Source organism: Pelobates fuscus, chromosome 2 (assembly GCF_036172605.1).
Source record: "Pelobates fuscus isolate aPelFus1 chromosome 2, aPelFus1.pri, whole genome shotgun sequence".
Taxonomy (NCBI): domain Eukaryota; kingdom Metazoa; phylum Chordata; class Amphibia; order Anura; family Pelobatidae; genus Pelobates; species Pelobates fuscus.
Window position 1 is genome coordinate 121,323,242 of NC_086318.1, and position 288,358 is coordinate 121,611,599.

At 41.1% G+C, this 288,358-nt stretch overlaps 3 protein-coding genes across 3 annotated transcripts; 1 reads left to right on the forward strand and 2 right to left on the reverse strand.

Annotated features, from left to right (window-relative positions):
- Positions 1-708: 708 nt before the first annotated feature.
- WDR49 (WD repeat domain 49) lies at positions 709-111,142 on the reverse strand. The gene is made up of 18 exons (XM_063441688.1): positions 110,712-111,142; positions 106,792-107,232; positions 97,169-97,345; positions 96,899-97,073; positions 65,310-65,477; positions 62,861-63,009; positions 61,483-61,716; positions 56,517-56,681; positions 47,390-47,505; positions 45,673-45,803; positions 44,971-45,069; positions 40,538-40,693; positions 27,006-27,193; positions 26,124-26,321; positions 24,938-25,113; positions 7,440-7,546; positions 4,960-5,106; positions 709-855 (listed from the first exon to the last, which is right to left on the reverse strand). Exons 1-18 carry the CDS (start codon positions 110,871-110,873, stop codon positions 710-712), a joined length of 3,135 nt encoding a protein of 1,044 aa, XP_063297758.1. The 5' UTR covers positions 110,874-111,142; the 3' UTR covers position 709.
- A 4,440-nt stretch (positions 111,143-115,582) lies between these two features.
- PDCD10 (programmed cell death 10) lies at positions 115,583-145,454 on the reverse strand. Its single transcript, XM_063442614.1, has 8 exons — positions 145,171-145,454; positions 125,267-125,475; positions 122,034-122,087; positions 120,060-120,177; positions 119,800-119,926; positions 118,930-119,008; positions 118,112-118,194; positions 115,583-116,067 (listed from the first exon to the last, which is right to left on the reverse strand). Exons 2-8 carry the CDS (start codon positions 125,360-125,362, stop codon positions 115,986-115,988), a joined length of 639 nt encoding a protein of 212 aa, XP_063298684.1. The 5' UTR covers positions 125,363-125,475; positions 145,171-145,454; the 3' UTR covers positions 115,583-115,985.
- Positions 145,455-145,560: 106 nt separating this feature from the next.
- Positions 145,561-177,789, forward strand: SERPINI1 (serpin family I member 1). The gene is made up of 9 exons (XM_063442613.1): positions 145,561-145,702; positions 154,203-154,464; positions 155,245-155,475; positions 156,481-156,675; positions 162,563-162,767; positions 173,207-173,304; positions 174,957-175,043; positions 177,085-177,174; positions 177,356-177,789. The coding sequence occupies exons 2-9, from the start codon at positions 154,215-154,217 to the stop codon at positions 177,430-177,432; spliced, it is 1,233 nt and encodes a 410-aa protein (XP_063298683.1). The 5' UTR covers positions 145,561-145,702; positions 154,203-154,214; the 3' UTR covers positions 177,433-177,789.
- The last annotated feature ends 110,569 nt before the right edge of the window (positions 177,790-288,358 follow it).

Sequence of the window (288,358 nt, forward strand, 5' to 3'; positions counted from 1 at the left end):
TATTGTTTACTTACTCACAATATGTATTTCTGAGGTGTTAAAATAAAATGACATTAATGACTTTGCCAACACCTCTTTATCCTGCAGCTGGGTGCCTCAATCTTAGCTTCCTGACAGACTTCCTGGTAGTCAGCATGCATAGAGAAAGTATACAATGAACAGGAAAAATGAAAAAGAAAAAAAGCATTTATAAAATATCAACTGGTCAGGAGACCTACTACCCATCTGGAACACTGGATTATTGCATGCCTATACAGACATTTGATAGACTATAAAAACTCTCCAATAGTTTCTAAATACCCAAAAGAGAAGGTCAAAAATTCCACTCGCAGACAGATGGATCAAGTGGAAAATAGTTTTAGAGTAAATTGCCAAATCATGTCCTCACCATTTTATCACTACTATACATCTCAATAAAAATGGCACACCCTTTTTTCTGGGCTACCAATGGCTACCCAAACAAAAACAAAAAAAATACATGAAGCAAATTCAAGCTGTTTTTGAGCTACAACTCGTGTAACATTTGAAGTTCTGTTATAATATTTGTATCTCAAGGGACATAGAAAATAAGAATGCCATTAAATAAAACACAAAGAAATGATTTGTAAATTCCATATATATTATTATTATTATTAATGCAAGTTAAAAAGCTTCACAGTAAATACAGTATTTTGTAAGATTCCAGTGGTTTTTTTATTTAATGTGAATGTTATTTTTCCTTTGGCCTTGCTGTTTTGTTGTTTCTTTTACGCCTTGCGTCTTGGTGCATCTTCTCTTTGAGTTGTTTGGCTGCTCGTTCTTTTTCCAGAATTTCTCTTGGGAAGAGGCTTCCCTCATCAAACACCGCTTTCAAAGCTACAAATGTAATAGAATCAAATCTGCATTATTTATATTCCTGGCAAGCACCTAGAGAGCCTGAATTTGTATCAGAGATTGCTAAACTGTCCCAATTGTATTTTATGATCCTATCTGCCATCTCTGCAACAAGATGACTTCTAAAAAAAAAAAAAGAACATACACTATATACATAATGGCTGTTTTAACCACTTGTGTAAGAGTGATAATATTTTTCAATATTCTAACATGCATTGTGATTCATCCTTAGTATGCACAACTATTTATATTAAAAAAAAGAATCATAGTTAATTCCGGAGATCACACTCCATGTTAAAAAAAAAAAAAAAAAAAAAAAAAAAACCTTGGTACATGGCTTCTTTTAAACTTCACTGTTGTTCCACATAAGCATTAGGGCTGCCAGTCACTAAATTATTCAGTTCCCCTACGTAAAAAATTCTATTGCAGAATTATCCCGATACTACTACTGAGCTAAACAAGTGTCGTGCTGTTTTGAAATCTGTTTTAAAATGGGGAATCAAACAAATCTGAGTTCTACATAATGACTGTAACACCGGCACTGCGTGGGTATGAAAACACTCTAAATATTTAAAGAGCTGTGTATTTGAAATGATGATATTGGCTGTCACTGTGGTCTCATTGTTGTGTTTAAACAGTAATAAGAAAATCATCCTTTTGAATGCTGCTCTTTCACACACCAGCTAGAGAGCGTCATATACTCTGTTCAATATTTCATGAGGCAGTCTTCTTCCAATCTCACATGCTACATCAAAAGTTGTGTCCTCAAATGGTACCGTTATACGTCTCACCCAGCAACTCAGTGCTCCTGTATATTAATAACTGCATGGAACGCCAACCCAGCAGAAGTGGTTGAGAGGATTACAAAAGTAAAAAAAAGTAATAAAAGGTGCTTAACCCCTTAAGGACCAAACTTCTGGAATAAAAGGGAATCATGACATGTCACACATGTCATGTGTCCTTAAGGGGTTAAAGGAACACTGTACTGTCCAACTAAAACCTAATAAAATAAAATACAAATAACTGCTTAGAAGATATAATGAAAACATATATGTATTTAATTAGTATTTTTTTTTTTTTTTTAATTAGGGGTATATGTAAAAACCGCTAGCAAAAGCTGCAAATCTCTGTCTGAAGTCTTTGCAAGCCCTCATGTTTCAATTACAGACTTCTCAATGCAGCTCACTGAAAAGTCTGTGCAATCTTGCATGTTGCTCCACTGAGGTAAATAACCAGGAAGTTACAGGACTGGTTCTCTGATTAACAGCCGGGGAGGTGTACGCGTAATTTCTAATTTAAGAAGAGGACACGGCTGAAGTGCTTCAGGGCTCAGAAATATCCCTGTAAAATACATATGGTGTTTTCTTAAATGGGAAAACTGGGGCAATAATCTTATTCTGTATAGGAATATAATGGCAGGAATGTTAGCAAGTTTTGCGTCACAAGTTCACTTTAGCCTAACCTTTTGCAGTTCCGTTTTCAGTTCTCTTAAAAAACTTTTTGTGAATAAACGCCAATATGATCTCTGTGATTACAATCTTTCCCTCTAAGCTCTTCTGGATGTTGTTTGAATTTTGTATAACAGTGTGTCTATAATACTAACTTGTCGTTAAGTAATTCAAGTGCACTTTAAAAAAAAAAAATTAAAAAATATTTGTAATAGAAAAGATTGCTATAAGGAAGTTAACAATAAAATCTGTGTGTATTTATTTGTAGATTAATCTTTTATGATTGTCTGATTATTTAGGTACAGACAATGCTCATTTAGGCATTCCAGCATACCCAACGCATTGTCAAGGAAGTTTTTATTTATGGATGCCGTGCCTTTAGCCAATTTGATTCATGTACATTAGGAATCTTGACACTCTTACAATACATGAAACTCACTATGTATATTACACAAGTATATTAGAGGACTGCAACATTCGAGAATTGTTTGTGCTGGAGGGCATAGAGTAGCACATGACAGCTTGCTTTATTTTTTTAATGTTGGGAGTTCAATATTGCCCATTCCTCTCAACATTTCAAATGGACAAAGAGGGACACTATCATGTTAGAAATGTGAGAGGGGATGTTTAAATGTCAAAGAGAGTTATTGGCAATGATGGTAGTTGCAACAGGTAATCCAATGTACTCACTGATGTAAGCAAGTTCCAAGACACGAAATGACAATAAACAACAGAGAGAACAATAGCATAATATTTTTTGTGACAAGGGTAAAATCAATAATATGTAGGAAATACACTCACAAACAAGGAGCTGTCTGTTGGCTCAATTGTAGCTGCTTCTGGCAATAGAAACCTTGTCACGGGGTATTAGGTGTAGTATCAGCTAGGAAAATTTGGGAGCACAGATACGTCTTGCAGAAATTTCAGAACATGCACATCGCATATGAAATATATAAGAAAAAAGGGATCCTATAGTGCAACTCAGTAAAAACAGACCCAGTGTATATATAAAAGAAAGATAAAATGCACTCACAAACAAAGAGCCTCAAATTCAGCTCATAGTGAAATCTTAAAGCGGTATAATCCCCGCTCACAGATATAGCTTGTCAAAGATGTTTCTCCGTATATTCCAATGGACATATATTAAAAGATGGAAATGAGAAGAATAGTGCTCTCTGTTTCACATGTAGGAAAACTTTACTAGATAAATTAAAATGTACTCACATTTAGAGGAGCAAACATATGCTCGTTGAAAACAGCATGGGTTGTACAATCCTCATATAAAAAATTTAAATTTCACCAGACAAGTAAAATAATAGAATGCTTAACAATCTTAGAAATCACATCATCACCCCCAGATGGCTTTTTCAAGTGAAATTTTATTTTTTTACTAGTTGATACTTCACTTAAAACCCTGTGACAAGGTTTATACTGTCAGAAGCAGATACAACTGAGCCAACAGATGGCTCCTTGTTTGTGAGTGTATTTCCTACATAATATTGATTTTACCCTTGTCACAAACAATATTATACTATTGTAGTTCTCTCTGTTATTTATTGTTATTTCATATCTTGTAACGTGTTTAAATCGGTGAATACATTGGATTACCTGTTGCAACTACCATCATTGCCAAGAACTCTCTTTGACATTTACACTATCTTTGTGGACTTATAGCTACGTTAATACTATTTATATTTTAGTATTTAAAAATAAAAAAAAATATTTAGTTGGTTGGCACAACTTGTGTTCTTCTCTTTTCTGCATGTTTTATGCTCTTGGATTGTTAGGGTATCCTAGTACCAGTGTTTACTGCCGCTTTGGAGTCAGCCCTATCGATCTAACTTTTTGTTACAATCTGATTTCTAAACATATTTATTGTAGCTTAGAGACACATTACTGTGAGTATTATTGTTACACTCAGACACACCAACAATATGGAGCTCCTAGAAAAGAGGGACAGAGGGCTCTGGGCAAAAATAGGGACTGTTCCTCCTTAAAAGGAACACTTGGGAGGCATGCCTGCATAAGAAGAAAATGTATGTGACTGTCTTTTGTGAGATGTTTCCCTTTAATTAAAATTTTAGTAACAATTTTGCATTTATGCTTTGTTAAATGTGAATAACTTGCAGAGTAAGGGTGTTTAAAGTCTTTAAGTAATCTAGTGTCAGAATTGAGAATTTACCTGAAACATCTGTGAGGAGACTCTAAATGATGCCTGTCAGACTACAGAGAATCTTTGACAGCAAATGACAACTGTTCTTGTGCTACATTAATGAATCCATGTGAGCACACTGAATCAGGTGTATGTCTGTGAGGGTGTTATTTAATTATGTATGTTTGACAAGAGTCTATATGAGTCACACAAGATGAAAGATGTCTGTGTCTGTAAGGGGAAAGATATCCAAACTCATCTACCTTATATCCCGCAACTCGTAAATCTCACCTCTCTCTCACTGTCTACACTGCAATACACTGTCTCTCAGTTTCATTTAAGATTCAGTTCAAAGGTTTGGTTCAAAGTCCCCATGCATACCTATAAAGCTCTGTAACTGTGCTCCTGCTTATATCTCCTCCCTCATTAGCAGATAGGTTCCAGTCACACGCACACACACACACACACACACTTTTATATACTTACTCTGTGGGAGCTTGTGATGCTTTAACTCATTAAAGGCTGTATCTTCTATTTTCTCTCCAAAGTATTTTTCTGGGTTTATAATAAAGTCTGGCTTGTTGACTTCAGTGATATCGTTAAGGGTTCCTATATTCAACAAACTGAATATACCTACAAGGAAAGCAGCAAAGCATTCAGTATTATTCTTTGTAACACACATTTTGTTTCAATCGGCACTGAGTATAGACTGATCATGCTTCTTACAGGTACAGGACAAGATCTGCATCAAGTATATTGGAGTGTCATATCTCTCTTTTACATGGGTATTATTATAAACTGATGTATGCAAAAAGAAATAACAAGTTTCCACAAATGAATGTTTCCCTACTCTGGGGAGTTTTCACAAAGTCAGTTAAAGGAACTCTGGCACCATAACTACATAATCTCACTGCAGTAGTTAGGTGCCTGTACTCCTATGGTGCCATCTTATCTTCTACTGTGTAACCATTTTTGAAACAGTTGTAGTGTCCCCAGGCAGCTAAAACTCGCAGTCTATCATTGGCCACCATTTGCAGGTAAAAAATACGTACCTTTTGTAACCCAAGCACCGGAGGAGGACAACTAACAAGCTCCTTGGGACACTACTTTTGTGTTAAAATGTTTGAAAACATGCTAAAAGGTATGACGATGCCAGAAGATTCCAGGCACCATAACCACTACATTGAGTTAAGGGTTACCTACCTTAAGTGAAGACACGGAGGTGTTTTTGTTGTTCTCTATATACATGTTGGGTGTCATTAATTGAACCAGTGTCATACCTGGATTATCTGTACTTTGCTTAGGTTTCAGACTATCGTCAACTACGTTTTGGCAACCTTACTGCAATTCATAAGGTAAAATAGTCCCTAAATTGCCTTATGCAATTTATGTAAACTAGATTAGATAAAGCTCATACATTATTGGTGAAAGAGCTATTTTAATTGAAGGAGATCTAATCTCACCATTGGTCAAACATCATTTTGAGTTATTATAGCATGACATGTTTATAGTATGAATGCGGAATGTTACATATAGTCTATACTCAAAAGTCAAATCCATACCAAGAATATGACTACTGAATGCAAACAGTTTCTTCTAGGTGATATAAAGGGATGTGACATCAAGTAAATATTTCATAAGAGAAACACATTAGTTGTCAAGTCATACAATGCTACAATGCACTAAGCTATGTATGGTATAGATAGTATGTGTTAATGTAATATATAGGGTCAAATTAAACCTAAAGTACAGGGTAAGGTAACATAGGGACATTAAAACTTTGCCATGCCCAAATAGAACTAGAAAGTATAAAAAGAGATCCCAACCGGTACTAGAAATACTTAAAAGAATACAAAGAATAAAATCAGATGGAAATTGTTTTAACTTGAGAAAATGATGACATCCTATAGAGCAGATCATTGTAGTATACATATAATAGACATACAAGTAGGAGCATTATTTAGTGGAAATATATTGTATATATCTCCAGGACAGGGGACAAAAGAATCAGAAATTAAAAATGATTATTCTGAAAAATGATTATTTGCAGCACTAAGTCTGCCTCCCATGGCTGTCTACTAGAGGCTCTTCCTGGATGCTAACAGACCTTTGGTCTGGTAACTGACGCTGGATGTCCTCATGATCTGTATGAGCACATCCAGCATCAGATTATTCCTAATATGAAAGCATTGATTTACTGCCTTCCTATGGGGAGGTCTAATGCGTGTGTGGTGTTTGCCACGCATGTGCATTAGCACCTGCTTGTCGCAGAATGTTGGAGGAAGCGGAGCCACAACCCAGCCAAGGACATTGGCACTGGGGTAAGGTAAGTAAATAAAAGGTTTTTAACCCTTTATTTATGGAGGTGGGGTGGCGCAAGGGAGGGGGAGGAGGAGGGCGTTATAGAGCCATGAATACAGCTTTGTATTCCTGGCACTTATAGTATCCCTTTAAGCTAGAGGTTTTTTTTGTTTTGTCACTTTTGCTAAGGCACGCTCTATTAATTCATATTCATTACACTAGTTAACGTTACTACAAACTTTGTAAAGTCTAAGTACCAATAGATTCCTCTAAGTCCAACTTGGGGTGTGTTTTCTAGAAAAGGGTAGTTGCAAGATGTTGATAGCAAACGTTGGTGACAGCCATTTTAGCAAATACTGACTTGTCCATAAATGCTTGTAAAAAGCAGCGAAACAAACTCTAATGTCTGGTTAACCAGAATATGGGCGCTATTCAAAAAATGTCCTACACCACACCCACTTCTTATAAATACAGGCCACACCATCCTGAAAAAAAAAGTTATATACCATGAAAGAGCCAACACATTGGAGACTACTGCATTATCAAACCTTCAGCATTTCTAGTACCAAGGTAACCACTAATACAATTCACCAGATATCGATGTTTCCTAGTAACACATGACATGAAACTAACTCAATGGAAAGTATATTATACATCATACTTACCAATTGAGTTTTGGAATGAATCCTCCCTGATGTTTGAATGCATTCTTTCTTTTGCTAAGGTTTCTCTGTATTTTGAGCCCAAAGCAATGTCTTCCAACGGACTTGTCCTAAGAAAAATAACAATGAATTGAAACTTTTATATCAAACACATAACTTGCTCATTTTGTGTAATGTAGAAAACAGAGAAAGGTTGCGCCAATGATAAAAATATATAACCAGTAAAAGACTGTACAACAATAAAAATAATAAAAAGAAATATAATAAAAAAGTTCCAATGTGTGTCCGAAGATCAAATGGTTTTTAGTCTCTAAATCCGCTGTGGGGGTGGCTTCTCTAGTTGTTATGGTTCACACCGTCTTGTAATATGGAAGACACAAGAAAAGAGGACCAATCGTGCGGAGTGTATTACAGTAAAACGTAGTAGAATTAGATCTTAAGTATTACACTCACATTTAGATGAGCTATAGCCAGCTCTGGGTTTGTAGGCATACAGCGGAACAATCCCCGCTTATAGGATTTGTTGATGCTTGTTAATGCTTGTCCTTCAGGGGTTTGGTCCAGCTTGCAGGAGAAGGAGATAAAAACAGCAGATAGTGCTCTCTGATGGTATTTTAAGTGATGAATAAAATAAGATAGAATATACTCACAAAAGGAGTGCAGGTCTCACTGCACTTTTTGGATAGCGTTAGTGGTATAATCCCCACTTCAGGATATGTAGTATAAAAATGCCAGGAAAAATAATAAAATTTATAGTTGTGTATAAAAAATGATAATGGTGCATATATCTAACCAAAAAGTCATTTATTATTTAAAACACAATATAAAATAACCATAACGCGTTTCACCGCTGGGGCTTTATCAAAATGGTTTTACATGTAACCTGGCACAAGAATAGTTTAAATAGGTACACTAGTACTTTAAAAAATGGCGCCAAGATGACATCATAGTTAGGTGGCCAATCAGAATCATACACTGTACATTTAGAAACAGATTTGAAATTGAGATTAAAATTTTGAACCAAAGGGGTGTATCTTTTATAAAACATTTGTTTAAGTCATATCCGATCGTTATTTTTTAAAAACGAGGTTTGGAACTTTAGAAAATAAAAGTTGTAATAATCGTACGTCACGTGACCCGCACGGCACCATGGGTAATGTAGTGCGTCGGTCACGTGATCGGCTTATACAGAATGGGAAAATGCTGATGTCCATAACAGGAGGGGCGGATGGTAAAGCATCATGTGACCCGCGGCCAATAGGAGAGGGGCACGTGGGTCACGTGATCGGCAGATCGGCGAAAGGGCGCTTGGGAAATGTAGTTTAGCGCGCCCTTTCGATATTAGATTAGGAAATACATATTAAATATGTATACAAGTGGGTAAATACTGGCTAGTTCTAAATAAAGGGATAATACTAGCTGATATAACATATAAAATATAACATATAACATTATGTGCAAATTGGGAGAGTTAAAATGAGTATATAAACATCACTTAAATAAACTTAATAAAACCAAAAAGTAATAGAGATATTTTGAGACACATTATTAGTAATAGATGGATAAAAAATAGAATAATTAAGATGAGATAAAATAAAATAAAATAGAATAAAATAATATAATGAGACACTTATCAAAGAGTAACTAGTAGTGGAAGCTCTACATTGTAGGCTTTCATTAAGGTGCCTATACATATTTGGGCATATATATTCGTGGTAGACATATAAGCAATAATGCAGTCAGGCTGGGGGTATCCCAGACTATAATGCCGTAGGTGACAGCTATGAATTGGATAGCCCCAGACTGACTGCATAAAACCATACATAATAAAATGACATTAATTAAAAAACGACATTAATTAAAAAACAATCATATTATTATAAAAAATTAAATAGATCAAAGTCAGCGTTTAAGCCCTGGGGGGTTAGAGTTTGTAAATTGAACACCCACTCCATTTCTGATCTCCCTAAGATATTTTTTATGTTGCCCCCTCTCCAGGGCAATTTACATTTTTTGATACCTATACATTTTAAAAATTTGGGATCCCGATTATGTTTCATAAAGTGCTTAGACACGGAGTGATTAGGGTATCCATTTTTTATATTCCGGCAATGCTCCGCTAATCTGGTTTTTAGACATCTGGTGGTCATACCTACATATTGGAGGCCACATGGGCACTCCAATAGATAGATGACGTTGGTGGTATTACAACCGATAAAATCTTTAATAGTATAGTTTTTGTTGGTGACATTGGATTTAAAATTAGTAACTTTACAGTGTGTGGAGGGAGCAGTGCTCTTACACACAATGCATCTCTTGCATTTGTAAAATCCTGTAGCTCCATCTAAAAAGGTGTGTGGTGGATTTTTTATTACCTTAGTATAGTTTTCAGTTAAAATGGATTTAAAATTTGGTGCACCTCTAAAAACAATTTTTGGTTGTGTTGGTAAAATTTCTTTCAGGAGATCATCCTGTCTTAAAAGATGCCAATGTTTTTTGATTGTTTTTTTGATAAAACCATTTTTGTTATTATAATTAAAAATTATAGGAAGGGTGGGGGCTTCTGTATTGTTTTTATCCTTATAGGTGAGGAGGCTTTCTCTAGGTTTTTCTTTTACTGATAATATAGTGTTGTCCAGTTTTGTTGGTGAGTAGTTTTTTTCTATAAATTGTTTTTTTAAAAACAATGATTGTTCGTTAAAATCATTAATGTGGGAGCAGTTTCGGCGTATTCTTAAAAACTGGCTTTTCGGTGCACTCTCCAGCCATGGTTTGTAGTGACAACTGGTGTGGTCAATTGCCGTGTTAGTGCATACTTTTTTAAAAAAATGTTTTAGTGTGTATTGTGCCTTCTTGGATAAAAATGCTTAGGTCTAAAAAATTAATTATCTCTTTACTGTGTTCACATGTTAAAACTATCCCTTTATCGTTGGAATTAAGGTGTGATATAAAAGAGTTAAGTGAGTCCTCCGTGCCCTTCCATATAAAAAATAAATCATCAATGTATCTAAAATAGGAGACTAGGTTTTGCTCCCAGGCATGTCGTCCCCAAATGGCGCTGGATTCCCAGTCAGCCATAAAGAGGTTGGCATAACTAGGAGCAAACCTAGTCCCCATAGCCGTTCCCCTTTTCTGAAGATAAAAAGAATCATAAAACCAAAAGTAATTATTAGTTAAAATGATGTCTATACCTTCTATAATAAAATTAATCTGAGAGTCTGGAATTCTTTTTTCGTTAGTTAGTATTGTTTTGACAGCATTGCACCCAAGTTGGTGGGGGATAATAGTATACAAGGAGGTGACATCACAAGTAACGAGTGTAAAATCTGGTTCCCAACAAAAACCATTTAAAAATCTCAGTAGTGACATTGAGTCCTTCAAATAAGATCTCATGAGTTTTACCGCTGGTTGTAATAGGGTATCTATATATTGGGATAAGTTGCATAACGGGGAGTTGATCCCAGACACAATGGGTCTGCCGGGGGGGTGTTGAGCGTCTTTGTGTATTTTTGGTAAAAAATATATTACTGGGATTTTAGGATTTTTCACAAACAGGTAATCAAATTCTTTTTTATTCAGAATATTTTCATCTAATCCTTTTTGTAGAAAGGTAATTATTTTTTGTTGTATGGATGATGTGGGATCCCTAGATAATTTCTCATATGTGGTAGTATCGTTTAGTTGTTTATAAGCTTCGTTAATATACATTGAACTCGATTGAACAACTAAACCCCCACCTTTGTCTGCAGGTTTAATAACAATATCTTTGTCTTGTTGCAATTGTTTGATAGCTCTTTTTTCTAGTGCATTTAGGTTCTGTGCATCATATTTGTTGTATTTGATTTTGTTAAAATCTCTTAATACTGATTTCTCAAACATCACTAGAGGGGCTGATTTAAAATGATAGGGATAAAAAGTAGATTTTGGTTTAAGGTCCGTGTTGATGTAAGCAGATTGCTCGGTGGTGGTAGGGGAAGGGAGGGATGAAGGGGTAGGGGGATTGGTTGTTGAGTTTTGTGCATTAAAAAATCTTTTAAGTGTAGCTTTACGTACGAATTTATTAACGTCTAAAAATGCTTCAAAAGGTTTAAAAGAATTTGTTGGGGCATATTTTAATCCTTTGCTTAAAACTGAAATCTGTGCTGCATTTAAAACTTTTTGTGACAAATTAAAAATGCCGGCATCTGATTCTTTCGGAGCGGTTATTATCTTTCTAATCTCTCTTTTTTGCTGTCTTCTGCCGCTCCGTTTGCCTCTGGGCTTAGGGTTCTTTTCTTTGTCCTTATTGGATATGGTGTATTGGCAAAGGTGTTGGGGTGTGTTTGAATCTCTAAAAAATGATCCTCATTTTCAGTTTCGGAGTCGATAGATAATAATTGGTACCTATTGGTATGTGTAATGGGGGTATCACTGTGATTTTTATAGTAGTGGTTAGGCCTTTGGGTTTTCGGTGAGTGTTTGAAAGTGTCGGGACTCCGTGCATTGTAATAATGCTCTACTGACTATAACAATTTAATAAAACCTTTTAGTTCCAAAGGGACTATGACAATGTTTTACGTTATTTACCTGCTTTGGCATTCTGAGCTTTAAAGGATCACTATAGTGACAGGAAAACAAATCGGTTTTCCTGACACTATAGTACCCTGAGGGTGTCCCCACCCTCAAGGTCCCCCTCCAGTGGTGCTGAAGGTGTTAAAACCCCTTCAGTTACTCACCTTCTTCCACCGCCGGGCTCCCTCGGCGCTGGTGACCTCTCCTCCCCTGCCGACATCAGTTCCCCCGTCTGACGTCAGCGGAGCGGAATGCACATGCGCGACAGTGACGCGCGCGCATTCAAAGTGTCCATAGGAAAGCATTTTTCAATGCTTTCCTATGGACGCTCTGCGTGATGGAAGACAGACACTAGAGGCTGGCTTAACACCAAATGTAAACATAGCAGTTTCTCTGAAACTGCTATGTTTACAGCAGGCAGGGTTAACCCTAGAGGGACCTGGCACCCAGACCACTCCATTGAGCTGAAGTGGTCTGGGTGACTATAGTCTCCCTTAAACACAGAGGCGGCTCTCTAATTAGACGGTTTAGGCGGCCGCCTGAGGCCTCGCGCTGGCGGGGGCCTCGTGGCCGCCTAAACCGCCTGTTGGCAGAGTGTGTCAGGTCCTCGGTCAGTGACCGAGGACCTGACACCAGGAGGGGGCCCGGCGGCTTGCCCGGTATGCCGCCGGGTGCGAGGCCCCTCCTGGCTGCCCGGCCACCATCGCAGACACTGGTCTGCAGCTCCGCAGTGTGCAGAGCTGCAGACCATGTGACTCGCGAGAATTGGCCAATCAGAGCGTTGCCGCGGGTTACCACGGCAACGCTCTGAAATCTCGCGAGACTACTCGGTCTGCAGCTCTGCAGACCGAGAGCAGCGGCCACCGGACCACCAGGGAGCCCACTGGACCACCAGGGAAATCAAGGTAGGCTCTCCCACCCCATCACCCCCCAACACACTCAGCCTCACCCCCCCAGTCAGCATCACCACACTCAGCCTTACCCCCAGCCTCTCCATCCCCCCACCACCACCCTCAGCCTCACCACCTCCACCACCATCACCCCCACCACCCTCAGCCTCACCACCCCTAGCCCCCACCACCCTCACCATCACCCCCCACCACCACCCCCACCACCCTCAGCATCACCCCCCTCAGTCTCACCCCCAGCCCCCCTCAGCATCACCCCCCACCACCCTCAGCCTCACCACCCCTAGCCCCCACCACCCTCACCATCACCCCCACCACCCCTAGCCCCCACGACCCTCACCACTACCCCCACCACCCTCAGCCTCACCCCCACCACCCTCAGCCTCACCACCCCTAGCCCCCACCACCCTCACCATCACCCCCCACCACCCCTAGCCCCCACCACCCTCACCACCACCCCCCTCAGCCTCGCCCCCCACCCCCCCTCAGCATCATCCCCCTCAGCCTCACCCCCACCACCCTCAGCCTCACCACCCTCACCCCCTCACCCCCTCACCATCACCCCCCTCACCCCCCTCACCCCCTCACCATCACCCCACCACCGTCAGCATCACCCTCAGCATCACCCCCCACCACCCTCAGCATCACCCCCCACCACCCTCAGCATCACCTCCCCCCACCAGCCTCACCCCCCACCACCCTCAGCCTCACCACCCCCCACCACCCTCAGCCTCACCACCCCCCACCACCCTCACCATCACCCCCACCACCCTCACCATCACCCCCACCACCCTCAGCCTCACCCCCACCACCCTCAGCATCACCCCCCACCACCCTCAGCATCACACCCCTCACCACCCTCAGCATCACACCCCTCACCACCCTCAGCCTCACCACCCACCACCCTCAGCATCACACCCCTCACCACCCTCAGCATCACACCCCTCACCACCCTCAGCCTCACCACCCCCACCACCCTCAGCATCACCACCCCCACCACCCTCAGCATCACCACCCCCAGCATCACCACCCCACCACCCTCAGCATCACCACCCCACCACCCTCAGCATCACCCCCCACCACCCTCAGCATCACCCCCCACCATCCTCAGCATCACCCCCCACCACCCCCCTCAGCATCACCCCCCACCACCACCCTCAGCATCACCCCCCCACCACCCTCAGCCTCACCCCCCTTTCACTCACACATTATCCCCCCTCTCACTCTCACATTATCCCCCCTCTCACTCTCACATTATCTCCCCTCTCACTCTCACATTATCCCCCCTCTCACTCTCACATTATCCCCCCTCTCACTCTCACATTACCCCCTCTCACTCTCACATTACCATTACCCTCCCTCTCACCATCAACCCCCCGCTCCCTCTCACCATCAACCCCCCGCTCCCTCTCACCATCAACCCCCCCGCTCCCTCTCACCATCAACCCCCCGCTCCCTCTCACCATCAACCCCCCGCTCCCTCTCACCATCAACCCCCCGCTCCCTCTCACCATCAACCCACCGCTCCCTCTCACCATCACCCCCCTCTCCCTCTCACCATCACCCCCCCTCTCCCTCTCACCATCACCCCCCCTCTCCCTCTCACCATCACCCCCCTCTCCCTCTCACCATCACCCCCCCTCTCCCTCTCACCATCACTCACCCTCTCCCTCTCACCATCACCCCCCCTCCCTCTCACCATCACCCCCCTCCCTCTCACCATCACCCCCCTCCCTCTCACCATCACCCCCCCTCTCACCATCACCCCCCCTCTCACCATCACCCACCTCTCACCATCACCCCCGTCTCCCTCTCACCATCACCCCCGTCTCCCTCTCACCATCACCCCCCTCTCCCTCTCGCCATCACCCCCCTCTCCCTCTCGCCATCACCCCCCTCTCCCTCTCGCCATCACCCCCCCTCTCCCTCTCGCCATCACCCCCTCTCCCTCTCGCCATCACCCCCCCTCTCCCTCTCGCCATCACCCCCCCTCTCCCTCTCACCATCACCCCCCCTCTCCCTCTCACCATCACCCCCCCTCCCCATCACCCCCCCTCCCTCTCACCATCACCCCCCCTCCCTCTCACCATCACCCCCCCCTCACCATCACCCCCCCTCCCTCTCACCATCACCCCCCCTCCCTCTCACCATCACCCCCCCTCCCTCTCACCATCACCCCCCCTCCCTCTCACCATCACCCCCCCCTGCCTCTCACCATCACCCCCCTCCCTCTCACCATCACCCCCCCTCCCACCATCACCCCCCCTCTCCCTCTCACCATCACCCCCCTCTCCCTCTCCCTCTCACCATCAACCCCCCCTCACCATCAACCCCCCTCTCACCATCACCCCCCTCTCACCATCACCCGCCTCTCCCCCCCCCCATACACACAACACACTTCAAGCAGCTACCCCATACACATAGGGTCTCAGACAAAAACGCAAACATGTTCAGAGACATATATTCACACACACAAGGATACTCTTTGTCAGACACACTCTCAGGCACATACACAGGTAGACAGTGCATCAATGTGTATATGTGACACTTTTTTTTGTTAGTGGGGCCTCATGTTTGCGTTTCGCCTAAGGCCTCATAAAGTCTAGAGCCGCCTCTGCTTAAACCATAGGCGTGCGCACGGGGTGTGCCGGGTGTGCCTGGGCACACCCTAATCCCCGCGGCACGCCTATGCATTGAGACCGGCAGGGGAGATCTCAGGATCTCCCCTGTCGGCTCATGCAGAGCCGGCGCTATCCGAGCGCCGGCTCTGCTCTCAGCCTCCCCTCACCGGCTCACAGGCAGTGAGGGAGGCAGGAGAGGACCCGGGGAGCTATTGCCAGCAGCTCCGCCGGGTTCCTCTCGCGAGATCTGAGCGTTGCCGCGGCAACGCTCAGATCTCACGTGAGTGAACTCTAGCCCTGCGGGGCTAGAGTTCACTCTCCTCTGGACCACCAGGGATGGCAGCAGCAGCAGGATCCCCCCTCCCAGGCATAAGGTAAGAAGGGAGGGGGATAACTGATCTGCCTCCACCTCCACTGGACCACCAGGGACAAGGAACAAGAATCCCCCCTCCCCACATAAAGTAAGAAGGGAGGGGGGATATTTAGTAATGTACCCCCACCTCCACCCCCTACAATCACTCACACACATACACACATACACAGCACACACACACACACATACATAGCACACACACACACATACACAGCACCCACACACACATACACAGCACCCACAGACATACACAGCACCCACACACAGCACCCACAGACATACACAGCACCCACAGACATACACAGCACCCACAGACATACACAGCACCCACACACAGCACCCACAGACATACACAGCACCCACACACACACATACACAGCACCCACAGACATACACAGCACCCACACACAGCACCCACAGACATACACAGCACCCACAGACATACACAGCACCCACACACAGCACCCACAGACATAAACAGCACCCACAGACATCCACAGCACCCACAGACATACACAGCACCCACACACATCCACAGCACCCACAGACATACACAGCACCCACACACAGCACCCACAGACATACACAGCACCTACACACATACACAGCACCCACACACATACACATACACAGCACACCCACAGACATACACAGCACACCCACAGACATACACAGCACACCCACAGACATACACAGCACCCACAGACATACACAGCACCCACACACAGCACCCACAGACATACACAGCACCCACACACAGCACCCACAGACATACACAGCACCCACACACTGTCACGTCTAAACATTTGTTATGAAGGAACACAACTGCAGATTTCTTATAGGTTGAATATTTATTATAAAAAGTAAAAGGTATTGACTTTAATTCCAATTTACAGGTACTGTAGCTTTAAGTAGTAAACGATAACTGAAGTCCACAATTATATGCACTGTAGTTTTAATAGTAAACGATAACTGAAGTCCACAATTATATGCACTGTAGCTTTAAGTAGTAAACGATAACTGAAGTCCACAATTATATGCACTGTAGCTTTAAGTAGTAAACGATAACTGAAGTCCACAATTATATGCACTGTAGCTTTAAGTAGTAAACGGTGACTGAAGTCCACAATTATATGCACTGTAGCTTTAAGTAGTAAACGGTGACTGAATCAGAAAGAGTCCTTTAGTAGTATTAATTAATTAGGTGATAAGAAGTTACAATAGCTGTTCCATAGACTTTAACTGAAGTAAGACAGATGCAGCTAACTGAGACAAAGTATGAGTTGAAGTTAGCTGTAACGAGTTTGTTTTAACGAAGGACCTTGGAGACAGGAAATAACAGCTTTGAGATGCAACGCTTATCACAGAGGTTTTACTTAGCTTCCGGCACATAGAACACTGGTTCCCGAGATCTCCTCAGAGGTGGTTTATCCTAAATGGAGAGAGTTCAGCTTTTAGTCGTGGATGAGGAAAGGTGAAGGGAACTTGAAGTCTTCCAGTCCGGTCCGGTAATAGAGGGCTTTCACAACGATGTTGCAGCCGGTTCGTGAGTACGGAACGTAGTTCATTAATCCAGCGTCGATCAGCTGGTGCGGTCAGATTAAATAGGGAGACCGTGTCATAAAGAGGTGTGGCTAAGCTCCGTGGAACCAGGAAGTAAGAGGATATTATAATTAAGGCATGACACACACATACACAGCACCCACACACATACACATACACAGCACACCCACAGACATACACAGCACACCCACAGACATACACAGCACACCCACAGACATACACAGCACACCCACAGACATACACAGCACCCACAGACCTACACAGCACCCACAGACATACACAGCACCTACACACATACAGCACCCACAGACACACAGCACCCACACACACACAGCACCCACACACATACAGCACCTACACACATACAGCACCCACAGACACACAGCACCCACAGACACACAGCACCCACACACATACAGCACCCACACACACATACAGCACCCACACACACACACAGCACCCACACACACAGCACCCTCACAAACACAAACAGGACCCTAACAAACACACACACACAAAACACTACCAGTACCCTCACACACAAACAGCACCCTGACACACAGTACATTTACAGCACCCTCACAAGTGCACACACACACACACACACACACAAACAGCACCCTGACACACAGTACATTCACAGCACCCTCACAAGCACGCACACACAAACACCCTCACCCACATAGTACACTACCAGCACACACACACATCACACTAACAGCACCCTCACACAGCACACACACAGCTTTGTGTGTGTGTGTATATATGTGTATATATATATATATATATATATATATATATATACACACGCCGCGTGTGCTTGTGCTTGAGGGTGCACACCCTAATGCAATAGGCTGCGCACGCCTATGGCTTAAACATATAGTTTCACTCAGATTTTTGAAGTACAAAAAGCCCACCCTTACAATAAATGAATGAATAAAAATGGAAACTGGTTAAACTATTGATCTATAGAAGGTTGAAGCCGAAGGGAACATCATGTTCCCATCCTTGTGTTACAACACATTCTCATAATCTATTATTACATGAAATCAATACACACAATTAATTATAGACAAACCAGTTTAATGCACTTGTAGAGACATAAGGCAAATAGGAAGTGTATATACAAGGCAGATTTGACAGAAAATTACATAGTTGATGCAGAGTCTGGTTTAATCCATTAAGGGCATAAATCACCTAACATTCCTAAATTGTTTGGAATAACGTGCTTTAAAACATCAGGTATGATGTTGTATCGATCAGGTAGTGTAAGGGTTACGCCCGCTTCACAGTGACAGACCAAACTCCCCGTTTAACGCACTGCAAACAACTGCAAACAGTCCATTTGCACAACCGCAAACTCCCCATTTGAACAAGGTTGGATACCAAGCTAGCCATGTCCCGTTCCTTGTCCTCACTGATGTAATTGAAGGTCTCTTCCTCCACCCAGCCACATACAACAGGGTACGTGGCCTCTGAACACTGGGCATTATTCTAGGGCCAAAGGGAATCACAGCACCACGACCACGACGGCCCCTGCGGGGTGGCCTGCCTCTGCCTGTCATTTTTTTTCGATTAGTGGTACTATGCGTGCAAGCTACTGTGACAACAGTTATGAGTGGCACTGTGCACTGGCAGAAGTTGGCAGAGTAGACGCTGTAGACCTGACACAAACGCTTGCAGACAACTAACTGCTATTCAATCTATTACAGTCAAAATTTCTAGTTTTTTATTTTTTTTTTTAAATGTACACTAATGTTACACCAGATATGAGTTGCACTGGTGTGACACTGTGCCCTGGCAGGCCCTGAAACGCACACGTGTGAAGGAAACTGACCGCTATTATGTTACAGTCAAAAAAGTGTTTTGTTTTTTTAAATGCAAGCTATTGTGACACCAGATATGAGTGGTGGCACTGGGCAAGTGGGCACAGTATACGCTGTGAGCCTGACACACACGCTGGCAGGCAGGCAACTGCAATTAGATTACACAGAAAAAAAAGCAGACTGATGTTCTAGCCCTAAAAAGGGCATTTTGGGGTGCTGTCCTTACAGCAGAGATCAGATGAGTCCTTCAGGACTGTAGTGGACACTGATTACACTAGCCTAGCTATCGATTTCCCTATTAAATCAGCAGCAGCACACTGTCCCTCCTCTCTAAGGATGACTAAGAATGTAGCTTCAGAATTAATCTAAAATGGATGCTGTCCAGGAGGTGGGAGGGTCTGGGAGGGAGGGTCTGCTGCTTATTGGCTGGAATGTGTCTGCTGACTGTGAGGTACAGGGTCAAAGTTTACTCAATGATGACGAATAGGGGGTGGACCGAACATCGCATATGTTTGCCCGCCGTGGCGAACGCGAACAAGCGATGTTTGCCAGGAACTATTCGCTGGCGAACTATTCGGGACATCTCTACTGCCAATACCTCTCCCTATACAAACAAGCATTCTGCTAGCATTTCCTGCTGCTCTATAACATTGTCTGCCTACCTTTAAGTCATCAGAAATGATCACCCCTAAATCCCTTTCCTCAGATGTTTAAGTTAGGATTCTATCAAATATTCTATACTCTGCCCTTGGGTTTTTACATCCAAGATGCATTATCTTGCACTTATCCATATTAAATGTCAGTTGTCACAACTCTGACCATTTTTCTAGTTTACCTAAATCATTTGCCATTTGGCTTATCCCTCCTGGAAACTTTAACCCTGTTAAAATTTGTGTATCATCAGCAAAAATACATACCTTACTATCAAGACCTTCTGCAATATCACTAATAAAATGTGACCTGACAAGTGGCCCCTATCCTGTGTTGGCAAATTGCATTACAATTTATATGGTTTCCTTATGAAGCAATTTTTCTCTTTTCATAAACTTTTACTGCTCAGAACTAAAACAAAATTATACCAGTTAGTTAATAGTATTATAGTGGTGCAAGGTCAAATTTCAGCACACTAGGATCCAGTCAATTGAGCTTTAACATTTGATCAATCTAATGTCAGATTGGGGCACTAAATTATGGTACTATTCCTGCACTGACATTCATAAAAGTAAATGAGGTGGATACAAACCCCATGTTTTTGAAATTTATTTTTGTACAATTATTTTTATTAAATTTTAAATATTCCATAAAATGACATAAACTTAACATGACAATGAACATATCCTAAATATGTGTACCATCTGTTAACTTTTAACACATACACACAAGTATTAAGCGATGAGTTTCTATTTTAAGTCCTCCATTGGTTATTCACTTTGTGTAATAAAACAAAAAAAAGAAAAACAATTGAAAATATATAGTTACGGTATATCTTATATTAATTTAGGGGGTCAAATCGAGATGAAAAAGCTTTAGGGGGGCGTGGCCTGGACACCGAAGGGAGCGGACGCATGGCGGCTGAGCTCCCGTCGTATAATCCGCAGATATACAAAGCAAGGCGTTCAACAGCCCGATCCAGCCAGACAACAAGCCTAACAACACTGCCCGACATGGGTAAGAAAACGAAAAAGCAGAAAACCCTGAACGGGGTAAGCTCCCGCGACATTGGGGTCCTCCTGCAACAGAGGCCTAAACCTAAAATGGCGGCGCCACCCGACTCTCCCTATACCTCCTCCGAGGAGGAAGACATGGATGCCCTGGACAAGATCCCCCACACTATGGGCCATATATCCACACCACCAACAGAGGACCTATCCGCCCCAGCCACCAAAGGAGACATAAAGGGCCTCATAAACAATATTCGAGCCTTCTTTAATGCTGACCTTGATATTATACGCGAAGATATCGCGGTGGTCACGGCCCGAGTAGGGGCAACAGAAGAACACCTCTCCACAGTGGCCCACCAACAGGAAAACAGCCTCGAGCACATCCGAAGCCTCCAGGCGGCCCACAAGGCATTACAGATCAAAATGGACACCATGGAAGATAACCGAAGGCGCAACAACCTCAAAATTAGAGGTATTGCTGAAACGGTAGACGACCACGAGATGCCACACTTTCTCAGGCGCCTTTTCGCCTCTCTAATGCCGCAACGCTCAGCGAAAACCATACAGTTGGATGGCTGCTTTCGCCTAGCAAAATCTACCAGGGCGCCGGCGGGAGCTACCTGCGACGTGCTAATACGCTTCGTGCTGAGCCGGGACAGGGTGGCGGTCCAGGAGGCGGTGAAGAACAAAACGCCTTATGACTTTGAGGATATGCAACTGCTATTTTTACAGGACTTATGTAGATCAACGCTACAATGGAGAAGGTCCATTCAACATGTCACCCAGGCCTTACGATCAGCGGGCATCAAGTACAAATGGGGCCCCTCACGGACTCTCCAAGCCACCAAAGGAGGCCGCACCTACCCACTCGCCTCTGCAGACGAATCTGAGGAGTTCCTCCAGAAACTGAGCCTTACCTCGTCCACAGGCCCAGGAAGCGGTCCACACAGCTCATGGGACGTTACCAGGGTGGTACCTTTCACCCCAAGAGCCGCTGCTGATACCGGCTGAGGACGGAAAGAACACACAGAAGGGATCTTTACATGGGCCTATTGTCCCAAATAACCTACCAGTTCATAGTTATACTGTGTTCGTGTTTTGTTTTATGTTTTTTTTTAAACTATTTTTCTGTTGGTTTAGCTTTCCATACTGACCGCGCTGTGTAACATACCATACCTTTGAAGACACTAACTATGTGTCCCCCCCCCCCTCATTGCTCAGGGGTTAATGAGCGGCACTCCCCTCAACGCACCCTAGTGAACCCAATCCACAACTATTCTCTCACCCCAAGGAACGGCATATGCGCCAGCAAGGGGATGACAAACTACCCAGCCCCACACGCATCATAGTCGCAAGCCAACTAGCACCTACTACCTAAAATTACCCGCCATAGGAGGTCATCGCGGTGGCCGCTAGTTATAGGAGCACTCTGCTCTCCCACTCGGCCCAGCACTGCGCAGCCGAATCCCTACCCCCGGTCCCCGCGAGATGACCCTGACCACTCTCAGTACTCGGAGATAGATCTGCCGCGAGCACCACTCGAATCCACCATACCTATATATGTGCCAACACAGTCTTTCTTCAGTACCACAAAACACGTATTCTTCCTGTTAACTAACTTATGTTAATCCTCATTAATCCCCCTCTTATTGTATTTACACCTCCATCAACACTGTTATGCAGTCCCAGTAACCTGGTCGTTACTCTTCATGCTTAGACGTGTGCACATGAACCCGATATATACCTGAGATCCTCCTAATTAGCGCACAGACGTGCACACAGCATACCATTGACCTAATGTGTTATAAATATATAAAAGTGCGAATGCTCGTGCCACTATTTAACTCAAGTGAACCTATAAAAGACGCTGTTGTGGCGAATGTGACAACCTGTACCACCTGCACAAATAATCTTACTGCTGTTTTTTCTGTATTTTCTTTCATATTTTTAATTCTGTTATATTTTTTTAAACTCTGTAGGGTCTGTTGACTAGTCAGATTAAAAATTTATTCCTACTCAGAAGTAGCACACAGACAATGATACCACATAAGCCTGAATGAGTCTTTAGGTCACTGCTACTATATTCGTTAAATTCTCCCTCCTGTTCTGCGATAACTATCCTGCAACTTCATGCAAACCTGTGTCTAAAACCGGCCCAACTAAAAGACCACTGCTAAATGAAGATATTTTACTGCACTGAGTGCTCATAATCTTGCCTGTAAGCCACGTGCATTCAAGGGGTTCTACTTTGACTATACAGCTCCCGTTACAAATAAGCATGATCTGTGCTGCCCACAACCTAGTTCTCCTGTTGAGCAATATAGAAGTACTCCGAGATAAGCAACAACAATATACAAAACATGGTTTGGAACTAGCTACTCTCACTAGTATTACATTATGCCTGCTATTAACCTGTTGTAACGTAAAGAATGTTTAACTAAGCATGTATACACTTTTATTAGCCATAGCATGCATGAATGAAGAGCGCCTAGACAAAACGCACTGTCTAAACTGTATTATATATAAAAAGAGGTTGATAATCATAGGAGACTTTGACAATATGTTACGACGACCCTAACCTGTACAACTCTTGAAAGTCTCCCTCTCTTTTTTCTGTACCCCTATAATCACATGCCTCAATAAAATAAAGAATTGAAAAAAAAAAAAAAAAAAGCTTTAACCTCCACAATTATTCTGAAAAACATACACTACTCCAAATAGGTATCTCAAGCATAAGTGGTCTTTTTAATCCATTCATCAATATCAATATCTTTCTTAGTTTTATCCAATTGCTTTATTAAAGGACCACTATAGTGCCAGGAAAACAAACTCGTTTTCCTGGCACTATAGTGCCCTGAGGGTGCACCCACCCTCAGGGCCCTCCTCCCGCCTGGCTGAAGGGAGAGGAAGAGGTTAATCCCTTACCTTTTTTCCAGCACCGGGCTCCCTCGGCGCTGGGGAGTCTCCTCCCTCTTCTGCCGTCATCGGCTGAATGCCCATGCGCGTGCATTCAGCCAGTCCACAGGAAAGCATTCTCAATGCTTTCCTATGGACGCTGACGTCTTCTCACTGTGAAAATCACAGTGAGAAGCGCGGAAGCGCCTCTAGCGGCTGTCAATGAGACAGCCACTAGAGGCTGGATTAACCCATAGGTAAACAGAAGGCAGGGTTAATCCTAGGTGGACCTGGCACCCAGACCACTTCATTAAGCTGAAGTGGTCTGGGTGCCTATAGTGGTCCTTTAAACCTCTTTCCATTTTTAACTGGAATAATAATTGCTCTTTAATTAGAAACCAATTAGGCATTATATCTTGTTTCCAATATTTGGTTACCAGAATTTTTGCTGCTACTAATATATGAATAAGGAACATTTTCAAACTTATTTTTGAATCTTACAACACATACATGTCTACCGTTTCTTATAAGTACCTATTCTTCCCTTCTTCTGATAGGCCTATTATTAAGTACTTATGAGCACATAAAAAAGATGACTAGGTGTTTACAGCCAAATACATCTTCAGTAGGTTGATATTATTCACAATCTTGATTATATTTGCTTATTTCTGCTGCCTTTTTCAGCTTATTTGACTGGAGATGATTATCAGTGATTGTTATATTCTATTACCTTGAAATTTGTTTTAACAACTTTACTGAGGCACGTGTTTGACACAGACAGCCCTTCACTGCACATCCAGACAATGTATTGATTTTCTGCCTGGTGAGTTATTTAGAGCCACTATCTAATTCATGGGTAGAGCAGGTTAATTGTGGGTTTCTACTGACTTTATATTGCCTACTGATATTTCCCTTTACAGCAAAGTGTCAAGGACAACCAACTTCCTTCCAGCAATTTAATGTTTTTTTTTTTTATCTTTCATATCCTTCTCCTATAATATTGCTTTATTAACCTACTGCATATATGGATATTCACAGATGCAGATAATCACCTAATAATGAAATTTTAATTAAATAATAGAATAAAATCAGTTGTAACCTACTCAAAGGGCAGTTCATCTTTATCTTCTGTAAGATGGTTGTCAAAGTGTAATGATAGCGGAGGATCTGAACCTTCCGTTTGAATGTCTCTAGATCCAATCAGTTTCTCCTCTGGATTTTCTAATACATTGTTAGGTACATGTAGAGGCACGTAATTCTCCAAACTCCAATGATCCTCCTAAACAACAATAGGCAAGCATTATATATAGGCCATGTTTTGCGTGATTGGGTAGAAAGAAGCACAGAACTGTTGGCAGTACATGAAGTATATGGATCACCAATAAACTCGTTTTGTTTTTCAGTTTTATAATGAAATGTTAACAATGTCTAAAGTCAGAGCTGCAGTGATAACATGATATAGGTAATGTGATCATCAATATAGAATAGACACAAACAACTGTCATTCAAATGCTGAACCATGTATAGCATTAAAGACCAAATTCAGGTGGCAGAGATTAGTTTAACTTCCAAGTAATATAAGGCACTAGGCTGGCGTATAGTAGGCTTTCAAATTACGTTTGTGTTAATGACACTGTCATGGTCTAATACATACATATTAGGCCTCTTGGCTTTGATATGGACGCCCTATACAGTGAGCAGTTTGTCTGCTCTACTAAATGTGAGTAACCATTTATTATTTCATTCTCCTGGCATTTTTTTACACAGTGAGCACTATTGTTGTCTCTTTTAACTTTCTTTTATGGTCTAAATATTGACAAAACATCTACCTAACAACATATGATCACGAATCCCTAAATGGGGATTGTAAATGGGGTAAATGGGGGTTATAAGCTCTTATAAGCTCTTAAAAACGGGAGTAGGACTATATTAGACTTTTTATACTGACATTATCTATCTCTGGGATATATTGCACGATTAGCTTTTCCTTTTGTTTTTACATACGGATGAATACCCTGATCTGACACTGTTTTAGAAGAATAATTCCGGACATATTTGAGGCTATATCTTCTGGCACGTTTTATTGGGAATTTTATTGGACTTCTTATTATTAGTTTTTATATTGGATTTTTTTATATATTGGATTTTTATATATATTTGTAACTATACTTTGTCTATACTGTTTTGGTGCAAAATTATCTCGTCTTTTATTTAGACTGCCATATTAGTAACAAGAAATCAGACCAGTTTCAAAACAGAACGTCCACATCAAAGTGAATCCATCTTTACCTGTCCAAATATTCCAATGGTAGTTCCATAGACATCGCTGACACATATACTGCAGTCTGCAGACGCGGAGATTATCAGCAGATATTTGGTGTGTGTGCAGGTTTCCAGATGTGTAATACAGTCACTATGAGGCTGGAATGATGCCACCAAGTGAGGAGGCTCAGTAATCATCGTTTCAACATGATCAATGCAGTACTCCTATTGCAGATAAAAATCACATGGCACATTTTAATGACATCGACCGCAGTCATTTCCTTTATTCAGTCATTAACATAGGTGAAAAGTAGAATGATACTTTGTATTATGCTACGTTTTGACTGGGATGGAAAATTATAATTTTTAATAAATATTTTATATTTACGAAATACTCAAAAGTGACAATGTTGCTGTATTGTTACGTAAAACAGAAAAATATCTACAAGCTTTAAATTTTCATTTCTAACGCCCTTACATCCATCATAGTTACATGGTTACATAGCTAAAAGAGACTTGCGTCCATCAAGTTCAGCCTTCCTCACACATGTTTTTGCTGGTGATCCAAAATCACCGTCAATACAGATGTTTAAACAGTATTGATTCTTGATATTTCAAGATCATTTATAAATGTGTTATATCATAGTTTACATATCATTTAATGACGTAACACAAATAATCACATTAATATCTATCAAATCAAAATGCTATAGTAAGACATTATGCGTATTTAGGCGTGCTCACTAATGCCCACAGGCAATATTAAAGAAATTCAATTTATATACAACATGGTTGATCATCGATACATTTATTTGTGAGACACCAACCTACCCTGAGTTCACGCATGTTTTCCCCTTGAAATGATTGCTCTACACATTTTAATATGAGTGCTGCCTTGTTTTCACTCACCTGTATATCCCATACTTTAACCCAGCCACAGTGATCCCCTGTAAAGATGTATTGATTTGATTTATCCACGGCCATAATGATGAAGCTAGCTCCTTCGTGAGCTACAAATTCTGCAATTAAACTGCCTTTATATATATTCCAAAATCGAACACACCCAGATCCTCCACATGAAATCAGGTTGGCGCCACCTATAATATAAGTTTTTAAAATATGTAAAACTAAACATGGCGGGTGTTCAATAATATTTATTATATTATACGTTACATCATTCTTTAGAGTTCATTCACTAAATTGAAAAGACCTGACATAGCTGAGTTTGAATAATTGTCTATTTGTCTATGTTCTATATACATTGTGTCTATTCTAAATTATTTCTGTTTTATTTTGTAAAACGCCTTTGTTTCTTTAACTCACTGTGAAATAGTTTTCTAATTATGCATAATGTGGGATACAGATGTTTTAAAATCTACCAGGGTTTACATAGTTTGTAAGACATGTGCTGTAGTTGCTGTGATAATACTCCAGCAAGCACTTCTCATGCATTGCTATGGCAATATATGACTGGAGTAACAGATGTTCCTCCATTTGGGATGTGGTGAGAATGAAGGTGTCATAGCAGTGACCTTCTGGAGGAGAACCATGTTCAGGGTAGTGTTCAAATAAGGCAAATTGCATTGGAAGGAGGGCAGGATACAGAAAGGGGGTAGGTGGTACACTACATGCTAGAGAGGAGATTTTTAAATCAACCCTCCAGCATCAACACAACTACATTTCAAACACAAGTGCATTTGATAAGTTTTAGCCATATTCACTGTGTTTGTACCTGTCACGTATTCGTCCGCACATAAAAATTTGGTTAATGGCATTTACTGTCCTGACAGGAAAAGTTGTGCCGAGCAACATTACCGTCCTGACAGGAAAAGTTGTGCCAAGCAGCAATCATGCACATGGAAACCTGGTAATTACTTTTGGGGTCAAAGGCCGGTCATGGCCAATCAAATCCACAGGAGGTTTTACCTAAACAGCAATCATGCTCACCTGGTAATTGCTTTTGGGGCCAAAGGCCGGTTACAGCCAATCAGATCCAGAGGAGGAGTATTTAAACCCAACTCTCCTCTTGCTCATGGCCCTGTTGTGGTTTCATGCCTATGGTTATCTGAGAGTGCATTCTTGATCTTGATTTTCTGGTATTTGACTTTGGCTTTGTTTTGACTTGATATCTAGTATCCTTGACTTTTGGCTTTCCCCCATCTTTGTGTCTGATTCTGTGTCCCTGACCTCGGCTAGTATTTTGACTATTCTTGGGTACGTTAAGTCCGGCCATTCTAAGGTCCGGTTATCCTTAGTCCTAGGTGTGACACAGTACTGCGTGCTGGATCAATTTGTAATCCTGACAGTACCCACATTCACATCTCTCATTTTAAGTTAAGAGGAAAGTGATTGGCTGTGTGTCAGAGTCATGCCAGCAGCTCGGCTCACAATGGCCTCTCATTGGCTGAGCACTTTCAAAATGGAAGAGGATGTTTTTAAATAGAATGTACAGCTGAAGAGGCAGATTTATGCTGCTGCAACATACAAAACTTGTTTGCCTGTTTAACTTAAGTTGTGTTGGTGCCTGGAGTGTGCTTGAAATGTTCCTTCATATAAATTTATGATTAAAAAAATAATAATTTATGTTATTATAATTAATGTTCTCCTATCCTCTTGATTCCTCATTCTTTCTCAGCATACCTAACCCTGTTCTCCTACTCCCTTGTGAATTCGGTTTTATAAACTTAAGAAAAGGACCTCCAAGGTGGTATTCTCTGAGATATTACCTGTGCCATGTGCTACAGTGGAAAGGCAGCGGGAGATTAGAGAGGTTAATGCGTGGCTGAAGTCTTGGTGCAGGAAGGAGGGTTTTGGGTTTTTAGAGCACTGGGCCGACTTTGCGATTGGGTACAACCTTTATAGTAATGATGGATTGCACCTAAACGGGAGAGGGTCTGCAGTGCTGGGGGATAGGATGGCTAGAAGGTTGGAGGAGATTTTAAACTAGTAGTAGGGGGGAGGGTCATAGCAATCTACAAAATGGAGATAGGACAGAAAGGAAATGGGCTTTAGCACAGTATAAGGAGGGTGGAGACGGGGGAGGGGCAAGCTCAGAACAGAGAAGCTATGTAATGTTGATAATTCACAAAATATACAAGTGACGCATGATATTAAATGTATGCTTACTAATGCAAGGAGCCTAAATAACAAAATGGGGGAACTAGAGGCATTAGCATACACTAAACAATATGATATAATAGGCATAACTGAAACATGGTGGGATGAGACACATGACTGGGCAGTTAACTTAAATGGGTACATGTTATTTAGGAAGGATAGGAAAAACAAGAAGGGTGGTGGGGTATGTTTGTATGTCAACCATGATTTAAAGCCAAATCTTAAGCAAATGGAATGTGATGAGGAAAATGTGGAAGCTTTAAGGGTAAATATCTGCTTGGGGGAAAAGAAGGGAAACCAACTATTGGTTGGGATATGTTATAAACCACCTAATGTTAATATTGACGAGGAACAACAGCTGTTTGAGCAAATTGAGAAAGCTGCAAATCTGGGTAACACTTTAATTATTGGAGATTTTAATTACCCGGACATAAATTGGGACAGAGGGACTAGTAGCTCAGCAAAGGGAATTAGGTTTTTAAACTTGTTAAATGACACCTTCATGTCACAACTTGAACAAGCACCAACTAGAATGGACGCTTGTCTGGACCTGGTTTTAACAAACAACGTTGATCTTTTGACCAACATTCAAGTAGGTGAGCACTTGGGAAATAGTGAACACAATATAGTGTCCTTTGAAATAAACTCAAAAAAACAAAAGCGCATGGGGTATAATAAAACATATAATTTTAAAAAGGCCAATTTCAATAAGTTAAGGGAATCTTTACAATATATTGACTGGCATAAACTCTTTAGTGAAAAGAACACTGAGGATAAATGGATCATCTTCCAACAAATATTAGAAATGTACATTTCTCAGTATGTACCATTGGGAAATAAATATAAAAGAAACAAATTAAAACCAATGTGGCTTAGTAGAGAAGTAAAACAAGAGATTAAAAGGGCATTTAAAGCATTTAAACCGGACAAATCAGATGCATCTTATAAAAGATATAAGGAAGCAAATAATATGTGCAAAAATGCAATTAGACTTGCTAAACTTCAAAATGAAAAAATGATAGCTAAAGAGAGCAAAACCAACCCCAAAGCATTGTTAAGTACATAAATTCTAAAAAAAAAAAAAAATAAAAGTGTAGGTACACTATAAACTGAAACGGGGGTGTTAGTTAATGAAGACCAGGAAAAGGCAGGAATTTTAAATAACTATTTCTCCTCCGTATATATTAAGGAAGAACCCATGGCAACAGATGTGCAAATGATTGCTACTAAAAACTTGCAGAATAATTGTAATTGGTTAACTCAAGACAAGGTGCTGCAGCAACTAAAGAAAGTTAATATAAACAAAGCTCCAGGGTATCCATCCACGTGTACTTAAGGAACTAAGTGTAGAAATAAGTGAACCTTTATTTTTAATCTTTCAAGATTATTTTCTTTCAGGAAGTGTTCCGGAGGATTGGAGGAAGGCAGATGAGGTTCCTATATTCAAAAATGGTTCAAAATCCTTGCCTGGAAATTATAGACCTGTGAGCTTAACTTCTGTGGCTGGTAAAATATTTGAAAGGTTATTAAGGGATAATATTCAAGAATTCCTTGAGAAGAACATGGTTATCAGCAAAAATCAGCACGGTTTTATGAAGCACAGGTCATGTCAAACTAACTTGATTGCGTTCTACAAAGAAGTAAGCAGAAGTATAGATCAGGGTGTTGCAGTGGATGTGATCTATTTGGATTTTACAAAGGCATTTGATACAGTTCCACACAATAGATTAGTGTTCAAACTCAAGGAAATCGGTCTAGATTAAAATGCTTGTTCTTGGGTAGAACATTGGCTTAAAAACAGAGTACAAAGAGTTGTCGTTAATGGTAAATTTTCAAGCTGGACAGAGGTGGCAAGTCGTGTCCCTCAGGGGTCTGTTCTGGGACCCCTTCTATTTAACATGTTTATATATTATCTTGAAGACAGCATTGAAAGTCATGTTTCAGTGTTTGCAGATGACACAAAACTTTGTAAAATAATACAATGTGAGCAAGATATTACTTTGCTGCAGAGGGATTTAGATAGTCTGGGGGACTGGGCACTCAAATGGCAGACGAAATTTAATGTTGAAAAATGCAAAGTTATGCACTTCGGCGTAAAGAATACACAAGCAACGTATACCCTTAATGGAAGCGAATTAGGGATAACAACACACGAAAAGGACTTGGGAATTGTTACAGACAACAAACTATAGGAAAAACAGATTATGCAGACCACATAACTTTTGCCACTTGAGGAGGTCTGCTCAAGCAGACTTCTCTGTACTGGAGACTTTGTTGCCATTGAGAATATTACTTTGTATTACAAACTTAGCAACTCGAAGGTACAACTAAAATCTGTATATATATCCTTCTCTACTACTGCTATACTATATATGGATATGCCGTGGGCATTCTAAGCATCACGATATCCATAATATCTTTTTACTTTTTCCTTGTATATACAGAGTTTACTTTGGGTCCTAGGTGGAACTCGTATAGCATACTTATGTACTCCTTAATCGGCTTTATCCTAAAATAATGGAGGCATATTTATGCACACACATTTGGACTCATATATAGAAGTATCCACTCTGGTAACCCAAACTAAGTGGCAAGTTTGCATTTTTTCTTCCTCCCTCCAATTTATGAGTCAGCATATCTAGCAAGGACCATTTTGAGCCCGACACATTAAAGCTCAGTTCCTTGGATATACGATATGTATATATAGACTTTAAGATGAATATCATTTGGAAGAATTAGATTTACCCTATCTATTCTTTAGCTACTATTATATTTTTGATTTAAAGGGGACTTTATCATTATTTTTTTCTCCACATCATTACTATTTTTGATTACTTGACGATTTCCAGACACTTTGCAGCCCATATACCTGCTTCTTGCAAGTTATGTGGTCTGCATAATCTGTTTTTCCTATATACGATTTGGGGTTAAGCCCCCTGAGATTTCTGGAGTCTCTAATAGGTACTAAACAAGTTTATGGACACCGGTAGAGCCGATATTGTCAGGCACTACATGGTAGAAGTTTACTTGTTACATGCATGTTTCGTTTCTTTAAATAGGTTTCAATACCAGAGTACCTTATAGTTGAGTCATGGCAAGTTTTTTATTTGATAAATCAAGCAGAGATGGGTGGTGCACCAATTCGGACCAGGTATTCTCAGATCAGGATTTAAACATTAACCAGAATGGGGACATACAGACATCATTTAAACGACTTACGAATCTTTTCCAAACAAAAAACAAAACGGAATGGGAGATCGTATCATTAGAAAACTACCTTAAAAAAGAACTTATACCAAGAGGGTTAAGAGTACAAAATATCCCAGCTAGCCATATAGATGAAGACGAGTTCACTAAAGAGTGGGAAGAAGCAGCAGGGACCTACTCCAAGAGATTCATGGAAATTCTATGTAAATATGAGTCCAAAAGATTAGAAAAAGTAAATAAAGAGGTGGAGGAACAGATTGATCAGATTAATTTTCAACCGCTCGAAAGTAAACTTAAGATCATTCTGGAAAAATATCAACAGAACATCAAAATACGCAAACATTCGAAATATATTAGAGACAGCGGGGACTTTAAATCTGGGAATGTGTATAGAAAGAGCAAGCGAATGAGGAAAAGTTTCTCTGAGACAATCTCCACATCAGAGTACGAAACTAGTGGATCTGAATCCGATAACACAAAAGGAGACAATACAGAAAGTAACAATAGAAGTATTCTAAAAAGAGGGGTCACTTTTTTAGGACACCCAAGCATGGAGAACAACCTAGCTCCCCAGACACGGAGCCGCTCCAGACCTCCCCACACATTCCGAAGGAGAAAGTACTAGACCCTAACCAGATCATTAACCTCTCAAATTACCAACTCTCTACATCAGAGACTCAGGTACTTTTACGTGGATTGTCTTTTGTCCCAGTACCCGAGTTTGACAAATTCAGCTGGACCAAAGACATACACCTCTTTGCCAGAAAGTTAGCGCTACATAAATTCCACCGTATTAAAGATGAAAAGAGAGCGAAAAACTTGGGGCTACAATCATCTGACATTGAATTGCTAGATACACTGGTGGAACTTTTATCAAACAACGAAATACAAACAAATCTACAAGCACCATTTACACAACTCAAAAAAAGGAGTACTTTTACACCATACCTGGCAGAGTTCAAATATATCGATTTATTCGTAGAGTTAACATGTAAGGAAATTGAAAATCTTGATAAAAGAGAATTTGAGGTCTCTCCATATAGCAACATCACCCCACAAGAACGCAAATCATTAAAACATCTACAGAGCATGGAAGAAATTATTCTTAAACCCTCTGATAAGGGTGGAAACCTGGTCATTCTCGATAAACAGGAATACGTGTCGATGGCACAAAGGACACTCCAAGACGTAGACACATATGAATTATTGAGTGGTAATCCCACAAAGAAGTACCTGGTCGACTTAAAGACTATTCTGGATGAAGCAATGTCCCTGTCACTCATTTCTAAAGACGAATATCTCTTTATGTACATTAAAAACCCAGTGGTCGCAACTTTCTACTCATTACCAAAGATACACAAACAACAAACTACAATGAGTGGAAGACCGATTGTCTCCGGCAATTCTAATCTAACACAAAATGTTAGTCTATACATTGATCAAATCATAAGGAAGACCGTGATGGATTTACCATCTTACCTAAGAGACACCAAGCACACTCTCAAGACGTTTGATGGCATCAATCTACCTGAAAGTGCCATCCTGTGTAGCTTAGATGTGGAGGGGCTGTATAGCTCCATTCCACACGATATAGGGCTGACACATCTGAAGGCTCATCTTGACAGCAATATAATTACCTCAGAGAGACATAATCAACTTGTACAAGACCTCATGAGATATGTACTGACGCACAATTATTTTATGTTCCAGGGGAAGTACTACCACCAGGTGAGAGGGACAGCTATGGGGACGGCTTGTGCCCCCTCATATGCTAACCTCCACCTGGGTTGGTGGGAGAAAAATACTGTATTTGGTACACCTCTATTGGAATATACCCAATATGTCATGACATGGAAGCGCTACATCGATGACATATTAATAGTGTGGACTGGCACCACTGACCTCTTCAAGGAATTTGTACATATTTTAAATCAGAACGACATAAATTTGAAGCTGACCTATGAAATGGGCGGCAGGTCCATAAACTTTCTAGACATTAATATCACGATCACTGACCAGGGGAAAGTGACTACTACTCTTTTTAGAAAACCAACCTCCACCAACAACCTTCTTAACTGGGAGAGCTATCATCCACTCCCTCTAAAAAGAGGGATACCGGTAGGACAATACTTACGCCTACGTCGTAATTGCTCCACCATCGAAGACTTCCAAAATAAAGCAAAGATCCTGAGAGGACAGTTCAAAAGGAAAGGCTATCCAAACAGATGCCTGAAAAATGCATATAAAAGAGCACTAATGACAGATAGAGAAACCCTCCTGGTAGAAAAACATGAAAGTGAAAACAAACAGCTGATAAGATGCATAGGTAATTTTGACGCAGGTTGGCATCCAACACTTAAGATTCTTAATAGATTCTGGCCACTCCTTATACAGGACCAACACCTACAGAAAGTCATTACACCATATGCATCAGTCACAGCGAGACGTGGCAGAAATATCAAAGACATACTAGTCCCAAGTCACCTACGATCCCCATCTACCAAACCTACATGGTTGAAATCCTCATTATCTGGGACGTACCAATGCGGTAGATGTAAAGCATGTAACTTTATATTACGTAAGTCTAAGAAGATCTCCGACTCTATGAATACCAATGAGTTTGAGATCAAAACCTTTTTCAACTGTCAAACTACTGGACTAATATATCTACTCACATGTTCATGTAAAAAAATGTACGTTGGCAAGACCATACGTGCATTTAAACAAAGGATACGGGAACACATTACATCAGTAAACCCCAGGAGACTAGTTGATACCCCTATATCAAAACACTTAAAACTCCACCATGGAGGTTCTGCACAAAACATAGTTACATAGTTACATAGTTACATAGTTAGATAGCTGAAAAGAGACTTGCGTCCATCAAGTTCAGCCTTCCTCACACCTGTTTTTTGCTTTTGATCCAAAAGAGAAAAAAAAAAAAAAAAAAAAAAAAAAAAAACCCAGTTTGAAGCACAATTTTGCAACAAGCTAGGACAAAAAATTCCTTATTGACCCCAGAATGGCAGTCAGATTTATCCTTGAATCAAGCAGTTATTACCCTACATTGAAAGATTATATCCTTGAATATTCTGTCTTTGCAAGTATGCATCTAGTAGCTGTTTGAACATCTGTATGGACTCTGATAAAACCACTTCTTCAGGCAGAGAATTCCACATCCTGATTGTTCTTACAGTAAAAAAACCTTTCCTTTGCCTTAGACGAAATCTTCTTTCTTCCAGTCTAAACGCATGGCCTCGTGTCCAAAACATACGTTTTTGTGGAATCGAAAAGGTCACACTTGGACCGAGGGGGGGTGATCTCGATAAAAAACTCTTGCAAAGAGAGAGCATATGGATCTACAAACTGAAAACCCTTTCACCGATGGGTTTGAATGAGGGCTTCTCATTCACACCATTCATCTCTGACTAACAAATATATATAAAAAAATTAAAAAATATATATTTTTACACTATGAAATCTCTAGATATTGCATATAACTCCTTGCAACACATGACTCAACTATTTTAATACATACAAGTAGTCTTAAAACATATGCTTTATGTTATTTGACCCATATATTTAGGTCTCATTGTATCCCCTTTTGTTTTTCTTTTTGTTTTTATAGTCTGCTCTCCTATAAAGTATCCAATTACCCTAACATTATGTGAGGTGGTATATATATATAGTTACCAACCTTCATGTACAGCTGTTGGAATATACATAGTTATGACAAGTATTCTTGTCAAGCATAATTTTTTCCATTGACAACATGAAGTTGGTTTGTTACACATATATGTATACTCATTTCGATATTCATAACGTATTAAACTAAATTTGGAATTACTATATACATGAATACATTTGTACTGCCTATTTGTATACATAGATTAATTTACATTTCGGCAATGCCGACTATGCGGCAGAAGACAGCCCCGACCGGGCTCCGATTACGGAGAAAAGTGGGAGGAGCCTATTTCAGGCTACATACCTTGCATACCACACCCCTATCCGCACTCTTTGAAATGATAGGGCAGTCACTTTCGCGCCAAGAAATAGCCAAGCCCCACACTGAGAGAGGACGTCTATTGGATAGCGGAATACATACACAGGGTATATATTTGATACCCGGAGCAGCGGCTCATTTGCCTCTGACGAAGGTGCTTGCTACAGCACTGAAACGCGCGTCAGGCGTTTTGTCTGTCTTATTTATAGACAGCACACTTTTTTTCACTAATTCACAGTATGACACTATAATTATGGCACTTATGTTTATTTATGTATGTTATTGATAGATAGGAGCAAACTTTTGCCACTTGAGGAGGTCTGATCAAGCAGACTTCTCTGTACTGGAGACTTTGTTGCCATTGAGAATATTACTTTGTATTACAAACTTAGCAACTCGAAGGTACAACTAAAATCTGTATATATATCCTTCTCTACTACTGCTATACTATATATGGATATGCCGTGGGCATTCTAAGCATCACGATATCCATAATATCTTTTTACTTTTTCCTTGTATATACAGAGTTTACTTTGGGTCCTAGGTGGAACTCGTATAGCATACTTATGTACTCCTTAATCGGCTTTATCCTAAAATAATGGAGGCATATTTATGCACACACATTTGGACTCATATATAGAAGTATCCACTCTGGTAACCCAAACTAAGTGGCAAGTTTGCATTTTTTCTTCCTCCCTCCAATTTATGAGTCAGTATATCTAGCAAGGACCATTTTGAGCCCGACACATTAAAGCTCAGTTCCTTGGATATACAATATGTATATATAGACTTTAAGATGAATATCATTTGGAAGAATTAGATTTACCCTATCTATTCTTTAGCTACTATTATATTTTTTATTTAAAGGGGACTTTATCATTATTTTTTTCTCCACATCATTACTATTTTTGATTACTTGACGATTTCCAGACACTTTGCAGCCCATATACCTGCTTCTTGCAAGTTATGTGGTCTGCATAATCTGTTTTTCCTATATACGATTTGGGGTTAAGCCCCCTGAGATTTCTGGAGTCTCTAATAGGTACTAAACAAGTTTATGGACACCGGTTGAGACGATATTGTCAGGCACTACATGGTAGAAGTTTACTTGTTACATGCATGTTTCGAGACAACAAACTATGCAACAATGTGCAATGTCAATCAGGAGTGGCCAAGGCCAGTAAGGTATTGTCATGCATGAAAAAGGGCATTCATTCTCGGGACGAGAATATCATTTTGCCTCTTTATAAATCACTGGTAAGACCACATATTGAATATGCTGTGCAATTTTGGACACCTGTTCTAAAGAAGGATATTATGGCACTAGAAAAAGTGGTGGGCTACAAAATTAATAAAAGGAATGGAACAGATCAGCTATGAAGAACGGTTAACAAATTTAAACCTATTTAGTTTAGAAAAACGTCACCTGAGAGGGGCCAATACAAACCATTGTGTGGAAATCTATTCACAAACCGGACTTTACATAGGACACGAGGCCATGCGTTTAGACTGGAAGAAAGAAGATTTCGTCTAAGGCAAAGGAAAGGTTTTTTTTACTGTAAGAACAATCAGGATGTGAAATTCTCTGCCTGAAGAAGTGGTTTTATCAGAGTCCATACAGATGTTCAAACAGCTACTAGATGCATACTTGCAAAAACAGAATATTCAAGGATATAATCTTTCAATGTAGGGTAATAACTGCTTGATCCAAGGATAAATCTGACTGCCATTCTGGGGTCAAGGAGGAATTTTTTTCCTAGCTTGTTGCTTAATTGTGCTTCAAACTGTTTTTTTTTTTTTTTTGCCTTCTTTTGGATCAACAGCAAAAAACAAATGTGAGGAAGGCTGAACTTAATGGACACAAGTCTCTTTTCAGCTATGTAACTATGTAACTATGTAACAAACGATTGTTCTCTTGTTTTTTCTTTTAATAATAAAAAATAAATTACAAAACAAAATCTACAATGGAAACGCTTTCAGAAGTACTTTTAACATATCTTCATGCAAATATTAAGACTTTTTCAAAGCAAATTAGCTAAAAGCAAAAACGATTTCTTAATTTTTGTTTTTAAATTACTTTCTTTATCATCAGACTCTGCATGTGAATGGATTTTGTTTAAACATGTGGATTTTCCTGCAAATTAAAACTCGCTATAATACATTTGTGTCACATTGATATTGCACTGTCACAGTTAATTAACTAATGAGACAATATTCTATTATAGGGCAAGCCTAAAATTAAATTCAAAGGCACTAGTGTAATACAAAGAAAATTCATAATCACCCAAAAATTAAGCAACACCCCATGGTCTGCCATGATCCTTTGGCCGAGGCTGGACCGGAAGGGCCATCTGGGGGACCTCAAGAGACTGGTTGATCCCAACACTATACCTAGTTTGGCCTCTGCTGAGGGAAATGAGGTGTGGGGCCTGTCTGGACTGAGCCTGTTGCCCTAGGACTCTGTGACCTGCTTAACTATGAACTCAAGCCCATATAATTTTCAATGCTTGCTTGTCTTTTCCAGGGTGATATTGTTTAGTAATCATATGTTCCTTTTTTGTTTTTATTTTTTTGTAGTGCAGTTAAGGTCCAGTCTCATATTGTTAGAATAGTGTTTTCTTACCTACTCTGGGTATCCACTGGAAATTTCTCCCTGGTTAAAACCACAGGGTTTACACAATGGCTTCTGCAATGATACTCTTCTATTATTCCACTTTATTCCATGTGCATGAATATCGTATGAATATGATTTCGTCCGAAAATTCATTTTTTTTCGTATCCGTTTACTAAAATGTAAACGAAAGCCCTACAAACGAAATATAAACTAAATGAAAGGGCAAATGCCAAATGCATTACCTTTTCATTTTGTTTTGTTTGTTTAAAAGACTCCGTTCTACAGGGGAATAAACACCCACAGCACGGAGAAAATAACACTGCACATATTGACCCCCATACTGATTTATATTATATATGTTTAGGCGACATTCCCCTACTCGCTGCATACCACAAGTAGGGGCATGCAGGAGAATTTAACCTCCCTTTTATTAATATGGAGGTCATAGTGACCCCCATAGGTTTTAATGTGGGGGGGGGGAGCATTGGAATAGCTATTTATTAAAAGGAGGGAGCTGGTAGCACTACATGTTTTCTTTTTTGCACATGCACAGTGCTGTGGATGAAAACAAATTTCATTCGAAAACGAATGGTTTGCCGACGAAATTCGGGATTGACAAATTACATTTTTATTTAGTACAAAATCATTCGTACGAAACGAAAATTTCACTGGTGCACATCTATTCCTCTTCTCCTCATCTTACGTACCCTCACTCCCCTCTGCTCACCTTGTTCTCCTTTATGACTGCCTTCTCCCCCACTTTACTTTAACATACATTTACACCAGCTATTATACTGTTGAGTTGGAAGCTATGCAACCATCATCACAATATATACTGTTTTTTATTTACTAAAATTCCCCAGTCCACTCCCCTTCCGATTCTCTCTTTCTCCATCATCCTCAGAATACAGATCCAGCCAACCTGGCACTCAATGAAGTAGTACCTAAATGTCTGTTCTAGATGTCCATATTATGAGTAATAAATAAATGAGGAAGTGACAGCGAATGTTTATTACTAAGACATCCACACTCACAGAAACATGTAGGATAACAATTCCTTTTATTCACAAAGCTGGTCTTACATGGTGCTGCCCTCTGTATCATCCCAACAACCTCTAAAAGCTAGAGACAGCTCTTATAATATTATCCATATTGATTCCGATAATAATAGTTGGTATACATACTACACTGGCCCGAGGGATCACCGCTATTTGATAAGAATCATGCAATATCTACATCAAAGCAAATTCATGGACATGTAACAAAGCTTTTCCTGCATGTGGCACACATGACCAAATACTAAAATCCTACTGACTATATTATATATATACTCATATATACTTATATTATTATATACTCATGTTTGTATGCAAATTGGACATTTAACCATTAACATAAGAGCACAGTTGAAGAATTTAACAGGAATAGATAATACTTAAACTGCATGTGTGGTAGACAGTATGCCACAATATATTTTAATTAAGTAAACTCTTTCACCTGTTGCAGAGACATGTTTTCTTGCCTCAAGGAAGAACAATCTTGTTACAGTATTATTGCTGTCAGAATCTGTGTTGAGGTTGCTCGCTGAACGTGTGTGTCTCCCAGAAGATGAGGAGGAAATCTGTCTTTTTCCAGCACTTTGCAACTCAGAATCTATAAAAGAAATACATTTTCAAAACACTTTTATAGACTAAAAAACAAAACAAAATAATAACACAGGGGGTGCTGGAATTGACAAAAATGTTGCCAAAAATAGCAAAGTTGAAGAAAAGCAAATTCTATTTAGGCTGAAATCTTGTTAGTTATTTTGACCTAGGTTTTTGCATATTTATTTTAAACTCACCACAATTGTTTTGAAGAAAAAAATTATTTCAGTTTGGCTATTTTGGTAATTTGAAATTCACTTTCAACCCAACGCAAAAATGAAATATATGATTCCAGACTTTTCCATACACATGTGGCAAAAATATACATTATATATCAGACTTATATAAAAAGGGGAGATTTAATGTAATTTGAGGAATTGAAGGATACATACAAAATACTCATTCCTGTGTGCGCAGAGTACATTGTCTAAATGAGAATGTTAGTACTGACCAAAGGGACAGGCAGAAATTAAATTATCCTATGTTGTAACTAGAGACCAGATGTAAGTCGGACACAATAAGTAAACATTTAATTTCCCCTTGTTATAATTGTCTTACTACAAGAAATACTTCCAAACAGAAATGTATGCACCAATGGGAAAAAAAACTATCAATCACAATAGACATAGTAGGCTAGTATAACATTATAAATAGCATCCAAGGGGCAACACTGTTCACAAATGATGTTGAAAATCATGGTAAAAATTGATATTGTTGGTACTCGGTACCATTATGATTTACAGAAATATACACAAGGACATAAAACAAATGTTGGAGAGGCTGTAACAGTGAGGGTACTATGGACCATGTGCGGTGGCCATGCCCAAAGATAAAAACATATTGGGAGACCATAAGGCAATGGATAAATATTCAGGTACCTAGATGAATGAAATGGAACTCTCAATTAGGATTGTCTGAACTAATACCATCAGGCATACTGAAACACAAACTCATATTGGCAACCACAACTTTACCCAGATATTGGATAAGGGGAAATATACTACCCATAAGAAGAATTGTGGTCTTTGATGACCCAAAACAAGTTAAATAACCTAGGAACTAGAAAATATCCTCAAAACTTTGAAAGAGTGCATGGGAAAGACAGGTAGAAAACCTCTAAAGGCTCATTAGGCAAGAGGCAGGAAGGAAATAAAATGATGGTTCGGTCACAATGACAGGTTCAAGACCTTAAGACCACCACTCTTAAGCTACATCTCGATCACACATACTGGACCGACAATACACAGTCAGTGTCTTGAGAGAAAACAACTGTTTTAATGTAATTTTTTACAGTATAGATAGAGTGGACATTACTGCCCGTTTAAATGATTTTTTAAAGATATATTCAATTTTTTTCGTGTTTGTTTATTTTCTATTAATGTTTGTTATGCAATGTAACGTTATAATGGTACCTTGACAAATAAAGCCAAAATGGGAAATAAAGCAGAACAGAGGGCAACACTGTGCAAGTAATGAGGGGACATCTCTTAAATAAGACAAAGAAATGATATAATGAGAAATGTTACATGTAATGAGACCCTTGTGGAAATATGTATTGTATACTTTGAGATGGTTTGTAACTAATGCATTTTTCTTTGTACTGTACGATCTTCCCAATTTAGCACAAAAACCAAATGAAAATACTACGAAAGAAATTCACTTTCAATTCACTTTGATTATTTGACAATTCACACTTTAATAATTATCCCTGTCGGCTAAAAACAGAAAAATAATTGGGAATAGAGAAAACTACCTCACAAAAGGAAAAAAATACATTCTTTTAATATCAGAAATCAGCACTCTTTGCGTTCTATGTTCAATCCCACCTCAATTAATGTGCAAACTTAAAGTTTTACATGTTTTTTTCTTAACAAAATGTCAACACCCACAGTATAAACATGCAAATCATTGCAACAAAAATCCAGACGTTTCCACCCATTCAAAATGTAATCAAATACTGTATAGTTCACAGTGATTAATGTATTACTTGGGTGACCTAAAAAAAGAAAAGAGATGCAGACTGTTTTTCAACCTCCCTACAGAAAGGGGTCCGTTTGGAACAGTTTACATTTTAAAGTTGAAAAGGTATTTCAGTGTAATACAGTGGTCCTCTCTTCTTCTTTTGACTATATTTTAGTTTGACACATTGTGTTTATAATGTAAAAACTTCCTTTCATACTTGAAGTACAAAAATGTATTTACCAATTTATTTTTCATTAGCATCCCATACTAGAGAAAGCTCTGGTGCTATGTTTATCAAAAAGACCAGAAATTAACATGAGATTATGTGGAATGTGTATATCTAAACAAAACAACCATAGAAATGATTATTATTATTATTATTATTTATATAGTATGAACAAATCCCCCAATAGCCTAAAATATGGGCTTTAGAGAGGGGTTACTCACCCCCAAATTAATTGAGGTGGACTGATAACCAAAGTGTAGGTAAAAACAGCCAGATCAGAAAACGTTCCTTTACATTTAGATACTCTTTATCATAAGTGGTCATTAAAAAACGAAAAGTTGGAAGCTTATTTACAAGGAAAGGATCCAGGACAGAAAAAGTGGGTAACCCTGGTAATGAATGTACTAGAAAAATGTCCTAGCTAGGGGGTAGAGGTCATGCTAAAACGTAATGTTTATTATATACAAAGTGGAAATTAAACAAAACTAATTAAACCAAAATATGTAAGAAAGGATAAAAAGGTAGTAGTGATAAGTCGCTCAGTAAATATAGTTAATATATGTCAGTATTGGATGTACGGATAACAATAAGAGTACAAAAACTAAATGGAGGATTTGATGTACCACAGATCTGTGCAATAACATAGAAACATAGAAACATAGAATGTGACGGCAGATTAGAACCTTTCGGCCCATCTAGTCTGCCCAATTTTCTAAATACTTTCATTAGTCCCTGGCCTTATCTTATAGTTAGGATAGCCTTATGCCTATCCCATTATTGCTTAAACTCCTTTACTGTGTAATAATAAGCAGAAAGTAGCAGAAAGGTAATGGAGCAGAAGGAGCCAAGGAGGAGAGAAGACAGTGTCAGAAGAAAGAGAAGACTGTGTCAAATGAAGGAGAAGAAAAGGAGTTTGGAGCAGGAAGGACAAGTGAAGTGAACCCTTCACTTTATTCTAGACACCACATCATAAGGCTTTGGTACCTGGGCCTGGCAGGGAAACTTTGGACCTTCTCATCTCCCCAGGTAAAAAAAAAAAAATACCAGTGTTAATGTGTTCACTTTTATTTACTGAGTGTCAGGAAGCACAGAGTGCCGCTGGGGAAAGGTGTAGCTGATTGGCTAGAGCGGTCAGCTGGCATTCTAAGCCAATCAGTAGCTCCCCATTCATAAAAAAGTAAAACATTTTTATGAACCGGGAACTAGCAATTGGCTTAGAGCGTCAACTGACCACTCTAGCCAATCTGTAGCACCCATGCCTGACGTTTCAATAGCCGAATACCACTGAGTGACCTTAGATCTGGAGGAAGTCTTTGGGGTTAAACCATTTGAGAGAGGTTTAACCCCTTAAAGGAATGAGAGCACCCAGGGTCCTCCTGGCATCATAGCATTTTCATTTAGATGAAGTTGTTATGGTGACCATAATGTTCCTTTAATTTGCTTAAAGGAACACTATAGTGTCAGGAATACAAACATGTATTCCTGACACCATAGTTGTGAAAACGCTATTCACCCTGGCTTTATGTGATTATGACTATGCTCCTCCCCTTCATGACACTGTCAAAAAGGGACCAAGCATGGATGTCATTACAATTATGCCCCCCCAGGAAAATTTCCTGCGGACGCCTATGCGCTTAACCATAAATTATGGGAAAATGCAAATCCCTTGTGAATTCCCAGCCATTCACAATTTTGAGAAAAACTATGTCTTGTTGTATAATACAGACCAACCAGACTCATTGACTAGCTGAGCTTAAGTTGTAGAACAACTTACTAAAAAGGACATGACCTAATTTACACAACACGCTTATGGACATTTTGTGTTGGCTACTAAATTAAATAGTGTTGTGCTCAGGGTTGCTAATTCAGTAATCATAATGAATAATTTAGGATTTAGCAATAATTGGTTAATTGAAATTACATTGAGTCTATCAATTCCTTATACTGCCAGGCAGCATCTGTAAGCTTTGTTGGATTCAGTGTAGAATAAAAAACCTAATTTCATGGTAAACAGTTGTTCTCTTGGTAAAACTGTTTGATTCATAACAGCTTAAAATAATAATAATAATAATAAAAAATTGTTTTGATCTTCTCACCTGACTTTGATTTGAGAGCTCTTCTAGGATCTGGATGAAGTTTACGAGAAGCATTTTCTGTATTATTATTCCAAATCACTATTTCTCCATCGTAACTTCCTGCATTTTAAAGAGACATCAAAGACACAAATCACAATAAAACATGCTGAGTATCCTCTAGACTAGTTATGTTATACATAAAAGACAAGCAATAGGCATTTTAATACACATCATGGGATCTTTTTGCTTCTTAAGAGTTTTATTTACAATCAATTTGAATTAGCTCTCTAATTGCATTCAACACAAACACAATTACTGGTTGCACATTACATTTTCAACAGTATTCACAAATTTTAAGAAATGTTGTTAAAACTTGAAATATTTGTTGAGGACACAAAAAGGAAAAACTGCAAAATATGAGCTAAAAAATAAAAATATAATTAAAAATAAAATAGTCGCCTAAAAGTGTCATCATGTTTTGGATTACTAGCTCACTTCAAACATCAACTTACCGTAGGCATTTTAGTTTCGAAAATTGGAACATCTTATGTTCCTTCAGCCTATCTCAGAGTAGAGGGTGCGATACTAAGCACAACTTGTAGCTTCCTATGAAGATACTCTCATAATGATAATATGGTGAAATAATATAGAAATACTAATTTCATAAATTCCTGTTTACAAATTCCATGAAGATGAATTAATTACACACAAATTCACTGATACCTGTAACCAGATTTTGTGGGGGTAAAAATGTTGCACACAAGATGTCATCTTGATGCTGCATCCCTCCTTTCCATTCTGAAGGTTGAACTAGGAACTGATTTATTGTGTTCATTCGGAATACCGTAATAAATCTGAGAAAACAATGCAAGGGTAAAAATGTGTTAACACCATTAGAATAGTAATAAGGATTACATCATTTTACCACTTGGATAATCTTGAGATGGAATACCAACAATTGATAACCATTCCTTATCGAAAAAGAACCATCTTTTGACTGGTCCTCCTCCTCTAACTACCGTCCCATATACCTGCTCCCTCTTTCCTCAAACCTTCTGAAAAGACTTGTCTTTATCCATATGTCTCACTTCCTCAATTCCAGCTCTCTCCTTGACCCTCTTCAATCTGGCTTCCGCTCGCTCCACTCTACTGAGACTGCTCTTATCAAAGTTACTAATAACCTAATCGCAGCTAAATCCAAAGGCCACTACTCCATACTAATCCTTCTTGACCTCTCTGCTGCCTTTAAAACCATTGTTTATGCTCTCCTTCTTCAAACTCTTCAATCACTCGGTCTCTGTGACTCTGTCCTCTCGTGGTTTTCCTCTTATCTCTCCCAACGCTCATGTAGTGTCTTCTTTTCTAATGATACCTCCTCCCCTCGTCATGTCTCAGTTAGAGTCCCCCAAGGCTCTGTCCTTGGTCCCCTTCTATTTTCTCTTTATACTGCCTCTCTTGGCAAACTTATTACCTCATTTGGATTCCACTACCACCTGTACGCTGATAACACTCAGATATATCTCTCCTTCCCCGAACTCTCCCCTGCCGTCCGGCAACGTGTAACTGCTTGCCTTTCTTCTATCTCTGACTGGATGTCGTCCCGCTTTCTGAAACCCAACCTCTCTAAAACTGAGCTCCTTGTCTTTCCTCCTCCTAATACTGATCCTCCTCTTTCACTCATCCTTCAAGTTAGTGGTATCCACATAAGTCCATCCTTGCAAGCGCGCTGTCTTGACGTCATACTTGATTCTGGCCTCACCTTTGAGCCTCACATCCAGTTTGTTGCCAAATCCTGTAGATTCCATCTTAAAAACATAGCCCCCATCTGCCTCTTTCTTACGCAAGATGCTACCAAGGAGCTTGTCCATGCTCTAGTAAATTTCCACATGGATTATTGTAATTCTCTCCTAATTGGGCTTCCCAAAAGCCATGTTGCCTCACTGCAGTCTGTAATGAATGCTGCCGTTAGACTGATTTCCCTCTCTAGTAGGTCCTCTCACACCTCACCCCTCTGTCAGTGCTTTCAATGGCTTCCTGTATCCTATAGGAGTCAATTCAAAATGCTAACCTATACCTATAAAGATTTTATAAATTCAAACTGCTATATCCAACCACCATTCTACAGTAGGTACCAATGAAATCACTGAATTTGCAAGTGCATAATCACAGCAGAGATTTTTATTTTCCAAACTGTGATATTCCAGATCATCTTTTGCAGCTTGGTTGACAATTCACTTTCATTTTTTATTTAAAATATATAGATAAAATTGAATGCGTACATCAAGGGAAACCTACACTAAGCTATTTTTTAGAAGTCACCAGCAAATAAGAAACAACTCCTTGACCCAGAGGAAAATGACAGGTTTTAGTTTATGTTTGTTTTTAATACTACTGTTATTGCAGTGTTATACGTATATGATACATATTCAAATGTACACACCTCTCCCATCCAACAACAAGTATGGTTCTCTTCAAAATCAGTATCTGTGAAATTTCAGCTGCCAGGCCTCTTCCAGCATTTAGTTTATGGTGACAATGACCATTGAAATCCCAAATCTGAAACAAAACAGAGTTGTGTGGCTTTAGCATATAATACAAATACTCTTTTTTTTTTTTTTTTTTTTTTTAACATCAAGCTTATTGTTTATAAAGGAATGTTACAGTTTGGCTTACTGTTAAAGTTTTCCAATAAAACACATGCACATGTATCAATTAAACATTATTTTAAAATGTAACAGGTTTCCCTTCACAACGACTTTCCCTCTGTTATCCTTTAGCTGTTTGTCACACTTAACCTCTGTATTCTACTAAACATCCTATGTTCTTTCTTCTTATCTCATGATACATACTCTGTCTTCTTGTCTCATCCATTCTCTGTTTTTACTATTTATTCTTCTGTTTGCACTTGTGTGGGAAAAACCCAGTTTCAAATACTGTACAACATTTTGTGTAGTAAGCTTAATCTGTATCTATGCCATTATAAGCTATTTCTGTTTGCCTTTCAAATGAACATGTTATTTTTCTTCTTCCTAATGAGCTACTGCTTACTGAAAGGCAACCTGTATATATATTTTGTTTCGTACCATGCTAAACATCTTACAAAAAAAGGTTGTTTTAAAACATTTCTGTGACAATAAAAAAGAAGACTAATACAGAAGTTGGTCTAAAATGTTTGATACAGAAACACAAATCCAAACAGCATATATAAAAAAAAAAAAAAACAGTTCATGTGGCAAGGCAGATAGTGTCAGGATCGTATCCTGGCAACTATGTTTTATTTTCATTATTTATGTGCCTTTAAAAGAAGTTCCAGCTCTCCACCACTAGTGGCCTCCCTAGCCACTAGTCACCTCAGTCCTCACCTGCCTAGGACTAATTACAGATCCTACAAAAGGCCACACCCGAGAATACCAGTGGCCTTTACATTGAAGTTAATTTTCTTACTGAGAAACTTCATATCCTGGCTCCTGTAAACCTGCTTCAAACTTACCTTCCAACCTGCTCGATTCCAACCTGCTCCAGATTTACCTTCAAACCTGCTCCTAACAATAACCTGCTTCACCCTTACCTATACTTCAAACCAGCCTGTCTCTGTAACCAGCCTGCCTTTGATACCAACTTGCCTTTGTTACAACCCTACCTGGAAATTACAGACATTCTTTATTATTTGCAAGTATCCTGTTTTGTGGCATATTACCTACATTCTGTTTTGCCTCATAATTTCATAATATGTCTAAAATCACTAATAAAGTACCTGATGTCAACCCTGGCATAAGTCTCCTATCTGACCTACACAATATCATGATGGATAGCCAAGTTTTGAGTCCTTAAAAAAGACGCAGAAAATTAGCAAATATCAAGTCCATTATTAACAGGTGAGCTGCTAATGCCACGTTGTAGGTAACAGGGACCCATCTGGGTATTGTATGATGTTTAATGGTTCTTTATTTGTTTAAGCAGAGAATATGCACGTATCCTGGGGCTTAGCTGCGTCATAGTAGAGACTGGGCTGATTTACATCAATGGATTTAAGTTTGTTCTGTATGGAGTCCAGAGAGAGAAGTAGAATGTTTGCTGATGTATTCATAAGCAAACAGATGCACAAATATAACTTATAAGGATGTATATGTGGATATAACCTAAAAAGCGGGAAAAGACAAGAGGCCTTATCTACCAAAGCTCCATAAATGGGATTGCACGCTGTTTCGTTTATTATTTTAAGAGACATGAGATAAAAGCTGTGTGGTATTCTAAGTAATAATTCACTAACCTCTTTGTCACCCATTTTAGTTTTGTGTGAAGTAACAAAGAAAATCAATAAGAGCTTTGCAGCATTTACCTAATTGAGGGATTTTACTGCTCACGTCAAGCAGTGGTGATCAGAAAAGAGAACAAATAGGAACAGGTGCTGTCAAAGCAAAAATAGACCCAAATCAAGCCATGTGAACCAAGAGTACATTTAGGATAAGCTTGCCGTAAGTCTTTCGGCTAAGATATATATATATATCAAAACAAGGGAATGAGCAGGTGCTTCGTGACACATTTATGACCAAAATGGAGCAATACATTACTCTTTAGTTTACTGTTAACCCATTGTGGGGAAGGTGAATAGTAAGTGACACTAACTAGGAATCAATTCCGAGTAATACCCAGACTGTTCTTGACTTCAGTTAGAAGGGCTCCATTTTGAGGCTAATTCAAGTCAATTCAGAGGTGGTCTTCCTAATTTGATAGGTTGTTAAATTGACAGTTAGTCAATAAAGTTTGAATTGCCAGGGATGAACTAAAAACATAGCTGACTTGTATTCCAATTTTGGCTATTTAGGCCTAACAGTTGGCATGCACTTTGAATTCTCACTAAGCGACTCACTAAAGGGCTGATAATGAAAAAATACCACCAATACCATTGGTTGTAAATCTCCCTGACAGCTATTTCCTCTGACCCATCTATTTTTAGTAATTTCACTTTTTTTGTTGCCCTTGCATCCATTCACACAGAGCCCATTCTAACACGTAACAGTTACCCAAGTAAGATAGCCTCTTCTTTGAAATGAACAGAACTTCTGGAGGAGGTTTTTTTCTAAGTGGCTCATGGCCAGAGAATTTTATAATAATGTTATATGTAAAAAAAGACACATTCTGATGTAGATATTAAAAAAAAAAGCAAACTTTTCTATGTTAAAATGTAACGTTGTGTTATTTACTGAACTATTCAAATCTATGAAATTGCCTTAAACCTCCAGAAAGTAAAATAAAGAAATAAAGAAATAATGCAAGAAACAATATGATTTTATCAAAATGACAAGTCTTCTTGGAGCACCGGTTTATAAATGCAAAATGTAATGCACCTACAATGTGTTTTCTTGTTATAATTCCAGCTAGAAGCAAATGTAATTTTTCTTTTGGCATAAATGTGATTTATTCTGGCATTTTTTTCCTCATTGAAAAATCTTTTATTAAACTGACATGACCATGATTCACAGACGCGTTTCCTTAAGAGTTTCGTACACTTCAAAAGTTTTGTCTTTGTGTCATTTACATACAGAATGGGAAAATTTTGACGTTTTTGGATTTTATTGTGCATTTTCATTGTAAGTACAACACATTCCAAAATTCTGGTCTTATGTTCTACATATTCATTGCAATATCAGAAACCCAAGTTAATCTTATGCTTTTTTTCCCCAGACACAAAGGGTTAGGAAAAAGTAGAGATTTAAAATATTTTTTTTTTCTCAGTATGTAGCAAGGATTAACTCACGGCTGTAGGTGCAAGTCACTTCTACAAAAAATGTACAGAAAACACAACTAAATGGCACAGGACAGAGAACTAAAATAACTACATACAGTTAAAGTAAAAAAAAAGCCCTAGAGCCAGATAGTATACACTCATGGGTAATTAGGTTGCTGGTTTTAAAGGAACGCTATAGTGTTAAAAACCATATTTAGCCCCCCGGCTCTTCCTTGCCCCCCTGAATATATATAAAAACTCAAGTTATTTCTATTCCCACACGGGTCTGCTGGTGCTAGCTCTCCCCATGAACCGCCTCCTTATCTGACATCAGCAGAATTGATTATCTGAGCCAATCTTAATGCTTTCCCATAGGACATCATTGGGTTGGCTGAGATGATCAATTCTGATTATCTCAGCCAAGGAGGCGGGATGGGGGCAGAGCCGAACGCTCTTCTGGTCAATTAGCACTTACTCATAGAGATGTATTGAATAAATGCATCTCTATAAGGAAAGTTCAGTGTCTCCATGCAGAGGGTGGAGATGTTGAACGTCACTGCTGCACACTGTACAGCACTGCCCTATCAAGCACCTCTAGTAGCCATCTGAGGAGTTTACTGCAAAAATTAAAAGCAAATCATGTAGATGAAATATTATTGCTCTTGGAATGCACATTGGCTTAAAGGAACACTCCAATAACCACTTTAGTACTCTTTAGTGGTTATGGTGTCAGGAGTGTCGCTCCCCCACCATCTCCATTTAGTCCACAGCATCTGGAGCACTGAAGGTTACCTACCTCTGCACTAGATTAAGCTGTAGTGGTGCTGGTGCTTAGAATGTCTAAAATGTATGACTGTAGTGATCTATACTATAGGCACAAGATTAAAAGCCACTGTATCAAAAGCTGGTTGGTTTTGCTGTTGAAGATGAAGAAACAAGAAGTCAGAACCAGTGACCTGAACCAGAAGCCTTACACGGCTTTTGAAGAACAAGTTAAAAACAGAATCTGGTTTTAATTTCTATATTTTTACTATTATACAAACATTAAATTTACAAAAGTCAGGGAAAGTTAGAGCTGGTTAGATATGCATATGATCTTTGTGTCTTAAACATTTTCCTTCATTGATTTCTGTTTGTTAATATGATTTATTTTATTTATCGAACTGATCATTTTGGCTGCAATTAAACGTGCGTCCCAACCATAGGCAAATCAATAATTCCGCCTCAATGCTAGAGCAATGTATCATATTAATAATGTTATTACAAGCCCCGGAGAAAAAGCATTACCATGGCTGAATTAACATTTATTACCTGCACACACAACTCACTTCTGAGTGTTTTCTAATGTTTGTTTAATGACTTGCATTTGACAATTATTGAGCTTTATGCTGCTGTGCCTAATTGTAAAATCCAGAGATAACTACCTGCGGATTAAAACAATGGACTTTGCTGTTTTAAGGTAGAATCTAACGGGGAAGAAAGCTGGAAATATTTTTTGGGGAAAAATAAAGGTACAAAGAAATGCCTGACCTTCTGTGATCATTTAAATGATGATAATTGAAAGGAATATATATCGGTTATAAAATGCATAATTTTGCAGCATTTGAACAATATATGTATTAGGTTTTCTAAATTCTGTAGCTGCCTAAAATTTTGCCTTTTTCTTGCTTAGTTGACCCACCTCCTTTTTGCCCAGCACAAACTTCCTTAGTAGTGCTGGACAGTGACCAATCAAATGCTTCTACAGAGAAGTGTTGAGGACACAGGAATCATAATATGACTAAGAATTGTACTTTGGATTAATTTGGGCCCATCGACAATTATGCTGAAAAAAATATACTCCAAGCAGAATCGTGAACTGATCTCGAAGTTGTTCTGGTGGTTTCAGGATTAGGAGTTAATTGTTTACCTGCTTGCTACACTTGCTGCCAAAACAATAAAACAATCTGTGACCCCCGCATTAGTACTATGTAGATTTATACCTCACCCATGCCCCCACTCTCCATGCTGCCAAATAATGAGCAGCAACTGGCTTCCCCTGGTTTCCCCTGCAAGCTGGAACAGCAGACACAAGAGTAAATCTTCTTTCCCTCCAATAACAGGACGACACACAGTTTTGGAGTTGTGACGAAGTGCCCTTCGCCACTTGTGCCTGGAGAGGACTAATTGCCAGCCTCTTGCCTTGTGACTATGGCCCCATGGGAGAGTTTGCCCTTTAAAAACATTACTTGTGCATATTGGATTTTATTGCACTGTTTCTGCCCCTTTGATTCCATGGGAGAATGTGCCTCTTCCCCTCCCCCTTTTCCTGTCCATTGTTCTCCAGCAGGGCGTTGTCCCAGGGACACTGTCAGACCAGTTTAGACTGGCTGCTTTGTTCCTCCTGAATCTCTCATCAGCCCTTGCTAAACTTTAACCCCATGGTGATTTTATTCTGTTTGTGGGATCTGAGTTTGGATATATTTAGCGCTCAGATGCAAGCTATCTGGGGATAGGTTAAATATGGGGGTTCTGTTCAGTATAATAGGAAATATGTATTTTTATGTATTTTTACTGTTGTTGTAAATGGCGATATTCACTGTACCTGGAGATAATTAGGTTACCACACCCACTTAAGCCAATTATCTCCAGGAGATAATTGGCTGGGCAACCTGAATCTGTGGAACTGTTTTTGGGCAGGAAAGTCAGGCTTAAAGTAGGTCAAATAGGACTTCCATCTATCTTTTGAACTACTGGACCAAAGTATATGATTTTTAGATATGTTTGTATACTAGTTATGCTGTTAGAATATGTTACTTTTATTAATATTGCATGTGTACTTTTAAAGTTATAGGAATTGTATAAAAACTGTATTTTCCTGCCTGTGATAATTACATTAGCCCATTGTGTACAGTTATTCTATCACAGGCAGAGGGGAGGATTTCTACTGTGTATGTGGGAGTGTTATTTTGTTAATTAGTGTTCCCATTGGTTTGTGTCCCTTTTGTCACAGTTTACCACCAGGTCCAGGGGGTGTGCCTCTGGCCTGAAAACTTGCATAAAAGAAAGCCCTTAGGTGCTGATTAAAATAGATCTTCTTGACCCTCAACACATAGTCTTGTCTTGTGATTGGAGGGAACTGCTATAATCACACTGAGGATTGCTATGCTCTGCATACTCCCTTGAGCTTTAAATCACCTAGCTCTTCTAAGAGCTGTTCCTGATACGCTCTCCTGGAGGAGAGGTCTTCCCCACACGGTCCTGGATGCTGGAGGTTCATACAGGGTGGAAGGAAGAGGTATTTCCAACACGGTCCTGGAGGACAGAAGCTGATCCAGGGTGGAAGGAAGACAGCGAGACTCCAGTTAAGCTACGGCGGTTGTGGAGTCTGTGGTGGTTGTGGTGTCCGGTGCGGTGCTTGTGGTCCTCAGCGCAAGCTAGGAAGCGTCCATTAACGGAAGGTACTCGGTCGGAGTCCGGGGAATTCCGTTACAGGAGTGTAAGCTGGAGTAGATTTTAATGGTGCCACACTGGCCTTTTATGACAATCCCCAAGCAAGGTGTACGCCCACATGCACCTTGTTGGGGACAGGGACACAAACTTACAAACCAATAATAACACATCTACAATGTAAGGCACTCCCACACATGACACACAATCCCTCCCCTCTGCTTGGGAGATAATTGTATCAGTAACTGTGCTAATTCTAATCCAATTATCTCCAAGCACAGAAAAAACATACATTTCTAAAAAGGCCCAAAAGTATCCCAAAATGATATCCCCACAAATGTTACATCCCCTGATAGCCCTGATCTGGGTGACCAACATATCCACAAAATCACCCAGATCAGTTCAGGGGTTCAGGAATTTCCTGGAAGTCATAATTTTGATCGACCGTGCACATGGTCCTATGCCCAAAACAGTCTTTTACAAGTTTCCCTGCAGAGTCCATAGTCTGTGGGCAGGATGCTGGCAAGCAGGCTTCTCCAGGAGCTTGTGGCAAACTCACGTGGAGAGGGGAGTTTGTTACATTATATTTCCAGTGATCCCATGGCTGTCTTGGCAATGACTACACAACCCCACCACATTTGGAAAACAGGATATCATCTTCTCCTGCTCCTCACAAATCCGTAATAATAGGTGCCCTATGAAACATAATGTAATGTCCTGGTGACTTGTAGAGGATATGTCACAGAACTACATTGCAAATCATGCAAGATTTAGCATGTTACTTTTTTGACAAAATTAGGAACCACATTTTCCTGCCTACCTTGGTTCTTGGCTCCCTTTTGTTTTCTCTTTATACTACTTTTCTTGGTAACCTTTTTAACTCATTTGGATTCCAGTATCATTTGTATGCTGATGACACTACCAGATCTACCTCTCCTCCCTGGATCTCACTCCCCATGACATCAACTTTACGCTATCGCTAACTGAATGTCTTCCTTTTTTCTAAAACTTAAATTTTAAAAAAATGAACCTCTTATCTTTCATAATTCAGATACCCTTCCTCGTTTCTCTATTTCCCTTCAGGTCAACATAATATATAATTTTGTGTGGTTTTAAGTAACCATTAATACATTGGGATATTTCTTCTGAAGAGTGCATAGAAACACATAACGTTTTAAGTTGACAACTAGCCTATGGAATAACAAACAGTCCCACACAATGACACAATGTAAAGTACAAATAAAAAGTAATCAAATAACATACGGAAAGATAAGGACACTTATCAATAACTATCCAAAAAGTCATTAGTAAAATATAAGTAAACAAATACACTTTAAAGACATTTCATTTATCATTGCATTATTTTAATTATCTATGTGGAGTCAAATTGCATGTTTAAAGTGCCTGTAAAATAGTGAATATATTTTATACAATATAAAGTGCCATACAGTCTTCAAAAACATATTGTTTCAGTGTAAAATCTTTCTTTGCATGACATACACATAAACAGTATTTTCCTATTTATTTATTTATTTTTAAAACATTCATTCTTTTTTTTTGTTTGTTTCCTTGTTTCAGGTACAATAATACAATATATGGGTTCTGGGACACACTTAGTAGGTATAGACAAAAAGAGAACCATTTCTGAGTGTGGTTTAACAATTTGTTTTTCAAAAAATATAGTTCAGAGTTTATGAACAAAAATTTAGAAATGATCCAAGTGACCAAAACATTCAACGTGTTAACTTTTTTTAAATGCACCTAATTGTGTGTCACTTATAGCATAATAAATATCTACTGTGCTGAAACTTTGTTGTCCAATGCGGGATTAAAGTAAACGCAGACTGTTGAACCATTTCTTGTTCTAATGAAATAATTAAAATCTGTGTAAAATTTTAAAATGTGTATGTTTATTTTTGCATGCACTGCATAGCATTGTGATCTTCAGGAGAACCATTATTTTCTAAAACTAGACATTAATGTCATTAGCGAGAGCGAAAAGATGTAGAAAAAAATATATATTTTTCGCTATAATTTAATTTTTAAAAAGAACCTACCGAATCATTTAAAAGTAAATCGAAAGCCAAAACCTATATGCACCTTCCTAAACAGAGAAGAGAATTAGGATGCAGGTATAAAGACTAAGTGACAATTCTACCGAAGCAAAGAGAAAAGAAAAGGAAATTAATGTAAATTTTAATTTTTAATTATTTTATTTCCTCAAAGATGCATCATGACTGTCGATGATGAATTAGTAACATTGTCTACTACGGTACTGAAACATGGGACTGAATTATTAAATATGGACATGTTGTCCGATGCCCACCTGAGTCCCATGTATAAAAGAAAAGGTTGGCTTGGAACAAAGACGTATTTTTAAATCAGCTGTCTCACGTGGTGTTTTGCTCACCTTCACAGTTCCGTCAGTGCTTCCTGTTAAAAGCCTTGTTCCACTCGAATTCAGTGCCATTGTGCTGATCTCTGCACTGCCATGACAACCTGAAAATTGCTTGATTTTCTGCCCAGTGTCCATCATCCAGAAAGTAATGGTTGATCCTGTATCAGAGCTGATTACCTGGAACGTTAATGAAAAGCACTGGATTTATATTGTAATAATAACAATTGCTTTACATCCATTGTAGAGAATTGTTTTGTAACTGTGGATGACTGAATTAGAACTCATTCACACTGTGCATGTGAGCTGGGAAATATTGGAATTTTCAATTTTAGATATACAATTCTACCCTTACTTTTTCAAATAAACATTTGTATGTGGTACTTCTATGCAACATATACAGGGACAACATACGTGCATTGACAAAATTTACAATATTACTAAAATGAATAACTTTTGATACCACTAAGCTTACAGATGGACAGAGGCAAAATCTATGATGAATAATTTATGCAGTGGTAAGACTGGACACGGACGCTTTTTATTTAGCAGTGTGGTGTTTATGGAGTATATATTCTTACGTTGCTCTCTGAGAGGGAATCTTAAAGTTTTTAGAAATGAATAAGCAGATTGGGGTTTAGTTTTATAGAATGATTTATGGGACAAGTTAGGGAACATATCATAACAAATCATGTCACGGGTGGCGTAGTAAGTGTGCACATCCTGATATTATAGCTGTAGAAACTGTTGGGGATTGCGGGGTATAGTTCCATCAACCATTTTCATCTGGTAAACTAGTTATTAACATTAACTAGACTTGTGCATGGTTGGATTTTTTGGTTTGGCAGAATAATTCTTCCTGATACTGAAATTGTTTGGGCCATCCGATGCTCGTTCAGCCTAAAGCTGAGTTCAAGTGAGAAAAAGTATGAAATACAGGGAAAAAGAGCAGTATAATACATATATATATTCTATATTAATCAGCCTTCACCATTAAAACCACTGACAGGTGAAGTGATTAACATTGATTAATTTGCTACAATGGCACCTGTCAAGGGATATATTAGCCAGCAAGTGAGCAGTCAGTTCTTGAATTTCATTAATTGGATGCAGGAAAGATGGGCAAGTGAAAATATCTGAGTGTCTCTGACACGCTCCAAATAGTGATGGCTTTTAGATCAGATGGATGGCCAGCTGCGTGTGATTTGTTTACCTGGGGAAGAGATGATAGCAGGCTGCACTATGGGGAGAAGGCAGGCTAGCAGAGACAGTGTTTGCTATGGGTAATGTTTTGTTGGGAAACCTTGGGTCCTGGCATTCATGTGGATGTTACTTAGATACCACCTACCTAGAGATTGTTGCAGACCACGTACATCACTTCATGGCAATGGTTCCCTTATTGTAGTGGCCTCTTTCAGCAGGATAATGCACCCTGTCTAACTACAACAATTGTTCAGTAATGGTTTGAGGAACATTATAGGGTTCAAGGTGTTGTATTGCCCTCCAAATTCCCCAGATCTCAATCTGATTGAGCATCTGTGGCATGTGCTGGAACAACAAATCTAATACTTGGATCCCCACCACGCAACTTGCCAAACTTAAAGGATCTGCTGCTAAAGTCTTGTAGCAAGATGCCATAGGGCACGTTTAAAGGTCTTGTGGAGTCCGTACTTTAATTTATCAGAGCTATTTTGGCAACACAGGGGGGAACCTACACAATACTAGTCAGGTGGTTTTAATGTTGTGGCTGGTAACTATTAAATATATAATATTTAAAAAGAGATTTTTTTTTCTTTACTGCTTCACCATTTTTCCCTCTGCTGGTCACTTCTCACTTCATCCGTGAATAATATCAACATTTAGTGGATGTCCACTAGCATAAAGTCATCTTTTTTCATCATCAATCATCTCTCTTTTTGACGCCATGGACAGAACACCTATTACTGAAGCATCTGAACATATTCTGGTATCACCTTGACATTTTCTCGGTTTTTCGTCCACATATCACTTCAGAGATATGGAATCCGGATGAACGGTATACCATTATCAGTACAAACAGTGTAATATTGGTGACACAATGTTCAGGAAGTGACTATTTCCATAGGGGAACAGCAGTTTATATGTTGATGACCTATAGACCAATAGTCAATTTATAACTCCATCCCTCTTAATGCCTAAGAAAAAAAACTGCCTCTTGAATAGTTAAGAGTTCCAAAGTAGCTATAAACATATGCTTTTTAAGGGTAACTCGTGATGCTTTTTAAGGGTAACTCATGATGTTTAAATCTGAGCTGAACCTCTTAACCAGGAAGTAAACCTCTTTACATTTAACCTTTTCACCTGGCGGTAAAACGCTTTGCACTTAACCTCTTAACCAGCTGGTAAAATGCTTTACAAGGTATACGTTTATTTGATAGGGAGCCACTTTGAAGAGCTCTGATCTTTAATAAAATGAAGATTTTATTATTAAACATTACATTTTTTTTATTCTGTAGTACTTTTAATGAAGCTTTAATAAATGAGATCAAATACACATTTTAGTCTAAACTAAGGCATTACTTGACTTTAAATCCCAAGCTGTTACATACAGTTGGGATATGGTTAACTTAACTAATTTTCACCCTCCACAGGAAGGATGCTTAAGAAATATTTATGGAGTAATTAAATGGAAAGGGTTAGGCAACATGGGAAATTAAGACACGGACATTGAATATTAAATGCTAAACCATACATTAGCCAGCATACCCATCTCTTAATTAAAAGAAAAAAACTAAGCATGACTTATGTTTGGTGCACATTATTCTCTCTTCCTTGATTTTTCAACTAGAATAAAATATTCCAGTTTTTCAAAAGGGAAATTAAAAGGACACTATAGTCACCAGAATCACTACAACTTAATATAGTAGTTCTGGTCTGCACCATGTCCCTGCAGTGTTAGCACTATAAACACTGCCTTTCCAAAGACAAGGCAGTGTTTACATTGCTGCCTAATAAGACCTCTTGCAGCAGTCACTCAGAAGGCCACTAGAGGGGCTTCCTATCTCAGTGCTGCACAGTGTGCAGAACTCACGTTCTGCTTCTCCATGCACTGCATGAAGGTACTGAACGTTCCTAGTAGACAGGTGTGCCTTTTTGCCGCGCATGCACAATAGCATTGTAATGCTTTCCTATGGGAAAGCATTGGATTAGCTGAGATCATCATGTTTGAATTGGGGCCAGTCGTGGGAGACTGGTGGGGCATGGGAAAAAAGGTGAGTTTAAACACCTTTTCCATACGATCTAAGGGGTGCCGGGGGCCCTAATACATAGTTTAACATACGTTTCAGGAATCCATGTTTGTGTTACTGACACTATAGTGTTCTTTCAATGTGCGGCTGAAAATATTTAACTTTACAATAACTCTGCCACCTTGAAAATTAAAAATGCACCATTAGAAGCTGCCTATCTTTTATTTAATAAAGTGCAGCTGTCAATAAAATACCACGGTGTCACCTCTTATGGCATTATATGTTACTGATAAACTGTGCTAGCCAATACCTTGCAAATTTATAGATAGAGTTAGATATTTTTGCCTGGATTTGAACATATATCTTCTGTGCTGCAGGGACACAAATACAGACGTTATGTCTGGATCTCTGAGCTTCCTTGATGTTGATAGTGTCATTGTAATGTCTTTTGGGTATTCTTGTGTTGGGCAATATGGGAAGATGTGCTCTAAGCTATGAGAGTGCATAGACAGTCAGTTACCAACTACCACCTGGATGCAAAGTTCAGGTAAAAATATATTTTAATCTCGCTTTTTTTCCTGACAATTTCCATTCATGTAAAGACAAAATGTTTTATCTGTCTCCAATAGAACCATGACAGTCATTAAACGTTTAGATTGTAAACTTCATAGGGTATCTAGCAAAGTACTTTGTGAAAAAGAGCTTTATTAGCTTGATCTAAGCTCACGGGTAAAGCCCTTTTTATTGTCTCTTACTCTAGTAAACTAGTCTTTTTTCCAAAACTGTACAGTGCTGCAAAATTTGTTGGTGCTTTCTAAAATAGTAAATATCCCAGTTCCTAGGGTGTACCAGACGGATATTCCACTTCTCTGAGGTTTGCATGTTGTGGTATCTGGCTATGACAGTAATCATGATATCTGTATTTGTAAAGTTTATTTTAAGCTGTAATTTAAATACATTTTTACCTTTGGAGAGCTCTTGCCTTGTGCCTGTCTTACTATTTAATAACTATTCACTCATCAGCTGGCTGCTTTGTGAAACTGAAGGTAGCAAAGGATGGAGTTGCATGAACCCAAAGTCCTAGGGTACCAAACATCGGCAATCCTATTGCAACTCCATCTTTCCCTGCTACTAGTGGCAGCATATCATTCCCTGCCGGTTCCCTAGCACACCATATACAGGCAGCTGATAGATGAATATGACATCATACCCTGGGTTGGTGTCCTCAATAATCTAATACCGTACAACAACAAGAGGAAGCAAGTAAAAACAGATTTGTGCTCCATGGAACAGAGGTCTACTGCTTTGCATGTTAGATTACCAGGAACAACACACTAGACCTTTCGTCACGGACAGAGATGTAAAAGAAATGTGACAAGAAGCACAAAATGTATTAATTCATGGGCCTCCCTCCATCTGGATACATCCCTGCATTCCATGTTTGTCTGACTTCTGCTCAATCAGGCTTTAGAACTACCAGCACACATCAACTTCTATTATACTGATGGAATAATGATGCAAATCAAGTCAAAATGTATTTCCATTCATGCCGCGCTAAGCAGTGTAATCTAGTTTCTATTTAAGGCAATTACCATTTTTATAAGAATATATCGTTTTTAATATTAAATTCTTGAAAACCCAGAACATTTGACTAGATGTTCGATTCCTAACCTCCGACTGCCCAAATAATCTCACTGTAGATTTACATAATTGTGGATTAATTATAAGACTTGAAAAGAACACAAAATGTTCACCTGTTTGAAGGCAGAGTTGTACAGCACACAGGTTACCGGCTTCTCGTGGCTTACAACTTTTTTAGCGGATTCTTTTTTCATTTCCAAAACCGTTAGCTGATTGTTAAACGACAAGAAAAGGCGACCGTGGGGTTCGGAAAAATAAAAGGTAAGCTGGTAGTCTAATGTTTTGGGGAAAATCCCAGCTATTCTTTGGATGCAAACTTGGTGATGAACATCCCATATTCTTAATATCTGTAATAAAAAAATACAAATAATTAAAAATAATAATAATAATAAATTGACAGACATCATCTTCTCGTGGCTGGTATTGAACAATGAACAATGTCTGCCTGCCCTGAACTCGGACTGTGTTCCAGGTTGTTAATCTGTGCAAATCGTCAACACAATCTTTTTCTTTGGTCTAATATTTATTTGAGATTTGTTTGAAATACCTTAAGAAGAAACCTGTCTGTGCACTCATCTCTTTCAAGAGAGGCATCATAAAAGTGAAATGATTTGCCTAGTTTACACCAAGCTCCTCTGCAACAAAGATCTACTGCTAAGCCATACTCGTCTGTTAATTACACTCATAAATGGTGTTTCTTCTAAAGATAATTCATTTATTATTCATCTTACTGACAAGAAAATTACAATGTTGTCTGCAAAGATGGTAAATTTTCCTAAAAGTAACTTATAAATGCATTATTGTTTATTGCTTGCAACCTGGTACAATCTGGATCACCAGCTTAATAGTATGAACATAAAGGAACTCTCCATCCGAGGATTAACTTTGATAGAAGACAAAAAAAAATAATTAATGTTAATTACATCCACTTTTTGAGAATCACAATAGGATGCTGACTCATATGTTCTCTGCAACCTTTTTCTCATTGCTTCCAACCACAGCATCTGATCGCTTGGAATGTAACTCCAACCTATCTCTGATAAAGGAGAATATATATCCTGGAGATGCCATAAGAGTACCAATTTCATACTTTGTTAGAATGCCAGGAATCCTAGACCCAGCTCTGTCAAATGTACAGCATATGTGTGCTACAGGTGATGATGAATCAGGTAGTATTCAGAGGTATTATAATTCATTACACAGATCTTTTTTTTAACCCCTTCATAACCAATGACATTTCAGAATTATCACAAAAATTAGAGGACTACAATACTGGTCTGAATCTTGACTAGATTTACACTTGATCTTGTGTCTAACCCTTGTCCTAAATTAAATTAGTTGAAGCAGTGTGGAAGTGTGGAAGATTATACTAGTAACTTAGTAACACCAGCACCGAAAAACTCATTATACAATATTTTCCCCTCTGATAATTAAAACAAAAATATTTTTTTTTTAAAATAACAACAATGAAACTTTTCTGAAAATACTGACCTTCTCTTTTGAAAAACTGCAGAGCTGTTTCCGAATGCCAAAGAATTTAACGGCGATAACACTGGTCATGTTTCCTTGGAGCACTCCAGTTGGTTTAGACACAACAAATGGATTCCAGAGACAGATCTTATGGTCAATACCAGCGGTAGCTACCAAAAGCAAAGTTGAGTATTAACAGGTGTTCATAAACCAATTAAAAACATTTCCTAATTAACACTGATTTCCTATTCAAAAACGAAAAAATAAATTTGACACTCATCATTCTGGCATAAACATGACAGATGAACTTAAGGCAGCATAATCAATGCAGTCTTTCCTAGTGGTTATGGTGACAAGAGTCCTCTGGTGCTATCACATTGTTAAGAGCCAGATGAGTTTCAAGCACTTTGACTGGCCCTTTCGTGGTTCAGCCCCAATTCATAAACACAGATAAAGTGGAGGTTCCTACTTCAATATTAGTGATATCAATTCCTTCTGTCTTTGAGTAAGTATAGGGGTTAATAAGTATAGGGGTGTATATAAAAAATACCCCTGTCTGTCTCATTAGAGATATCTTTGCCAGAAGCTCAAGGAAGCAGGCTGAAGGGTCAGTGTTAGGACCCGCTTAGGGGGGTCTGCCTTGACGTTGGCAGGCGGGCATTCCCTCCAATGGCCATTGGAGAAACTAAATGACCTCCATTTGTCTAAATATACATAGGGATTAAGGAGAAAGCGCAAGTAACATTTTCTTTTCTTTGGTTTTTACTATATATTGGGGCTGATGTGTATTGTAGTCCTTGCTGCTGGCCCAGCAGTAATGGGACTAAGCGCAGGACTTCTCTTTTTGTAAAAGTGAATTGACACTCCCCAGCTAATGAATTCCTTCCAAAGATGGACACAATTGATATTGTAGAGAAGCTTCCATTTTAATAATGCCAGTGAAGAGGGGGTAGACCACAGACGCAGCGGCCTGGAGGACGGAGATAAATGTCAAACAGTGGGACGGCACCAGGAGACACTATGCATTGCAACCACTACAGAGCACTGTAGTTGTTTTGGTGCTTACAGTGCCCCATTAAAAGGAATAAATATGCACACCCACAAACTCTTCCTATTAGTTAACTGCAATTTAATAGTAATGTATATTTAAAATATTTTTTTTAAACTGAACCTGGTCCACATAGACACAATATGAATGTATAGACATGTAGCAGTGTTATAAAGAAAATAAACACTTGTTATATCTTTTTTTTAATTATTTTCGGCTGCTCTTATTAATGAGCTATATGTTACTCTGGGGATGAAGATAATTGCACCAAGATCTGCTAAAATGCAAACATATCTTACAAGCCATACTGAGCATTTCTCTTAATGATTCTAATTCAAGCAGGAATTAATCTGGATTGAGAACACAGCAAGGCGAATACACCCTATTCATAATTCTCCAGACTATTACAATAGTATAACTGTTATCAGCATACATAAATATAGCTTTCAATAAGGGGGAACGTTCACTCAGCTATTATCTGCTGTACAGATCATCTGTGTGGGATTGTCTCTTAAGGACCCACATTCCTAACGTGGCATTGTGGTTATCCCGAACTGATAGTCCATCCTAAAATTAGAGGTCTACAATACTGGTCTGAATCTTGACTAGATTTACACTTGATCTTGTGTTTGAACTTAGTATGATTGCAATAATATTATACTGTATTACTATAGCCCTGGAACTGTCTTAACATCTGGCATGATCCCAACTGACCACCTAGCTATCTGTCAGTCTTTCTGTCCATCCATCCATTCTCTTCCCTAGACTTCCTTCACATTTTTATTACTTCTACCAGAGCCCCAGTACAAAAATCACTCGTTGATAAAGTCCAAATGTCAGAAACACACACATATAGTCCTGCCAGATTAATACATTGCTCCTAAAGTTAACTGTTACTGGAGAATCTAGAGGACAATCCTTTATCCATCTCTATATAGAGGAATTAGTGCCAAATTATTCTGCAAATAATGCATTCAGAGCATTAATAACTCTACCACCTCATTATTGCAATTGTGGACACTTTTAACAATAGGTAAATACAGGAAAAGGAGTCTACAGTGGCAGCTGTGCAGATTAAGCAATAAACTATGAGTGTGATCCTGTTACATTTTACATTAAACCAAAAATACATAAACGTCAGTGATTCGTATCTCCGGAGCTCAATATCTTCAAATTTCTGAGGTTGGTCTTAAATGTCTTAAAATGGGCATTGAACACTTTCTTTTTTTTTTTTTTAAACAACCAAACTTAAATAGTGAGATTATAGATGTAGGTGCTCTAGATCTCTGCCAACTGAACTCCTTCGTTATATCGATATTCCATTATTATTTCCCAAGTGTGATATTAATAGCCACATTTTTCACGAACAACAGAATAATATAGATTATTTTTATGGTATGTCATAGGGAACTGGATACATACCAATTAAATTTAGTCCTGGGTGATAGTCAAAGCCATTAATGCCTTTAGCGATGTTCAGAAAGGATGTCCTCAGATGAGATTTGCCTTTTTCTCTCCAGGCCAGTATCACCGTATTATTGTCACTTGTAGAGCATGAAAGGAGCACTTCTAAATTAGAGTTGTAACTCACTGAGAATGAGCAGAGAAATATTCTCATTAGTTTAGTGTAAAATACTATTAGAAGGTACATCAGGCAGAGCTTTGCCGTTAAGAAAAATGTCAAACAGAACCAAGAATCGTCTTTATTACCTTGACAGATGGAAAATGTTATATGATTACTATAGTTACATTAAGGACAATTAAGGGGCTGTCATTTTTTTATCAAACCTTTTCTATTCAACCTAGACGTTTTTGACGGTATCTCCAATATCTGTAGTCTTGATCTGTGACTTTATTACACAATAAAACATAGAACATGCTTTTTCCCCCCCCAAATGTACTAGCAATACGTATATCAATCAAAGAGGTGTTAGGTCAAAGAAGACGGAAGATTGCCGTTACCTCTCTATCTATAATTAGATTACAATTTTTCTGCAATGATAAAAGTGAAATATTGGAAAGGTTTTGAAGAGAATAATGTTACTGCAACAGCTGAAGCAAAACCAAAGCATATACTTAACAGATCTCCATTAACCTTTCCGGTGCAAGATGCGAATTGCTCTTGTTCAACAGCAAGGAATAAAATATTGTTGGATTTAAAACTGTTAGAATATAAAACATCCAACCATTACATTTTCATGAATTACAAAATATAGCATTCTACATTTTCAATGCATTATCAGAGGAAATTAAATTGATGAAGAAGGGTTTTTAAAAGGATTAAAAATGGGGCATTTATCTCTACAAATAGTATTTATCATCATTACAGGAAGACTCCAACCACCATAACAACCACAGCATGGTTTCAGAAGTGCCCCCTTTGTAATTAGCCCCACCATTTAAGCATGGTTTGAATTCTTACCTGTGGTCTGCCCCACTACATCTGGCAGGGAGCTGGAAGCTCTCTGAGCAAAACCCTGCAGAACCAGAGTTTTTGGTACTCTGTTGGATGTAATGGAGGACGGAGGGTTATGTGCAGGAGACCACAGGTAAGAAGTCAAACCATTCTAAAATGTTGAAAGGGATACTATAGGCCAGGGATAGGCAACCTTTGGCACTCCAGATGTTGTGGACTACATCCCCCATAATGCTCTTACACCCATAATGCTGACAAAGCATCATGGGAGGTGTCGTCCAAAACATCTTGAGTGCCGAAGGTTACCTATGCCTGCTATAGGCATAAAAATCATCTTTAGCTTAATGAAATAGTTTTAGTGTATCGATCGTGTCCCTGCCGTCTCACTGCTCAATTATCTGATATTTTGGTTCTGATTATGCAACCCTAGTCACACCTTCCCTAGCTGTGACTGACACAACCTGCATGAAAACATTGTTTCATTTTTAATCAGTTCGTTTTTTTGAAAAATTGTTATCTTCTGCTCTGTGAATTGACCACTCTTGCAGGGTCTATGAGGGTACTAACCGAGCAGGAGATAAGGAATTCTACGTTAAACCGAGTGAGCAGTAAAGGAAGTTTAAACATTACATGTCTCTTTACAAGAAATGTGTAGGGAGACTGTAGATCACATGCAAGGAGGTGTGACTAGAGTTGTATAAACAAAGTGATTTACCTCCTGGCAGAGAATTGAGCAATGAGACAGCATCATGATATATACACCAAAACTGCTTCATTAATCTAAAGTTGTTTTAGTGCCTTTTAACTACTTATATGAGCGGAGAGCGACAGATGTTTTTAAGTTAAAATAAATAACTGTAGATTATAATTGTATAAAGTAGACATTTTCTTTCAAAGTGTTGCTATTATCTGTTGACATCATGCATAAAGTTTGTACGTGCAGCATTTTACAGGTAAGCAGTGTCAGACAAAATAATGTAAGACATAAAAAGGCTTATCTAAAGAGGAAGTAATATGTTCTTCTCTTTTAAGTGCACATAAAATATCATTGATATTCAATTATATTTTATGCGCACCTTCTTCTGCTGTAGTTTAGCAGATACAGACCTGTTTTGAAACGTACTATAGCTTCAGTCAGGCACATCTTATTGAAATTTAGCAGAGTTTCATTAGCACAGCAGCAGCATGTAGGAGTCAGGGCACGGACGCACATATAAAGATCTCAAAGGTAAAATGGTTGCACAGCGAGAGAGAGAGGAAGTAAAGGAAAGACAAGAAATCAACGCATCTCCTCTCCAGCACCACAGATAACAGATAGTCAAATGCCACCAGCAACAGTAAGTCCTTTAACACATGCAGATTAGTCTGTAGTTATTATTGCTGACAATAACCTCCTCGATGGTGCCCAATTCTAAATTTCTATAGTTATCTTCGAGCATAATTTCTCAAAAATATCTCTTGGCAAGATTTTTGTCAAAAAAACAGCATGGGCTTCCTTGAAATCCACAAGCTCTATTAAATCTAGAGGTTTGTGCCTTTGCTTGAGAATATAACTACCGCCGTCATCTCTTTTTGCTTGCATTCCAAGATAAAATATAAAGTTTCTTATTCTTTTGACTTTTACTTTTCATTCGTGTAACAGTTTATACACCGCCATGTTGTCTTCCAATGCACAAAATTATGTAATTTACATAAACCAGTAGCTTTGTCAATATTCCATTTATTTGTCTGCTGTACTTTGAATGGCGTTTTGTAGGTTTTGTTCTATAAGCAATTCACATACGTGGTTATTTAGTAAAGCTTAAATTGCCCGGTACTGAACGCAGTAAAACCATCTGTCTGCGTTCAGAGCCATTTAGACTGCAAAATATGGACATTGTTCACGCTATTTAAGTGTGTAGATTTTGCAATTGGCATGGCAGGTGAGGGCAAACGGAGGTTTAGATTATCCTTTATTGTAATATGGAAGTGTTTTCAACCCTCATAGGCTTATTTATTTCTACTTTTTCAATATGGAAACTGGCTAGCAAGCACTGACAAGCCGCAACATATTTAATTTTTGTATTCCGGAGCATTTTTACTATTGGCCCACTGTCTGCTAGTGTTATCAGCTGTCAAATATTATTTTCAATTATCCAGTCACTTGCAAAAAAAAAGTAAGTGAACAATAATTTGACAATGTGTATCCTGCTTGAAACACTTGGTTCCGAACTTTTTAAATATTGGTGCTTTGTGAATCTTCTGAATCATATACGGTACTTTTTTTAAGGTTCGAATGCAAAAACACTGATCTTAATCCGAACAACAAATGCATCTGGACGATTGCTGCAGATTCTCTTGGCAAGACCAAATTCAAACCGTATTGGCTCTTGGCAAATATGAGAATTTTGGTCGGAGTTCAGTAATATCTGCTGGATCTTGTCTAGATGTTTAGCGAATAACCCTGATACTTTCTCATTCCCTGCTCTTGCAGCTTGTTTCATTCCATATATTTTTATTTGTAGCTTGCATATACCTTTGTTTGTTTGTTTCAAATCCTTCAGGTCCCATTATCTAAAGTTTTTCATATATTTCACCGTTCAAGAAAGCTGACTTTACATCTAGATGCTCAACATTAAATTGTTTAGATGCTGCAATAACTAGTTATGTCCTGATTTTGCTGAACTTGACTACAGGTGCAAATGTCTCGTCATCATAGTCTTTCCATGCTTCTGAGTAAATCCTTTTGCTGCTAGTCTACCTTTGTAATAGATTGCATTCCCATCTGCATCAATGTTTTGCTTGAATACTCACTTGCAACCTAAGGCATTTTTCCTCAGTGACAATCCATGTTTTGTTTTTGTGCAAGAATTCAATTTCTTTATGTAGAGACTTCTTTCTACTTAGCTTCTGTAGTAGGAAGTTTATCAATATCACTCTATGATAAAGGTCAATGTTAATGCAGATTTTGCAAGACAGGACAGGCGAGTATATGGAACTTCCTTGTTCTTTCCAGATGAGCGTCTAGGAGTTTGCTCATAAATGTAATCAGCTTGATCAGCAATATCTAGCTCAGCAAAATCACTAACTTTCTCTATCCCCCTTCTCGCTTGCGCAGTTTGTTGAGTGAAGACATCTGTTGCTTAGGCCTCAGCCTGTGAACCCTGTATGCAGAGTGGATCTCTTATATCAGGCTATTGCACAAGAAGGTCCTGTAAATTTGTTTGTCATTCTCCACGTTGTTTAACATGTATAGCTTGGAGGAAAGACGAGACAGGGGGGATATGATAGAAACATTTAAATACATAAAGGGAATCAACACAGTAAAGGAGGAGACTATATTTAAAAGAAGAAAAAACTACCACAACAAGAGGACATCGTCTTAAATTAGAGGGACAAAGGTTTAAAAATAATATCAGGAAGTATTACTTTACTGAGAGGGACGTGGATGTGTGGAATAGCATTCCAGCTGAAATAATTTGTAATTATAGCCATGGAAATGATCAATTCAGAAGAATAATTAATAAGCATTGGCCAATTCTAAGGGAAGACCCTGCTCTAACCGTCATTCTGCCAGAAAAAAACCTAAACTAATCTTTAGAGGAGCTCCCAATATGAAAAAATTACTAGTGAGAGATCACATTCGAAAAGATTTTAATATAAAACCGATTGACTGTAGAAAAGGTTTCTTTGGATGTGGTATATGCCTAGCATGTAAGAATACTGGAAATAAGAAAAGACATATAGAAAATTTCAATAATGCAAAAAACAATGAGGAGTTCCATATAAAAAGTTTAATTACTTGTTACTCTAAAAATGTCCCTGCGGCCTAAAATATGTAGGCCGCACGAAACGTAACTTACATACAAGGATAGAGGAACATGTTAGAAACATCAACAAAGGATATGCGGGTCATAGTATTTCTAACCATTTTAAGATCTCCCATAATAGTAATCCTAAGGGACTGTCTTTTATTGGTATTTATAAAGTTTTAGGAAATTGGAGGGGGGGGGGATTCCAACCAAATTTTAAGCCAACAGGAAATGAGATGGATGTTCAACCTTGGTACTCTACAACCCAACGGTTTGAACATTGATTTCGAATTATGCCATTTTCTTTAAATCTTTACCAAAGTGTAATTTCACACCATTAAATTAGGTCACCATTTAAAATGGAGGATGGAGATGGGTGGCAATATTACTTAGTGATGTTACTTCTGCCAACCTTTTACACCATTGGATATTTAAAATTATGTTACCATTTAAAATGGAGGATGGAGATGGTTGGCAATATTATTTAGTGATGTCAATTCCGCCAACCATTCACATCATTTGATATATAAAATCATGTTACCATTTAAAATGGAGGATGGAGATGGTTGGCAATATCACTTAGTGATGTCACTTCCGCCAACCATTCACACCATTGGATATATAAAATCATGTTACCATGTAAAATGGAGGATGGAGATGGTTGGCAATATCACTTAGTGATGTCACTTCCACCAACCATTCACACCACTGGATATATAAAATCATGTTACCATGTAAAATGGAGGATGGAGATGGTTGGCAATTTCACTTAGTGATGTCACTTCCGCCAACCATTTACACCATTGGATATTTAAAATTATGTTACCATTTAAAATGGAGGATGGAGATGGTTGGCAATATCACTTAGTGATGTCACTTCCGCCAACCATTCACACCATTGGATATTTAAATTTATGTCACTACCAATGAACATTACGTAACTAAACATCACTGATGATTGACAATTTTGTCAACAAATGGAAATTCTCTACCACAGATGTTTTCTCTTGTAACATATAATGTAGAGCGTAACCTGTTTTCCAATTTGTGATTAATTCCACACCATGTGACTTCAAGAGGAGGATCCACAAGGACTTTCAAACATTTAAAAAGAAGGATTCATGAGGCTATCATGCAGCTACTGAGGAAGCTCATAGAGTGAAATGCGTTTAGCTGATTATTCAGGACTTTTTATTGGACTTTTATTGGATCTTTTTACTTTCTAAGTACCCATTTATTTTATTTTGTTTTAAATGCATTATCAATAAATGTTATTTACTATTGTATACTTTAGTCCAAAGTCCTTTCTAGCCATCAGGAACTCCATTGGGGCTATTCCCCCTCTAAAGTAGCACATTGTTTATCAACCTCAGAGCCGGGATTTCAGGGCTCTGCAGAAAGTGAGCACAACTATTTATATCTCAAAATACCATTATAGTATGTGCAATTTTACACAGTTGTTTTTCTGCTTTTCTTCTCGTTGTATACTCCTGGAGGGACACTACCTGGGATAAAGGGGTGAGTTGCTGCCCTAAAAGCATAAAGGATCCTTTTACAGAGCCAATACCATATAGGTTCCTGTCCATGTGAGTGGTTTCAGTCATTACTTACTACCAATTATCCATTTTTGGAACATCTGCACTATATTTTTGTTTTTCTTGTTTTTGTTTCCTTTTATATGTACATTCAAGTTGTTCAAGACTGTCACTGTACCAAAGGAGTGAGTAAACCCCTCTACTGTTTAGAGCGCTCCACTTGTTTGGTATAATCTGTATACCTTATTCCTGTATATTCCAGCTGAAGTGGTAGAGGTTAACACAGTAAAGGAGTTTAAGCGTGCGTGGGATAGGCACAAGGCTATCCTAACTATAAGATAAGGCCAGGGACTAATGAAAGTATTTAGAAAATTGGGCAGACTAGATGGGCCGAATGGTTCTTATCTGCCTTCACATTCTATGTTTCTATGTTTCTATGGATTGCATAGTATTAGTCATGATGACTCTCCAAGTTTTGTTGTCAAGGTTGGACCTTTTATGAGCTGGAAAAAATCCATACGCTTAGGATCAAAATACTCTGATGTGAAGAACGTTAGGGAATCTGCCAAAATTCAAATGGAGTTTTTGTTTGTAGATTTTGTAGGTATTCTGATTTGTAGATATGTGGCTGTTATAACTGCATCAGCCCAGTAGTTCAGAATATATCAGCACCGGGTAGGTTTGTGAGATGTATACAATCCGTGCGTGCAGGTTGTGTTCATTACCCGCCATAATCAGGATTATACCTGCCCTTAGGACCATTTTATGGTATCACTCGCTATGAATGTGAGTATTCAAAGTTTACCATCTCATGGCTCCGTTTTTACATTTTATATCCAGAGATGAAAGGCAGAAAAGATAGAGAGGTAGTGAGAAGGAGAGGGGAGCAGTAGGAAGGGGGATAGGCATCTATGGGGGGGCAAGAGGGAGCTTAGAGGGTGGCAAGGAAGAGATGGGTTCAGTCTCTTCCAGAGAAACCTGTGGGTGTGGGACTGTTTCAGGCCTGTGGCCCATACATCTTGTTGTGTCTGGACCGTTAGTGTTCTAGGTATTCCTCCAATGGTTGCTAAACCTTTGTGAAAGCTGACTCTGTGATTCTGAACTGGGCTGTCAGCTTTTCCATTAGGTAGTTGGTCTTTTATTTTACGAATTACATGGGCCATGGTAGGTATAGTGCTTTCGAGCTATGATTGGGCTATTGCCTGTCTTGCTGCTAGCGTGATATTATTGTGCAGCTCTTGTTCTTTGGAGATGAGGCCCTCTACCGGTCTGCATAGCAGAAATTACCAGGGCTCTGTCAGCTCTGGTCATTTCTGCTATGCAGACCGGTAGAGGGCCTCACCTCCAAAGAGGTCTATTTGTCTTTTCATCACCTCCTTAACCCCTTAAGGACCAAACTTCTGGAATAAAAGGGAATCATGACATGTCACACATGTCATGTGTCCTTAAGGGGTTAAGGAAGCCCTTGACTAGAACCCAGAATTTAGCTATTTTTGGGCAGGTCCACCACATATGTATAAAAGTGCCTTTATTCCCTGCATTTTCTCCAGCAATCGTTCCATGGTTGTTCTACCCATGTGAAACAGTTTCTCTGGGGTGGTGTACCACCTCATGAGCATTTTATATGATTGCTCTTGGAGTGTGACGCATATTAACCTTTTCTTGCATGCCTCCCAGATGTCTACCCAGTCTTCTCCCTCTAATGTTTGTGACAGGTCTGCCTCCCATTGGTCGATATATCTAAGCTCGCATGTGTCATTTTCTGGGGCGCTGAGTTGCGTATAGACTGTGGTGATCAGGCTCTTTTGTGTGGCTTCCATTATATACATAGTTTTTTCTAAAAAGTCATGGGGGTCTGTGCTGCTACCTTTACATCAATGCAATGTAGTCCTTTAACTTTTTTGCAGTTTCTGCTTTGTCTTTCATAAGATAAATGATAAAATATCTGGAATAATCATCAAACATAAAATCAATTGGGCTCACAAAACATTGGCTATTGGTATTGGACTACATATCTCTGACTGAATGAGTTGCCGATGCTTTATTAAGTTTCTTTGACTCTCTTTGGGAATCTCTTTCCCTAATAGACAACATTCACAAGCTTCTCTGTTGTTTTCTTTTGACAAGGTGTTATGTCTATCCTTCTTGATAAATGATTGCTCTGTAGATCAGAAATTGCCTTGAAGTCTCTGAGTCCAAGTCTTTTATGCCACAGATTGATCAAATTTGAGCAATTTTTAGCAATTTTTTAGCAAAATTAGCACTTTCAAAACCTATGCATACAAAAGGGCCATTGTTTGTTATTTTACATTTATTGCAATTGAAGTTCTCATTGAATTCATGCTTGATTAAGGCTGAAACACTGAGCAAATTATCTGAAGTTAAGGTAAGTAAATTACATTTTGCACTTTGTCGTTTGAAGTCTCTGCTTTTGGAACACATTTCAAGAAACCGTCTCTTCATCCTTTTATAGACAGTTTGATTGCCATTAATTAACAATACTCATCATTTTTGTAAAATTATTGTCTACTTTTTAAAAAATAAAAAGAAATTAGTATCTTTGCATGTGATAACTGTATCTGCCCTTTTTTGAACAATAAAACCATTGTCACTGTTTTCTCTTATGCCATGCAGAGGTTTTTTCTTGTCCACGATATTATTTTTTTCTTGTCTCTGATTACCTTTCTTTTAAACAGTTTCTAGCTTAAATGAGAATTGTCTCCACAAATGAAACGTTCTTTATTTGTTGTTGTGTTCAAATGTATTTCCTTAAAGTTTTTAATATGACATAAATCACTATTACGTGGAAATTTCAGTTCTTGTTTTTTCTGTGGGATGTCTGCTTTAACATTCTCAGCTCAAGTGTATGTGAAACATCTTTGTGGCTTCTTTTCTGGGACCATAACCAAAATGTTGAAATTTGACAGAGTTGTTTTAGCACAGCAGTATATACGGTGCCTTGCAAAAGTATTCACCCCCTTGACTTTTTACCTATTTTGTTACATTACAGCCTTAAGTTCAATGTTTTATTAATCTGAATTGTATGTGATGGATCAGAACACAATAGTCTAAATTGGTGAAGTGAAATGAGAAAAATATATACATAAAACTATTTTTTAGAAATAGAAAACAGAAAATTGGCATGTGTGTTTGTATTCACCCCCCTTTGTTATAAAGCCCATAAAAAGCTCTGGTGCAATCAATTACCTTAAGAAGTCACATAATTAGTGAAGTGTCACATGATCTGTCATTACATATACACACCTTTTTTGAAAGGCCCCAGAGGCTGCAACACCTAAGCAAGAGGCACCACTAACCAAACATTGCCATAAAGACCAAGGAACTCTCCCAACAAGTAAGGGACAATGTTGTTGAGAAGTACAAGTCAGGGTTAGGTTATAAAAAAATATCCAAATCTTTGATGATCCCCAGGAGCACCATCAAATCTATCATAACCAAATGGAAAGAACATGGCACAACAGCAAACCTGCCAAGAGACGGCTGCCCACCAGAACTCACAGACCGGGCAAGAAGGGAATTAATCAGAGAGGCAGCACAGACACCTAAGGTAGACCTGGAGAAGCTGCAGAGTTCCACAGCAGAGACTGGAGTAACTGTACATAGGACGTCAATAATCCGTATGCTCCATAGAGTTGGGCTTTATGGCAGAGTGGCCAGAAGAAAGACATTACTTTCAGCAAAAAACAAAATGAGACGTTTTGAGTTTGCGAAAAGGCATGAGGGAGACTCCCAAAATGTATGGAGGAAGGTGCTCTGGTCTGATGAGACTAAAATTTAACTTTTCGGCCATCAAAGAAAACGCTATGTTTGGCGCAAACCCAACACATCACATCACCCAAAGAACACCATCCTCACAGTGAAACATGGTGGTGGCAACATCATGCAGTGGGGATGTTTTTCAGCAGCCAGGACTGGGAAACTGGTCAGAGTTGAGGGAAAGATGGATGGTGCTAAATACAGAGATATTCTTGAGCAAAACCTGTACCACTCTGTGCGTGATTTGAGGCTAGGACGGAGGTTCACCTTCCAGCAGGACAATGACCCCAAACACACTGCTAAAGCAACATTTAAGTGGTTTAAGGGGAAACATGTAAATGTGTTGGAATGGCCTAGTCAAAGCCCAGACCTCAATCCAATAGAAAATCTGTGTTCAGACTTAAGGATTGCTGTTCACAAGTGCAAACCATCCAAGGAGGAATGGGCAAAAATCCCAGTGGTAAGATGTGGCAAGCTGATAGAGACTTATCCAAAGTAACTTGGAGCTGTGATTGCCGCAAAAGGTGACTCTACAAAGTATGGACTTTAGGGGGGTGAATAGTTATGCACATTGACTTTTTCTGTTATTTTGTCCTATTTGTTGTTTACTTCACAATAAAAAATAAAAAAAAATCTTCAAAGTTGTGGGAATGTTCTGTAAATTAAATGATGCAAATCCTCAAACAATCCATGTTAATTCCAGGTTGTGAGGCAACAAAACACGAAAAATGCCGAAGGGGGTGAATACTTTTGCCAGGCACTGTACGAGGTCTGCCTCGAAAAAAGTCCAGCCATTGTTAATATAACTAGAATGGTTTGCATAACATCGATGTAACCTAGCAGCCAAGGAGAGTGTACTGGAATGTGCATGCATGAACAATGAGGACTTCACTGTACTTGTCAGTGGGGACACTAGATGTCGTTGAGTGAGCATGTGTGCTGTGTGGTCGTCGCATTCAAAATGACTGAGAGAGTAGTGCAACAAATCATTCCTCAGCGGAAACTTTCAGAGACAATGCAATGAGTGCAGTGCAAATAAAAGTGTGGTACAAACTCTTCAAATATGGTTGAGAATCTGTTGAAAGATTTGCTGCCCTGCGACGTCTGACTTTTAAAAAAAACTAAAATCACTTTTGAAAGGGAAGAGATTTCAGACTGTCAATGAGGTTTAGGCAGGGCCGGTGCTAGGATTTTTGACTACACAGGCGAAGATGCATTTTGACGCCCCACCCCACGCCTCTCTCCAAAAAATAAACAATGCATCTTCACCTCTGTGTCTTGTAGCCCCCTTTTGAATTTCTTAGCCCCCATTAGTGTTGCATATCCAACCTCTTCAATGTCTTACCCCTTTGGCCCCTTTGTGCCCTTTAGTGTGTCTCCTACAACCCCTCTTATGTATTTCTTACTTCCCCGCCAGCCCATTTCTGTCTCTTTCTTCCCCTCAGCCCCTATCTATCTCTCTTTTTTTTCCCACATAGACATGGATACAGGCAATGCATACATGCACAAATACACAAACATACAGACACACAACCATACAAGCACACAGACATAATTATTCAGGCACACAGTCACAAAGATATACAGACACACAGTCATAAAAGGCACACAATCAAACAAACACAGTCATACAATCTACACATACAGGTACATTGTCGTGCAAACACAGACATACATTCATACAGACACAGGCACACACAGAAATACAGACACAGACATAAAGAAACAGAGAGGCATATAGAGACATACATACACAATGATACAGACAGACATACACACACACACACTGACAGACAGACATATACACACACACACTGAGACATATACACACACACACACTGACACAGATACACACACACACTGACAGACATATACACACACACACACACACACACTGACAGACAGACATATACACACAAACACTGACAGACATACACACACACAAACACAGACAGACACACACACTGACAGACATATACACACACACACACACACTGATGGACAGACACACATACACACTGACAGACAGACACACAAACACACTGACAGACAGGCACACACACACACTGACAGACAGACACACATACACACTGACAGACAGACAGACACACACTGACAGACAGACACACTGACAGACAGACACACTGACAGACAGACACACTGACAGACAGACACACAGACAGACACACACTGACAGACAGACACACACTGACAGACATACACACACTGACAGACATACACACACTGACAGACAGACACACACAGACAGACAGACACACACAGACAGACAGACACACGGACAGACAGACACACACACTGACAGACATACACACTGACAGACATACACACACAGACAGACATACACACACACTGACAGACAGACATACACACACTGACAGACAGACACACACACACTGACAGACAGACACACACTGACAGACATATACACACACTGACAGACATACACACACACTGACAGACAGACAGACATACACAGACAGACAGACACAGACAGACAGACATATACACACACACTGACAGACAGACATACACACACACTGACAGACAGACATACAGACATACACACACTGACAGACAGGTTCAGGAGGGTGGCTTACCTGGGACCCAAAGTGCTGCCTGAGGTAGTTGGGAGTTGGAGGAGCTGGTCCTGCCCAGCCCCCCTCCTCTCTGCCTCCTCTCTGCTCTCTTCTTGGGGGGACTTCCTCCCATGCTGAAGTGAGGGGCCGGCGGTAGCTCTGCCCCTGCTGGGCGCCAGCCGCGCTGTGTGCTACAGAGGGAGCAGGGATATGACGTGTTCATATCCCCGCCCCCTCCACACAGTCCGCGGCACTGCCGGCTTGCGCTCGGTCACGCTACAAGAAGTGACCGGCAGGAGAGGGGAGCTGTGCGCTTCCCAACCTCCTGCTGGTCACCCGGACTTTTGCGCCCCCCCGGGCCGGTGCGCCCTAAGGCGGCCGCCTGAGCCGCCTTATGGACGCGCCGGCCCTGGGTTTAGGTAACTATGAAGAGGCAGTTGATGGCAATTCCAACAAAGGATTTTGAAGAGGGTTTTGAACAGTGGAAGAGACGCAGGGAGAACAGTGTGAGGTCCCAAGGTGCCTACTTTGAAGGGGACTGAAGCATCATTGTCCTATGTACAATGTTTCTAGTATCTTCTTCAATAAATATCTCTATTTTATATACATGTGCATATTCATATTACATGACTGGATACTTTCCAGACAGAACTCGTATGTCAGAGCGGTGAACTCATATAAAGATATCCAATGCAAAATAGCTGCATAACAAGAGAGACAGGAAGTGAATGCAAGACAAGAAATCATCACACCTCCTCTCTAGCACCACAGAGACCATAGAGGACAAACAATCAAATGTCACCAGCAACAGTAAGTCCTCCAACACATGTAGATTTATCTCTAGCAATTATAAAACATTATTACACATCATCCCTGACAGATACATCGTGGACAGCTAAGTACTCCATCAACATCTTCAGCTCTCCATAATATGAGAAATATATAAACAGTAGGTTTTATTGGCTAAAGAATTATAAGACGCGGATATGGTGAGTATTTAGAAGCTAATATGAATTAAGTTATTTAATAATGAGAAAACAGACGCTACTGGTTTCAACAGACAAAGATACTCAGAATGGTTTAGCGTCATATAAGTGCAGCAATAAAATATGGGCATTTAGGCAACAACAACTACAATTATGCCATGTGTAATTAACTGACCTTGAGTTTAATCGAAAGTATAGTTACACATGGTCAAATCTTGTGGTATAAACATTTGGGTCAACTCCCTTTCTTGTCCACATACACTCATTACATATACATCTCCCCCATCATTCTTATTTTGAATTTTATTAAAGGACACGGAGGCTCCTATTATGCTATTCTATTCTCTCTTTTATTCCTCAGCAGCAAAAGAGAGAAATACTGTAAATATTCAACAAAATTTAAATAATAACATAATTTACCCCAAGGGGTTAACCATATATAACACATTAACCAATGAGAGTGTCCCTATCCTAATAATGTCCCATGTGACCTTAAGCCACTCCTCTTTCTTTTGCTGCTGCCTCCTCAACTAAGTACAATTTTACATCTCTCTACATATTTGGAAAATTATCTATTTATCTCTGTTTAGTTTGGTACATTTGCCTTAATTTAACCTTGTTGCATTACCTATGCCTTATTTGTCCTTTTTTCTGTGGTAAATTATTAGTTTTTTATCACGGTTTTATTGCTGTGTTTGTTGCTCCCTTTTCCCTCCCCTCCCTCAGTCACCTGGTCAGTTTGATTATCTTCTGATCAGGCTTTTCTACCATCCTGCTTTGAAGGGACCTCAGTCTGGGGCTCCCTCCTCGCACCGTGTACCGTTTCCTGCGGTCCCGGCGGTTCTCAGCGTTAGCCGCGGCGGCCATGTTTTGATTGGCGGTTTTGCCACGCTTTTTCCTAACGCAGCCAATACGCTCACCTGGCGGCGGTAACATGTCTGTGTTACTAGCCTGCTCTACTGCTCTAACTGTGCCTAGTTTTTTCTTGTTACTCAGCTTTGCATATTGTTTTACTTGTGCCTCTTAAAGCTGTATTCCTTAAATAGCTGGTGCCTCTTAAAGCTGTATTGCTTAAATAGCTGGTGCCTCTTCAGCTGTTGGCTTCTTTAGCTAGCTGCTAAACTGTCACACTCCTACTCCACAGATAGTAGTGCCCAGTTAAGGCTAAAAATATTTATCTGTCAGTCATTTAATCCTTTCCTCCTGGCCACGCAGTGATTGAAGGGCCACAGGAGCAAATGGACTCTGAAGAGTTGCATTCCCTCCTGGACGCGGCTATGACAAAGTCCGTGACACAGGCCATATTTACCGCTATGGGGGCCATGTCAGACAATATCTCACTGTCAATTACCAAGGCACTGAAATCCTCCACTTCTAACCCCCCAGAGGATAATCCGGTAGCCCCTAGTGGGCGTAAGGCCGTCAAAAAGTCCCACCACCTGGACGAAAATGCCTCCAAAACAATACAGACGGACAGGGTACGTCCTGTCACAGATCATGTGGTTGAACCACAACAATGAGCCCCCCATCAGGCAAAATCGGTGAGGAATTGGAAAAGGGCTAGAGCCCTCATTGAATCCTCCGAATCTGAGTCGGAGCAAGAGGAGGCACAGAGCGAGTCCGATGAGGAGGACTCTTAGGACCCCAGTTTTTAATCTCCCTGAGTACAGCTCCATGACAGGAGCGGGAGCAGACTCCAAAGATGGAGTAGACGACTCCGCCCTGGTTGATCCGCAAGGCGAACCACCTCGACACCTGGCAACACCCGAGATCCTCGGAGTGGTATCCCCTAGAGCACGTTGCAAAATATATCGCTGCTCGTATTAGAAAACCACTCGACAAGGTGGCATGAAGCAAACTCCGGGCGGAAAGCCCACACCCCACTATTCTGGATATGGCATACACCACCCAGGACGTAGACCCAAAAATTGCCCAATTCTTGGGGAAATCAGGCTGGAAAGCCAAGAAGGGCCTGGATTTTGCCTGGCGGAATTGCCAGGACAAGGTTCTGCATATCCTAGGGCCAATTGCAAAAATGTTCGACATGGTCGAAGGCGCAATAACAGGTGGTACCCCGGTGGATTTAGAGGCACTCAGGGGGTGGATCCAGCGAGCCGTATGCCTGCTGGGCAACGCCAATATGGCGGTAGCCACAGAAAGGCGCAAGGCAATCTTGATAAAAATAGAACCTGAGCTAGTGAACCTAGCTATTTCAGAGCCTGGACCCCAGGCAAAAGCCCTCCTATTTGGAGATACTTTTGACTGCACCGCCAAAGAGGAACTCAAGTGGTGGCTACAACACATGGAAGCATGGAACGGCCGAGCAATCTTCGGGAACCACCCCAGACAGCATAGTGGAATACGATGCAAGCATGCTCGGCTGGGGAGCGCGCTGTGGAGCTATCTCCACCGGAGGAAAATGGTCCCTAGAGGAACAGAAACTACATATCAACTGCCTAGAACTGCTAGCAGGATCGTTTGCTCTACGGAGTCTTTTAAGTATATCGACCAACTGCTCCATTCTATTACGCATGGACAATACATCAGCGGTCCGGTTGTCAGGATCGGGACAGGGATCCAACACGCAGAGTACAAACAGGTACAGGATACGTATACCGGACCTTAGAATGGCCGGACTAACGTACGGAGAATATAGAGAATAGTCAAAGACAAGCCGAGGTCGAGGGAACGAGAAGACAGGTAAGCGAGGAACAAGCCGGGTCAAGGGTAACAGAGATAAACAGAGTAAGTCAAACAAGCCGGGTCAGAACCAAAGGGATAACAGAAATACAAGAGCACTGTGTGACTAGGCAGACTAGAACCACGACAGGGCAATGAGCAAATGGGAGAAGCAAGTTTAAATACCCTGGCTGGGAAGGGTAGACACGCCTCCGACGAGTCCTGATTAGTCTCTGAAGGATTGAGTGACAGGTCGTTCCGGGTTGGCGTCATGACGTCGGTTTCCGGACGTCATGCTAGAAAAGCAAGTGAGTCCCTCGCGGCCGGCGTTTACGTGACCGGATGGACCGCGAGGCACAGAGGAAACAGCCCGTCCGGACGGATGGACGTCTAAGTCTCTACCTCTCTCAGAGGTAGAGGCTTCAGGTACCCTGACAGTACCCCCCCTCTCAGATACGCCCACCGGGCGGAAGGAACCGGGACGAGATGGGAAGCGGGAGTGAAACGCCCTGCGGAGACGAGGAGCATGAACATCCTCCTGAGGTACCCAACTCCTCTCCTCAGGACCATATCCCTTCCAATCGACCAGATATTGTACTCTCCCCCGGGAGATTCGAGAATCGATAATAGAGTTAACCTCATACTCCTCCTGACCCTCCACCTGAACAGAGTGAGGAGAGGATGAAGTGGAGGAAAATCTGTTGCAGACTAGTGGTTTCAACAATGAAACATGAAATGAGTTAGGGATGCGTAAGGCAGTTGGAAGAGCTAGACGATACGCAACTGGGTTAATGCGAGTTAGCACCCTGTAGGGTCCAATATAACGAGGAGCGAACTTCATGGAAGGCACTTTTAAACGGATGTTTCTTGTACTCAACCATACTCTATCACCTGGAACAAACACCGGAGCCGCCCTTCTACGTCTATCAGCGTGTTTCTTAACCAGCATAGAATTGTGCAGAAGAATCTGTCGAGTCTGATCCCACAACTTCCTCAAATTGGCAACATGAACATCAACCGACGGCACCCCCTGGGAAGAGGAAGCCGAAGGGAGAATAGATGGATGAAAGCCATAATTCATGAAGAAGGGGCTTGAACGAGTAGAATCACAAACGAGATTGTTGTGTGCAAACTCCGCCCAAGGAATCAAACCAACCCAATCGTCCTGGTGTTCGGAAACAAAGCAACGTAAATATTGTTCAATCTTTTGGTTGGTGCGTTCAGCAGCTCCGTTAGACTGAGGATGATAGGCAGAAGAGAAATTCAATTTGATACCCAGTTGAGAGCAGAAGGACCTCCAAAAACGGGAAACAAATTGGGAACCTCTGTCAGATACAATTTGGGAGGGTATCCCATGTAATCGAAAAATCTCCCTTGCGAATATCTCCGCCAATTCGGGAGAAGACGGGAGTTTAGGCAGAGGAACGAAGTGAGCCATCTTGGTGAATCTGTCAACCACGGTGAGAATAACAGTCTGTTTTTTAGAGATAGGTAAATCGACAATAAAGTCCATAGCCAAACAGGACCATGGCCTCTCTGGAACCTCTAAGGGGTGCAGAAATCCACAGGGAAGGGTATGAGGTTGCTTGGTCTTAGTACAAACCTCACATGCACCGATGAAATCTTTAATATCCTTCCGTAAATCAGGCCACCAGAAGTCCTTAGAGATCAAAGCACATGTCTTGCGAATACCAGGATGTCCAGCCACCTTGCTGTTGTGGAAACATTGCAGCAGTTCCAGTTGTAGAACAGGAGGAACGAAATGTCGACCTTCAGGAGTCTGTTTAGGAGCTAGATGTTGCAGTTTAATGATCTCGGCAAGTAACGGAGAGTGAATCCTGAGATTCGTGTTGGCGATAATATTGCATTTCGGAACTATAGAGGAAAGAACCGGTTCCGATATAGTAGAAGGTTCATATTGGCGAGACAAAGCATCGGCTTTGGAGTTCTTAGAACCAGGTCTATAAGTAAGGACATAATTGAAGTGGGTCAGGAATAAGGACCAACGAGCTTGTCTGGCGGACAGTCGCTTGGCCTCCCCAATATAGGACAAGTTCTTGTGATCCGTTAAAATAGTAACAGGATGTAAGGTCCCCTCCAATAAATGTCTCCACTCCTTTAAGGCCATAATGACCGCTAAGAGTTCCCTGTCGCCAATGTCATATCTACTTTCAGGGCCAGACAGTTTCTTAGAAAAAAAACCACAAGGGTGTAGTGGTTTATCCACCCCTAACCTTTGCGACAGAACAGCCCCAACGCCTGTCTCAGAGGCATCGACCTCGAGTAGGAACGGCAAAGTCGTATCAGGATGGACTAGAATTGGAGCAGAAGCAAAAAGATCCTTGAGAGTCTTGAAAGCAGCGAGAGCTTCATTAGACCAAGTCTTAGTGTCAGCCCCCTGTCTGGTCATATTGGTAATAGGTGCAATAATAGAAGAGTATCCCTTAATGAAGCGCCTATACTAATTGGAGAACCCAATAAACCTCTGAATAGCATTGAGTCCCTTAGGCAAAGGCCACTCTAAAATGGACTGGAGTTTGTCAGGGTCCATCTTAAAGCCTTCCCCAGAAATCACGTATCCAAGAAAGTCTATCTGAGACTGGTCAAAGCTACATTTCTCCAATTTACAGTATAAGCCATGTTGCAGGAGTTTGTGTAATACCTTTCTGACCTGTCTGTGGTGGGTCTCAACCTCTCTAGAGTGTATCAGTATGTCATCCAGGTATACAATAACACAATCATGTTGAAATTCCCTAAGAACCTCATTAATCAAATCCTGAAATACTGCAGGTGCGTTACAAAGACCAAAAGGCATGACCGTGTATTCATAATGTCCATAACGGGTATTGAACGCTGTCTTCCACTCGTGTCCTTGCTGGATTCTCACCAAGTTATATGCCCCTCTGAGGTCCAACTTGGTGAAAATTTTAGAGCCTTTCAGACGATCAAACAGCTCGGTAATCAAGGGAATCGGATAGGCATTTCTGATGGTTATCTTATTCAAACCTCGGTAATCAATGCAAGGTCTTAGTGAACCATCCTTCTTTTTAACAAAAAAAAACCAGCCCCGGCAGGAGAAGAAGATCTCCTAATGAATCCCTTGTCTAGATTCTCCCGAATATACTCCTGTAGAACTGAATTCTCCTTAGTGGATAGGGGGTATACATTGCCCCTCGGAGGCATGGTACCAGGTAGTAAGTTAATTTTACAATCAAAGGTCCTGTGTGGAGGTAGAGTATCAGCATTTTTTTTGTCGAATACTGCTTTTAAGTCTAGGTACCGGGGCGGTATCTGTATTTCTGCAGACTGGGTAGAACTACCTGGTGTGTTAATTACACCCAATGGAGAAACCCTCCGTTAACAATTCTCCTGGCAACCCTGGCCCCATAAGAGTATCTGCCCTAACTCCCAATCAATAATAGGGTTATGTCTTTTTAACCATGGATAACCCAGGACTATGGGAACAGAAGGGGATGAAATAAGCATAAGCGATAAGTTTTCCTTGTGTAAGATACCAACAGTTAAGCTAACTGGGATGGTCTCACGAGAGATAACAGGCTCAAGTAAAGGTCTACCATCTATGGCCTCAACGGCCAAGGGTGCATCCCTTAACTGGGATGGGATAGTGTGTTTAGTAGCAAAGGCTTGATCGATAAAATTCTCAGCAGCACCGGAATCTATCAAAGCCATGGTTCTTAGTACTCCCCTTTCCCAAGTTAAATAAACTGGTAGCAGAAGCCTGTGATCTTTATAATTATGCGTAGAGGACAAAATAGAAACACCCAAGGCCTGTCCTCTAGAGAAACTTAGGTGCGAGCGTTTCCCGAACGATTAGGACAATTCAGGCGTAGGTGACCTCTGACTCCACAATACATGCATAATCCCTCTCTTCTCCTGTACTGCCTCTCCTCCTCTGAGAGGCGAGTATTGCCTATCTGCATAGGTTCAGGACATAGTGAGGTAGTGGAATCAGGACTTTGAAATGCGGGAGCTAATTTAAATGAAGGTCTAAGGTTCCTCTCTCGAGTGTTCTGTCTCTCTCTTAAACGCTCATCAATACGAGAAATGAATGAAATTAAATCCTCCAAATTTTCAGGAAGCTCTCTAGTAGCAACCTCGTCGAGGATTACATCTGATAGCCCATTCAAAAATACATCTATATATGCCTGCTCGTTCCACTTAACTTCTGCCGCCAAAGACCTGAACTCTAGTGCATAATCCACAAGAGTTCGGTTCTCTTGTCTCAGGCGCAATAGTAATCTAGCTGCATTGACCTTTCTACCAGGGGGGTCAAAAGTTCTTCTAAAGGCAGCTACAAAGGCATTATAATTGTATACCAAAGGGTTATCATTCTCCCATAATGGGTTGGCCCATCTCAGAGCTTTCTCAATGAGTAGGGTGATAATAAATCCAACCTTCGCCCTATCTGTAGGATAGGAGCGAGGTTGTAATTCAAAGTGGATACTGATCTGGTTAAGGAAACCACGACACTTCTCAGGTGAGCCACCATAACGTACTGGTGGTGTAATACGGAAAGAGGCACCTACAGTAGCTACCTCTAGGCCTGAGCTCACAGGAGAAATAGAAGTAGTACGCGTCTCCTCTGGCGGGTTATTAGCACGAGACAATAACGCCTGTAGTGCTAGCGCCATCTGATCCATTCTGTGCTCCATGGCTTTGAACCTAGGATCAGAAGGACCAAGCTGACTGTTTGTACTTGCAGGATCCATTGGCCCTGTCGTAATGTCAGGATCGGGACAGGGATCCAACACGCAGAGTACAAACAGGTACAGGATACGTATACCGGACCTTAGAATGGCCGGACTAACGTACGGAGAATATAGAGAATAGTCAAAGACAAGCCGAGGTCGAGGGAACGAGAAGACAGGTAAGCGAGGAACAAGCCGGGTCAAGGGTAACAGAGATAAACAGAGTAAGTCAAACAAGCCGGGTCAGAACCAAAGGGATAACAGAAATACAAGAGCACTGTGTGACTAGGCAGACTAGAACCACGACAGGGCAATGAGCAAATGGGAGAAGCAAGTTTAAATACCCTGGCTGGGAAGGGTAGACACGCCTCCGACGAGTCCTGATTAGTCTCTGAAGGATAGAGTGACAGGTCGTTCCGGGTTGGCGTCATGACGTCGGTTTCCGGACGTCATGCTAGAAAAGCAAGTGAGTCCCTCGCGGCCGGCGTTTACGTGACCGGATGGACCGCGAGGCACAGAGGAAACAGCCCGTCCGGACGGATGGACGTCTAAGTCTCTACCTCTCTCAGAGGTAGAGGCTTCAGGTACCCTGACACCGGTATATCAACCACCTCGGGGGCACAAGGTCAACAATACTAGCAGAACTGGCGAAAGATTTCTGGCAATTCTGTCTGGACCGCAACATTTCGGTACAAGCAGAGTACATTCCGGGGATGTCCAACGTAGTGGCGGATTGGAACTCCAGACACCTACGAGATGCCAGCGACTGGCAGATGAACCCGATCATCTTCAGCCACTTACAATCACTTTGGGGCCCCCTGGACATCGATCTCTTTGCGTCACGTTGGAACACACATTTGCCAAAATTCTTCAGCTGGAGGCCGGATCCGGAAGCTCTGGCGACGGACGCTTTCCTCCAACCATGGCCGAAAACCTGCCACTATGTTTTCCCTTTCTCCCTCATCACACGAACTCTACTGCATCTCAGACGTCACCAAACCTCCCTGAACCTCATAACCCCCTTTTGGACGTCTCAACCCTGGTCCATAGATCTCCCGAGATTACTACCGGTGACAACCGACCTCATACGGGATTCCGACGGGAACTCACACCCCCTTTTACTTCAAGGACAGCTCAAACTCTTGGCATGGCTCCTCTCAGGGGACCCTATTACATCCCAAATGTTCCACAGGCAACTCTGGATCTCCTGGCAGGAGCTTGGGCCCCAGGAACAAGGAAGTCGTACCTACATGCCTGGAACGCATGGAATGGTTGGTGCATGGAACAACACATGGATCCCATATCTGCAAATGTGAGTCAGGTTCTGAGTTTCCTGACTTCATTTTACGACTATGGTCTGGCATATCATACAATTAACTTGTATAGATCAGCGATCTCGGCAGGCCATCAAGGCTGGAATGGACTCCAAGCAGGAAAGCACCCAGTGGTGTGTCGACTTCTACGTGGCATCAAGTTTGCACGCCCACCAAGACCTAAATATGCAGCCTTATGGGATGTTGGCCTAGTTCTCAGACGTTTCGAAAATTGGACAAGAAATGAGGAACTCTCGATCAAACAACTCACTACTAAGTTGGTTACGCTATTGTGTCTAATCTCCTCACGGCACGCTCGTTTACACCAGAAGGAGTCTCCTTCAATATATCGAGACATACGAAGACATCCATTACATCAGTATTCTACCCAGCCTTTCCACATAACGTTAAGTTATGTCCATTAGCCTGCCTCAACGAATATGAGGCAAGGACCATCTCGATTCGTGATTCCCGGAATCCAGATCTGTTTCTGTCACTCCGACAACCTCACCATCCGGTTTCTACTATCACCATATCTCGCTGGGTTAAATAGATCATGGAGTCGGCGGGCATTGATGCCTCCACGTACGGAGCACATTCTGTAAGGGGTGCTATGGCATCAAAAGCCGTTTCTCTAGGTGGTAGGCTAGAAGACCTCCTCTGTGCAGCTGATTGGTCCAGAGAATCTACATTCTGGGAATTTTATTTCCGACCAATTTCTAATTTTTCCACTTTAGTGATCACGCAGCTTTGAACTAGCATAATAGGAGCCTCTGTGTCCTTTAATAAAATTACCAGATTTTACAAATTTCATGACGTAAAGTCATGATTTTATAAAGGACACGGAGGCGAGTATTATCCCACTGAATCCAGGTAAGTTACGTCCTCCCTGTGAATATACTGTCATGTAATGGGGCACGAGTTGTGTAATAATGTGATTTATTCTTTCACCTGATGACTAGTACTGAAATGACAAATTGTTTTTTGGTAGATAGGATCGTAATATAATATGGAAATAAGATCCAAGAACGTATTTTACCATTTCATTTCTTTGTTTTACAGCCTCCTAATTGGGTTGTCATTCTGGTCCATGCCTGCCCATATAAGTTCAAGCAGAAGGTTGCCTGTTTCATCTGGAGCCCGTTGCTATAAGTTTCTGGAAATCACGGTTCTTCACTTTATTGACTACATCGTTTTTCTGTTTGAGGAAGTGTTCATAGACAACATCAAAAAAGAGGAGTGGCTTAAGGTCACATCGGACATTATTAGGATAGGGACACTCTCATTGGTTAATGTGTTATATATGGTTAAATTATGTTATTATTTAAATTTTGTTGAATATTTACAGCATTTCTCTCTTTTGCTGCTGAGGAATAAAAGAAAGAGAATAGCATAATACTCGCCTCCGTGTCCTTTATAAAATCATGAATTTACGTCATGAAATTAGTAAAATCTGGTAATTATTATTATTATTATTATTATTTATATAGCACCAGATAAATCAGTAGTGCTGTACAATGGGTGGACTAGCAGACACGTAATTGTAACCAGACAAATGGACGCACAGGAAGAGAGGGGTTGAGGGCCCTGCTCAATGAGCTTACATGCTAGAAAGAGTGGGGTTTAGTGACACAAAAGGTATAAGTAGGGGTAATGAAATAGGTTGCTAGAAAAGTATTCACTGGGAACTTAGTAGGTTATTTTTGACAGTTGCAGGAGAGGAGTCATGGGGGGGAGGGGTGAAAATCCGCTAACAGTTTAAATGATATGCTTTCCTGAAGAAGTGTGTTTTCAAAGATTTTTTGAAGAAGTAGAGCGACTGGGTGAAAGTCCAATGGAGAAGGGAAGGGAGTTCCACAGAAAAGGTGCAGCCATTGATAAGTCTTGGAGGCGAGCATCAGATGTGGGAGTACGGACAGAGGATAGACATAGGTCTTCGGCAGAGCGCTGGGGCCTCGACGGGACATACTTGTGTATTAGGGAGGATAGGTTGGAGCAGCATTATGTAGGGACTAGTAAGAAAGCGCCAGAATCTTAAATTAAGCCCTATATCTAACTGGAAGCCAATGTAGGGACTGACTGAGGGGGAGGCGTGGGAGGTGTGGGCAGACAGGAAAATGAGCATGACCGCTGCATTCATTATAGATTGCAGAGGTGCAATCAGGGAACACGTATGACCACTGAGAAGGGGATTGCAGTAGTCAAGACGAGAAAGAACAACAGAATGGACCAGCACCTTAGCACCTGGCGTTAAATAGGGGCGGATGCGAGCTATTGTTTTGAGATGGAAGCGGCAGGATTTGGCAATCGACTGGACATGAGGGGTGAGGGAGAGGTCGGAGTCAAAGAGAACACCTAGGTAGCGAGCCTGCAAGGTAGAGGTGATGGTGGCGCCATTGACTTGGAGACAGACAGACACGGGAGTCAAGACATGCTAGAACACACCAGAGAGATACATCTAGATGCTTCAAATTTGCAGGGGTAGAAAAAGTCAATGTGGGCAAAAGAGGGGGAGACCTTGATCTTATCCTGAAAAGGAGAGAATGTTTTTGGATTCAGACATTAAACACCATGTCCCCAAATGGCCTCAATGAAGGGTTTACCTTCACCCCTTTCATTCAGTAATGAATATTTATTCTATTGTTACAAATCCTTCACTTGATTTTATACTTGTTGTTTGTTAATGTACATACTTATTGTATATATCACATCTTTATCAGGTCATTATTATGAATGTCCAAAAAAATAGCGGACACATTTAAGATCAGCAACCAGTATACCTTGCTGGTAATACTATAGTATCTTAATCCTCTCCTAACAGTGGATTGGATACATCTACTACAGCAAGACTTACTTAATTCTTGGATGGGAATACATTATTCAAAATATGCAAGTGTTTATTTCCAAGCTCGTCCTAAACATACATAGGACTCTAGAATTTTGTAAAACATTGCAATATTTGGATCTGTTATTCCCCTTGGTTCCAGTAAATTTTCTTTCAGCTGTTACACTTAGAAGGCATCACAGCCGGTGCCACTGTCTGCACTGCACACATGCTGCTCAGTGTCGGCACCTAGCCCCGCCCTCCACCCGCTCTGATTGGCCTGAGCCTTTACGATTGACGGCTCACGCACATATCATGAACGGTGGGCGTATACAAATGTAGCTCCGCCCACATCCATTGCCGATTGGCTGAATCCCGTCCGCGATTCGTACTTAACAAGTACACACGAGCATTTGCTCATTGACAGCCTTTGAGAAAGGCGCTCTTTATAGCGCCGAAACGCGTTAGGCAGGCAGAAAATGATTTTATAAATCACGCCACGATTATTTTTTCACTTTACACTGTTTGGGGTGTTTTATTAGGGTAAAAGGAGCTGGGGCCTGCATGGAGAAATTTGGAGGGAATAAGGGAGCAGTACTATGTATACGATTAGCTGATGATTAACGGCTAGAACAGACAGTGTGTGACATGCTGCAATATTAGTCCAACCTTGACCAGTCAATATATATAGCACTGGGGTTAGATTAAAGCAGTATCTTCTGGTTAAACTAACAGTGGGGCCTTGAGGTCTCTTTATTCTTTAGTGTTATCCCCTAACCGGAGGTGTTTCTCTGCACTACCTGTCAGAGTCTGATTGTCTCTGTGGGACCAGTTCTGTAGTGTCCATACTGTTCGGTTAGAACAGACAGTGTGTGACATGCTGCAATATTAGTCCTACCTTGACCAGCCAATATAAAAAGCACTGGGGTTAGATTAAAGCAGTATCTTCTGGTTAAACCTACAGTGGGGCCTCAGGTTTCTTTATTCTTTATTGTTATTCCCTAACCGGAGGTGTTTCTTTGCACTACCTGTCAGAGTCTGAGTGTCTCTGCAGGACCAGCTCTGTAGTGTCCAAACTGTTCGCCCTCTATTGGGAGACTGTCCTACTGGCACTTAGTAATTAATATGAGTCAATATGTTACACTGTTTGTTGCAGTACCTTCTTGTGTAGCCTTTTTTTGAGACTTTAATGTAGCTATACTTCTAAGTGACTACACGTCTGGAGGCTTTGCTCTGCACATATTTGCCAGTGTGACATACAAGTTTACTCCTTTTTAACCCGGTTTAAGGTTCAAGTGTCTGTACATACACCAGCTGCTATCATTAGCAGATACTGGTCTCTCCCATTTACATTTCCCCCACTCCCTGAGCCTCCTCAATATCTCCTCTCTCACCTTTTGGGTGTGTTTTTCTATTAATTTATTTTTTCATTTTCTTACTTTTTCGTTCATGATTTTGTATACCTAATTAAAGTTTATTAATTTTAACAGACAACTGAGATCTGTATCTCACCAGTGTTTCCTAGACTTTCGGTCCATGGTTTACACTATCATTTTTTCAGACACGGGAGTAGCAACACTTGAGGGAGGAAAGACCAGAAGTAGTGATGTCCCGAACGGTTCGCAGGTGAATAGTTCCTGGCGAACATAGCTTGTTCGTGTTCGCCACGGACGGCGAACATATGCGATGTTCGGTCCGCCCCCTATTCGTCATCATTGAGTAAACTTTGACCCTGTACCTCACAGTCAGCAGACACATTCCAGCCAATCAGCAGCAGACCCTCCCTCCCAGACCCTCCCACCTCCTAGACAGCATACAATTTAGATTAGATTAATTCTGAAGCTGCATTTTTTTTCTTTTTTTTTGTGTTTGTGTTTATTATACATTATCCTCCATAGCCAGTAACCTGTGTTTATTATACATTATCCTCCATAGCCAGTAACCTGTGTTTATTATACATTATCCACCATAGCCAGTAACCTGTGTTTATTATACATCATACCCCCATAGCCAGTAACCTGTGTTTATTATACATTATGCCCCCATAGCCAGTAACCTGTGTTTATTATACATTATCCCCCATAGCCAGTAACCTGTGTTTATTATAAATTATCCTCCCATAGCCAGTAACCTGAGTGTAATATAGAGATACTGAGTGTAATACAGGGATACTGTGTGTAATACAGAGATACAGTGTGTAATACAGGGATACAGTGTGTAATACAGGGATACAGTGTGTAATATAGAGATACTGTGTGTAATACAGAGATACTGAGTGTAATACAGGGATACAGTGTGTAATACAGGGATACAGTGTGTAATACAGAGATACTGAGTGTAATACAGGGATACTGTGTGTAATATAGAGATACTAAGTGTAATACATGGATAATGTGTGTAATACAGGGATACTGTGTGTAATATAGAGATACTGAGTGTAATACAAGGATACTGAGTGTAATATAGAGATACTGAGTGTAATACAGGGATACTGTGTGTAATACAGAGATACAGTGTGTAATACAGGGATACAGTGTGTAATACAGGGATACAGTGTGTAATATAGAGATACTGTGTGTAATACAGAGATACTGAGTGTAATACAGGGATACAGTGTGTAATACAGGGATACAGTGTGTAATACAGAGATACTGAGTGTAATACAGGGATACTGTGTGTAATATAGAGATACTAAGTGTAATACATGGATAATGTGTGTAATACAGGGATACTGTGTGTAATATAGAAATACTGAGTGTAATACAAGGATACTGTGTGTAATATAGAGATACTGTGTGTAATACAGAGATACTGAGTGTAATACAGGGATACTGTGTGTAGAGATACTGTGTGTAATACAGAGATACTGAGTGTAATACAGGGATACTGTGTGTTATATAGAGATACTGAGTGTAATACAGGGATACAGAGTGTAATACAGGGATACAGTGTGTAATACAGAGATACTGTGTGTAATACAGAGATACTGAGTGTAATACAGGGATACTGTGTGTAATACAGGGATACTGTGTGTAATACAGAGATACTGAGTGTAATACAGGGATACAATGTGTAATACAGGGATACAGTGTGCAATACAGAGATACTGTGTGTAATACAAGGACTATTGAAGAGGGGCAGTAAATGTAATATAATAGAATTAAGGGAGGAAGACATGGAGAGGGGGGCAGTAAATTTAATATAATAGAATTAAGGGAGGAAGACATGGAGAGGGGGGCAGTAAATGTAATATAATAGAATTAATGGAGGAAGACATGGAGAGGGACATGGCACTAAAAGACTGTGTGCACTCCGGGCAGCAGCCAGCTGACCCGTGTGAGTCAGGCTGGGGCTGCCGGGAGTGGACAAGGGGGAGATATGTGGCGGGACATCGCCACTAAGTGCCATGTCCCCTGAGTATTCAGAGGTTTGGTTTTATATTTTGTGTCTCCAATATGTACTGTGATGGTTTTCCCTTGTGTATGTCTTTTTATTACTGCATTGCAGAAAATTTAAAAGTTGACAGTTGACAGTTGACAGTTAACTCCTGGAGCCGTGAATAAAAATTGTCAGTTGATTCCCAGGCTATGTGTCGTGTGGTCCTTGGGAATGGGAATTATGCTATGTGTCCTACCTTCTGTATGATGAATCCTGAGTACCAGCGGAGAGCCCTTGGATTAACTCCTGCCGCTCCACTACAAGGATCCCATTGGCCCACGTCATTCCAGCACCCCCACACACGAACATTTTGGAGGCATAAGCATGACGTGGGCCAATCACTGGTGTAACAGTAGTGTACATTAAAAAAAAAAAAAACTAGAAATTTGACTGTGAAATAATAGCAGTCAGTTTCCTTCACACGTGTGCGTTTTCAGGGCCTGCCAGGGCATAGTGTCACACCAGTGCAACTCATATCTGGTGTAACAGTAGTGTACATTTAAAAAAAAAATACAGGGGGCTTGCTGTCACCTTTCGGGGACCCTTGGTGTTGTACGTGGCTGGGTGGAGGAACAGACCTTCAATGACATCAGTGAGGACAAGGAACGGGACATGGCTAGCTTGGTATCCAACCTTGTGCAAATGGGGAGTTTGAGGTTGTGCAAATGGACTGTTTGCGGTTGTTTGCGGTGCGTTAAACGGGGAGTTTGGTCTGTCACTGTGAAGCGGGCGTAACCTTTACACTAGAAAAGAAAATGTTACTTGCGCTTTCTCCTTAATCCCTATGTATATTTAGACAAATGGAGGTCAATTAGTTGCTCCAATGGCTATTGGAGGGAATGCCCGCCTGCCAACGTCAAGGCAGACCCCCCTAAGCGGGTCCTAACATTGACCCTTCAGCCTGCTTCCTTGAGCTTCTGGCAAAAAGATATCTCTAATGAGACAGAAAGGGGTATTTTTTATATACACCCCTATACTTATTAACCCTTAATAGGGAACACATGGGATGGGTAGCAGCATTGTAACCAGGCTGTGTGATGCAAAGTAAATACAAATACAAAAAGAAAAGTCTTGCGCTTAAGCAGCAAGGACTACAACACACATCAGCCCCAATATATAGTAAAAACCAAAGAAAATAAAATGTTACTTGCGCTTTCTCCTTAATCCCTATGTATATTTAGACAAATGGAGGTCATTTAGTTGTAACCCTTACACTACCTGATCGATACAACATCATACCTGATGTTTTAAAGCACGTTATTCCAAATAATTTAGGAATGTTAGGTGATTTATGCCCTTTATGGATTAAAACCAGGCTCTGCATCAACTATGTAATTTTCCATGGGAGTTTTGCCATGGATCCCCCTCCGGCATGCCACAGTCCAGGTCCCCTTGAAACAACTTTTCTATCACTATTGTGGCCAGAAAGAGTCCCTGTGGGTTTTAAAATTCGCCTGCCTATTGAAGTCTATGGCGGTTTGCCCGGTTCGCGAACATTTGCGGAAATTCGCGTTCACAAACCGAAAATTTTATGTTCGCGACATCACTAACCAGAAGTTATGTTTTGGACAGGTTGAGTTTAAGGAAGTGAGCAGCTATCCAATTGGAAATCACAGAGAGGCAGTCAGAGACATGAATCAAGATGGGCGGAGAGAGATCAGGAGAGGACAGGTAGATTTGCGTGTCATCTGCATATAAATTATAATGGAACCCAAAGGGAGGCAGTATAGATGGAGAACAGTAGGGGACCAAGGACAGAACCTTGGGGAACGCCAACAGAGAGTGGTTGGGGAGAAGAGGCAGAGCCAGAGAAAGAAACACTGAAAAAGCGCTGGGAGAGGTAGGAGGAGCACCAGAAGAGAGCAGTATTTCAAAGACTGAGATTATGGAGAATGTGAAGAAGCTGTTGATGATCAACAGTGTCAAAGGCAGCAAAAAGATTAAGGAGCATTAGGATAGAGTAATGGTCGCGAGATTTATCAGCGATTAAATCGTGGGATACTTTGGTCACAGCTGTTTCAACAGTGTGACGAGCGCGGAATCCAGACTGAAGCGGGTCAAGCAGAGAGTTGGATTCGAGGAAGTCTGTCAATCTCGCATACACAACTCTCTCAAGGATCTTGGAGGCAAACTGCAGTAGCAATCTAAGGCGGTAGTTGGATGGAATTCATGAATATAATTGGAAATCTCTTTTTTATTATACATTTGTAAGGATTGAGGTAGCCTCACTTCTTACAAATGTATAGTAAAAAAGCAATTTTTATTTTTTCTGACTTCCATAACATATATAGAATGTTATAAAGACTACAAATATTACAGAATTCCCAGGCATCTTGCAAACCAAAGCATGCAACCATGTTCTAGAAATTGTCAGATGCTGTTCAAGTCATTGGGTTGGTGGTGTGGCTCAACGTGCTTTCCCACATGTTGTGTTACAAGACAATGGTCAAATAGACATTTAGACCTATGTAGTAGTTTAGAACTTTTAGTTTAGACATTTTTGTGCCTTGATATCATATCAAAATCGAAGCCCAAACAACAAAATGTTGCACTTACTGCCCGATACAAAATCGGAAATCAGAAAGAAAGGAAGAAAGAGGGAACTCCAAGTAAAAAAAAAAAAAAAGAAAATTAAAATGAAAAATCCTTAATTGAAAGTGTCATGTTAAAATTAGTTTAAGTATAATTGACATGAAAGTGCAGAGGACTGACCTCTTGGGTGCATTCCCTGAACAAGGCGATGTATCAACAACATTGTATTTTCTCTTGTGATTTTACAGTATTGTTGGGCTAAGATATGAATACAAGCTGATGTTTACCTTTTCTCTCCTTCCTAGTAGCTTCTGGCCTTTACTCCGCAATCAAGGGCAATATATCACTGACATAAATAAATAGGTTAGCAGAGAGAAGCATATAAAAGTCACAGATGATTGATAAGAACAGTACCTTGTCGGACCCAATGGTTATCATGGAGCTTGTGTTTTAAAACAAAGCAACATTTATGGTAGCCAGACACCAATTCATTCCAGGTGATATAAACAGTTGTTTGTTGGTCCTCAGCAGAACTAGCAGGCCGTTCAAACAAGGATATCAACGCTGTTGTAAAACAAATTGCCTGAACCTGGGAACAAAAGGTTATATTGACAATTTAGGAGTGTTAGTATTAAATAGACTTTATAGTTCTGCAGCTGTAATGAATGTCGAGAAGATAACTACCTGTCCAATAACATCTCCAAATGTAAGAATGCCTTCATTGGCATCATCCGGATTATGCCAGTAGTCCATGCAGATTGGTGTGCCTTTTAAACCTTGAAGTTTATATTGGCAAAAAAGATCTTGCTTTGAGTTGAGATCATAAAAACAAATTTCTTTACTGGTAAAAGCAACTGCAATCTATGGGAAGAAAATAAAAATAGTTAAAAACATCTAATATCCTGTATCATCAACTAAGGTTATATAGTGGTGCGTGATCAGTCTCCGGAGATGTCAAGAATGAAGCAGTATTTGTGATTCTGTGCTTGGGATTAATAGTATAGTGGTGATTGATGCTATGCAAAGGGCTGTGGTGTTAGAGAAAGATATTAGTGATGTTTCAGATAGCCGACTTGCAAAATTTAGACATGTTTTACCCCAAATTGACTTTTGTGTTCTACATTTTTCAAGTCATTTGCCAACTCACAAGATTCCATTCTGTTTAAACCCCTTCAGATGGTATAAAACTGAATGCTGTTGTAGGAGCAACCTGTGATGATGGAGTGTTGGAACATTGTGATGGTGATGTCAGAGATAAAATACATTGGAGAAATGCAGGTAAATATGTAATCAGTGGATAAAGTGGTAAATAGATGTAAATAGGGCACATGTAATGTTGGAATAGAGTGATTGGTGGAAAAGGTTTGAAAAGGAAAATTAAAGGTGGAAGAGGCTGTAGATCTGCCTAAGGAGGAGAAAAGCAGGAACAGAAAAGTATATAATAAAACAGGGGTGGCGTTGATATGATAAAGAAGGATACATTTGAATAAATATCACGATCACAGAGAGTGATGAGAAGGAACTGTAACATTGCAGGGTGAGATGGTAACAGGTGATTAAAAGATAGGGTATCTATCTATCTAGGTATAATTCTCCAAGGACCGAGCACTCCACTTCTCCTGCCAATATAACCTCTATGGTGCACATTGAGTCACTGAATATAACCCAGGATAGTCAACATTTCTGTGTTGTACCGAGAAGTAGTTTTGAAAAAAGTCTCGGTAGAAGACTGAAAGTTTGACTATACCTGTTAATCTTTTAAAGAAATAGATAGCAATCATACTGCAATTACACAAATCCTCACAGTGCACGTGTCCTTTGATTCTATCTACAAACTCTAGAGAGATAGAGAATGGAGCAAAAATAAGGGTGGTGTGATGTTAGGTAGGACAATGTGATGGTGGATCGGGAAATGTAGAAATATATAGAGCATTATGATATTAACATTTTATCAGGGCCGGTGCAAGGATTTTTGCTCCCTAGGCAAACAAAAATTTGCCGCCCCTCATATGCTCTGCCCACCATGTGACATCACAATGCCCCACCCATATGATCTGCCATATGAGCCAATGCCAGTGCTGCACACAGTGTCTATTCTCTGAAAAGGCAGTGTGTTTACATTAAAAATACTTGCAGGTACAAGCTATAGACACCAGAACCACTACATTAAGCTGTGTCCCTTTAATGTGAAGTAATTTAGAGATTAGTGCCACTAATAATATACTGGATTGCCTACTTACCACCAGATGAGGACGATGATGGGCTGAGGCTGCAGTTTGGCTCCACTGGTCTGGGGTTAAAACATGCTCTCTGGAGGCAGTGCTCACAAATTTAAACGAACAGGAACCAGCTCTATTTTTTGGGGCCCCTTACAGTGCCTGACCGTGAGTATGCCTACAGGGCCCGCCCATAAGCCTTATGCCTTCAAGGTCCACCCATGAGTTCGCTCACAGGGAGTGGAGTGTATGTGTGTAGTGGATGTGTTATGTGTTATTGTAGAGGATGTAATGTGTGTGTGTTCTTATGAAAAATGTAGTGTATAGGGATTCCAGTTTGTATAAGGGATGTAGTGTATGTGTATAGGGGATGCAGATTGTGTTTGTGGGTAAGGAATGCATTGGGTGAATCTGTGTTTGTATTTGTAAAAGATGCAAGGTGTGTGTTTCTGTGTGTGTGTGTGTGTGTGTATGTATATAATCTAATGCACTGTGTGTGTGTAAGGGATGCATTGAGTGTGTGTAAGAGATGCGTTGTGTTTCTGTGTGTGTGTGTAAGAGAAGCAGTGTGTGTTTGTTTGTGTGTGTGTGTGTGTGTGTGTGCATAAGGGATGCATTGTGTGCTTTTGTATGTAAGGAAAGCATTGTGTGCTTCTGTTTATGTGTGCAAGGGCTGCATTGTGTGTGTGTGTGTTATGTGTTGTGTATGTGTAAAGGATGCATTGTGTGTGTGTAATGGATGTATTGTGTGTTTCTGTGTGTGTAAGGGAAGCATGGTGTGTTTCTGTGTGAGTGTAGGATGTATTGTATGTTTCGGTGTGTCTGTGTATGAGACCCTTAATGATCCTTTTCACTCCCCCCGTACCTTAGTGGTCTCATCTCTTCTTCTCCTCCTGTCCCTTAGAGGTATTTCCTCCTGTCCCTTTGAACTCTCCCCTCCCTCCCCTCCCCTCCCCTCCCCTCCCCTCCTGTACCTTAGTGTTCTTCCCCTCCCTCCTGTCCCTTACTGCTCTTTCATCCCCTCCTGTCCCTTAGTGCTTCCTCATCCACTCCTATCCCTTTGTGCTCTCTCATTCCCACCTATCCCTTAGTCCTCTACCATCCCTTAGAGCTCTCCCATCCCTTAGTGATCTCCCCTCCCGACCTGTCCTTTAGTGCTCTCCCTGCCCCATGTCCCTTAGTCCTCTCCCCTGCACCCCTGTCCCTTAGTGATCTCTCCTGCCCCCTCTCCCTTAGTGCATTCCCCTGCCCCCTGTCCCTTTGTGCTCTCCCCTGCCTCTTAATGCAGTCCCATACCCCCTGTCCCTTAGTGCTCTCCACTTTCCTCTCCTCCTGTCCCTTATTGCTCTCACGTGCACCCCCCCCCCCTGTCCCTTGGTGCTCTCCCTTCCCCTCTCCTCCTGTCCCGTAGTGCTCTCCCCTGCCCTAAATTTTAGGTAAAATCTAGGAGACTATTCTAAACTTTTATATCACGTATAGTCTAAGCACAGTTTGGAAGCATTGGAAGGATGTCCTCATGCATAGCATTGACAGCCACTAGAGGTGGACAACCACTAGAGGTGGACTTAACCCTCAAACGTAAGTATTGCAGTTTATTAAAAAGTGCAATAATTACCTTTGCAGGGTTAAGGAACCTGGGACTATGCATATAGACCACTTCAAGGAGCTGACATGGTCTGGGTGCCTATAGTGTCCCTTTAAGCTGTAGTTGTTCTGGTGACTATAGTGTCACTTTACTATATAATCATATGTAGGATTACTGACATCTAATATACTTAACTAAAATTGATTCAATGCATCTCTATAGGGAAATGTTAGCGTCTCCATGCAGAGCGTGTAGACGCTGAACGTCATTGCTGCACACTGTGCAACACTGCCCTATGAAGCACCTCCAGTTGCTATTTGAGGAGTGGCCATTGGAAGTGTCCCTAGAGAGCAATGTAATCACTGTCTTTTCTCTGAAAAGGCAGTGTTTACAGCAAAAAGGCTGCATTGACTGACTATATTCACCAGAACAACTACATTACGCTGCAGTTGTTCTGGTGACTATAATGCCCCTTTAGCACATAATCATAACTAGGATTATGAACAGCAAATATGCTAAATAGCTAAATTGAAAAAACAAAACCCAAAAAACTGAATTCACCTGTAGTTACAACTACACATATCAATCAAGTAGATCATAGGAAGCAAAAAAAAATTCTTGTGATAAAGAGCAAACCTTTTAGAAAAATCTCCTGTTTAATTATGAAGAAAGGTCAACAAATGTATATCTTTTTAGTTTTAAAAAGGCGCCTCCAAGGGGATGTGATAGCATTATACAAATATACTTTGGTTCAATGCAATCTATTATCTGGAAATCTATGTATAGGCAGGACTATACATAGGAGACAAGATCACGCTATTAGACTGGAAGAAAGAAGATTTAGTCTAAGGCAAAGGAAAGGGTTTTTTATACAGTAAGAAACAAAAAGGATGTGGAATTCTCTACTTGAAGGGGTGGTTTTATCAGAGTCTGTATGTTTAAACATAAATTGGATAAATACTTAGAGATATTTTTTTTTAATTTGTGGCGTAACAGCTTCTTGATCCAAGGAGCAATCTTACTGCCATTGTGGGGTCAAGATGGAATTTTTTTTATGTACTGTGTTGCAAAACTTTGTTACCCTTCCTTTGGATCAACAGCAAAAACAGATGTGAGAAAGGGTTAACTTGCTGAGTTCATGTCTCTTTACAGCCTATATAACTATGTAACTATGTAGCTATGTAAACCATATCACAATGTTATACATTGCCCTACAAATAAAATTGTCAAATTGAGACTGGAGTGGGTGTAGTTTACATTAAATCCTCATAGAACACACAAACTGCCAACCGTTCAAATAAATTTAATGCCATATTTCAGAAGCGGCTTAATATTTTATGACCAGTGAGAACAAAATATATGGCATCCTTCCAAACACTGTTAGAGAAAAGTAATGAACAGAAGAAAAAGCTTAAACCAAAAAAAAAAAGAAAAAAATACATTATGTAAAGGAAAAATATCACAATGATTAGTGATTATGCAGAGATAAGAATAAAATGCATATTGCTGCTTTATGGCTCATAGAAGAGTTGTTTAGTGTTTCAGTACATCATTTTTGAAAGCGTATATAACATTGTACCCTTCTTCAGTAGGTGGCTATCTAGGCAAATGTCCACTCTCCCCACAACTAAATCTACTTTTATAGCATGGATTGGGCAGAGGTCATAGGCAGAGGGCATAGGCAGGGGTCAATGGGTTAGGCGAGTGAGGAGCATATAAGCAAAGTAGCTTCCTCTACAGACAGATGAGGGGAATGACTTAAAGGAACAATATAGCATTGGGAATAAAAACAACCTAAGACTATTGTTTGCTCCCTGCCCCCCAACCCCTCTAGTGTTTAAAGTGTAAAATAAAAACTATAAACATTTACCTGTTTCTGACTCTGCCTCCTACAATGTCAGCAATGGGGAGAACCTAATGGGCATGCACAGCGAAAACTGCACGAGCATTAGGGCTTCCCCATAGTAAAGCATTAAATCATTGATTTCCTATGGAGGATTTGAAGACACCGGACATCCTCATGCAAAGCGTGTTGTTTCACAGATTTAAACTCAGGCAGAATTAACCTTGCAATGTAAACATCGTATTTTCTGTAAAACTGCAATTTTTTACATTGTATAACTAAGGGGACAGGGACACTACACCCAGACCACTTCAATGAGATAAAGTGCCTATAGTGTCCCTTTAAGCACTGTCGATTGCTGGGTCCTTGGAGTTAATGTGACGGCTCCTTTTCATGCCTTGGGATCGTAAGCTGGTTCCCTAGAGGTACTACCCTCACCTAGTTTGGGCACCGGGTCATTTTGTTTGTCACTGTCTGTAACTCTGTGGGTGACTGCAATTGTGTGTGTGTGAGAGAGACTGTCTGTAACTGTGTGTGTGTCTGTATGTACCTGTGTGTGTGTTTGTGTGTGACTGTTACTGTGTGTGTGTGTGACTGTCTGTACCTGTGTGTGTGTTTGTGTGTGACTGTTACTGTGTGTGTATGTGTGACTGTCTGTAACTGTGTGTGTGTGAATGCCTGTACCAGTATGTGTGCATGCCTGTACCTGCATGTGCGTGTGGGTGGGTGTGGGAGAGACTTTCTGTAGCTGTGTGTGTGTCTGTCTGTATGTGTGTGTGTGTGTGTGTGTGTCTGGCTGCCTGCAGCTGTGTGTGTGACTGTCTGCCTGTAACCATGTGTGTGTGTCTGTCTGCCTGTAACTGTGTGTGTTACTGTAACTGATCCCAGTCCACTCCAGGGATGCAACCCTGCTCCACAAGACACACAAGCAGGTATCGATCGAGCACCACCCATCAATGGAGAAGCAGAAAATGGCGGTCGCCACATGCTCTCACACAATCTGGGACCTCAAAGCCAGACTGGAGAGCTTGTTCACTGCCTTCTGGAGAAAGCTGGAACTTAGGCAACAACAGGTTCTGATACAAGAGAACACCTACCTCGCAAGCTGCCTCCATGATCCCATGGCAAATGGCGGGACCACACAACCCTTCTCACGGCATACACAAGCTGCCCATCGGAACACTGCCAGGCATCCCAGCACGAGAAAGGCAGTAAACACTGCAACAATTAACCTGCCACAGCCCGACCAGGCCATCCCAAAGAGCCTGCCTCACACTTAAGCTGAATTTCGAAGACACACAGGAGAAGCTTACGAACCTTCATAACCTGGCCTTATCTCCAACTCATGTACGCGGGCTCTACCTGGGAGGGCAACAGGGTCCAACATAGATACTATCTGGGCAGGGAAGTGGAGTACCCCAGCAAGGCATTGACTGACCTCGGAACTGAGCACAGGAACCACAGTACCCCAGCAGGACACCCTCAGTGCCCACACCATGTGCCCAGATTAACCTTTGTTTAATTTAATGCATAAGCATGTTCCCTTTCTTTTGTTACCACAGCGGAACTCAAAACCTGATTTACTTGGGGGGCCTTACGAGGAGAAATAACCCTCAATCACAATGCCTATAGTTATCACGCCTATGTCGCAAACGTCAACTCTCTCTAGAACTGTTCATCATGCTTAAACTTATTCTTCATGATATAATATAAAAATGTGCATTGTGATTTCCTTACAATGCCTTAATAATTTGCTGTCTGTTATTATAGCGTGTGTATATACTGTTGGGGCATTGCAAACGCAAATGTAACTGTTTTTGCTTTATGCACTCAAAAATAAAGAATATAAAAAAACAAACAAGAGAACTATCCATTAACTGAAAGGGGGTATACAGATGTTGTAGTTTACTTTTTTGGACTCTCTTGATAGTAAGGAATTTTCTTTGTCAGGAATTTCCCCTTGCCATGGTCTTTTGTATCAATTTGCAACTCTCTGTATTTCTCCTTGCCCCTAAACCAGCTGGTGAGGAGCCCCAACGAACAAGAGACAAGACAATGCAAGGTTCAAGGGGACTTCTAAGAGAAAAGTTTAATGGACTGTCCTAACAGGTTATATTCAAGAGGAAACAGGGGTGGTCTTTACAAGCATTATCCAATCCTAATAAAATCATCTATCTTATCTTAACATCTTAACCTATAGCAAGCTTGCAGGTGTATCTTCATGGTTAGGCTTTGCACAAAGCTAAGTTTCACTATAACTACGCACTTAAAATGAATATGCACTTAGAATTAAAGATATTAACTACCCAGTTATAATCAAAGGGAAAAACACAGGAAATAAGGCGAACAGCTGAAACACACAGGAAATTACAGTAACACTTGTTCTACAGCTCTTGTCTAGAGGTATATTCACTAAGCATTGTATGTATACAAAATATATTATTTCAAATAGCTGACATGCTCCAAGTTAGCCAATTTTAAACAGACTGAACATCCGGTCATCTGTAGCTTGAGCCTTGGGTCAATATAGACAAATTGTATTATTCCCAACAGTTTCCCTCCTTCGTTCACAACGTGAACGCATATAGTCAAAGTGGGAATAATACCTATCCGCCGTCCGTGGACCAGGGTCTACGATTACCAGTCCACCCGGTGATCTGGGGCCAGGTAAAACACCCAGTGGCAAAAACTCATATTTAAGGAAAAAGCACATCCGGGGAACCTCAACCGTGTAGACATGTAATCCCTCACATTAACACCACTTATGACTAATAACATATGCACCTGTGAGTACATAGCTCGGGTATCAGGAGGAATTGGGAAACACTTATTAATAATAATAGAAAAAAACTATTTGCATATTTTAATCATAAAATATATTATCATCAGACTTGCAATTATTACAGTAATCACAACTAGGACCTTAAGTTCTATATCTCCTAACTATTTCCCTATTCCAAAGGTCCAATCAAACCCAGTCATATCCACACTCAGTTCCTCAAAACATGGAAATCCATCCTTGACACACGCAACATACATCAACGACATATACTACATCCTTCCCTGGGTCAGCTAACACTTCCTCTCTCTCCGACTAACTCTACAAAAATAAAATAACAAAATAATTCAATAGTTCAGCATAGTTCAAAAAAATAAAATAAATATTTCAAGGAGTATAAAGAAATCAGATTGGACAACATACATTGGATCAATATAGACAAAGTGTATTATTCCCAACAGGGGCATGCAGATGTTGTAGTTTCATTTTTGGACTTTCTGAAGAATACTGGGATAGAGGGTCAGGGTATTTTATTCCACTGAATTTATTAGTTTTTTGCAGATCCCCCTTTAATTATATACGTGTCCGGTGGACCTTGTGTAATTGAGTGTAGCAGCTGAGAACGTTGGTGCTCACTGCAGAGGCACTAATGCTTATATAAATGCGTATTACAGAAGTTGATCATGCACAAAGAGGGTTGAGGTCCTAGAAACTAACTTTGTGGGCCTATATAGGCAGTTAGGACCAAGGTAAGGTGGATTTTGAGTAGAATTTAGTCAAGTTTTGCTGCATGTTAGGCCTAGTGGCAGGTATTAAATAGGATTTTTTTTAAAATCATAGGTTTCTATGGGTTTTAGTTTTTCTTATTTAAACTGATAAATGGTGAATGGGTATTAAAGGAAATTGAATGGCCTGGGAATTGGAATTAGAAAGTATCTGAACAAAGCTCCATAACTACAATATTTAATAATAAGAGGAGAAAACTCATTTTGAAAATAGGTGTACTTTTAATTGACCAAAATACTAGCAAGCCATTCTGACATCAAGCCACAAAAAATTTATTGACCAGCTTTCTATGATCTTTGAAAATTACCAATACGGTGTACAAAATGTTGTTTACACTAGACAAAATGTTTTTTGGGTTGTTTTTTTTTTTCATGTGTCCCAAAGTAATAAGAGGAACACAATGTTAATTAGTTTCTAAGATGGGCAAAATGCCCTTGCCGTGGTGTTATAAATTGTACAATTTCTGATAACTGTAGTGGGTAATACTCCAATTAACTCCCAGGGACACAATTTTCACCACAAATAAAGCAGCTGGGCTAGATTTAGCAAACTAATTTCAAGGGAGCAAGTTAATAACCAAAAATTATTTGTTTGTTAACAAATGCAGTTTATAGTGTGCTTTAGAATGAGCCCAACTCTATTTGTAATAAAGGTCTACGTTACAGTCTGAACTCTAAGAGTTGAATTTGAGAAATATTACTTGAGGGAATACAAGTACAATCAATGAATTCTGAATAAACTGTTAGAGAATGTTACAGTAATATATCTACATGACCCATTGTTTTTCCAAATTCTCCATGGCACCATGTAATGAATGCGCCATTTTTTTTTTTTTTAAATTTAGATTTATGTTATTCATTACTCTCTGACATTGCTCATTTATTTGGCCTTTTCACACAGGCTAGCAATTACATTCCTTGATATCTTTCCCAACTCAAAAGCATAGTAAGAGCACAATATGTTTCATACTGTGCTGCAGATGCTTGACAAAGAAAATTATTTGAGAAAACCATGGTTACCATCGAGTCCTTTCCTTTCCTGTTTTTTTTTTTTTTTTCATATTGACATATACATTGCATTATTTACATCCATATTTACCTTGTTTACATTACCCAGAAACACCAAGCTTGTAGCCCATAAATCTTTGAGCTTGACAGTATCGGTAGAGATCCTCGGGTTTCGTTGTAACTTTAAATTCTCTCCCCAGACTCCCAGTGATCCGTCTTTGCTCAGAGTTATATAACGGCAGGAACCTTTCAAATAAACAACATTTTGGATGTTTTCCTTGTGAATTAATGGAAGACTGCGAATATCTTTCCATTGGGGGATTGCTGATGATTTTGCTCGCTCATCTTTCTCATAAAGCTCAAGCAACATGAAAGATGTTAATTTGTCCCAATCAATGAAGCCTTCACGACTCACATCTATCTTATCAAATAATTCCCCATATTCCTCTTTATTACCATGGCCCAAAGCAGTGTATGTTTTTTCCATAAATTCTTCTCTGTTCATGCATTCCTGTTGACTTAATCCTGGAGACTAGAAAAGGTAAATATTAGGAAGGTTAAAAAGATGCAATCCTGAAATCCACTGGGTGCAATGTGTATGTTAAATTACAGCTAGTAACGTTGGGTATTTTAATCTTTTTTTATTTTATTAAACTTAAATTGTTTTTATTTTCAGCATAATTTGCTATGCTACACAAGCCCATCCTTTGTATCCATACTGCAGATTCTGATTAGTTTAGGCCCGGCATCAGCTGAGGCTCTCACCCAATTGTCCTAGGCTTCCACTTTGTAGAATTCCAGAGAAACGGAAGGACATGGGGAGAGCTAAATGGTGGTGGATACAAATGTATCTTTATTTTTTGTTATTTTTGTTTCATTGTTCTTGCATATATTTTGCAGCAGCTTAATAAATGTTTTAATTCCAGTCTAATCTCCAGCTAATCAATCATAGCAATCTGACAGACAGGTCACATTTTTTACGAGACTTGCCATTGGAATATTCCCAGGTAAACCTTGAGAGAAGTGAGACTTGGCTGTCAGAGCGGTCACATTGGTTGGCTTACAAGGTAGCTAAGCAGAGTGCTCTACTGAGATTTTAAATCGTGGATACAGCTTTTCCCGCCTTGAAACCTCATTCTGTGTAAAATCTCATAGAGATCACATGGATTAATTTTTTGTTGCGGTTTCATTTTTTCCATCAGATGTTTTTGCGAATCAGGTGATTTTTTTTGATTTTTTTTGTGGAAATGTCAGCAATTAATGTTTTTTTTTTGGCCTTTCGTGGAACAAAAGTAAATAAGATTTTAAAAAGAAAGAAAACATCTCTTGGTAAGTATGTCTAAGGGTTTTAGATTTATTGGCCGCACACACTATAATTAGGATGAGGGGGATAGGCAGGATTTTTTATTAGGGAGGTTCCTATGGGCTTGGAGACATTGGGCAATAATTATTTTTGGGGAGGGGGCAATGGCTGCCTAGTTGCTAGTTTATAGTTGCAGTGAGCAGTGTCAGAGCTACTAAAATTGATCAGCGTATTCATAATGTGTGAAGGGTCAAGAATTCAAAGTGAATTTCAGGCTTTAGGCTAAAATAAACTGGAAAAATTATCCACTTTGAATCCCTTACAATTCACATTTTAGCGATGAACTGTGAATATGCAAATCCACATTCTAACTGTATGTATTAATACATAATATACGGTAAACTCTTTTAGCTAGTAATGGGTTTAAAAAACCATATGTCACAGGCTAAACAGAAAAGCTCAAATATTGCTGATATGTAATAAGTGGTAGTTAAAAGCGAGATTAAGGATCTATTAAATGGGATTAGAAGCTTTTAAAAGGGAACTCTCACTATTAAATAAAACGCAGAAAGTCACCTATGAGGTATGTTAATCTTTTTTCATAAGATGCTCCATTTATTTTGAATTTATATAAAAGATTTAGTAAATGACATCACAGCCTAGTTCAGACATGGCATAGCTGGGGTAAATTTTGTTTATTAAACATTTTTTTAATCTCTCATCGTCTCTGTATGCTTTCGCTATGTTAACTGCCATGTCAAAGAGCAGAACACTTAACAATGATTGACAGGCAGGGCCAGTGCAATGATTCTTTGGTACACAGGTGAAGATGATTTTGCCCCCCACCACTCCCCTCCCAAAAAGCATCTTCACCTGTGTGCCTCTTAACCCGCCTTTTGTTTTTTAACTCCTTTTTCAAATGTCTTACCTCTTTAGTGTATCTTATCCCATATTTTCCCCCATTGTGTATCTCTTACAACTCCACTTTGTGTGTCTTACTCCCCCCCAGCCACTTGTGTCTTTTACTCTTACCAGCTCCTTTGTGTGTTTCTCTTTTTCACCAGCCCATATAGCTCCCCCCGATCCTCTCTGTGTCTCTTTTTCCTCTTCTCCAGCCCATCTGTGTCTCTTTCACCCCCCAGCCCCTTTGCATTTCCACCCCCATGCCCTTCTGTGTGTCGCTTTCATCCCCAGCCCCTCTGTGAACTTTCTCACCTCCAGGCCCATGTGTGTGTCTTTCTCCCCCCTATGTCCGTCTGTGTGTCTTTCTCTCCACTCACGCCTCCTGTGCCACTCTCCCTTCCATGGCCATTAGTGGTCCTCTCCCCTCCCTCGTCCCTTAGTGTTCATTTTCCCCCCCCCTTACCTGTCTCTTAGTGCATTCCCATATCCCCATTCCCCCTAATGTTCCTCCCACCTCCTCCCCTCTTAGTGTTCCTCTCCCGTCTCTTTTAGTGGTCCCCCTCCCCATCCTCAGTGTTCCTTTTCTCTTCCCTCCCCTGTACCTTAGTGCCCAACTCTTAATGTTCCTCTCCCCCCTCCCATGTCCCATAGTGTTCTTCCCCCTCCCCCATAGTGTTCCTTCCCCCACCATCCCCATCCTTTAGTGCCCCTCTCTCTCCCGCCCCTTGGTCGACATGTGTGCCTCCTAACTTTCTTGTAGCATGGCCGAGTGGAGCAGACCACAGTACAGGAGATCCAGTTTCTTTCAGTGAGCACTTCCTTTCAGTCTGGCCGGGTACAGGAAACAGAAGTTTATGTACCGCGGTGAGCACTGCCCCGCTCGGCCACGCTACACAGAGTGACTGGCAGGAGGGAGCACTGAGCGCCCACTTCACTGTTGAAAAACATGCCCTGAGCGGCTGAGTGGGGGCCCTAAAGTAGAATAAGGGTGGGGGACCTATTGTTCTCCCCCACAGCCCCCACCCCCGAGCAGCACGTGGGGGCCCTAAATCAGAATAAGGGGGGGGGGGGGAACGACGACAAAACTCCAGTGCAGATTCCTGTTCACAAGTGCTGGGAGGAAGGTTTCTGAGATTACTTCCTCTATGCACTGCAATGTGTAAATTGAGGATTGTCCATAACCACCTGCAATCAACGACTGGGTTGCATGAGCAGATGGTTGAAGTCCCACTGGTACTCCTGATAGGTCAGAGCCTCTTTGGCTCTGGCAACCTTGAGTGCCGTGCAAAGGCACCTCAAGTGCCATACCTGGCACACATGCCATATATTGCTGACCCCTTGCACTACTAGATAGAGGCCTATATCACACACTGTTTTGCATGATCAACTGATATTTACTTTAATTGAGATACCCTTAGTGGCCAATTTCACTCTCACAATTTTGCATATTTCTTTAAGAAAAGTAATTTGGGTTTGAAGTTCTAAAACTTAAGTAATCCATGAGAACCAAAGCAATTTGTTTCCATAGGTTTCCATGGTAACAGCTCCTTTTTACGAACTTTTCTTCACAAATGTACTATTTCTTGTAAAATATAAATAAATCATTGCACGCTTTAGATACATGCCAACTGTCCTAGATTTCCAATAACGACCCTTAGCTTTGTACTGCACTACAGAATTTGTTGGCCCCTTTATAAATTCTAAATTAGTAATAATATTGTCACCAACACATGTTCAGATGTCTGCTCATAATAAATAAATCACATAGCATCTGTTCATTTTATAATAGTTTATTTTTAACTTACCTTGAAAAGATTCTGAAGTTCTGCAAATTCCTTTATATTCAGTCGGTTTTCAATTGTGTCACTTGTTTGCCTGACTCCATCAGAGTGCTCTTCTTTTTTTTTGGCAGAAACATGAGCACTTTTCTCTTTCTCCCTGGGCTGAGTTACATGTAAGTTGTTCATGGCAGATCCCTAATAAGCTCCTTCACTCCCTACTCAAAAGGGCAGCGACTTGAGCTGTGCACGCTGAATATTAAATGGTGACTAGCACAGTGTACAAATGAGGAGGTATGTCTAGGCAAGATTAAGGTAGGAGCATGGTTCTTTGCTGTAGAAAGGTTTTTTTTTGTTGTTGTTTTTGCTGCTTACCTTAAAAGCAGGTATTGAGTGAGATTAGTTTAATGCTGCATTATTTGCAAAGATGTTTTGAATTCTATAATTTTCCTATTTGACACTTCAGTCGAATGGACACAATGAAATGCATGCCTTTGCTTCCAAGCTCTGAGTGCATGGTTTCCAAGCAACGTTACACAAAGTTAGTCAACACATGCTGTAGTGTAACTCACAACAATGGTTTGTTGGAGGTAGCTTTTTTTTTTTTTGGCAGAGGGGGAGGTTGTTGCTCTTCTCATAAGAAATAAGTCATGTTGAGAACTCTGTGTTTGTGCATTTTAGGCACAGATCAAAAGTTTAATTATTAGTTCTAGACTGAGCACCCAGGGCCGGATTCATCCTCCTTGCTGCCCCAAGGCCAGTGTCCTCAATACACTCTGCCCATCCCCCCCCCCCCCCCCCCCCCCCCCCCCATGCAGTCCCTTCATTTATACATGTATATTATTGCATGAGTGTTATTGTATTTTTTGTATTTAAAATGCATTCTGCTTACAATATATACATATTGCATATATTAATGGGACACTATAGTCAGCAGACCAACTATAGCTTAATGTAGAAGTTCTGGTGAGTATACGCAGTCCCTGCAGGCTTTTTAAAATAAACACTGCCTTTTCATATGGCCACTAGAGGTACTTCCTGTGTCAGTGCTGCATTCCTGACACTATAGTGTTCATTTACATTTTTAACCCCTTAAGGACCAAACTTCTGGAATAAAAGGGAATCATGACATGTCACACATGTCATGTGTCCTTAAGGGGTTAAACACAAGTCAGGAAGAGTTGCAAAGCCCGATAACCACTCATGGACAGATATATATATATATATATATATATATATATATATTTTTTTTTTTTATGTAACTCATCAGCATGAGGTTGGTTACTGGTGTGTGCAGATCTGTGTTTAACAAAGTATTTACTATCCACTGACTTCAGGCAGAAGTGGCTTGGTGTTTTTCAAACATTATTGCCCCCCAACATAATTGGTATATATATATATATATATATTTATTAAAGGAACACTATAGAGTCGGTAACGCAAACATATTTCTGACCCTATAATGTTAAAACCACCATCTATCCCCCCTGGCCTTCTCATGCCTCTCTAAATATAGTAAAATCTTACTTGTATTCAAGCCTAAAACTGCTGGCTCTGCCACAGAGCAGCAAGCTGCCTGCTGACATCATCAGAAGTGTTGTTCTGAGCCAAAAACAATGCTTCCCCATAGGATTGGCAGATCAAGGGCAGAGCCAGCATGATTCAAACACAGCCTTGGCCAATCAGCATCTCCTCATAGAGATGAATTGAATCAATTAATCTCTATGAGGAAAGTTCAGTGTCTGCATGCAGAGGGAGGAGATACTGATATGTTGTGATGTACATTAGGCAAGACTGAGATAGGAAGTAGCTATAACAGCCATCTGATGAGTGGCCAGTGAAGTTATCACTAGGCTGTAATGTAAACACTGCATTTTCTCTGAAAAGAGTGTTTACAGCAAAAAGCCTGAAGGTAATGATTCTACTCACCAGAACAAATGCAATAAGCTGTAGTTGTTCTGGTGACCATAGTGTCCCTTTAAATTATATACACAGCACATATAAATACTAATACTATACATGCCTGGATATGTACACATGCATGATATTAAGTCTTTTTTTTATGAAATCTTTGGCCTTTGTGAATACACAAATTGACCTTGGTGGGCACGGGTGGCTGACTACCTGGTTGGGCAAGGCAGGTCCCTGCTGGACAGGCTGGTGGTTGTACTCTTGAATCCTTCTGCCTCCCCCTTACTTACATACGGGAGGAGGTCGTGCAGAGGTTATGACAGTGATGTCATATAGCCCCACCCGCACTCCTCTATTCGGTTCATTGGCTCAGGGCATTATAAACTGCTACTGCGCCTCAGGCCAGCAGCCTGCCAAGGAGAGCAAGCAAGTCGGTGTTCTCCCTTTGTGTGGGCTGAGCGCCCGCCCCCCATTTTATAACAACCAAAAGGGGCTACTCCATGTACCCAAATTTGTTTCATGCAACATTAGGTTTTTTTTTTGTTTGTTTTAAAGCCAAAAACTTTTTCCCTCCCTTTTTGCTCAAAAAACACACTAAAAACAGAAACCCTATAAGTTCCCATAAAGCACTGCTTATTGGGATAAACATAGCAGTGCTATAGAAAGTTACACTGGCTGAGCCATTAGTTTAATGAGTAAATAAATATAAATGTCAGACGCCTTGATTTGTGAGGTTAAAATTCCTTTAAATGCACAGAAAAAATGCTAATTAACCATTGACCAGCTAATTCTCCTGTTGCCATGGCTTAATACTTGACAAGGTGGTATATATGCATGCACCCCATTTATATATTTAGAATAAATTGTGAGGCTTCCGATCATCCCATATTAACACAATTGACATGCAGTGTGCTGTAGAATTCTGAAAGCATACTTGCTTCTCTCCACTAAAGGACGAAGACACCCTAATTCCTTGATTCATGTGAATTTTCTACATATTAAGGATAATGTCTTGGCACTGGATGGAAGATCAAGCAAAGGAGGTCATTACGGCCCATGCAATTGTTTTCCTCTTAACGGACACCCCAGACACCTGAGACAGTTCAGCATGCTGAAGTGCTTATATGTGAACTGTGTGTCCTCTTTTTCCATTATTATAAAAAGTGCAGATTTTAATAGAAATTGTTACTTCTATAAAATAAGCATGTTATACCCCCTGGCTGTCATACAACCAGTTCTGTTTCTTCCATTGAGCTGCAAGTCTGTGATTGAACAGCCACAAAGTCTGGGCTGCGTTCGGAGAAGATGTGCAATGGCTTCAGACAAGATATCTGCAGCTTTTCTTTTGGTCAGTGGAGTGCCCCTTTAAATATTAAAAAAATATATATTTTTTGGCTGCAGATAAAGTTATTTAAAAGGTCAGTAACAAAACGGATTCTTGAGCAATTTGTAAAAAACAAAAAAGTTAATGTCACTGAATTGAAGGAACTAGATTCACCTTAATGAAGTTAAGACTGCCCACAAGAAGAAGAAAAAAAAAAGAAAAAAATAATTTTCGAAAAATAATAATAAAATGGGCACATAAAGACTTACAAGCCGAGGCCATGGTCATAGTGAAGATATGCATCTTATTCAGAGCTCAACAAATCCCAGGCACTAGGTCGACTACGAGTTCTATACTGGCGGCTGGGTCTTTGTGCGCCTGTTCCCTCAGAGGCCGGCGGCTGGGGGGAGAATGAAGGAGGCCGGTGTTCTCGCTAAGGGGGAGCATGAAGGCAGGAAGCTGTGATCTTCCTGCTTTGCTCCCTGCAGCACCCTGCAGTGATGCCGTGAGCCACAATATGACGTCACTCTAGCCACGGCATCACTAAACAGCGCGCGAGGGAGCAGAGCGTAAAGATAAGAGCACCCCTCAAAGGCAGGGAGGTTGGGTGGACTTAAAAATAAAAAATTGAGTGTGTAAGAGAATGAGTGTTAAATCAGTGACTGTGTCTAGGTGACCGCACCCCCCTCCGATCACATTAAAAGTTTTTACTCACCTTTTTGCCCACACCATGCCACCATGGCTAAGATAATTAGTCTTGATGATCTAAGCCAATCGGGGCAAGCATTGGGGGGCTACTGCCTTAGATATTTTTTTGTTTGTGAATATTTTATACAAATGCCTTTATACTTAAAGGTCCACTGTAAGCAACCACGCCACTCCTACATCTCAATGGTCTGGGTGCAGTGGGCCTGCTGTTTTGCTCCCACAATGTAAAACACATTAAAACAGTTTCTAAAATACATCAATATTTTCAATGTGGGGCTAAATACACCTCTAGTGTCTGTTACACTGTCAGCCCAAGATGGTGATTCACTGTTTCCTCATGAAAACTTAATATCCTCTGATACACCTCAGAGAAAAGCATTGGATTGAACACTTTTCAATTAGAAGCATTTGATTGGTGCCTTGCTGCACATGTGCTGGATTACAGGTAAGTACTAAATTAAACAATGTTTGTTAACACTACCATGATATTCAACATTTCTCACTTTTTTTTTTTTAATATACACAAAAAGTAATAAGGGAAAAAAGTAGCAATTGGTTAGCGAAGTTGTAAATGTTGGACAATCACCATGGAAACCACTGCAATAGCACAGATTGCTGCTGTACATTTGGAACCTTATCACGTTATTTTTGTTTACAAACAATCTTATTCCTTTTTACGAAAAACAAAAAAAAACATCTTAGATCAATTGGACACTTTAAGATCAATTCTACAGTAGCTTTATTCTTCATGTCCAGTCAACGTCACATAACAGATTGTAAAGGACTTTTCAAGTGAAATAAAACTGGGATGCCCATAAATTAAACTGCATTACCTCTCATTTAGTTCTGAGGATAGATACGCATCTGCCACCCACTGCAGGTTTTATAAAATGGAGTCTTCAACTCAGTACATCATTCCACTCCCCCATAAGCAAAATAGAAAAGGAAAATAGAATTTAACAGATGTAAACTATTTATTGAATATTTGCCACCAAATATTGTTAAATACATAATCTTGCAGCTTTTCGGTTTCAAGTTAAAATGTCAGAAACAGAACACCAATATTTACAATTCTTATAAGGAATGTTATATAATGACACATTAAGGCGTAAATTCTTTTGGCTTATAATTCTGAAAAGAATGATAATAGCAAAAAGTGATGCAAAATCTTCATCGTGAGATTATGAGAAGCTACAATAAATCTTACAAAAATATGGTGTAAGATGGCAATAATCCCATTCAACATCCTGCATTTATGTCCCTCTGGAGGAACTGATAATTTATACAGTCAAAACTTAATTTACACAATAGAGTAGCTCTGTCCACCACTGAAAATTACAGCTTAGTCATTTACAGTTTCAGGCCACAGTTTTGAAGGTCTGGAGTATCAAGTTGGTTTGATGAATTAGGCGGTTGGCACTTATAAATACATTTAATGCCCTGCAAAAAGAAAAAAAACATTGTAAATTGTAAAAATCAATCAAAATGTCATATAGAAGAAAATAGCAATCAATAATGTATTTTAATTGAATAGGAATTTTAAGGCAACACCATTGTAAAAATATATTTATTAAGTCAGTTACCTTATTATTAGATACTAGATCCTTACAAATCCAATAGCACTTAACCATAGTAGCTAATGCATATTTGGGCAGGGTTTAGCAATAAATATGTATGTATGCGGTTAACCCTAGAACCCTGTACGTTTCTTATATAATCACACTAGCATCAATTCAAGCAGGTCAGGCATTAAATGTATTCCATATGCATAGTTGATAGTGCTAGCTAATTGTTATTTGAGACATACCACCACCCCACCCTCCCCCACAGTTGTTTACCGATTTGGAGTGCTTTAACAATGCATGCATAAATGTATTCACCTACCACATAGTGAGGTAGATATCATTAGTGGTATTCAGTGTTTGAGAGAACCTTTGAAAAGGGCATAACTAGATTCTAAAACCAATTCTAAACCAAAAGTAATTTTACAAGGACATATTGAGTCCAAGATACTCTCTAAACTGCACATATTTAAATATTTGCTAACTGTAGGTCCACAATCCTACCACTGTACATATTTCCTTTTTTTTTTTGTCCCCTTATTGGTTTTGGCACCTGGTAAATCATGCAAGTATATATGCATAATAAAAGTAAAGCTTTAATTAGATATGTACATATAGTATCTCACCTTATTAAGGCAAACAATGTCTAAACTTGGTGTTTACCAACCCATCCTGTGGGCACCTTTCATCCTTTTAAATACACATGTATTTTGGCCCTGACATGAAAGAAGCAATCTGTCCAAACTTGTGCATGTGAGACTACAAACTTGTGGCTGCACACAGCCCAGTTCTAAAAATGTAATCCATGGTGTTTATAATGTGCATTATCTATACAGAGAAACCACTTCATTAACCTAAGTGTTGCTTTAACAACAGGAATAGCTAATGCAGGGTTAAATGTTTTGGTAACAGTAGAAATTCACCCCTTGTGAACATATTAGGACATGCATTTTTGAAAAGTCACAGTATTTTGCTTCAACCCCTTCATTAGCTAACACTTTGTGAATGCAAAAATATTAGCATGAGATTTGAAGCAATGAATGCACAGCTAGCATCCAAACAATGCTATATAGATTGCTTTGCAAACCAACTTAAAAATTAAAATGATATAAATAATTTAAATTTTACTTGTTCATCCTTTATAAAAATATATGGGAAATACAAAGCTTTAGCATATATTATTTTATTATTATTATTATTATTATTTATAAAGCGCCAACAAATTCCGCAGCGCTGTACAATGGGTGGACTAAAAGACACGTGTTTGTAAGTAGACGAGTTGGACAGGAACACATGAATTGAGGACTCTGCTCAATGAGTTTGCATGCTAGAGGAAGTGGGGTATAGTGACAAAAGGTAAGGGTAGGGTAGAAAAAGTAGGTTTCTAGGATAGTATTCACTGAGGGCTTAGTGTTTTGTTTTGATGACCGTTGCAGGAGAGAGAGAATACAGTGTTCTTTGTCCTATACCCACATAAAGTAAATCATTTATTGTGAAAATAAAAGGTCTTTATCAATCTCTGAACTGCTGATCTTCTGCTTACAATAAAAAGGTAAAATCTTTTTACTCCTCCCCAATCCCTGACTGTAGGAATGATATGACCTCTTTTGAATTAACTTTCCTTCTGGATGGAGTTCTATTTTAAGCACATTTACAGGCACTATACCAGTGACTAGTAGCTGACAAATTTGTTCCTAAACAGGCTGGCAATCATAGCTAGAGTATAAATGAGGGTGAGTGAGGCTTTATGAGCTAGTTTATATACTTCAAAATAAAAATGTTGATACTCCATTTTGGTACTGAAGAGGTTAAAGTGCTGTTTTATCCATCTCAAACTGCCATTTATCAAATCTGCCGATCTGGAGCGGACTATTGTTTAGAACTCAGAAATTGAATTTCTTCAGCAATTGCGCAGTACTTACTTTCCATCTTTAAAGTAGGTTTTCAGAGTGTCACTAAAACTTTTGGAATATTTTACAAATTCTTTCTTTTGGTGCTCAAGTGCCTGTGGGGATAAAAGGGAACATTTAGTCAGTAAATCTTTGGCTGCAAAAAGCACTTCCAGTACATTAGGTTAAATGCCAAAACAAATAAAAAAAATATTGTTATTTAAAATGAAAACACTCAAACGTAATTACATTTTCTAAACACCAGCCCCAGATAATGTTAGGAAAATTACATTACTTTAAATACTCTAAATTCCTTCTCCTGTAATGAAAGAGTGAATTTAAGGGACCGTTTCTTTCCCTCATAAAATGTTACCATGAAATGCACATCACGTTCTACGTATCTAACTTTTACCACAAGTAAATAATGAGAGAACATGCAATATGGCATGCATTCCAAGGCTGAAAAACCAAGTGTATGCTTGGGAAAAACATGCTTATCCGCTGAATTAGTTACTTTATTGTTTGTTCAAGCTATTGGTTCTTAATCCCCAAACTAACTCCCAATGATATTTTCAGTGAGTAATCACTAGCTATAAACATACACCAATATTCTAGACAGGCCTCTTGCAAATACCCACAAAATAAACTACGCATTACAGCATCAGTGTTTCTCAGTGCAGACGGACATCGGAAGGGGGGGGGGAAGCGGGGAAGGAACCTAATTTTATTATTACCATAAAAGCAGGAAGCTAATGCCCTGATCACGGTATGGATCCCTTTGAAAAAGGGAAGAAATAAAATGGTAAAGTATTTAGCAAAAGCTGAGTGGCATTAGCTGGCGACGCACTTACCCTGCGATTCTGATATTGGTACTTCTTGAAGACGTTGTTCACGGTGTCAAGAAGTTCCTTTATTGCACTAGCAATGTCTCTGTTTAAAAACAGACAAAAGTTAATTTAGGTTTACATCTTTCCACTGACATCAGCAAAGCAAGATTTAAATAAGCAAATTTCAGAAATAGAACAGAAGATCCCCCTTTTCTATCCTGGGGGTTTGGGGGGGTGGGGGAGTGATTTGTGTACTCTGGTTTATGGTTAGAGTATTATCAATGGTACTCGATTCTAAAATGAGGGGGAGATTAGGTTTGTTTTTGCAGTTCCTACTGTTTGTGTGACAGACAACAGATGTTATCCACTAAATGCCTAAAATGACAAAATATAATTAAAGAAGGGGGGGTGGACCATACTCATAGTGCCCAGAAAAGCATATTACTCAAAAAATAAAAATAAAGGCCCTCTCCAAATGGCTGAAGTAACCCTATAAAAGACAAAGTCACACATGCAAACCCCAAAAAACACCCAAGACCTTGTATTAACACTTTATTACTTTCATTCGAACAATCTCTAACTTATTTACAAAATAAGAAATTGTATTGAATTGAAATCCAAACTCTAAATTAGATCTAAAATAACTAAGCTGTGACTATAACAGAGTTTGAGAACTTTCTAAACCAGCTATTTCTGCCTATTATTTGCAATTCGATTTTCCATTCACTATTTAGTAAATAAACCAGAGTGGTCCACATTGGTGGCCGGTCTATCCAAAAAAAAAATTAATCAAAGTTATACCAGCAAGCCATAGTGCAAGGGGACAAAGCTGCCATTAGTCTACCTTGCAAATGGTGAAAGAATGGAAAAGGGTAGAGGAGCAGCACTACTTACTTGATTGTCTGAAGGAATCTCACTCGATCATTGATTTCATCAGGAATCTTGCTAAGGATCTGTTTAAGTGCTCGTGCTTTCTCATTAAGTTCCTGGAATTCTGGCTCTGGCCTTTCAATCATATACTCTGAAGGTACAGCAAAAAAAAAAAAAGAAGTAAAAAAAAAAAGTAAATATATAACAATAGGACTAGTAAACCAGTAAATAAGTCAAGCAAACACACAAAACAAAACTCAAAATACAACTTTCTTTCAACTTACCTTCAACATCATCCGCTGCCATACGCAAGAGGGACTCTGTGAAGTTCACTTCTACGCTCTTTTTTTCAAGGATTTTTGTAATTATATCTTGTGTGAGACCGGGGTTCTCTTTTTCAGCCTATAGGTTGAGGAAAATGTATCAATGATGCAGACACAACTTACAGCTTACCCAAGCTATTCCAATAAATGATTAAATGCAGATATAGGCTATTGGTCAGCTAAGCAGAATGGGAAGTGTGACCTGTCATGATTGTTTCTCTGTAGAAATGTTGTTAATAAATATGATGTGCGTAGTGTATTAAATTACCTCGTAGAGGCTGCAAAGCTGATTACAGCACTTGAAGGGTTAATTTGGCTGTGTTTAGCAAGAATCAAACATCTGTTGGCACAGCAGTACATGGTTATAGATAAGATCCCTTCCTGCTAAGCCAGCATGACTTTGTGGCCAGGTTTGAAACTTTACACCCAAATAAATATGCATGTATACCATTTTCAAATTAACTGGCTGTGCACATTTTGGTTGTTTTTGCTTAAAGGGACACTCCACTGCACAAATAAATATCACTGTTTAATAGATATACCCCAAATAAATTTTAATTATGCCTTGTTCATTGGGGATATATCTAAAATCAGCTTGCACAACCTGTAGTTCTCGCCTGCTGCCTTTGCAAACTCTCCCCTTCAAACCCAGCCCAAACTTTCTGTGGCTGTCACAGACTTCCCAATGCAGCTCAATTAGAAGTCTTTGCAAGGCAGGTCCTCTGTGCAATAGCTACCTCCTGAGTTTAGCTCCAATGTGCTAACAAAACCAGGAAGTAACATGACCTGTTGTCTGCTTGAAACTCAGGGGGCTCTAAGCAGGTCGGCAAAATCTAGTGATACAGTCCTTAGGAATCCCCTCAGCTCTCCCACAGGTAAGGAGGTTGGGGGGGGGGGATTAAATTTAAAACAGAAAAAAAAACGTTGGTGTGTGTTGGTGTGTTAGAGTGTTCGTGTTAGAGAGTGTGTGTGTGTTAGTGTGTGTGTGTGTTAGTGTGTGTCTGTCACTGAGTGTGTGTCTGTCAGTAAATGTGTATAGTACTTTTAAATCTATTGTTCTAAAGCATCTGCTTAAGCAGGTCAGGTCAGTATTAAGAGTGATTTACTAATAACTGCCATCAGAAGCTGCTGCCACTGCAACAGTACACTAGTCACCTTGGCAAGCAGGTCACCATGGTTCCCAAGAAAAATCCATAATTACATTTGCATTTCATGTGTGTAATTAGGGTTTTCACCTGGGAAGCAAAGAAATGCTTGCGGCCTGATATTTTCACCTGGAGATTGCTCAGTAAGCATGCTGAATCAGGATGGGCCATTTACGATAATGATTAAAGATCTTGTATGCTTGTGGGTTTCTCTTTATAGAAGATGGCAAAGCAGTTGGAGATTAAGTTAAGGGCAGGTCTTAAGATTCTCACACTGACTCATCTACCATTTCTTGCACTTCCAAAGTGAACAGGGAATTACAGAGCAATGCATTACAAGCTGTACCATACCAAAGTACATCACAAAGATCCATATCTTAACGCAAATACAGAAATAAGTCACCAGCAACTCAGGGGGAAGGGAGAAAGGAAGAAAACCTAAGTGTTTCAGATGGAGAGTAGGACAACTAAATAGTTGCCAAAAGTATTCACAAAAACAAATAAATCATGTGTTTGGATAAAACTCAATAGATAGATACAATTCAAAAGAAACTATGTAAGATCCACATGAAAACAAAGGACATTTGTGGTTACAGAAAACAGGTCAAGGACAAGATTTTGTTTCTTTAGCAGAGAGATTCAGAATATTTAAGTGTGTAAAGTAACTTCACTTTCAGAATAAAAATGTGATGTGCTGCACTGGTTTATTTTTAGGTCTAACAAAACAGAGTCTGCAGGGACTATTTTGGTGGACTATACAACAAAGTTAGCAAATTAATTAAAAGCTTACCTTTATAAAAGCTGCTCGAAGAGTCTGAGCGGCTGAAAGATTTACACGTTCTAGCTGCAAAAAAATAAATAAAAAAATGACAATGTAACATTTCAAGTCAAAAAAATTCCATCATTGTTACTTACAAACATTCACAGTAATTTAGATTAAAAAACGGGCCAGTGTTTGACCAAAATGAATTCTTTAAACACCATCTGTCATTTCCTATTTAAAATGTGAATCTGTGCAAATGCTGTGCATAAGGCTAAGCAAAACATAAAAGATAAAAATAAATAGTGGCCTATACACAGCAGCTGCAAGAAGACCTTGCAAGGTATTCAAAGCAAGTCCCAATAACCATTACTTTTTTGGCTTTTCATCTGCTACATAGCTTATTCATGCCAATGCAAAAGCTAGGATTTAAAGAGACAAACAGTTTTCTGTACATATTGCGATTGCCCTTTGTAGAATTTACGGTTATTTCATTTGCATTACATAGGAGTGATGTGCATACAGTCATCAGAGGTTCTGTGACCAGGGTTGGAGTTTACATTTTCCATGGGGCATTTGGAACTTTCACATCAGCATGTTATAGGATATATACATGTATGCAGACTTCTACTGCATCATCTATTCGTTTTGGTGAATAAGCAGAAAACATCAAGGCTAAAGAAACGTGCCTAAATTGCTTCTGCTGGAGAGCTGTGCATACAGATGCGCTAGCATTACAGAGCAGTCTGTTTACCAGCTGTCCCAAAAATATAACTCAATGCTACTTCTGAAGCCAAAGCCCAGGATTGATTCAAGTTGGAGACACTACACAAATTGAAGCTATAATTTTACACGGCCCTTTGTCCTTGCACACTCCCACGGTGCTCATAAATTAATTTTATCTTGTTGGAAGAATCTATAAAAGGGAAACTAAATGTAAAGCCAAACTGCCAGTGTAACGAGCAAAAAAGAACAAGCTTTTTCACACCGATCATAATGTATTTTATATACATGATATGCAGATTTGCTTCATGCCTAAATCCTTGCAGATTACAAAAACACACTTAACAAGGCTTTGTTAAAACCCGTAAGGATTAAATATGTTCCGCAGTTTTTTTTTTTATGATAGACTGAGACAACACAATGTGTATAATTTAATTGACATTTTAGAAGACTTTTAAGACTGAATCCTGTTCAACGTTCTGTGTGAATGTGTTCAATAATCCAGCCTGGATCTGAACTATACCCAGAGCAAGTAGCAGGAGTAAAATACAAAAGTCTCCTTTGGTAATCCAAGCATTCACTGCTAGGAAGAATTTTTTATTTTTAAAAATAAATAAGCGTGGCAGGCCAAGGTTTTAGTTCCAGCTTCTGTACTACCAGTGTCTGGTCTTTCAGTAATAAACGTGAAATGCTACTGGTTTACTTACTAACTTGCAAATGGATAAATCTATTTTTCTTCCTTCTGTATAGGGACTTGAACCCCTTAAAGAGTAAATGGTGTCTATGCCAACAGAACAATCTGTACTTTGAGAATCCTACTGCAAATGAAACAAGCACTGAACTAAAAACAGAGGTATTAAAATAGACTACACAACGTCAATATGCAGGACATTTCATACAGGCATAAGATTTTTAGGGAGCAGGTTGTGATGACAGCAAAATGAAAAATTTGGTGCCAAGGACGTAAACAGTGCATTGTGAAGTAACTTCAACTCTCACCATGTTAAGGGATACCATTAATTTTGGCGGTTTTATTTTACGCTCTGTTAACTTCCTGCTAGATAACAGGTGTGTGTGTGTGTGATTAAAGGTCTATTAACAGAGCAGGAGATAAGAAGTTCAAAAGTAAACACACTGTGCTTAATGATTAAAAAAAACATAGCAATTTATTTTCATGGAGGCAATGTGAGTCACAGCAATGGGAAGTGTGGTTAGGGCTGAATAAACAAAAAGTGATTTAACTCATAAACAACACATACTTGCATAGTGAGACTGCATGGATATTATTTTTACACCAGAACAGATTTAACAAACGGTTGTTTTGGTGCTTAATGGGTTGATCTGGCCGATATTTAGCATTATGGCAAATATCGGTATTAGCCTATAATGATACTGATGTTGCCGATAATGCGGGCAGCAGCGGAGGCCTAGCGCACACCACCTTTAGCTCCTCTCTCCTAGAGTTGGCGAGAGGACCTGCCGGAAACAAGAGATCCTAGCCGTCCCCCTTTACAATGTAAAATCCCCTGGCAGTCCGGACAAAGCCAATGGACCACCAGAAAAAAACGGTTTATAAATAAGCTCATTGTCTAACAATTAGAGAATTACCCCCCTCCCCTCACATCTATATATTAGTTATGGAAGTTATAAGTGAATTAACAACGGCAGACCAACTAATAAGATGGCATTAATTCAGTAAACAGACACCTCAATTTAGTAATTCATAGTACTTGGAACTGCATGCATGATATTTCAGAATGCCTGGTGTATCTAAAAATAAATATAGAAGCCATCCCTAGGAAGTACTTTATATACAAGCTAGACATTTTTAATTCAGTGTCCCTTACCTGGTTTACAAAATGAAGGGGAAAAAAAAACCAAAAAAACTTCATCGCTTGCGAGGAATTGCAAATCAAGCTACCGGTAATTTTTTTACAATGAAATCAAAATTAAATAGTGACTTATTTCAAGGGTAATATACAACATTTAAGGGAATCACCATAGATAAACTCCTGACTACCGTAGTGGGCACACTGCTAGAAATACTATAGGAAAGGCTGCATGCAAAGAGGATTTAGCACAGAGCAATCATCTAGGGGTACCCTTTTAACAATGTTTTTCTTCTTTTTCTCTAGAGGAAGATGTACATTGGTGTCTAATCAGATCTCAAAGTGTTGTCCATGTATACATTTACATTAAACAATGATCAAAAACTGATTTCTTCACGAATTTCTCCACCATGAAAAAGGTGTTTGTTGGCTATACGACTACTACTACTGAAAGCAATGGAATATGTTATTGAACAAACCAATAAATATTTTTTAATAACAATGTGTAATTGCATTTTCCTGTACATTAGCATTTATACAATATGTATAAATACTGCAATAAAAGGAAATTCCAGAAATATTTTGATGTACATGCACCATTAAAATAATATCTTGAATAGTAAAAAAATTAAAATTATCTTTTAATAAAGTCTTAATTACCAACATATTAGGATTTTGGGGACTGGTATTTAAGAAAAAAAAGTCACTAACCTCATTAAAAACGGGATACATAACCGCATAGAGAGGCATGGAAACCATTGAAGTGGTCTCTGCTTCATTCTTCATCTCTTCCATTGTCATCCTCATTCAAAGAGACCCTGCTGTTAGAAAACTGTGCTATGGAAGCAAATATGGAATCCTCATTCAGTGTGATCGATTTGGTTGTTCTAACTTGAACAAGAAAATGGTCCAATGTTACCCTAAAGAAAGAAATCACATTGTAAGAATCTAAAATAATAACGATAAAACCCTTTATAAATTAAAAATAAATAATTTTAAATTACCCCCCCCCTCCAAAAAACAAAACAAAAACAAACACACCACTACCATTAAAGGGACACTATAGTCACCTGAACAACTTTAGCTTAATGAAGCAGTTTTGGTGTATAGAACGTGCCCCTGCAGCCTCACTGCTCAATCCTCTGCCATTTAGGAGTTAAATCCCTTTGTTTATGAACCCTAGTTACACCTCCCTGCATGTGACTTGCACAGCCTTCCATAAACACTTCCTGTAAAGAGAGCCCTATTTAGGCTTTCTTTATTGCAAGTTCTGTTTAATTAAGATTTTCTTATCCCCTGCAAGAGCCTCCTGTATGTGATTAAAGTTCCATTTAGAGATTGAGATTATTTAAGGTAAATTACATCTGTTTGAAAGTGAAACCAGTTTTTTTTTCATGCAGGCTCTGTCAATCATAGCCAGGGGAGGTGTGGCTAGGGCTGCATAAACAGAAACAAAGTGATTTAACTCCTAAATGACAGTGAATTGAGCAGTGAAATTGCAGGGGAATGATCTATACACTAAAACTGCTTAAAGGACCACTCTAGTGCCAGGAAAACACTCGTTTTCCTGGCACTAGAGTGCCCTGAGGGTGCCCCCACCCGGCTCTGGAAAGGGGTAAAAACTTACCTTTTTCCAGCGGTGGGCGGAGAGCTCTCCTCCTCCGATCCTCCTCTTCTCCTCCCCGTCGGCTGAATGCGCACGCGCGGCAAGAGCCGCGCGCGCATTCAGTCGGTCACATAGGAAAGCATTCATAATGCTTTCCTATGGACGCTTGCGTGCTCTCACTGTGAAAATCACAGTGAGAATCACGCAAGCGCCTCTAGCGGCTGTCAGTGAGACAGCCACTAGAGGAAATAGGGGAAGGCATAACCCATTCACAAACATAGCAGTTTCTCTGAAACTGCTATGTTTATGAAAAAATGGGTTAACCCTAGAAGGACCTGGCACCCAGACCACTTCATTAAGCTGAAGTGGTCTGGGTGCCTAGAGTGGTCCTTTAATTTAGCTAAAGTAATTTAGGTGACTATAGTGTTCCTTTAAAAAGAAAGTTGACAATTTTGAATGCATCGTATACAAATATACTACCTAAAAATGCAGTGCACTGTTTAGTGGGTCTGATAACAGATGCATGTAAACCTTTCCCAAACTAGGATAATATACTCCACTCAGGAGTGTTAGTTAGTTTGTTTCATGGGGAGAGATCTTACCCACAATTCTCTGTCCAGTAGAGGATTATGGGATAAGCAGTTTTTCCCTAAAAAGTAGTTCAGATCATCACATAGGATAATTTTAACAGCTCTGTAAACAGAGCTTCAGGTTATCTACAGCCTTGTTCATCTTTTAGTGAACCGGACTGCGTTTTACAGCCACACACACTACCGGCTAGTGCGCAAGACAAATGAGACAATATCAACACTGCAACATGAACTGACCGTTGCCTGACTGACTGCCCTTGTGGGCTTTCTTACAGGACAGGTGTGTTTTTTTTGTTTATTAGCTGTGACAGTAGACCACAGAAATGAGTCAGGATGCACCATGCAGCAACACCAAGTGCTTATGCTGCTTAGATTGACCCTTTAAAGAAGAAGTCAGGGTGATATTTTCTCTCAAGTTGACACTAGTAATTTTGTGTGCACGTTTTACTTTAATTGAAGATTTCGGAGATACTGTTTTCTTCAAAGTTGGAAATTATTTATTGCTTTAAATTAGGGACAAAGTCCACGTTTTACCGGCAGCACTAGTAATAAGTATTGCCAAAGTTATTTTTCCTCCACACATTTGTACCCTCATACATATAGAGCATGTACTACAGCATGTATTAGACGGAGTTTGGTACTTTAATATCCAATAACACATCTTTAAGTTAATACATTTTTATTCTTTAAAATTTAGAGCAAAAAAAAAAAAAAAAGACAGAAAAAAAAAAAAGAGCGAGAGAGACATTACTTCTGTGGTACCTTTTACAGTCCCGTGTTTTCCAGGGCTGTGATTACATAAAATAAAACCCCAGGCACCCTAACCACTTTCTCATTGAAGTCATTATGGCACATGGAGTCCATACCACTGGCTAATGGTTCATTGTTATTTCGAAGTTGCCGATTTGATTCCTCTCCTTTGTCTATATTAAATTCAGCCTCACTAGCACCTGAAAACTACTGGATGTTTCCTTGTGGGATCATTTCAAGGGTGTTTTTTTAATTTTATTTATTAAGCACTAGGTCATAGAGTAAAGACACTAGGCAGCACTTTTTCCTGCAAACTTTCTGTCCATTTGTCTTAGCCTCAGCCTATTATTACGGTAAATGCCACAATCCCTTATATGTATATTGTGAAACCTTACTCTAGCCTCAAATCACTCTGGTATAGAAAACGAATATTGGTATATGTTGTTGGCCAGCTATCTTCATCAATTACCTTTAGATAAAATAAAATGGAGAAAGGTGTTTTAAATAAAAGCAGCCTATATAGAATACAAAAGCTATTTACGACACTCAAAGTTGAAGAATGTTTAGGGTTACATAAAGTGGGGCGGGAGGGAGGGGAATTAACAAAACACCCAACTAAATTGCAGCACACACTGGAGAATGTTTTACAACACACAGTTACAAAGTCTTGGGACATCTATTGTATAGGGGAGGAAAACATAGCAGAATATGGAGTAGTATTGCTAAAATATGACAGTTCCCAGTAGAATCAGGTTCTTTCTTCAACTGATGCAGAAAGACAGTGTACATCAATCAGAACATTTTCAAAGGCACACAGTTGCAGTTTTATCTGCGAAAAAAGCATACTTTTAAATAAAATTGATTTACTAGTTCTATAGTTTGCCAAATGGGAATCTCAATTTTAAAGGACCACTCTAGGCACCCAGACCACTTCAGCTTAATGAAGTGGTCTGGGTGCCAGGTCCAGCTAGCTTTTACCCTTTTTTTTATAAACATAGCAGTTTCAGAGAAACTGCTATGTTTATTCTTAGGGTTAAGCCAGCCTCCAGAGCCTCTAGTGGCTGTCTCACTGACAGCCGCTAGAGGCGCTTGCGTGCTTCTCACTGTGAAAATCACAGTGAGAGCACGCAAGCGTCCATAGGAAAGCATTATGAATGCTTTCCTACGCGACCGGCTGAATGCGAGCACGGCTCCTGCCGCGCATGCGCATTCAGCCGATGACGTCGCGAGGAAGAAGAGGAGGAGGAGTAGAGCTCTCCGCCCGGCGCTGGAGAAAGAGGTAAGTTTAACCCCTTCCTCCCCCCAGAGCCTGGCGGGAGTGGGTCCCTGAGGGTGGGGGCACCCTCAGGGCACTCTAGTGCCAGGAAAACGAGTATGTTTTCCTGGCACTAGAGTGGTCCTTTAATGCATACAGGACTGCATACTCCCTATTACACCCCAGAAGTGTGTGTGTATTTGTGGAACACAGAGGACTCTAGATACGTGAAGCAACCAGAAGGTTTTCTTACACTTCCATTAGTTCCACAGATCTTTGGTGAAGTCAGATAGACACATGTGAAGCAGCACCTTTTTTGTTGTTGAGGTTTTTCTTTTAAAGTTTTAAGGGGCAAGTAAGGAAACTAGCTAGTAATGCCCAATAGGGCACTGCAAGTTAAAACAAAAAGTGTGTTATAAAGGATTAGAAAAACCCTTTACTAAAATAGTTTTCAGATTTTAAGGGTAAGGAGGGGACGTAGCTAGGAATGTTTTATAAAGGGTTCAAATATTAACACCATAAAATCAACAGAATGAATAAAAATTCTCTCAAAACAAAGGAGACAATACTGCCACAACCATCAAAATGTCGTGCTCTCTCCCTCCCCAGCTCAGAGCTTGCGCTCTTCATGAGTACAGAAACAAATCCTGCCTAAGCCCTACAGTAAAGGAAAAGATTGTACAGCAAATGCTGTTGCCAATCATTGATTATGGGGCTGTAGTATATGCACCTGCACCGCAATTTCACATTAATAAACTCAATACATTGTATAACTCGTTCTGACGATTTCTGCACCAATGTAATCACAGGACCCACCATTGTGACATGCTAAAAGAACTAAATTGGCGGTCGCTGAATTCCAGACGCACCCTTCATCTTTCCAGCCTTGTGTTTAAGAGCTTTTCTGGGAAACTCCCACCCTACCCTGAGCAAAATGCTCTCCTCGGCTGTTCCCACCTCCTATAACCTCCGATCCAGTACCAACACTTTATTTAGTCTACCTCAATACAAAAAGAAAGCAGCCCGATCCTCCTTCTCCTACAGAGAACTGCAATTGTGGAACAACCTCTCACACACTTTAAAATCTTTCCCAAGCCTTTAAGTCCTTTAAGAGATCCATCTCTACATATCTCAAAACAGAATGCACGAGTCATGGTTGATTACATATTTCCTACTTGTTCTATGTTAAATTTTCTATATATTGTGTATTAAAATTGTTTTTGTATTTTATTGTACCATAATGCATCAATGCAATGGTTTGTGGACCCAGGACATACTTGAAAACGAGAGAAACCTCAATGTACCTTTCCTGGTAAAATATTTTATAAATAATAAAATAAATAAATAATTGAGTAGCATTTTATTGGATCACAGAGAGGGAGGCTGAGACATCGGACAGGGATTGGAATCGGTGAGAGGAGCTTCGTCCGACGTTGGGTTCCCTCGAATCCAAGTTCGTGGAAAATTCCCCAAACAGACCAGCCCACCAGAGCAGGGAATCCCTTGAATCTGTGTTAGGGGAAAATTCCCCGAACATAGAACAGCTCTATATGGGGAATCCCTCGAATCCCAACGCTAAAGAGCTGGTCTTAAGTCTGAGTCATCGTTGCAGGTAAGTAGCAAAGTAAGGACTACCTATAACGCATTATAGGGCATTCTGTAGATTATTAATACAAATATTAATTCATTGGATGACCAATGTGGTCAAAACATTGTTTCATGCATATCCAAAGAAAACAACTTTTGCTGCATCTTCTCTTGTGTATTCAACTGTACAAATCACCCCATGCCCTCTATGTTCTATTGATCAATCCTTTTTAATGCGTGTATTCTGTATAGATAGTGTAATTTACAAAAGTAATGTATGCAGTGAGCTAAATATTGTATACCTTCTCTCACCTGGTTAGATTACACTTTTAACTTGTGAAATGACAGGCCATAAGTTTATACTAGCATTGTCCTAATCACTTCCTATTCACAGGTACAGTTAACCAACAGTACTTAGCAATATATCTTTCTAAATGAGGCATTAAACTGAAAAATAAAAAATATGAACCTTACATCTTTGGCTACGTTGCTTTTCATACAGTCTAAAACAAGAAGCAAATAGAATACAATATTTAATTAAGTGTGCAAAACAGCCCCCCACCCCACCTCACAGGCTGTTAAGCTCTGGAGACTCCAGTGTCCTTATTTAGATAACATATCAGGAGTGCACATCTCTACAGCTTAAAGAACACTTGTGAATTATAGCTTGCTAAATTGATGTTGACCTCAAGACAAACAGGGTGCTGAAACTTCAGGAAAGCTTTCTATTAGTTTGGTATTAATTCTGTTGCACTCAAATGCTTCTCGTTATTCATCCATTTACCACATCACAGTAAAAGAGCAGAGTATATTTTATATATATATATATATAGCGCCATCAGATTCTGTAGCGTTTTACAATGGGAGGACTAACAGACATGTAATTGTAGCCAGACAACTGGACGTACAGGAACAGAGAGGTGGCGGGCCCTGCTCAATGAGCTTACATTCTAGAGGGAGTGGGGTATAGTGACACTAAGGGTTAAAGTAGGGGTATGAAGTAGGTTGTTAGAAAAGTATTCACTGAGGGCTTAGTAGGTGATTTTTGACAGTCGAACGAGAGTAGTCATGGGTGGTGGGGGATAAAAACTTGCTATCAGTTTAATTGATATGCTTTCTTAAAGAAGTGAGATTTCAATGATTTTTTGAATGAGTGGACACTGGGTGAAAGTCTTACGGAGTTCCACAGAAGATGTGCAGCTCTGGAGAAATCTTGAAGGCGAGCATAAGATATACGGATAAGATATAAGGTGGGAGTACGGACATAAGATATACGTAGGTCTTTGGCAGAGCGTAGGGGCCTCGACGGGACATACTTGTGTATAAGGGAGGATAGGTAGGTTGGAGCAGCATTATGCAGGGACAAGTAAGCAAGCACCAGAATTTTAAATTGAGCCCTATATCTAACTGGAAGCCAATGCAGGGACTCACAGAGCAGGGAGGCGCGAGCAGATAGGAAATTGAGCCTCGCCGCTGCATTCATTACAGATTGCAGCGGTGCAATCTGTGAACAAGTAAGACCACTGAGAAGGGTATTGCAGTAGTCAAGGCAAGAGAGAACAAGAGCATGGACCAGCACCATAGCTGCATCTGGAGTTAAATAGGGGCGGATGCACGCTATGTTTTTGAGATGGAAGCGACAGGATTTGGCGATTGATTGGAAATGAGGGGTGAAGGAGAGGTTGGAGTCAAAGAGAACACCTAGGCAGTGAGCATTTATGCATATAGTACTACAGATATGTCCAGCATATGTTTTTGTTAATTTTAACCTGTGCATGCAGTTACTGTATTGCAGTGTGAAATATACTGGTTGCTCTGGGTGCCACATTGAGAGAATAGCTTATATGGCTTTAATGGAAACCCTAACTAGAACTCCTAAAAACAATTCCAATAAAAACAACAAGGTAAATATGTAGACGTGAGAAATTGCTCCAAAAGCTTCCATCAACTGGATGTGGCAAACAGATTAGAATAAGGACCACTTCAAAACAATGCTGGGACCAACAAAATAAAATTACAAGTCCAAATGTTCATCCTTTGAATTTCTTGGTGATTTGTTTTTCAATTACTTGCCCTTGTTCTGGCACACTTTATTCTGTGAATGGGGATGTGGCTGAGCAAGAAAATGTCAAATTTTATGTAAAATGGACGGTTTCCAGTTGAACTGAACCCCTCACCACCCCCACCAGGTGTTTCCTTTGGAGTTCATGAAGGCAGAAAAAAACCAAACAAACACACACACTATATACATATTCTATTTATATTTATTTTTGGGGTCTTATTGGTGAGAATTTTCACCCATTCCAATTCTGTACCATTAAAGGAACAGTTTAGGTACCATAACAATCCTTTCCCTTTTTCAAACCAGTTTTATGAATCGGTATTTACTAATTGGGTGAGAGCGACAACTCTCAGCCAATCAGCGGCACCTCTGCCGGGTTCTGCAAGATCCTTCTGGTTTCGAGATTTTTAGAAAAACGGCAGATATGTAGAGAGATTTGGCACAGGAATAAAGACTTTGGGGATAAACCATTTGAGAATGGTTTAACCCCTTAAGGTGAGCCAGCACCAGGGACTTCCTGGCAGCATAACTTAATTTTGATTAAGTTGTTACAGTGAGGAAAAAAAGTATTTGATCCCCTGCTGAATTTGAACGTTTGCCCACTGACATCAGTCTATAATTTTAAGGGTAGGTGTATTTTAACAGTGAGAGGCAGAACAAAAAAACAAAAAAACGCATGTCAAAAAAAGTTATACTGTAAATTGATTTGCATGTCAATGAGTGAAATAAGTATTTGACCCCTTCGACATAGTACTTGGTGGCAAAACCCTTGTTTGGAATATCAGGTAAGCCATTTCTTGTAGTTGGCCACATCTAAGGAGGGATTTTGTCCCACTCCTCTTTGCATATCCTCTCCAAGTTAATAAGGTTTTGAGGCTGACGTTTGGCAACTCAAACCTGCAGCTCACTCCACAGATTTTCTATGGGATTAAGGTCTGGAGACTGGCTAGGCCACTCCAGGACCTTAACATGGTTCTTTTCTAGAGTCACTCCTTCGTTGCCTTGGCTGTGTGTTCTGGGTCATTGTCATGCTGGAATACCCATCCACGACCCATTTCCAATGCCCTGGCTGAGGGAAGGATGTTCTTACCCAAGATTTGACTTTCATGGCTCCGTCCATTATCAATTTGATGCGGTGCAGTTGTCCTGTCCCCTTGGCAGAAAAACACCCCCAAAGCATAATGTTTCAACCTCCATGTTTGACAGTGGGGAATGAGTTCTTGGGGTCCTAGGCAAAATTCCTCCTCCTCCAAACATGTCGAGTTGATGCCAAAGAGCTCGATTTTGGTCTCATCTGACCACAACACCTTAACCCAGTTCTCCTCTGAATCATTCAGATGTTCATGGCAAACTTCAGACGGGCCAGTACATATGCTTTCTTGGGCAGGGGGACCTTGCAGGCGCTGCAGGATTTCAGTCCTTCATGGTGTAGTGTGTTACCAATTGTTTTCTTGGTGACTATGGTCCCAGCTGCCTTGAGAGCATTACCAAGATCGTCGCATGTAGTTCTGGGCTGATTCCTCACCATTCTCATGATCATTAAAACTCCACAAGTTGAGATCTTGCATGGAGCACCAGACCGAGGTAGACTGACCATTATTTTGTGTTTCTTTCATTTGCGAATAATCAAGCTAACTGTTGTCTTGCAGACCATTCCAGTCTTGTGTAGGTCTACAATCTTGTCCCTGACATCCTTGGACAGCTCTTTGGTCTTGGCCATGGTGGAGAGTTTGGAATTTGATTGATTGCTTCTGTAGACTTTTATACAGGTTATGAGCTGAGATTAGGAGCACTCTCTTTAATCACAGCTCCTTACCTGTATAAAAGAGACACCTGCAAGCCAGAAATCTTGCTAAATGATAGGGGATCAAATACTTATAAATTGATTTGCATGTCAATGAGTAAAATTAATAACTTTTTTGACATGCGTTTTTCTGGATTTCATTTTTGTTACTTTGTCTCTCACTGTTAAAATACACCTACCATTAAAATTATTAGACTGGTCATTTCTTTGTCAGTGGGCAAACGTTCAAAATCTGCAGGAGACCAAATAGTTTTTTCCCCCCTCACTGTATGGTGCCTGGAGTTTTCCTTTAAATGCACTTGCTGTAAGTTACATTGCACATTTTATATCACTATCAAAATTCAACCCAAGTTAATTTCATGCTCTGCCTGCTGGTCTTCAACTCCTGTTGCTTAAACTGCAAGGAAACCACATTATGATTTTATCTTAATGAAATACTCATTTTGAAAAGGTGATGACAGTGCAGTTTTAAATAAACACTCCCGTCCCCATTTCAAATTGAAGTTTTTATGGGATTGCCCAAAATGCCGTATTAACCAAAAAAGGTTTCCAACAACACTGCCCCTTCACTCTTCCTCTCAGCCGATGCAGTATTAGTAAGTAAAGATGGGTGGCATTAACTATTTCTCTCGATGGGTAGTTTGTAATTTGCTGAGAGTGTCCATTGACACCTTCCTAATACTAGAGCAACCAGGAAAAGAAAATGAGGGAGTTGTGGTATGAAGCGCCAGGAGACTAACTTTAGGGTTCAACTGTTGGAAAATAGTTTTAACCCCTGAATATTAGGGATCCACAGATATTGATTTTTTTTAGAGCCGATACCGATAATCTGTGAACTTTCAGGCCGATAACTTAAAAAAATTTAAAATATAAAGTGTGTGTGTGTGTATATATAATGAATGCAGAGTGTGTGTGTGTGTGTATATAATGAATGCAGAGTGTGTGTGTGTATATAATGAATGCAGAGTGTGTGTGTGTATATAATGAATGCAGAGTGTGTGTGTGTGTGTGTGTGTATATAATGAATGCAGAGTGTGTGTGTGTGTGTGTATATAATGAATGCAGAGTGTGTGTGTGTGTGTGTGTATAATGAATGCAGAGTGTGTGTGTGTGTGTGTGTGTGTGTGTGTATATAATGAATGCAGAGTGTGTGTGTGTGTGTGTGTATATAATGAATGCAGAGTGTGTGTGTATATAATGAATGCAGAGTGTGTGTGTGTGTGTGTGTATATAATGAATGCAGAGTGTGTGTGTGTATATAATGAATGCAGAGTGTATGTGTGTGTGTGTGTATATAATGAATGCAGAGTGTATGTGTGTGTGTGTGTGTGTGTGTGTATATAATGAATGCAGAGTGTATGTGTGTGTGTGTGTATATAATGAATGCAGAGTGTATGTGTGTGTGTGTGTATATAATGAATGCAGAGTGTGTGTGTGTATATAATGAATGCAGTGTGTGTGTGTGTGTATATAATGAATGCAGAGTGTGTGTGTGTGTATATAATGAATGCAGAGTGTGTGTGTGTGTATATAATGAATGCAGAGTGTGTGTGTGTGTATATAATGAATGCAGAGAGTGTGTGTGTGTATATAATGAATGCAGAGTGTGTGTGTGTGTGTGTGTGTGTGTGTATATAATGAATGCAGAGTGTGTGTGTGTATATAATGAATGCAGAGTGTGTGTGTATATAATGAATGCAGAGTGTGTGTGTGTGTGTGTATATAATGAATGCAGAGTGTGTGTGTGTATATAATGAATGCAGAGTGTGTGTGTGTATATAATGAATGCAGAGTGTGTGTGTGTGTATATAATGAATGCAGAGTGTGTGTGTGTGTATATAATGAATGCAGAGTGTGTGTGTGTGTATATAATGAATGCAGAGTGTGTGTGTGTGTATATAATGAATGCAGAGTGTGTGTGTGTGTATATAATGAATGCAGAGTGTGTGTGTGTGTATATAATGAATGCAGAGTGTGTGTGTGTGTATATAATGAATGCAGAGTGTGTGTGTGTGTGTGTATATAATGAATGCAGAGTGTGTGTGTGTGTGTGTATATAATGAATGCAGAGTGTGTGTGTGTGTGTGTATATAATGAATGCAGAGTGTGTGTGTGTGTGTGTATATAATGAATGCAGAGTGTGTGTGTGTGTGTATATAATGAATGCAGAGTGTGTGTGTGTATATAATGAATGCAGAGTGTGTGTGTGTGTGTGTGTGTGTATATAATGAATGCAGAGTGTGTGTGTGTATATATAATGCATGCAGAGTGTGTGTTTAGTGTGTGTATATAATGCATGCAGAGTGTGTGTGTAGTGTGTGTATATAATGAATGCAGAGTGTGAGCGTTAGTGCAGTGAGTGTTAGTGTAGGTATGTTAAAGGACCACTCTAGTGCCAGGAAAACATACTTGTTTTCCTGGCACTAGAGTGCCCTGAGGGTGCCCCAACGTACCTTTTTCCAGCGCTGGGCGGGGAGCTCTCTGCCTCCGATCCTCCTCCGTTCCACCCCGTCGGCTGAATGCGCACGCGCGGCAAGAGCTGCGCGCGCATTCAGCCGGTCGCATAGGAAAGCATTTACAATGCTTTCCTATGGATGCTTGCGTGCTCTCACTGTGATTTTCACAGTGAGAATCACGCAAGCGCCTCTAGCGGCTGTCAATGAGACAGCCACTAGATGATTAGGGGGAAGGCTTAACCCATTAATAAACATAGCAGTTTGTTTATAAAAAAAAATGGGTTAACCCTAGCTGGACCTGGCACCCAGACCACTTCATTAAGCTGAAGTGGTCTGGGTGCCTAGAGTGGTCCTTTAAGTGTGTAAAGTGGGGGGGGGGGGGGGGGGAGGAGCTTTTTACAAATTATTTAATTTTTTAAATTATGTTTGTTTTAGTCCCTTTCTTCTTCCCTGGCCAGGGAAGAGGGATATGACATTCCTTGGTGGTCCAGTGGCATGGACTGTGCAGAGGAGGCCCAGCACACTCTTACTTACCGTACCTTCCCAGCAGCTACCTTCAGCTCCCCTGTCTAACTCTTGCAGTCTGTGTGCCACGCAGAGCGTTGCCATAGTAACCCGTGGCAACGCTCTGACGGCCGTGGGACTCGCGAGAGTTAGACAGGAGAGCTGAAATGAGCTGCTGGGAAGGCAAGTAAGAGTGTGCTGGGCCCCCAGGACCCTGATAGCGGCCCTGGTCTGCATTATCGCTATCTTTATTGGCCAATACAGATATTGCTGAAAATACAGAATATCGGCCAGACCGATATATCGGTCGATCCCTACTGAAGATAAAACAGGGCAAGAAAACAGAGAATGTAATACAGCAATAAGCAAGGAATTTCTAAGAGGCTGTAAAATCATAAACACTCCTGTTACAAGAACCTGTATCACATGGCTATACATTTATAAGTTAGGGCTGTGGCAGGCATGTCAGTATTTATGAGACACTACATCTGGTGTGGTTTTACACTCAGAAAGGTATGGCGGCAGCACCACAATGTCAGTACTATGCAGGTATTAAAATGGCACTCAAAGCAACATAACTGCAGCTCATTATAGTAGCCATGCTACCAAGAAACTATGGGTGTCATCCCTTGTTTTTTTGGCAAACCATTTGGCAGTGTTTAGACAAAAACCATGAGACTCTCCCAAATAGCCAGATACCGGTCATTTGTAAACTGACTTAAGAAGGAATATACACTTCTGCAATATCAATTCCAGGCCAGAAAAAACGGATAAGCTAAGAACACAGGGAATTGCTTTCCATAGTGGGCAAGCCAAACTTGGATGATATAAAGAAAGATACTTATAAACTGAATCCCCATGCTTTAAATAGGGTTTCAAATCGTAAGTTCTATGCCATTAGCCAGACCTAAAATGCTACTTGCCACCGCAAGCCAAAGCATACACACTAGGGACACATTTTTAATTGCTAAGGCAACATTTTCACTCGCCAATGGCTAGTAGAAATTTTGAGGACAGCCGCATATGCTGCAACTTAGCATTGCTCAGAGACAAAAAGCAGCAAGACGGTCAGGATGCTGGAATGTGTTTTTTTTCAGGCATTTTCAAATGTTGACTTGATCACAAAAATCTATTCACAGCATGACTTTAAAGCAGTGGTTTCCAAACCAGTCCTCACTTCCTCCTACCGGTCCTGGATTTATGAATTACCCAGTTGTGTTTAAGATGCTTTTAGAAAAAAAAAATATATATATATATAAATAATAATAATAATAATAATAATAATAATAATAATAATAATAATAATACATACACACACACCTACCTTAAACAACTGGGTAATGCCTAAATCATAAACTGGTAAAGTGAGGCATGAGGACTGTTTTTTTTAACCACAGCTTTAAAGGAACACTTTAGCACTGGGAATAAAAGCTAGGGATCGACCGATACTGATTTTTTTAAAGCCGATACTTTACCGATATTCTGTACATTTACCGTATTCTTTTGGCAAATCTTTTTATTATTAAGTCATAAATGCACAAAATATACATGCCAGTCAGATTTGTTTTATCTTTTCAAGAATATTTGTGTGTGTGTGTGTGTGTGTGTGTGTAATGGATGCAGTGAGGGTATTTGATTAGTAAACGCAGTGTGGGTAGTGGATTCAGTGTGTGTTTGTGTGCAAATATGAGCGGTAGGAACTCCTCTCCTCTCCTCCCCACCCAATTCCCCTGTTCCTCCCCCTTCTCTTTAGTGGTGTACCCTCCCCCCCCACCCCAGTGTTCCTTTTCCCTTCCCTCCCCCAATGTTCCTCTCTCCCCCCTAGTGTTCTTCACCCCCCCCCCCTTCCCTAACCCCATATTCCTTACCAACCCCATCCACTGTCCCATTGTGTTCTCTCTCAGTGAGCACTTCCTTTCAGTCCAGCCGGGTAAAGGAAACATAAGTTCCTGTACCGTGGTGCGCTCTGCTCAGCTCGGCCACGCTACATAGAGTGCATGGCAGGAGGGAGCGTTGTGCGCCCACCTCCTGCCGGTCACTCAGATCTAGCACCCCACCCCAGCGCCGGTGAGCCCTAAGGTGTCCGCTTGTGCGCTGGCCCACTCATCGGTATTGCTGCTAGTTATCGACCTATACAGATACTTCCAAATAATCGGGTGATCCCCAATAAAAACCTGTATTTCTGACACTATATCGTTTTCTATTTTTTTTTTTCCTCCAGTGACAAGACTCCCTTGGCATTACTGGCCGAATTGCCTCCTGCATGATGATCTGGCACGCACGCCGATAGCCAATCCAATGCTCTTCATAGAGGAGCATTAGAGATTGATATACATGCACACCCAAATGCTTCTCATAGGAAAACATGGCAACAGGCGTAATGTGATTTTAGCCGTACAGCTGTAAAGTGCACGTGCACATGTGCTCTGAGCTGGCTAAATGGACCAAAGGTTTATATATGAGAACCCTTCTATTGGACACGCATCTGCTAATGTGACACCAGGAGGTGTGTGGGAAGTTTCAATTCAGGTAAGAACAACTTGCTTTCAAATTATTTTTACAGCGATCAGGAGAGGGGGACTTCAAGAATAATGTCCAATAAGGAATTAATTTTAAGTATTGGAGAAACCTTCTCATTACCACTTTTGCTTTTTGATGTGCAGTATTTCAGCTTAAAACACTCCACATCGAAAGCGGTTTGTATTTGAGTGCCGGGGGCTAGCTACACCCTCAGCACAAGTAACTTAGGCAGCCTGAGGATTTTTTTTTTTTATGCCCTCTCTCCTCCCTTGCTTCGCCAGTTCAGTGCGTCCACATGCACTCTGAGTCACTCAAATGGTCCAATCAAAGGCTTCGCTATGAGAAGCATTTTATTGGACCTCTACACGCCTCCCATAACATCACAAGGGCCGTACCTAGCAGCGCCAGGAGTTTCGCCCTACATTGGATTAGGTAAGCAAAACTTATTTCAAAAAGATTTTTCAGGGTTTTTTTTTTTTTTTTAGAAGGGAGCAGAGCTAAAAAATAATGCCATATAGGGCATTATTCAAAGAGTGGGGGGAAAAAAAAAAAGTGTTCGAGTAAACCTTTGATGAGTGGGTTTTTGTCTATAGATTATACCCCTGCAGTCTCACTGCTCAATTCTCAGCCATTTAGGAATTAAATCACTTTGTTTATGCAGCTCCCTTACCTACACAGTCACCCTACATATTTCCTGTAAAGAGAGAGACAATGTTTAAACTTCCTTTATTGCACAGTCTATTGAATTTACAATGTCTTGTCTCTTGCTCTTTTAATAACCTGCAGGAACTTCCTGTTTGTGATTAATTTACAAATAACAGAGCAGAGATAAAAACGTCTGAAATACACGTTCAGTCACAACTGATTCAAAATGAAACAATTTGTGTGTGTTAGCTATACGACTCATAACCAGGGGAGGTGAGGCTAAGGCTGCATAAACAGAAACAAAGGTGATTAAACAGGACACTATAGTCAGGGCCATCTTTAACGCGGGGCAAATGGGGCAGCTGTCCCGGGCCCAGTTACAAATGCCCTTTTAAAAGCGCAACCGGGACCCTTTTTTTCGGCAGCGTTGGGAGGAAGTAACGTCCGCGAGTCACTTCCTCCCACTAAGAAAAGGAGCCGCGTGGTAGACGGAGGAGACAGGGAGGAGGGGGGCTGTGCCGGGAGAGGCAGACCCCAACTCTCAACAGCCTCTGCACTGGACACCGGGAAACCACCCTCCAAGGTAGGAAGCTTGAGGGTGGGTTTAAAAGTGTAAATTTATGTCAGTATGTCTGTGTCTGTCTATTCTAATTATTTATTACTGGCTTTTATAAAGCACCAACATATTCTGCAGCGTTGGAATGTATGTCCATGCGTGTCAGCATGTCTGTCAGTGCATGTGCGTGTCAGTATGTCTTTCAGGGTGCGTGTCTGTCAGTATGTCTTTCAATGTATGTGTCTGTGTGTTCGTATATAATAAAATCTCCGGCACTCACTGATATGTTCAAAGCAGTTTTAATGGATCTGCAACGTTTCGACCTATACCCAGGTCTCTATCAAGCTTGATAAAGACCTGAGTACAGGTAGAAATGTTGCAGATCAAATAAAACTGTTTTGAACATATCACAGTGAGTGCCTGAGGTTTTTTTTTTCCTTCTTATACACAGACTATATGGGGTATGCTGACCCATGCTCAGTTTAGCACCCTGTGTGTGTTTTTGTGATTTTTTTAATACCTGTGTGTGTCAGTATGACTGTCAGTAAATGTGTGTTAGCACATCTGGCAGGGTGCAGGTCCAGGGGGCCCCAGCAAAAGGTTGCCCAGGTTCCAGGTCAATATTAACGACTGCCCTGACTATAGTCACCTGAACAACTACAACGTAATGGTTTCTGGGTTACATTGCTTTCTAGGGACACCTCCAGTTGAAATCACTCAAACGGCTGCAAGAGTTGCTTCTTGGGTCAGTGCTGAATGTATGCTCAGCATCTCCACGCTGAACTTGAGTCAATGCATCTCTATGATGAGATGCTGACTGGCACAGCGTAGCGTTTTGACGCGGATGCCCAATGCTTTTGTGTGTGTGTGTGTGGGGGGGCGGGGGGAATTACAGCTAGATCGTGTTTTTAAGGCTATAGGGTAAGGAATACACATTTGTATTTGTTGTTTTGGTGCTCATGTCCCTTTAATGAAGGTCTGAATAAATAATTTGGTTCTCTACACAACATATTTAATTTAAATTTTACTTTCCAATTCATTGGCAAGAGAAAAAGCAGTTAAAGGGATGCTGTAGGCACCAGACCACTTCAGCTCATTGCAATGTCCCTTAACCCTACAATGGTAATTATTGCAGTTTAAGAAAAACTGCAATAATTACCTCTGAAGATTAACTATAGAGGGACTTCCAGAATTGAAATGACAGTTGGTCCGTTATGTGCTGCTGGACGTCCTCACGCTCTGCATGAGGACTTGTTCCAGCGTCAGACTTTTTCCCATAGGAATGCATTGAATAATGCTTTCCTGTGGGGAAATCCTAATGTGAGCGCAGTCATTGCCGCGCGTGCGCATTAGGTCTACACCACCGGTGGAGAAGTGTGGGCGGAGCCTGACCCAGTGACGAGGGACATCGACACTGGTTTCAGATAAGTGACTGAAGGGGTTTTAACCTGTGCCCTATAGAACCCCTGTAAAATTACTGTATTTAACGGTAGCATACATTCTAACACATAAAATTCTGAAATACGTTCCAATATGCACACCTACATTCACAGATACACATTAAACCACAGAATACGAGAGGTGTGGTCAACACTGCAATGGGTTGGGCACACATCTGGCACTCAAAAGTTAAATTTGGTATTCTGCAGTCTCTTCTGACAAACAGGCTGCACAGAGTGGTATTGTGAGCCATGCTGGTATTATATGTGTTACCTCTAACTGATGTACTCCATCATCAACACTGCTAAAACAAGCAACAAGACCTGTCTCAGCTATCGAAACACATTAAGACAATCTACTCACATAAAACTTAAGGGTGCAGTAAGTGTAACAAATTTCTTGGCCCTTTTCTGTTTCGACGCGCAAGTTGTGACATAAAGACCTGTATTTGCCAAGCCATGAAACAGTTAATAAAAAAACTAATAAATGATTCAAAGAGTAATTATAAATACTATATCAGTATGCAAACTTACAAAACAAATTACATTTTCCAAGTGGAAGTTGAAATTACATTTAACAAGCACAAGAGTAATCCTTGAAGCCTACATCCATAATTTTGGTTTCTGGTTTTCAAATACTAACCTAAAGACAGTGTGCCTTGACTAGTAAAATGTACCGAGAGTACTGAAAACTAAACTGTTAACTTAGAACAGCAGAAATGCCAAAATGTTGGCTAAACTATAAGTACACTATATTGGCCACAAATGTAGCACTATGATTTTCAGACCAAAACAATGTATTTCCTATTAACACAAAGCCTGGTATGTTTACAATTTCTATCTGTAAACACAGAACATTGACAAGGCAACTCACTAAAGTTTGAATTATTGGGAAGTAAAATAAAATATTAAAGTATAATCCAAAATATCTAATTTAGCCAAAATTAATCAACCAAGAAAATTCAGTTTGAGTTCAACACAATATACAATGTTGCCATTAACCCTGAGAGTGCTGACACAAACTGCACTATTCCAATAGCTTTTGCCCCTTGTCACGGTCTACCCAGGAAATGCTGGGACATATATAGCCCTATATGTTCTCTAGATAGGAATGACCTAATGCCTCGTTTCCACTGAGCGGATCGGTTCGGTTCAGTTCGGTACGGTTCGCTATTTTGGGTGTTTCCATTATGAAAGTGGTCCATACAAGCGAACCGTACCAATCCATTCAGGGTCCTGCTTCAGATGTAGGGCCATAGGAAATGGAACGGTTCGGTTAGGGTGGAGCTACTATACAATCCATTGATTGGTGGACAGGAAGAGCATTTTTTCTAAACCCCGCATGGCCCTGAAGGTCTGACTTGCAGTGGAAACGCTCACCAGAATGGGCTGGTCCATTCTAAACCTTCCAAAGTGTACCAACCCGAACCGATCCGCTCAGTGGAAACGAGGCATAATAAAGCTGCTTAGATCTGCTCGGGTGAAGTAAAAGCATATAGAGAATGTTTTATTCACAAAAACTTCTCCCTTGTCAATCAGATAGTGATACATTAATTTATATTATTAATCACCTATTGTTATTCCCAGTCTTCTCCCCCCCCACCCCAAATCCATTCACAACTTCTATCACTGTGGTTTATGGTGGGCATACCATGTTCACAATATTGTAATCAATCCCAAGGTCCTATATATAAATCACAAAACAAAAACAGGAGAGGCTTGGCCGTGGTCTAGAGGCCCCCCTCCCCCCCCCCCCATTACACAGGTGGGCCGTGGTCTAGAGCCCCCCCCCCATTTACACAGGTGGGCCATGGTCTAGAGCCCCCCCCCATTACACAGGTGGGCCATGGTCTAGAGCCCCCCCCCCATTACACAGGTGGGCCATGGTCTAGAGCCCCCCCCCATTACACAGGTGGGCCATGGTCTAGAGCCCCCCCCCATTACACAGGTGGGCCATGGTCTAGAGCCCCCCCCATTACACAGGTGGGCCATGGTCTAGAGCCCCCCCCCATTACACAGGTGGGCCATGGTCTAGAGCCCCCCCCCATTACACAGGTGGGCCATGGTCTAGAGCCCCCCCCCCATTACACAGGTGTGCCATGGTCTAGAGCCCCCCATTACACAGGTGGGCCGTGGTCTAGAGCCCCCCCATTACACAGGTGGGCCGTGGTCTAGAGCCCCCCCATTACACAGGTGGGCCGTGGTCTAGAGCCCCCCCATTACACAGATGGGCCGTGGTCTAGAGCCCCCCCATTACACAGGTGGGCCGCGGTCTAGAGCCCCCCCCATTACACAGGTGGGCCGTGGTCTAGAGCCCCCCGTTACACAGGTGGGCCGTGGTCTAGAGCCCCCCCCCCCATTACACAGGTGGGCCGTGGTCTAGAGCCCCCCCATTACACAATTACACAGGTGGGCCTGGTCTAGAGCCCCCCCCCCATTACACAGGTGGGCCGTGGTCTAGAGCGCCCCCCCCCCCCCATTACACAGGTGGGCCGTGGTCTAGAGCCCCCCCATTACACAGGTGGGCCATGGTCTACATTCCCTGACATACAGGAATGGCCGTCCGATATCAGACTTGGCCGGTTCAGATAAAGCCTGGTACGGCCTAGGAGAGTGCAGGTGGGAGGCGGGCCGGGTGAGGTGACCGGTGGGAGGCGGGTTGGTTGGCCGGGTTGCCCGGTGGGAATGATTACGAGGACGGACAGGGTCCCGGATTATATTCCCCATTCAGTGACAGCTCCAGGCCGGGCCCCGGATTAGCATTACTCAGCACACAGTGCCCGGAGCCCAGACAGCCGGCTCCCCAGGGCTGACCCTCCCCCAGGCCGGGCCCCGGTTTACCTGTGATCCAGCGGACGCAGCGCTTCCCGGCCCCGATCTACAGCCACCCGCTCGGGAGTCCCAGGCACCGGAAGTCCGCTGTAGGAAGTGTCCACCGTCCTAAAGCAGAAACAGGCGTTGCCCGGAACCAGTCCGACGGGTTTACCTTTCGAGGGGCGGGGCTATGACACACCAACACACACTGTGCGAACAGTCACTGGGCTGATGGGAATGGAAGTCGCTCGCCCTACTCGGTGCGCTGGGCTTGACGCGACACGGAACTAACCTTCCCAGAATCCTTTGCGAACCCCGAGCCTGTCATAACAAACAGAACGCTTGTCAAATGGCGAGCAGGAGTGGCTCTGGGGAGCCGAAGTACGGGCCAATCGGAGAAGGTGTAAATTGGTAGCTGTGCGCTGATTGGCTGCCAGGATAGAACGTGCCTAGAGCCTGGGTTAGCCTGCTGGTGAAAAGAGAGGTTGAGCCTGCAGTCAGCTGAAGCAGGAGGAGCTGCAGTATCTCTGGAGCTGGAGCAGCGAGGTTTGGTCCTGAGGTAAGGCAGGAGATGCTCCCAGTATTCCCAATGCATGCCAGTGACTGGCTGGGATACACAGTGTGAGGGGTGGGCTGCCAGTCCTTCCCCAATAATGGCACCAGCACCATGTCTATATCAGGGTCATTATTGCTGCCTGGGTTAAACCTCTGGGTTTGTTTACAGTATTTTCATGCTGTCTCCATGGCTATTTCAAGGAGCTGAAAAATAAGAGCACACCTGATACCAGCATTGGCTTTTTTAATATTTTATTTTTTTTGTGGTTATTAAGGCTTCTCCTATTCCACCTGCTGTGATCTACATTTCTCTGTATATCTAAGGATGATGGGAATGTTGGTCCAAATGCTCATTGTCTTTACATGAGCACAATGGGGTTCAGCTTTGATAATCTAATATGAATGCTTTGTGTTAATGTTAATTTCTTGTGTAAGTTACTATGTATAGACTAGGCAATGGCCAAACTGTAGATTCCTCAGCTACTGTAGCACTACAACTCCCATGATGCTTTGCCACTTTTCAGGGTGGCAAAATATCATGGGAGTTGTAGTTCTTGCAACTGCTATGTAATTTCTGTTGTCCATTTCTGGTGTAGATATTACCAGACATGATGAAATGTTTACAGTTTCTGCCATACCTGTAAAACTGGTATTCTGTGTAAATGCTGTCTGTCATGGTGTCCAGTTACCACTTTCGATTTCTGGAGAAATTTGAGAAAACCTATTTACAAAGCTGAAAAGAGACATGTGTCTTTCAAGTTCAGTCCATCTCACATCTAGTAGTAAGCTGACTGTTTGTTTTCCTCAGTCATCTTGAAGGCAAGAGGTTGATATTTGAGTTAGCATGGCCTCTAGTTCAGATGGAAAGAGCAGAGATATCTTCTGTTTGTTCTACTCTGGAATTTTTGCATATAAAGGATAAACACATGCTGTCCTGGCTCTAGCCTTGGTATCAGTTCTTGCACAATCAATAACATATTTGCTAAATTGTGTAAACAATTTTGTTCTTTTACACTTGCGTTAAATGGATAGTAAAATCCTTTTACCAACGGAATCTTTTTAAATAAACATTAAAGTATGAGAGATTTACAAATCATTTGTGTGTGTGTGTGTGTGTATATAATGTATTTGGTTATTCAGAAATATTACATATTGGAAGGCCGCAATAGCTCAAACTAAAATTGCAACATTGTCCAGGTTATTCACGAAGTGAGTTGTCCTATATTTCACAGGGGTGCACTATTTTAAGGGCACAATAACTCTGCTGGACATATATTTGAGTTTGAAGATTTTTCCAATTACTTTGGCCGAAAATGTGTAATTCTTTGGAGAACACCTGACAATTACTGGTATTGTGAATAACCCTGCAAATGTTGCCTTATGCACCATTTCATCATCACTTACTGTTTGCTGCAGAAACTACAGAGGGAATGAGCAATGCTTACTGAGTAATACCGAAACTAACTTTTTTTTTTTTTATGTTATGCGTACTTTTATATTTGTAACTGAGCAAAATCCCCATTATCATTTATTTTCTTTAAAAATATTATGCCTGAACAATAAAAGGATGTGTTTTTTGTTTTTTAAATAAGTATATATATATACACACACTCTATGAGTGCACCTCTTTGCTTCAGTTAAGGACCAAACTTCTGGAATAAAAGGGAATCCTGACATGTCATGTGTCCTTAAAGCGGCACTGTCATGCCGAATCCCGTTTTTGTTTTTTTAACCCGCCTCCACTACATCCACTTGACCCCCTAGTCACCCCCAAATACCCCTAAGCCCCCCAGATTACCTATTTATTAATCTTTATTTTCTGCCCCGATCTTTTATTCAGGGCGCCGCCATCTTTTGTGTGGGTAGGTGAAGTCACTGTGGGACACGTCATCTGCCCACACTAGATAGCACTGAGATTCCCGCACATGCACAGTGAAACACCTGGACATGCGAACGGGAATTTCATTTATTCATTCATCAGACAGACGAATGAATGAATAGAAAAATCAGACGAACAAACACTGAATATCACTGCTCCCTGCCACTTCATAAGCCCCCCAGGCCCCCCCTCACTCTGTGGGGGTCAATATGACCCCCATAATAGTATAAGGGAGATTAAAATCTCCCCAATGCCCTTACTCGCTATACCGCATGTCCACTAAACAGTGAGCAGCCAGTGGCTGCTCACTGTAAAATAAAATCCCTACTATCCGGCCCCCACCCCTGCGCGGCTGGTGGGGGCCATAAATTACAATGGGGGGATGGGGACCTACTGTCCTCCCCGGCCCCCACCCCTTGAGCGGTGGGTGGGGGCCATAATGATAATGAAGGGGGGTGGGGGTGGACCTTCTGTCCTCCCCCCCCGCCCCCACCCCTGGGCGGCGGGTGGAGGCCCTAAATCAAATAACCCCCCCCCCTTCAAAGGTGACTAGGGGTCCCCAAGCCCCTAGTCACCCACCCCCCACCCAAATAAAAAAGCCCCTACCTACCCCCCTCACCCTAAAAAAAATAGTAAGGGGGGAATAAAATTACTACCCTGTAAATAAAATTAAACTTACCATTCAATGTCGTCTTTTTTCTGAAATCTTCATTTTTTTTCAGCCCCAAAAAAGGCCAAATAAAAATCCATTATACCCGTCGAACTTAAAATAAAATAAAAAAAACCTGACGAAAAAGAAAAAACACGAGCGCAAAAAAAAAAATCCATCTTCACCCATGGAGGGCTCTGCTTATAAAGCATTGCCCCGCCCTGCAATTAGGCTAAGAACACTCTGATTGGTGGGTTTAAGCCAATCAGAGTGCTCTTGTCATTTTACACAGATTGGGAAAATTCCAAAGAACTTTCCCACGCTGTGTAAAATGACAAAGAGCACTCTGATTGGCTTAAAGCTACCAATCAGAGTGTTCTTAGCCTAATTGCAGGGCGGGGCAAGGCTTTATAAGCCTTCCCCCGTCCTGCGGAGCTCAGTCTGCGCGGAGCCCTCCATGGGTGAAGATGGATTATTGTTTTTGATTTTATTTTAAGTTCTACTTGTATAATGGATTTTTATTTGGCCTTTTTGGGGCTGAAAAAATGAAGATTTCAGAAAAAAGACATTGAATGGTAAGTTTAATTTTATTTACAGGGTAGTAATTTTATTCCCCCCTCACTATTTTTTAGGGTGAGGGGGGGTAGGTAGGGGCTTTTTTTATTTGGGTGGGGGGTGGGTGACTAGGGGCTTGGGGACCCCTAGTCACCTTTGATGGAGGGGGGGTTAATTGTTTTAGGGCCCCCACCCGCCGCCCAGGGGTGGGGGCGGGGGGGAGGACAGTAGGAGTCTCCCCCCCCCCCCCATTATCATTATGGTCGCCGCCCAGGGGTGGGGGGCCGGAGAGGGGGAGGACAGTAGGTCGTCCCCCCCTCGTTATCTTTATGGCCCCCACCCGCCACGCAGGGGTGGGGGCCGGGGGGGAGGACAGTAGGTCCCCCCCCCCCCCCTTATCATTATGGCCCCCACCCGCCGCCCAGGGGTGGGGGCCGGAGAGGGGGAGGACAGTAGGTCCCCCCCCCTCGTTATCTTTATTGCCCCCACCTGCCACGCAGGAGTGGGGGCCGGGGGGGAAGACAGTAGGTTCCCCCCACCTGCCGCCTGTGGGGGGGGAGAAGAGTAGGTCCCCGTCCCCCCCATTATCATTATGGCCCCCACCAACCGCGGGGGGGGGGGGGGAAACAATAGGTCTCCCCCCTAATTTTACTTTAGGGCGGGGTGGGGGCCAATAGGTTTTTAGTTTATTTTTTTTACAGTGAGCAGCCATATTATTTACTAATACTAAGTAATCTTTACTTAGTATTAGTAAATTTAGGTCTTTCAGCCTTTTAGTAGATAACTCCCTAATACCGTGGGAATTAGGGAGTTATCTACTAAGCAGCTGCAAGATGCAGCCACAGCACGAATAGGATCGGAGTTTCATTCATTCGAATGAAATTGCGATCCGAACAAAGTGGCGAATTGCTTTCTAAAACAAACGAACATACGGTTCTCATTCAGTAAGAACGCAATTCGGCAGTTTCGGCTAAAATGACAGGAAGCATCGCGGGAACATAGAGGAAAGGTAAGGATCATGGGAAAATTGCTCTGACCAGCAGAAATGAAGCACACTTTGCTCCTTCGCTGGTCAGAGCTGGTCAAGCGGAGGAATCCTCCATAAGGCAAAGAGTCCCTACTTTGTCTTATGATTTTAAAGGAAACTATAGCAGACAGGAAGAAACGGAGAACAGATCCTGAGAGAGGGAGAGAAGAGGAAGAGATTGAGGAAAGGTAAGTTTGGCATGACAGTGCCGCTTTAAGGGGTTAAATATATACTTTTTATACATTTGGTAGCACCAAGGCTTTAACAACAAAAGGGGTGAGTGCCGAGCATTTATATGAGAGAGAGAGAGAGAGAGAGAGATAATCTCTATCTCAAAGCTTTACTTGCACATTTAAATAACTAGAGATTGTGGCAAACCTAGCCACTCAAGGTTGTACTGTTTAAGGTCTGAAGGTTGTCATAGAAAAGCTGCTTTGATTCAGTTAATTTATGTATTCGTGTATATCTGTAATAGAGAGCATTCGCATGCTAGTAGCCGAAAGCCGCTAGTATTCATATGGTAGTTACACGAACAGTGACTTTACACACTGTTCGTGAAACGAACAAAGTACCGAATGGGAGCCCACACACAGGGGGTCGTGTGGCTCCCATTAACCAATTGCACCCTTGTAGCAATTGGCGGCTAATTGATTTCCCCAGTGGCCGTCATTCGGCTACCGACCACGAGGCGGCGGCCATCTTGGATCCTCCTTTTGCCCAGCGGTGTCTGGTCGTCGAGTGCCTGGAACTAAAATCGGCTACTCGATGGCGCGAACATCGCTGTACTTCCAGGCCGTTCGTGAGCGGTCCTTCTGTATTTTGTTCTCAATTATGTATTCGGTACTTTTTAGATTAATGTATAATAAAGTGTGTTTCGTTCGGTTATTTATGCTGGGATCTGAGCGGTACTTTCACAAAGTGTGCTCTCAGACCCCAGCTATCTACCGAACGGTCATTCGGTATAATCGCACAAATAATGTTTAAAGTTATGGATTTGTGTGTAAAAAGCCGGTTCTGCTGCACGGAGGGATAATCCACTGAACAGGATATTCTAGTGGGAGTATCCCTCTCGTACAGCAGTGCATGGTGGGAGAAATGTCCTGTATATTCAGTTCCCCATGTAGTCCTCTACTGTATAACCCCTGTAAAGTAATTAAGGAAACCCCTTGCATGGGGAACCACTTAAATACTGGAGCTGTGAATAAAATCGTCAGTTAACTCCCAGAACTGTGTTTCGTCCGGTTACTGGGGGATTTGGGATATTGCCTTCATTTCCAGCGCTTCACCTGGATTACTTTCTGTACCAGCGGATATATTGGGATTTAATATTGCAGCTCCGCTACAGAGATTTTTTTTTTTTTTTTTAATGGTGTCCGGTGAGGTGCTTACGGTCCTCTGTGTCAGCTTGGAAGCCTCGATTGGCGGAGGTACCCAGTCGGGGTGCCAGAAGGTCCTCCCTTGGGTTACCATGGCAACGCTCTGAGGATCTTGCGGGAGGACTGAACTGCAGGCAGAGTAGTGCTGCTCATCTCCACCAGGTCAATGTCCCCCCCCCCCCTCCCTGAGGGAGAGGGGATATACATAGTGGGGTACATACCGTGGTCGCAAGGTTTGCAGCTGTGACTGGGCCCGTCACTCTAGGGGGCCCGGCCGCCATGCGGACCCCCGCGGCAGAGTACTAGCTGACACGTTGCCCGGCCCGTGCAGCAAACCACCGGGGCCACATGTTAAGGGGTCCATCGGGTGGCCCATGCTGTCAGGGCCACCCGATGGATATGAATTGTCAGGGGGCCTGGTCTGCGCTGTGCGCTTTAACAACGTGACTGGGCCCCCTGTCATGACATCACTGCTGGGAGGGGGTGACTGTGGTGACCCATGGATTGTGTGTACGCCACTGGACATAGTTTATTTATACTTTTTTATTTTAATAAAATGTTTTTGTTTTTTGATGAGTACTCATATTTACCCCTACCCTCCCTCCCCCCCTCCCCCCCTCCCCCCAATATAACACACTGCTCCCCTCTCACACACACACACACAGCAATGGGAGGGGGCTAAAAATAATGAATGATGTGTATCTGCCCGTGTGTCAGGTACATACCCTGACACACTTGAGGATACATACCCTATGTATCTGTATGTGTCAGAGAGAGTATGTATCGCTGTGCATGGGTGTCTATGTATCTGCATGGGTGTCAGTGTGTCTGTGTCAGGGTATGTATAGATGTATCTGCATGGGTGTCAAGGTATGCGTCAGGGTGTGTATCTGTCTGTATGTCTGACACACAGATACATAAAGATACACTGACATACATACAGGGTCTGTATCTGTATGTCTTTGTGTCAGTGTGGGTATCTGTATCTGTATGTGTGTCAGTGTATGTATATCAGTGAATCTATCTGAATATTTGTGCATCATTGTTGTGATGGACCGCCTGGCACCCTGACCGGGTACCTCCGTCAATCGATGCTTCCTAGTACTTGCGAGCACCAAGGGGTACGCCCACATGGACCTTGTTGGGGACTCCAACACAAAGACAGACCAATGAGAACAGTGATTAAATGCCCAACACTCCCATAACAAACATACAATCCCTGCTTGGGAGATAACAGGGTCAGTAACTGTACTAATTCTAATCCAATTACACTGAGAAAAGCACAGAAAAAAAACATACTTTTTTTTTTTTTTTTTTTTTAAACACCCCAAATGTACCCTAAAAATACATAAAAACCCCACATATTACATCACCTGATAGCCTTAATCTGGGTGACCAACATATCCAAAAATCACCCAGATGGGTTCAGAAATTTCCTGAAAGTCATGTATTTGACCGACCGCAGGCATGGTCCCATAACCGAAAAAAGTTCCAGGGCATTCGTGGCTTAGTCTCCCTGAAGTCTGTTCACGGTTTTGGTCCATGCGAACAAGGTGGTCGTCCATCGGAATTGCGGCCACCCAGACAAACCCTTAGACCACAGAGGTGGAAATTGCAACAATGTATCTGTTAACCTTAACGATCTCTAGGGTGGTCTCTGGTTCGTGCGGCTGCTTGGTAAACGAACCATATAGTCCCAATTGTCAGTCTTGAGAGCACAATTCAGCTGTGGCATCTCTCAGATCCGCATTGTTTGGCAGAGCATAGATGAGCTGTAGTTCTTCATGGTCTGAAATCGGAGAACCATCCCTCCAATTCATTGCCGCCTAAACCTGGTGGTGTCATTTCTAGGTCCGTAGGAACTGGTCTAGAGATCTGGTAGATGTCCTCATGGTGCAAGTGGGGTAAACTGTATATTTGTTGTGGGGTGCACTTGGAGAAGAAAGTTAACCAGCCATTTTCTTCTGCTGCAAAGCCACACTAACTCTGATGTATAACACTATGATTGTGTCCCCAAAACTATGCTCCTATACCTCTTCTGAACAAAACCATACCACCAGAGTATGCCTTTGGTGTTCTGTTGTGAAGTTATAGAGATCTTCCTATATCAGTTTTTATAGATGGAATTTGATAGGTCCATGTTTCATATAGGGGCATTGTAGTTATCTGACACTGCAAATTACCCCCTTCCGCATAACCATTGCAAAAGTCAACACTACTTGTCATGTGGGCTTGTCTCTCTCTCCCCCCTCCTGCAGTTGCAATCTCAGTGATCAACCTGCATAGCCCAACACTCATGACCCTCTGCTGTTTTAGCCGACACAACTAAAATCTAATGGGTTTAGTGAAAGCCTCTATCTGTCTCTCTCTTGCCCCTCTGTGGCTCTTCATACTCACCCTCCCAGTCCCTTTCTCTCCATAGCCCTATATGTAAGAATTTTTCTCCCCAGCCCCCCTATGTCGCTTTGTGTCCCTCCCCCATGTGTCTTACTTGCCAGTGTTAATTTTGGCGGTAAATAAAGCCATTTTAGTCATCTGATTTTGTTTTAGTTGACTAAAATTGTTAGTCAACAAAATCAACACTGCTCATTAGGCCGGGTCTCAAACTATCAGGGAGAATCATGGGTGACCTCAGAAATTACTTCACAGTGGCTGAAACCAGAAGCTTGGCCTCTATGATTTAAATTGCTGTATGCAGCCCGCCCTTTGAGCACTGCATAAAGCTAATCAAACAGCCTGGGGCCAATTATTCTTTCTCCAGGTATTGAGTGTGTTCATAGTTGGCAACAGGGAAACGGTCCCTGCTGGTAAAATGGCACTTAACTGAATTATTCCGTCTTGGGTCCTTAGACATCCTTGATTAAATAATTGTCATGTGTCCTTAAGGGATTCAAGTCTATTAATACAATTGTCCTATATATTCCCTTTTTTGTGTGCTTCGTTAACTAATTTGTTGTGTTTTTGATATATATATATTTTTTTTTTTTCTTTTTTTTTTCTTTTGTGCTTCATCCATAGGTTTATTTAACTATGCATCTCTTCGGCATACTTTTTGTAACTGTTGCGTTAACAGTAGTGTACAGTGTAAGCGTCCATGATGATACAATCACAGAGTTCTCCATCAAGCTCTATCATGATCTTCGAGCAACAAAAGAAGATGAAAACATATTTTTCTCTCCTCTGAGCATTGCACTTGCTGTTGGAATGGTGGAACTGGGAGCTCATGGATCCAGCCTGAAAGAAATTCGACATGCCCTGGGATATGACAAGCTTAAAAATGGTACGTCTGTAATTGTTCATGTTAATACATAATAGTAATTGATTTAACTAATTGCAATAGCAATGATTGTTGTATTCATCTAAATCAGGGGCTCCCAAGCCAGTCCTCAAGTACCCTTTACTAGTCCAGGATTTAGGGAATATCCTGATGTGTCTAAAGTGTGTGCTGTGTTTTTAGGGAAAAAAAAAAAAAAAAACCACCTAGGACACAACTGGTAAATCCCTAAATACTTGGGGCTGGGTTCGAAACCACTGATTTAAACCGTGGTACTCCAAACTCTAGCCCTTCAGATGTTGCTGAACGGCCCATGATTCTCTGGCTATTTTTATTCTAAGAATCATGGAAGTTGTAGTTTAGCCACATCATGGAGAACACTGATCTCTGTTTGATTAAGGTAAGAATATTAAAGGGCATTTATAACAAATCATCCCAAAAAGGCCATTATTCAAACAATGGGGGGAAAAATTTGTGACAAGAACTCTTTTTAAAGGCTAATAAGAGGTACCAAAAGATTTTTAAAGAGTATATGATTTAAAATAAGAAACACTAACTTGGCAGAGATTTTTTGTACCCTATAGTATAGTGTCAAGCTTAATTTTGGATATCCAAATCACTTAATATGTTTAATGATCTGTTCATCAGTATATTCGTTCTGTTGTGGTTTCTTTTTCAGCAGTCTACAGATTTCCTTTATTTTTCAGCCATATAAATCAATATACTTTTCATGCTAGTTGAAGCTATTTTCACTCAATTTGTTATCTTCTGGTTTTCTCTCTCAAGGTGAAGAATTTACTCTGTTGAAAGATCTTTCCAGCATGATCACAGCCCAGGAAAGACATTATGTACTCAGCATCGCAAACTCTCTGTATTTACAAGATGGATTTCATATCAGTGACAAGTTTATTCAGTTAATGAAAAAATACTTCAAGGCAGAAGTAGAAAATGTAGACTTTAAACAAGCTTCAACGGTGGCAAATCACATCAATACGTGGGTGGAAAATCACACTAATAGTATGTTATCAGCTTCTACCTAGGATTTATTTTGTTTGTTTGATATGTATTTTCGGTTCTTGTACTGCAATATTTAAAGAAGCATTTGTTCCTATATACAGGTTTTGAGAAACATGCATAGTTTGAAAAGAACCGGCACGAATTCTACTTTCTAGCTTCATGATCTTTTGTGAATATGTGGGGGTATTTTTATTTTTTTATTTTCGAATTGTAAAGCTTGCTTATTTTGGAATATACCTGGTCTGTAGGTATGTGAGTAGCCATGTTTGCATTTGACTATTTCTTTCCATTTTAAAATAAAATGTAAATATTTATTTTATCCATGGATCTTTGGTAGCCGCTGAAATATTGTCTCTGTCCATGTGATGTAAAACTGATGTTAATCTTTGTAGATTCTGTTTTACACTCAATAAAGCTGATTAGGATGGAGGTGGACCGTGCATTTAATTCAATCAGTAGCAGCGTTTAAAGAAACTGTGAGCAGATTTCTTTTCTCCTTGCTGCTTTTGAGTGGTTTGACTCAGGAGCTAGACTCTTGAGACCTGAAGCTCATCTGCCAACGTTTTTACTCTTGCATCATTCATCAAACAAAATGGGGCTAAGAATTGTTTAGCTCAGCTCTCACAACCGGTCATTGCCATCCTAAGGCTTGCAGGTAGTGAAGAAGTGTTTATCATTATTTTAGTTGGCAGCATAGGGCATGAGATTTGCGAGAATTGTGTCCCAGCCTCTAGTTTGACAACCAAAACACTGTTTGCACAAAATAATCTGCTTATGGTGCTTAGAGTGCCCCTTTTAAAGCTGTTAGTATTTATCAAGAAACCGTTCGATTCCCAGTCAGCGACCACCCTTCCTAGAAACTTGTGGAGGGAGAGTGATCTCAGCAGAGGAGGATTGGGATGATATGTCATTTTTGTTTGTTTTCCCCCTGCTTGTAGTTATATCATGGCTATCCGAGGGCTATATTACATGTAAATAGCATAATGTTCTCTTGTCTTCTGCCAGACCGTATACACGATCTGTTCTCCTCTGAAGATTTTACCGAATTGACAAGACTGGTTCTGGTCAATGCAATCTACTTTAAGGGTAACTGGAAATCCCAATTTAGACCTGAAAACACCAGAACATTTTCGTTTACCAAAGATGACGAAAGTGAGGTACAAGTTCCTATGATGTATCAAAAGGGAGAATTTTACTATGGTAAGTGTCTCGAACTCCTAATGAAACAAGCTCATTTTTAGTCTTGCATTTTTAAAAAAAAATCTATTTAGCTGTATCAATATTTATGGTGTTTGCAATGTTGTATTAATTATGCATCTGGTATCCTATAATATTAAACTTGCATCTCCATCTTATCTGCCTCATAAAATCCTTTGTCACTTTGCTGTAATTCCTTTTTAGTCTCAATCTACTAGTAAATGTTCAAAGATATAAACCCCATCTGTTGTGTATATACACAGATAAACTGTAATCAAGACGCAACTTACATTTTACTGTTTATTTTGAATTTATTTTTGTGCGATATCATTTCCTATCCCGATCAGTTTATTACATGTCTGGCAATATTTCTCTAAAAACTTGTGTGGCAGCTCTAGAAAGATGTTGATGCCACAACTCTTTCAGTACGACCATTTTTTTTTTTTTATTATAACTTTTTTTTTTTCTTTCAATTATTGCCCAATGAATACCCAAATTAGCAGGTTGCTTGGATGTGTCACATGTTTGCTCCAAATAATTGCCTCTGAAAGGAGAAGAGGTGCAAACCATGAATGCAGCAGTAACGGATAAAATCAGTTCAGAAGAGCAATCCATTAATGAAACCATTCAATATAAAACAAAGATTTCACTATAATTTCAAATGGTCTACACAACAGGAATTTAAATATGGTAGCTATGATAAGCATGCAGTGATTTAAATAGCTATCCTACTGCTTTTGTCACTTGCTATTCATTTTTTTTTATTTTTTTAATGTGTGGGGAAAAAAGGCAAGTTCTAATTTCTTTTTTCAAATTTGAACAATTTATTGGAGTAGCGCATAACAAATAATATAGTTATTAACAATACTATACAAGACAATGTTATCCTAACCTGTTCCCATTCATACTCCACTGTCCAGGGTAGTAGGATGTTAAATTTGATTTGACATTTGTTATTTATATCTATGTTTGAGATTTAGAGGTGGATCATGATCTGAATTTATAGAATTATGTTGACCAAAAATTTGTCCAAGGCTCCCAGTATTTCTCCACTGCATCATTTATTATGAAGAAACTGCGTTCCATTTTATATTGGTATGAAATTTGCTCGCTTATTTCTGTCCAATTTAAATTTGTCGTTTTCCAATTACTTGCTAATATTATTTTAGCTGTAAATAGAATATGTGTAACTAAGTATTCTGGTGCCTTGTTACATTGTGGAAAATCTATATTCCATATAAACAATGTGGGGTACATTTGTTAAAGGACCACTAGGCACCCAGAGCACTTCAGCTTAATGAAGTGGTCTGGGTGCCAGGTCCAGCTAGGTTTAACCCTTTTTTTTTTTTTTTTAATAAACCTAGCAGTTTCAGAGAAACTGCTATGTTTATAATAGGGTTAATTCAGCCTCTAGTGGCAGTCTCATTGACAGCCGCTAGAGGGCTTCCGTGCTTCTCCCTGTGAATTTCACAATGAGAAGACGCCAGCGTCCATAGGAAAGCCTTGATCATGCTTTCCTATGGACTGGCTGAATGCGTGCGCGGCTCTTGCTGCACATTCAGCCGGTGACGGAAGAAGAGAGAGGAGGAGGAGAGTTCCCTGCCCGGCGCTGGAGAAAGAGGTAAATTTAACCCCTTCCGCCCCCCAGAGCCCGGTGGGAGGGGGTCCCTGAGGGTGGGGGCACCCTCAGGGCACTATAGTGCCAGGAAAACGTTTTCCTGGCACTATAGTGGTCCTTTAAGGGGTGTGTGTTGTTGTTTTTTTTTTTTTGTAGAATTGTTTTGATTTTAGACTTAATATTTGCTAATATTAATATTTAGGCTTAATATTTGCTAATCCAGTACATTCCCACCATATGTGAGCAATGGTATCCTTTTCTAGGTGGCATCTCCAACCTCTGTCTGAGTTAATTCTAGAAATTGTATTGAGACGTGCTTGAGTAAGATACCACCTATATATTAACTTGTAGTGCAGTTCTATTATAGAGATACAGTGGATTGTATATGAAACTCGAGAAATTCCTTTTAACCAAACCTCAATGGAAAAAAACGCGTGTAATTCCATTTAGAAATTGGTATAGGTTTTTTTTTTTTTTTTTTTTTTTTTTTTTTTATAAATGTCGGGCAATTAGAATTTAAAAGGGTTAATATTTTGGATATGTTTTTTATTTTTGAACCCAATTTAATACAAAGTGTACATACAAAACATTTTAGGGTGCACCATAAAGTTGAGGAAGAGACTGCAATTATCATTAGTATCTAGGAATTTCCTAATTTCATTCTGAAAATATTCCAGATCCGATTCTGATGACTTTTTTTTTTTTCATTTAACCTCCATCCAGTTCTTAACTAACAATAACAACTATAAATTATCTCAAAAAAACTGGGGCGTGGTCAGTCCAATTTATGGATCCTATTTTAACCTTCTTAATCTGTTCCAAATAGTTCGACTGAGTTTAAAAAAAAAAATCTATACGGGAGTATGATTACTGTACCGCTGAAAAAGTATATTCATTTGGATGTAAGAGCCAGCAATCTCATAGTTTGATATTAAAAAAAAAAAAATCAAGAAGTCATTATTATTATAGGGTCTATTATATATTGCAGAATGATATTTACTTTGATTTTTGTCAATCTTGGAATTGACCACTGTGTTAAAGTCTCCTCCTATAATTGACCTACCAAATATCATTGGCTCTATTTTGTTATATAAATTGGATAAGAATTTTGATGGAGTCTGGTTTGGAGCATAAATATTTACCAAAGAATATTCTATATCACTTAGTTTTATTATGAGAATTTGGGAACCACCATTTTCATCTAGAACCTGATGTATCCTAACTCTATTCTTCATTCCGGTTTTTTGATAACCTAAACATGTATTGAATTCTTTTCCCATTGTAAATTTACAAAAAGTGGGTGTATTGATAAGATGACCAGATGCAAGTGTGGTTTTGCAGTTTAAAAACCACATGGGATGGATGTGGGTGAGACGCTGGGGGTAATTCACTAAATCCTAATGGTAAAAATGAAGCAATGTTGGGACTAGCGGAGTTAGTGCTTTTTCCAGATGCGTTATTTTTGCCTCCATTTTAGCATTCAGATTTTAGGAAATAGCCCTGTCAATATCTAGGGCTTTTGGCAGAGGCTCAGTCTTTATAATTCAAAATGTGTCAGGAAAAATCGATTGTCATGGTGGAGAAATAGATTAGGCTACTGCTTTAGTCCCTGGGACTAAGCAGAGTAGACTTTTGAAATTCAGCATGCCTGCATCTAACTTAAATTAGAATGCTGCCAACGTCAAGGCAGACCCCCCTAGACGGGTCCTACTCTGACCCTTCACCTTGCTTCTTTGAGCTTCTGGCATACTTTTTGTATCACCCAGCTAGGTTACAATGCTGCTGCCCATCCCATGTGTTCCCTATTAAGGGTTTAGAAGTATATAGGGGTGTATATAAAAAAAATACCCATCTCTGTCTCATTAGAGATATCTTTGCCAGAAGCTCAAGAAAGCAAGGTGAAGGTGAGAGTAGGACCCGTCTAGGGGGGTCCACCTTGACGTTGGCAAGCAGGCATTCCCTCCAGTGGCCATTGGAGTAACAAAATGACCTCCATTTGTTTAAATATACATAGGGATAAAGGAGAGAGCGCAGGTAACTTTTTTTTTTTTTTTTTTTTTTTTTTTTTTTAAATTTGTTGTTTACTATATGTATTGGAGCTGATGTGTACTGTGGTCGTTGCTGCCGCCCAGGAGTGATGGGAGTGACTTTTCTTTTTGTATTTGTCCTTATGTAACATGTTTAGTTGTTATACAAAATAAATTGTTCTGAAGCATTGGGCATATAGTCAGTCTATTAGAATTACTTTTAACCAACATTTTCATTGTGATTAATGTACACAGTGTAATATTAAGGTCAGCCAAGATCATGTATAAATGATGATAATTATGAATTCTGGTCCCGAAGAACGAGCTACAGAGACTTGTTTAGCTTTTGGATTTTCTCTATCTACTGTATCAAGTGGACTGTTTTGGAATACAGATCTGTTCACATTGGCTTGGAAACCAAATTAAATCTTTGGACAAGTCAATGATTGTAGAAAGACTGTTGCTGTTGGGATGTGGCGTCACATTTAAAGGGATACGCCAAGCTTTCTAACAATTATGGCATTTTGTAGTGGTTGCACAGCAAGGAGATTGTCCCTAAAGGCACACTCTGCAAATCCATACCACTTTTACTGTCCCTTTTTTTGTGTGCAATTAAAAAAAAAAAAAAAAAAAAATGTATATCTAGATCTATCCAGCTTGTGTGGAGATATTGATAGGGGGAGTAGTTTGAAAGAGGCACATGCCTAAAGCTGTACCTCCTTGGGACAGTCATCATGCCACCATACTGATTTTTGCTCCTAGTGACCTTATCTGCCAGGAGCCATTATCACTACTGCACTCACATGTGCAATAGTACAAAATGGGTGTCTGTGGAGCACCACAAGACCACAAGCTATTCCATGGATGACTGTGGGTGAGTGCAATAAAGTGCCATAGGCATCTATTCTGTATTGCAAAAGGTGATGCCTGATTTCAGCTGATTTTAAAAATTCAGGGGAATCTTATTTTTTTTGTCAAAGATTGCAGAAATGGGCGGTTGTATGAGACTGTAGTCCCTACTTTCTTGTGTAAATGTTTTGATTGATTTCAAAGAAGGTCCATCATGTTTAGCAGATCTGTCACTTTGGCTTTTCCTAAAGACGGAATTGCTATGAAAGCTGTGGTGTGTTTTTTTTTTTTTTTTTTTTTTTTAACGAAGGCCTCCGTTTTAATTTTTTTTTTTTTTTTTTTTTTATTTCATATCCGAAATTCAAGCAGTCAAACATGATGATGATGATGATGATGAAATCTTTCTTTCTCTATGTTCCCCCACATATTTAAGAGGTTTAATCCCTCCCTTATGCCTCCAGTTGCTAATAAATTACAGCCAAAGGATAATGGGGGTAAAGCATATCTTGGTGTCTACTGCCTCTAGTCATAGGTGACGGGTGGTGCTATTAATGAAGTAGACAGGGTTGAACTAGTATCCTCCCTAGTCCCTACCTATCGGCAGTGGTGGATGCTCTTTGAGAAATATAGAAGGGGGATGGACATGCCTTTAACCCACAAAAATGCTTTTTGGGGGTGGGGGTATTATTGAGAATAGAGTGGTGGGCATAAGGGAGGCGTTCTTCTAAACTTCTGTTATATTAATGTAAAAAACAGATAAAAATTGTATCTTGTAATACATAGGGTCGTAAATATCTTATGTGAAGATCAGAGTGAGGGGGGAGAAACGGGTGGGGGGGGGGGGGTAAAACCAAGCAAACAGTGCAGAAGATGGTGTTAGAAGGGGGGATATTATATTAATGTCAGGGTCATATTGAATCCATAGGGTTTTTGTTTTTATAAGAATGGGTTTGTATAAAATAGCTATTTGCCCACTGACTGCCATTCTGTCAGCAGGCAAATGGCAACCTGCCCACCCCAACCCAAACTAAACAAGGAGCGAACACAAGTATTTTGGGATGATGTAGAGTTGGTAAGTTCTTCTATTATACATGGCACTCCTTTATTTAGTGTCTCTTCATTCTGCATTATTCTTGTATAGGGAAGTTCAGTGCGCATTCATGATTTAAAGGAGTTGTGGTTGACATCAATATTCTACTTTTATCAATCAATTTTTTTTATTTTTTTTTGTGGCGCAACCAAAGCTACAGTGTACTCTAATTTTAAAAAATAATTAAGGGTCTGACCGTATTCACACCCCTTACTTTCCAGATCAGTATTTTGTATATTCGTAAATTGCTATATGCTAACGTATTCCATTGTTTCTGTAGCAATCTCCTAATGTATTTTTCCTTAGGGGAGTTCACTGATGGTTCTAATGAGGCAGGAGGAGTTTATCAAGTCTTGGAAATCCCATATGAAGGAGATGAAATCAGTCTTATGCTCATGCTGTCCAGGCAAGAGGTACCACTGGCCACCCTGGAGCCTTTGGTCAAAACGTCTCTGATAGAAGAATGGGCTAATTCTGTGAAAAAGCAAAAAGTGGAAGTTTTCTTGCCAAGGTATGTTCAACATATTGTGACAGGTGAGCTAATTCTCATGTTCCATATATATATTATTTTTTTTTTATTTATACACTGTCATTCACTAACCAGCACTCAATGCCTCATTTCCCTGTATTAACGTTCTGTGCAGATGGCTGCCTCAGAAATATATAGATCTACATCTAATATATTTATAAAACTATATCTATCGCAGTCTATTTCAGTATAAAGATTACAGAAACCATGTTAATTGTAACGCTTTGCTGCATTTTTGCATTGGAGCTAAATAATGAATGATCACTACACATTAGACAGCAAAGGATATTGAGTACCCAACTAATTGGAGACTCTGTGGAATGACCGCTGTGCTTAGCAGAGACTTTAAGCAAGAAAAGTCCTAAAGCACAGTATAGTTTTGGCACAGCATTTCTCCTACAGATTGCTTCCCAGCAGAATCCTCCTCTGTAAACTGTTTAAGCAGTCAATGACAGATGTTTTTGCTGTTGACAGTTTGGTGACTGCATACAGCACCACTGTAGTTTCTCTTTTTAGTTTTAGAAAAGTCATAATTCTTTAATCTCTGTTCAGTGGAATGTAAGCAAAATAAAGATTTGTTGTATTTAAAATATTGCACTTTGCTGGACCTTAAAGGAAGACTCCAATTACCATAACCACTATAATAAAATGTAGTGGTTATGGTGCAAGGAATATCCTGGTATCTCCCCATTGTGAGTAATTAAACCATTTGAGAAGGAATTGACTTAATACTTTGATTCCTCCAGGCACCACTTGAAGCCTCCACTACAGCTTCCTTTCTAGTTAAAGGAGCATTATATAGGGTCAGGAACACAAACATGTATTCCTGACCCTAAAGTGTTAAAACCACCATCTAGCCCCCCTCGTCCCATCATGCCTCCCTAAATATAGTAAAATCTTAGCTGAATTCAAATCTGCAGATGCTTACATGTTCCTGTTTCCTTTAGACCTGCCTGCTGACATCAGCAGAAGTGGTAGCCTGATCCAATCACAGTGCTTCCCCATAGGACTGGCTGAGACTGACAAAGAGGCAGATTAGGGGCAGAGCCAGCACAATTCAAACACAGCCCTGGCAAACCAGCATCTCCTCATAGAGATGAATTGAATCAATGAATCTCTATGAGGAAAGTTCAGTGTCTGCATGCATAGGGAGGAGGCACTGAATGATTGGATGCATTTTAGGCAGCCATGACCCAGGAAGGATCTCTAATAGCCATCTAAGGAGTGGCCAGTGAAGTTATCACCAGGCTGTAATATAAACACTGCATTTTCTCTGAAAAGACCGTGTTTACAGCAAAAAGCCTGAAGGTAATGATTCTACTCACCAGAACAAATTCAAAAAAGCTGTAGTTGTTCTGGTGATTATAGTGTCCTGTTAAAAGCTCTCACTGGAGGGGGGCGGATCTAGCAGCGGAGCAGAGTGGCCGCACTCACCGAGAGCTCCTCCATACAAACCGCAAAAAACGCTATTTCAAGTGAAATCCGACGTCCACCCGGGATCCACGACCCACACCGGATTAACTATGGGACGCAAGCACAAAAAAAACAGGGCGGATAAAGACCCAACTACCCACGATATCGGGGAACATCTCCGACGCTCGCAAAAGGCCGCATGGGACAAGATGGCGGCGGGAGACGACGGCTACTCCTTTTCATCTGATGATCTCTCTGTCAACCACGGAGAAGGTATGGCACAAGCCCTGCCACCCAACCCAAAGCCCTCACAAACCACTGCAGAAAATCCTGTCACACCATCTATTCTGAAGAACATGCTGGCAGAGCTCAGATCCAATATCGTTGCAGACATGGCCGGTATAAAAGAGGCAGTGGGGGGGGGGTCACTACCAGGGTTCAGCGCCTTGAGGCCTCAACTACCTCCCAAGAGGCAAGGATAACGTCCCTAGAACGGGCTCTTACTGAGGTGCAGTCTCAGCAGAGTGCAACGAACAACCGGATTAATGCCCTTGAGGACCTCAGACAACGCTATCACGTTAAGATCCGTGGCATCCCGGATTCAATAGGCCAGAATGACCTGCCGCATTTTATCAGACGCCTGCTGGCCGACTTACTGCCGCCCAAACAGGCAAAAGCAGTATATACCTAGACGGTATGTTCAGACTGCCAAAGCCTGCAACGGCGTCGGCCGCGGCACACACTGACCTGATCCTCCGCTTTCAAAATCTGCAAGACAAAGCCCAGCTATTGGCGGCCGCGCGAGGGAAAACCCCTCTGACATTCGAGGGTGCCACGCTGTCCCTCTTTCAGGACATTACTAAAAGCACAATGAGTTGGCGCAAGACCATGCAGCCCCTCTTGCAACACCTCAGGAACAAGAACATCCAGTATAAATGGGGGACGCCGAACATGGTCACCTTCACACACCAGGATACCACTTACAGAGCCCGGAGCTACCCTGAAATGGACTCACACCTGCGCATGGCAGGCCTGCTGTCATCCCCACGAAGGACAAGCCCAAGCTTCGCCCAACTGGACCCAGCTTCGGTTGCGGACTTCATCCCAGGGGCACCCACCAGACCACCGCACCAACGAAAGGCACCCTGAGGGGAACTAAAACAGGGAGATTCCTCCCCACTACCCCAGAGACTGCCGATAATGCTCTCACCTGGTTATGGCCCTCTGCCCACGATAGACCCTTGCGAACTCACATATGGTTACCACCCAAGTTCCTCCTCCCCATTTATTTTTGGTTGATCTAATTGACTTTTTACTAGTCCACAAAAGTCCGTATAGGTCTCCCAGGAGCGGACTCCACACACCTGAGGAACTCTGGATGCACTCACTGCTCCCATTACCGGTGGCACAAGCACACACTGACCACATCCGTACCCGTCTCACTTACACACACGAACACAAATGACACACCTAACAACACAAGCAGTGGGACAGGCGGGTACTTCTAGAATAGGACACACACACACACCGGCCTAGGCAGATGCATCTGAAATAAGACCCATCCCCACACAGCGGGGACTACATCGACACCCACACTGGGGGACTCGCGGACTTTATACCGCATATATAGAAGTGCACCCCCACAGCTGGTCCCGACAGACCCATACGACACAACACATGCCCAAGACAATCTCCAAGTAGACATACGCACAGACTTCACTAGGCCTTGGACATGCCCGAAACACTAGATGACTCCACAACTATACAATTACTAAAAGTGCAATGTGTGTATATATATATATATATATATATATATATATATATATATATATATATATATATATATATATATATATATATATGCCGCTATTGTATTACCATATGTTAAGTATGACTACACTGCTGTGGCAATGTGAACATTAAGGTTGAACCTGCACAATAAAATAAAGAATATTTAAAAAAAAAAAAAAAAAAGCTCTCACTGAGCCAAAATTAACGTTTTATTACTTTAGCACATTAAACAAATGATATGTGCTCAATGACTGTAACATACACAGAAATAAAACCAAAAGGTACAAGGGAGTTTGACCTCTAGAAAATCTGTTTGGATGCTCAAGAAAAATTTCCTCAAGAAAGCACCAAATCTCAAGTTAAAATGGATCAGATCAGTGTTTACCAAGCTGTAGCTGTCTTGTAGCAACTTCACACTGTTGTAGTGGTTATGGTGCCATGAATTCTATGACATAGTTCCAGTGTAATTTTACCAAACCATTTTTGGTACTATTCGAGTTATCTGGCTCCCCCAGGTGTCCGCGCTACATCGGTATTCTCCTGCAGAAGAAACTGGATGTCTAATAGAGCTGATACAGGACTGCTCTCTTTGGTTGATAGAATCCAGCTGACACTAACTAGGCTTTCCTTCTGTGGCTATGGTTGCCCAACTCTAGTAAGTTGGCAAACTGTACTAAATGGGTTTGACCACTTACTGTGGTATGTATGGCAACAAGGCACTCCTGTCAGTATGACTGCAATTGGCTGTTGTGGTTATGTGTGACGGAGCTCCTGTACTCTGACAGAGTACCTCTGCTATGTCCACTTCCTCACTGCCACGGGGACTCAGGAGAACTTCAGACTCAGAGTTCTTGAGACCTCAGTCAAGATTCAGCGTCTTATCACCTGACAAAGCTGCAGCTCTCTTCTTCCAGGCAGCTATTGTCCCCTCTACATTTGCTTCTTCTATTCTTCTCCCCTCTATATTTGCTTCTTCTGTTCTTCTCCCAGGCAGTTATCCGTACCTCTGCCTACACTGTGACCAGCTACTGCCTTTACAAAGGCACTTGCGATTCTCAGGCCTAGCTCTCTTTAACTGATCCAGGTCCGAAGACTCTGTTACTAGGATCTCAGAATAACAAACAAGGACACACCATTCCAGATGGAACAAAAACAGTGTTTATTATTTTTTTTTGTTTTTTTTTTTTTTTACTCTGGACTAGCTCATATGCACATTACATAAAACTTGCTGTGACAACTTCAATTTAATACAAATAACCAAATCATATGGGGAAACCTACATGGACTCATAACACGATAACCTACTTCTAAAAGTATCTCCCCAGCCTGCAGAGACCTGAACATGCAGGTTACGGAGTCTTGCTATTCAAGTAGTGCACATAAGCGCACCAACAGATGGCGCTGTACAGGCTCCACAGCCAAATCCAACTGGTTGGTAGCAAGCATCAGCAGGGCCAGAGAGCATACAAAACCTGTAACACTAAACAATTACACTACACACCTTGCACCTATAATGGGCACAAGGTGAATAAAACATAAGAATTGTCCAGAGACCTACATAAGGTGTCTGTCTTAAAGCGGCACTGTCATGCCGAATCCCTTTTTATTTTCATTTTTTTATTTTTTTAACCCCCCTCCTGTCTCCACTACATCCAATTGACCCCTTAGTCACACCCAAATGTCCCTAAGCCCCCCATATTACCTATTTATTAATCTTTATTTTCTGCCCCGATCTTTATTCAGGGCGCCGCAATCTTTGTGTGGGTAGGTGAAGTTTCTGTGGGACACGTCATCTGCCCACACTAGATAGCGCTGAGATTCCCGCACATGCCCAGTTAAACACTTGGACATGCGAACGGTAATTTCACCTTTTCATTCGTCAGACAGACGAATGAATAGAAAAATCAGACGAACAAACTAACACTGAGCATCAGTGTTAGTTTGTTCGTTCAGTTTATTACAAGGAGGGAGCTACCGGCTTGCAGCTCTCTCCTTGTAATATGTAAAGATAGAAGCGGCAGGGAGCAGTGCTCCCCGCCACTTCCTAAAACCCCCATGTCCCCCTCACTCTATGGGGGTCAATATGACCCCCATATTAGCATAAAGGAGATTAAAATCTCCTGAATGCCCCTGCTCACTATACCGCAAGTAGGGGCATGTCTACTAAACAGTGAGCAGCCTGTGGCTGCACACGTAGGTGTTCTCACCCCCCCCCCTTGTTATCTTTATGGCCACCGCCCAGGGTTGTGGGAGCCGAAGAGGGTGAGGACAGTAGCCCCCCCCCATTATCATTATGTCCCCCACCCACTGCTCAGGGGTGGAGGCCGGAGAGGGGGAGGACAGTAGGTACCCTCCCCTCATTATCATTATGGCCCCCACTCACCGCTCAGGGGTGGGGGCCAGGGGGGGACAATAGGTTTCCCCCCTTATTTTACTTTAGGGCCCCCACCCGTCGTTTAGGGGTGGGGGCCAATAGGTTTTTATTTATATATTTTTTACAGTGAGCAGCCACAGGCTGCTCACTGTTTACTAGACATGCCCCTACTCGCGGTATAGCGAGTAGGGGCTGAATTTACTTATACTAAGTAATCTTTACTTAGTATTAGTAAATGTGGCTGAAAGACCAATTTAGGTCTTTCAGCCTTTTAGTAGATAACTCCCTAATACCGTGGGAATTAGGGAGTTATCTACTAAGCGGCTGCAAGATGCAGCCACAGCACGAATAGGATCGGAGTTTCATTCATTCGAATGAAATTCCGACACGAATAAAGTGCCGAATTGCATTCTAAAACAAACAAACATACTGTTCTCATTCAGTTAGAACGCAATTCGGCAGTTTTGGCTAAAATGATAGGAAGCATCGTGAGAACAGGGAGAAAAGGTAAGAATTATGGGAAAATTGCTCTGACCAGCGGAAATGAAGCACACTTTGCTCCTCAGCTGGTCAAGGCAAAGAGTCCCTACTTTCTTATGATTTTAAAGAAAACTATAGCAGACAGGAAGAAACTGAGAACAGATCCTGAGAGAGGGGGAGAAGAGATTGAGGAAAGGTAAGTTCGGCATGACCGTGCCGCTTTAAGCTCCTGCTGGGGGTAAATACCGTGATGCTTGGCGTTTTCCTCTGATAAATTTACTGTGTAACAATATCACTGATATTGGGGACTGTACCCTTGAGCTCATCTCCAAGAAACCCTGTTATACCAAATATGGAATACTTGCTAAAGCTGTTAATCCATTTGCTTTGAACATTACAGGATCTTAATTGTTTTGTGGGATTCTTTATCCATTTTATGTTATTTCCATTTTATGTACAATCTAAATGTCCTAGATTTGAAAAAAAATAATATAAATCTATTTTAATTTCTATAAAATAAACTTTTTGGTTGTGCACATTTTCATCTTTGCGAACTGCTGGATACTGATCATATGACTGCAGTCAAATTGAGAATCATAAAGCCGATAACTATCCCACAAGAATGCAATTTCAATGTCGCCCTATAAACCAGCAGTATATTTTATTTATTTTTTTTCATAAATTTTTACTGTGTGTATATAGCAACTTTAATAATCTTGATGATCTATGTTGTAGGCTGCATAATTCATATTTCATTTTGATTAGCATTTCTCTGCTGAATTCCATATATAACAATGTCTGAATAAATACATTTAAAAAGCAATTCACTGCCTAGTAGTAAAATTTTTACCTCGCTTTCCTTCATATCATAACGATCTAGAGGGGTTTGTGCAATAGAAGTTTTGGAATTTGATGTTGTGATTCTGTAATTTCCTTATTTAGAATCACAAGATTAACTTCTATTTTCAATGGAGCAGGTTTTGATTGAGATGCAGAAGCATCATCAAATTTTATCATAGCACTAAATAAAGTTATAAATATTTATGGCTACTGACTTCAAGTACGTGCATATGAAATGTAGAGTTTAGATAATTTCCACTGAGCAATGAAAAGCCCTACTGCTAGGGATAACTCCTGCTTACCTTAATCCTCTTTGGCCATGTTCAGAAAGTGGAAGCTTGTTTTTAAGGAGTTATGTGCTGTGTAACTCTGTAAGTTTTGAAGCCTTGAATGAAAGTGAAAATACATAACTGACTTGTAAAATCTTCAAACGCATTTTTACTTGAAAACTATTTAGAAGAGCAGATGTGGTGCTCTTGGAACTCTCGCACATATATGGTGGAAAAGTGCAAAGCTTCGGGACTTTTGGAAAGGGATCCATTTACTTCTCAAACAGATCCAGCTTTAGTTGAATTTAAACCTGAATTGGAACTATTTAAAAATAAATAAGTTAAAAAAAAAAAATTACACGACACTGTTAGCAAGATAAGCAAAATTAAAATAGGTCGTGACGTTATAAATATAATACTTTAATAAAAGCTATGAACAGGCACCAAGACCTTTCCACACTCCGAAACAGGTGGGAAAAAAAAAGCATCTCTACACACCCGGTAGAGATTGTATTATAAGGTACCTGTTGTAGTATTTCATGCAGCTATGCTGTATATTTTACCCACTACAGATCTATTTTTATTATTGACAAAATGGATGGACCCCTCCACCTGCCTTTTTTTTTTTTTTTTTTTAATTAAGTAATGTTCATAATTTGTTTTTAAAATTTATATATCAATAAAAACTATTTAACAAGAAAAGTTTTCTTTGTGGAGCACATGCATTAGAAGTGTGGTTTTGTTTTTTGTTAATTGTCCAGTACATTCATGGAAAATGTTTGTGCAGAGTATACTGATCTATAGAACTATATCTAATGCAGTATAATATTACCATGCTAGATTGCCTACTTTATTTTATATTTTTCTTTCCCTTTGCTATTGCAAAATGTATTGTCCATACAGTTTTCGGTGTTCTAGAACTTGAATGAAGCTATTTATGCTTGCATGCAAGAATTAAAAGGATTTTAGTGCCTTATCCCCTCTTGCAAATGTAGCCATATATGTTAGTGAGCAATGCCTGTCTAATTTGTCAGGATAGTACTAATACTAGTATCCCTGAATGCTTTCTTCTCTTTGCTTCTCGTTTAGAGGCATTCGATTGGCTGAGCAATGATTGCACATGCATGCCAAGTAGGGCTTATATATGTCTAAAAAAAAATATATATATATATATATATATATATATATATATATATATATATATATATATATATATATATACACACACAAAATAGAAAATTCCATGCACTCTTGCTCGAAGTTAGTAAATTGTATTAAAGATACTTGCCGGGTGCCATTTCCCATGGGGATGTAGATAGAACAAAAACAGCAGTAAATGGGCTGCACTCACGGTCTTGTGTAGAAAAAGTATAAATTTATTCCATAAGTTGTAGAAAAATCGACGTTTCGGTCCACACAGGGACCTTCCTCAGGATCAAATGACATACATACAATAACCAAAAGTCGCCATTATATAGCAATGAAATTAAAATATAATTGACTTACCCCAGGTGCATAGAGTTCAGACCGGCGTTCTCCTTTCGTCACTGCGCATGCGCGAAACAATCGCGACCTTCCGGCGACCCGGAACTTCTACGCGATGACGTCACTGGACGTCATTACCATGGTTACGTGGTATGTGTTACCTAGGAGACCATTTTACAAACCGGAAATCACCTATTGGTTAAACTCCGTGCACCATAGGACCAGACAAAATAAACAGACAATTTAATTATTTAAAATAAACCTGTATGACCTGTAATTTAAGGATACTAGATTCAATCCATACTGTATTGAAAATAAAGTATATAACTGTTGTCCTACCTTAAAATAATAAGGGAAGAGAATCTTCCTCGTGTCTGCTTTATCCAAATGTTCAATTAAAATGTATTTAGATTTGTATATCAAAGAATTAGTGTGAAAAATTAATATAAAAAAAACAATAGTGAGTATGTTGACAAAGTGTAAGTGCTTTTAGTGAGTGAAATCTATATAATTGTAGACTATGTTGAGACTTTTGTTAAAAAGAATAAAGATCCCTGTATTAATTAGGGAATATAGTGCCGACTTCTGTAAAAGTTAACCTAACTTGAACTATAAGTGTTTGTGCAAGTGTTGATAAAACAAAGTTTTATGCATTATTTAGTATTCCTTGTATAGTAGCAGATCATATAGTTATAGACCGACTAGCAGAATATACAGTGAGGATAATTATCTTCATTTATATTAAAGAACACCTATTCAGATACTGTTAATTGTAACTACAACTTATCAATCTCAATTCCTATGGCACATTATTAAATGTTGCTTCAACTCTTTACAAGTATTATGTCGCAACTAAATTCTACTTTTTTTACTGTAGTACTATGGTTCATAATCTTTCCAATAGTAATTATTTTAATACCTACAATAAAATTTTAAGCCAAATAATGTGCTATTACTGTTCAATTATATAGTCCTAATCACTGTTATGCGCATAGCTAAGTCGGTCCAATTTAAAAACAAAAAACACAAGCGGGAGTCTATTAGAGAAAAGAATGATACGAGATCATTTCGTTGAGTCCTTTTGGAGCAACTGTATCAAGTAGAAAAATCCAATAAGCCTCTCTGTTGAGGAGCATCTTGCCTCTGTTTCCACCACGACGTGGTTCCGGGATGTGGTCTATAGCCGTAAATTTGAGGGATGCTAAAGGATGTTGATTCAGCAAAAAATGTTTTGCGACCGGTTTGTCGCTGGTACCATCCCTATAGGCTGTGCGGATATTCGACCTGTGCCCTCGTATTCATTCACAGAGAGGTGTCTGTGTTTTGCCTATGTAGGATAAACCACATGGACAGGTTAATTTGTATATTACAAACGGAGTTTTACAAGTAATAGTATGACTTATGTGGAACTTCTTACTGGTGTGGGGGTGGTTGAACGTGCGTGACGGGAGCATATGGCTGCATGTCACGCACCCCAAACATCTGACACTGCCACGTTGTTTTCTACAACTTATGGAATAAATTTATACTTTTTCTACACAAGACCGTGAGTGCAGCCCATTTACTGCTGTTTTTTTTTATATATATATATATATATATATATATATATATATATATTTTTTTTTTTTTTTTTTTTTACATTACGTGTGTGTATTTTATTTTATTATTTTTACACCTGTGCCTGTGATTTCACCTTAAAATAGCTTGTGCTCTTTGACAAAGCTGGGAAGACCGTTAACAATGCATTTCTAACCTCTATCGAATTATAGATTCAAAGTGGAAGAAGTAGTTAATCTAAAGGACACCTTGCAGCGGCTTGGTATCAAGGAGATATTCAGTGATCAAGCTGACCTCTCTGCAATATCTGGTAAGGTGCTGCTACCCTGTACATGTGCCCAAACGTAGAAAGACTTCTACACTTCTCAACACGGCTTCCACATGCCATAAAGTATGTAATATTCAAAGTTAAGACCTTCAGGGCAAAGGTAGGGAAATCTCTTGTGACATTTCTTACTTATTGTTGGTCCTGAAAGGGTTATATGACTTTGTAGTCAGAGCAGATGTAAAAAAGCAAGATGGGCATGCAGAAGAAACAGACCCATAGTAGACCGTTTTACCAGACAAATGGATTTTCCCTGGCTATCACTGAGCCATGCACCTTTTTGTCTACAAATACACAAACAAAAAAAACTTTCAAGATCTGGTCTAAAAAAAAGACTAAAGGTGGGACACTTGTCATAGAAACCAGCAGGCAGATTCCAATGGAGACTACTCCCCTTTTACTTTTGTGCACCACTTTTTAGAACAGACCACTTTGATATATCTATATTGGAAGTAAATTAATTGTAGACCGATTTACAACAACAAAAATAAAATCTATATATAATGGGTCCAATGTGTTTCTGGACATCTTCAGGGCCAAAAAAAAACCCCTATAGTATTGTAATGAACCATAAGACAATTTATTAAAGCCTAATACCCTCCCCTCTTTTCTGTGAGTGCAACAATTACAGCGCTATTTTATTCATGTATAACAATACTTATGTGTTGCTAATCCTTTTGTACACGTGTGTGTGTGTGTAATATATCTCAATATTCAAAGCACAGTTGAAGGTTCTTTCTTTGCCCTGTTAATAAAATATACAAAAATGTATTTGTAAATGTACAATGCCAAAATACTCCATTGCACTGTTAAATGGATGCCCAAAATCTGCAAGTAGTTAATGGCAAAATTTAGGCATATCTGGGGTGAAAAATAGGTCATGCATTTACACCGTAAAATGCATAGTTGTCTTCTCTACCCATTTCAAAGTGTGGTATTATTGTTCTTAAACAAAAAGAAACAAAACGCTCATGATTGGGATTGATAAACGTGTGTTTAAGGCTTTATATAGATAATGTGTTCCAACTGTAAACTAAATGAACTATTATTGTGAATTCCCCACTCTCGCTGTTTTTTTGCAATGGATCTTAATTGTTGTTTCTTAAGTATTAGAACCAGACTGGAGCCAAGAATCTCCCAGCCAATTGTCTGTCTCTAATGGAATCCTACAGGGATTTTCATGGTGTGAACAAAGAAATCAACATTGAAAAGCATCATGTTTATCGTGCAGAAATGGCTCTCTTGTAACTGAATTGAAGCTAGTAGGAACTGCCAATAACTCCTGTCCATGTTATTCGAAGATTTATTTCAGTTTATGGGCATGCTAGGTTTCATTTAGAATGCTGACTTTGGATAGAGATGGATGTTTGGGTTTTTATTCATTTTTTTTCCTGCTCTTAACTGTGATGCATGTTGGAAATAGAATTTGTATTCAGGATTCCCTTTTGAGAACCTTAGTTACTCTAATAAGACTAATTTGTACATATCAACACTGTTCCTGCAACAAGTCGGAATATTTTCTGTTGGCCTGTTACTCTGTTAGTAAAGTGTGCTTCCTGGAAAGATTTTTAACATTGGTTATAATAATCTTCTCCTAGAATGAATGTGTTAAAATGCCTGTTTATTTACTTTTGCAGAAGACCAAGAACTTTATGTTGGGAAAGCGGTTCACAAAGCGTACCTTGAGGTTAATGAAGAAGGTTCTGAAGCTGCTGCTGCCACAGGTATTAATACAATAACCTCCAAGTAATGTTCAATCGTTCATGTATTTGTGTATAGCATGTTTGTGTTTAGCAGGGTACACCTGAAATGGCAAGAGTGCTAATAATATAATCTAGAACACATTGACATCCCTTTATACAATGTGCGAATTCCCTTTTAGGTTTAAGCCTTTATCCAGTCAAGTTGATGTGAGGTGCTTGGCTTAGAGCGGTCCTCTACCTTAACTCTGTTAGAACATTTTAAATTTTTTTTTTTTTTTTTTATATTCCTATGTCCCATGGTATAACTAAATAAAAATGAACACTCGCAGAAAAAGTCCTCACAAATTGCAATAACGCATTTTGTGCTCATGCACTCCCCTTCCCCATAAGATAACAGATACACTTTTAGGTGCCTGCATTTAAAGACATTAATGGGTTTTCGTAACCCTTTCATTAGTTTAATAATTCAAACATTAGTGGACAGTTGTGTTGAATGCCTTATTGGGCACCACTGACCTAGTCCACCCCCTTTATTTAATTAATTAAAACTTATCTGGACCTGCCAAAGATGGGGTACATTGACGTTGTGGCAGGCTTATGTAATGTATGATCATATAATGTAACCAAATGCCCATTATTTTTTGCCTAGATTAGGTGTTTTTAATAAAACTAGCAAAATTTGTCAGCACCAAAGTAGCTGTTTAGTAGATAAGGGAGTGCGCTGGATTTTAATTTTTACTGTACTTATTGGCCCCCAGCAGCACCCCATTTAAGCATGTTCAGGTGAGTGCAGCCAGACCCTTGTTTTCCCATAAATTCTATATATACCATGCCTAATGCTAAATGTTATTTCATTGTTTGTTCAACAGAGTATATTGTGGAATCAAAGAATATTAAAAATTTGTACAGTTTTGGAAATCAAGATGAAATAAGAATAGTTTTGTACATACTGTTGGAAAAAGTAATGGAGATCGAATCCTTGATCTCGTCTAATCATTTACACTCCCACCACATATGGAATAAGATCCCAGTGTGTCTTAAACATCTCCAACAAATGTTAAAGCAATTTTGCCTAATTTGTCTTTAATTCTAATGGGAGTAAGATACCATCTGTGTATAATCTTAAAATAGAATTCATGGAAACGAAGACTGTGAATATTCTTCTTCACCAACGTAAAAGCTTCTCCTCAGTTGATTAGATGAAAGGATTTTCCCGTTTTATTAAAGAGTAATGTTTATTGACCCTTAAACAGTCTATTAAATGCATTATTTTTTTAAAACCAGTTTAGTTTTAATGGTATTTTATTGATAAACTCTTCAAAAATGTATTATTTTGTAATATGGGTCTTGATGGAGCTCAAAGGTTACTCCAACCACCATGACCACTTCAAAATTGACATAGCTACTTCTAAATGCAGAAGTGGTCATGGTGGTTGGAGTAATCCTTGAGCTCTCGATCAAGACTCCATCTTGTAAAAATATTTATTCTATCACCTGGAAGTATATTTGACTGCTGTACAAACAACTTATTTTTACTATTTGTATACACCAAAATCATCCACAAAACATTCAGTTTATGCTATATGCAATGATTTGACTAAGACACTGTACATAATTGACACTGCACAGTGCTCATTTTCAAATTGATATAGAAATTCAGCAAATTCTATTTACTGCAAATAACATAAATATATATATATATAATTTTTTTTTTTTTTTTTTAATGAATTTGCTGCATAGTCATTTGCTAACCTTTATTGTTGATCAAGCTAATACAGAAGAATTAGCCATAGGAGTAGACTGGGACCAAGCTGCTGGTGCCAGGACCCTCATTGCATATCAAACCATTCAAAAACAGTTTGTTTGTTTTTTATTTTATTTATTTTTTTCAATTGAACGGACTCCAGACACCCTAGCCATTTCTATAAGACAAACTGGTTATTATGCCTTGAGTGTCCATTTTAATATGCTTAATCTCATTACTGGTGAACCATACAGGAAGCATATAATAATAGTTTGGGCCATTGCACTAAGTTTAATGTATTGTGTTCTGTCTTTGTAGGAATGATTGCCAATAGTAGAATGGCTGTGCTGTATCCTCAGGTTATCATTGATCATCCATTCTTCTTCCTCATTAGATATCGAAAAACTGGTGAGTTGAGAAAAATGTGCTTATTATCCTGCAACACACGTTTTCACCTCAAGTACAAGTCTGTTTGTGGGATGTGAATTTATTTTTTTATTTATTTTTAAGTTCAATGTATGTATACATTTTATAAAAAGAAGGTTGGTGATCCAGATGCATTCTAATCTATTCTCTCCTTCTGTTTTAGGCTCCATCTTGTTCATGGGAAGAGTTATGCACCCTGATCCCCTAAATTCTATTGGCCATGACTTCGAAGAGCTCTAAACCTTATCACACACACAAATCAAAAAAGCACATAGTTCACTAATACACTTGATGTTTTGTGCAGATGTTTTTTCCCATTGCCGTTTAGAATTCTTCCAGGATTGTGTGTTTTAAACGGTTAAGTCACACAGGCACTATACCCAAAGTATTCTCTTTCTATTGCTATGTTTTGTGATTCTTGTGAAGGCTGCCAAATAAAGTTGTATACGTGTGAAGATATATTTACATAACATATATTTTTGTTATATAGTGTGTTGTTGTGAGATTGTCCTGTAAATGTCTAAAATTTAAACCCATTGAGAGGTTCCAAACTGTTCTTCATGGTGTTGTGCAATAAAACTTGGTGTTTCGAAAGTATTTCTCAGATTTTTATGCTAATGTCTCCTTATTTAAATTTCTACTACCAATATCGAAGAACACCAAGATTGTTTTACAGAAATGCTAAGATAACAGGAGAAAAGGCAGATAAAACAAACACAAGAATGCTTGGATAATACAAAATACTGTTTAGTTCTGTTCATTTATGGTTGCACAATATAAACCTGTGAATTGCATCTTAAGGGCACTTAGGAGAAGTATAATATACATTATTTTTATGTTTGTGTTTTTTTTTTTTTTTTTTTTTTTAGGGGTACGTACACTATTTCATTGTTTAGCAATTTTCATATTTTGTTTATGTTTAGATGGAAAACATGTAGCATAGTACAAGTTGTAGCACTTTTAACATTTTATTTTTCTTTATAATTATAAGGGCCAAATTGCATATATTTGTTCTATATACTTTGTGTCTGTCACCAATGTACGGTACATGTGATTTGGACTTTTTAAGGCCAGTGCTTTCCAAACTTTCCATGTTGATGACACACTTTTTAGACCTGCATCATTTCGCGACATGGTAATTCAGTTTTACTAGCAATTCAGAGGTTTAACTACTACTATCCCCTATAGTCAATGCAATGTTAAACAAAAATCTGCACACCAGTCAAGCCATAAATCTTGCTTTTCCCACAGAAATCACAAATTTGCAGTGATGTTACTACCGCAAAGGATTCTGGGTGGGCATATGCAAATACGTTTAAAAAATAATCACATTTTTGCCTCATTTCATTTTAAACATGGATTCCTTTGAGTCTGTGTTTGCTGTATACAACTGATTTGAAACCCAACTTAGGAAAAGATGCAGAGCCAGTGAACCACTCATGTCTTGACTGGTTTGCAGATTTTTGTTTAACATTGTATTAACTATTCAGACTTCAGCTGGAAGGGGTTTCCAATCACAATTTTTCCCCCACCATAACTTTTTGGTTTTTACTATCCCCTATAAGAGATATGGACACGTACATAAATCGTAATAACCAAATAATAAACTTAATAATCAAAGGATTATGCTCGCATAAAAAATGCATGTAGGCCCATGTGTGAATGCTGATGTGTATTTTTTGGAGTGTCACATGTGTCCGATACACATACAGCCACATGCACATAGTCAGTGGCATACAGACAGGCACACACACTTAGTTACAGATAGTATGGCCAGGATGGGGGGGGAACACAATCTCACTGGCACTCATTGCCAGCTGTTTTGAGAATATATCCTTGTCACATGTTCATTGTGTCAGAAGGGAGACTGTAGCAGGCATCCAAGGTGAAGAGTCTGCTTGGACAGATTCTGACCTGCGGTCTGCCTCCCAACCCCACTTTCTTCCTTGATCCCTCTCTCTCACATATCCCCATGTAAAGGGCAGGGGGGCAGAGCACATTTACGCTGCGCCCCCATGCTCCCTGATGGAATGGAATAAGATTTCATCAGCGTGGGTGCCCCAGGTCCCAGCAGCCAGAAGATCTAGTTCAGCACTATGTGAGTAACTGCAGTGCCGCTGGTGCCTGGCTGCCATCCTCATCCCATTCTGAGTTTAACTGTGTCTCCGTTACTTGGTCTGCCTGGGCGACCCAATCACCCGGACAGTCCCAAACGCCATTACAGCTGCAGGGTTACCTAGCCACTACAGGTGGCACAGTTTGGAAAACAATGTTTTAGGTATTTGAACAGCACCAGTTTATAATGAATATCACTAATTTGACTTGGAAAATACAAACAAGGTTATTCACTGATAGGAGAACTCTCTTACGCAATGTGAATTTTATAACATGACAGGAGGCTTCGTATTTGCTTAAGACTTTCTTTACTTAAGCTTCACAGCAGCACTTTTTTACTTAGTAACAAGGTAACCAATCAGAAAAAAGAGATAACAAGGTATATAAGTCCCTCCCAGTGACGTCATTTCCTCTTTCTTTGCTGCTTCACACCAGTACAGGTCAGAGTGCCACTGTCTCCTACTTCTGTGGGTTTCTGTGGTTTTACTACTATTTTACCTATTAATTTTTTTCTGTCATACTCCTTCACTGTTATCTATTTACATATTATTTTATCCTTTGAGCTTACTACCTACTTTCCTAAGCTCATCTTTTGTTTATATATATATATATATATATTTTCTTCCTATATAACTATTTTATTAAGTATTTCCTTATTTATTTATTTATTGTGTAAAGTTTCTTACTTATTATTTCATTTAATTTCGTTTTACCTTCACTCCAGCCCGGTTTAATTCGGCGGCATTCTCGCCCCGTTTCCCGGGTTTTTCGGACTGTGGAGAACGCCTCCAACGGTCCTCAGTGCGCACGGCGGCCATCTTGGATCTCGCGCTCCCCCGCGGGATCCAAACGGCTTCCTCTCTAGTGCGCACGCGCGAGATCGCGGCGGCCATTTTCTTGTAGCCGCGATCTGCTTTTGTCCTCCGCCCGTACGGCGGCCATTATACCGCTTTACACAGCGGTCAGTTTCCATTACACCAGTTCAATACATCAACGTCACGGACTTATATTATTAAGGTTATATACATATTTTCCCTGCATATTTCCCTCACTAATAAGGAAGTTTTCACCACTATACTGGTACAGCTTTACCTCTGTCTTGCTCCCCCTTGGGGAGAAGTTTATATTACATCTGTTTTACTGGAAGTTAAAACCAATCATATTTCTCAAATACTTATTTTGAACAATTCCACATATATAATTTATGATTAATACATCTCAAATTTACACAATTCATGTGTATAAAGTTGATGAACTATTAAATATGATTGCTGTCTGTTTATACAGCCCATGATCGGCCCGCTTTGTCTGTGCCACGATACCTCTATACGGGTGTGAAAAAGTATTCCCTGAGGTGATTTATTACTGGGTGACCCCCAGTTTCAGCTTGCAATGTGGAATTATAACAAACTGTAATATTCCGTGACGGCCTTTAAATACATTCTAACACTGGCCTATTTTGCCCCATAGGTTTCAACACTATTGCTATGGAGGCTTCAAATCAAGACCAAAATTTGCAAGCAATTATTAACGCAGCTGTAGCTGCTTCACTGGAAAAGGCCCTGGCTCGGGTGCTGCCCGTGGATTCAAAAGAGCCAAAAATTTCGGAAACTCCGCATTCTGATGAAGATGTGGAGGAGTCCGACTCCATAAATAGAAACCCTTCCAAACCCAGTAAACGTTATTGGAAAGGGAATGGGCCTGAACCTCCCAAACGTAAGGGGAAAGAGCCGGCGAAGCGCCCTAAACAGGCGGATGTTAGAGAGCAACACTCCATCCAGCCTACCCTGTCGGAAGAGGAGGAAGACTCCTTCGACCTACACCCCTTAGCCATCTTGGATGAATGGCAGGCTGACCACTCCTCAGATGAAGGGGAAGACTGGCCCGAAGCACCCTTTAAAGGTGCTCCACTCCCTCAATCCATCATGGGAGATCTCCCAACTGAAAGTGAGATACCCGGATCGAATCCATCTGGGGACGCTGAATCTTTCCTGGATGCACTTGGCCAACCTCTGTTTGACCCAAGGCAAATTAGATATCCCCGATCATCTGAATGGTCACTTCCAGACCATCTTGCTCAATATATTCACTTCTGGATCAGAAGACCCTTAGAGCGGGAGATCCGTAAAAAACTACGAGCAGAATGTCCTAGACCCACTCTACCGGATAGAGTTGCAGTGACCCCAGAGTTTGATACGCTGCTCCACACATATCTGGCCTGATCGGGCCGTGATCCAAAGAAGGTCATTGAGCGCAGCCTACGCCTGACCCAAGACAAAATGCTAGATATCCTAGGACCCCTAGCAAAAATTCTTCTTCTTTCTGATGAAGCCCTATCTAATGAAGGCCCTCTAGACCCATCTGTGATTAGAGAATGGGCACTACGCTCTATTTGCCTGCTGGGCAACGCTAATACATCTCTCTGTACTGAGCGTAGAAAAGCAGTGCTGCTGCGTATGGATGCCAAGTTGGCTGACTTGGGAACCAAAGAATTGGGCCCCAAAGCAAAGGGTCTATTGTTTGGAGAACCATATATTAAAGAACTACATAAGCATGTAAACCTATACGCCACGCTAAACAAGGCGCAGTCATCCATGAAAAGGGTATTTCATTATCAACCCTCACGGGTTTTTGGCAGGACTGGCCGTACAAGGGGTCGTACAGTCAGCCGTTTCTGGACCACAAACCAACGCCAGAGAACCCCAACTTCATCATCTTTTTTCCCCAACTATCAAACAAGAGGCTCCTACGCCCAAAGGGCAGATAGAGGAAGAGGGTACAGATCCCGCGGACGCAACAGATATCCAACAGGTGAGATTTCCTACCCTCCACCTTTTTACTGTTTATCATGCGGGCAGGTTGTCACACTGTGTAGACATGTGGAAGACTCTGTCTTCAGATACCTGGGTCCTGAACACAGTTCAGGGTTATTCCATAGAGTTTCATTCTCTCCCTTCTCAAACAGGTTTTCCTCAATATCCAAAAATGTCAAAGTCTCAGAGCCTTCTTCTAGATTCAGAACTACGTTCTCTTCAAACAAAAGGAGCAATTCAACTCGCTCCTCTAGACGGAGGTTTCCTCAGCTCCATCTTCTTAGTCCAGAAGAAATCAGGGGACTTTCGCCCAGTAATCAATCTCCGTCAACTGAACTCTTTCGTTGTCTACAGGCATTTCAAAATGGAAGGGATTCACCTCCTCAGAGACATTCTACGGCCAGGCGATTGGTTCTCTCGCCTCGACCTCAAGGACGCTTACCTCTCGGTACCAGTACACCCAGCCAGTCAGCGTTTCCTCCGCTTTCATTGGCACCACCGAATCTTCCAATTCACCTGCCTTCCATTCGGCCTGAGTTCCGCCCCGTGGTGCTTCACCAAACTACTCAAACCAGTCACCGCACATCTTCGAGAAAGGGGCATTCGTTGTTTGATCTACCTCGACGACCTCTTACTTCTCTGCGAAGACGCATCCAGGCTGCGTTCACAGACGAACTACACATCTGGATTAATCGAGTCCTTGGGGTTCGTCATAAACCAAGAGAAATCATCACTGTCCCCGTCCAGAGTCATCCAATTTCTCGGCTTCGAGATCGACTCTTCAACTTGTGTTCTTCGCCTACCCCAGTCCAAGTTATCTGCGATCAGAAAGGAACTTCGCAAAGTCCTTCGTCAGGAGGATTTACCCCTTCGAGGTTTAGCTCGGATTGTAGGCCTGCTTTCTGCTTCAATTCAGGCAATCTACCCAGGCCCCCTTCACTACCGGGCCATGCAACGCTTGAAAGCTCAATTCCTCCGGTCTCATCCATCATACGATCAGAGGGTCCCGATTACTGCAGAGGTAAGGAAAGAACTCTTTTGGTGGCTCCGTCACATGTCAGCCTGGAACGGCAAGGCAATCTTCGGTACCACCCCGGACTATGTAGTGGAATCAGATGCAAGCCTCCAAGGTTGGGGTGCAACCTGTCATACGACCTCCACCGGAGGACCATGGACCACCTCAGAACACTTTCTCCACATCAATTGTCTGGAATTAATCGCAGGCTCGTTCGCAATTCGCAGTCTGACCAGTCACCTCTCGAACTGCTGTATTCTCCTTCGGATGGACAATGTCTCAGCTGTCCAATACATCAACAAATTGGGCGGGGCCAGATCCCGCATCCTTTCCGAAGTGACGAAAGACATCTACGAGTTTTGCTTCCAACGCAACATCACACTTCGAGCAGAATATCTCCCAGGGGAATCGAACATCACTGCGGATTGGTTCTCCCGACATTGGAGGGACACCAGCGACTGGCGCCTACACAGAACAGTTTTCCTCCACATCTCCAAACGCAGGGGCCCGTTTACCCTAGACCTATTCGCCTCCCGGACAAATTTTCAAGTCCCACGGTTTTTCAGCTGGCTTCCAGACCCCGAATGTTTAGCGGTAGATGCCTTCCTTCAGAATTGGCCGACAACGGGAGCCTATGCTTTTCCTCCATTTGCGATGATTCCCAGAACTCTCCTCCAGATTCGCAGACAACAGATCACTCTTGTATTACTCACACCGCTCTGGCGGGGCCAAGCATGGTTTCCGGATCTTCTGGACCTCTCCTGCCAAGATCCCCTCCTTCTGCCTCCATGGCCAAACCTTCTAGAAGACCCTCAAGGGAACCCTCATCCAATGATAACGCAAGGCCACCTCCACCTTGTAGCCTGGACTCTTTCAGGGGTACCTGGCACTTCGGAGAACTATCACAGAGATCTAAGGAACTCCTCTGGGATTCATGGGCCCCTGGAACTAGAAGATGCTATCTTTCTTCCTGGAACACTTGGTGCAATTGGTGCCTGGAACGGAATACCGATCCCCTTACGGCCCCTAGACAATACATTTTGAACTTCCTCTCTCATCTTTTCGATCTAGGCCGCTCATACAGATCCATCAACGTTTCTCGTTCAGCCATCTCGGCAGCCCATGTTCCTCTAGACGGAGTTCCAGTGGGCCAGGACCACCTGGTTTGTAGACTTTTGCGGGGCATCAAACTAGCTCGCCCCCCCAAACCAAAATACTCCCATCTGTGGGACGTTAATATCATGATCAGTTTCCTTGAGTCTTGGCCGGACAACGAAGATCTCTCCCTCCGTCAACTCTCGGCAAAATTCACCCTATTACTTTGCTTAGTGTCCTTCAGACGAATATCAGATGTTCGAGCATTTGACCATGACGCTATCAATTTCTCCCCAGAGGGTGTCACATTCTCCGTGTCCAGACGAACTAAATCGAACTCTTCTTCTATATTTTACCCTTACTTTCCTAACCACCCAAAATTGTGCGTGGTGTCTCTTCTTTCTCGTTACTTATTACTCACCTCCTCACTTCGTTCCACAACTTCCAGCCAACTATTGGTCTCATACGTCCAGCCACATAATCCAGTGTCATCCACAACCCTGGCCCGATGGGTTAGGTGGTTACTCTCCCTAGCCGGGATTGAAACCTCCTTCGGAGCCCACTCCATCAGAGGGGCGGCAGCGTCGGGGGCATTCAACGCGGGAGCCTCGCTTCGAGACATTCTTCAATCTGCAGACTGGTCCCGAGAACAGACGTTCCGCAACTTCTACTTTCGTCCCGCTGTGCACGCTTCCTTAGCCCTCCTTGGGGAGCGTTAAAACAGCAAATACGAAGCCTCCTGTCATGTTATAAAATTGTAGATTATGCTAGCTTTAGTGTACCTATAATCTTAATTTTATTAATGACAGGAGGCGAGTATTTCCCACCACTGTTACCTTCGGTTTTCTCCCACCCTAGGTTCGCCCCACTAGGTAAGTTTCTAAGGTAAGTTCTAAGGCTAGAACGAACACACTATACCTTACTTCCATGGGATCAGCTATTATTGTCTATCCTGTATAGCTTAACCGTTCTAACAAATTATAACATATGTTGCATAACAACCGGTTATCATGATTTCCAAGTCCAATTCACGGATTAATCCTTGGTTTCGACTCTGCTCTCTCGTTTCAGCATAAAACTCCCTTAAGAAGTCAAAGCTAGTTGCTGTTCCTTCACGAACTTCACCTCTACCCTTCAAGAACGCAAGTCTACGTTCCTGTTTCCCTCTCAAGCATCTCTTCTCATATGACATCCTGAATTCCTCATCTGGTTCCTTCTGTTCCGGTTCCTGTTTGTTCGCAGCCAGAAAGAGGAAATGACGTCACTGGGAGGGACTTATATACCTTGTTATCTCTTTTTTCTGATTGGTTACCTTGTTACTAAGTAAAAAAGTGCTGCTGTGAAGCTTAAGTAAAGAAAGTCTTAAGCAAATACTCGCCTCCTGTCATTAATAAAATTAAGATTATAGGTACACTAAAGCTAGCATAATCTACAATTTTAAACTTAACAACCAAAGCTTTTTTGAGATGCAATGCATTTGTGGTAGAATTAAAGGAAAACTCGACTCTTGGAGATCATAAAAAAAAAAAAAAAACGGTTTAGTAGATATACCTCCAATGAAGAAATGCATGTATATTTTTATGTATGTATTCATTGGGGGTACAGTCTAAAACGGCTTGCACAAGCTGCGGCCTTTGTAAGCCCTTCCCTTTTTCACAGGAAATGACTTTCAGTCACTTCACAGAGAATTGTCCAATCAGAGGCTTCTTAGAGAAGCCTCGGTTCTATTCTATTTCAGGTGTCTCTCTCCTCCCCAATCCCAACTTGGGTCTCACCCCCTCCTTCCCTCCCTGTATCAAAGCTCTTCCCCCTCCCCTCCATGTCAAAGCCTCCCTCCTCTCCCTGTGGCAAATCCTTTGCCTTTCCCTGTGTCAAAGCCTACCTCATCCTTCCCACTTCTCTCCCTATGTAAAAGCCTTCCTCCCCTCCCCTGTTAGGGCCACCTGATGCTATGTAATTCCAAGGGGCCCGGTCAGGGCCCCCTATGATGAGGTCAGACAAAGCTGGGAGGAAGTAACTGCCCCAGTCACTTCCTCCCAGCAACTACTGGGAGCCGCGCGGGAGGAAGGAGAGGGAGTCAGTCGGATTCTGACTCCCATCAGCCTGAGTCACCAATGGACCACAGGGAAAGGTATGTGTGTCTGTATCTGAATGTATGTGGGAGTGGGACAATAGGCGTATGGGAGGTGGTAATTTTCGAACAGGGGCCCTGTTGTTTCTAGTTACGCCTCTGGTCTCAGGTGTGAATGGGGAGCAAGTGTGTTAAATTTGGTGTTATCGCTATCACACTCTATCATACTGGTCACTGGAAGTTCAACATGGCACCTCATGGCAAAGAACTCTCTGAGGATCTGAAAATAAAGAATTGGTGCTCTACATAAAGTTGGGATAGGCAACCTTTGGCACTCCAGATGTGGACTACATCCCCCATAATACTCTTACACCCATAATGCTGGCAAAGCATCATGGGAGGTGTAGTCCAAAACATCTGGAGTGCCGAAGGTTGCCTGTGCCTGGCCTAGGCGATAAGTAGATTGCCATGACTATGAAACTGAGCTGCAGCACAGTGGGCAAGACCATACAGCGGCTTCACATGACCGGTTCCACTCAGAACAGGCCTTGCCCATGGTCGACCAATGAAGTTTTGTGCACTTGTTCAGCGTCATATCCAGAGGTTGTCTTTGGGAAAAGACATATGACGCTACCAGCATTGCAGCAGAGGTTGTGGCGGGGGGGGTTAGCCTGTCAGTGCTCAGTATGGTGGTTGGAATGTCATGGTCTGGGCCTGCATGAGTGCTGCCGGCACTGGGGAACTACAGTTCAACATGGGTAGTATTCCAACATGAAAACGACCCCAAACACACCTCCAAGACGACCACTGCCTTGCTAAAGAAGCTGAAGGTAAAGGTGATGAACTGGCCAATCATGTCTCCAGACCTAAACCCTATTGAGCATCTGTGGGGCATCCTCAAACGGAAGGTGGGGAAGCGCAAGGTCTCTAACATCCACCAGCACCGTAATGCATAGAGTAGAAGAGGACTCCAGTGGCAACCTGTGAAGCTCTGGTGAACTCCATGCCCATGAGGGTTAAGGCAGTGCTGGAAAATAATGGTGGCCACACAAAATATTGACACTTTGGGCCCAATTTGGACATTTCCACTTAGGGGTGTACTCACTTTTGTTGCCAACGGTTTAGACATCAATGGCTGTGTGTTGTTATTTTGAGGGGACAGCAAATTTACATTGTTATACAGGCTGTACACTTACTACTTTACATTGTAGCAGAGTGTCATTTCTTCAGTGTTGTCACATGAAAAGTTATAATAAAATATTTACGAAAATGTGAGGGGTGTACTCACTTTTGTGAGATACTGTGTGTGTGTGTGTGTGTGTGTATATATATATATATATATATATATATATATATATATATATATATAAAATGGTGTAAATCTAGGCTGCTGACTTCCAAATGGGTTGCAGTTCTAAAATTAAAATAAAATATAATTTAAAAATGGATATTTAATTCTGAGGCCATTTCTGCTGGTGTTTAAAATGATACAAAATATAGCCTAGATATCAAGTGATTTAAAATAAGTAGCTAGCTATTGTGCTATATAATCTTTCAAGAACCGGATGTTCCCATGCAATGAAATACCTAAGGATGAGAGGCTTTTATCATATTGTGTTAAAACTAATCACACTCTGCCAGCTGCAAACTCAGTAAGAGCTACTACAAGGATAACACAAAATCATAAGAGATCATCAAGTATTTCACATGGACTTAACACATGGGTGGTTCATTTTAATGAAAGTAGCTGCCTGTCGTGTTTACAGTCATTGTTCACTGCAGGCTGTTTGTAAGAACATAAGATAATTGATGGAGAAATTGTGATGTGAAATAAAGGTTAATTTGCCTGTGTGACCTCTGCAGTGATTGTTTTAGCCTGTGACCCAACAGGACAGCATTGATTGCTGGACTCTTAATACAACACATCTGCTATCATCATGACCTTTATCTCTGCCTGTAACCTTTATCAAACCTTTCATTGTATGTTTTAGCTGAAGAAAAAAAATGAGTTCTGGTTGTTAAGTTTCAACATTCCATCAGAGTATCTCTGATTTAAGACTTGCGGCATCAGAGCATGGCAGCATATTTCTTATACATGATGGACAATCATGTCCCGAGGCATGACCACTTTAAAGTTTGCACAATTGTGAAAAAGGGCATTGCTGCTATGTCAGTAAGTGTTGTTATTCAGAGATGCATTGCTTTATCAGGCATTCCAATGTACCTGCCTCCCTAGTGGGTACCTGCACGGTGAAGTCTAGCACACAATGCCTGTCTGTGCTCATTTGCATGCCAAGCAGTGGACTTCTGGGATAGCTGTGGAAACATAATTTATCTAGTTACTGTGCCCCAAATGGGACTTTTCCCTTCGTATAGTGGCAGTACTCACAAGTGGGATGTTCCTTCCGTTGTTGGACAAGAAGCTCCCCATTCTTTGAATATTATAGCTGTGCTCCGCCTGCTGCCTCTATATAAGATTGAATCACCTGCCAGTTCTTCTTGTCCCGGCAACGGGACGGACAGGTTCCCCAGTTCCGGTGGAGAAGGTGCGATCCGCACAGGCTGCTGATCGGGGAGGTAATTGCCCGATGGCTCCCGGGTGGGAACTGAGTGGCGCAGTACTTCCGGTCTTGCGTTACGGAACGCGACCGGGTACTTCCCTTTTGTGGCTGCTAAAGATGAGTTCCCGGGCGGTCCTCCTCGATTGCTTTTCGCATGCGCACAGTGGTGGAACGCACGCCGGGAGGCGTTGCGTTCCACCAAACACGGAATCACGCTACTGCGCATGCGAAACTGGGGTTTTGGCGCCAAATTTAAAAATTAATTATTTTTTTTATAATTTTGGTATATAAACTGTGCAGAACCTTTCTGACCCCAAGGGTGGGTGTACAGCTCTGGTTCTCCGTGTCACCAGCCCTCCTACACGGACATTAGGTGATTTAAGGTGAGATTTTATGAATCTCTCCTTTCATTCATCTATTATTATGCATGCGTCTATTTCTATTTCTATTTATTATTTTTTTTTGTTTGTTTGGTCCACAGATTTGTCCAGTCCTATTCCCCCGGACAAAGCGGATAAAGACAAGATGTCAGCATCTGTCCCTAAAAAAGCCACAAGCAAATCTAAGCACTTATGTTGTCTGGAATGTGCTGTACCTCTGCCTGACGGATGTCGCAAAAAGACGTGTAATCAGTGCTCTGCGGAATTGCTAGAGAAAGCTAAGCAGACTGATATGGCATCCTTCCTGGGCTGGTTTCAGGAAAATTTGTCCCAGACGTTTGAGTCTTTTAAAGATTCTGTGAAGCAAGAACCGGCTATACAAGAGAAGCCTAAGAAACGTAGAAGGAATAGATCTCCTTCGGTGTCTGACGTTTTTTCAGGAGAATGTTCTATTTCTTCACCTTCGGATATTTCCAGCCTAGCTTCCAGTGTGGAGGAGGGCTTCCCACCAGAAGAGCTGAAAAAATGTATTAAGGAAGTAACATCAGCTGTACAAGAAACGGAACCTACCAAGGGTAAGGTTAAAGGTTTCCCGATGTCACCTAAAATCTTGGATCTCCTTCATAGAGAATGGAAGAATCCTGAAAGACGTGCGTTTATTTCTAAACAATTTAAACTGATGTTCAAACTACAGTCGGAAGAAAAGTGGGAAGATCTTCCTAAAGTAGATATTCAGATTGCCCAGCTGTCTAAGAAAACTACAAGCCCTGGAAGACCCAATGAATAAACGAGCCGAAACTTCATGTAGAAGAATATTTCAGGCCGCAGGGTACCAATGCAGAGCCGGTATTGCAGGTTCAGCGGTTCTCAGGGCTCAGAGCGTTTGGCTACAAGCCCTGGAAGAGTCTCTTATGGGAAAATCAGATGCAGATCCTTCCCATCTTATGTTCCTACTGAAATTATCTAATGAATTTCTTTTGGATGCCTCTGATGAGTCTATGCGTTTAGCAGCAAGAATTATGGGATTGTCGTCAGTGGCCAGAAGAGCTCTTTGGCTACGTACATGGACAGCAGATTCAGCATCCAAGGCTGCCTTGTGTGAATTACCCTTTGAGAGGAACAAACTATTTGGAACGCCTTTGGAAGACATTATTAAACAAATGTTGGACACAAAGAAAGCCCTACCTCTGGAATCAAGATCACAGGGATATAAACGTTTTCAGTATAAGGGTCGTTACCAAGGGCGGTTTCGAAGGTTTCAAAAACAGGGTGGAAACAGCAGCCAGTGGTCTAGACAAGAATCCAACAGGCAAGACAAAAAGAGGTTTTGACGCCAAAAGAGTGGGAGGACGCCTTCGGTTCTTCGCCCACGAGTGGAAAAAGAGTACATCAAATGGGTGGATTATAAGAACAATTTCAGAAGGTTACAGAATAAAGTTTTCAACAAGACCTTCCTTCCTACTATCAGACTATCCTTCAAGGAAAAAAACAGAAGCACTCCTAACAGAAGCTCTTCTTCTTTTAAGAAAAGATGTGGTAGAGAAGGTACCCAAACGTTGGGAATTTCAGGGTGTTTACTCCCGCCTGTTCCTGGTTCAGAAACCAGACGGATCCTTTCGGCCAATACTGGACCTAAAACAAGTCAACACCTGCATACCGTACCAGAAGTTCCGCATGGAAAGTATTCTGTCTGTAACGCACATTTTACAAAAAGGAGATCACATGGCAAAGTTAGATTTAAAAGATGCTTATCTACATGTACCGGTTTCAGAGTCTTCCCGGAAGTTTCTCAGGTTTGCGGTTCTTACAAGAAAGCGAAGTATTCTCCATTTGCAATTCAAGGCTCTACCCTTTGGCCTGTCTTCAGCTCCTCGAGTTTTTACGAAGATCCTGGCACCCGTAGCAGCAGTCTTACGTCTGAAAGGTATCTCGATTGTTCCATACCTGGACGATTGGTTCTTGAAAGCCAAATCGAAACAACTGCTAAAAAATCATCTCAAGATTACGATGAAGGTTTTAAAAGATCACGGTTGGATCCTGAACCTGAAAAAATCCAAGTTGAATCCGTCACGGAGTCTGGAATTCTTGGGTCTTCGGGTAGAATCACAGTCCCTGTCTCTGTTTCTACCAATAGAGAAACAAAGGAGGATCTTAAAAGCCGTATCAAAGCTGCAGAAAAACCTAAGCTCAATCAGGGATGCTATGAGTTTGCTAGGCCTCCTCACTTCTGCAATCCCAGCAGTGGCTTGGGAAAAAGCAGAATCAAAACCATTGCAATGGGACATTCTTTCACAATGGACTCGAAAACAGGAAGATCTAGACTCTCCCTTCCACCTATCCGAAATGGTGAAAAAGCAGCTAAACTGGTGGAGAGACAGGAGCAACATTTCAAAAGGCCTATCATTTGCACAAAAACAGTGGATTACGATAACCACAGATGCTTCCCAGACTGGTTGGGGCGCCCATCTCGGTTCTCAATTCCATCAAGGTCTTTGGAACAAGGAAGAGGCAGGCGCTTCCTCAAATTTCAGGGAATTACAAGCGGTTTGGAAGGCACTGGTGTCCTTCGGTTCAGTCATCGCCAATCGGACGGTGAGGATTCAGTCGGACAACGCCACCACTGTGGCTTATTTAAATCGCCAAGGAGGCACGAAGGTAAAAGCTCTCCAAGATCTCTGCTACCGTATAATGTCTTGGGCCCAAGCCAATCTTCTCGCAATCTCAGCTACCCATATCAAAGGGTCTCTAAACGTTATTGCAGACGACCTCAGCAGAAGTCATTGGTCTCAGGCAGACTGGGCGCTATCAAAACAAGTTTTCTTGGAGCTAGTTTCCCGCTTCGGTAGGCCAGAGATAGACTTGATGGCGACAAGGAGAAACCGAAAAGTACAGAGATTCGCTTCTCTCCAAGCAGGAGATTACCCGGATGTCCTAGACGGTCTGTCGATCCCTTGGAACTTCAACATGGCTTATATTTTCCCGCCTGTCGCTCTTATTCCCCGGATTGTTCAGAAGATAAGATGGGAGAAGGCAAGAATTCTAGCAGTCCTGCCCTTCTGGCCAAACAGAAGTTGGTTCTCAGAAGTGGAAAATATGACCATCTCACGTTGGTCTCTCCCGATCTCTTCCACCTTATTAGAGAATGTGATGCTTCCAGTAGAAACCCTGGAAATGTTTCGCCTGACGGCATGGTTGCTGCAAGGATGATCCTTCAGGGACATGGTCTCTCAGAACATTTATGTGACGTTTTGTTATCCTCTGTCCGCTTGTCCACTTCGAAAATCTATTTCAGAGTCTGGATGAAATTCAGAACCTGGTGTTCTCTTCAAGGTTCGGATCCTGCCAGAACATCTATCCCGAAAATCCTTTCTTTTTTGCAGGATGGTTTTGAAGCCGGCCTAGGGGTCTCTACACTCAAGGGCCAGATTTCGGCTCTAAGTCACTTCCTGGTTCGTGACATTGCCTCAAACATGCTTGTACGAAGGTTTATTAAGTCCATACGGTTGAAGAGGCCTCCCAGATTAGTGTCTTTTCCTACCTGGGATTTGTCTCTGGTTCTTCAAGCCCTTTGTGAACCACCGTTTGAACCATTGATTCAGGTCCCCATCAAGCTACTAACCTTCAAGACGGCTTTCCTGGTGGCTATCACCTCCGCTAGGAGAATTGGTGAGATCCGAGCTCTGTCATCTTCTCCGGAGTTCACCATATTCCATCAAGAAAAAGTGGTCCTGCACCCCAGGCCTTCTTTTTTCCCTAAAGTTAGTGCGGCGATTAACCAACTTATTATTCTGCCATCCTTTTGTCAATCTCCTACATCGGATCTGGAAAGAAAGTGGCATCTCCTGGATGTTAGAAGATCCCTGAAGATCTACCTTCAGAAGACTCAGGGGTTTAGATCCTCAGATCATCTCTTTGTCTACTTTCAAGGCAAGTACAAGGGTCGTGCTGTTTCCGGACCCTCTGTAGCTAGATGGCTTACAGATACCATCAAGTTGGCTTATCACTCCAAAGGGATTCCTCTCAGATTCCCGTTGAAAGCTCATTCCACTAGGGCTATGGCAACCTCCTGGGCTGAAAGAGCAGCAGCATCACCTGAAGACATCTGCAAAGCGGCTACTTGGTCTTCCTTGCATACCTTCATCAAGCATTATAGGCTGGACATATTTTCATCATCTGAGGCTGCTTTTGGGCGTAAGGTGCTGCAAGCTGTGGCCTGCTGAGTCCCTACCCTTTTGTTTGGTTACAGGGATCTTGCTATATTCCACTTGTGAGTACTGCCACTATACGAAGGGAAAAACAGTAATTTTACTTACCGTAAATTCCGTTTTTCTTAGTATAGTGGCAGTACTGGGTTTCCCTCCTCTTTCATTTGGATTAAATGTTTTTTGCATTAGTCAGTCTCCGTTTGGTTCTTTTTTATTACTGGCGGGTGATTCAATCTTGCAGGTTATATAGAGGCAGCAGGCGGAGCACAGCTATAATATTCAAAGAAGGGGGAGCTTCTTGTCCAACAACGGAAGGAACATCCCACTTGTGAGTACTGCCACTATACTATGAAAAAAGGAATTTACGGTAAGTAAAATTACTGTTTTTCAAAGTCCAAATTGAGATATGCCTCAAGTTGCACAACAGTCATTTTTCTTTTTGCTCTGTGATAAGTTTTGTATTTGGTCTTACCGCAATCTTTTTGGCATCCAACTGGGTAACAGACAAAATGTCTGTACATTGTGATAGCAGAAAGTACGATACAGCCTGGGGTTTGACACAGAATGGCATGATGCACTTTTATTTCCATTAGTTTAGCTGAAACGCTGGTGAACAGTGTTTTGGGTGAGAGAAGGATTTGAGTTTAGGGAAAAAATATGTGGCAGACAAGAAGGGTTTGGAGCATGTCCAAACAATTGGACATTGCATAAGATCAATCTATCTTTTGGCCTCCACATTGGAATGTCCTCATTGAAACTTTATCCAAACCTGGGTGCCCTGTACAGAAACAAATCCTGCCTAAACCTCACAGTAAGGAAACAGATTGTACAACAAATGCTAATGCCAATCATTGAATATGGGGATTTAGTGTACGCACCTGTGCCACAAACCCACCTTCAGAAATGTACTACGTTGTATAACTCATTCTGATGCTTTGTGCTACGATATGATTACGTGACCCACCATTGTGACATGTTAAAAGAACTAAACTGGCTGTGGATGGAATACAGACACACCCTCCATCTTTCCAGCCTTGTGTTTAAGAGGTTTTCTGGGAAGCTGCCTCCCTATCTGTATAGTATGCTCTCCCCAGCTGTTCCCACCTCTTAAAACCCCTGATTCAGTACTTGCTTTAGTCTACAATTTAGAACAAAAGTACAAAAATAAATTGTCTCAATCCTCACTTTCCTACATAGCACCTCAATTATGCAATAACCTCCCAAAAACAATCAAATCTTTCTCCAGTCTAAAATCTTTTAAAAGAAATACAGAATGCACCTGTAATCATGGTCGATTACCTGTTCGGTGTTAAATGTATATAATATATATTTGTATTTTAATATTAGTTTGTATTTTTAATATTATACTGTACCCTATTATAATAATGCAACGTTTGTGGGCCCAGGACATTTACATTTTGTATATTGTGGCTCTCTTCCACATTCCAATAAAGGAGTTTATCTGCACTGTGTATTATGTTGTCTAGGCTTTCTGTGAGCTATTAAGTGTTTTCTGCTGCATCAGTATATATGTCACAGTGTCTTTTAAGAGGTCAAAACTGAATTCGATAACTTGTAAGAAGTGGATTGCCATGACATTAGTATACAGATGGAAGGTTGGGATGTATTTTTATTGCCCTTGTGTCGTTATTCAGTGAAAGAATTCTCCATAAACAGGGTGAAGTCAATCTGCAATAGGTATTTAGAATTACATCTTTTATCTTCTATTTCTGAATTGATCTTTTTAATTCATTTATTTTACAAAAACTATTTTAGGCAATACATGTATAACAAATCCCAAAAAACTGATATGATAAAAATTCAGCAGTTAGATGAGTAATGACTAAAACACATGACATATTCCTCAAAATTAATTTAATTTGCTACAAAAATAGCATTATTAATTCCCCCTTGATATGCATATTATTATTTTTTTTACATTTTATTTATTTTTAGGAAACTGATCAATAGAAAATTTACGCTATCAGTTATATATACTGAGCCGTAGTGTGAACATTTAAAATAAAAACATATAAAAGCTGAGATTTCTAGTCATTTTTCCAGTGCAGGGTCTCTCCCGACATCATGGCTTTACAGATGAGCTTGCAATTACAAGAATAAAACTTTAATATTGGCTCCATTATCCCAAATCTTACAGGGTTATAAAGTGACTGTCAACGTTTGTGTGTGTGCGCCACTGTGGCAGTAGCTAGGCCGGAGCCTCTCTAAATTCAAGCAGGCCTAGATTATCCAAAAAAATTTCAGACAGTTGCCTAAAATATTGGGGAGGAAGTTTGCAAGTGACTATGGATGAAATGGATATTCCTTTACCACGTTCCAGATAAATTGTTCTATTTTTATTTGTTACCTGAATAGTTTGGAGTAATAAAGGCTCTCCACTTTTAAACATTAATTGAGGTAGCTCATAATTGCCCACAGAACCAGCAATGGGTGTCTTTTATTCTCTGAGAATGCAAGCAAATGTATTATTACAGAATCTTTGAGACTCCCTCATGTATAAAATATTTATAGTTTGCTCCTGATGGTAACATGTAAGAAGCAATGACTTGGTAAAATGAGCCAATCTACATTTGAATTAGGGACTGTTAAAATAAAGTAATTCCTGCATTTGCATTTAGTTTTTGAAACTAAAATGAAACGACAACACAATTATTGTCCACTTTCATTTTAAGTGCAGTGCAATAAAGAATTATCTTGGGCTTAAAAATATGATTGTTCTATATTTGAGTACTTCGTTTAACAGAGTGTATCGTGTTTGTTGCGATGTATCCAGTGTTATCCAGTTATTTTAAGTTACATATAGGTTACATATCTGTTATAGTTCTCATTTTATCTGTGGATGGCATTTGAAAGGCAAACTTTTTTTTTTTCTTCACATAAATCTTTGACTTTTCTTTTTTCTGTTTTCCATTTCCAGTCTTTAAGTATTGACTGGAATTGGTCAGCAGTTTCCGTGAAGTTGTATTGATGCTGTAAATTAGGTCGTAAAAACTGGGCCAATGGAATCACATTGCTCAGATGAAGTTCAGAAAAATCAAGGCAGAAATCGAGTGAGAAAATCTGACCTCTGTGTCTCCTGATTTATGTATTGGAGGTAGATTGTGCCACCATTACCATCACAGAGATAAGCTTTGCTATTTTAGTTATACAACAAGAAATGGATTGACATAATGACATTTTTACTGGCAGGACATCAATAATTGAAAGTCCTAGCATATCCAATACAGAGTATATTAGTCAATAATGACACAACTACCATATAGTAAAACAATGTCCCATTTAACCATTTTTTTTTTTAAAAAAAATTGTGTGTGGCATGCATCTATTTCACTGTGCTTTATTTTGTTTTATAAATGCTGTATGTAACCCTACATCCCCTGAGTAAGCAGATGTAACAATAATTAGTCTATAAGATGGATGGTCATGGAATAAGAAGCAGGGAGCATTATACTTAATATTTAGCGCATTAATATCAATCTTAAGGATGAAGCAGATTTATCGGCCATCTTTGCAGGTCAATTTTCCGTTTTAATCTTTAGTACATTCCACTGAAAGGAACACAGTGTGACACTAATGCATGAGTCTTAAAGGGCCATGGGAATTGTATGCTAACGAGCGACTATAATTCAATGTCAAGAAATATGAGAATTTTAGTTAAGTAATTTTAAAGGGACTTTATGAATTATGAAAAATTCTTCTACTGGTGATGAGATAGATAGATAGATAAAAAAGATGTAAATGTTTGTATCTATAGATTTATATTTATGCGTATATATTTATTTGGTTCCTTGAGACTCTGACATGTAACATGAGTCTCCAGCGACGTTTTGCCATACTAGTCAAAGCAGGGCTGGAATACTTACGTTTTTGTTTTTGCTGAACTGCCTCTCTCCTGCCTCTCTTCTGATGCATCCCAGCACTGCTCATGCTAGAGAAATAACGTCATGCAATGATTTTGCACCCATTTTATTTTTGCGAGACATGCTTTTTGTCATTACCATTTATTAACTTATGACTGTCACGTATTCATCCGCAAATAAAAATGTGGTTAATGGCATTTACTGTCCTGACAGGAAAAGTTGTGCCGAGCAACATTACCGTCCTGACAGGAAAAGTTGTGCCTAGCAGCAATCATGCACATGGAAACCTGGTAATTACTTTTGGGGTCAAAGGCCGGTCATGGCCAATCAAATCCACAGGAGGGTTTGTGCTGAGCAGCAATCATGCACATGGAAACCTGGTAATTGCCTTTGGGGCCAAAGGCCGGTGACAGCCAATCGGATCCACAGGAGGGGTATTTAAACCCAACTATCCTACCTATGGTTATTCGAGAGTGCGTTCCTGATCGTGATTTTTTGGCATTTGACTTTGTTTTGACTTCCCTGATATCTGGTATCCTTGACTTTTGGCTTTCCCTCGTCGTTGTGTCTGATTCTGTGTTCCTGACCTCGGAAAGTATTTTGATTATTCTTGGAGTCCTTACGTCCGGCCATTCTAAGGTCCAGTTATAGGTTATCCTTAGTCCTAGGTACCTGTGTGTCATTTTCAGGATTACAACTTGATCCAGTACTGCGTGATGGATCAACTTGTAATCCTGAAAATGACACACAGGTACTTTTCATGGCCTGAAGGTTTTATCCCATATATTAGGGAAGTGCTTGCATAGAATTCTGGGTCCTATGTATACACTCTCTACATAGGTAAAGTGTGTGTGTGTTTATGAGTGTGTTTGTGATATTTTGACATTGGGTCCAGAAGAAATAATAATGAACCACAAGACTTAAGGCTGATGTTTTTACATCTCATATTTCATTACAGTTTTAGACTATTGGAATGTATTAGATATATGGCATAATGTGAGGGTACATACTGTTTTAGCTTCTTCTTAGTCAGGGATTTGTTTGCCTGAAGTTGCAGTCAGATTGTCTAAACCAGGGTTGGGCAATCTTCGGCCCTCCAGATGTTGTGGACTACATCTCCCTTGATGCTTTGCTAGCATTATGGCCCTAAGAGCATTATGGGAGATATAGTCTCCCTCAGATGTTATTGGACTGCAACTTCCATAATTCTCTGCCTATCTATTGCACTCAAAAATGTTCTATCAACATCTATGGGTAGAGTTTGACAAATATGGTAAGCTATTCAGTTTCAGGGTCCTTATAGGAAGACATTTTTTATTTTCTTTATTTACATTTTTATATTTTATTTTATAATGCACTTGGTATATAATGAATACAAAATATAGTGTTCCTTCTACTCTTTTCTTTCCTTTTAGCTGACAACCCCTATACCTGTGTAATTTATGCACGGCTAGATTAATTTTTTTTTTTTTTTTTTTGTACAATGCCACCATTTGAAGCCGTGCAGAACGGATATGACGATGTGTTACTAAGTAACAGATACTGTCCCTCAGGAAACTGAACCCATGGTGCCTTCTTGAAAATCCTTCAGTAATTATACAATGACCGCAGAAGTAGAACAGCTGTGATGAACACAAAAGAGGAGCTACGTGAAAACCTTCTGCAATTGAATGTCACATTTCCAAGCACAAGGTGAAAGTGACCGCATCAAGAAATGTCAGAAAGGTAGGACAACCATATAAAAAGTACGATCGACACTCTCCGTTATCCTGAACACCAATGAAAGACAATATAGAGTTACAGGATTAAGTATCTTTTTCAAAAGTGTACAGTCGGAGTCTTGAACAGCTGATAGTCAGTTAGAATAAGTCTAAAAAAAGCATAAACTATTTAATTGAATACACTTGTTAATTTAATCAAATTAACCTTAAATTTTGGATGCTCGCTCTTTTTAAAAGCTTTTTTTTTATATCACTAGAATTAAATGAGTTTGGAAATAGACTGGAATTATTTCTATGAGACAAGTGCCATTTAGAAGACCTTGGAATTGAGGTTTTATTACACAGTTAAATCTATTCTATGCAGAATGATCTTGTTTTCATGATTATCTTTTAATAACCACTAATTGCTGACCAGAATGTAAAAATACAATGTTAACATTTTGAGCTATGCAATTCCATTACATCTCATTCAGAATGGCCTTGAAATAATATAATGTAAAATGTGTGTAATAAAACTTGCATTACGCATAATTCTTACACTAAATGCCCTGCCGTGAGTTCTACTAAATGCGTGATTCCTAAATGCAATTATAGTCATTTGATACTAATTCAAAAGTACTGTATGGAGCAGCTACGTTGTACAATTATAGAACGTTAGTCTTAATTATTCACCTACACCAAAAATAGAATTCAGCCCACAGAGAACACAAAAAACACAATTAAAATGGGCACACATTTTCCTGCTGCCAATTCTTATTGCCTTCTACAATCCTGAAGTTCTTTTAACGGGTCACTCCAGGCACCAATACAACTTTAATACATTTGGAAGGTTTGGCTTCACAAATATGCGTTTTTTTCTGCATGCTCAAATCTCTATAGTTTTGCACACACAAAATAAAGGTTTTGCTGAATGCTGTACAACAAACCTTAGCCACACCCCTTCACTTCAGAAAAAAACTTCCTTATCAAATGTATATGTATAGCTCAGTCTCTGGCAGGGCTGGCATTACGGCTTGGCAGCCAGCTAGGGCTCTGCCAGATGTGGAACTACAGGGTTGCTGAGGTCATGAGTGTGATCAGGCCCCCTGTGTTTCACCTGTCAGGGGGGCCCATGAGCTGGTCGGCTGGCCACCTTAGGGCAACCCAGGTGGTGGCTGGCTATTTGCTAAGGCAGAGTAGGCAGGTACCTATTTTGCTGACATAACGTGTGTCCTGGGGAGGGCCAAGCATGGGTGGTGAGGGAGCGCTGATGTTCCTGCTCTTCCTCATTGCTCTCTCACGCACCCCCAGTGGTGATGCCAGAAGCCAGAATATGACATCACTCTGTCACCAGCATCTCTAAATATTGCATGAGGGAGCAGTGAGTAAGTGTGTTTGTCTGTCTGTCAGTGAGTGTGTGAGCCTGTCAATGAGAGTATCAAATCAGTGACAGCATGTGTGTCAGTGAGTTTGTCATTGAGAGTGTGTGTCTGTCAGTGTGTGTGACTGACAGTGAGTATGTGTGTTTGTCAGTGTGTGTATGTTAGACACACACTTTCAGATACAAATACACTAACATACACACGCTGACAAACACACATACTCACTGACAGTCACACACACTCACTGACAGATACACACTGACCGGCACACACTCACTGACAAACACACACTTTCAGGTGCAAATACACTGTCAGTGTGTGTGTCTGTCAGTGAAAGTGTGTTTGTTAAACAGTGTGTGTGCAAATGACTGTGTGTGCCTGACAAACACTCACTGACAGTCTATGGGTATCAGTGAGAGCGTGTGTCTGAAAGTGTGTGTTTCAATAACTGCATGACTGTCAGTGAGTGTATGTCAGTGTATGTGTACCAGTGAGAGAGTAAGGGGGCCCTTCTTTAGTTCTTATGATTCCTAGTTACATTCCCAGGTGCAGCCTTTCCGCCGAGCAGGCTTCCCAATAAACTGCAATGTACTGCTCCCAAGACGCACTGTTGTGGACAGCGCAGGCAGCGTTAAGATTGACTGAAATTTGTTGGAGATGGCATGAAGCTGACAGTGTATCTTACAGGCAGCATTGAGATTCCCTGTCAGCCGTCAGTCACATTTACCTCGCTCAGTCTAACATAAATTTCAGCCAATCTGTGAACAGGATTTAGGAAGCCAGCCAATGAGGCGTAAGCTGCGCAACATCACTTCCCCCTACTGAGTAAGCTCCCACATAAGGAGCTAAAGACAGTCACTGGCAGGATGAGATGAGAAGGAGCCCTACGTCTGCTTGTGTTATTAGATAATGCTTTCTTTGAAAACAATTAAAGGGGCACTGCCACTTGGAAATTATTACACAGCGCTACGGAATTTGTTGGCGCTATATAAATAATAATAATAATTATAATAATTATGAGTTTTTTAACTTGCAATGGTGTCTGTGTATCCCAAACTTGTTGTTTTTTTCATAATGGCACTTTATTTCATTATTCCCACACAATGTGCAAAATAGTCTAGCACTGGCCCTGGCCTCAGGTCTTAAAGTATATGCACAACACTGCATGAATCATGCATTAGGCCATGGGAGTTTATGCTGGTAGTACTGTATGGGTTTGTGAATCAGCCTCACTGTTCTCCAGGCCTGGACTGGCCCACTGCGATGTCTACCAGAGGACTGTGTACAGTCTCAGTGTCATGTTGTGTACTTGATTCTCATAACGGTTTCAGGGTTATATGATGACATACTGTAATTTCTGGCAACTTCATTACCCTTTTTGTGCCAAGTTCATTCATCACAATTAGCACATGCAATCCGATCTCTGAGTTTGGTGCACAAGGAAAGGCTAGTCATTTATACTTGCCCCTCAGTCCCAAAGTTGCCCACTCTCCTCTGTAGTCCATGAGTCCATCGAGTGATGCAGACTGTAAAGGAGCAAAAACACCTCTCGGGAGTAACATCCAGCACTGGACATGATGCTTGAGCAAACCATGGATAATATCATGTGAATCTAAGATATCATAATTGTATTGGTAGAAACCAACCGTACTTAGCAGTATACGGGATGTACATATAATGTTTAAAGGAAGCATCTCCATAATTATAACACATTTATGCATTCTTATAAGTCTGACTCCACCAATTAGCACTTAATGCATTGAAATTTGAAATTGAAAGGACACTCTGGACACCCATACATGTTTGGGGTGATATGTGTTTTAGGTCGCATTTAGTTGTTCTAAGTGTTTCTTTTTTAATTTTCATAAACCAACTATTTTAATTTCCGGTTCAGTGAACAGTCCTTACAGATAGGGCATTTGTAGATCGTGGCTTTAATCTCGAAACACAATTTATAAAATGCCAGGTTTGTAGGTTTTGAAAAAGTGTAAGTTCCTCTTCAAATGTGCACATTTAATGAGAGATGAGAGAGATATACTACACTCAGGGAAAACTATACCACACTAGTAAACCATTTTTGTACAAAGATAAATATCTGAGGCAATTTTTCAAAACATGTTGATGTTTGTTTTAATATATATTCATTATTGGAAGAATATAAAGGGAGCATCTCGAAATAGGTTGGACGGGTCCAAATGCCACAAAATACCACACTGATTTTCTTTCCATAATAACCCATGTAACAGCTGTATTCAAGCCTACAAAGAGCACTTTTCATCTTGCTATTGCTAACCTAAACAGCCTGCATACGGAAAGATTATTTTGCCATGATCAGGTACGGTACTTTGCACTGCCACTGTGTATCACAAATTAGATTCCAATCTGTAGGCATCTGCTGGCTTATTAAAAACATTAAAATTGTAACTAAAAGTGGCAGCACAGAGAATTTGGATTTCAGCCTTGACCTTGAAATGGAGCCACTAGAAAAGTTTTATTATCATGTGTTTACTATGTCTACGGGAACTTTATCTGCTAGAATGTTGTATTTATATCAGTTGGCTCCCTACAAAAACATTCCCAATGTGATCCACAATTGTGTTTTTAAATTTTGCTAAATTAAAAACATTGTTGGCTTTGATAATCCTTCAGTTATCGTTGCCTTAAAATCTATATTCATTTAAATTCCTGGCAATTCACACACTAGGAAGAGTGGATTCCTGTTTGTGTGCGTCAAAGTCCTCTGCTTTGGTAACCCATAATAATCCTTGACTTTTTTCATATGAAGTCTGTTACAGCTAATATAAACAGACGTACATAGACAATTCCCCTTATAGAAACTTAGAAAGTAAAAGACTTGCTTTAAAAAATGGAAAGGGCATTTGGAACTCAATTGCAATGAGAAATGAAGCACATTCAGGGAACAAATCAGAAAAAGAAACAGCTGACTTTAAAACCCATTTTTTAATAAATATAACTTACAATGAGAAAATACATGCGCATGTGTGCTGAATACTTGGGGAAACATCTATAACAAAATATATTAAAAAACAACACAATATTACCTAAAAGAAATATCTGCTATCCACTACTCTCCCCTATGTCTCCTGCTCACCTGATCTTGATTGGCAACCACATCCGCAGCTTTAGAGCTTCGTGGCTCAGTGACCTAAAGAACTTAAATTTCAGTGACACCTAATGTATTATCCGGTCCACTTGGAGCCAGACTACTTGTTCTCCCTCACTTTAAACAGTATATAAGTATATAGCCACACACATTATATGTGTAGTATTGGGGGATTCACCCCCATAGAAATTCACATAACCTATAAAATGTATATAATATAGATATATTGTCACTTTACCCCACTCCATCTAAAATGTAAGCCTTTTTGACTAGGCCTCTACACCCTCTGTTCCTGTGCGTCCAACTTGTCTTGTTGTTTTGTCTGTTAGTCCACATAGTGTACAACGCTGCTGAATCTGTTGGTGCTTTATAAATAATAAATAATATATTTGACTTTGTAAACACTGCGTGCTTCATATCTATGAGGGAGGGGAGGGAAATGAAGGGTTCTGTGTGGCAACCATAAGATCTAACAGGGTAGTGGTCAGAAAACTGTGGCAAACTTGCCAGCACTAAGGGGAATAGAAATGTTACATTTTATTTGTTTGGACTTATACAGAACTTCCATTCCTAGTTTCAAAGGATGTAAATGTATACAGTGAATGCTTTTGTAGCCGAATTCTCCATTGCGCTATAATACAAAAAAAAAAAAAAAAGATTTAAGAAAAAGCATTTGTCATGTGATTGAATCCATTCTGTGTAAGTATAGGTTGGTATTCTGCACCCATGGATAGAAATCACTAAGACTGATGGCTTTTCTAACTGCATTGTGTCCATGACTTGTTTTGTGACATACAGTGCACAAAGGTCTTAATTATTCATTTAATCTGTTGCTGGGATCAGATTAGAAGAACCAGTACATTTATTGTAAAACACTGTTGTTGCTTTACTGCACAAAACAAATTAAGATTGTGTAAACATTAGCTTATTATACAATATACAGTCTGACACAGAGAATGGGAGTCTAAGTAAGAAGCATTTAAGAAAGAAGACTTCAACACATTAATTTTAAAATTAATTGACAGACCACTGCCTCTAAAACACAAACACTAAACGTGTATTATCATTAAGATACAATAAATACACAGAATGCCATAAAGTATGAAATAAATGTACTCCAGTTTGTAACCATTTTATGGGCATTTCCTATGCTCACATTGGGACTCCAGTCTAAAAAATGCTGTCTGTGCATAACTTCGTAAAAACAAATACCATAACCCAAGCCAGTCCGCCTACATTTATTGAATAGTATTTTCTCTGCAGAGTGTGCTGTCCATTGCCCGGCCCTCCTTGCTACTTAGCTGTTGTCCCCTGATTGGCTCGTGATACAGGTGATACTCAAAAAATTTGAATATCGTGCAAAAGTTTATTTATTTTATTAATGCCTCGTAAAAAGGGAAACTAATATATGAGATAGACGCATGACATGCAAAAGCCAACAGGTATATCTCAAACAATATACAGAAAATTAGATATAAAAAGCAATAATACTTAGCTTATAAAGACGTGTTACAGCCTCCCTAGGTTGCTACCCAAATAAGCAACCTATATCATATATGGTAGACCAAAAACAAAGAGGATTCGGGATATGGCTGTATAAATCTTCAGGAGAAATATAAAACAAAACATAGTGTGATATTGTTATAAAATACAATATTTTTGCGCAGCAATCTTTTGCACTCACAAGATGTAGATGGTAAATGCGCTCTTAGAGTGCCTCTCCCGATGTAATGGGGGCCAGCTGGTATTTCTTATCACCTCAGGATCCTTATTCCACCAAACAACATCCACAGGTCAGGGTTCGGTAAAAAAAATATTTTTTTATTATTATTCAATAAAAAGTGTAGTCACTATTTTAGCATAGGATATGGATAATAAAAAAGAATTCGTCCTACGCGTTTCGTTCTGTAAGAACTTCCTCAGGGACTACAGTTAAAACAATAGCAATGTATCAATATACAATACAAAGATAAACATATCCTAAAAAATCCCCCCCTCCCTGTGTCCTTAAATAGGGACAAAATAGAATCTAATACACTGAATAATGATTATTCCATTATTGATCTTGCCATGTATACTGAGATGTTAGTTCCAATTAGCCATCTAGAGCGAAAGCAAATGGCAAGAAGTGGTGGAGGAAGGGCCTCCTATTGCCAAATTTTGCCAAATCTAAAATGGTCACGTTGAAAAGTATCCCATATTTTCTTTTGTGAAGCCTTTTGATTGCAGTGGACTTTTAATGAATATCAAAGGAATTCCAATGCAGTTTTCAGGGGTTTTCCAGGAATATTCTATATATTTTAAAAAAAATACTGCAGAAGTAATTGTGACACTTTAAAAGGCAATGGGGTGGACAAATTGTATTGTAAAAATGACAGACCAGTACCTGCCTAATTTGCCAATGTTTAGTCTTACAGAATCCCTCTGTAGAACCAACATAAAAATAGACTTAAAAGACCAAGTGGCCTCAGTTATCAATGTCCTAAACTCCTGCTATGCAACTGTGATTCACACCTATAGATTATTTCATTCTATACTACGATTAAGCATATTTTCTTTTAGCTCCTCAGGTGTGAATACAAGCAGTAACAGCTTCTCTAAATCCTATTCATCACACTGCTCCGAATTAAGCGAAGCGACTACCTCTTTACCAATTTTGTCAAGAAACAGAGGGCTATTGCAGCATAGCAGTGATTCTGGCATATCGTCTCTGGTGAGTATATATTTTTTTATGAATTATCAACTAATCAATCGTGTCAACAAATCATCACACTACCATTAGAGTAAAAAAAATAAAGTTTGTTTTCGAAAGTAATGAGTGACTCCACCATCTGTCAGTCCAATAGATGACTTTGGGTTAGGTGGACTTCAGGAAAATGTGATCTGTCTGATTGAGAAGTAATATGAACTGAATAAATGGTGAAATAGGAATTGTGTTATGGGATTGCTTTTGTGGCTCAAATAAATCCCTTTAGATTCAGTGGTAGGTTGTCTTAATGCTACGGCATACAAATATATTATTGGCAATTCTGTCTGTTACTCGCAGAAACCTACCTTTCCTTTGTTTCAGAATCCCAATGGTGGCTTGTTCTTGGAATACACCGTCTCATATGCCGCCATGGCATCATATGCCACCTGATAAAGCAGCATGACTGTTATGCAAGAGAGCAGTTTAATAGAAATTTATATTGAACCTAAAATAAATTAGTTGCAGGACAATTTCAATCTCTGCTTGGCAGCTTGAATCAGATCACTGTTTGTTATAGTTAACAGCCTGTTGAGGCACTGAGAGGACATTCAAGCTTCCCCTTGTAGCAATGTCCCCAGTAAGGGTAGATCTTTATGCCCAGAGTTATTATTAGGGAACCCAAAACTAGTGCAATTAGCCCCTGGCACAAAAGTGCAAATATTTCTATATGTATAGCATTTCAAGTAGAATACAGATTTGATCACCATGACCACTTCTAAAAGCAGAAGTGGTTATGGGAATTGTAGTAACCTTTTAATAAAAATCATAAGCAGCAACTTCTCCTCATCAAACAACATTTTTACTTTATTTTATTTTATTAATGCTAAATAAGTATTTATATATATCTACAGAAAAAAATAAAGTGTCTAATCATTAAAAAGAGAATATATAGGTTTATTTACATACATCATCTGCTGTTTAGGAAAAAATTATAAAACAAAAAAATAAATAACAGAAATGCTAAATTGTTCTGACAGTGAAAAGGTTAAAGCCTAAATAGTGTATTGGAATGAGATGTTCAACAAGTAGATGGCCACATACTTTCTGTCAGACATGTGCAATTCGTTTCGGTCCGAATTAAAATTCGGCCGAATTTTGGGTAATTCGGACATTCGGGTGCTTCTGAATGTCCGAATAGTTGAATTGCCGAAGTGGCGAAATTACCGAATTTCCGAAGTGTAGTAGTGCCGAAGTGCCGAATTTCTGAAGTGCCGAAGTTCCGAAGTTGCCAAAGTTCCGAGGTGTCAAAGTGCCGAAGTTCAGAAGTTCCGAAGCACAGTATTGCCTAAGTACTAATATACTTACCCAGTGAAAGAAGAAGAATGTAACACTGTATACAATTTCAAATAAAAAGTATACAAACATAGCCAGGATTCAGCTGTAAGCATTTGCAACATTTACAACAATCAAGTAACATACATTCATATAAAATGTAAGTTACTTGGCCAGTCAATGTAATGACAGGAATGAATAAGTAGATAACTCCCTAATTCCCACGGTATTAGGGAGCTATCTACTAAAAGGCTGAAAGACCTAAATTGGTCTTTCAGACAAATTTACTAATACTAAGTAAAGATTACTTAGTATTAGTAAATTATGCCCCTACTCGCTATACCACAAGTAAGTAAGTATGTCTATTAAACAGTGAGCAGACTGTGGCTGCTCACTGTAAAAAAAAAAAAAAAGACCCCCTCCTGAGCCCCCACCAGCGACGTGCGAGTGGGGGCTTTTAAACTAAAGGGGGGACCTATTTCCCCCCCCCGCCCCCACCCCTGAGCGGCGGGTGGGGGCCCTAAAGTAAAAAAAGGGGGGAGGACCTATTGTCTTCCCCACCGGCCCCCACCCCTGAGCGGTGGGTGGGGGCCCAAAATAAAAATTGGGGGAGACGGGACCTAATGTCCTCCCCCCTGGCCCCCACCCCTGAGCGGTGGGTGGGGGCCCTAAACAAGAATAAGGGGGGACCTAATGTCCTCCCCCTGGCCCCCACCCCTGAGCGGTGGGTGGGGGCCCTAAATACAAATTGGGGGGACACCTAAAGTCCTCCCCCTGAGCGGTGGGTGGGGGCCCTAAACAAGAATAAGGGGGGACCTAATGTCCTCCCCCCTGGCCCCCACCCCTGAGCGGTGGGTGGGGGCCCTAAATACAAATTGGGGGGGACCTAATGTCCTCCCCTGGCCACCACCCCTGAGCGGTGGGTGGGGGCCCTAAACAAAAATAAGGGGGGGGACCTAATGTCCTCCCCCCTGACCCCCACCACTGAGCGGTGGGTAGGGGCCCTAAACTAGAAAAAGGGGGGGACCTAATGTCCTCCCCCTGGCCCCCACCACTGAGAAGTGGGTGGGGGCCCTAAATACAAATGGGGGGACCTAATGTCCTCCCCCTGGCCCCCACCCCTGAGCGGCGGGTGGGGGCCCTAAATACATGTTTAACCCCCCTCCCCCCAGGTGACTAGGGGTCCCCAAACCCCTAGTCACCCCCTCCCCCAAAAAATAAACTCCTACCTACCCCCTTCACCCTAAAAATAATGAGGGGGGACCTTTAACTAAGTACCTGTAAAAATAAACTTACCATTCGATGTTTTCTTTCTTCTAAAATCTTTTTTTCCAGCCCCCCAAAAAATCTCTGTGGGTGGTCTCATGGTTTTACTCATACAACATATCCGAGAAGGTTAGACATGTGGTAACTTATTTACACATATTAACTTACATAAACATAAACATATTTACAGCCTATGGTTCTTTTTGTGTCGTATTATGAATGGCTTTTGGTGTCTTTTCTGTGTGGGCTATCAGTTGGGTCTATATTTAGGATATGTTACTCATCTCCTCTCTTTTGTGAATTTAGGTATCTTGAGAAGATCTCAAGTTAGGACCTGAGTTTGTCTCGGCCCTTCCCGTTTGAGTGTGTATTTTGTACTTTTGCCACACGTTGTATATTTGTACATTTGTGTCCTTGTGCTCCTGCAAACCTTTCATATGCCACATTTGTGGATATTAGATTTAGAACTTTGTTTTTAGACGGGGTCGTGGTCGATCTCCAGTTTCTAGCAATGACAGTTGTCGCTGCTATAATAATGAGAACAAACTATTTTCTAATTGGTTTCGGTAGGTTTAGTGGCAAAATGTGTAGTAGATATGTTTCCACAGACAATGGTATTCGTGTCCCTGTACTATCTTTAATTATGTCACCTATTGTGTCCCAGAGCGGTCGTATGTGTGGACATGTCCATATATGTAGTGTATCTCCTATGGCTCCCTGGCATCTCCAGCATTTGTTGTCAACTGTGGTGTACATTTTGGGGAGTTTGTCGGGTGTAAGGTACCAACTGTACATTAATTTCCTGGAAATCTCACCCGCCACTCATGGGTGGGGGCCAGGGGGGAGGACAATAGGTGTCCCCCCCAGTTTGTATTTAGGGCCCCCCCCACCGCTCAGGGGTGGGGGCCAGGGGGGGAGGACATTAGGTCCCCCCCTTTATTCTTGTTTAGGGCCCCCACCCACCGCTCAGGGGTGGGGGCAGGGCATTAGGCCCCCCCCCTTATTCTTGTTTAGGGCCCCCTCCCACCGCTCAGGGGTGTGGGCCAGGGGGGAGGACATTAGGTCCCCCCCAATTTGTATTTAGGGCCCCCACCCGCCGCTCAGGGGTGGGGGCCATGGGGGAGGACATTAGGCCCCCCTTATTCTTGTTGAGGGCCCCCACCCACCGCTCAGGGGTGGGGGCCAGGGGGGAGGACATTAGGTCCCCCACAATTTTTATTAAGGGCCCCCACAGCTGCTCAGGGGTGGGGTCGGTGGGGTCCTCCCCCCTTTTTTTTACTTTAGGGCTCAGGGAGGGGGGACCATTTTTATGTTTTTTTAACAGTGAGCAGCCACAGGCTGCTCACTGTTTACTAGACATGCCCCTACTCGCGGTATAGCGAGTAGGGGCATAATTTACTAATACTACGTAATCTTTACTTAGTATTAGTAAATTTGGCTGAAAGACCAATTTAGGTCTTTCAGCCTTTTGGTAGATGGCTCCCTAATACCGTGGGAATTAGGGAGTTATCTACCAAGCGGCTGCAACAAAAAACCCGAAATGCCGGAGTTCCGAAGTTGCCGAAGTTCCAAAGTTGCCGAAGTTCCGAAGTGCTGAAGTTCCAAAGTGTCTAAGATCCGAAGTGCCGAAGTTCCGAAGTGGCTTAGTGCCGAAGTGCCGAAGTTCCGAAGTGTCGAAGTGCCGAATTGCCGAAGTCCCGAATTGATGAAGTCCCAAATTTCGGAATGCCGAACCGAAACAAATATTTTCCCCATGCACATGCCTACTTTCTGTCATGTATTTTTCTAGCACATGCCTGTTGATATAGGAGGCAATAGTTTCTGACTTTAGCCATGATTTATTATTTTTTGGACAAACTTTTGAAATTATTTAAGATTTTTTTAAAATATATATTTTAAAGTTTTGATATTTTCTGATATATTGATACATGTTTATATATGCTATATTTTTGGTACTTCACTATTTAGAATAATCATTTTACATGTTTATCCATAAATATTAACTCATTTGAGAAACCCATCCAAAAATATTATATTATTGACCATGTTGCAATGTAGTGAAGAGTTCTGAATTAAGTCTTTTAAAATCAAGTTACAGATTCTCTTTGGGGATATTATATAAATGCAAAAAAAACCTTCAAAACAAAACTGCTCACATTTGGATAATTGCAGTAAACAACCTGTCTCACTTGAATATGCAAGCATAAATCATTCAACACTTAATTTACAGCTATTACAAGTTACTTTTTCGCATGTATAAATAAAACTATGAGACTCAATATCACAATAACTCCGAATTGCCAATGGGCATTGCATTGACTTTCAAAAACAAAAAATCCTGGCCTTTTGTTACTGAATTAATTTAATAGACGTGATTGTTGACTGTAACTATTTCAAACATTGTACCGAAGATTTAATTTACCTACTTACCAGTTCCTTAGGGCGATATTTATATGTAACTCAAAACGAATGCAAGTTTTTTAAGTATGAATTATATCTCAAATTATTGTCCTTAAATGACTTCGGTTACATCAAAATGTTTTTCTTTGTGGCTTAATTATTTTCAAGAATTGTTTCAATATAAAAAAAAAAAGACTTACTTGTGAAAAGTAATTAGCTCTCGTTCTTCTTGTATTTTAAGCTTCCATGTGATACGTTCAAATATCTAACTTGGCACAAGTTAAAAGAACATGATATTCAAGGGACTCAAATTTGTTGTCCTCGAGTAAGAGAAGGTAAGGTAAGAGTGCTCTTATCTGTAAAAGGAACTTACTGAAGTCTTACTAAATTGTTTCCCATTCTAATGTTCTTTACCGAATGATCCAGTTACATTCCCGTAGCTGCTGTTAAATATATTTCAAAAGTTTATTTCTGTCACTTAAAAATAAAATTCTCTTTGATAGGACCTCCAGCTGATGAACTTGTAACTAGAGGAGAAAGACATTTCATTCAAGAAGAGATACACATAACAGATAAAGAGAAATGGAGACGGAGACTACAAGAAAACTGGGAGAACTGTGTGGTAAGGCTAGAACATACAATACCCTTGCCAATTTGAAGTCAGAAATTAGGTATATTCAAAGTAAGGTACATGCAGCATAGAATGATATGCTAATTGATGTACTCCTACATCGTATAAAGCGTTATATATCATGCATATATTAATGTTTGACTTTCAAGTAAACCATTGAACTATCAACTGGATGTGCCACCTAAAAAAAAAACAGGTGAAATTTAAATATTACTAGTACTTACAGCTTTCCTTCTTGAGGAAAATAACGAATTTAATTTAATTTTCAAAACTAGTTAAGGACACGTCTAATTTTCTTTATGTATTTTTTTTCAAAGTTTTTTGTTTTCCATCTGGGGTAGTAAACTGTCAGTATAAATAATGTTCTGATTTTTATATAAGATATGGGTAAATCATTCACAATGATATTCACAATTTTATATAGGGACAGTTTTACATCTGGAGGGCTTGTAGCAACAAAATATTTGGAGATCTCCCCGAGCGCTCGTCCAACACCACTCAAGAAAAATCTTGACAAAAAAACTTGATAAAATGTTTTAAATATAATACTTGTTTTATACATAAATATACAGTAACTGTGTATGTGTGTGTGTATGTGCATGCATGTGTGTGTCTGTATTTGTGTGTGCCTCAGTGTCTGTGTATATATGTCTGTGTGTGTTTGCCTGTACATTGTTGAGGTGGAAAATTAGGTGTTTATTGGGCCTGCCTTACGAGAAGGCCATTCTGGCCCCAGTCCTCTTCCATTCCTCCCTTCTCCCATTGTGGTTACCGGGAAACTCTGTGTTAAGTCTGTGGGAGGCGGTTTCAAGCAGAGACCACGGCTCTCAGGTAATCCAGATTCTCTCACAGTTAACAGGGCGATCTCCAACAGCCATGATTTCAGTCTTTGCCATCTAGGCAGATAGCAAAGCGCCACATGGGTGACCATGGGTGGGTTTTTTAGTGATAGAGTAGGTACATGTGTTGCTCCATTTGGACATGCTCTGGTAGGCAGATACCTACTCTGTTTCTTTATTAGATATGTGCATTTGTGTTTTTCCGTATTCGTTTACTAAAACGTAAACTAAAGCCCTACATACGAAATATAAACAAAATGAAAGGGCAAATGCCGAACGCATTACATTTTCGTTTCATTCATTTAATAGACTTCATGCTGCAGGGGAATTAACCCACACAGCACGGAGAAATAACACTGTACATGAAAAAAAAACAAGGAGGGAGCCTGCAGCGCTACCAGCTCCCTCCTTGTAATAACATTAACTCCTACCCCTCCCCCCCACATTAAAACCTATGGGGGTTACTATGACCCCAACATTAATAAAAGGAAGGTTAAATCCTCCCACATGCCCCTACTCGCGGCATGTCGCCTAAACAAATTTAAAACTACTAGTGACTTGCACAGGTCCCCCCATTCCCCCATGGTGGGGAACCCAAATAAATAAAATAGTAGGGACATAGTGCCCCCTCCGCACCCCCACCCATGACCAGCGGGTGGGGGCTATTAAGATAAATAGGGGAACCTAGTGTCACCCTCAGGTCTCCACCCATGAGCGGCTATTGGGGACCTTAATTAAATAAATAATGGGGGGACCTAATGTCCCCCCCCAGGTCAACCTCCCCATGAGCGGCGGGTGGGGACCTTAATTAAATAAATAATGGGGGGACCTAGTGTCCCCCCAAGGTCCCCACCCATGAGCGGTGGGTGGGGTTCCTAAAAAAATAAATGATGGGAGGACCTACTGTCCCCCCCAGGTCCCCAATTATGAGTGGCAGGTGAGGACCCTAATTAATTGAAGGGGGGACCTAATGTCCCCCCTGGTCCCCACCCATGAGCGGCAGGTGGGGACCCTAATTAATTAAAGGGGGGACCTAATTTCCCCTCTGGTCCCCACCCATGAGCGCCGGGTGGGGATCCTAAAAAAATAAATAATAGGCGGGACCTACTGTCCCCCCAAGGTCCCAACCCATGAGCGTCAGGTGGGGACCCTAATTAATTAAACGGGGGACCTAATATCCCCTCTGGTCCCCACCCATGAGCGCCGGGCGGGGATCCTAAAAAAATAAATAATGGGGGGACCTACTGTCCCCCCCAGGTCCCCACCCATGAGCGGCAGGTGGGGACCCTAATTAATTGATGGGGTGATCTAATGTCCCCCCTGGTCCCCACGCATGAGTGGCAGGTAGGAACCCTAAAAAAATAAATAATGGGGGGACCTAATATTAGATAACCCGACACACCTGTACATGGGTGGTATCACTGTACTCAGGAGATGTTGCTTAACACATATTGGAGTGTTCTTTGGCAGTAACCCTTAAAGTTCTCTGTACATGTATTCTTAAATTGCTATGTGTGTCAAAAAAATCACAAATATTTTTTTTAATTTGGCATAGATTGGTGCTAAAATTGTTGCATAAGAAGAGTCAAAAAACCCCAACCTTAGGTTGTCTTCTTTTAAAAAATATATACATGTGAAGGGTTATTCAGGGATTCCTGACAGATAATGGTGTTACAATGTAACTTGCGTTAATTTAAAAAAAAAAAATGGTTTGGAAACAGCAAAGTGCTACTTGCACTTATTGCCCTATAACTTTCCAAAAATGCTAAGAACATGTTAAAATTGGGTATTTCTAAACTAAGGACAATATTTAGAAACGATTTAGCATGGGTGTTTTTTGGCAGTAGTAGATGCGTAACAGGTTTTGGGGGTCAAAGTTCGAAAAAGGGTGTGATTTTTAAATTTTATTCATCATATTTTATAGTTTTTGTATAGTAAATGATATGATGAAAATAATGGTATCTTTAGAAAGATCATTTAATGGCGGGACAAACTGCATATAATATGTGTGGGTACAGTAAATGAGTAAGAGGAAAATTACAGCTAAACACAAACACCGCAGAAATGTAAAAACAGCCATGGTCCTTAACGGTAAGAAAATTGAAAAACGGTCTGGTCACTAAAGGGGTTAATTATGAATCCAGCCCTGACTGCATATGGGAACATATATAGGTATTATAACATACATAATATGGGCCAACCAAGTGAGAATCATCAGGCACTGAGACACTACTTCTCTGTTTCTCTAATTTGAATATGTGCAATGTTGTTCTTTTTACATGAGCTTACCCAGATATTGTACAGATATTGTACAGGGAATCTGACAAAATAACCAGGTTTGATGTTTGTTTCATTTATTTTGTACGTAAGGTAGACAATCTTAATATATTTTAGCCCAATGAAAGGGATTATTAGGATCATGGCTTGAATAACTTGATAAATAGCCATCAGCATTAAACTGTCAACATATGATTCCAGATCTGCATGATGGCATGACACTTTTTGGAACATCTCCATAAAGCAGTCATTGAGGTAATGCAGTTTGGGAACATTAACACATCTATTTGTACAGTTGGGATTTTCCTCCAAACAATACTCACAGAAATATTGTTCAAATAGAGAATGAAAGAATAAGACTGGAATACGTTTTAGAAATCTACTGGTTCATCTAGCTCAACTAGGATAGTGTTCCTAACTCCATAAAGTGAAAAAGCACTAGACATATCTGAGGTTCATGCAAAAAGCAATGCCCTTTGAAAAGAAGGTGAAAGACCACCACCCTGAATTTCCTAAAAAGCTCATTAACAATCCGTATAACTTCTGGAACTTTGTTCTATGGTTAAATAAGTTGAACTTTCTGGATGATATAGACTCTGTTTCAAAAAAGCAAACATTGCACTCCACGCAAAGAATGTCCTTGTAATGTTCAAGCAGGATGTTGCCGTGATTTGTGGATACACAACAGCATCAGAATATGTTAAACTTATTATCACTTGAGGAACCATGCAGCCTGCTTTGTATACTACAGAAGAATGTCAGGCCTTTGTATAGCATAGCTGGTCATGATGGAAGAAACTGGCCTGAAACACAATCTGTCAGGTTGAAGAACTAAATATTAAAAGTTTTAAAATATCTTTTTCATAGTCCAGACTTAGAGATTATTTTTAGATTTCAAACACACATCTAGCAGCCACATACGGTATGTACAAGAGTTAAATCAAGTTTACATGGTGGAATAGCCCACAAGTCCCCCACAGCATTTTAAAAAACTGTAAGAATTTTTTAGTCATTGGAGTTCTTCTAATTGGGTGCTGTATACCTTTCATAAATACATGAAATAAGTAGTAAAATTATTGTTTAGTCAGTTTACCTTAACAATCAGTATCCAAACTAGACGATAATGCAAAAAATCAGCAAGCAGGGGCGGACTGACCGGTCGGGCACTTCGGACATGGTCCGAGGGCCCGGCCAAGAGGGGGGCCTGGCGGCTGGGCCAGATTGGCCCACCGGGGCTAAGCAAGTAGGTGCCACAGGGTGGCCGGTCTGGTGGCACACTCTGAGGGGGCCAGCCGCGTTCCACGCTGGAGCCGCCGGGCCGGGTGGCAGCCTCGCCGGTCCGGCAGCACTCCTGTCACTAACGCTGAGGATGGAAGGAGGGAAGAGCATGTCTCTCTCTCATGCTCCTTTGCGGTTCCCACATCCTGTTCTGGGAATTGTGGGAACCGCAAAGGAGCATGCTCCTCCCACCTTCCGTCCTCAGCGTTAGTGACAGGACAGGAGTGCCGCCGCTCCAGCATGGAACGCGGCCAGCCCCCTCTGACATCTGTCGGTAAATGGGAGGGGGAAAATAAAACAGAGAGAGGGAAGAGGGAAGAAAGAGACAGTGGGAGAATAGAGACACACGGGGAGGAGGGAGAAAGACAGAGAGGGAAGAATGAAACACAGGGGAGAAAGAGGGGAAATAGAGAGATGGGGCGGGGGGAGAAAGAGACAGAGGGGGAAGAATGAGACACAGGGGGAGAAAGAGGGGGAATAGAGAGATGGGGAGGGGGGAGAAAGAGACAGGGGGAAAGAATGAGACACAGGGGGAGAAAGAGGGGGAATAGAGAGATGGGGAAGGGGAGAAAGAGACAGGGAGGAAGAATGAGACAAAGGGGGAAAAAGAGGGGGAATAGAGAGATGGGGAGGGAGAAAGAGACAGAGGGGGAAGAATGAGACACAGGGGGAGAAAGAGGGCAAATAGAGAGATGGGGAGGGGGAGAAAGAGACAGAGGGGGAAGAATGAGACACAGGAGGAGAAAGAGGGGGAATAGAGAGATGGGGAGAAAGAGACAGAGGGGGAAGAATGAGACACAGGGGGAGAAAGAGAGGGAATAGAGAGATGGGGAGGGGGAGAAAGAGACAGAGGGGAAAGAAAGAGACACAGGGGGAGAAAGAGCGGGAATAGAGAGATGGGGAGGGGGCGAAAGAGACAGAGGGGGAAGAATGAGACACAGGGGGAGAAAGAGGGGGAATAGAGAGATGGGGAGGGGGAGAAAGAGACAGAGAAGGAAGAATGAGACACAGGGGGAGAAAAAGGGGGAATAGTGAGACTGGGAAGGGGGGAGAAAGAGAGGAAGAGAGATGTGGGGGAGAGAGAGACACAGGGAAAGGGCGGAGAAAGAAACAGTGGAAGAGAGAGACACAGGGAGAAAGGAGAGAGACACACAAGGGGAGGGGGAGAAAGAGGCAGAGGGGTAAGAGAGACTGGGAAGGAGAGGGGAGACATGGACACAGGAGCAGTGAGGGTGAGAAAGAAACATACAGAGGGACTGGGGGGAGCAGGGCCGCCATCAGGGGATGACAACCGTGACTGTTGTCACGGACCCGGCGGTCCTGGGGGGCCCGGACTGCTTTGGCAGTCCAGGGCCCCACAATTACACTCTGCACATATATATAGCGATCATCGCCATATATATGTGCAGCCGCGGGCCCCCCGGCTCCCTGTATTTGCAGAGGGGGTCCAGCGGACTGCAGGAGCACTTTCCAGCATTTCCCTGTCTCTCACTCCCGCGAGATGTGCGGCCGTTAGAGCGTTGCCATGGGTTACCATGGCAACGCTCCGTGCTCCGCGCGCACCCCATCTCGCGGGGGTGAGAGACAGGGAAATGCTGGAAAGTGCTCCTGCAGTCCGCTGGGCCCCCTCTGCAAATACAGGGAGTCGGGGGGGGGGGGCCCACAATGGCACCGGACCAGACCACCAGGGATCAAAGAATCTTCCCCACTCCCTGAACCAGGTAAGAAACAGGGAGGGGGGAATAACTTTCATTACATTACATACATACACTAGTAAACACAATAACACACACACACTGCATCCACTACACTAACACACACACTGCATCCACTACACTAACACACACACTGCATCCACTGCACTAACACACACTCTGCATTCATTACACTAACACACTGTATTCACTACACTAACACACACTGTATTCACTACACTGACACACACACTGCATTCACTACACTAACACACACACTGCATCCACAACACTAACACACACTCTGCATTCATTACACTAACACACACTGCATCCACAACACTAACACACACACTGCATCCACAACACTAACACACACACTGCATCCATTACACTAACACACACTGCATTCACTGCACTAACACACACTCTGCATTCACTACACTAACACACACCCTGCATTCATTACACTAACACACACACTGTATTCATTACACTAACACACACACTGTATTCACTGTACTAACACACACTGCATTCATTACACTAACACACACACACTGCATTCACTACACTGACACACACTGCATTCACTACACTAACACACTCACTGCATCCACAACACTAACACACACACTGCATCCACAACACTAACACACACACTGCATCCATTACACTAACACATACTGCATTCACTGCACTAACACACACTCTGCATTCACTACACTAACACACACACTGCATTCATTACACTAACACACACACTGTATTCATTACACTAACACACACACTGTATTCACTGTACTAACACACACTGCATTCATTACACTAACACACACACACACTGCATTCACTACACTGACACACACTGCGTTCACTACACTAACACACTCTGCATCCACTACACTAACACACACACTGCATCCACTACACTAGCACACACTGTATTCACTACACTGACACACACTCTGCATCCACTACACTAACACACACTGTATTCATTACACTAACACACACACTGTATTCATTACACTAACACACTGTATTCACTACACTAACACACACTCTGCATTCATTACACTAACACACACTGCATCCATTACACTAACACACACACTGCATTCACTACACTGACACACACATACTGTATTCACTACACTGACACACACTCTGCATCCACTACACTAACACACACACTGCATTCATTACACTGACACACACACTCTGCATTCACTACACTGACGCACACACTCTGCATTTATTACACTAACACACACTCTGCATTCACTACACTGACACACACTCTGCATTAACTATACACACAGCATCCACTACACAAACATCCTGTATTCACAGTACACACACTACATCCACCACACATTTAAACATTCTGCATTCAGTATACAGAGACACTGCGTCTAATACACACACTACATCCACTAAACACATTGCGTCTAGTACACACAAAAACTACATCCACTACACAAACACACACTACATCCACTACACACACTGCATCCGCTACACAAACACACACTCTGCATTCACTGCACAAACAGTATCTAATACACACAAACACTACATCCATTACACACATTCTAATTCACTTCCACTATACACACCACATTCAGTCCTGCATCATTGTCTGCGGACTAGGTAAGAGTCCTGTGGGCGGGCCGGGGGGATGGGGCGGGGATGGGGGGTCCAGACCTTGTGCTTTGTCAGGGGCCCCAAAATTTCTGGTGGCGGCCCTGGGGGGGAGACAAAAAGGCACACAGAAGGCCTGTATATATCACTGGTGTATTCAGGGGGGAACCGGGGCAATTGCTCCCCCCTCCCCTGTCCGCAGGCACCGTGCGGGCAGCCGGCAGGGGAGGGAGGAAGAGAGGACCCGGGAGCTCAGCCTGCAGCTCCTCTGGGTCCTTCTTGCGTGAGCACAGAGCGTTGCCTGGAGCTACAGGCTAGAGTTCACTCTCAACACTGTGACCACCAGGGATTGCCTCCACACAAACACCATACACATTCACACACTGCCCCCACACACCATACACATTCACACACTGCCCCCCATACAAACACACTGCCCCCACACACACCATACACATTTACACACATTGCCTCACACACACACACTGCCCACCCATACACACACAGCACCCATACTAACATTGCCACACACATACACAGCCCCCTCATACACACATTGGCCCACACACCCTACACATTCACACACTACACCCCCCCCCCACACACTGAACCTTTCATACACACTGCACCCCTCACACATTGCACCACTGCTCTTATACCCTACTACAGCCCAGCAGACCCCAGGTAAGTTGTCAAACTGTTCTTAAACGGTTTGACTACTTACTCTGGGATTGGGGGGGGGGGGGCCCGGCCCTCCTGGCACCATAACCACTACACAGAGCAGTAGTGGTTATTGTGCATGGATTATTTATTTAAATAATCTACAAGTGCCCCAGCAGCCAGCAAGCCAGCCAGCCCACAGGCCAGCCAGCCAGCCCACAGGACGGCCAGTCAGCCAGCCCACAGGCCAGCCAGCCAGCCCACAGGCTGGCCAGTAGCCAGCCAGCCAGCCCACAGGCTGGCCAGTAGCCAGCCAGCCCACCAGTTAGCCCACAGGCCAGTAGCCAGCCCACAGGCCTACAGCAAGTCACAGGCTTACAGCCAGCAAGCCCAGAGCCTGCCAGTCGTATCCAGCAAGCCACAGCCTGCCAGCCGCAGCCAGCAAGCCACAGCCTGCCAGCCGCAGCCAGCAAGCCCACAGCCTGCCGGTAGTAGCAGCTATATTGTGAATAGGAACCAGAGTGTTGGAGAGACCCCCCTCCAGGCCCCATTAGACTCCATTGTAGTCTCTAATGGGGCCTGGAGGAGATTCTTTCTAACACACTCTCTGAAGGACACTGAGATAGCCTCTGCTAGAATGACCCCCCTCCATGGCCCATTAGCCCTCAATTGTAGTCTCTACTGGGGCCTGGGGGCGACTGTTTCCAGCAGAGGCTATCTAATGGATGCTGAGATGGCCTCTGTTAGAAAGCCCCCCTTCCAAGCCTATTAGACTCCATTGTAGTCTCTAATGGGGCCTGGAGGGGATTCTTTCTAACACACTCTCTAAAGGACACTGAGATAGCCTCTGCTAGAAAGATCCCCCTCCATGGTCCATTAGCCCTCAATTGTAGTCTCTACTGGGGCCTCGAAGGGATTATTGCACTTTTGTTCCTTGTGTCTAAAGATTGTGTAGGGTGTGGCTGGAGGCGGTGCATGGAGGTGGGACAAGGGTGGCGCTTGCTGCGGAGTGTGGGTGGGGCCTGTAAGGGGGCCCTTGATTTATTTTGCCCGGGGGCCCTGAGGGTTCTCAGTCCGCCCCTGTCAGCAAGTAAACTTTATTACTGCACTGTGTATATATGTAGTTCTTTGAGAAAAAAAAATAGCCCTTTACTTCTTTTTTTGTCAATCACATCTAGAAAGTGTCAATTAGCATTATATATTATATTAGAAGCAAACATGGTAAACACTGATTAGCCACAGGTGAACCAGCATCGGGGTCATGGATGCTCAAGGCTCATTGATGCACATGGGGAGTGAAGGTTAGTCAGCTTGGTCTGATTCCACAAAAGAGCATCTGTTCCTCAAATTGCTGAATAACTTAATGCTGGCCATGATGCAAAGATGACAGAACACACAGTGCAGTTTGCAGCATATGGGTTGTGTAGCCACACACCATTTATAGTACCCATGATGACCTCTATCCACCCCCAAGTGCCTTCAATTAGGTACATGAGCTTCAGAACTGAATCATGGAACAATGGATGAAGGTTGTCTGCTTGTCTGATAAATCTGATTTTCTTTTAGATTAGGTGGATGGCAGGGTGCATGTGGGTTGTTTACCTGGGGAAAAAATGGCAACAGGATGCACTATTGAAAGAAAGCAGAGTGGCAGAGGCAGTGTTATGTAATGTTCTACTGGGAAAATTTGTGTCCTGGCATTCGTGTGGTTGTTACTTTGACAAGTAGATTGTTGCAGACCATGTACATCCCTTCATGGCACTGGTGTTCCCTGATGACAGTGGCCTCTTTCAGCAGGATAATGCACCATTCCACACAGTAAAAGTTGTTCAGGAATGGTTTGAGGAACATGACATAGCTTAAGGTGTTGCCTCGGCCTCCAAATTCCCGAGATCTGAATCCAATTGATTTGCTGGAACAACAAATCCAATCCATGGAGGCACCACCTCGCAACTTGCAGGACTTAAAGGATCTGCTGTTAAAGGGACTCTACAGTGCCAGGAAAACATATCCGTTCCTGCAGTGCCCCTCTCCCTCCCACCCCCATCCCATGTTGCTGAAGGGGTTAAAACCCCTTCAGTGACTTACCTGAATCCAGCCCTGATGTCCCTCGGTGCTGAGTCAGGCTCCACCCACCCTCCTCCCCCGCCGATGTCAGCCGGCAGGGGAGACCTAATGCGCATGTGCGGCGATGGCCGCATGTGCGCATTAGACCTCCCCAATAGGAAAGCATTATTCAATGCTTTCCTATGGGGATTCCGGTGACGCTGGAGGTCCTCATGCATAGCGTGATGAAGTCCAGCGTAGTTTAAAACACTTTTCTGGTTTTAAGAATCTGGAAGTCCCTCTAGTGGCTGTCTGATGGACAGCCACTATAGAAGGACTTATCCCTGCAAGGTAATTATTGCAGTTTATAAAAACTGCAATAATTACACTTGCAGGGTTAAGGGTGGTGGGAGTTGGCACCCAGACCACTCCAATGGGCAGAAGTGGTTTGGGTGCCTGGAGTGTCCCTTTACTGTCTTGGTGCCAAATACTAGAGGGCATATTCAGAGGTCTGTGCATCCATGCCTTAATGTATGAGAGCTGTATAGGCAGCACAAGGATGATCTACACACAATTAGACAGATGGTTTTAATGTTGTGGCTGATGACTGTATGATATACCTCAAAGAACAGCTCAGTACACATTGAAAATATTCTATTCAGACAAAATGCAAGGGATATGTAACAAAAACACAAGCACAGTTTTAAGTTTAATATAAAAATAAAATAAAAAAATAAGCCAACACATCAAATATTTTCTTTTTACATTTTTTGAGCAACTAACAACATACAATAACATATGTCTATATAATAGCTTTCACCTAGGCCTTTGGTCTAAATTGTTTGTATTGTGTTAAAAGCAGAAACACATCTGATTTCCTGTGTACACGAAGCCATGCCAAGCTCCAAGCCAGAGACAGATACCTAGTGAGAATTTAGCTTTTAGCTCATTGACATTATGTCCTATAATAAAAAAAGTGCACATTTATCTACAATGACAAGACAGAGGGCAAAGCATACAAGTACTGTTTTTTTGCACAATGCAGCATACATTCTGGAACACACTGAACTATTCATTAGGGTAATTTAACAAACAAAACGCTTGAAATTGTCTTGAAACTTTCTTTTCAGTTTCTCCAGGCATTAAGAGGACACTATAGGCATCAAAACAACTTTAGCTCAATGAAACAGTTTTGATGAACATATCAACTGCTGTCTCACTGCTCAATTCTCTGCCATTTAGGTGTTAAAGGAAAACTATCATGGCTTACCGGCCCTGCGCCTCAACTGTACACTCGTGCTCCTCCACTGCTCCTCTGCTCTTCGTTGATTTGCCCTGCTTGGGAAAACTTCCCCCAAAATGACTAGCTTCCTCCATAACACTGACACACTGGTTTCGTTGTCAGGGTGCCATCATCTGAACGGAGTGATGTCATGTCACTCTGTTCCTGTACTCCCTAGCCTGCAGTCTCAGCACCGGCTAGGAAGTTACCATAGCAACCATAGCACATGTCTATGGTTGGATAGAAGAGAGACCTCCTGTGGGAAGTCTCCTCTGCTCTCTATGACTTTCAATTCCTCAACATTGAGTGAATGCCAATAAATTGAGAGACAGGATCAATACATTTGCTAGCAAAACAGCTAGCACAATGTAGAGATTTGATTTTTTACTCTTTTAAAAGAGCTAAATTCAATGGGGATATGGTATGTGCCATCTAAATCATTTTGTTTATACAGCCCTAGTCACACCTACCTGCATGTGACTTTCAAAGGCTTCCTAAACACTTCATGTAAAGGGAGATCTAATGTTTATACTTCCTTTATGGCACATTCTGTTTCATTTAGAATTTCCTGTCTCCTGCTATTTTAATAGTCTCAAGTTGGCAGAGATGTAAAATTTCTAGAAAATGCGAAGCCATAGGAAAAAAATGCAGAGTAGAGTACTCATTAACTGAAAGTCATGTTGTTACATTGGGGACATAGTGTGCAGTGTATGTAAGTATTTATTATGCTTAAAATAAAAGTACAACTTGTTCAGTAAATAATAAGCTAACTGCTTTTTAAAACCCATTTTTTTTGTTACAAAAGTAACGACAAGGTCCTGATATGTTAACAAGTGAACTGTAAGTAACTTATTTTGCCAAAATATGAGAACAGGCAACAGCTCCCCACCCAAAAAAAAAAAAAAAAAACAACGAAACAATCAACATCTAATCCTCTAACTGATTCATAGTACCAAGCATAGAGAAAGCACTCATTTCCATTATAGACACTCCAGACACCTAAAGCACTATTTCATGAGAAGGTATTTCAATAATGCAGGATGGGAACACCCACAAGGGCTTCCTCTCTCAGAACGAGAGAACTATACTTCTTATTATTTTTCCTCCTCCTCCTCCTCCTCCATCTCCTCCTCCATCATCTCCATCTCCATCATCTCCATCGTCTCCATCCCCATCATCGCCATCTCCACCTCCTCCTCCATCTCCATCATGTTTGGGTACAGAGGCGAAGATGCATTTTTCCACTCCCCCCCCAAAAATAACATCTTCTTTGTGCCTCTTAACGAGCCCCTCTCTGTCCATTAGTGGTCCACTCCATTCCCTGTCCCTTGGTGCACCCCCTTAGTGGTCACACTCCTCTTCCTGGTGTGCCTCCTACCTCTCTTGTTCCATTCCTGAGCGGAGCAGATCCCCTAAAGGAGCTTCAGTTTTCTTTACCCAGTCGGACTGACAGGAAGTGCTCTCTCAGTGAGTTATAGTTTAATTTTCAGAATTTAGTGGAATTTAAATGCTTACATTTCAATTAACGGGACACTGTAGGTATACAAACATGAATTTCCAACACTATAGTGTTCTCCCGATTTAGATTCAGAGGCTCCCTAAATTAAATTTTAGAAATGGGAAAAAGTTTTTTACTTATCTATTTTCCAGCACCGCAACTCATTAGTTCCTCCTCTTGCGTCCATCAGTCAGGTGTCTCTTTTTCGTCTTCTCGTCCAATCCAATGCTTCTTATTGAGATGCCTTGGGGACAAGAATAAGTAATCAGAGGAGGTGACTCAGTTCACACAGAAGAAGCGCCTCTTCAGGAAGATAGCCAGTATAGTTATGTTTAACTCCACAATGGAAATATTGCAACAGACTGCAAATGGTCTGGGGAAAGACATGACTAAAATAACAGGGACACTGCTCCCAAGCCACTTCCTTGAGATAAAGGGGTCTGGGTGTCTACTGTGTCCCTTTAAGGTTTCAGAGGACAGAAGCAACTCAATCAAATATACCAACAAGATAGAGCCAACAAGCAAAAAAAAAAAAAAAAGCAATCTTTTCAATGCAGCGCCCTCTAGATACAGAAATTGATATTTCTCTTTCAATTGAGAATTGAATCCTCAGTATTTTCGTACAGGATTATTCAGCTGCACTGGAAGCATATCTGACTTTGAGAATGTTTCCAGTTTAGCTATTTTTACCTTGAATTTGAGGTTGATTCAATTTAAATTCACTTTATTAAATGACTGTTAGTAATGATTTTTTTCAGGTATTGCTTGTCTTCAGGGTGCAAGAAAAGTCTTCATGTTCTATAGTTCTTAGAAATAATATTTTAAATTTAAATATATGAACACCATGCCCAAACCATATTATTTATCATTGTAAAAGGACATATTCCATTTTTTTTTCTGTATTAAATTTTTCCAGAAAAATCAGCTTTGGGGGGAAAACGGAATAAACATGTTATTTTCCCAATTTTAAATTGTTTCCAGGTCTTTCCATTACTAGCAGTAAGTCATCTCTTTTCTAATACAATTTTCAGGTTTTCTTACCATTAATGGGACATATTACTGCAATCAGTTTATAGTACTCCAAAATCATGTTTGAAATCAATGTCCCCCAGCCCCTCTGTTTCAGTATCTTTCCCTCTGTGTCTCTTATCTCCCCCCTCAACTTATGTCTGTCTCTTTTGCCCCTGACCTAGCCTATCTGTGTTTCTCCCCCCCAACTTATGTCTGTCTCTTTTGCCCCTGACCTAGCCTATCTGTGTTTCTCCCCCCCCCCCCCCCCCCCTCCAGCTCATCTGTGTATCTCTTTCTCACCCAGGCCTTTTTGTGTGTCTCTTTCTCCCTCAGCCTCTTTTGTGTGTCCTTTTCTCCTCTTCCCAACACTCTTTGTATCTCTTCCCCCCCAGCACCTTGCCTTTATCTTCACCAGCCCTTATGTGTCTCTTTGTGTATCCCCATCCCCTCTGGGTATCTACCCTCAGCCCCTGTCTGTTTCTTTTGCCCCTTCCCTAATGCCTGGCTGTCTCTTTTGCCACTTTCCCAACCCCTCTGTGTCACTTTGTCCCCCCCGCCCCGATCCCCTATCTGTCTCTTCTGCCCCTTCCACAACCCCAAGTCCCTTTCAGCCCCTCAGTACCTATTTTTTCCCCAGTACCCCTGTGTCTGTCTGTTCTCCCAGCCCCTCTGTGTTTGTCTCCCACCATCCACTCTGTGTCTGTTTGTGCGTACCCCAGCCCTTCTGTGTCTGTATAACCAGCACTTTTGTGCATATAGCCTTTCACCAGCCCCCATGTGCCTTTCTGTCTCCCCCCCAAACTCCTCTGTGCCTTTTTGCCTCCCCCAACCATCTGTTTCTGTTTGTGTGTCCACCAGCCGCTCTGTGTCTGTCTGTCTTCCTAGACCCTCTGTGTCTGTTTGTCTTACCCAGCCCTTCTGTGTCTGTGTGTGTGTCTTCTAGCTCATCTGTGTCTGTCTGTCTCCCCCCAGTACCTCTGTACCTGTTTGCCCCCATCCCTTCTGTATCTGTCATCTCCCCTATTCCCTTTGTGACTGTCTGTCTCCCCCCAGCCCCTTCATGTCTGTTTGTCTCCACCAGAACCTTTGTGCCTGTCTGTCTTCCCCCATCTCCTCTGTGCCTGTTTGTCTCCACCCAGTCCCTCTGTGCTTGTTAGTGTGTTCCCCTCTGTCTGTCTCCCACAGTCCCTCTGAGTCTGTCTGTCTTCCCCAAGCCCCGCTGTGCCTGTTTGCACATCCCCAGCCCCTTTGTGTTTGTGTATCTCCCCCAGCCCATTTGTGTCTGTGTCTGTCTCCCCCAAGCCACTCTGTGTCTTTTTGCTCCCCCCAGGCTCTCTCTGTCTGTCTCCTCTCAAGCCCCTCTGTGCCAGTTTGTCTACTCCCAGCCCTTCTGTGTCTGTTTGTCTCCCCCTAACCCTCTGTGCCTATCTGTCACTTCCCCAGCCCCTCTGTGCCTGTCTGTCTACCCCAACCCCTCTGTGTCTTTTTGTCTCCCCCAGCAGCTCTGTGCCTGTCTGTCTCCCCCAACTCCTATGTGCCTGTCCATTTCCCCCAGCCCCTCTGTGCATGTTTGTCACCTTCAGCCCCTCTGTGCCTGTTTCTCTTCCCCAGCCCATCTGTCTGTTTGTGTGTCCCCCAGCCCCTCTGTCTGTGCAATCAACCTCTCTGTGTCTGTCTGTCTCACCCCAGTCCCTCTGAGCCTGTTTGTCTGTCTGTCTAACCCCTGCCCTTCTGTGTCTGTCTGTCTGTCTGAAGCACCTTTGTGTCTGTTTGCCTCTCCCCAACCCCTGCGTGCCTGTTTGTGTGTCCCCAGCCCCTCTGTGTCTTTCTGTCTCCCCCAAACCGTCTGTGCCTGTTTGTGTGTCAGCTAGCTCCTCAGTTTGCCAAAAAACAAGAGTGTAATGCACATATTTAAAAAGGGGGAATACTTCCTGCAGGGTGCACCAGAAAGGGAGGGCCAATCCCTGAAGACATCAAATGGAAGAAAATAAATATCCAGGCACACCTGAGGTTTCTTCTAAAAGGCAATCTTTTTATTTGAAACACTTCCTTGTTTAAAATAAAAAAGACTGTCTTTAAGAAGAAACCTCAGGTGAGCTAGCTCCTCTGTGTCTATCTGTCTTCTCCCACCGCCCTGTACCTGTTTGTCCCCTCTATGCTCACTTCTGTCTTGTAGCTTGGCCGAGCCATGGACCGGGATAGAGGAGCTACATGCTGTGTCCGGCAGCCGCACCTCTCCTGATTGTCAAACAGATTCTGCACCCGTTGGACCGGTGCTAACTAAGGTGACCGCCTGCGCCATCTTATGGTAGTGCTGGCCCTGGGACCTCACAGACCACACAACATTTTTGGGTGGGCCGCAGGTCATATGTTGTGCAGGCTTGATGTAGATGGACAACACACCTGTAGCAATACAAAAAATCCTGCCATTTCTTTTTTTACAAATGGGTGCTAGCTCAAGAATACACCTTATGTAATTCGGCAACATTGGTGAATTCTATCGCAAAATTACCATCAACATGAGTCACATGCATTCTAATGTTAATTCTTAATGCAATTCTGTCTTTATTTTGCAAAGAAGATGTCTGTCTGTCTGTCTGTCCCTCGATATACATTTTTTTTACTTTACAAGTCAGAGCACAGGGGTTCAATGAAGACTTTACATACTATTTCAAGATACTTTGAAGAACTGTATTTTGTTGTCCTCATGTTACATATTTTTGACCCTGAATGCAAACAAATTACTGAAAAAGTATAATTACAGCATCAAACCTGTCTTTAAACAGCCACACGGTCATATAATTTATTGCAAAAGTCACAAGTTAATCATTTATTTTACTTGTAGAACATAAACCTTTCTTATCAAAGCCTTGGAGACCCCTATCAACAAAACAATTTTCAAAGAATACTTCGAAGGATGATACGAGTGGAGAGGCTTTGGTTGGTTGATAATGCCTTGAATGACCTAAGTGCCATACGACTGCCAAGGTATGTGATGACCTCTTTTTCAAAGACTTCCTAAATATATATATATATACACACTTTTGTTCACGTCAGAAACTGCAGTGATTCATCTCTCTAACGATAACATAGCGAGTCTTTTAAAAATTTCACTCACTATAAACAAATCTGCTCCATGTAAACTAATTTTTAAATATATCATTTGTATATGTTCATTTACTTTTATTAAAATAGAAGTGGATGTTAAACATAATAGGTTCTATGGATGGATTTGTAACAGTTTGACCATTAAAAGATTGCCTTTAGTCTCCAACCAATAAAACTTCTAATCAATTTTCACACATAACAGTGATGCTGCATTTTCCTGTTCAGACTTGTCCTTGTTTGTAGGTCACCGCGGGAATAGAGACGATTCTGATAAATGGTTTCATGATATAAATCATGATACAGGTTACGTTGCAGAAAAATATCTCTGCTAATGTATACAAAATAGTTTTGCTTTAAAAAAAAAAAAAAAATGATTTATCAATAGCTCTGCTTTTTCATCTTCTGAAAGATTTCCAGACATGTTGGAACCAGGCTGTTTTTATAAGCAGTCCCTGACTTCATATTGGCTGCAAAACCTGCTGTATTTTTACCTTTGCCAATATGTAACTCTAAAATTGCCACGTGGAGATGATCTTCTTTGAACACGCGCCACGTGGTTGTAGCTTGCGGTCTTAGAACATAGCACAAATTGAGAATGTTTATGAATTCAAAGTGAATTTTACATTTTAGGTCAAAACAGACAAAAGTCAGTTATGTTTTCAGTTGAGCCACATCTTGATATGTGTGTTCGAAGTGTGTTCAGAATACACTTTGAAATATTTTTTTCCACAATTTAACCACTTATGTCATAGGGCAGGCATAGGCAACCTTTGGCACTCCAGATGTTTTGAACTATACCTCCCATGATGCTTTGCCAGCATTATGGGTATAAGAGCATTATAGGGGATGTAGTCTACAACATCTGGAGTGCTGAAGGCTGCCTGCCCCTGTCATAGGCCATAAAAGGTTTAAATAGACTATATTATTAGTTCATTTTAAAACAGTACAACCCAGCTTTAAAATTAAGTCTGAAGTGTTCTAGTGATGAATAGGTTTCATATAAGAACGTAATTAAACACTTGGAAGAAATAAAGTATTCTCGGGTAGGCTTTCGATTCAGGGTCATTAGCCACTGTTTCAAGATCAGAGGAATTCTGCTGATGAGTCAGGACTCTTATATAAAGTAAATTACTTTTCAAATGCCATCTGTAACGATCCATTCAGTAAATTACCTCACAGAAGTTGGTGCCTTGAGTGTTAATTGAGAGAGTATGTCATTTAAGAACACCATGTCAAAAATGAGTAACTAGCTCAGTCTTAAAAAGTGTTTATTGGTCAATTGGACCAGTCACAGATTGAAGGGGTTAATAGCACTAGATACCGTAACCAAAAACATGTTTTATATGGCTAAACCAGAGTGAAGTCAGAATTGTTAAAATTATTATTTTAATTATCCCAGGTCTAATGCTAGTATCTGAAATATAACAATAATCTAAATCCTCAGTTTTAGAAGAAGCATTGATTTACACTGATCAGCCACAATATTAAAACCACTGGCAGGTGAAGTTAATAGCATTGATTATATCATTACAATGGCATCTGTCAAGGGTTGTGGTATATTAGGCAGTAAGTGAACAGTCAGCTCTTGAATTTCATGTCAGTGACCTTAAACAAGGGCCAAACAGGCTAGATGACTGTGTCAGAGCATCTCCAAAATTGGGAGGATCTCGAAAATCTTGTGGGGTGTTCCTGGTATACCAACCAAATAAGGAACAAGGAAGACCAACTGGTGAACCGGCATCAGGATCATGGGTGTCCAAGGCTTATTGATGCATGTGGGGAGAGAAGGCTAGCCTGTCTGATCCGATCACACAGAAGATCTACTGTAGCTCAAATTGCTTATAAATGTAATGCAGGGGATGCTGGGGATGCGGGATGACGTGATGACGTAGGTGACGTTGAGAGGCGGGTCTATGAGGAGCGGATGTGTGCACGGCGAGAGGAGGCGAGGTCCGATGGTGTAGATGCGAAGTTAGATTGATCCGACTGCATAAACCCCAGGGAACCGGATTTCGATAAATGAAACCTGTGGGCTAGAAGAGACCTAATAAGCCGAAGAAGAAGGAGAAAGGAACCAAGATTGAAAAGGGGAGATCAAACTACGATTTAAAAGATAAGTGTTTGCAAGTGTCGACAAGAGGTCTGCTAAAGCTGGGGTGTGAGGGGCTGCTATTTGGGTCAGCTTTTTAAGCAATATTACATACAGCTGGTGCATATTAAGATCAAAACCCTGCATAAGTTGAAGTGGAGTATATTTGAAACTATTGCAGCCTTATTTAACTGGGAGTATTTTTGGTGCTCTCCCCTGATTAGCTGATTAACAGAAGTTTTAATAGAAGCCTAACAGAAGCTAAGATAAAGGGTAAAGAAAGGAGCCCCAAAATGGCGTCTAAGAAACAAATAAAAACTAAAGAGAAAAAAGATGACTCTCAGCCAACAAGATTGTCGTTTTTTTTTTCCCCCAATAAAGAAAAACTAGGTCTTAAGGATATTGATACAGTCTATCAAGACCAGAATACTCAAACAATAAACGTTTATAATGCAGAACAGAAGAATTACGTTTCTCAAGATTTTTTGGTGACCAAGCTGGATGAGCAAGTGGCACTTATATTCAATCAGATTACTAATAGTTCCAATATAATTAAAACAGAGATGGAGATAATAAGCACAAAACTGAGCTCTGCACTAGAAAAAAATAATATAATAGAAGACCAAATAACGAATCTGCAAACAGAGAATATTCAAACAGAATGTAACATACAGCAAATGAATTTGAAGCTTAGAGATCTGGAGGACCGCTCGAGGAGGTGTAATGTGCGGTTTAGAAACATACCGGAATCTATAACTCAAGATCAACTAAAAGATTTTCTACTTTCATATTTTCAAGAAGCTGGCCTAGAGAGTGAGGATCATTATCCTATAATAGAAAGGACACACAGATTAAGAAAACCTAATGAGGTTCCGTCTCACTACCCAAGAGATATTATTGCATGTTTTTTTTTCCTATTCATACAAACAACAAGTGTTAAACTTGCTGAGGAACAAAGGTAATCTATCCGAGAAATTTAAAGATATCACCACATTTCAAGATCTTTCAACTCAAACAAGATTATGGAGAAACACTTTTCATCAAGCTTTAGAACCACTGAAGCAAAATAACATGAAATATAAATGGGCACAACCGTCTAGAATAATCGTGTGGTGGGAAGAAAGATGGCGATCATTTACTTCAGCTAAAGACCTAGAAGCCTGGACTAAAACTAAAAGATGCAATTAAGAGTTAATGGAGAAAAAGAAGACCGTTGTGTTTTTTTTATTTTTAATTTTAATAGAATTAAGGTTGTATTAATGCAAGAGTTTGTATAGTTTGTCACAATAATTAAATGCACTAGTGTTTTTTTTTTTTTCCTAGCTTAAGTTAACTTAAGATATCACTTTTATTGGGGGTATACTATACCCGTTTAATTGTTTAATAAGGGTGAATTCTGAACAGGCATTAATTACAGCAGAGTCCTCGTAATCAAATTATTGCTGCATTAGCGTAAAAAGTACTGAGTTGTAAAGAAAAAGTACTTTAAGAGATAAAATTTGTTCAAAAGCTGCACAGCTTTGTTAAACTGTCTAAATACACTAGGGTTTCCTTATATCTTAAGGCAACTTAAGACATCACTATTATTGGAGGTATACTACAGGGGTTGGTTTATATTATAATATAAGTGAGAAAGGTCATATAAGAGACAATGTGTCACAATATTAATAACGATAAATTAGGTACACGTATTAAAGAACACAGAATTATATAGGGGTTCTTATAGAGAACAAAGAAGGTTTATTACGATCTGATTAGAGCTACAGCAACGTAAAGAGTATAAGGATGGTAATGGCTACCAATATTAAAGAACAAATTCTTCATTGATTGTAGAGAGGAATTATTAGAATGGAATAGGTAAATTATTACTGGGAGTTGTTTTTTTTTTTTTTTTTCTCTCCCCAGCCGCTGTTTCATGACGCTCACTCATAGATCTTCTTGATGCTTGTATTAAGCATAAGTCTCGGAGTGGTAGACTTATGTGGATAGACGGGGTTTATCCACATAGGTCAGGTTTAGTCCTCTGAGGGATAGGTTTTCTATGTGGGGCTATAAAATGTCCCTGGTCAAAGTAATGTTGTTTGTCAATAATATGTGTTATCTGCGGGGTCTTAAGGGTAGGAGGAGGAAAAATAGAATGAGAGGACAAGAATATGGTTAAGATTCTGTCTATAAACGCTCAGGGCTTGAATACGATGCATAAAAGATCCTTGTTATGTAATCAATTGATAAAGGAAAAAAATTGATAGCGGCCTAGTGCAAGAGACACATTGGAGGCAAAATGAGAAATTAACTTGGGGAGGAAAGAAGTTTCCAATCATTATACATGCATGAAGGATAAAAAAAAAAGAGGGGTAGCAATAATAATCTCAGATAAGGTTAAATGGGAGAGACTTTATCAGGAACTGGATACGGAAGGAAGATTTATGATTTTAGTGTGTCGGATTAAAGAAGTGAAATATACTATAGTCAATATATATCTGCCCAATGTAGCCCCAGTCCCATAATTGAAGAAAATATTAGATAAAGCTGATTTAGTTCAAACAGGGATTTATATAGTTGCAGGAGATTTCAATTGCGTACTAGATCCACAAAAAGATAAAAAAATTGCTGAAAGGGAGTGTCATGAATAGTATAATAATTAAAAACGCTAGCTCATTGTCTACAACTAAGAATAATTTTGATCTATTTGATGTCTGGCGTCTTCAAAACCCGGAATTAAGAGACTACACCCACTTATCTAGAGTTAATTTCACCTATTCAAGAATCGATATGATTTGGGGCAATTTAAACTTAGTAGAAAATCTAGTAAAAATAAATATAGTAGAAAATGTATGGTCAGATCATAGCATATTTGTAATAAAGGACAATCTGACAGCTAGAAACAATACAACGTGGAAATTAAATAATTATCTGCTGTATAATAATAATTGTAAGGCTAAATTGGAGAGATTGATAGTCTGTTTTTTTAAGGAAAATGATCCCTCAGATACTTCAAATCTAAATATGTGGTGTACCTTTAAAGCAGTTATGAGAGGATACCTCATAAAGTTAAATCATGAAGTTAAAAGTAAAGAAAAAAAATTAGGAGAGTTATATATTAAACTCTATGAGCTTACAGCAGATAATAAAGAAGACCCTACAATGGAAAAGGGAAGGCGAATAGTAGAAGTTCAAAAAAAATCTTACAATGTCTGAATATTAAAATAGCAAATAATATAAAAAAATTAAAACTGAGATTTTACTGTAGAGGGAATAAAACTGATAAGATGCTAACTAATAAGTTGAGGAAACAGCAAGCTAATGCCCGGATAACTAAGATTGTATATAATCAAACAACTTATATAAATTCAAAAGATATTGGTAATTGTTTTAGAGATTATTATGGGACATTATATAAACTTCCAGTGGAAGTTTCTATAAGCAAGATTAAGCAGTATTTGACTAGAACAAATCTAACAAAAATAGATCAAACTCAGATACCGTATATACTCAAGTATAAGCCGACCCGAATATAAGCCGAGGCCCCTAATTTTACCCAAAAAAACTGGGAAAACTTATTGACTCGAGTTTAAGACTAGGGTGGGAAATGCAGCAGCTACTGGTAAATTTCTAAATAAAATTAGATCCTAAAAAAATTATATTAATTGAATATTTATTTACAGTGTGTGTATATAATGAATACAGTGTGTGTGTATATGAATGCAGTGTGTGTGTATATGAGTGCAGTGTGTGTATGAGTGCAGTATGTGTGTATGAGTGCAGTGTGTGTTTGAATGCAGTGTGTATGAGTGCAGTGTGTGTGTATGAATGCAGTGTGTGTATGAGTGCAGTGTGTATGAGTGCAGTGTGTGTATGAGTGCAGTGTGTATGAGTGCAGTGTGTATGAGTGCAGTGTGTATGTATGAATGCAGTGTGTGTGTATGAGTGCAGTGTGTATGAGTGCAGTGTGTATGAGTGAGTGCAGTGTGTGTATGAGTGCAGTGTGTATGTATGAATGCAGTGTGTGTGTATGAGTGGAGTGTGTGTATGAGTGCAGTGTGTATGAGTGCAGTGAGTGTATGACTGCAGTGGGTGTGTGTGAGTGCAGTGTGTGTATGAGTGGAGTGTGTATGTATGAATGCAGTGTGTGTATGAGTGCAGTGTGTGTATGAGTGCAGTGTGTGCAGTGTGTATGTATGAGTGCAGTGTGTGTGTGTATGAGTGCAGTGTGTGTGTATGAGTGCAGTGTGTGTGTGTATGAATGCAGTGTGTGTGTATGAAGGCAGTGTGTATGAATGCAGTGTGTGTGTATGAATGCAGTGTGTATGAATGCAGTGTGTGTGTGTATGAGTGCAGTGTGTGTGTGTGAATGCAGTGTGTGTGTGTGTATGAGTGCAGTGTGTGTGTGTGTGATGCAGAGTGTGATGCAGAGCCTTGGTGGGGGGTGGGCATTTTTAATTATTTTTTTTATTATTATTATTTACATTTTTTTGTTGTTATATTATTATTTAATTATTTTTATTATTATTATTAATTTATTTTTTCGTCCCCCCTCCCTGCTTGATACATGGCAGGGAGGGGGGCTCTCCTTCCCTGGTGGTCCAGTGGCATTGGCAGTTCAGGGGGGGGAGGGGGGCTGGCAGAGAGCACTTACCTCTCCTGCAGCTCCTGTCAGCTCCCTTCTCCTCCGCGCCGGTCCGTGCAGCTCTTCTGTCAGCTCACACTGTAAGTCTCGCGAGAGCCGCACTATGACCCCGCGGCTCTCGCGAGACTTACACTGGGAGCTGACAGAGGTGCTGAACGGACCGCCACGGAGGAGGAGAGAGCTGACAGGAGCTGCAGGCGAGGTAAGTAACCGCACACAGCCCCCAGTCTGTATTATGGCAATGTAAATTGCCATAATACAGACAGTGACTCGAGTATAAGCCGAGTTGGGTTTTTTCAGCACAAAAAATGTGCTGAAAAACTCGACTTATACTCGAGTATATACGGTAGTTAGTCTCAACAAACCGATTACTGAGGCAGAGGTTAATTTGGCTATATCTAAAACTCAGAAATTGAAAACACCCGGTCCAGATGGATTTTCCAATTTGTTTTTCCATACATATAAATCTATTTTGAGTAAACAGTTAGCATTAGCATTCAACAATGCGGTTCAAATAGGAAGTTTCCCTGAAGAGATGACGAGAGCGAATATGCTCCCCATCTCGAAACAAGGAAAAGATCCAACTGCCGTCGCTAGTTACCATCCCATCTCTTTAATTAATTCTGATGTAAAAATATTCTCTTCTATTCTAGCAGACCGCCTTAAGAGAATTATTAAAACTCTAATTCATAATGATCAAATCGGTTTAATACCAGGCAGATGGGTAGGCTCTAATTCGAGAAGAATTATAGATATTATAGATAATGCAAATAAGAAACATATCCCTCTTATGACTTTAGCAGTCGATGCAGAAAAAGCCTCTGATAGGCTGAATTGGAAGTTTTTGGAACTAACTTTAGAAGCCTATGGAATAGGAGGCTGGATCCTAAGAGGAATTATGGCCCTATATAAAAATCCTTCAGCTAGAATAGTAGGCCCAAATGTCTGTTCAGACTGGGTATCAGTAAACAATGGGGTGCAACAAGGCTGCCCACTCTCACCATTATTATATATTCTCTCAATAGAACCCTTAGCGGAAAATATCAGGAAAAATGCAGATATAAAAGGCTATAGAACAAGAGATAGAGAATTTAAAATCAGTCTCTATGCAGACGATATTCTTTTGTCAATTAGCGCTGCGGACCTCCTACCCCCCCACCCCCCGGACCGGGGGGGACATCCCGGTCCCCACTAGACGGGCGAGCTAGGGTCGAAAGCAAGTGCGACGACTGCCTAACTGACAGAGAGCAAGTCAGCTGTATCTAAGATGGCCGCACAACGACAGCTGAACAGAAAGAACGAGGGGAAGCTAAAACACCCCCACCCCTTGGTGGCCCTAGACCGGCTCTACTCGGCCTTCTGCGAGATACTGCACACCAGGGGAATGCCCTACCCTCAAGCGGCTCGGACGGTGGCCACGTGGCTCCGCCCGGTGACCCGCCGTCGCCACTATGGAGCCCCGCTGCAAGCCCTCAGGGCGGCCGTCCAGCCACTTCGGATCCGATGCAGGAGATGGTGGGAAGCCGACCACGCCGACCCAGGTACTCACATCCGCATCCACAAAAGCAAGAGCAAAGCCACTGGGACTCTGACACACGCAGCCTCACAAGATGGCGGACTCGCGCTCAGAATCACCACGAGGCACCCAGGCACAATACCACCTCACATCTTTGCAAAAGGTACATACCGGCGGGACACAAGCCCAATGCAGAGCGACCAACGACCACATAACAGACTGGGCATCGGATGAATAGGCAAGAGGCCCCGGACTGTCTCCCGGCACAAGCACAGACGGCTCAGCAGACCTGATCTACCCTGGTGAATCCCCAACATGTACAGGTCTCCCTACGTGAACCTCGCATTCCTTTGTCTAGACCTAGCCTTTGGGACTCATTCATTGTTGTTTTTCAAAGCCTCACAGCCCGTTTAGTATACCATATGTTGTGTTTTACGCGCTGAATTACTATATAATGTTTAATAACTACCACCGTTACACCCCTTGCAGTGTCTTTCACGCTGTTGCCTATATGTGTTATAATTGAGGAGGACAGGTTAAATCTTAATAAGCATGATTAAACCGAATTTAGCAGTTAAAAATCGGTACTGGATGTTGATAATGCATAGCCTATAAAGCGACAATCTCATAATAATCGTAGTATCTTCAGCCTGTTTATCTAAAAATGCGCAATGTCTAATCTTATATTGTTTTGTTATATCTAAACTTGTACCATACCTTTCATGATAAGCAAACTAGAAGAATCTCCTCGAAAAAACATAGTTAACCCCTTAAGGACCAAACTTCTGGAATTAAAGGGAATCATGACATGTTACACATGTCATGTGTCCTTAAGGGGTTAATCTAAACCTGTTGAGCATTGGTTTTACTCAATTGTTGTACTCACTATTACGCTGAAAGCATAATTGTCTAAGTAAGCTTGTTAAACCTATAAAAATGTGCGAATTTTCATGCCCCTACTTAATGTATGTTACTCTTGCAATATGCTGTTGTGGCGCCCGAATATATGCTATACCTACCCGCACAACAAAAATAAAGAATTTAAAAAAAAATCCAGAGGGTATGATATGGAATACGAAAACTTTAGATAAAATGGGGATTGACATTAAAAATAATAAGATATGGGCCCAAATGCTGCCCGTTTGGGAGGAAATTAAAAGAAAAATAGACCTTAGGTATGCAATCATGGTTTCGGCAAATCTGAGGATAATAGAAGCTAATGTGAAAGATCTCTCCCCAGATAGATGGAGATTACAAGGAATAAATAAAGTGTCACAGATATTACATTCAGACAAAATAATGCCTTTCGGCACTATTCTACAAAAGTTCCAACTCCCCCAACGAGAGTCGTTTACATATTTGAGGCTTAAGTACTTCCTGCAGAAACATCTTATTAGTGAGTCTGAAAAACCTTTAAAATTGATATAGAGGTAATCAGAAATATTAATTACGTAATTAGTTTTCCTCAGAAGCTTAAATGGGAAAAAGATTTAAATTGCTCATTGGACCATCAGGATTGGTGTAAAGCTATAAATAATACTCGTCAACAAGTTCAATGTTTGAACCTACTAGAGACCTACTACAAGGTTACATATAGATGTTACTTAGTTCCAAGTAAGCTATCTCAGATGTATCCAGGGGTCTCCTCTAGATGTTGGAGATGTGATAAAGAGGAGGGATCATTTCTTCACATATGGTGGAGCTGCTCATACATTCAGATCCTAATCAAAATAATGTTTAGATTTATTAAGGATATAACTGGAATAGAGCTCGATAAGAAACCAGAGGTGGCTTTGTTGCATATGCACTGGCCAAATATGTCAAATGCAAATAGATGTTTTATAATCCATTGTTTTATTGCATTTAAAATTGCTCTTGCACGGAATTGGAAATCTAATCAAGTAATTCTTTGGGATACTATTAAAGATCAAATCAGCTCTCAGGTGAGGATGGAAAGAGATTTGAGTATACCGTATCTGAATGCCCCAAAAAGATATGATCTATGGCAATGTTGGGTTAATAAACTAGAAACCAACCTGTAAATTAAATCTGTACACTTTTTATTTGTAGCCACCGGATATAGTAAGAATCCTGAGCTAAGACAGATTCCCCCCCCCCGCCCGACCCCGCAGATAAAGGTGTAATATGTTTGTTTGTTTGTTTAATGTGAATGTATCAATTACGCAACAATGTACCACGATTTGTGCAGTTTTGCTGTTATGTGTATTTTTGTAACAAACTGAATAAAATAATTTATACTATTAAAAAAAATATATATTTAATGCTGGTCATGATAGAAAGGTGTCAGAACACCTGCATTGGTGTTTGCTTCATAAGAGGCTGCATGATGGCCCCTATCCGCCACCAAAAGTGCCTTCAATGGGGATGTAAGTGTCAGAACTGGACCATGGAGTAGTGGAAGAAGGTTGTCTGGTCTGATACATCACATTTTCTTTGAAATCATGTGGATGGCCAGGTGCGTGTGCGTCATTTACCTGAGGAAGAGATTGTAGTATGATGCACTATGGGAAGAAGGCAGGCCAGCGGAGGCAGTGTTATGCTCTGGGCAATGTTCTGCTGAGAAATCTTGGGTCCTGGCATTCATGTGGATGTTACTTTGATACGTACCACCTAACTAGAGATTGTACACCCCTTCATGGCAATGGCGTTCCCTGATGGCAGTGACCACTTCCAGCAGGATAATGCACCCTGCCACACTGCAGAAATTGCTCAGGACTGGTTTGAGGAACATGACAAAGAGTTCAATGTGTTGCCCTGGCCTACAAATTCTTTAGATCTGAATCTGATTGAGCATCTGTATGATTTGATTGAGCAACAGATCCAATTCATACAGGCCCCATCTTGCAACTTGCAGGACATAAAGGAACTGCTCCTAATGTCTTGATGTCAGATACCACTTGACATGTTCAGAGGTCTTGTGGAGTCCATGCTTTCATGCCTCAGAGTTGTTTTGGTAGCACAAGGGGAATCTACATGATATTAGGTAGGTGGTTTTAATGTTGTGACTGATCAGTGTATATATTCGATTTCCTTGTTGAACTCCCTAATTCCCATATATTTGAAGTCTGCTTATGTAGTCTGCATTCTGTCTGGCAGAACTTGAAGATGCAACTCAGAAGTATGTTAAATTCTTGTACTCTCCATGTGAAATCAATGAATTAATCATAGCATATCCTTTGAAATCCTGGTTGTACTTAATTAATTGATTTCAGACCAGGAGCACACCCAAAGCCTACACACCCAAATGCAGAATTCATCAGTTTGCATCAAAAATACAGCAGTGAGGCATTCCTACGTTCATGGATGGTTGGACCATAAATTAAAAACTAATGGTAGGAAAAAATGTGTTCAAAATGTTCACATTACATTATCTCCTTGATGAGACCAACAAATCACTGTTCTGGAAAATTTTTATTTTTAAGTATTATTGTTTTTTGTTAAAAGACACATATTTTATATAAATAGTATGTCATCAAATCACTAAAGCTGCAGTAGTGTATGTAAAAGTAAAAAATAAATAAACAAATAAATAAACAAAACAAAAAAAAATATATATATATTCATCTGAACTGTTTCCATTATGCAAATACATTTTACAAGCATGTAATTATTGTAATATGCCAATTTCTCTGCTTCCTAGGTGCAAAGAATTAAACTTAAACAAAAATTACTTCATGTCCTTTAAGCAATTGCCAAAAGTGCCTATAATTCAGCACCTTTCACTAGCAGAAAATAACATTGAGATGCTGAGTGGGCTTTCGGACCTAAGGTTTACACCACTGGAGTCACTTGTTTTGAAGTCAAATCCATGTGAGTTTTTGGAAGACTACAGAATACGGTAAGTGTCTCCATTGCGTTTACCCTTAGCAGTTTTAAAAGGGCATCTTCCTTCAGGATAATTTGTCTTATTGAAGGGCCTCTGCTATGCTACGAAAACTTGTAAACCTTTAGCGGAGGTAATGCTACATCTCCCATCAACCTCATCAGGCCAACAGCAGATGAGAGCAGAAAAAAAACATCAATGGTTCTTCTTAAAGAGGGGAGTGACTGTCATAAGAATAATAGCTCATATCATAATGTAATTTAGCAGGAGAAAGAAAAGCATGGCCTACAATTTCACAATGCAAGCCACTCCCTGTTTCTTCAAATGACTCTAATAGGCTTAAAGCGGCACTGTCATTTTTTTCTATTCTTCTGCCCCTTGCATCTCATAGGAACACTATATGGTCAGGAATATAAACTTGTATTTCTGACACTACAGTGCTGGTGTTGGCTGGTGTGGCTATTTAGACCACCAGCGTGCTTAGATTGCTCTGGAAAGGTGATGTTTTTCCCCACACCATGCCAGTCTTGCTTCCATCCTGAGATCATCAATTTTGATGATCTTAGCCAATATGAAAGCATTGGGAGACTATTACACCTGGGTGGCAAAACGCTGTGATGCACCCATCAGCATCTCCTCACAGAGATGTAGAGCATGGAGAGGCTGAACACCAGTACTGCAGAGTAGTGCAGAACTAGAGAAAGAAGCACCTCAAGTAACTGTCTGAGTGACTGACACTAGAGTTGTTTCTTGGCAGCAATGTAAACACTGACTATTCTGTCTGAAAAGGCAGCAATTACATTGAAAAGTCTGCAGGGACAGGCTTCAGACACCAGAACCACTTACATTAAACTGTAGTCGTTCTGGTGACTATATTGTCCCTTTAATGATTATTATGCCCCTTATATCTTAATGAGCAAGTTCCCAACCTTTCCTTATATTTGCTATCCTTCCTTGCACCTGATCTCAATATTTGGGACTGTCATTTTGTATTCCTCTGCCCATGATAAAACAATACAATTAGCAGAGCAGGTGAAGTACAAGCCAAACCACAGGCAACCAATGAAGGGTGGAGCTCCATGGGCTCTCACACTCTGGAAGCAAATGATTGTTCAGGTAAGACACAGATTTATTACTTCCTTGGATGGTGGAAGTCAACGAGTCATGACTTATGGGATCTTTGACTTAATTAGACTAGGACACAATGTCACCTTAAAACATATGGTGTTTTGTGACAGTGACTAAACAAGAACAACTGTCCATAACATATTTCTGTCAAAAGCAACATCAATGAATGCAAAAACATAAAACAAAATACAATTTGGAAAATGCATACAAGCATTACCACATGGCTGTCTTGCAGATTTGAACCATATAGGCCTCATGGTGAAAGAGGATTTCTGAATCGAATAAGGAGCAACTGTGCCCATGCAGGCGTATTAACAAGAGCACAGTGTTCTAGATCATGGACTTGAGTGATTTCTCAACATTTTGAGAAAAAAACAAAAATGAGCAAAGAGCCTATTGGTCTCAACGCAATATTGAGGGCATAAGCAACATTCAAATTGTGCATTAATCTCTCCTTTTTTAGATGAGGCACCAAAGCACCAAAAATGAAAACAACCATCTTCTGGTTAATATTTGTCGAGGAGACAACTTTTGTAAAAAAGTATGTAAAAATACTTGAAACTTAAAAGATTTCAAGTGGTATCTATGGGAAGAACACCAAGTGGTAAATGTGACTGATAACAGGACTGTGAGCCTGATGTGAGGTTTCCATTACTTTATCTGAAAAAACCTATTGCACAGCAGATTATATATTCAAATTCCATGCTATCAAAAGACAGACAAGGTCTGGATGGTGAACAGGACCTTAGAGTAAAAGGTGTAACTGTAGAGGTAGTATACAACTTCGGTTAGGGACATCTCTACTATAGTTACATACCAGATGTGCATCCACTCAGTAGACACCTCAAGGTGTGAGGCTAATTCCAGATAAATCCTAGTAACCACATGAGGTAATAAAGAAGATCAAGTGGAAAGTCCAAGGCATCATCAGTGTCACCACCTGAGTCCCTGTTCTTGGAGCATTCATAAAAAAGTCCATTCAGTGTAGCCTGAGGGATCCCTAGTACTGAAAGACTGATATAGTCCCAAATGTCTACACCAGTAATACGAATATCAGAAAGCATTACACTCCGAGCTTCTGCCCACTGTAGGATCTTGAAGACCTGCCTCATTGCAGCAGCACTCCACATCTCTTCTTGGTAGTTGAGACAGGCAACCACCTTGATGTTGCCCGAGTAGAACCCGGCATAGGCTCCAAATGGAGTTCCAACTAGGTCTCAAGAGCTGTTAAATCAGCCCCCAACCAGTTCCACTGAAACAAACAACTACCAGGGCCTCCTAAAGAAACACTTTTATTCACAGGTGGCAAATTCAACAACTGAGGAAGTTTCATGCAGACATACTCAACTGAGAGATCCTCTGAACTCAAATCCCACTGATGGGAAAGGACCACTGAAGGGAGTGTCGGGGTGGCCACTTGAGGATGTCATCCTGTGGCCAAGAATCTCCATGTAATCCACCACCAAAGGCATAGGCAGAGATTGAAGCCAAGAGCAAGTGGAGTGAAACTTCTCCTGCCAAACCTCCTGATGGAACAACTTCATTTCCATGGAGTCCAGAACCTAGGTGCTGTTACAGAATGCTGTAGTGAATATGGTGCTAGGGGACCCCAGCCAACTTGACTCACATGTAAAGCACCATTGACCACTTGAGAAGGTTGATACACCAGTCATGTTTGACCAAGAGAGAGACTTAGTTGGGTATGCCTTGCTGCCAAGCCATAAAACGCAGTTTGTACCAGGATATCATCTGGTTTTTGGAAAACCACAATATGCAAGGTATGCACTTGAGCCATTAGGGCGTATTCCAAAAGATTTCAAAATCTTTGCCCAGAAATTATGGACTTGGAGCTTACCTTCTTTGGCTGGGAAAGTATCTGAAAGGTTATCGAGGGATTATATTCAGGAATTAATTGGGAAGAACACTGTTATTAGTAAATATCAGCATGGTTGTATGAAACACAGATTATATCAAACTAACTTATTTGCATTCTGAAAAGAAGTAAGTAGAGGTATAGATCAGGGTGTTGCAGTGGATGTGGTCTAGTTGGATTTTGCCAAGGTATTCATTACAGTTTCATACAATAGGTTACTGTTCAAACTAAAAGAAGTTGGTCAAGATGAAAATTCTTGTGTTTTGGTAGAACATTGGCTTAAAGATAGAGAGTTGTCACTAATGGTAAATGTTTAAGCTGGACAAAAGTGGTAAGTTGAGTCCCTCTGACCTTACTTTACGATTATCTCCTCTAAATTTAGTTGACTCTCAACCCTTCTTCTTTGCCAGTTCCTTAATGTTGTTTTTGGTCTGGTTTTTTTGTCCTGCCTAACAGTCTGTGCTCCTGAGCTAGCTGCCTTCCTGAGTTCCTGAGCTAGCTGCATTCCTGATTCATTGCTCACTGTATCCAGAGACCTCCTTGCTCCCTGTATCCAGAGGGCTTTCTTCTTTTACATTGAATTACTTCTGCTTGTATTTGATGCTATTGCATCACTTGTAAAAAAACAATACATTTGTTTTCTGCCTTGGTTTGTGTAAATGCTGGTTTCCTTGCATTCTGGGTTACAACCTACAGCACCGTGACAAACAGCTTCTTGATCCAAGGAGAGACCTGACTGCCATTTTGGGGTAAAAAAATATTTTTTTCTCAATTCGTTTTTTTTTTCGTCTTCTTTTGGGTAAACACTAAACATAGATGTAAGAAAGGCTGAAATTGATGGATGCATGACTCTTTTCAGCATAGGTAACTATCTAACCTTTGGTAACCATGATAGCTGTGACCAAACCAAAGTAAACACACCAGTAGTGTCAGTCTCAAAAGGTAACAGCAAGAACCAGATCCAGATTTAAAGTATTATGAAGGCAATGCTCACATTTATTAATTGCCCAGTAGCTATTGGTGAGTGAAAAAATACCCTTTAAATCTTGCTGTTGCAAGTAAAATTTAGCTCTGCTCAGTAGCATAGAACTTGCAATTTTGAGCCCTGATTAAAGAACACATCCTTCAGACCTGCAGTAGTCATGAACTAACCCTGCACCAAATGTAGAACAAATTGTAAAGTCTCCATCTTGAAAATGGTAAGACTGAGCCTTTTAAAGTGACTATGTCCCAATAACACTGCTAAAATTACAAACTGAGAAAGTCTAGGAATGCTGTAGTTGAGCCACCAGAGTCATTCCTTACACACAACGACAATATATGGAGGACAGGTTGGCCAGCGGGCATACTGACATAGCATCTGGGACAGGAGAGGGAGGACTATGCAGAAGTATTGCATTATGTTTTTTTTTTTTTTGCCTCATGCAGTTGAGAGAAACTTTATCATATCACAACTAGTGGGCTCTTACCATCAAGTAAGGAAAGCACAGATATAAAAATGAGAGTTTACTTGTTGAACACACAATAATTAAGTAATAGAAGTACGGACCTCCTTACTTCCTGTGATATTTCACATAAAATCCTGACTGAGAGAGGCCTCAGGGCATGCTGCTAAAACAAGTAACAGATGCACAGTTTTTCCTTTCCAATGAAAGATTGATTGTTTGCAGCTCATTATTAATTTAACATTTGTGGTTTCCATTATTTATTCATATATTAACTTATTTAAAAAGTTATGTTCATATTTCAGAGTGTTCTGCATTTTGCCAAACTTGAAAACATTAGATGGAATTCCAAAACTTCCAGAGGATTGGTCTACAGAAAATGAAAGTCATTTTCTATCAAGCAAGTGCACTATTTTGTAAACCATGTTGGGACTGTGCTAATGCTCTACTTTGATTCTTGAAAAAAAAAAAGGATACCTGCAAGACACAATCAAGCTGAAGACAACAATGTATTTTGTAACAATTAATAAAAAAAATGCTTATTTATAAAAACAACAGTTGCTGTGGTGTTCAAAAATAACTTAAAAATATGAAATTGTAACGAATATATATATATATATTTGTGTTAAGGGCTCCTGATAGTACAGAAGATACAAACACTGTTAGGTGTGGGATGGTATTACAAGAGCAAGTCGGTTGTGGTGTGCCGGAACCGACGATGAGGTAGACCTGTAAATAAAGAGGGCCCACCAAGAAGAAATGTAAGAAAAAGGAGTTGATAAAGAGGAGTGGGTGGGAGGGTGATGCAGCGCTGACCTCGGACGGTATGGAGCCAGGTAAGGGGTGTCCCTTAAGTAGGTAGAAGGTGAGTCATACGCCCCTCCCACAATTACAGGCCAAAAGGCCTTAATACTTGTGTTAAGGGCTCCTGATAGTACAGAAGATACAAACACTGTTAGGTGTGGGATGGTATTACAAGAGCAAGTCGGTTGTGGTGTGCCGGAACCGACGATGAGGTAGACCTGTAAATAAAGAGGGCAAAAGTAGAAAATCAAAATTTATTACGAAACGAGCAATATACATACTTTAACCAGACATATCTTGAAAGGCATTTCTAACTTCTTGTACTGGGTTAGGTGTGTATCTAGAGTATGCAGAGGACTTCCAGCGCTGTAGTGGCTGCTCCTAAGCGGAAGGAGTGGCCCGAATAGTTATTTGCTTTTAGGCCTAGTTGTGTAAGTAATGACCTGACGTGGGTCATGAAGGTGGTGGTAGTGAGTACCGAACCTTGTAGACAAAAGTGGTTGAGATGGTGATGCTTGTAAAACCTGGGTATGTGTCCAGTAATGTGACGGGGCACCACTCGTTGTGGGTAGGATAGTATCTAACCTCTACCGGAGGTGCGTGTTGATTGGTTTTGGAGTGATGCAGAGGCAAGATATAGTAAAGTAGTGTTTTGTTAAGTGTGAGTGAAGCAGAATGTGAGTGGACTGGGTTGTGTAGATGGCGGTAAATTCTCTTGGTCTTAAAACCCATAAAAAGCCATATAGATGGCGGTTTTAATAACAAGGTTTGTGTTGTTGGCAAAGGGTTTTAAATCTAGTAGTTTGGATAGATCTTTGAAAATATTGACGTCTATGGGTAGCCTTTGCGCAGTACGTGGGGGTTCGGATCTCTGAATACCCCTAAGGATATTTTTGATCTGGTAGGAGGACATGACACTTGTGTTGATTGGTTGTAATGTTAACATGTGATGTTGTATGCCTGTGTGATGACAGAAATCTTTTGAATAGAAGGAAAGCCCTGTCATAGGTCTTCCGGGTATTGGCAGATAGCGCTAATTGTGACAATGTCCTGCTATGTTGCATTATAGCGTCTAGTCCATGACTAGTTGGTGGAAAGGTGGAGTGGTCGTGGCTGTGCGTGCAGCTGACTGAAGTATTTGTCGAAAAGCCTGTAAATTGAAACGAGACAAATGGTCAGCAGCCGTGTTGTATACACCTGGGACATGCACACAAAACAAGAAAAAATTGTGACACGCGGCCAGCCAGGTGAGTTTCCTCAAGAACCTCATAATGGTCAGTGATTTGACGAACCTGCCCATAGATGCCCCCATGTCACGGCAGCTGCCACAATGGGATATATCTCAAATAGAGCTGAAGTAGTTGGAAAAACTCTCCAGGTCCTGAACCTCTGGAGGCCAACTACCCCAAAGCCATTCATTCCCGTAAATTACTGCGAAACCTGTGGTAGACCCGCGTCTGACCAGATGGTAGGTGAAGAGTCAGGCAATTCAGGGGGGAACATGCTTTTCCCATTCCAGGTGGTTAAAAGTTTCTCCACATAAGTAGGTCTGCCGTGGCCTGGGTATCCAGGGGTAACCTGTGTGCATCATGCTAAACAGTGGGAACATGTTTAGGAGTCGTGAGATGAAAGCCCGGCCTTGGGGTATAATGCGCATGGCAAAATTTAGTGACCCAAGTAGAGATGTAATTCTTGCGGTTGCAAGTACCGAGGTGTAAGTAAAGGTTGATGTTGGTAAGAATGTTCTCTATCTTGGTGTGTGGCAGGCTGGCTTGCTGGCTGTGGCTGAGTCTAGTATGATTCCTAGGGAAGTGATAACTGTATCTGGTCCTTCAGTTTTGGTGGGGGAAACTGGGACGCCCACCTGTTTAAAAAGACTGATGGTTTCTATGAGGCTACTGGGTGGAGAAATATTCTCTTCGATCAGTAAGAAATCATCCAGTAGTGTATAACTGTAGGGCATCTGGCTACATTTAACAATAATCAGCATAGTGTTTCGGCGAATACGTCGAAAATGGCCGGACTACTTTTGAACCAAACGTTAAACGTGAGAAAAAATAGTAGTGCCCGGCCCACTTAATGCCCTGCAGGTGCCATAGTGTACGGTGGATAGGCAATAATTTGAAAGCATGTGTTATGTCAGTCTTGCTGAGCCGTGCTCCGACACCTGCCTGCATGATAGCCGTAATGGCGTGATTATTGGCAGAGGTGTGAGGTGCAGACAGATCAATGATAAATCTTTGTTTGTGGGAAGATTCCCTTTATATCCGTTAAGTATTGCTTAGGGTACATTTTAATTGGACACATAGTTTTCGCCTGTGCTCTAAAGCATGTTTGAACATATATGCAATAACCTACATCCACTGTAATTACATGCACAGACATTGAAATTATTACATATTTGGGATTTTCCCAAAAACTTGATAGGACGACCCAGTTTATCTTTGGGCGTTTCCTCTGCTGAACCAGCGGAACCAGTGCCCTGTGAGGTAGTAGGTTCGTTTGCAGTGGTAGGACAAAATTGGCAGTATGGCCATGGAGGAGCAGTATGCACGGGCCGGTGTTCTCAGACCTGCAAAGTGTCTGCAGAAAATGACTGTATCAATCTCGTTCCAGTTGGACCTTGTCCCGTACTGTGAGAATGCGCCAGACACTTTGGAAAAATCCTAGGGGATGTACTGGCAGGCTAATTATGCCGGGTAAGGCGAAACCATTAATCTTGTTCTTTGGTGACAGGTGAGGCCCTGCTAGTTGCCAAGTGGCTATAAGAGGCTCTGTCTATGAGTTGTCGCGAGGGGTTATTGAGGCCACCCGTCGTAGTGGCAGGAATCGTAGGCCTCTCGGTGATAGTAAAAGAAAACAGGGGGAGGGAGTGACAGGTGAGGCCCTCTCTATAAATATTGCGAGGCGGCTGACTCACGTGTGGCCCGATGGCGTTTGCCTCCGAGACTTGGAGGCGGGGTGTTGGCCTCGCGGACCACTAAACGATAGGCAGAAATGCCAAGAAGGGAGATACCTATTTGGGCCTATACCCCTAACTTGCCAGTACTCTATGGCCTAGAAGAATGAAACGTATGTGAACTACAACGTGAGCAGGCTTACGTACCTGGTAGTATGTATAAAGTTTTGAGAATCGACAGGTATGAAAACCTGGATAAACCTAAAAAGGGGTAGAGTGAGAATGAATCCAGTGAGACCTATGTAATCTGTATAGGCTGGGATTATGGCTTCTAGCAGTATGTGTGGGAGGTGTAAAAGTCTATGAGTAGGATAGTGACATGACTGCCCATGCTTGGTGACAAGCGTTATGCTGAGTCCGATACCTGGCAGCAGGGGATTGGCCGTGTAATGTGTATATATGGAAGGTGATCAGATGATATGCATGTCACTGAACTGATCTGGGAATGTAAGGGACTTTTTAATGTGAAAATGACAATATGCAGAATCATAAATGTTGCTGTAAAGTGACGTATGAATGTATGAACCAGAACGTGTGATTCAAAACCGAAAGTCTTGTGAGACGTATATGCCGTGTTCTTGAATACTCGTGTTACGTCGTCTGAGTGTGTCAAGAAAAGGCCTGAGTTTGTAAATGCCATGTGAAATTATGTGAAATGACAATCTATGCAGAAAATGTTCTGACGTATGAGAGGTTGAACCAAGCATGTGATTCAACCCGAAACCCTCTGTGGAAGGTAGGACCGTGTTCTTATATACTCGTGGTATTTCGTATGAGTATGATAAGAAATGGCCTGAATAGTTAGTGCCATGTAATCGTAGTGTACATGGTTGTAATAACATCTCCATTATACTCTTAGAAAATAGGACCGTGTCCTTGAGCTTGTGGTATGTTGTACGAGCATGACAGAAAAAAGAAGCCGTAATGTAGGCTAACCATAACTGTTGTATAACAGGATGTTATACTAATATATCCTAATTTAATAATATATCTTGAGCCCTTACTTAAGTATAATTTATAACACATGAATAGGGAGGATATGCTTAAACATCATATGTATATAAAATACAGTCTGTGTGTGTGTGTGTGTATGTATAAAATAGATGAAGTATCAAGATGAAAATATATATACAGAGGTACTTAATAAAAGACTATAATTAAGCTTATTTACCAGGATAATTGCCAAGTACAGAAAATTTTATAAGGATAAATAGAAACATGGTAACATACTGTGAATACTGAATAAGGATGCATACGATTGCTACATACACGGTACATAGGTTTCCGGAAACCAGAGGGTTAATTCGCCTGTGACTTGGCCGTAAAGCGTGCGGCCGTAAAGTAAGGCCGTGAAAAATCGTGACGCCGTGGGAAGTGATCCGGGCGACGGACTTACGTTTTTGAAGACCTGAGGACTCAATCAACAATGAAGACCGGGTTTTTGTGCGTGGCTGGCCGGGAGGAAAGACCTGAAAGGAGTTCCTGGACACAGCTAACACCAACGAAACGCAGAGTTTCCCCGAAAGCAAGATGGCGCCGTCCGTGAACCGGAAGTGGATTCAGGATGCAGCGCTGACCTCGGACGGTATGGAGCCAGGTAAGGGGTGTCCCTTAAGTAGGTAGAAGGTGAGTCATACGCCCCTCCCACAATTACAGGCCAAAAGGCCTTAATACATATATATATAGATAGATATATATAGATATATACACACACACAGAGTGTCAGGAAGTGCAGATTGAGGTCAGGCATGGGTGCTACAGATTGGCTAGAGTGGTCAGTTGATGCTCTAAGGCAATCGCTAGTTCCCGGTTCATAAACATGTTTTACTTTTTTATGAATGGGGAGCTACTGATTGGCTTAGAGTGCCAGTTGACCGCTCTAGCCAATCAGCAACAACCCTCCCCAGCGGCCCTCTGTGCTTCCTGACACTCAGTAAATAAAAGTGAACACATAAACACTGATATTTTTTTACCTGGGGAGATGAGAAGGTCCAAAGTTTCCCTGCCAGGCCCAGGTACCAAAGCCTTATGATGTGGTGTCCAGAATAAAGTGGAGGGTTCACTTCACTTGTCCTTCCTGCTCCAATCTCCTTTTCTTCTCCTTCATTTGACAAAGTCTTATTTTTCTTCTGACACTCTCTTCTCTCCTCCTTGGCTCCTTCCGCTCCTTTACCTTTCTGCTACTTTCTGCTTATTGCGCTCCCCCTTCTGCTCCTGTCTCTCTCTGATCTTTCTGCTCCTTGCAGACCCTTTCTGCTCCTTCTCCTACTTTACCTTTGTGCTCCTTCTGATTCTTTCTGCTCCTTTACCTTTGTGCTCCTTCTGATTCTTTCTGCTCCTTTACCTTTGTGCTCCTTCTGTCCCTTTCTGCTCTTTGCAGACCCTTCCTTTTCCTTGCAGACCCTTCCTACTCCTTGCTGCCCCTTGCAGACCCTTCCTTCTCCTTGCAGACCCTTCCTGCTCATTTCTGTTCCTTCGCCTACTTCACCTTTGTGCTTCTTCTGTCCCTTCCTGCTCCTTGCTGCTATTTTCAGTTCCTTGCTGACCTTTCCTGCGCCTTGCAGACCCTTCCTGCTCCTTGTTGACCCTTCCTTCTCCTTGCAGACCCTTCCTTCTCCTTGCAGACCCTTCCTTCTCCTTGTTGCCCCTTCCTGCTCATTTGTGTTTCTTTGTGCTCCTTCTCCTCCTTTACCTGTTGTAGTCCTTGCTGTCCCTTCCAGAACCTTGCTGCCCCTTTCTCCTCATTTCTATTCCTTCTCCTTTCTGCTCCTTCTCTTACTTTACCTCCCCCATGCCTCACTTCTATGATCTGTAGGTTATCTCTGCTCCCCCATGCCTCACTTCGATGATCTGTAGGCTATCTCTGCCCCCCCCATGCCTCACTTCGATGATCTGTAACTAATCTCTGCCCCCCCATGCCTTACTTCGATGATCTGTAGGCTATCTCTGCCCCCCACATGCCTCACTTCGATGATCTGTAGGCTATCTCTGCCCCCCACATATGCCTCACTTCACTGATCTCTAGGCTATCTCTGCCCCCCCCCCCCCCCATATGCCTCACTTCACTGATCTGTAGGCTGTCTCTGTTGCCTGCATGTGTTGCTCCCCTGCGGATTCAGTCAGAGAGAAGCAGGGATAAGATGCAGCTTCCTGTCCCTGTCTCTCTCCATACACAGCGCCACCTACTGGCCGGCGACGGTATTGCACTGTATTTTCAATTTCACACGAAAATCAGCAGAACAAGCTGAAAAATGCAGGGGGGGGGGGGGGGGGGGGACATGGTGAACTTAACTCTTTTGTGCCTCTCTGTGCACTGTGCTTACTTGCCTTTCCACCTCCATCCCAGAAGGTGGCCAGTGAAGATTGGCAGGTATGCACAGTATGTTGCGACATTGACAGGGTTCAATTACTCATAGCTAAACAGTTTGGAAGGCTATAGATTGATCTGGACTGTCCTTGTGGATTGGATTAGTCTAAAATACGACAGGCAAAGGATTTCTCTGTAACAGCACGTGAGCAAAGCCTGAGCAATGACTAACCTGCATTCTCTTTTCCCACTTCAAGTTGTATTGTGTGCAGTATAAGACAAGCAAGGTGGCAATCCACATGTATCTGCATTATTTTGCTATTTATTTATATAGACATAGATATATGATTGCCTTTGAAACCTGCAAAATGAATATCCTATTAATAAACCCCTGTAGCAAATGCATTTTGAAAATACAAACTTTACTCATTATCTTTTATAATTACTTCACATACTACCTAAGATTTGAGATTGTACGGGATAAAGAATAATCATTCAACGTGGCTGATGACATACTAATCTAGGACTTGTAATTAGAACGCATATGACATTCCAATTAGCAAAATAAAAGGGAAAATGCTCCAGGTAATGGCAGTCTATTAAAAGGGATAAAGGCGAGTCCTGGGCTGGTGTATGTGAAAATCAATATAAATTCCTAAGTGAACTAGCTAGCAGTCCTCGGCTTGCTCTGTGCCACTGAATACCTATTGTTGATCAATTGCCTTCAGAACTGCAGTCCCATTTCTGCATTCAGTTCTAGTTTCAGACTGCAAATGAGTCAGAAGAGCATCCAAACACTGAGTGCATTGCAGTGATCTAGCCTTGAGGAGATTAATGTATGTGGCACAGCAAACAGCTCATATGCCGATACGTAACCACTGATGAAGAACTCAGACCTAATAAAATCTGCAAAGTGCTGAAAACACCTGAGACTTTATGCCACTTTCCTGGTAAATAATAGGAAAAATACAGAAACAATATTTTAGCTTTATTTTCTAATATCGTGACTGTTAAACCTCAGATTTATAGAACTCTGTATAAAACACTTGTGTGCATTTTTAGATATAATGTTTCCAAGATCAATTCTCCATGTTGCGAAGTATTAGTTAAAGCAATTTGATGAGGTTAATTAGGGAAAATAAGTCATAGCATTTCTACTTTACTTGGATCTTGCAAGAATATAAGCAATAAGTCAAGCATATTTTCTGTTTGAATTTAGTATTTCTACAGCACTGAAACCAGAAACAAAACACGCATTTATATAAGACAATTAGAGAGCTAGTTCATATTTAAACTCCTAACAAACTTGACTCAAATATCTTGTAAGGCTGGAGACAGGTAAGTGTACTCTCTTTTGATTGGGCAACATAGAGGAAATGCAGTAGAACCATTTATTAAATAAATTCAACATGATTTATATCTCACTCTCCAAAGATCCAATCTGAGATAACCTCCTAAAGCCTCACAAAGTAATTATATGAACAACATTACATTGTTACTTGAAACTATATCACAATAGTAAGAGCAGAACTCCCCTTAATATATCGAACTGCATTTATTTCAAACTTTTAATGCTGATCCCTTTGAAAATGGCGAGCTGTAAATAAACATCACAATAACACATGGCTATGAGCTCTTGGGCCCAGTTATTTGTGCCAGAATAATCCTGATTTCTTTGACACATAGCACACAAGAAGATTTTGTCTTGCAGTATGTGTCATTCACACGCAACATGAAGCCAATGGTTTGACATCTCTTCATTGATTAATGAGTTGATGGCCTTCCTGCAGTATATAATTCCTATATACAATACTGAAGCAGTGGCAAGCATCATGAAGCAACGGTATGTATGTTGAAAAACATGGTGAATCTGGCAGTCCAAGTCTCAGTACAAGCAATGGGAAACTGCCCCAAAAATGTTATTTTAGTTGCACTGCCTAATCTATTTCAGAAAGCTAAATTAAGCACACATATGTTCCAATGGGTACATGCAAATATACACATATCTCTATAATGACCAAATTAGCATTAATGATAGTACATATAAATATATAGGTTAACATATTTCTTTTTTTTTTTTTTTTTTTTTTAAATTCTTTATTTTTGGTGTGCATAAAGGTTTACAACAGTGCTTATACAGTCACATTTGCTCTCACAAGCGCAAAGTTCAGAGAGTAAAAAGAAAAACATGTGATACGTATGGAACATGCACACATTTTTTGTTATAAGCTTATTTAACATAGTGTCATCAACAAGTTGTACAAAATATCAACGATAAAATTAGGTGGACATATGCTTAGAGTCGAGCGGTGGTTTAACGGACATGTGCTATGAGGGATAGTGCTATATTAGTATGATTGAGTTGCAGGTTGTTCGCACATTCTAATGAGGAAGGATTACGTTAGCCTCTCATATTGGCTTAGGTTATGTGGGAGCGTACGTTTAATGCTTTAGAGTGTACGCTAACCAGGGCACATCATAGTAAGGTGATCTGGTCTTACGTATTATAGCAATAATAATAATAACAAAAGAAATGGAAAAAAAAAAAAAAAAAAGAAAACACAAAGAAAAACATGGTTTGAGCCGGTAACATAACAATAATTTTGTTGTGCTGATTAGTGCATGTAAGGAATATACGCCACCGTGGCTTGGCCCATGAATAGCAGTGGGTGTACTGCGGCTTAAGAACATTCATGTCTGTACATTTTTCAGAGAGCATTGGTAGCTAAGTGCCTCTGCTGTCCGAGTGGAATTGAGTATTGACTATTTTTTATAATATGAATAACAGGAAAAAACAGTTGTTCATTTAGCAGGAATTGTTTAGCTAGTCAAGGCTTTAAACACAACTTATACGCTAGATCATTATATTTGCATGGAAGGTGTCACCATTTGGCATGGGCTAGTGATGGCAGATCAGGTAACAATTCTGAGCTACTTCCTATCTGATGATTAAACATTGGTATTTAGGCTTGGTAGATAGTAGACATATTGTTTGTTAAGACAGAGTAGATCATAGTGGCACCAAGGCATATGTCACGTTAAAAGAGGCATCATAGAGGTACGCTAGGGGACACATTAGGCAGAACCAAAAACTATACGGCACTGGTAAAATCAACTGTGCTAGGCTGTCTAACAGTGAGTACGTTGGCATAAATAGGACAGTTAACTTAAAAAAAATCTCAGGAGTCACTTAGCCCACGCCAGCTGCTGGTATGTTGTTGTCCCCCCAGGTGATGTTGTATGTAAGTACATTTAAGTAAAGGCAGATAGCTAGTAGTCATCAAAACATGAATAAAAAAAACAAACAAATCAAATCCATAACTGTGACATCTTTTAGAAACCGTGTTCAGCTGCGGTAATGAGAGTCTTTATAGCTGCAATCCCAGGGTTTACTAACAGCCGCACTTTGACACAGACTGTGTGAAGGAAATTCTCGGTGTCTCTGCATTTGGGCCTGTAGGGGCACAGTCTGTGTTTGGGTCGGTCCGTCTCAGTCAGCCGATGCCGGCTCGGAGGATGTGGCATGAGGGTTCGGGACGGTGGTAGCGTGCAGGACTTGATCGGGTTCTGGCTCCCAGGGAGGATCTCCACCTGGTTCCGTCCTCCGTACGGGCCCGCTCGATATGCCGATTGTCCTTGCTGTCCTGTAGTCGCTGGGATGTTCTCTGTTGGTTGCGGGCTTTAGGTGCCGCTGGGTAGTTAGCGGGTCGGGCGTGTTGGCATGCACGAGGGCTAGAGTAGGCGTCTGTCAGGGGTGTCTCAGTTACCTGTCGCCCCGATCTGAGACTTCTCCTCTGTCTGCGGGCCCTTCTGGGGGCTTGTGGCGGGTCTCCGCTCATTTGGCGCCGGGTGGCAGGGCGAATCCACGCCGCCATTGCTTTTAGCGCCTGCCTGTAGAGCCTCCCCCTGGTGCTGAACTTGGTCCATAGACCGGTGCAAAGCCGCTCATAGAATTTCAGCGTGCAGTCGGGTGGTTTAGCAGGGAGGCTAGTAGTCGTGGGTTGTGCTCGTGGCGCCATCTTGCTTGGGCCTCCGCCGCCTCGTTTTCCTGTTAGTGTTGTCTCGCTTTGGGGGGATTCGTCCCCTACGAGGACCGGGATATCCCCCGCCGGTCCAAAGGGGGGGGTTGCAGGGCTAAGTTAATGACTTGCGTGTAAGCGGGTTCTGTGCTGGGCGATCGGCCGCCTCCCCCAGGCTGCAGGCTCCACTTCAGTTTAGGCCGCGAGGCCGGATCGGGTGCTCGTGTGGCGTATCGGTTCACGTTTGGTACCGTTCTGGTCCTGGTGTGGTCCGGTATCTTTCTTTGGGCACCATGGGTCATTAGCAAGGGAGATTTCTGTTAGGTTCTCGTTTTAATGTCCCCTGGTGCACGAGCTCTTAGGGAGCACGTCCGGCCATCTTGGCTGTCAGGCCCCCGCCCCCCCAACATATTTCTATACATTAAATTGTCATCTTCTGCTGAGTGCACACTATTTTACCAAGAAGCCTGGTATTCATTTCACTTAATGAATGAACACAATGACCTCTCGGATCACTTATTAATAGTTAATAGTAGTAAATCATTGGATAGATATTTGTTGTTTTATATACCTCATTAAGATTTCATTGTTTTTTTTACCATATATAATAAATGTCATTATTAAGCCACAGGAAGACTAGGAAGACTTAGGAAGGCACTTAGGCTAAAGTAAATAACAAAGCAAGAGTCACTAATGCATATAATAACATTCCATGTCCCTTGTCATTCAGTGCTGTTCAAAACATCAACTTGTAAGCTCCCTAATGTTATCTTACTTTTTACAAAGGGCTGAATTGTTTTGACTTTGGCACCAAGATGACAAATTATCATCTCATGTTATTTAACCAAAAAAAAAAAAAAATATACAGATTAAGGAACAGTGACTTGGAGGTGACCACAATAAAGTATACATTTAAAGAGGTTTTGGATAATAATGTCACTTTAATAAATATTTCTATTTGATGTAGAGCAGACATATGACATGCACTGTGAGTATACACATCAAATGACACTATTTTTTTTTATTACAATAATTTTGAATTGTAACAGCTTCTTCTCATCCTCCGTAATCTCAGTATACGAGATACCGCTCTCTCTTGGAGCTCTTCTTACCTCTCCCAGTTCTCTTTCAGTGTTTCTTTCTTGGGCTCTGCCTGTTCTCCCCAATCCTGTTGGTGTGCCCCAAGAGTCTGACCTTGTTCCGTTATTGTTCTCAATCTGTACTGCCTCCCTTGGTAAACTCATCAGCTCCTTCGGCCTCCATGCGGAAGACATGCCAATTTACCTGATTCTGTAATCACAGCTACTAGAGGCCTTGCTGTGGAAGTAGTAACAATTATTCTCTGTCTTTAGTGTAAACATAATAGAATATGCTTACGTTATGGTTGATTACAATCTATCGTTAGATAATTGTCGACATGTGACACTGCAAAGCAATAACAATAAAATCACACTCCAATACTTTTTATTTTATTTATTATTGACAAATTTCCAATTAGTTATTAGTTTGGCAACAAGCCCTCATGATGAGCAGCCAAGCCTAAGCGATCATAATAAATCTGAAGAAGATTTATTAATGCAGTAACGGACAAGACATTACCTCATGAAATGCAACAAGGGCTTGATAAATTATTGAAAACGTGGTCCATCTACATAACGCACACACCCAAAATTCACAAATGGTTGCGTGCACGAGCAGAACAACCAACACCACGCTACCCCCTGAGCTGATGATATTTGGATGCGGTTATACAAACGAATGAGTTGTTACACAGAAGATGCTTTTTTCCTATTGTGTACAGAAACCATTCAGAAACATCTGAATCATCATTGAAAACTGGCCCAGCATTTAAAATCCTCTGGCAAAGCAGATTGAATCACACCATCCAGTTTTTAAAGCTGGTGAAAGGGGAATATCTTTTCAAACCTGCAGGTGAAACGAGAACAGAAAATCCCATTTTACAGGAAATCTGATCCTGTTAGAAAACGTTAGTCCTCAAAGTGTTAAACTGCTATGCTGCCAAAGATAAAGAAAACTCTCTGATCCTTCATCGTCTATGATTTGTGCTAGGCTGCCGTGTACTAAAACACGATTGGTATATAAATAAGTCAAAGCTGTTCGAGACCAACAAATCAAAAACGTCAAGGTTTTAAAGTCCTTTTTTTTGTCGTTCTCGGAAAACCAACGCAACCTATATTTCATAATGTATTCTATCAGTCTTGTTGTCTATTAAATCCCTTTAACTACAACCTGCCACAGTTTGTGGCGTGATTAGGTACCAGAAGGTTTGTCGGTTTAACATATTTATAAGAAAAGAGACAGCATTAGTCTGGATTAACATAGTAATGAAATGTAGTCTAGATTCTGGCAGTGGCCGGCTTCATTATTGGGGTTAACAATTTTCACTCTTTCAAAAGACAAAAGAGTTGTGTAGATTTCCATTTCATTGCTATGAGCATGCATTGACAGAAAGGGTAATCCTGTACATATGGGAACAGATAAACATTGCTCGTTTTGCTTGAAATAGCATAATGCTACTTGATTATCAGAATAAACCATGTTTCCTTTATGTGAAAAGTTGGCAGAATGCTGAGCTATGCGGAGGATGTGTTGGATAACTGGCACCAATGTCTAATTCTGTTTTACCACATGGAAATCAAACATTTTAAGCTTCATACTGCTTTTCACTGTAAAACTCTATTATTTACATACACGCACAGACACACAGCTATCTATCTATCTATCTATCTGTCTGTCTATCTGTCTGTCTGTTTGTCTTTCTGTCTGTCTGTCTGTCTGTCTTTCTCTCCCCTCTCTCTCTTTGTATATATAAATTAATATAAATGTTCTTGTTATATTAAAGGGACACTATAGTCACCAGAACAACCTCAGCTTAATGTACACTGAACAAAATTATAAACGCAACACTTTTGTTCGTGCCCCCATTTTGATATATATATATACATATATATAAATTATAAATTATACTGTATATATAGACTGAACAAAATATAAACTCAACACTTTTGTATGCAATTTTTTTTGTAAGCAGCTCTGGTGGACATTCTTGCAGTCAGCATGCCAATTGCACGCTCCCTCAAAACATGCGACATCTGTGGCATTGTGCTGTGTGATAAAACTGCACGTTTTAGAGTGTCCTTTTATTGTGGCCCGCCTAAGGCACACCTGTGCAATAATCATGCTGTCTAATCAGCATCTTGATATGCTCACTGACACTCTCCCTGCTGCCATGGCGCCCTGTGCCAATGCGTCCCCTACTGCCATGGCGCCAGCACACAGTGACTCATACAGTCCCCCCTTCAGTGCAAGATTATGCACATGCCACTCTGACCAGTAATTGGTCAGTCAGTCATTTTCTCTCTCTTCAGCCGGCAGGTAGATTCCATGTGTATTGCGAGCAGCCAAAAGGCTTGCTGATGCTCATCGCTTCTCTCTGCTGCAAAAATTGGCACCAGGCGCTAGGAGTAAGTGACAATCAACTCCTCCCCCTAGCACTGCCGTGGAGGAGTTGATTGATTTAACACAGAGATTTATCCTTTATTTAGTATTTATACTTTCTTTGGTGTTACACTAAAGTCTAGACCTCCATTTGGGTATTATTCATTTTATTGTTATTAATATTAATAAAAGTTATATATATAGGATATTACTTGTCTTTAATATTTTTTTTAAATAGATAATCATCTATTCAATTATTAATTATTATAAACACTATACACTAATGTGTGTCTGAGTGATTGTGTGTGTCTGTGAGTGAGTGTGTCGGTCAGTGAATGTGTGTCTGTGTCTGATTGATTGTGTATGCCTGTCATTGTGTGTGTGTGTCTGTGGGTGGGTGTGTCTGTCAGTGAGTGAGTGTGTGTGTGTCTGCGTCATTGTGTGTGTATGTCAGTGAGTGTGTTTGTGTCTGTCAGTGATTATGTGTTTCTGTGAGTGTGTTTCTGTGAGTGAGTCAGTGATTGTGAGTGTCTGTCAGATTGTGTCAAATCACTAAGTGTGTGTGTGTGTATGGCAGTGTATCTGAGAGTGTGTTTCTGTCAGTCAAAGTGTCTTTAACCGGAAAAGGTGTGGCCTTGACAGGAAGGGGTGGGGCTGCCCGAGTTCGGTAATGTCTAGGGCAGCACAGATCCAAAATACACAACTGATCCCACATCTCTGAAGGGGTTAAAACCCCTTCAAACACTTACCTGAATCCAGCGCCGATGTCCCCACGCTCCTCCACGCCGCAGTCCGTGGACATCTAATGAACATGCGCAGCAATGGCTGTGCTCGCATTAAGCTCTCACCATAGGAAAGCATTATTCAATACTTTCCTATGGGGATTCCGGTGACTCTAGATTGCGGTGACTCAATGGGCTGAAGTGGTCTGGGTGCCTACAGTGTCCCTTTAACTTGCTAAATGATCTCTCACATCTTTTAGCGGGCATATGTGCAGCACATTGTGTATGTGCACTGCAGCCAATGAAGACACTTGTATGAAGGCTAAACTTACCGCAATGGCCGCACGGCGTCCTCTGACTAGAGAGTGGAGACTGACTCCAGTCCTTCATCTCCTCTACTTAGGGACTGGTGCATTTGCCAATTGCCAATTCCTCTGGCTGCATAGTATGCAGTTAGTCAGGTAAATATGAACATCTCATCGATTCATCCTCACTTAAGTTTTGGCACTCCACAATTCCTTGCTGTGCCAAAATTTTAGTGAGGAATCGGATTAAAGATTTGGATGTTCGTGACTGAGTGAGCTTGTCACAGTGCATAGCCTCCGAGTCTAAATCCTGCCCAAGAACTTGGTACTTGAGGCTAATAATAAAGGCCATTTTGTAGACCCGGGTCACACACCCCTCCTGACGGTCCTAGTGGTGCCCCCTTCAAGTTGCACCTAGGGCAGGTGCCATGCCTGCCATACCTTAGGTACGCCGCTGATCAAAGTTGCCTTGTAGTAATCACAAGATGCCATTATAGTCACAAAGTTCAGAGTGAACAGAAAACCCTGATAACAATAAAGAAAAATAGATAACTACACAGATGCTTTTGTGAGGGGTCTGGCTAAAGCAGATCTGCTTACTCAGCTGGATAATGTAGGCCTGGCTATCTAATAAAGAAAGCTGCATTGGGTAGTCTGTGAAAATCTGAGCTGGTTTAGTGGAAGGCTTGCAAAGGCTGCAGACAAGAGAAAGGCCTGGCTTCTACAGGGACCTGCCTAGCTTCCACAGGGACCTGACACCCCCTCACAATAAAAGGAAAAGCTATTGCACATTGTTTCAGATTGCTAACCTAACACTCTCAGCCAATGAGACACCCCAGCAGCACAGTACTTAGCTGCTATTGTGGTGGAATCTCAGTAAAAATAAATTTACTAGGACAAGATTGCCACATGGTATGTGTATTTGCATATATTGATGTACCAGTTAAGTCAGTTACACGTAGCTAAGATACAATCAGTAGTGTAAGGAGCATAAGTAGGAATACAGGATATACGAGTATTTCCCCTCCTCCATTGTGCTGGGCAAGCCATGTGGTCAAACAGGATTTTAGTCTCTATTCGGTTGATTAGATAAGAGTATGTGTAGGTTGAACTGATTATGGGAGGAGCTACATGCCTATATAAGGGACCTACACTGTATGATCAGGACTCAGACTTTGCTGTTTTTTGGTGACATTAGTCCCTCTGAGTCCCGGTCGGTGAATCGAATAAAGAATCTCTTCCTTCCTGAAGAAACCTGTGGAACCCACTAGATTTTTGATAGAGTAAATAGACTAAAAGGGTGCTGTTGTAAATTCCGCCCTCTAGTTCGCTATATGTGGTGCTTGGGCAGTGTGGCTAACCAAAACGTATGTAGATAGTTTTAGGTAGTCCATCAAGGTACTGGCCAATAGATTAGTTGGGAATTGTAAATGTGTTAAAGATTGTTGTAGTAGCGTGTATATCTTGCTAGATAGCGTGAGCTCTGCCGTCTAGCGAGAGTGTGAATAGTGTGTAACTGTATTATAGCGCACGGTACCATAACAATGTATAATTACTGATACTGTAAATAAGTACTAATAATTGTCGTCTATGTTGCATGTTTTAACACCATAACCACTACTAATTGTACTGTGACTTTAAATTGTACTTTAACCTATGCTAACCGTACTGTAACTACTGTTTGTAAAGACGATGTTACTGGGGTATGTTATAGACGGGGAATTCAAATATAGGGAATTATAGCGTGGGTGACCGTATAGTTTCGCCAAAGGGCACAGTATTAGTTACTTAGTGACTGGTGTAACAGCTGTGTGTGTACGGGAATTCCCTGAGTGTTTTGTTGTGTGCGTTTCACTTAGTAACTGTACCACGTGGTGCTGTTGCCGAGGGAACGGGTGTGACCGTTGGTAGAGTGTTTGTATAGTTTCTGTTGGAAACAACGCTTCATTGTTAAGTATGGGCGCGTCGGATTCGACGATTTTGGATCCCTTAGGATCTATGATAAAGAATTTTAAAAAGGGATATAAATCATGTGATTTTGGGGTAAAGATGTCTCCAGCACGCTTGATTACATTGTGTAGTAGGGAATGGCCTACTTTGGTTGCCGCATTGGCCGCCACGTGGCAGTTTGGATCCTAATCTGGTACAGCGTGTACACGTGGCTGTATAAGGTAGGCCTGAACTTTAGGCCAGTTTCCATATATTGATTGTTGGAGGCAGGCCGTAAAAGACTCGCCAAAATGGATCCGAGTATGCCACGAGGAACAATGTCGCCTCATGGTGGCCAGGACTCGCTTGTCCACTAAGGCCGTAATTACGCCCATTTTGGACACGTCTCCTGAGTCTGAGATCTCTATGCCGCCCCCTTACTCCTCCTCCACCGGAAGAGGAAGAGGAAGTGCTGCTGGAAACGCTCCTCCCCTTGCCCCGTTGTCCCCACCTACTTCCTCCTCTAGCTCAGAGCCCAGCCCTCTTGTTTTAAACCCTCCCCTCTCAGTACCTACCTCTGTCAACTCCACCTACCCAGATTTGGCACCATTTCTAGTTCCTGGTCAGGCTCCTCCTAGCCCGGCCCGGAATATTTTACTCACCGACCTCCCCCTCAGTAAAGCGTCCCCATCCCCTTGTCTTACTACCCCTCGACCGGAACCCCTAACTGACGTTCCTAAACGAAGCCCCATACTAACCCGACAACTGACCGGTACCCTCCAACCCCGACATTATCAAATGCCACTTCGATTGACTCCTGGTTCAACACACCTTAACGATGACGGCCAGATACAATACGCTGACCCAGTCTTTGTCTACGTCCCTTTCACGACTACTGATCTATTTAATTGGAAGACCCATAACTCCTCATACACCGAAAAGCCTCAAGCTATGACGGATTTGTTTACCTCCATAGTCCAGACACATAATCCCACTTGGGCTGATTGCCAGCAACTGCTTATGACATTGTTTAATAACGAGGAAAGGACAAGGATAAACCAAGCGGCAATTAAAGCGCTGGAAGAAGTGGCCCGTACACAAAATCAGGCCAATCCGGCAGCATGGGCCGCAGCACATTATCCAAACACTGATCCGGAATGGAATATCAATGGCGCAGATATGGCCCATTTAAAAGCATACAGGGACGCTATTATTGCTGGCATGAAAGCTGGAGGAAAGAAGGCAATTAACATGTCTAAGACGGCTGAGGTATTGCAGAAATGTGATGAATCGCCCAGTGTCTTTTATGACCGATTATTGGAGGCATACTGCTTGTATACCCCCTTTATTCCGGAGGCCCCTGAGAATTCCCGGATGGTTAACTCTGCCTTTGTCAGCCAAGCCTACGGAGATATAAAGCGCAAGCTACAAAAGTTAGAAGGGTTTGTAGGGATGTCCATAACCCAACTAATGGAGGTAGCGAATAAAGTGTACATGAACAGGGAAACAGAGACAAAGAAAGAGGAAGAGCGCAAGATGCGTAGAAAGGCAGATATGCTAGCGGTAGCAATCGCAGGCGTAGATAGAAGGGAAAAGGAAGTATATAGGGGAACAGATAGAGGCGATAGTAAGTGGAATGGGGAACCCTTGAGTAGAAATCAGTGCGCATACTGTAGGGAAGAAGGGCATTGGAGAAGTGAGTGTCCGCAAAGGGAACAGTATGAGAGAGACAGACCTAGGGCAGGATATGGTAATTATAGAGGCAGAGCGAGAGGTAGAGGAGGTCCTGGAGGGAATAATGGTAGCAATAGAGGAAGTGTTAGAGAAGACAGGTATTATTCAGCAGCGCAGAGATCCCGCGATAGAGAAGATAGGGACTTTGTAGGATTGGCTGACACGGTCATGGAGGACTATTGATACCGACCGGGCTCCATCCCCCTTGGCCGAGCGGAGCCTATGGTCGATGTATCAATAGGGGGAAAAAGGAGTGCGTTCATGATCGATACTGGTGCTGAACATTCGGTGGTGACTGACCTAGTTGCTCCTCCATCCGGAAGAACTATCACCGTAATAGGAGCAACTGTTATGGGAGGCCACGTAGTAAAACATCAATTCCTTTATATGCCTGAATGTCCAGTCCAACTGTTAGGACGTGATTTGTTGTCAAAACTACAAGCGCAGATAACGTTTCTACCAAATGGAACAACATCTTTAAAGTTCAATGGACCTTCAGGTATAATGACAATATCTGTACCAAAGGAAGAAGAGTGGCGACTTTATACAGCGTTGACTAGCCAAAACCCTAAGAGTGATGAATCCTTGTTTAATATACCAGGAGTGTGGGCAGAGAACAACCCACCAGCACTTGCTCGCAATATCCCACCAATTCGAATCGAACTGAAACTTGGGGTCTATCCAGTGAGCTTAAGGCAATATCATATCCCACAAAAGGCCAAGAAGAATATACAATTGTATTTGGATAAGTTCATACGGTATGGTATCCTAAAATTCTGTACTTCCCCCTGGAACACCCCATTGTTGCCTGTTCAAAAGCCCGGTACAGATGAGTATCGCCCTGTGCAGGACTTGAGAGCAGTCAATGATGCGGTCGTAAGTATACACCCAGTTGTGCCCAATCCATATAACCTGCTTGCTTTAATTCCGGGCGGGGCTACCTATTTCACTGTCTTAGATCTCAAAGATGCCTTCTTTTGCCTTCGAATTGCTGCGGAAAGCCAGTGTATCTTCGCATTCCAATGGGAAAATGCTGTAACGGGCTCGAAACGCCAGATGACTTGGACAAGACTGCCCCAAGGGTTTTAAAATTCACCCACCCTATTTGGATCAGCTTTAAGTCAAGACTTACTGGATTTCAAGTCCATCCCAGGAGAGTGTGTACTATTGCAATATGTAGATGATTTGTTGATAGCGGCAGTTACAAGAGAAATATGTCAGCAAGCAACACATGATCTACTACACATTCTCTGGAAGGCAGGATACAAGGTGTCCAGGAAGAAAGCTCAGTTGTGTCAGCCAACTGTCAAGTATCTGGGATTCCATATCTCTGAAGGTCAAAGGATAATGGGGCCAGAGAGAAAAGAAGCTGTATGCCAAATACCAATACCCAAGAATAGAAGACAAGTGCGGGAATTCTTGGGGGCAGCAGGCTTCTGTAGGATATGGATTCCCAGTTATGCGATATTGGCGAAACCTCTTTATGCAGCTATAAAAGGTACAGAACACGATCCCTTCCTGTGGACCCCTAAACAGCAAAAGTCATTTGAAGATGTGAAGAAGGCTTTGATGAGTGCCCCAGCATTAGGTCTACCTGATCATACACGTCCATTCTACTTATATGTACACGAGCAAAGAAGAATGGCTGTGGGAGTATTGACACAGTACTTGGGATCATGGCAAAGACCTGTTGCAAATATGTCCAAACAACTGGATGCAGTGGCCAGTGGTCTTCCACCTTGTCTAAGAGCCGTAGCTGCAGCCGCCCTGCTGGTAGCCAAAGCTGATAAGCTCACTCTGGGTCAGGAACTCTACGTGCGAGTCCCACACGCAGTACAAACGTTGCTAGACTATAAAGGCAATCATTGGTTTAGTAATAGCCGCATGACTAAGTATCAAGCTATGTTGTGTGAAAACCCAAGAGTGCATTTAGAGACTGTTAATACCTTGAATCCAGCTACCCTTTTGCCACAACCTACTGAGAGTCAACATGATTGCCTGGAGGTGATGGATGAAGTGTTCTCAAGTAGACCGGACCTTCGTGATTTTCCTATCCAGAACCCTGATGTCCAGTATTATACGGACGGCAGTAGTTATGTGAAAGAAGGGATTCGCTATGCAGGATATGCAGTGACTACCATAGACAAGGTGATAGAAGCTCGGCCATTGTCAAAAGGAACATCGGCACAGAAGGCAGAATTAATTGCACTAACACGAGCGTTACAATTGGCAGAAGGTTTAAGAGTGAACATCTACACGGACTCCAAGTATGCGTTTTTAACCACTCATGCCCATGGAGCTTTGTATAAAGAAAGAGGACTATTGAATTCAGAGGGTAAAGAAATTAAGTACGCAGCTGAAATATTGCAACTACTGGAAGCCGTGTGGAAACCGAAAGAAATTGGTATTATACATTGTCGGGCGCATCTGAAAGGAGATGGTGACGTAACCAAAGGAAATCGGATGGCAGATAATGCAGCTAAGCGTGCCGCTGAATCAAGAAGACAGGAATATATGGAACATATAGCTGCTCTTATACCGACTCCACTGTCTCAATGGACTCCAGTTTATACAGCTCGAGAAGAAGAGTGGTTAAAGACAGACGCTGGGAAATACCTGGAGAACAAATGGTATCAGTTAGAAGATGGAAGAATAGTCATTCCAGCATCACTAGCTGTAGAAATTGTCCAGAACTATCACAACGGGACACATTCTGGAAGAGATAGTATGGAAGAATCTCTCAGAAAACATTTCTACATACCAAGATTGTCCAACTTGACTCAAGCCATTGTACGAAGATGTGTAATATGTGCTAAGAATAACGCAAAGCAAGGACCAGTGAAACCACCGGGAGTCCAGTATATGGGGGGACTCCCGATGTCCGATCTTCAAATAGACTATACAGTAATGCCTAAATCCGGCGGACATCGCTACCTACTAGTAGTTATGTGTACCTACTCAGGCTGGGTAGAAGCATGTCCCACTCGTACAGAGAAAGCAGGAGAAGTTGTGCGATTCCTGTTGCGAGAAATAATACCCCGATATGGACTACCATGTTGTATAGGATCGGATAATGGTCCAGCCTTTGTTCACCAGTGCCTACAACAACTGACTCATATGCTTGGTATTAAGTGGAAGCTTCATACGGCATATAGACCTCAGAGTTCTGGGAAAGTGGAAAGGATGAACAGAACTATTAAGAACCAATTGGCAAAGATGTGTCAAGAAACTCAGCTTAAGTGGAATGTTCTTTTGCCTATAGCTCTGTTACGTATTCGTAGTACACCTACCAGAAGGATGGGTCTCTCACCTTTTGAAATCATGTATGGGCGTCCACCTCCCGTACTTGGTAACTTAAGGGGGGATTTGAGTCAGTTGGGAGAAGGAATTACCCGGCAGCAGGTTGTAGAGTTGGGTAAAACTATGGAGGAGGTACAGAAATGGGTACAAGATAGATTACCTGTGAATATTTATCCCCCTGTTCATAGCTATCATCCAGGAGATCAAGTGTGGATTAAAGAGTGGAACAGTATACCATTAGGGCCTAAGTGGAGGGGTCCTTATGTTGTTCTTTTGCCTACCCCTACAGCAATAAAGGTGGCTGAAGTGACTCAGTGGATTCATCACTCCAGGGTTAAACCAGCAGCAGTAGATTCTTGGCAAGCTACACCAGATCCAGAGAATCCCTGCAAAATCCGGTTAAAGCGCATGACTCAGTCGGAGTAACAAGGAGATATTGGGATTACAAGTGTGTTTAAAGAGATCAGTAAGTGAGTGTTTTGTCGGCCATAATAAAGCCAGACCACTCACCCACGTGACATAGCCAGGGTGTCTCGAAGGGACCTCTGTGAAGGGAAGAGAGGACCTGCAGAACTCCATTCCTTGCAGCCCTTACAGCCTGGAAGCTGAGGTGCCATCGCACGGACGAAGACTGAGGATGAAGACGTCGAAAGAAGTGCTCTTGATATTGTGTATTTTTATGTTTTTTTTATTATTCAGGAAGGTAGAGGTACCGACACACCTAGCTGTGAGGTTTGCATTAAGACTACTATAACAGGTAATCATATTTCCCAGACCCTAATTTGGCATTCACAATATGAATGTAAAGGATATGTATCAAGGTGTAGATACTTAGGTATAGAGTATAGTGTATGCCATTTAGGAGTAGGCGAACCTAAGTGCTTCAATCCAGAGTATCAACCCCGTACAATTTGGTTGACCCTCCGGAATGGAGATCCACAGGGGACCCTAATAAATAAAACAGTATTAGAAACCGTACATTCTTCGGGTGTTCTGCTATTTGATGCATGTAAGGCGATATCAAGTGGTAGAAAACCGTGGAATGTATGCGGGGATCTTAAGTGGGAGAGAACGTATGGGTCTAACGATAAGTATATTTGTCCCAGTAGTAAAAATAAGTACGTAAGTCCAAAATGCCCAGATAGGGATTATAATTATTGCCCATATTGGTCTTGTGTGGGGTGGGCAACTTGGGGACAGACAGTAGATAAGGATATGATTGTTACTAAGTTGCCGACCAAACCGTATTGTAAGTCTATGGAGTGTAACCTAGTCCATATACTTATTAATAATCCTGAACAGTTTATAGATAGGTTCGGAAACTTATTTGGGTTCCAGATATTTGGGATGGGTTTGGATCCTGGGACAATATTATTTATAGGGATAGAGACCGATACCGTAGCATCCCAAACTCATCAGGTTTTCCATTCTTTTTATGAAGAGATGAGTGTAGAAAATAAGATCCCCCATAATGCTAAGAACCTGTTTATTGATCTAGCCGAGAGTATTGCTGGTAGTCTTAATGTGACCAACTGCTATGTGTGTGGAGGTACTAATATGGGAGGCCAATGGCCCTGGGAAGCAAAGGAGGTAATGTATTCTGGTTCTGAGACAATTGAACAGATAACATCTTCTCAAGCCGATTATCAAATGAGTGTTAGAGGTAAATCTGAGTGGCGATTAAAGACCTCCATTATAGGTTATGTTTGCATAGCAAGAAAAGGAATAATGTTTAACACATCTGTAGGAGAACTAACTTGTCTAGGGCAAAAAGCTTATGATGATACTACAAAGAATACAACCTGGTGGTCGGCTTCAAATGTCTCAGAACCACCTAACCCGTTTGCAAGTTATGCCAATTTAAAGGACGTGTGGTTTGATCTATCTATCACATCTAGTTGGAAAGCCCCAGCAAATTTGTACTGGATCTGTGGTAAGAAGGCCTATTCGGAGTTACCACAGGACTGGGAAGGGGCATGTGTGTTAGGTATGCTCAAACCATCCTTCTTCTTGTTGCCTATTGAAACAGGAGAGACTTTGGGAGTTAAAGTATATGATGTGAATCATAGGAAGAAAAGGGGACCCCTAGAGATAGGTACCTGGGAAGATAATGAATGGCCTCCCCAGCGTATCATAGATTATTATGGGCCAACCACTTGGGCAGAAGATGGTACTGTCGGATATAGAACCCCAATATATATGCTCAACCGCATTATAAGGTTACAGGCAGTGGTTGAGATAATTACCAATGAGACATCACAAGCGCTCAATCTCCTAGCGAAACATAATACTAGGATGAGGACAGCCATTTACCAAAATAGATTAGCCTTGGATTACCTATTGGCAGTAGAGGGAGGTGTATGTGGGAAGTTTAACCTAAGCAATTGTTGTCTTCAAATAGATGATGAAGGGCAAGCAATAGCTGAGCTTACTAGCCCTATGGTTAAACTAGCGCATGTGCCTACCCAGGTATGGAAAGGGTATAATCCAAGTAGTTGGTTTGGTAATTGGTATGAGCAGTTTGGAGGACTTAAGGCATTGGTAGGTGGAGTCATGCTAATTTTGATGCTGTGCCTTCTCCTACCATGTCTGATTCCTTTGGTAGTTAGGTCTGTGCAGAGCATTATAGAGAATATAGCAGAGAGAAAGGCTGCTGCACAAATAATGGCCATATATAGATATGAGGCTCTAAATCAGGGAGAACTAGTACAGGAAGAGGAATGTTGAGGGATTCATATCGTTAGGGAGTCGCAAAGTCTGGTCTGGTTCATAGCAACCTGAGGTGTAAGCAAACTATGGTTAAGTGATGCATCTGGAATTGTGAAATATCAGAAGCATCAAAGGGGGGAATGTGGTGGAATCTCAGTAAAAATAAATTTACTAGGACAAGATTGCCACATGGTATGTGCATTTGCATATGTTGATGTACCAGTTAAGTCAGTTACACGTAGCTAAGATACAATCAGTAGTGTAAGAAGCATAAGTAGGAATACAGGATATACGAGTATTTCCCCTCCTCCATTGTGCTGTGCAAGCCATGTGGTCAAACAGGATTTTAGTCTCTATTCGGTTGATTAGATAAGAGTATGTGTAGGTTGAACTGATTATGGGAGGAGCTACATGCCTATATAAGGGACCTACACTGTATGATCAGGACTCAGACTTTGCTGTTTTTTGGTGACATTAGTCCCTCTGAGTCCCGGTCGGTGAATCGAATAAAGAATCTCTTCCTTCCTGAAGAAACCTGTGTCCATCTCTCTGTGCTTGGCTTCCGTCAGTTTCTCCGGTATCACTATGGGATATTCTGATCTGTATTCTGTATTCCTGACCCTATAGTGTTAAAAACACTATCTAGCCCTCCTACTCTCCCACTCCTCCCTAAATATAGTAAAATAGTATTTTTTTTTCCAGTCTGCTGGTCCTATTTCTGCCACTGATCTGCCTCCTTGGCTGACATAATCAGAAGTAATGATCTCAGCCAATCACATAGCTTTCCATTGAAAGCATTGGACTAACTGAGATTGTCAATTCTGATGATCTTAGCCGAGGAGGCAGGCCGGTGGGAGAGCCATATGCCACCCGAGGCCACTCAGCATCTACTCATAGAGATACATTGAATCAGTGCCAGTGCCATTGTCTGTGTGTATATATGTGTGTGTGTATGTATGTATATGTCTGTCGAGGGATGTATGTGTGTGTGTGTGTGTGTGTGTGTGTCTGTCTGTGTGTATGTTTGTGTGTCTGTATGTATGTATGTATGTGTCAAGGGGGGTGGGGGGAGCATGAATTGGGGAAGACAGGGAAGGGAGAGGGGGGGGGGCACGGATCAGTTTCGCACCGGGGCCCCATGGATTGTGTGTACGCCACTGATCAGTGCATCTCTATGAGGAAAGTTCTGTGCCTCCATACAGAGAGTGGAGACACTGAATGTCAGTGCTGTACACACTGCCTCTAGTAACAATCTGAGGATTGACTACTGAAGGTATGCCTTAATGTAAACACTGCCTTTTCTCTGACAAGATAGTGTTTCCTGCAAAAAGCCTACAGGGACATGCTATACTCACCAGAACAACTATATGAAGTTCTGGTGATTATAGTGTCCCTTTAAATCAAACATCAATTTTATCACACAAAACAAATAGAAATTAATGGAAAATAGCAATGTTTTAGGAATAGGCCTTAAGCAAGTACTATTAAAGCAATACTCCAACCATCATAGCCCATTGTAGTGGCTACGATGATAGGAGTACCATGGCTCAGTTCCCCAGTAAAGGGACAAACTGTAAAAATGCAAAGCTGCAAAAGCTAGATGTCAATCCTGCTGCTCATGCATTGCCTGAGAGTGTCAGCTGAATGCTCTCAGCCAATGAATGAGGATCTGTGTTTAGAATTATGCACATAATTGATATTAGTTGACCAGTGATGCCTCAATCACGCTGCGGGAGGTGGAGTTACACCGCTGGCAGTGCCAGGGCCGGCGCGTCCATAAGGCGGCACAGGCGGCCGCCTTAGGGCGCACCGGCTCTGGGGGCGCAAGATTTCGGTGACCGGCAGGAGGGTCCCTCCTGCCAGGTCACCTTCTGGACCCCCGGCGGGCGGCAGCGTTCTTATGAGAGGCGGCGAGGGAGCTCTAACCTGTCTGCTCTGCTCCCTCGCGCGCCGTGTGCTGATGCTGCGGGAGCCGGAATATGACGTCATAATCCGGCTCCCGGCATCAGTAGACAGCCCGCGAGGGAGCAGAGCAGAGAGGTTAGAGCTCCCTCGCCGCCTCTCATTAGAACGCCATCTACAGATCGGTGGACATTCTCTGGTCATTAATACGGGGCAAAGTAACTTGGGGGACTCCTTGACCAATTATTATTATTATTACCTATCTATTCTATTTTACAGAGATGAACAAAAGGAGCGTTGCATAACTCATCCCAACATATTAAATCCCCATGCTTTAGTTTACAATGGGATCTTTGAACCATCACTTGTTAGTGCATTCAAGTTTTGGATGAGATAAATTATGTTGATAGCTCAGGTCACTGATATTTACTAGTCTTTCTTTTAACTTTGTTTTTGGTCTGCTGACAAATTGTAATGTACATAATATTCTACCATACTAATTTGTGGTCCTATTGCTAGTACTAATGTTTGTCGGAGTGGTATATATGACCAAAAAAAAAAAAAGGTAGCAAGCGTTTACAATCTAAATCTCCCCTTTATTAGGAATCAAATGTTTCTAGCAGGGAGCCTCTACGTTGGAATGTCAGATGTATGATATTTCCCCTTTTAAGTTGTAAAATATTTTATAATCCTTATTAATTATATACCCATTTGCTCTTGTGTATAAATTAGAAGTGCAGTTAGGCACATTTGTGAATGACTCTTATATGTAATGTAAATGTCTTGCCTGTGAGGAGATTTGCCAACTGCTATTTGCATCGATATAATAAACAGAAACATATACCTGAGTGTGTGTCTGAAAGTGTATGTGTGAGTGTGTGTGTCTGTGTATGTGTGTGTCTGTGAGTGTGTGTCTGTGAGTGTGTGTGTGTGTTTGTCAGTGTGTGTATGTGTTTGTCTGTGAGTGTTTGTCTGTATGTGTTTGTCTGTGAGTGTGTGTATGTGTTTGTGAGTGTGTGTCTGTGTATGTGTTTGTCTGTGAGTGTTTCTGTGTGTGTATGTGTCTGTGTGTGTCAGTGTATGAGTGTGTTTTGTCAGTGTGAGTGTGTCTGTCAGTGTGTGTTTGTGAGTGTCTGTCAAATCAGTGAGAGTATGTTTGTGATTGAGTGTGTGTCTGTCAATGAATGAGTGTGTGTCAGATCAGTGAGTCTGTGTCTGTCAGTGACGTCTGTGTGTTTGTCATTGAGTGTGTGTGGCTGTTAGTGTGTATACACCACTGAGTGTAGCGTGGCAGAGCGGAGCGCAATACAGGAGCTTCTGTTTCCTGTACCCGGCCAGACTGAGAGGAGGTGCTCACTGAGAGAGCACTTCCTGTCAGTCCAGCCAGGTACAGAAAACTGAAGCTCCTGCAGAGGGTCTGCTCCGCAACGCTACAAGACAGGTAGGAGGCACACCAGGAAGGGGAGTGTGACCGCTAAGAGGGTGGGGGGTGCACCAAGGGACAGAGAGGGGAGGGGAGAGAAATACCAAGGGACAGGGAAAGGAGGGGGGAGGGGAGAGGAACACTAAGGGACGGGAAAGAGGGAGGGGCTGGTTAGGAGGCACATAGGTGAAGATGTTAATTTTAGAGTGGGGGGGGGGGGCGGAAAAATTCATCTTCGCCTATGTACCCAAAAATTCTTGCACCGGCCCTGGCTGGCACCAGAGGGGTTAATCTCTGTATGCCCAGCGTTTAATAGTCAAATGCTGCACATACAGACTCCAGGCTCCATGACCACTTCAAATCACTTAAGTGGTTACGGTGATTGGAGTAACTCTTTAAAGACTAGTGCCCTCTCAATTTTGTTGTGGAAACTGTAGTGTAAAGAACTGTATTTGCTAAACAACGTGACACAGAAAAGTCTACAAAAATAAAGTTCTAGTCAAACAACAAAACAGCTTATGAAATCCACTGTAGCTTTCAGTGTAATGTGTTATCCCTTTAAACCGAAAAGAGGTTAATTGTGTAATTTTAGAGGAACATTAAAGTACATGTTTAATTCAGTTAGATATTATCAAGCTTGCTCTTAGCTAGGCAGAGTTGATGACATAAGCATTTTTTCTTAATTTCTAGGGATAAATATTTATGATGCACATTCAGATTGGCTCTTTGTCACGTAAGGGTTTCACAGCTCATTATTCAGTCTTTGCTTAGGAATGCACAACTATATGCAGTACCTAAAAGTAGAGCCAGGCGGGGAGTTAAAACCAAAGATAATCCTTCTTGCCTGAGCTTGTTTTTTTTTTTTTTGCAAGAAATTAAGCCATCAGCTATGTGTGAATGATACAAGATTGCTGTATATTGCAGGCCATAAACTGAATAAGGAGCAGGTGAAAATGCCGGTAAGAACCTTCTAAAATAATGATGGGATAAGATTGCTTGAAGGGAAAATAATGTTAATTTCTTCTCTGTAGCTTTGGCACTTATGAAGCAATAAATGCATAATACATAGTTAAATTAGTCATGCACTGAGTACTCTGAAATAATGAGCCGCCATTATTATTTCAGAGAGTAATTGGCATGTGCCTAGTATTGCCAATCTAGCATTAATGGGCTAAGTAACTACCAAATAAATTAGGTACGAAAATACCTTTACCCAATTACAGACCTGTAGGATTGTAAAATAAATAAATGAGGTGCTTGGCAGTTGTGAGTGCTGACAACTTTTCATAACAGCATTGCACTAAAAGAACCAGGACTTTTTTCATATTATGCGAAAGAAATGGAATCCTTATATATCTGCCAATGATACACACCTGTGACACTTTCTATCAATTCAACCTGTCTGAGTGTTTTGTAAGATTTGATTTCCTTTGCTTTGAGGGGTGGTACTGGGGAGATTAGACAGAACTAGACCAGATCCACTGAGCTAGGTACATATAGAGCAGGGGTGTCCAAGAGGTAGACCTACAACTCCCAAGATGCTTTGCATACCTTTAGAATGCTTTAGAACAGGGGTCCTTAAACTACAGCCCACGGGCCGAGTCCGGCCCACCAGGGTCCTGAGCCAGGCCCCAGCACTCAGGGCCACCCGATGGGCCCTGTATCTTCAGGGGCCCGGTCAGCGCTGCGGCTGTGCAATAGCGCGACCGGGCCCCTTTAAAAATTTGCAGCCGCAAAGTAGTGCTGGGAGGAAGTGGGCGTCACTTCCTCCCAGCTGCCTCCGCGCGGGAAGGAAGAGAGCCAGGCCACGAGGAGGGAAGAGCCAGGCATCCCATCAGTCACAGCCATCCTCCTGCAAATAGTAAAGTAAGAAAATGTAGCTGTATGTATGTCTGTCTGTGTGTGTTTGTATGTATGTCTGTCTCTGTGTATGTATTTCAGTATGTCTGTGTGTGTATGTATGCCTGTATGTATATGTTTGTATGTATGTCAGTATGTGTTTGTTTGTATGCATGTATGTGTATGTATGTATTTATTTATTTCAGTATATCAGTATGTATGTTTGTGTGTGTGTGTGTATGTATGTATGTCAGTATGTATCTATCTGTATGTATGCCTGTATGTATGTATGTGTTTGTATGTCTGTGTGTGTATGTGTATGTCAGTATGTGTTTGTATGCATGTATGTGTATGTATGTATTTCAGTATGTGTGTCTGTGTGTATGTATGTATGTCAGTATGTATCTATCTGTATCTGTGTGTATGAGTGTATGTATGTCAGTATGTGTTTGTGTGTGTGTGTGTCAGTATGTCTGTATGTAAGCATGTCAGTATGTGTTTGTATGTATGTATGTCTGTGTTTATGTATATCAGTGTGTGTATGTATTTCAGTATGTATGTTTGTATTTTAGTATGTATGTGTGTGTCAGTGTGTTTGTATGTATGTATTTCAGTATGTATGTCTGTGTGTGTATATGTATGTATGTATGTATGTCAGTATGTATCTGTCTGTGTCTGTGTGTATGAGTGTATGTATGTCAGGTTGTGTCTATCTGTATGTTTGCCTGTATGTATGTATGTGTTTGTATGTCTGTGTGTATGTATGTCAGTATGTGTCTATCTGTATGTATGCATGTCTGTATGTATGTGTATGTATGTCAGTATGTGTATGTATGTATGTCAGTATGTATCTGTATGTGTATGTGTGTATGAGTGTATGTATGTCAGTATGTGTCTATCTGTATGTATGCCTGTATGTATGTATGTATGTGTTTGTATGTATGTCAATGTGTCTCTGTATGTATGGATGTCTGTATGTATGTGTATGTATGTCAGTCTGTGTTTGTATGCATGTATGTGTATGTCAGTATGTATGTCTGTGTTTATGTATGTCAGTATGTATGTCTGTGTGTGTGTATGTATGTATGTTAGTATGTATCTGTCTGTGTCTGTGTGTATGAGTGTATGTATGTAAGTATGTGTGTGTAGGTCAGTATGTGTCTGTATGTATGCATGTGTTTGTATGTATGTCTGTGTTTATGTATGTCAGTATGTGTCTATCTGTATGTCTGTGTGTATGTATGTATGTATTTTAGTATGTGTGTGTGTCAGTGTGTTTGTATGTATGTCTGTGTGTGTGTATGTATTTATGTCAGTATGTGTCAGGGGTCCGCGGGCGGCTAGTAGGGGAGGCTGCTCGCAGCTCGCAGCACTCACCCTCAGTCCATCGCCGCCCGCGGTCTCCCCTCCTCCTACCTGTCGGCGAGCGGCGTCTCCTCTCCGCCGCTCGCCGCTCGCATCCGTCACGCCTCCCAGCGGCAGCATGTATAACGCTGCACGCTGGAAGGTCGTTGATTTATGCAAACGCCGGGGTCACGTGAGTGACCCGGCGTTAAAGCAACAGTACCACAATCACAGTGGGAGGCTTAGATATCTCCCACGTGTGATTGTTAATACTGATTGGAAGTTATCCAATCAGAATTTAACCTAGGGTATTTATACTCACCTTTCCTGTTCCTCCCTGCCCTGTTGTGGTCTTTGCCGTATAGTATTGATTCTGAACTTGTGATTTCTGGTTACGTACTCTCTGGCTTGTTAATCTGACTTTGTGACTTTCTCCTACCCTTTGACCTCGGCTTGTTTATCGTTATCCTGTTTTCTGGTTCCCCTTACTCGGCTTGTCTCCTGACTATTCTGTGTGTGCTTAGCCCGGCCACTCTAAGGTCCGGTACGGCACCTTTTCTGTGTGTGTGTGTCTGTTAGCGTGTTGGGTTCCCGGAATCGTGACATTACAACAGGGCCATTATGGAACCTGCTGACATTCCACAGCTCCTAGTTAATCAGGAGGCTAGAATGGATGGTTTAGACCATCGTATGGATCAGTTTGCCCAGGCTTTACAAACCATACTGGCTCGTACTGCCCACTTGCAACCTGCCGTTCAAGAAGTTGTTGCTGCTGGGTCAGAACCCAGCCCTGATCCGGTAACCGCTCCTGCTCACGTGGTTCACATGACGCCACCTCATCGCTATAGCGGTGATCCAGCATCGTGCCGTGGTTTCCTCAACCAAATTGATATTCATTTGGTGATGAATCCGCGCTCATACCCCACTGACAGAGCCAAAATTGCTTTTCTGATCAACCATTTGTCAGGAAAAGCTCTAGCATGGGCCAACCCCATGTGGGAGAACACGTCCCCAATGTCCTTTGCAGACTTTCTAACAGCTTTCAAACGTACGTTTGATCAGCCCGGCCAGGTTGCTTCTGCTGGCAAAGCTCTGCTCAGGATCCGACAGGGCAGTAGATCAGTAGCGGATTATACCATTGAATTCTGCACTCTGGCAGCTGAAGTGGTTTGGAATAACAACTCTCTCGTAACAGCTTTTCAGGAGGGTTTGGCCGCTTACATATTAGACGAAATAGCATCCAGGGAATTGCCTATTCTTCTGGATGATCTAATAGATTATATCATTCTAATTGACAACCGTATAAGAGAGAGGCGTAGTCAAAGAAGAATGAATACACAGGGGTTACCTGCTTTACCCAGTACTGCACTACTAGCGTTACCTCCCCCTACTCACCCACCTCCCGAACCCATGCAATTAGGTGCTGTAGGCTTATCTGAAGCTGAAAGGACATACCGCAGAAGGGAGGGCTTGTGCCTTTATTTTGGTAAGAGGGGGCATCTCCGAAGTAACTGTCCTAGTTTGCAGGGAAACTACAGCACCTAAGGCATAGAGAGGGGTCGGCCTCGGGTGTTATGGTTTTTTCCCCTCATGTGTCCATCTCCAGACCATTCATTACGGTTACTCTTTTGGTCAATCAAACCACGATTACAACTAAAGCCTTGATCGATTCAGGTGCTGCAGATAACTTTATCGATGAGAACTTTGCTAAAACCGCAGCCTTGAATCTGATCCAAAAGGCCACACCCTTGGCCGTTGAGGCCATAGATGGTAGACCACTTGAGAAACCCCTGGTGACCCATGAGACCCAAAAAATGGTAATGGCCGTGGGTGCCTTACACAAAGAAAGGATAACCTTCCAAATAATTGACTCCCCTACAGCTTCCATCATACTGGGCTTCCCCTGGTTAGTTAAGCATAACCCGGTACTTGATTGGGGTTGTTTGGATATACTCTCCTGGGGGGAATCCTGTCAACGAGACTGTATGGTCCGTTTACGTCCCGTTTGTTTACTCAATGTGCCTACAGCTAAACCCCTTTCTGTTTCTGTCCCCCTTGTCTATGCAGACCTCGCATTGGTCTTTGAAAAAAGGGAAGCTGATAGACTACCCCCACATCGGGATTATGATTGTGCCATAAACTTGTTACCTGGAAAGATGCCTCCTAGGGGCAAGGTCTACCCGCTTTCTGAGAAAGAAAACCAGGTCATGGAGGAGTACATACAGGAATCCTTACGTAAAGGTTTTATCAGAAGGTCCTCCTCTCCGGCTGGTGCTGGTTTCTTTTTTGTTGCCAAGAAAGAGGGTGATTTAAGGCCATGTATAGACTATAGAGGCCTGAATAATATAACAGTTAAAAATGCTTATCCTATCCCTCTCATTACTGAGTTGTTTGACCGTGTCAAAGGTTCTAGATTTTTTACCAAACTAGACCTCAGGGGGGCTTATAACTTGGTTCGTATAAAAGAAAACGATGAATGGAAGACAGCGTTCAATACACGCAGTGGGCATTACGAGTATCTAGTCATGCCTTTCGGACTGTGTAATGCTCCTGCTGTCTTTCAGGACCTCATCAATGATGTCCTTAGAGATTTACTACATGTCTGTGCCGTGGTCTATCTCGATGATATACTTGTGTTTTCCCCTGATCTGGAGTCTCATCATGCCCATGTGAGGAAGGTACTTAAGAGATTGCTACAAAATGGTCTTTATTGTAAATTGGAGAAATGTTTATTCGACCAAAAATCAGTACAATTCCTAGGGTACATCATTTCTGAACAGGGGTTCAGCATGGATCCTTCAAAATTAGAAGCCATGTTGTCTTGGCCTCTTCCTCAAGGCCTTAAAGCAATACAGCGATTTATAGGTTTTGCCAATTATTACCGCAGGTTTATTAAAAACTTTTCATCAGTCATTGCTCCTATCACTAAACTGACTAAAAAGGGTTTGCACCCCAGGGTATGGACTCCTGAAGCCATTAAAGCCTTTGAGACTCTCAAAAAGGCATTTGCCACTGCCCCTGTGTTACACCATCCCGATCCTTCCCTTCCCTTTGTAATGGAAGTAGACGCTTCAGAATCAGGTGTGGGAGCTGTATTATCACAAAGACTATCCTATAACGAACCCCTCCATCCCTGTTGCTACTTTTCTAAAAAACTATCTGATTCGGAGAAAAATTACGACGTCGGGAACAGGGAACTATTAGCTATTGTGATGGCTTTTAAAGAGTGGAGATACTTATTAGAAGGAGCCAGACACGAAATCCTGGTTATAACTGATCATAAGAATCTCTCCTATATAGCTGATGCTAAAAGATTGTCCTCTCGTCAAGCCAGATGGTCCTTATTTCTTTCACGCTTTCAGTTCATTATCACATATAGGCCTGGGTACCGTAATGTCAAGGCTGATGCTATCTCCCGACAATACGAACCTTTGGAGTCTATTGCCCCCGCTCCTGAACCCATTGTACCCACGTCTAAGATAATAGCCGCTACCCGTTTGGTTATTTCGTCCCTTTTCCTGGATGGTATCAAGGCATACCAAACCCAAGCACCCTCTGAGACACCTGTTGATAGATTATACGTGAAAGAAAGAGATAGAAAGAAATTGTTGGTTTTATTTCACACCGCCAAAACGGCTGGTCACCCAGGGGTTACCAAAACATACAAAGGTCTCCTTCAACAATTCTGGTGGCCTTCACTTAAGAAAGACGTAGTGGATTATGTGCAGGCTTGTCGTGTTTGTGCACAGTGTAAGTCCCCTACTGTTAAACCCCAGGGTCTCCTGATGCCTTTGTCCGTACCCAAGAAACCATGGACCCACCTATCCATGGACTTTATTGTTGATCTTCCTTCATCCGATGGAATGACAGTAATTTTGACTGTGACTGATAGGTTCTCTAAGATGGCACACTTTATTCCACTCAAAAAACTACCTTCTGCGGTTCAGTTGGCTCGGGTGTTTGCCAATGAGGTTTTCCGCTTGCATGGTATACCACAGGATATCGTATCTGACAGGGGTCCTCAGTTTGTCTCTCGGTTTTGGAGGGGCTTTTGTGCTGAGATGTGGATTTCCTTGTCATTTACCTCCTCCTATCATCCACAATCCAATGGAGCTGCCGAACGGGCGAATCAATCTGTGGAGTTGTATTTACGCTGCTTCACGAATGCACACCAGGACAACTGGTCTCACCTCCTTCCCTGGGCTGAATTCGCCAGAAACACCGTGACTCATTCATCCACTGGCTTAAGTCCTTTTTTGGTTGCTTATGGGTTCCAACCCTCTGTCCTTCCTGGCGTATTCTCCGACAAGGGAATACCCGCTTTGGACGAGCACCTAACCTCCTTACGGAAGATGTGGGATCAGGTCCATGCTACTCTTTCTCGGGTGGCTGTTGCTCAGAAGAGATTTGCTGATCGCCGTAGAGGTGCTGCTCCTTCTTATGTTCCGGGTGATAGGGTTTGGTTGTCCTCTAAGAATCTCCGCCTCAGGGTCCCCTCAATGAAATTCGCACCCAGGTTCCATGGCCCCTTCAAGGTATTGCGTAGGGTCAATCCTGTGTCCTACTCCCTGGCCTTACCTCCTTCCATGCGTATTCCTAACACCTTTCACACCTCCCTTTTGAAGCCCCTGCTCTGTAATCGATTCTCTGGTCCTCTCAGGTGTCCAGTTTCCCTCCGCGCAGCCTCTAGTGACGTGTACGACGTGGCTGCCCTGCTTGATTCTCGTTTTTCTCAGGGTCGCTTGCAGTATCTGATTGACTGGAAGGGATACGGTCCTGAGGAGCGGTCCTGGGTTTCTGCCTCTGACGTGAACGCGCCCTCTTTGGTCCGCTCCTTTCATGCGCGGTTTCCTTTGAAGCCTTCGGCTTCCCGCCCGTTGGGTGGTCCTCGAGGGGGGGGTTATGTCAGGGGTCTCCCCTCCTCCTACCTGTCGGTGAGCGGCGTCTCCTCTCCGCCGCTCGCCGCTCGCATTCGTCACGCCTCCCAGCGGCAGCATGTATAACGCTGCACGCTGGAAGGTCGTTGATTTATGCAAACGCCGGGGTCACGTGAGTGACCCGGCGTTAAAGCAACAGTACCACAATCACAGTGGGAGGCTTAGATATCTCCCACGTGTGATTGTTAATACTGATTGGAAGTTATCCAATCAGAATTTAACCTAGGGTATTTATACTCACCTTTCCTGTTCCTCCCTGCCCTGTTGTGGTCTTTGCCGTATAGTATTGATTCTGAACTTGTGATTTCTGGTTACGTACTCTCTGGCTTGTTAATCTGACTTTGTGACTTTCTCCTACCCTTTGACCTCGGCTTGTTTATCGTTATCCTGTTTTCTGGTTCCCCTTACTCGGCTTGTCTCTTGACTATTCTGTGTGTGCTTAGCCCGGCCACTCTAAGGTCCGGTACGGCACCTTTTCTGTGTGTGTGTGTCTGTTAGCGTGTTGGGTTCCCGGAATCGTGACAGTATGTATCTGTCTTGTGTATGTCTATCTGTATGTATGTCAGTGTGCGTATGTTTGGCTGTGTGTATGTATGTCAGTATGTATGTGTTTGTATGTATATGTATGTCAGTATGTATTTCTGTATGTATGTGTATGTCAGTATGTGTGTATGTCAGTATGTATATGTCTGTCAAAGTCAGTATGTATGTCTGTCAGTATGTATGTGTGTGTGTGTGTGTGTATGTCCTTATGCGTGTTTGTGTCTGTAAGTATGTTAGTATGTGTATGTATGTCTGTATATGTCTATGTGTCTGTTTCCCTATATATAGGAATTTGTTTTAAAAAAATGTAAAACTATAGTCTGGCCCCCAGCAGTGTCTGAGGGACCGTGAACTGGTCCCCTGTTTAAAAAGTTTGAGGACCCCTGCTTTAGAATGACAAAGCTTCATGGAAGCTGTTTTAAAACATCTGGGGATCTACCTTTTGGACACCCCTAACACCTCTAATATAGAGGGACACTTCTTTCCAGCCCAAACTATATTTGTGTAAAGACCTGCTTAACCGAAACTGACATAGATTTCATTCACTAAATTGGAAATTGTAGACGACTGAAAAAAGAATCGCAAAATTTAGGTCAATATAGTAAAGCTGTAATTATAGCTTAATTCAAGAATGTTTCCATTGAAAGTTAATTTGCACATGGGCTCAATGAGCAGGGAGTATTTTGCCCAGCACAGCTAATGATGGGTTTACATTGTGCTGGCTAGGTAAAAACCTGAGGACCAAAAATTGAGGACTGGTTTACTGATGTGATGCTTTGGGAGGTTTTACTACTACATAACACTCCTCAAATTGACATACTCAATACGCTCTAATACTCTCTCGATAGAGTGAATCTGATATCCGAATACTATAGGTATTTTATTAAAGTGGCATTGACTATTTCCTATGACAGTGCCAGTTTTAATGCGTTTCAGACAACGCAACTAAAAATAATATACAGGATAAAGACAGACTTTGCCAGAGACACAATTGATGTTAACATGGATTATGGCTTCCATAAACAAATTCTACCTGTAATGTTTTTTTTCTTTGTCAAACATTTCTTGTATCAATTAATATAGATTATTTTAAGCAAACAAATATGTTTGAATGACTATCTGTTCCTGTCCAAATCTGAGATGATTAAATTGCGTATACGCAGAAGTAAATTCACACTGACACATGCAGTTCAGGTTAAAATAACTTCAGAAAATTTAATGGCATCTGGTTAAAAAGCGGGTATGCAGACCCTTTTAAAGGCAATATTACATCATCATAGAATATCAAGATAGCAACAAATAAACATCATTAATTGGTCTATCTACTAAGTGGTAAGTCAAATGCCCTCCCATCTATATTAGTAATTGGCTTAGGGGTTTGAGTGGCTAGTGGGGCATCCTCCCATCATAGGATGTCGTAATTTCTGGCAAGGATGAGACATGAGATTCAGTCGCCATTGCTCTTTAGCACGAGGCTCACTCGATGGGAGGGGGAATCTGGCAGCTAGCCATTTTGAGTACTTGGCACCGTTTTAGCTTCAAGGTTAGTTTCTCAGGCTTTTTAGAGAATGGACATTTCATTAGCATGGGCTAGCTATGGTATACATTGTTACATATTACAGGAACTTGATAATTCCGGTGTTAGTCATATTCTTCTAGAAAATACATTCTCTGTCTAATATTCTAAATGCTGTTAGGAAAATCTGTCATATAATGAAGTTAGATGGAGTTAATCAGAAATTTAATACAGGTTAAATAAAGGTTTTTTTATAATTCTACATCAGTCCCCCCTATGAAATGTTAGATTCTAAAAAGATAAACTTTATTTGTTAGTTCCAGAAGACATGTTAGCCCAAAGGCACAAAAAGCTATGAAGTAACGGTTCTTAAAGTCTTCTTAGTTCTTCAGAGGGACATCATAAAATAGACAAGCTTACATTACCATATGGACCTGTGTTATCTGGAGTATAGGCACAACAAGTCATGGTGACAGGTAGTATTTTACATACACCCCCCTTCTCAGCTAGAATCATGTCTAAGGCCATTCTGTTCTGGAAGGTCATCTGGGATGTGGCCTGCAACTGTTCGGCCAAGCCCTGGAGGGCATCTCTGGTGCAGTTGACAAAACGTTGTTGGTTGCAATAGATATAATAAATGCAAATTAAAATATTATTATTAGCAGTGACGGTTTGGAAAATGGACTCAAACTTTTCTTTAACTGTAAAAACATCTGGTACCCCCCTTGGCACATCTATGGCATCAATATATATGTATATATGTGTCAAACTTCCCTTTAGAGGGGTGCTCCTCTTTGTGTTCTGAAGCATGAATGTGGTGTGTCAAGAGTACCTTGTCATGTATTATGTGTATGGACATAATAACCTTGGCTAGGGCACATTTGCTTATTCATCACAGTATTAAACCTGTCCCACGCTACATCAGTGTAGGTGGACTCGGATCATTTAGTCAATATTAATATCACCACAAACTCAGGATGGGCAGATAATCCTGAAGAAGCTTGGCGTTTGAATTTCTTTAGCTTCACGAGGTCTCCTTTTGGGGTCCTCGGCTTTCCATCGATGACAGGTGGTCAGGCATTATTATGGCCATCAAACACCTACTGGTTGGTATCTTTTTGTTTTCTAACAAGTCATTTTTCCTTTAGAGTCAAAGGTTTGTCAAAATCAACAAATATTACTTCCCACGTTGCAGAGAGAGTCTTGAATCTGGAACAGTGAATCCACTGAGTGATCTTTGCAACTTTCACAATGCACTATTGGGTATATGGTCTTGGTTGTCACATTGATGACCGGCTAGGCTTCTGGCCATCCTGACAAAATGTCTATTATAACTAGTGCATATTTGACCCGGCAGCTCTTTGGCACCTGGATATAGTCACTTGGATTCTTGAAAGGGATAGTGAGAGTTAGCTAGGTGCTTAGGATTCTCCTCCTCTTCTGCCGGAGCTGTCCTTGGCACAAATGACACAGGATCGGCAGTAACTGATGATTAGAGGAGTAATTCTAGGTGCTTCAGAGTATTTAAAGATCAAAGAGTTCATGAGGGTCTTGGATAGGTATAAAAATCCATGGGCCCACTGCCCAGTACATGTTTTTGGGTAAACAGAACTTGAGAGTGTTGGAGTACAGCCCGTCTTCAAGGGTTGCCCCTTTCTGTTTTCCAGCTTTGTATTTCTTCAGGGTCAGCAGCTGCTTGTCATTCTTTCAGAAGCTTGAGATCTGTGGATAGGATCTACATGGTGAGTATAGAAGTTTCTTCAGCGGACACCCTTCTGTCCACTTCCCTTGGTGCACTTGTGGCTTGGTTGGCAGCTTGGTCAGCTGAGTGGTGCTTCTTGTCTTCCAGATTGATCCAAAATCATGTGCCGCACCCAGGGCATATCTTGAGTCAGTGTAGGTATTGGCATGTCTTCCTTCAGGCATTTTGCATGCCACTGAGAAGGCTGTCAATTCAGTGTCTTGAGCAGATGTGGGTGAGGAAAGTGAAGATGCTTGACGTACCTGATCTTCTGTAGCAACAGCAAATCCAGTATGGTACCTTTCCTCTTTATCCGCAAACAGAGTGGAGTCAGGATCTTGTAAAGCTACTGCATGCCCTGTTGAGAGGTGTCTTGTTTCTTCTTTCATCTGTTCAAAGCAACCATGAGGAGCAGTAGAAGAGGTTTCCTCACCTATTTCTGTGTGAGATTGGGGGTATTTGTCTTTCTATTTACAGTTCTCTTGCTGACCCCCCTCTGTAGAGAGCTGATATTGATCTTTAGTGTTTCATGTTTTTGTTCTAATGAGTCAGGTTCCTTTCATGAGATTTCTGGGGACTTAGTGAAGAAAACATGAGGGACAGCCACCTCCCAGTGATGATACAGGTGTCTTACTTCCATGGGTATCTGGGTAGTGTGGTATTCCCCCCTGGGAAGTGGCGGAAGAGTGGCCAGAGCAACATTTCTTCAAAATATAATGTTGTCAGGTAGAGGCAGAGTTGTCTATGGGCGGAGGAAATTGGTAAGGAATAAGAAGGGAGGAAGCATATAAAGGATATAGATATGGTGGTGGGGAGATGGAGGAATGAGTAGTGGATGGAGCGAGAGGGGGAGAAGGTGGAGTAGGAAGGACAGGAGAAATAGGAAGAGGAGAAGGTGGAGTAGAGAGAGGAGTAGGAGGAGGGGAAGAGGACAAGGTGGAGTAGAGAGAGGAGTAGGAGGAGGAGAAGGTGGAGTAGAAAGGACAGGAGAAGTAGGAAGAGGAGAAGGTGGAGTAGGAGGAGGAGAAGGTGGAGTAGAGGGAGGAGTAGGAGGAGGGGAAGAGGACAAGGTGGAGTAGAGAGAGGAGTAGGAGGAGGAGAAGGTGGAGTAGAAAGGACAGGAGAGGGTGGAGTAGGAGGGAGGAGTAGGAGGAGGAGGGAGGAGTAAGAGCAGGAGGAAGGAGTAGGAGGAGGAGAAGGTGGAGTAGAGAGAGGAGTAGGAGGAGGAGTAGAGGAGGAGGAGGAGGAGAGAGGAGTAGTAGGAGAAGTAGGAGGAGTAGAGGGAGGAGTAGGAGGAGAAGGTGGAGTAGAGGGAGGAGTAGGAGGAAGGAGTAGGAGGAGGAGAAGGTGGAGTAGAGAGAGGAGTAGGAGGAGGAGTAGAGGAGAAGGAGGAGGAGAGAGGAGTAGGAGGAGGAGAAGGTGGAGTAGAGGGAGGAGTAGGAGGAGTAGAGGGAGGAGTAGGAGGAGAAGGTGGAGTAGAGGGAGGAGTAGGAGGAGGAGAAGGTGGAGTAGAGAGAGGAGTAGGAGGAGGAGTAGAGGAGAAGGAGGAGGAGAGAGGAGTAGGAGGAGGAGAAGGTGGAGTAGAGGGAGGAGTAGGAGGAGAAAGTGGAGTAGAGGGGACTGTAGATGAAGGGGAGGGATCGTGCAGTGGAGGGATCGTAGCAGTGGAGGATACATCAGAAATCAAGACTAGGTAGAAATTAGGAGGCAGGTAGGATTCTCTTCCGCTATGGAGGCTGCAAATAGCCCATGTACAACAACTATTAACTGACCCTATGCTTTCCCTAGAGAAAAATAATAAAAGGCTAACATGCTCATCTTGTCTGCACAGGCCTCGAACGCTTCACTCCGTGGGTGTCCCGCAGTGGCTAACCCACTACATCTCCCACACCAGACTTGTGCCCGTGGAGACAGATGCTATCCCTGACTCTCCGTTCTTTATTTTAATTTATTTATTTCTAACATCTCAAAATGTAATTCTTACTTATATCACAAATATACATTATCACAATTTTATGTCTCGCAAATGGGATAAAACTTATTCTACTCTTCCCTGATAATGTATTTTTTTTTTTTTAAACATACAAAATAGACAAATAACATTGTCTTCTGCAAAATAAATGGAAAAGATAATGGAGATTTTGTTAAGCTT

Coding starts and splice junctions, on each gene's coding strand:
- WDR49 (XM_063441688.1), bottom strand. CDS start 110,873: ATGAACAACTTACATGTAACTCAGCCCAGGGAGAAAGAGAAAAGTGCT. Junction 107,233..110,711: donor AACTTCAGAATCTTTTCAAG/GTAAGTTAAAAA, acceptor TACCTTTTCTAG/TCTCCAGGATTAAGTCAACA. Junction 40,694..44,970: donor AGCTCTCAAATCAAAGTCAG/GTGAGAAGATCA, acceptor TTTCTTTTATAG/ATTCTGAGTTGCAAAGTGCT.
- PDCD10 (XM_063442614.1), bottom strand. CDS start 125,362: ATGAGGATGACAATGGAAGAGATGAAGAATGAAGCAGAGACCACTTCA. Junction 122,088..125,266: donor TGTATCCCGTTTTTAATGAG/GTTAGTGACTTT, acceptor ATTTTTTTGCAG/CTAGAACGTGTAAATCTTTC. Junction 116,068..118,111: donor ACCTACTTTAAAGATGGAAA/GTAAGTACTGCG, acceptor TTCTTTTTGCAG/GGCATTAAATGTATTTATAA.
- SERPINI1 (XM_063442613.1), top strand. CDS start 154,215: ATGCATCTCTTCGGCATACTTTTTGTAACTGTTGCGTTAACAGTAGTG. Junction 154,465..155,244: donor ATATGACAAGCTTAAAAATG/GTACGTCTGTAA, acceptor TTCTCTCTCAAG/GTGAAGAATTTACTCTGTTG. Junction 162,768..173,206: donor GTGGAAGTTTTCTTGCCAAG/GTATGTTCAACA, acceptor ATCGAATTATAG/ATTCAAAGTGGAAGAAGTAG.